At 40.2% G+C, this 288,358-nt stretch overlaps 10 protein-coding genes across 12 annotated transcripts in view; 5 read left to right on the top strand and 5 right to left on the bottom strand.

Annotated features, from left to right (window-relative positions):
- tpi1b (triosephosphate isomerase 1b) overlaps positions 1–6,139 on the top strand; it is a 10,032-nt gene extending 3,893 nt beyond the window's left edge. Inside the window, exons 3-7 of the mRNA XM_062992717.1 lie at positions 181–265; positions 640–772; positions 1,512–1,597; positions 2,186–2,273; positions 5,488–6,139. Coding sequence (XP_062848787.1) covers positions 181–265; positions 640–772; positions 1,512–1,597; positions 2,186–2,273; positions 5,488–5,606 — 511 coding nt within the window. The 3' untranslated portion in view covers positions 5,607–6,139. The remainder of the gene's footprint in view (positions 1–180; positions 266–639; positions 773–1,511; positions 1,598–2,185; positions 2,274–5,487) is intronic.
- Positions 6,140–9,544: 3,405 nt separating this feature from the next.
- LOC134310086 (myosin light chain kinase, smooth muscle-like) lies at positions 9,545–23,899 on the top strand. Its single transcript, XM_062991603.1, has 13 exons — positions 9,545–9,716; positions 13,833–13,960; positions 14,525–14,681; positions 14,810–15,121; positions 15,228–15,324; positions 15,920–16,123; positions 17,439–17,656; positions 19,933–20,056; positions 20,182–20,331; positions 21,281–21,401; positions 22,251–22,366; positions 22,447–22,577; positions 23,430–23,899. The coding sequence occupies exons 1-13, from the start codon at positions 9,545–9,547 to the stop codon at positions 23,633–23,635; spliced, it is 2,136 nt and encodes a 711-aa protein (XP_062847673.1). The 3' UTR covers positions 23,636–23,899.
- Positions 23,900–24,895: 996 nt separating this feature from the next.
- coasy (CoA synthase) lies at positions 24,896–36,363 on the bottom strand. Its single transcript, XM_062992716.1, has 10 exons — positions 36,240–36,363; positions 33,507–34,218; positions 32,470–32,684; positions 31,577–31,708; positions 30,739–30,928; positions 30,432–30,496; positions 29,713–29,797; positions 29,166–29,263; positions 28,411–28,557; positions 24,896–25,417 (listed from the first exon to the last, which is right to left on the bottom strand). The coding sequence occupies exons 2-10, from the start codon at positions 34,183–34,185 to the stop codon at positions 25,346–25,348; spliced, it is 1,683 nt and encodes a 560-aa protein (XP_062848786.1). The 5' UTR covers positions 34,186–34,218; positions 36,240–36,363; the 3' UTR covers positions 24,896–25,345.
- Positions 36,364–40,006: 3,643 nt separating this feature from the next.
- On the bottom strand, positions 40,007–52,500 carry naglu (N-acetylglucosaminidase, alpha). Its single transcript, XM_062991854.1, has 7 exons — positions 51,925–52,500; positions 48,201–48,348; positions 47,593–47,739; positions 46,853–46,938; positions 46,508–46,764; positions 43,316–44,043; positions 40,007–42,400 (listed from the first exon to the last, which is right to left on the bottom strand). Exons 1-7 carry the CDS (start codon positions 52,344–52,346, stop codon positions 41,879–41,881), a joined length of 2,310 nt encoding a protein of 769 aa, XP_062847924.1. The 5' UTR covers positions 52,347–52,500; the 3' UTR covers positions 40,007–41,878.
- Positions 52,501–60,971: 8,471 nt separating this feature from the next.
- Positions 60,972–69,157, bottom strand: cdk5 (cyclin dependent kinase 5). Of its 2 annotated transcripts, none has more exons than XR_010011352.1 (12): positions 69,078–69,157; positions 67,736–67,824; positions 67,113–67,180; positions 66,953–67,013; positions 66,329–66,385; positions 66,099–66,194; positions 64,330–64,404; positions 64,137–64,233; positions 63,962–64,056; positions 63,546–63,586; positions 62,306–62,386; positions 60,972–62,211 (listed from the first exon to the last, which is right to left on the bottom strand). XR_010011352.1 is itself a non-coding variant. In XM_062992715.1 (12 exons), the coding sequence occupies exons 1-12, from the start codon at positions 69,112–69,114 to the stop codon at positions 62,125–62,127; spliced, it is 879 nt and encodes a 292-aa protein (XP_062848785.1). In that variant the 5' UTR covers positions 69,115–69,157; the 3' UTR covers positions 60,972–62,124. The 2 variants fall into 2 exon arrangements, 1 of the variants encoding a protein (XP_062848785.1); XM_062992715.1 differs by having other exon boundaries at positions 63,546–63,606; positions 63,987–64,056.
- A 772-nt stretch (positions 69,158–69,929) lies between these two features.
- On the bottom strand, positions 69,930–79,280 carry abcb8 (ATP-binding cassette, sub-family B (MDR/TAP), member 8). Of its 2 annotated transcripts, XM_062992713.1 has the most exons (16): positions 79,175–79,280; positions 77,839–78,173; positions 77,528–77,683; positions 77,213–77,307; positions 76,254–76,359; positions 75,454–75,615; positions 74,823–74,908; positions 74,257–74,354; positions 73,756–73,861; positions 73,079–73,112; positions 72,830–72,966; positions 72,658–72,752; positions 71,916–72,049; positions 71,273–71,420; positions 70,895–71,145; positions 69,930–70,588 (listed from the first exon to the last, which is right to left on the bottom strand). In XM_062992713.1, exons 1-16 carry the CDS (start codon positions 79,278–79,280, stop codon positions 70,505–70,507), a joined length of 2,133 nt encoding a protein of 710 aa, XP_062848783.1. In that variant the 3' UTR covers positions 69,930–70,504. The 2 variants fall into 2 exon arrangements, with proteins under 2 accessions (XP_062848783.1, XP_062848784.1); XM_062992714.1 differs by lacking the exons at positions 72,658–72,752; positions 72,830–72,966; positions 73,079–73,112; ... (6 more) ...; positions 77,839–78,173; positions 79,175–79,280 and having other exon boundaries at positions 74,823–74,844.
- Positions 79,281–80,396: 1,116 nt separating this feature from the next.
- On the top strand, positions 80,397–97,639 carry atg9b (autophagy related 9B). Its single transcript, XM_062991853.1, has 15 exons — positions 80,397–80,427; positions 81,681–81,833; positions 82,521–82,564; positions 83,332–83,396; positions 83,557–83,721; positions 86,692–86,833; positions 88,271–89,019; positions 90,637–90,790; positions 92,905–93,084; positions 94,489–94,734; positions 94,904–95,145; positions 95,287–95,389; positions 96,377–96,461; positions 97,101–97,271; positions 97,372–97,639. The coding sequence occupies exons 2-14, from the start codon at positions 81,725–81,727 to the stop codon at positions 97,250–97,252; spliced, it is 2,436 nt and encodes an 811-aa protein (XP_062847923.1). The 5' UTR covers positions 80,397–80,427; positions 81,681–81,724; the 3' UTR covers positions 97,253–97,271; positions 97,372–97,639.
- An 11,796-nt stretch (positions 97,640–109,435) lies between these two features.
- asic1c (acid-sensing (proton-gated) ion channel 1c) lies at positions 109,436–246,782 on the bottom strand. The gene is made up of 11 exons (XM_062991851.1): positions 246,219–246,782; positions 138,875–139,025; positions 132,432–132,559; positions 131,622–131,772; positions 129,427–129,483; positions 126,670–126,823; positions 124,341–124,432; positions 123,608–123,687; positions 118,635–118,706; positions 115,518–115,570; positions 109,436–109,514 (listed from the first exon to the last, which is right to left on the bottom strand). The coding sequence occupies exons 1-11, from the start codon at positions 246,780–246,782 to the stop codon at positions 109,436–109,438; spliced, it is 1,581 nt and encodes a 526-aa protein (XP_062847921.1).
- A 14,626-nt stretch (positions 246,783–261,408) lies between these two features.
- On the top strand, positions 261,409–263,876 carry zgc:92591 (uncharacterized protein LOC436997 homolog). Its single transcript, XM_062991850.1, has 2 exons — positions 261,409–261,525; positions 263,640–263,876. Exons 1-2 carry the CDS (start codon positions 261,409–261,411, stop codon positions 263,874–263,876), a joined length of 354 nt encoding a protein of 117 aa, XP_062847920.1.
- Positions 263,877–277,198: 13,322 nt separating this feature from the next.
- asb10 (ankyrin repeat and SOCS box containing 10) overlaps positions 277,199–288,358 on the top strand; it is an 11,777-nt gene continuing 617 nt past the window's right edge. The window contains exons 1-4 of the mRNA XM_062991849.1: positions 277,199–277,535; positions 281,904–282,171; positions 284,930–285,434; positions 288,030–288,143. Of these exons, the coding sequence (XP_062847919.1) occupies positions 277,199–277,535; positions 281,904–282,171; positions 284,930–285,434; positions 288,030–288,143 (1,224 nt within the window). The remainder of the gene's footprint in view (positions 277,536–281,903; positions 282,172–284,929; positions 285,435–288,029; positions 288,144–288,358) is intronic.

The following is a 288,358-nucleotide window of genomic DNA, read 5'->3' as shown; positions in this document are numbered from 1 at the left end:
GGGACCTCAGCACAGAGTTCATAGGGTCTTTTAAGTTGAGGGCTCTGCCTCATGAAGCCTATGTGAACGACCCAAAGCCGAGTCATTACTGGCAAAGGCAGCTTGATAATTCCACAGAGTTTGAGTATGAAAGGGGATTTATTATCTTGCTCGGTTGCTCACAATCTCTTTGTTTTTCAGCCCTGCGATGATTAAGGACTGTGGTGTGGGGTGGGTGATTTTGGGACACTCCGAGCGCCGCCATGTTTTTGGAGAGAGTGATGAGGTAACCAACAAGAAATTTAAAAAAAAATCTGTTTTACTTAAAAATTAACACAAATATTCAAGATCAGCTGTGTCCGAGAGGATGGCTGAGGCCCTGTGATTGATTGCCACCTTGTCCAGGGTATTCCTGCCAAGTGTTTCCCTTGAACCTTACTAGGATAAAGCGGTTGTTTCATTTTTATATCACTGCTTTATCCTGGTCAGGGTGTCGACCATCCCGCCCCTAATCCACTCCCACTTGTTGCCGGATCTCACCAGTGGTGGGCCAGCATAACAGGCCGCTGTGCCTGGCAAACATATGAAACATATGAAGTACAAAGCATCATTGTGTCATTTTTTTTAACTTTTACTTTTCTTGGATTTGTGTCTCTGCAGCTTATTGGCCAGAAGGTAGCTCATGCCCTCGAGAGCGGTTTGGGTGTTATCGCCTGCATCGGTGAGAAGTTGGACGAGAGGGAGGCTGGCATTACTGAGAAGGTTGTGTTTGAACAGACCAAAGTCATCGCAGGTAAATCACCACTAAATAGTGACTGTATTAAATACTGCAGTGTTACTCTTGGTTGACTGAAATATGATCTATTACTGAAGTAAATGAGTTTTTGTCCCAGAGACTTTCCTTCTGCTTTAAACCCATAAAGGCTTTAATAGTCAGCAAACAAACCAAACAGCTAGCTCACATGCTAAAAATGCTACTTCAGACTTTTGCTTTAAACTGTAGAACTGGTGGTCATCAGCATATAAACAGTCACCATTAGTGAGCTTGGTATTGGTATCCACACTTTGTATGGGTTAATACTTCAGAACCAGGCATCAAGATGGGAGAGAAAGTATCACGTTTTTAATCAAAAATCATTTTTGTGTGGCTTTTGCATGTTCTCCCTATGTCCCTGGTGTTTCCTCTGGCTCCTCTGGTTTTCTCCCACAAGTCCAAAGACATTCACTCAGGTTAATTGGAGATACTAGAAATTGCCCTAAGTGTGAGTGATGGAGTGGTGACTTGTCTGGGGTGTTTCCTGCCTTTCGCCCAATGAATTGGACCCACCATGACCCTGACCAGGATGCTGTGGTAAAACAGACAATAAATAAATTAATGAATGGTTTACGAATTACCAGTTTCTACGTACATAATTCAGAAATCTCCACAATATTAAAATTTCAGATTCAGGAGGGGGGAAGTAAACAAACGAGCTGCTCCAATGTTATGAATTGGTAAGTGAATGCTCATTTTACATCCTTTCATGTTCTAGATAATGTTAAGGACTGGAGTAAGGTTGTGCTTGCATATGAGCCTGTCTGGGCTATCGGAACCGGCAAAACTGCATCACCACAACAGGTACGAACATCACCAATCCACAATCCACACCAAAACATCAACCTGTAGCCGCTCAGGTGGCGCAGCGGTAAAAAGAAACGCGCTGCAACCAGGGCTGGATTCTGAGAACGTGGTATCGAATCCAGCCTTGCTTTACCGGTTCGAAGCTGAGTGGCTATATGAGCAACGATTGGCCGGTTGCTCATATGGGGGGTGGGACAAAGAACCGGATGTGGGTCTCTGTCAGAATGCGATTGTGTTCTCTGCCGGCTGATTGGAGGCGCTTACACAGAGATGGAAGAGGGTGCCCTTAGGGTGTGTCTCTCCGCATGCAACGCTAGGTGGCGCCAAACTCATCAATGTGTGGGTGGCAAAGATGCATCTGGCTGCTGCTCGTGTTTCGGAGGGGACACGGGTTAGCGTCAATCACCTCCGTCAGGGCAGGGTTCGGCATAGACAGAGAGGAAGCACGATGCTAATTGAACAATTGGATGCGCTAAAAAAAGGGGAGAAAAAGGGGTTAAAATATTTAAAAAAAAATAATAATAAAACATCAACCTGTAAATCTGCCTCCAAGTACCACTAAGTTCTTTTTTTTTTTTTTTTTAGGCTCAGGAGGTGCATGATAAACTCAGGCAGTGGATGAAGACCAATGTTTCAGAGGCTGTTGCTAAATCTGTTAGGATCATCTATGGAGGTAATGGGTTTTTGGTTAATGTATTTGTTTTTCTTTATTAAGTCAAAGAAAAAGAGAATGCATGGGGGGGGGGGAAATGTGGAAGGTCAATATCGGGTCCTTGGGTGCTGCACTTTCAATACCAGCTGTACCACTGTGCCACAATTATGTTCCGTTTCATTGTTTTGTGCATTTCAATAATTCTACCACTAGGTGTCGCACAGGGACAAACAATGGCAGGCTGAGCTGCAGTCAGAGCTCTATTACAACAATAGAATTTCACGTCCAACAACAAGTAGCTCCAGCAGTTATAAAAACACTTTTACATTAGAATACATTGATGCTGGAGAGTAAATCACAGGCCGTTCCATTACTGTCTATAAATCTAGAATCATTCTTGTTTTTTAAAAATAAAACTGGCATGCACTATAAAACCCTGAAAGCAAAAAAAGTCTTACATCAAAAAAATATTATAGGGCCACAGAACTTTCACTGCATGTTCATACACTAATGAGCCACAACGTTAGGACCAGCCTCAAAGACATCTCCTCCAAGTCCTGTGGTATCTGGTACCAGGACATTACCAGCAGCTCGATCAATTTCTGTACACTGTGAGGTGGATTATCTTATAGTGTTTCTTGGTGCCATCTCTTCTATGTGTGAAAGATGCACTCATACCTGGCTGTCCACATGATTTTGGAAAAAAACAGGATATGCCAGGCCAGTCGGGACACACAGACTACAAACAAACTCGGTGAAATACACAAATATTAACATTAAACCAAGGACAATGCATAAACAAAGTCATACACACAAGATGCAGAACCAGCAACACCAGTATAACCCACCAACTCTTGACTAAAGGAGGAAAAACCCAACCTGTGAAATGTCGAAAAAAATGTTATGATAAAGCACATACTGATAGAATACCCCAAATACGAGAACACAAGAACAGTTTTAACCTACCTCACAGCCATAAAAATATAAATGAATATAAAATGAGAATGAATATAAAATGTACCCAAAATGTAGAGACAAAATACCGTAAGTAGACTCAAACGTAATACCGAATATGCTGTAAAATGTGTTAAACATGGTGTTAAAAGAGGCCGCTTAGGTGGCACAGCAGTAAAAAGACACCAGAGCTGGATTCTGAGTACATCGTATCGAATCCAGCTTTGCCTTACCGGTTCGAGGCCGAGTGGCTGTATGAGCAACAATTGGCCGGTTGCTCAGTTGGGGGGCGGAACAAAGAACCGGATGTGGGTCTCTCTCTGTCAGAATAAAATCAAATTACCATTGATAATGACACTTTGTCTCCGTCTTCTAACATCCGAAATCTTGGTGTAATTTTTGATAGCAATCTCTCTTTTGACCGCCATGTAAATCACATCACCAAAACTGCTTTCTTTCATCTAAAAAACATAGCACGTCTACGTCCATCACTCTCCTTTTCTGCCGCCGAAACCTTGATTCATGCTTTTATTACATCCAGAATTGATTATTGCAATAGCATCCTTTATGGTACATCTAACAAAATCCTAAAAAAACTTCAGTATATCCAGAATTCAGCTGCTCGCCTCCTTACTCATACTCGCTCCCGTGATCATATTACACCTGTTCTACAAAAACTTCATTGGCTTCCCGTTGCTCAACGCATTCAATTCAAAATTCTTCTATTCACTCACAAAGCTCTCCATAATCAGGCCCCATCCTACCTCACCGACCTGCTCCATCAGCACATTCCCTCCCGTAGCCTTCGCTCTTCTGAGGCTAACCTACTGTCCATACCCTCTAGGACCAAGCACCGGACCTGGGGTGACAGGGCCTTTTCCATAGCTGCTCCATCTTTATGGAATGCTCTCCCCAAACACCTACGAGATTGTCCTGACCTGTCCAAATTCAAGTCACTTCTCAAAACTCATCTATTCAGAGTGGCATTTAACTTGTAACAACACAAAATAAATGCTTTTATTTTTGCTATTCTTTTTTAATAGTTTTTATACTTAGATCACGACAGAAATGTGAAGTCCTAGATCCTAAAACTTGTAAAGTTTTCAGTTTCCTGATTGCATGTAAATCTGTCCTGTTTCTGTCTAATTTTAAGAAATTGTTCTATATTTGTTGTTCTCTCTCATAATTTAGCTAATTTTTAATGAACTGTCTTATGCTGCTCTCTTTGTTTTTATCTTAATTATTCTTGATGTTGATGTACTATTTTGATTTTGTACTATGATTTGTATGGTGTATGTACGTATTTGTTTTGATTATTTGTCTTATGTAAAGCGTCTTTGAGTATCTTGAAAAGCGCTATATAAATAAAATGTATTATTATTATTATTATTAGAATGCGATTACGACCTCTGCCGGCTGATTAGAGGCGCCTGCACAGAGATAAGGAAGAGTGCCCTTGGGGTGTGTCTCTCCGCATGCAACGCTAGGTGGCACAACACTCATCAATGTGTGGGTGGCAAAAATGCATCAGGCTGCTGCCCATGTTTCGGAGGGGATATGGGTTAGCTTTGATCTCCTCGGTCAGGGCAGGGTTCGGTATAGATAGAGAAGAAGCACGATGCAAATTGAACAATTAGACGCGCTAAAAGTGGGGAGAAAAAGGGGGAAAACATGGTGTTAAAAGCCAAACAAACCAACAAATAAAAACACCAGTCCAGTCGACTTTCTTCCATTGCCCGATTGTCCAGTTCTACAACCAGCACGCCCATTCTAGATGTTTTCAAAGGTGGATATAAGTTAGCATGGGTACTTTGACTGGCATGCGACTTATGCAGCCCCATACACAGATAGATTTGAAGCATATGTGTTGTGACACTCACCTCATTACCAGTATTAAAATGATCTGCATTTGTCATCTTGTGTTGTCGCCTCAAACAGGCAGTAGGAGTCGCTGTTGCAGCAAGTAATCTATACCCCATCCAGTGTTTGTTAACCACGCCCACACTTGGCTCGAATCCTAGAGTCAAGACTTGGTGTGGTGGGTTAGCAGATTTAAATGCTGTGCCACCAAAGCACCATACCTCGATGTTAAATATAATCTTTGCTCTATGGAGGCATGGTGGTGCAGCTGGTACAGTGCGATCTTCTCACTGTTAAGTCTGCACCACTCTAGCTCCCTGCCCCATACACAACCCCCACACCCCAACACCTCTAACCGTATTATCTAACCGTAAGATTGACTAAAGATTTTAATGCCTTTTATATTTCTCTGTGCTCTTAGGTTCAGTTACTGGTGCAACCTGCAAGGAGCTGGCATCCCAGAAAGACGTAGATGGCTTCTTAGTGGGCGGAGCTTCTCTGAAGCCAGAGTTTGTCGAGATAATCAACGCAAAGGCATAAAAGAAGCTTGGAACAACTGAACACCTGGCAACAACACCACCCATTTTTTTAGTCACTGTTGTCCTAACTCAAAGCACTTGTGTGCCACCTGAACTTAGCTTGCTTCATTTAAGTGTTTTCTTATTATTGTTTGTGCATTGTTGTATTGTCTTGAAGTTATCGACACTCAGAACAAATGCAGTAGTATCAGGCCAGGAGACGATTTCTGGGTTTATCAGCTGTCCATACTGTTGTACAAACTGCTGACCTGTATTAGAATAATTGAAGAATTAGCACTGTACTTTTGAGGCCACGCCTTAAAAATGTTTACCAACCTCTTATGGGTATTTGCTGTTAACTCTAGGCAAAATGTCAACCACATGGAGTGTCCTTCATAAATCACTGGACTTCCTCATTGCTGTATGTTCTGTGATTAACTGTTAATTTAAGTGTATTAATTTTGTTTATGCCACAGAGGCTGTTTATTACATGTCAAGCATGGTGTCCGAGCCAGAAGTGCTGAAGAACACAATAAACGCTTAAGTATTACAAGAGCTTCTTGTTCTAGCTTTATTATAAAAAGAAAAATAACTTTCAATTAGGGTGGCATAGTGGCACAGTGGGTAGCACAAGAAGGGCCTAGGTTTAGTTTCCCTGCTGGGCGGCCAGGGTCCGAAGTTCTCCCTGTTTGTGTGGGTTTCCACTAGATGCTCCGGTTTCCACCCACTAGTCCAAAGACATGCAGTCAGGCCAGTTAAGGCTACAAGAAATTGCTTTTAGTGTGAGTGTGTTTGCCCTGTGATGCACTGGCTACCTGTCCAGGGAGTGCTACGGGGCGCTGTTGGCTGGATATTTTTGGTTGGTGGACTATTTTGAGTCCAGCAGTGACCGTGAGGTGTTTAAAAACTCCAATACACACCACCATGTTAGTCACTGCAGTGCTGAATGATCCACCACCCAAATAATATGGTCCTGACCATTGAAGAACAGCATGAAAGGGGGCTAACAAAGCATGCAGAGAATCAGACGCACTACAGTAAGTAATTGTAGAACTACGAAGTGCTTCTATATGGTAAGTGGAGCTGATAAAATGGACAGTGAATGTAGAAACAAGAAGGTGGTTTTAATGTTATGGCTGATCATCCTAGTTCACCAAGACTCCAGCTCCTTAAGCTGTCTATGCATGTATGTGGTTTATGTCTGTTTTCACTATTAGTTATTACTGATTTAAATGATATATTACATCTTCATAGGCCTCAAAACTATTTGTGTTGACTGCATATAGTTACCAGAGGAATAAAACAGTAGAGTACAATATAAAGGCATCCAGCCCATGACATAATCCACGTGGACACAATGCAGTAGAACAGCAACTCTAATGTTTGTTCACTGTAAATACTGTTTAACAATACCACTGAAACTTCAATGATGAACTAGGGTTGTTCTTCCTGAGATCTCTTTATTGCAACAAAAGAGAGTATTAGCATGCTAAAAGGAGTTCTGCACAATGATCTTATTAAGGACAGAAACAAAACCACAATTGTTAAGGTTTTGGAACATTGAAAGGTTATTCTTAATAAACAAAAGGTTTTAAAGATTACCTTGTAAGCTTTAACAAAACTGTATGATGCATTTCACCAGCCAGTGACAGATTCCTCCATATTTGCTATACCATTGAAGCAAAACTAAGATAAGATAATGGCAACATTACAAAGAGGTAAATGCTTTACTGTCCCAACTTTTTTTGGAATGTGTTGCAGACCTGAAATGCAGGAATGGATGTTTATTAATAAATGAAATGAAGTTCATCAGACAAAACATGAAATATCTCAGGTTCATCATGTCTGTAATGAAATGAAATAAAAGTCAAAGTAAACGTAAGAAACTTTTTTTATTTTATTTGCATTTTCCATGCTGTCCCAACTTTTTTCTGATTTGGGGTTGTATATCATTACTTGCTATATCTGGGAAAGAATGCCATGTAGGCTACAGATGCTGGTAAAGTTTAAATAAGTAAACCTTAAGGCCACATTCCACAGATGCCTAAATACAGGCACATAAACACACTAATGATGGTTAATAGAGAGAAAGTTGCACATACACATGAATGTTACGCTCTACACACACACACAGTGGGAAATGGAATCCAAGCGGAAGACGGTCACATTCATTCCTTAATGGCATTTTCAAAAGGCTAATGGTTCAACATCCTGTTTTTCATTTTGTTTGTTTAATCAAGATACTAATTCTAAAAACTCTCTAATTATGTACAAACAGGGCAAGACTATAAGCAAGGGGTGTCCAAACCCTTTGAAAGAGTGTCAGACATTATCATATAAGAATGTCTAAATACTGGTTACTCTTATTCATTCATTGTCTGGTTTACCACTGCTTAATTCTGGTTAGGTCCTGGGTTTGATCCTCAGGTGATACTAAATTGTCCATGACTTGTGGACTGATGAATCTTGTGTGATGAATAACTATCGTTTCTGTCATGAATGTAACCAAAGTGTAAAACATGATGTTAAAACATTAATAAACAAGCTTAATTCTGGTCAGGGTCACAGTGGATAAAATTAACTGGGTTAGGCAAAAAGTAGGAAACACCCTGGACAGGTCACCAGTTCACACACCTTGGACAATTTTGTATCTCCAATTAACCTGACTGCATGTCTTTGGACAGTGGGAGTTCTCAAAGGACACCGGAAGAACATGCAAATTTCACAAAGAAAGGACCCAGATTGGTCCACAGGGGAATAAAACCCAAGACCTTCTTGCTGTGAGGCGACGGTTTTATCAACCACTCTGGTTACTTATATCTTAAACAATATTTAACCAATATAGAAACATGAAACACATCATGTATGGTTATTCATATGTAATATGGTAAACAGAATGTGGACACATTAAGTTTTGGATCAAGCAAAAGAAGACCTTAACAAAACTGTAATGATGGAGCAGCAATACTGCATAGAAAGGATGACTGATTTAAAATTTCTCCTCAGTATTGTGTACGACTGATCAGCAGCTACAGTAAAGAGTATCGCTGCTAATTGGGGTCGTATTAGTTATTGAACACAGTAACTAATTCTACTCTGTGTTCAAAAGAGAGAAAACATGCTGTTAGTTTAGGCCAGAGGCTTTCCTGCATCCCATGTAACATAGAGGTATAGCCTGCACCTCTCCACTAAAAGCCTATTATTGCGCTTTGCATTTACTGTATGAGGCTGGCTTTTGGTCACTTTTGTGAGCCTCTAAGACCCAGGTTAAAATCATAGCTGATTGCTAAATGTATGCCGATCACTGTAGCACTGACATTGCATTGGATGGCCTGAATGCCTTTGATATTTGAGAATTTACTAACAAAATGTAACAAAAAGAATGTAGACAAACAAAATAGGCAGTGTATACACATCTGTGGTGCATTATTTGTTTGGATTGTATTATGGAAGAATAATAGAACCTAAGCATGGCCTGACCGGCTCCTCAACATTTGGTAATGTGATAATCACTGGCTCTTTGAGGTCACAAGGCGTGTTTGGGTGGCTTGAAGCTTCTGCTTATCCTGCAACCGAAGTCTACACATAACAGATTAAAATCATCACATAGATCATTATTCAAAATAAGAACGTTTTCATTCTTCCATTTGGTCCTATTGAAAACCTTATATCTCTTAAATGTAAAAGCTCCCTCAGCCTTTAATATATTTTGTGCAAACACACACACACACACACATACATACACAACTGATGACACTCCCTACTTGCTCAAATGGCCACTAAAGATGAAAGAGAGACATTACCAAGTCACATTAGTGAGACGTTTAACCAGATGAAAGAACGCACCACTTACAGTCCGGCGAAAATGAAACAAGCTTGAGGAGGAAACACAACAGGAAGGGGGAGAAACATTCTATAGTTTGTCTACAACCACCCCGTGAACTCTACCAGTCTGTGAAAATGGACTGCAATGGAAGTACTCAACACAAGACTTACGTCTCCGCTATTACTCTGGAGCTTAAACCATCAACTGGATCACACACTTCACAAAGTAGGATGAATGGGACAGAGAACAAGATGCCAACAAGCCCAACACTGAAAGACAAGAAGGCAGATGTGGACACATGTAAAGGTTAGTAAAAACTTTTTTAGAGCTGGTCGTGAAATTCTGTATGAGTAACTTTGTTAGGAAATGATATGATACAAATTCTCCACTGCACATAGTTTTCCAATCTTTATTAATTCATTTTAATGTAATAATATGTGAATGATTACTTTCAATGGTGGGTCATTTTTCCATTGATAATGGGGTAAAGGGGGTAACGAATATGGCATAGCAGCAGATTGGATATCTAAAGTTATTCCTCATTAGTGATGTGATTAGGATAAACTACAGTAAGTAACTTTTCTGTGCCAGTGTAAATAGAGCTCGACTGCACACATAACAAAGAACATGGAACAGTGGTTTTCTGCCAAGGTCAAAAGAAAAACCAAACTGTCAACCAATGCTGAGATAAAATTTGTCTGAATGGTCACGTTATACAGAGATTGAGCTGCTATAAATCAAAATCAGAGCTTCACATTGTCATGGGCTTACAAAGCTACAAACATGCAACAAATAAGACCCAAAATCTAAGTATTAGAGGACAAATAGGGCTTTGAAAAGAAACAAAAGTTTCAAGTACTTTTTAAAAGGTGTAGTCAAACTAACCCTGCTCTTATGAGCAGAGACGTCACTATCTACAGACAATGAATTTTAAGGCCATGCCAATTTTCAACCTAGTAGATCTTCTGCTCTAATTATTGAGCAATTATTGTGTGTATAGGCAGGTCACAAAGACTTATAAATGCATTTTAAAAGAGTTTCAAAATAGGTACTTCCAAATTAATATAAAAATGAAACAAAAGCTCAGTTGGTAGTCTGTGTCTCTTGTTTTGATTCATACTGCTAGTCAAACCCTGAGAGTTCTTCTCATGTCTGTTTTCCTCCCAATTACAGTAAAGTACCCGAAAGTACCCAGACACATTGAACATGTTAGCTATAGGCTTGAACTGTACACATACAATATGTGCTAGCATGGTATGTGTTCCTAATAAAGAAGCCCGTTAATGCTGCTGCATCTGATCCAGTAATACCAGTATAACACCCACTGCCAGTTCATTGTCATAATATCATCCTTGCAGGCTGAGGACGGTCTCCACCCAAATAATAGCTGGTCATTGGAGATTGAATTTAAACCATACTGGGGAAAAAAATTAAGTGTTAAACATTTGCATGTCACACAGTGGTTTGGTGGGTAGCACTGTCACCTCACAGCAAGAAGGTCCTGGGTTGGAGCGGTCCAGGCCTTTATTGTGTTGAGTTTGTATGTTCTGTATGTGAAAGAGCCAATTTCTTCCCACAGTCCAAAGACTTGCAGTCAGATTTCCTCCTAAATTACCCCTAAAATTGCCTTTAAGTGTGTGTGTGTGTGTGTGTTTGCCCTGTGATGAACTGGTGACCTTAACAGGGTGTTTCCTACCTTTAGCCCAGTGAATCATACCCACATTACCCTAAATAGGATAAAGTGGTGGTAAAACAATGAATGAAGATTTTGCATGTCATATTTTAGGCTTCATATTCCTCTCAAAATGTCAGATTTGAATAATGTGAAGATGTTTTTTCCTGTAGAGTATGTGCTAACTTATTTTTTTACCTAGAAAATGAACAAAATATAAAAGTTAATACGCTAAAAGTGTCTAAACTTAAACATAAACCCATGTGTAGCAAGTAAATGATAATGGTCCACTCTGCTAACTTAATTAGCCTTTTAATGAAGTGCTTAGCGGCAGCCATTAGAACCGCCCATGCTGATCACATGACTCATTAAGGGTACATATGTACCTGTCTTGGCTTTCTCACCTGTTTGGTTCGTTATGATTAACACACGTTAGTCATCTTACCTAAGAGAAGAAGCTGCAGTGGAACAGGTGAGTGTTTGGTCTTTCAGTATATACTGAGCTATTGTAATATTTGTCACCGTTGTGTAATGTTGGATAAAACACATATACTGGAAAAGCATAGATGTTTGTTTTTTGCTGGTGGAGACACCCCCCACCCCCATGTTTACTGGCAAGATTACATCTTAAACCACAGACAATGTTCTAAATAATAAAAACGTCACAACGGTAATGGTTGTGACATGACTTGGGACACCACAGCCACAGATGCTTGTAAACTGCTTGCTTTACTGTAGAAGTTCTGTGTCTGTCTGTCTGTCTATCTATCTATCTGTCTATCTGTCTATCTATGTGTCTATCTATATTCCATATATATTCCATATAAATATATATATATACTTGTTTCTACACTCACTGTCCATTTGATCAGCTCCACTTACCATATACTGTAGAAGCACTTTGTACTTCTACTGACTGTAGTCTATCTGTTTCTCTACATACCTTTTTTAACCTGCTTTCACCCTGTTCTTCAATGGTCAGGACCACCACAGAGTAGGTATTATTTAGATGGTCAATTATTCTCAGCACTGCAGTGACACGGACATGGTGGTGGTTTGTTAATGTGTGTTGTGCTAGTATGAATGGATCAGACACAGCAGTGCTGCTGGAGTTTATAATTAGACACTCCTACCTGGTTGGTCCACCTTGTAGATCTAAAGTCAGAGACGATAGCTCATCTATTGCTGCTGTTTGAGTTGGTCATCTTTTACGCCTTCGTCAGTGGTCACAGGACGCTGCCTACGGGGTGCTGTTGGCTGGATATATTTTTGGTTGGTGGACTATTCCAGCAGTGACTGAGGTGAGATTATTTCAGCAGGGACAGTGAGGTGTTTAAAAACTCCAGCAGTTTTGCTGTCTTATCCACTCATACCAGCACAACACACACTAACACACCACCACCATGTCAGTGTCACTGAAGTGCTGAGAATGATTCACCACCCAAATAATACCTGCTCTGTGGTGGTCCTGGGAGAGTCCTGATCCTTGAAGAACAGCATGAAAGGTGGCTAACAAAGCATGCAGAGAAACAGATGGATTACAGTCAGTAATTGTAGTACTACAAAGTGCTTCTATATGGTAAGTGAAGCCAATAAAATGGACAAAGTGTGTAGAAACAAGGTGGTGGTTTTAATGTTATGGCTGATCTGTGTATATATGAGAAGTTTGGTGGTATGGAATGAACTGGAATGTTGAATGATGGCTAGCCTTCTTGTCCTTCATCAGTGCTTGACCCAACAAATGCATTTTTTTTTACTGAATAGGCACAAAAGATACTCCTGTAGATACCCTCCAAATTACTGTGGAAAGCTGTTCCAAAAAGTGCAGGCTGTCCACTGGAGTTCCTTCACACCAAACTGTTCAAACCTTCTTATGGCTTTGTGAACAGAGGTGTGTTCATGTTGAACCAAGAAAGGGCCTTCCACAAACTGATCTCATAATGCATATCATTTAATCTAAATTGTTGATTTTATACATATTAGCAGTGGATGACCTGAGAACATATGGACAACAATTAGAAGGGTTGTCCACATACTTTTGCTCTTACATTGTAGCTGATAAGAAAGATATAGGAGTAAAATATTGCTAATACTATTAATACGTGTGCATTTAATTATAACGTATAACATAAAAACTTGGGGCTTTATCTTATCAGATGCTTTCAGGCCATTTAATTCTCAGCATTTCAGCAACCAGTAATGACCACATGAATGTGATGCAGTGACTTATAAAGCTGAACATTGCATAGATGTCAAGACTGGTGTGTAAGCTCTTGTTTGCAGAAAATCTGCCTCATGTTAACACTTGTACATGTGTGAGGGCATGTGTGAACTTCCTTTGCTGCTTTTTAAAAAAAGTGTGCATTGCATTAACGCAAAATTTTTTTAATGCTAGTCTGTGAGGCTGTTTTGTTATTTGACCATGACAGAATTTTATAATTTGAGCATGTACTTTTTTTTTTTTTTTTTTTCACTCTTCAGGTTTGTATAGTAAGTTGGCTTCACTAAGTAATTTACTAGCACTGCAATGTAAATATAAATTTGTTGACCGTTGTGAAATTGTGTGGTTGTTGTTTTTGCGCTACTTGATTGTTTGCGTTTTTTAATGTTCATACTCTACATTCCTTCAGTGAGTGTTCTAAAGCCAGTTCAGTACAAGCTGGAATCATGCTTTAGTAATCTGACTGGAAGCAACGTTTCCTTCCCTCCTTCCTTCCACTCAATTACTCATTTTTTTTTTTTTATCTTAGGCTCTTTGGTCAAGTTCCTGGATCCTCCGGAAAAGGTGCAGGTGCGTGTTGGGGAGACGGCACGACTCCACTGTTCCTTTATTAGCTCGGGACCTACAGCATCCTGCTGGATCCACAACAGAAAGAAGGTCTGGAATGGATCATTGTTATTTTGTTATTTTGTAACTACTGTGTACCTTTTTAATGTATTAAAAAAAATCTGAACTAACATGGCACCTGGGATTTTTTATAGAAATGTGTTTGAGCTATTAGAAACCATAAGATTAATAGATGTGGGGAAGGAATGAACTGCACTTTTACAAGAGTTTCCTCTGCTGGTTGTCTTCTGTACCAGCGGTCCCCAAACTTTTTTCACCACGGCTCGGTTTCATATAAGATATAATTTCCCGGACCGACGGGGGAGGGAGGATTTAAAATAGAGTAACTATATAATGGAAAATCAGTGTGAAAACTAAACTTTTTTTTCCCCCTACAACAAGATGCTGCTCCCACCTATTGGTGATAGGAGACAGTAACACTCGAAGAGTTTGCAAAATTTAATTTAATACTGTGTTTTATTTACTTCTAAGAACTAGAAGAACCCTCTATGTACCCAGTATGAATAATGAAATCTTGACTTGTCTAAAGAAGCCCATCCTTTGTTTTTGGGTGACATTCTTTCACTCGGTTTCCCTTTATTCCCATCTCTATAGGTTGTGGTGGATGGAGAGCGCACTTGTATAGAAAACAACAGCAGCAGCAGTATATTGATCATCTCTGAGGTGCTTCCAGTGGATGCTGGAAGCTACACAATCTTTGTGCGAAATCGACGAGGCACCAATCAGCACACAATCATTCTCGGCATCTTGGGTGCGAAATCTTCTTCCATTATCTCGATTATCTAAACATGATTGATTCCCCCCAGCCCAGCAAATCCTAGTCTCTGAATAGGTATGCTTGCTAAACATTAAAACCAGACCTCTCTTTCATTTCTTCAGATCGACCTGAGCGACCAGCTTCTTGTCCGTTCGTGTCTCAGCTGACTCCTGATTCTTTAGTCCTGTCCTGGTACGGTCCTACTTACGATGGTGGTTCACAGGTCACAGACTATGTGGTAGAAATGCAGAGCCTGGAAACGTCTAATTCAGGGGACTGGAGTGTACTCACTTCTCAGTGTAAGGACACAACGTATCGGGTGTGCTCAGGCCTTCACCCACAGGGGGAGTACCGCTTCCGTGTACGAGCCTGCAACGCCATGGGGGTTAGCGAACCCAGTGAGGAGACTCACAGCATCAGAATGGAAACAGCAGGTAAATGAAAACACATTTGCATTCAGATCGGCTGTTTTACAAAACACATTGATTTGTCTTAAGTGTGTGTAAACTTTTAACTTCTACTTTAATGCTTATTTTGAAGGGGAGCCACAAGAAGAGTCCTTGCCATGTGCAGATGTGGTCACTGACACTACACACAAGGTCAAAGATCTCTACAACATCCATGAAAAATTAGGAGTGTAAGTACCTGCTTACGTCATGAAATCAATGAAGCGCTCTATGGCCAAAAGTATGAGGACATCCTGTTTGAAAATAATAGCCATTAATATGGAGTTGGCTCACCTTTGCAGCTACAACAGATGCTTCTCTCCTGGGAAGGCTTTCCTCAAGATTAAAGTGCATCTGTGGATAATTGTGCTCATTCATTTAAGAGTATTTGTAAGGCCAGGCACTTGTGTTTGATGAGGAGGTCTGGCTCGCAGTCAGCATTCTAATTCATGCCAGAGTTGTTCAATAGGGTTGAGCTCGGCCTTAGTGCAGTCCAGTGGAGTTACTGCATCAAACCTCGCTTTGTATTAGGAGCACAGTCATGCTGGAACAGGAAAGGGCGTTTTCCAAACTGTTCCCAATGTGCACTGTATGCAGTTTATTTTATGTACATTATTTTATGCACCTAATAGCAATAGGTGTGGCAGAAACAATGAAACCTTATTATATGAGGGCTGTCCACATAGGTAGCTATATGGTTCTATGGTTATCATAATATAACTTTTTCTAACCTTTTAAACCTAAATTCATGTTTTTTTTTAATTTATTTTTTAAATTTTTATTCAGAGGCAAGTTTGGGCAGGTGTTTCGACTGACCCATAAAGAGACCGGACGTGTATGTGCTGGAAAGTTCTACCGAGCAATCGGATCTAAAGAGAAAGATGCTGCTCGAAAAGAGATTGAGCTTATGAGGGAGCTGCACCATCCTAAACTTGTTCAGTGTCTGGGTGCCTTCGACAGTCGCTCTGAGATCGCCTTGATTATGGAGTAGTGAGTGGAATTTTTATTATATACATTTTAGTATGCTTAGCAGACATGAAGCATGTGTTCAATATATTTTACCTGAATGCTTTGTTGCGTCTGTGTTACATTATGATTGCAGTGCAGCAAAGCTTAACCTTATGTAAATAACTGTATTTGACATGTTGTTTAGCCTATCATATCATAGATTTACAAAGACTTAAGTGTACATTTTGATTTAGATGCCTTGGGTTAAAGATACATAAACATTGTCTTATTTTAGTTATTTAGGATGGTTCATTTTAGTCCAGGCCTGGTTGACAAGAGAGCAAGGGTTATTGTCAACTATAAGAAAATAAATGATGGGCCGCTCGGGTGGCGCAGCGGTAAAAAAAAGACACGCTGGAACCAGAGCTGGGATCTCGAAAACATCATATCGAATCTATGATGTATCGAATCTCATAGCGGCCACATGAACAACGATTGGCCTGTTGTTCAGATATAGGCGGGACTAAGCCGGATGGGGTCTGTCTCCCATGACTGGTGCAATTATGACCTCTGCTGGCTGATTGATGGCGCCTGCAGAGAGATGAGAAAAGAGTGCTCTCAGGGTGTGTCTCTCCGTACACAACGCTGAGCTGCACTGCACTCGTCAAAGTGTAGGTGATGAGATGCATACAGCATGCTTACCATGTGTCAGAGGGGGCGTGGGTTAGCTTCGTTCTCAATCAGAGCAGGGATCGGCATTGGTGGAGAGGAAGTATGATGCAATCGGGCAATTGGACGCGCTAAAAAAGGGAGAAAAAGGAAGAAAATGCATTAAAAAAAAAAAGGTCAGATATGATTAGAAAACTGGTTTGTGTCAACATCTTAAGGCTTGACTGAAGTTTGATGCTGATTACATGGACAAAAATAATTCTGAGGAAAAGTTTTATCATTAGATTGAGTTATTTGGCCATAACGATAAGAAATGTGTTTGATGTAGAAAAGGTGAGAGATTCAACCCCTAACCACACTGTACATACTGTGAAGCATGGTGTTGGTAGTGTGATGCTTAAGTGCCGTTTTTATGTAACTGTTGCATTACAAAAACTGAATAGGATTAATAGGAAACATTATTGAATCCTGGAAGTTTAGAGTTGCATGTTTCAGCAAGGCACTGATCCAAAATGCTAACTGGAAGGCCAAGTCAGGCAAAATGTAACCCCTAACCCTGTTTAAATATGTGAATCCTACTAGATGTGGTCCATAAGCTTGTCGATTAATGTCGAATGTGACTAATTGGTGGAAAAGAGCCAACATGGCATCTGATCAAATCATAACCTGTGTACTGTTTCTGTTGCAGCATTGCTGGCGGTGAGCTGTTTCAGCGCATTGTGGATGACAATTTTGAACACACAGAACCAAACAGCGTGAATTACATGCAGCAGATTCTAGAGGGCATCCAGTACCTTCATCACAAAAACATCATCCATCTTGACCTGAAACCAGAGAACATAGTGTGCCTCAACACAACATCGACACTTATTAAGATTATTGACTTCGGCCTGGCTAAAAAAATAGGTGAGTGTTTAAGTTCTGAATGAAATGACGCACTATACAGATCTTCTTAGAGTATCTTGACACCTTACTGTGAGTTGTTGCCTCTGTTCTATTTTTGTGGCTATTCACTCTTCTTGGAGGGCATTACACAAGATTGTTGGGTCAAAAAGCACTGTGAGGTCAGCTACTAATGTTGAATTTTAAGGTCCAAAGCAAGCCAGACCTTCTCTATTAAATAAGGTGTTAGGGCTCTGTGTAGTCTTCTAAGTTCCTCTGTGTCAAACCTGTCAACTACAGTATGTCTTTATGGACCTTATGTTGTGCACTTGGGACATTCATGCTGGAACAAATAAGGATAACATTTTTATAAAGTTGGTTTGTTAGCAATGGGTGTGACTGAAACATGAACTCAATAATTGGGAGGGGTATCTACATTTTGCCATAAAAAGTAGAGTGTATGTAGTCAGTTTATCCCCAATGTAAAGGAACTGTCACTATGACTAATAATGTGACTACATCCGTTTTGCTTTAATTTTGATCAGTTATGGTCACCGGTTAGTAGGCGTGGCACTGAATTTCAGATGCATTAAATGCTATAAAAGCAGCTTTGTAGTTGTCCAAACCAAGGACTCAGTACATGACTCTGTGCACATGAAGTCTATTACAGGTGTAGAGACTGGTACGAAGGCTGCAAAGCATGTTCTACACTACACTACGGCATCATTGCTAGCTTGATGTTTGCAGGTGTTCTACACCAAGCATCCACAAAACCCAATGCTGTACCAGCACTGTGGAAACAGTTAAGAAAAATTTATTTATATATTTTCTAAGAACATACACCTATGGGTTTGGAATTAGATAATTAGAAAGCACATATGTTTGGGTGTCCACAAGTAGTAGTGAACTAATGCATGAATAATGTATGTGCAGCCTGAGTTTTATTGTTGCCCATCTAAAGAGGGTTTAACAGCAAGACGGAGCAAAACATCTGATATACTGTAGATCTGACTAAACAGGAAGAGGCAGTTCCCACTGATATGAGATGTTTGGAAGTCTTTGTGTTAGTCCGGGGTTTGCAAAAGGGATGCATGATATTTACATGTTGTCCTAAATCCTCAGTAGTGTTTATGATAGTCTACAGCCCCTTTGCCTGAATAAACAGGTCTAGTTTGACTGCACCCATTAGACTTCCAATAACATTGGAAAATTCACTAAGCTATGAATAGATCAGCTTGGTCGAGATCAACAAATCTGGAATGTCATTAGGGCAATTTTTAGACAACTTCTGAGCATAAATGCTGGTCTCTTTGCCAAGGGCTGGAAGCAAAACACAAACTGGCACGTAAGGAAATTGTCCAGATAGTTAGATGTACCATGAAGAACCATTTATTAGAAGCTGCTTGACTTTTGTGATGTGGGCAAATAATCTTTTAAAGAAGTCACATAAAACAGAGATTATTATTTGGCCATTATTTTAGTGAAACATATTCAAACCCAACAACACTGTACCTACTGTCAAGCATGATGTTTGTTTGTTGGTTTGTTTGTTTATTAGAATTTTAACATCATGTTTTACACTTTGGTTACATTCATGACAGGAATGGTAGTTATTCATTACACAGGTTCATCAGTCCACAAGGTTATATCAAACAGTCATGGACAATTTTGTATTTCCAATTCACCTCACTTGCATGTCTTTGGACTGTGGGAGGAAACCGGAACACCCGGAGGAAACCCATGGGACACGGGAAGAACATGCAAACTCCACACAGAAAGGACCCCGACTGCCCAACTTGGGGATCGAAATCAGGACCTTCTTGCTGTGAGGCGACAGTGCTACCCACATAGCCACCGTGCCGCCCAGCACGATGATGGTGTAATAATCTGGGACTGGTGTGCTACCAGTGGAGCAGGTGCAATTCAGAAAGAGGGCAGAAATGATAAAAGTGGGGTTGGCTGAGAATTAGCTCATAGTTTGACATAATTTGATGTAATTGGTGTGAACCTCAACCCTGTTGAACAAGTTCGGGATGAATCAGACCAGGGCATTTAATCCAACATTTGTGCCTGTCCTCACAAATGCTATTTTACTGCATTTGTGAAAAGCCTCCCCAGAAAGAGGAGACTGGTATGGCTGCAACTGTTTAAGTGACTTTTCTTGTACTTCTCATCTGGCTTGCCTGTCAAAGGACAATTACTTGCGGTTTCACAAACATTCTATTAAATAATACTTTCTGATTAAATGCTTACATCAGATTAGTCAATGCTGCAAACTAAATGGTTTCTGCTTTCCACAGAGCCAGGAAAGCCTTTAATGGTGATGCATGGTACACCAGAGTTTGTTGCCCCAGAAGTGATCAGCTTCGATCCAGTGACTCTAGCAACCGATATGTGGAGCATCGGGGTGATCTGCTACATCCTGTACGTACTGTATCTTTGCTCTTCATACTTTACATCAGGCAACCCACATGTGATCTGTTATAACGTTGTGACTGCATGGCTCCCAGTACTGCAAATTTAATTATGGTCTTTTGTTTCTCTTCTAGACTGAGTGGCGAGTCGCCGTTTCAGGGAAGCAACGATGCTGAGACTTTGGCCCTCGTCACTGCTGCGTCTTGGGAGTTTGATCCAGAGTTTGACGACATTACTGATGAGGCCAAAGACTTTATCTCCAAACTGCTAAAAAAGGAAAAAAGGTTATGCAGATGTTTTTGCACTTTACCATTTAAGCCTAGCATTTCCCTCAACTTTCCTTCCGATTTAGTCCTATCTGATTACCCAATCACTGCTGATCTCCTGGAGGATGGTTTTCTGTTTCTGTGCGGGTGCCATCGATCAGCCAAAAAGGCAGGAATTACACTGGACAGGTTGCCAGTCCATCTTAACCTAGCATCTGTCTGTAATCATGCATTTTACACCTGGGAGGGGTTCAGCCACATTTCTTTCTTTAATATGGTGGTGGATGACACTGATGATTTGTACAAAAATAAGTCATTTATATAGAATTTTCTGCTGGTAGCAGTTTGGCTAAGATATTTTGAAAACTTATCCTACATTTAAATAACTAAGTAATACAAAGGATCTTCAAAAAGTTTCCACACTTTTATATTTTGGTTGGGAACGGTGAGGGTGGGAGGAGTAGTAATTGGTTGTGTCGGAGAGTCCGGGTTTAGCACCATCTGATTTCCATCTTTTTGGATGCTTAAAGAAGCTTTAAGGGGGAAAAGATTTTCATGTGATGTGCAAGCAGCGGTGCATCAGTGGCTACACACTCAACCAAAAACATTTTTTGCTGATTGCATTTAAACAGTGCATCAGAAGGTGACTATGTAGAAAAGTGATGTCATTTGTTTTTGAAATTCTTATTTAATAGAGTTTAAAAAATGTGGAAACTTTTTGAAGAACCCTCGTAATAAAAATATTAAGCCTTAGGTGCTCTTTGATAGTAATGGCAGCTAAAGTTATTGTCTAGAGCCTGCTATTAATACTAGATGAAAAATGTACAAAAAGAGAAAACTCAACTCTTGTCAACTCTTGGTATCCTTGACAATTTGGAATTTATTGTCGTTCGCTAGTTTTCTAGTAGTAAACAATGAGCCGTTTTAATTACTTTCCTCTTTCGGCTTCTATTTGTCTCACAATTAGATCCAGGATGTCATGTGATCAGGCTTTAGCTCACCCATGGATGGCTTCAACCTCTCCACGAGTCACCAAAACCCTAAACAAGGACAAGATGCGCCGGTTTCTGGCCAGGCAAAGGTGGCAGGTGGGTCTGTGGCAGCAATAAAGTAAATGATCAAAAATGTAACTTTAGTAACTTTAAAATAAATAGTACAGTGTATTTTAAAATGTCACCATATATGAACAGGAGGGAATTTCGCAATCTCCACAATATGCCAGTTGGCCAGTCAATCTTAGCACACAGACATCTGTTAATAGAAGAAAACGCACTGTCTTGCCAATCATGAAATGCTTCACTTAAAGTATTTTATTACTTTATACACACATTAATCAACTGCCCTGCCATTAACCACGTAAGATGAATCTACAGTACTACCATTTGAAAGGGCGGCACGGTGGGTAGCACTGTCGCCTCACAACAAGAAGGTCCTGGGTTCGATCCCCAGGTGGGGTGGTCCGGGTCCTTTTTGTGTGGAGTTTGCATGTCTGCGTGGGTTTCCTCCGGGTGCTCCGGTTTCCTCCCACAGTCCAAAGACATGCAAGTGAGGTGAATTGGAGATACAAAATTGTGCAGGACTGTGTCTGATATAACCTTGTGTAATGAGTAACTACCGTTCCTGTCATGAATGTGACCAAAGTGTAAAACATGACGTTAAAATCCTAATGAACAACCATTTAAAAAAAGACCCCAGACATCCAGATTCTGGACTTTCACTATGTAACCACCACACTCCCATGAACTTTGTAAAAGGTGGTTGACTTGTGATTGGTTGGTCCTCTCTCTGTGGTGGTTAGTAGGTAGATTTACCCATTTGGGTTGACTGCTCGTTGTTCATATATTAATAAAATAAATAAATTCACTGGTAAAGCAGTTATTTCCTATTTATAAACCATGTAAGGAAAAAAACACTGTGCGTTTGTGCGTGTGTTGTAGAAAACTGGTAAAGCTGTTCTGGCACTGAAGAGGATGACCCATCTCTCACATAAATCAGATGGCTTGGACTCTCCTGCCAGCCACATGAAAGGTAACACAAACACACACACACGATGCACACATTACAAAAATAGGCCACATTTAATATAAAGCAAAAGCAGAACCTGTTGTTTCCCCCTCTGTTAGACACTGGACTGGGAAAAGAGGCTGAACAAGCCGTGTTGTCTCTGGAGCAGCAGCTGAGGAGCAAGCCAAATTTTCCAAAAGCCCTTCATGAGCTGACTGAGCCGTGTGGTGCTACGGTGCACATGGCATGCACTGTAGAAGGTAATGAGAGATGCCTCATTAGCAGTTTTTAACCTTGGGGTTGGGACCTAAGATGCAGATTAATATGGAGTTCTAAGCAGATAAATATTACTAAATAATTAAGTTTTTTGCATTGTGAACATTTAGCATTGCATTTATTGTGACAAGTTTCCGTTTTAATATTACTCTTGAATGGGTTGTTGATCAGCTAACATTCTGTGGAAGATGTACTCATACAGCAACGTACTGCTGGGGGTGGTGTTGTGGTGAGTTAAAATGGGGGCAGCAGCTTAAAAAAAGGTTGAACACCACAGTTCTACATGCATTCATGAAGCAAGATAGAACTGTTGTAGAACTTGCTATCATATGGGCTTCCAACCAATCTTGGCAAACCGACCACTGTTTCTATATACGTATAAACAATAGTTTGTATGGGTGATTTGGGGTGCTGAAGTAGTTTGGAAACTGTTTGTGACAACCCTAACTACTATCTGAGATTAGTACAGACTTTTCTGGACTTACCATTTGGATGCTTGTTGCTTTATCCAAAGGGTGCAGTCGAACTAGCCCGATTCATATGGGCTCAGAGAAGTCGCTGGCTGCAGTCAATCACAATTACTAACAAGGATTAAGGAGAACAAGCCAGAAAGTTAAATTACCTTATAAAACAATCTAGACTGTCTTGAAGATCTAGTTAATAAAGATGACTCTTACAAAGTTTAGTACTTCTGTAAGATCACCAAGCCCCCCTTCCCTGCAATGATTCTACTCGGTATGGGTTAATTTGTGTAAAGCATGGCCCTATAATCAATCATACCTCTGCTATTCCATAGTAGAGGTGCAAGAATGATACGTACACTTGTTTTTCTGTAGGTTACCCCGACCCAGAAGTGGTATGGATGCTTGGTAACGAGCCCCTGGAGAAAAACAATCGTGTGCAGATTGAATACAAACAGGATGGACTGTGCACGCTCACCCTTGCTCAGGTTCAACCGGAAGATTCTGGAATATACGAGTGCCGAGCCTCCAACCAACTGGGCCAGGCATCGTGTACGGCCAGGCTCACTGTGGCCATATAGATGCAGAGGATTTGGTCCGCAAAATGTATGTGTAAACAAATAATTTATACTTCGTTATAGTCACGAATCAAAAACGACCAAAAAAGGCACTTTAATGCACGGTTGTTTCTAAGTGGTATTTTACATTAATTACAATACGGTTTTCCCTTTATTGCATGTAATGTTATTAACTAATCATGGATGATAAGCTAGAAATGACATGTTTTATATGTATTTAACCTTTATTTACCATACGAATATGTACCTATAGCAGTGTAAAATAAATAAAAGTATAACAATTAATCAGTCTTGTTCTTCCTTCTGCAACAAGATGATGAGTATTGTTGGCATTGATGGCAAGAACCAGATGTGCTCATTTTCAACATCAGCTGCATGCTGTTCACTTATGCTTACTTCACACATGATTTTTGCCCTGATTTTCGCTCGCCAACAGGTCGCCGCTAGATGTGGCAACTCTGCGTTTGCTTGGGGCTCGGAAATCGGCTCTCAATCGCTATGCGTGAACTGTTCAACAACTCAAAACCGTGTAGTGTAAAGGGTGTTGCGATCAGGTTGTAACTGTTGTGAATGCAAGATACAGAAGGGAAACCTGGGGGGAGGAGTGTAAATATGTGTAACTGAGGCATAATATAGTTTATATCGGAATACATTTGCACACAAGCTTTACAGTATTTGTGACTTCCATGCCAAACCATAATATCAACGTTGCATTGCAAAAAATATTTGACTTCCAACTCTCTGCAGAACAGACCATCCCTGCTGGCCGTGCAGCCAAACCCACTACTTCACCCAGATTCATTTGCTGCACATCAGCGTTCAAACAACTTTGATCGCTCACTTCTTGCTGGCGTGCATTTTTAGACATGGTATCACTAAACCCCTTGTCAGTTCTCACATGTGTTTTTGTGACAAATTGTAGTTTGTGAGACCAGACAGACTCGTCCGAGATTCCTCCTGGTGACCCAGCGTGAAGTGTGTGCCCCCCTATCGCCAATCAGTCGTTTAGTGTGAACCACAACCACTTAACCACTCCCGATTACAAGAGATCAAGTCATGTAGTGTGAACTTGGCATTAATCAGGTAACGTTTGGTAAACTGTAGCAGTTATCAAAAACACATTAAAAAATTGTAACTAGTTGCTTGTCGTGACCAAGGTCATGTTGGGCCCAGAGCATACCAAGAAACACTTGGCATAATACAGGAACACACCTTTACGTGGGTGCCAGTTTAGGACTCGTACACAAGGAAACTCTCACAGTACAGATTTAATGTGTTTTTGCTTTTAATGAACTATTAAAACCATCTTTTATAAACATTTTCATCAGTTGTGTTTGGATTACCTCTGGCTGTAAGAAACAGCCTTGTATAATCAATATTAAGGAAATCTGAAACATTATGTATATTAGATGTTTAACAGATTTCTCTAATGACAGAAAATGATCCAAGTAACTTGGCTATGACCTAATAAATGTAAAACTAATGCTAAAAACATTGGAACCAGCTCTCATACCATGACGTCATAAACGTATCATACATAGCTCTTAACCTAGTAACCCATGATGCCTTCTGTAATTAATTCTAGCATCAGGCCACCCTACCCTGCCAATTACTGATTAATGTTTATCCAACACCACCTGACTAAGGCCACTCTTTCTTAAAGGAATTTGAAATATACAGGTAAGTGAAGTGCAAGTGTATTCAGCCGCCCTCTCAGGATGGCACAATGGTTTCCTCTTTCTTCCTCTGAATACGCTGATGTAGAAGTTTCCAAGCCTTTTCAACCTGGAAAGAATCAAAGGCATCATCGAGTAGATGAGCAACATGCTAAAGCCCGATAAATGCATGGAAATAAATATATTTATGAGGGATCTTAAAAAAATTTCCACATTTTTATATTTTATTTGTAAACTGTGAGGGTGGGAGGAGTAGTAATTGGTCGTGTCAGAGACTGAGATGGCTTATAGTACAGATTAAGCGCCATCTGATTTCCACCTTTTTGGACTGCTCAAAGAAGCTTTAAGGGGAAGAAGATTTTCATATGACGATGATGTGAAAGCAGAGATGCATCAGTGGCTATGCACTCAACCAAATACATTTTTTGCTGATGGCATTAAAAAGTTGGTGACGCTGGGAAAAATGCATCAGAAGGTGACCATGTAGAAAAGTGATGTCATTTGTTTTTTTTAAATTCTTAATAGAGTTTAAAAATGTGCAGAAACTTTTTAAAGAACCCTTGAATATATTTGTGTTACTGCAATTAACATTACAGATACAAGCTAAAAGTGAGGATTGTAGATCACCACAGTTGTTATTCACTGTTAAACATACTGAGTGTTATACTGCTTTTATTCAACAGTTTTGCAAGGTAATGGATAAAGTAAAAAATACCAGAAATGTAGTAGCTGGTTGCTATGCAACATACATCAATCAAATGTGCATGGCAAAGCCTATTTTGATTCATTAAATGTTGGGCTAATGAGAGTTCCTCGTGCATGTTGAATGCAGCAGATCTGATCAGGATAAAGACCCGAGTCCCACTTAAAGGTGGTCGAATCGTTATGGCCAGACAACTGGGTTGAAGTATCTCCCAAACAGCAAGGGGTGCTCACAGACAGCCGTGGTACTTGCAGACAGTAGGTTTAAAAAACCACAAACCACAGGACATCTTCAAATGCAGATCAGACTGGTGCGGGTCATAAAATTAGAATATCATGAAAAAGTTGATTTATTTCAGTAATTCCATTCAAAAAATGAAACTTGTATATTATATTCATTCATTACACACAGACTGATATATTTCAAATGTTTATTTATTTTAATGTTGATGATTATAACTGACAACTAATGAAAACCCCAAATTCAGTATCTCAGAAAATTAGAATATTACTTAAGACCAATACAAAAAAAGGATTTTTAGAAATGTTGGCCAACTGAAAAGTATGAACATGAAAAGTATGAGCATGTACAGCACTCAATACTTAGTTGGGGCTCCTTTTGCCTGGATTACTGCAGCAATGCGGCGTGGCATGGAGTCCATCAGTCTGTGGCACTGCTCAGGTGTTATGAGAGCCCAGGTTGCTCTGATAGTGGCCTTCAGCTCTTCTGAATTGTTGGGTCTGGCGTATCGCATCTTCCTCTTCACAATATCCCATAGATTTTCTATGGGGTTAAGGTCAGGCGAGTTTGCTGGCCAATTAAGAACAGGGATACCATGGTCCTTAAACCAGGTACTGGTAGCTTTGGCACTGTGTGCAGGTGCCAAGTCCTGTTGGAAAATGAAATCTGCATCTCCATAAAGTTGGAGCAGCAGAAAGCATGAAGTGCTCTAAAACTTCCTGGTAGACGGCTGCGTTGACCTTGGACCTCAGAAAACACAGTGGACCAACACCAGCAGATGACATGGCACTCCAAACCATCACTGACTGTGGAAACTTTACACTGGACCTCAAGCAACGTGGATTCTGTGCCTCTCCTCTCTTCCTCCAGACGCTGGGACCTTGATTTCCAAAGGTAATGCAAGATTTACTTTCATCAGAGAACATAACTTTGGACCACTCAGCAGCAGTCCAGTCCTTTTTGTCTTTAGCCCAGGCGAGACGCTTCTGACGCTGTCTCTTGTTCAAGAGTGGCTTGACACAAGGAATGCGACAGCTGAAACCCATGTCTTGCATACGTCTGTGCGTGGTGGTTCTTGAAGCACTGACTCCAGCTGCAGTCCACTCTTTGTGAATCTCCCCCACATTTTTTAATGGGTTTTGTTTCACAATCCTCTCCAGGGTGCGGTTATCCCTATTACTTGTACACTTTTTTCTACCACATCTTTTCCTTCCCTTCGCCTCTCTATTAATGTGCTTGGACACAGAGCTCTGTGAACAGCCAGCCTCTTTAGGAATGACCTTTTGTGTCTTGCCCTCCTTGTGCAAGGTGTCAATGGTCGTCTTTAGGACAACTGTCAAGTCAGCAGTCTTCCCCATAAATGTGTAGCCTACAGAACTAGACTGAGAGACCATTTAAAGGCCTTTGCAGGTGTTTTGAGTTAATTAGCTGATTAGAGTGTGGCACCAGGTGTCTTCAATATTGTACCTTGTCAAAATATTCTAATTTTCTGAGATACTGAATTTGGGGTTTTCATTAGTTGTGAGTTATAATCATCAACATTAAAAGAAATAAACATTTGAAATATATCAGTCTGTATGTAATTAATGAATATAATATACAAGTTTCACTTTTTGAATGGAATTACTGAAATAAATAAACTTTTTCATGATATTCTAATTTTATGACCAGCACCTGTATATCAGGCATATCAGGTCCTAATGTTTTGGCTCATTAGTGAATAAACCATTTGTGGATCAATGTGTATCAGACTGGCAGGGGATGCTGATTACCCTGTTACATATTTAATGTACATTATATAACCAAAAGTATGTGGACACTGAACTCAAGTGTTAATATGGAGTTGCAACCCTATGACTGGATCCATAAGGACACAATTTGACAAATTTAGTGTGGAGGAACTCCAGTGACCTGCACATAGCCCTGACCTCAACCCCATCAAGCACCTCTGGGATGAAATGTATTGTTGACTGCAGGCCAGGCCTTCTCGTCCAACCTCAGTGCCTGATGCCACAAATGTTATAGAGGCTGTTATAGATGCAAAAAGGGATACTATGTTAACGACAACAATTTTAGAATGTCCAACAAGCATGATCAGGTGTCCACAAACGCTCGGCCATGAAGTGCAAAAGGTCTTCCTAGGAGGTATGAATGTGTACCTGTCTTTGAGTGACATCTGGTTCCCACAGTGTACACAGCACCACGTTGGCCTGTTCCACCAGCTTTTCGTTACTCCACTGACTCTGTAATCGCCTCACTGCATCCTCCTTACTCACTGCATCACGCTCCACAATCCGCTTCACAGCCTGGTATGAGACATGGAGAAAAAATTAAGACATGAACAGAGGGTTAAACTCATGTATTGACAGACAGTGGCAGATATAGGGTCTGTCCGAAAACCTAGTGATAGCTCAGTGGTTAAGGTACTGGACTAGCAAACAGAAGGTTGCCGGTTCAAGCCTCGCCACCTCCAAGTTGCCACTGTTGGGTCCCTGAGCAAGGCCCTTAACCCTCAATTGCTCATTGTGTTCAGCTCATGTAAGTGTAAGTCGCTTTGGAAAAAAGCGTCTGCTAAATGCTGAAAATTTAAATGTAAATGTAGTGAGCTCTCTAAATAAACAGCATTTTATGTCATCCTATGTTTGAATTCTTAGATGCCATGGTTCATTAAGACATGGTTTAACAAGTTTATTGTGAAGAAACTTCCACTTCAACCCCATTAACACCTGTGTTAAACCGAAATGGCAATTGTGAGCCAAACCTTATAGTTCCCAAAATAGTGAAGGTTGTTACTAATTGCTATTAATTGCCCATGGTTTTGGCATGGGATTTTTAATTAGCTAATAGTCAGGTGTCCACATAGCTTTGGTAAATAGTGTATGAATGTGAGTTAATAGACAGTAGTAGTGGTTACCTCTCCCTCTGGTATAATGGCCACCCAAACCTCATGAACCATGTTTTGCCAGCCAGCTTCTAATAAGACTGCAGCATCCACCACACACAAGTGCATACCTGGGGGCCGAGAGCAACCATGCGGGTCAAACACATAAGTTTTGTTTATTTGTTTTATATTAGTTCAGCCATATTTCAGTCATTGATTAATTTTCCCCTGTCCAAAACTCTTTATTTATTCATTCACATTAACTGTTTTGTCATGATCAGGGTCAAAGTGACTCCGGTTTCCTCTGGCATCACTGGGCACAATGCAGTTACCCCAGATATAATGCCAATCCCTTGCAAGATCATGTGGTTAATATGCTGGATTAGTCATCAAAAGGTTGCTAGTTCAAGCCCCACCACTGCCAGTTTGCCACGACTGGGCGCTTAAGAAAAGCCCTTAACCCTTCATTTCGCTAAAGTAGCTTTGGATAAAAGCGACCGCTAAATAACTCGTATGTAAAATTAAAGGTCTTGATGGTAAATGTAAGAACAGCTTATTACTATAGAAGAGAAAAGCGTACCTTCTTCTTTGGCTTGTTGTATTTTTTCTTTAACCAGCAGTGCAATTTCAGGCCACACTATATCAGTTAGTGCTTTTAACCGTTCCTGTAAACACACAGACATGTATAAATATGCTTTTGATGAGGTTCTTGTTTTCAGTGTATAACTTACAGGGTGGTTTGCTTTTGCCATTTAACTTAACATAAACTGCTTTATCCTGGTCAGGGTTGCAGCACTGCGCACAGGACAGGAATGCTTTGGATAGGGCGTCCATTTATCACAATACATTGGCCAGCCATCCCCCTCCCTTCAACAAATATAACCAATCATGTCTGTGTAGAGGCCCTGCCAGCCAAGATTCAAACCCTGGATCTCTGTGATAGTGGGCTAGCAAATTATACTGCAGCACCACCCGAGCGCTTGTTCAATAAAGAACCAGATACAAATTAGCAAATGTAATAATGAATAAATGACTAAGCTCTTTACTTTTCAGTAGTATGACAGCAGAATCCAGTGGTGTTAATAAAGGTGGAGGAATGTCATTTATTTACTACAATGTTTTTATACATCTATTAGCAACTAGTGTGTCTAAAACACATGAGGTCAATAAATAGTATGGGTGTCTACATACTTGTGGCCACACAGTGTATGTTGTGTGCTAAATTGACATGGACGTTTGGGTCCAATACAACATCGTTATTACAATTATTCTTAATTAAATCGAGATGTTTTGTATTACCTTACTAGCAAACACCTTCCTCCCTAGGGCTCGTCTGTTTATGGTTTGATCATCATTCAAAATATCTGGCATAGAGGTAAAAAAAGAAAACCTGTTTATGATGAGTGATACTACACACCTAAAAAAAAAAATATATATTGTAGCATGCACAATGGGGTAAAGATGCATCCAAAAACTACTTATTTTAATTTCATTATAAACTATAAAAATACAGAATTGTACTTTCATTCAAGTTTCAACTTGACTTGTATATACCCCACCTGTACCCTGAACCCTGCCCGACACAAAAACCCACCCAACTCCTCACCTGTACCAAACTCCTGCACTATTTTATTGTAGGCAGCAGTGCCGGGTCGATAGGTTTCATGGCCGAGTTGGTCGGCGTCAATCCGTACAGCTCCGAGACCTTCTAACCTCAGAGAAATGGAGCTCTTCCCACTTCCGCTGCCCCCCGTCAGACCAATCACATATGGGAAATCAGAGAGGGAAGGGTGTGGCTGGCATGAGACAAACATAATATAGAGATGTTAGTTAAAACGTTCAGCATAGTGAAAATGGTTAGTTATGTACATGATACAACTCATGTACTCGTGGACGTTTATTTTTATTTTATGAGGATTTTAACGTCGTTTTACACACTTTGGTTACATTCATGACAGGACTGGTAATTACTGCTTACACAAGATTCATCAGTTCAAGTTAAATGTCAAACACATTCATTGACAATTTTGAATCTCCGATTTATCTTTATCTTATTTATCTTATCTTGCATGTCTATGGACTCTGGAAAGAAACAGGAGCTTCCAGAGGAAACCCACACAGATACAGCGAGAACATGCAAAATCCACACAGAAAAGACCGGACCACTCTTCCTGGGAATCAAACCCAGGACCTTCTTGCTGTGAGATGACAGTGCCACCCACTGAACCGCCCAAACTCCTGGATAAAATCTTAAATAAATTAATCCTTCCAACATTATAGCAAAAGTTTAGGGAAGGCCTGTTTCAGCATGACTGTGCCCAAAGTGACAGAAGGAGGAACTCTGACCGTGACCCTATTAAACTTGTGTTAATGAGTGAGAATGTGAGTAAACAGCTGTATAAAAAAGTTGAAACAAATATGAACAAATAATTGATAGATTATACCGTGAGAGGGGTAAGCAGTGTGCCCAGTAATCTTGAGCGAAGACTCGATGAGCTGATCTTTTCCTCCTCTATTTCTGTGTGATGTGCATCTTTAATCAAAGAAATCTCGTATAGCTTCAGCTGTGCCAGTCCCTGCTCAGCACACAGCACAAACACACCAAATACAATCGATACACTGTGAATACTATATTAGCATTTACAACAACAAAGCATCAATAGTGTTGTCCAACTCAATCAGACGGTAGAACATGTGACATTGAGAATTTATATGTGTGACATGACAGTAGTGGAATTTTGAAGATATATGAAACAAATATTTATGTAAATGTCAGCATCTCTAGACATTTATGTCAAAAAAGGGTGCTTGGGTGGCGAAGCATTCTAACGTGCAAGCATGCCACTGTGCTGAGCACATCTCAGAAGAGCCACCGACATGGCAGAGCATCCACACAAATACATCTGACTGAGTTTGTAGGAGGGAGGGTCGGACAGGGTCACTTGCTGCTGCTATGTTATGTGATCTCCAGGCTGGTCTGGGAACCTGCGCAAGTTGGGGGGGTTGTTACATGGAGCCTAACATTGCTCTCTGTGGCTGGTAATAAGAGGCGCCCGCAGATTAGGCACATGGTGAATCGTCTTCTTTATAAGATCAAGGATTGTGCTAGTGGCAGATTCACAGTTGGGAATTGGAAATGACTAAATTGGAAGATAAAGGGGGAAAAAAAATCACATATTTGATTTTCCAAAACCAGATCATAGATTTTTATGACACTTCTATACAAACCACTTCTATACAAATCCATGATAGTTTTTTTTAAGGTGTGTTCCAATCATTTAGTCATAGATATGGGTGCATGTAAAGTTGTATGTTGTAAAGCTATATGTATGCTTACATTCTCCAGCCTCTTTCTGTTGACGGCCTCGCCACCTTTTCTCGTCTCCTCGCTAACCACGATGCATTGCAGCTGCGGGTCAGTGATGGACGGGCCAAACGGATCAGACAGAGGAACAATGTCATACTGCAAGGAGGGTTTGACGTCATGCAGGAACTCCTGAAGATTCTGCACACGCTGATTGTACGGCTCAATTAACTCCTTCAAAACCTTATCTACATCAAAAAAAGAGAAACAAAAAAGCAATAAAAGCAATATTAGGATGTACAAGCATCCAAAAACTGTACAGAAATGAATGTATATCTATTATTGACAGTACTAAGACCCTGCTACCATAGCAGCTTTGTAAACACACAGTTAACAACTAGATATGGTAAAGGTAAGGCTAGAACGTATTGATTCATTGCATTGCGCCAATTTAGAAGTACCTACTTTGCCTGTGTTCCCTGGCGACCTATGGAGAGCCATAGACTAGCACATGCCTTCTGTAACATGTCTAAACCTGATGACTGCATCTTACCACTTGCTAGAGAAGAATGTTTACATTACGTATGGAGGACAATTCTAATCTTACTATATGCCTCCATCAGACTGTAGGAGTCTGTTGCAACAGCAAGAAGGTGGCTAATTGTGTCTGTTTAGTGCCCAGTCAGGTAGGAGATACTGCTAAGACTCTGGAGCTAGCCTCCCTTCAATGCCCAGGGGTAATAAAGTGCATTAAAAAAATTCTAAAACTATGCCCGTTAATATAGCGACTAATAAAGCCTGTGTCTGTGGGAATTTGTGCCCCTTCTATTAGAATAACCTGTCTAATGGAATAGCGGTCATAGCTCTAGGCAGGGCCACTAGACTTTGTAGCATAGAAATCATTTTACATATTTGATTTTATATGTTTTTTAACATATACAAATTTTGGGTGACCTAAACACCCAAAATGTATAATTAGGAAAGGGTGTCCACATACTTTTGACCATATAATGTAATCATAATAAGCCAAAAATGGCTACTGATTTATGCTTTCCCGTTCTGTGTCTTACTTTTCAGCAGCTCCTGGTCACACACGCCGATCACAAAGCGTCTATTTGCAAGAAGGCAGCAAATATTCAGTAGGGTCCGGTGGGCACCATGCAGGCGGTCAAAGGTTCCGCCCACCACTACATCTCCGTAGGTTTCTATAGGCTCCGTAATGTCCTCTCCCTCTTTTTTCTCCACTGTTTTCTCCTGCTCTTGCTTTGCTTTTTCTATCTGTGACCACAAAACAACAGAGGACAGGCTGGGTGCGCACACGTAGCAGCTTCCAGCATAAACCTGAAGGCACCGTTCCACCAGCGACATCTGACCCATGTCCTTTAGAGGAAAATCGGTCATCACAACCTCTGGAGACTGACTAAGCGTCTGTGGTGAAGGAAAGGGTTCACAGTTTAATTCCCACTGCTGGGCAGAAATATTAGTGAGGAGGAGCCGGACATCCAGGTGGGCACAGATGTCAGCAGCGTTGCTGTACAGGCGTGATATGAGGCCAGGAAGATCCACGGGCGGGGGAATGAAAACAGGCCGAGGCGGACAGCCTGTGCCCAAGTTGAGGCCTGGGTGGAGGTGAACGTAGAGGGTTCGCTCTACCAGCTGAGATGCTGATTTGAGGACAGGAGCCAGGCGGAAGGGGAGGGTGTGGAGAGGAGAGGTGAGGACCAGCACACCTGTGCTGACCATCGACATGATGAAGAGGTGGCCAGTTACTTTCTGGAAAATCTGCAATTGAAAATGAACATACTGAGTTAGGGTAGGTTCTATGCACATCAATAAAAGAGCCTCTCTCTCATTGCTGCCGCCACGCCCACACTTGATCAAGGAGGGCAGAGTTTGTCACCAGAGATCATAATTGCAGCAGCGATGAGGAACCCTGCATCAACCCCGGTTCCTCACCCCGACAGACACACAGCCAGTTGTTTGTCTTTGTAGACACTCAGCTGGTCGATAGAACAGATGGGATTCAAACTCAAGAACTCAAGACTTCAGTGGCGGAGGACTAGCACCCCCATCATCTCTATTATAAATTAAAGATTGTTTAGCTATATTTTTAGTAGCAAGGTGGTACCCACAACTTTGAAATGAACAGCATAAGTATATTGTTAAGATTTTGGCATTTTAATACAGTAATGCTTAACGTGCGCTGGTGGTGCAGTGCAAACTCTCTACCACTGGGATCTCCAAGCCTTAAGTTTGATTACCAGACGATGCTATCTCTCTGGCCAGGCGCCCAGACACTCTGTGCCTGAAGAAGCTTGAATTCATTGACACTATACAATCGCACCCTCTGCTGTCTGGTTGAGGCACCTACACTCTCCGTACACAATTCGGCTCTCTGTGAGACTAGACCACTAGCAGGTGAAAAAGATGCTTTTAGCAACTGCATGCATGTCAAAGGGGGTGTGATAGTCTCCAGGGGGGGTAACATAAAGCATAACATTATGACCACTGACAGATGACGTGAATAACACTGATTATCTCTTCATCACGGCACCTGTTAGTGGGTCGGATATATTAGGCAGCAAGTGAACATTTTATCCTCAAAGTTAATGTGTTAGAAGCAGGAAAAATGGGCCAAATTGTGATGGCTAGACGACTGGGTCAGAGCATCTTAAAAAGTGCAACTCTTGTGGGGTATTCCCAGTCTGCAGTGGTCAGTATCTATAAAAAGTGGTGCAAGGAAGGAACAGTGGTCAACCAGTGACAGGGTCATGGGCGGCCAAGACTCACTGATGCACGTGGGGAGCGAAGGCTGGCCCGTGTGGTCCGATCCAACAGATGAGCTACTGTAGCTGAAATTGCTGAAGAAGTTAATGCTGGTTCTGATAGAAAGGTGTCAGAATACACAGTGCATCACAGTTGCAGGGCTGTTCTGGCAGCAAAAGGGGGACCAACACAATATTAGGAAGGTGGTCATAATGTTATGCCTTATTGGTGTATGACAAAAAAAAGCCATTCTATAAAATTACACTACATATCGCCTGAAGATTTCCGCCAAATGCTCCTTTTTTCCCCAAAACATTTGCAGATTGTGGCCAAACACTTCCATTTTACTTAATCAGTCCACTACACTTGCTTTCAAGATGCATCTAGATGTTATTTTGCATACTGCATTTTTTGGACATGGGTGAGGGTAAAGTTTTACTACACAGTAGTACAGTAAAACGGTGCACCACCACTCCTGTGTCAGATTAACTTTAATGCAGGTTCTTACCTCTCATATAGATGTTTTGCCTTGAGTTGTTGAACAATATACACGCAGTTACTGTTATCTTTTCTAATACAGTATATATAATTAAACAAAATGTATGTGCATGAACATTTGCAGAAAATAAATGTCTTAAACAGTTTGTTGCAGAGGTATATTTTCCCCACTTAAATTAAATGGTCATTTGTCAGGGAGTGACCACACTTTTGCATGCAACTGTATAGGACTGTCCCATTTAAAAGAGTAAAAGTTTAGGAACACCGTTTGAGGACCCAGTATATGGAAAAAGTACATGAGTTACCTTTACTTTTAGCAGGTGAGGTGGCAATATAGCTTAATGTGTCACCACAACAAGTGCTAAATCCCAAATGCCTCATTAATGTCAATATACCCCACTACCTAGGCTGCAGTAGACATATTTAGTGAGCCTACTTAGGAAGTTAGAAGACGTTTGGGATTCAACCCAAAAATGTGACGGTAGCTGAGGCAGAGCTAATGGGCTCGTACTCGCGTTGTTTAAAGATAATATACTTACCGGAATTTCGCCGGGCACAGTCACAGACACTCTAACAGAGCTTAAAGCTGTTTTTAAATAATAACTATTAATATTTAACGCGTTTCTACATCATGGCTGTTCTCACAATCACTAGCTTTCCTCCAACCGTACTCTTATGCCCAGTTGACCCAGTCTGAAGCCATGTGACATTATTCCGCATGTTGATTGGTTGTTTCACAGAGCAACATAGCGCGGAATTGTGGGATATGTAGTATAAACCAATCTGCTACCTTCTGCACTACAGGTGTTGTGCCGAATTCCCACTCCCCGGCAGAATCCGACTCCCATTAGCGTCCAACGGCCAAACAGACTTGCACTGCTTTTATAGTTAAAACTAATCTAATTAATTCTGGTGGCTTATCTATAGCATATGTCTCTAACATATTTACATTTACATTTTTGGCATTTATCCAAAGCGACTTACAATTATGACCTAACACAATTTTGAGCAATTGAGGGTTAAGGGCCTTGCTCAGGGGCCCAACAGTGGCAACTTGGTGGTGGTGGGGCTTGAACCGGCAACCTTTTGATTATTAGTCCAGTACCTTAACCACTTAGCTATCACTGCCCTTGACATATGTGCCCTGTTGAACGTAGGGCAAAATGCTTTTCAGGACACAAAATACATACCAAGACATGCTAGAAAAATAAATGAGATGTGATTCAGACCCTGCATTGCTGAGATCATGGAGGAGTATGATTTCGGCAGGCGAATGGGAGTCCGGTGATTCAGCCGGGGAGTGGGAATTGGGCACAACACCTGTTGGTTTTCAAAGTTAAAAAAAAGAGCACATGCTAAGGCATAATGCACCCATATGCAAACTGTCCAGATTTCAGATGTTTATATCCATTTCACCTATTTTTTATCAACTGCTTTATCTTGGTCAGAGTTGTGGTGGGTCCGGTTCCACCCCTGAAACACTGTGAGCAGGGCAGGAATACCCTGGACAGGCTGCCAATCAGTCTTGGGGTTTACAGTGGTACATTGTAAAGACTTTGTATAGCATCTGTATTTGAATCTCTTAAGAATGTGGCATTATGTGCTGCTTTTTAGCTTGTTGTTGCATTCTAGCTTGATTCATATTGCCTATTTTATTTAAGCAATGTTTAGATTCAATAGGTCTGGCAGTAACCACACCTGGGTATGGCTAGTGTAACTGAAACAATCAATTACATTTTATAATCAATTAAATTAGTTAATTAGTTGATTTAATCAAACAGGATGTTTCCTTTAATTAAAGCAATGATCTTTTGAAAAAAGCATTTTGTGTTCAACTGGGTTGTCTTAGTCGAATATTAAAAGTAGTCTGACGGTTTTTTTCCTTTCATTTATTTTAATATTTCACTGCAGCTTCATCCTGGTCAGGGCTGCAGTGGGTCTGGCTTCCCTGGAATAACTAGGCACAATGCGATAACACACCCCAGACAGGACAGCAATCCATCTTGGGTCCTCTCCCCTGCCTCAGACACAGCCAATGCAGTACTAAACTTACAGCTAGCAGTAACTCTATGAAGCAAGTTCACCTCCAGGTTTGTTTTTAAAAGTTGAATTAAAAGCTGAAGTATGCAGATGAATTCCACATAGTCAAACTCCTAAAACAGTAAGTGTTTATGAGGTGCAAACCCATGTTACAAGGATCCCAAGTTGCAGCACTACAATGCCATCCTGTAAAAAATTCTTATTTTTTTTTATAATTAATAGAGGACTGTGAAATAGAAACCATTCTAACAGTTCAAAAGTGACTCAGACATGAGCATTAGGAAACAAATAGCTTTTATTTAACAATATACAAAACCAGGTATTCTTTTATTTTTACATTTTACATCTACATTTTCTATTTTTAACATTTCCTGAATCAACAAGCATTTAAAAAGTTCCTGTTTATTTGTCTGAAAGTGCAAAATTGTAAAACAAGCTTTACAGGTGAAGATTATTCTTCAGTGTGAAGAGAAATTATTTTATTTTACAGTTACATAGTACATCATTCATTATACACAAGAGCGATTCCACACATGCAGATGTGTGAGTATAAGAATAATGATCATCTAGAGCAGATTGGAATGCCTTTATTTGTCATATACAGTGTATCACAAAAGTGAGTACACCCCTCACATTTCTGCAGATATTTAAGTATATCTTTTCATGGGACAACACTGACAAAATGACACTTTGACACAATGAAAAGTAGTCTGTGTGCAGCTTATATAACAGTGTAAATTTATTCTTCCCTCAAAATAACTCAATATACAGCCATTAATGTCTAAACCACCGGCAACAAAAGTGAGTACACCCCTTAGTGAAAGTTCCTAAAGTGTCAATATTTTGTGTGGCCACCATTATTTCCCAGAACTGCCTTAACTCTCCTGGGCATGGAGTTTACCAGAGCTTCACAGGTTGCCACTGGAATGCTTTTCCACTCCTCCATGACGACATCACGGAGCTGGCGGATATTCGAGACTTTGTGCTCCTCCACCTTCCGCTTGAGGATGCCCCAAAGATGTTCTATTGGGTTTAGGTCTGGAGACATGCTTGGCCAGTCCATCACCTTTACCCTCAGCCTCTTCAATAAAGCAGTGGTCGTCTTAGAGGTGTGTTTGGGGTCATTATCATGCTGGAACACTGCCCTGCGACCTAGTTTCCGGAGGGAGGGGATCATGCTCTGCTTCAGTATTTCACAGTACATATTGGAGTTCATGTGTCCCTCAATGAAATGTAACTCCCCAACACCTGCTGCACTCATGCAGCCCCAGACCATGGCATTCCCACCTCCATGCTTGACTGTAGGCATGACACACTTATCTTTGTACTCCTCACCTGATTGCCGCCACACATGCTTGAGACCATCTGAACCAAACAAATTAATCTTGGTCTCATCAGACCATAGGACATGGTTCCAGTAATCCATGTCCTTTGTTGACATGTCTTCAGCAAACTGTTTGCGGGCTTTCTTGTGTAGAGACCTCAGAAGAGGCTTCCTTCTGGGGTGACAGCCATGCAGACCAATTTGATGTAGTGTGCGGCGTATGGTCTGAGCACTGACAGGCTGACCCCCCACCTTTTCAATCTCTGCAGCAATGCTGACAGCACTCCTGCGCCTATCTTTCAGAGACACCAGTTGGATGTGACGCTGAGCACGTGCACTCAGCTTCTTTGGACGACCAACGCGAGGTCTGTTCTGAGTGGACCCTGCTCTTTTAAAACGCTGGATGATCTTGGCCACTGTGCTGCAGCTCAGTTTCAGGGTGTTGGCAATCTTCTTGTAGCCTTGGCCATCTTCATGTAGCGCAACAATTCGTCTTTTAAGATCCTCAGAGAGTTCTTTGCCATGAGGTGTCATGTTGGAACTTTCAGTGACCAGTATGAGAGAGTGTGAGAGCTGTACTACACACCTGCTCCCTATGCACACCTGAGACCTAGTAAAACTAACAAATCACATGACATTTTGGAGGGAAAATGACAAGCAGTGCTCAATTTGGACATTGAGGGGTGTAGTCTCTTAGGGGTGTACTCACTTTTGTTGCCAGTGGTTTAGACATTAATGGCTGTATATTGAGTTATTTTGAGGGAAGAATAAATTTACACTGTTATATAAGCTGCACACAGACTACTTTTCATTGTGTCAAAGTGTCATTTTGTCAGTGTTGTCCCATGAAAAGATATACTTAAATATCTGCAGAAATGTGAGGGGTGTACTCACTTTTGTGATACACTGTATATACTTATCCATGTGTGCAGTGCAATGAAATTCTTTATTCACATATCCCAGCTTATTTGAAAGCTGAAGTCTGAGTGCAGGGGCAGCCATTGTACAGCACCCCAGGAGCTGAGAGGGTTAAGGGCCTTGTTTAAGAACCAAACAGTGGCTGCATAGCAGATTCAGGATTCAAACCCAGAACCATTTATTTGATAACATTCAACTTTCCCCAGTAGACTACCACTGTCTATGCATATATAAAATACCCATTATTAGGTCTGTTAGGGTGAAAACATTTTTATTAGATTTTTTATTTGATTGTAGTTTATGACATAGATGGTACTGCATTAGGAGTTTAAAGACAAATTAAAATGACCAATAAATCATGTGTATGGCATATACAGTGGATGGTGTATATTAGAGTATTTTCGTTTTGCTTTTAAATCTTTGTATTTTTCATGCATTTCTTAAAATATACCCTGAACAATCAAATCAGAGCACTAGTAGTGACACGACCCTGCTTTAGAACATTTCCACAGTGCTCTAAATCATTTATGCAATTATTTGTAACTTCATTAATAAGGCAGCAACTACAATACCTGAGATTCAAAACTGAAAGTGGAATGTGTGTAAAATATTATAGTTGTGCGCTCAGGTGGCACAGCAGTCTAATACTTTAGCCTACTATTGCAGACAGTTCACACTCACCAAGCTCTCAAGCCTCGGGAGTGACGTGACCAGGTACTTAACACACACAACAACACTGTCTGAGGAAAAAGAGGTCAGATAGGGACGTCTTCATTGTTGCAATAGCAGCCTCTGTTATCTGGTTAAGGCACCAATAAAAGTAATGAAGGATACACGTAGGGCATAGCGTGACTGTATGTGGTAGGACTCATTTTAAGAATTTACTGCTGGCTGAAGTACAGCTAGAGACTTTACACGTTTGAGGGGGTAGGTGATAGTCTGCAGCTCTAATAAGCCAGTGTTGGGTAGAAGCAAGAGGCAGAGAAATTAAAGTGGGAATTCTGGAAATGACTAGATCAGGAGGAATGCAATAAGAAAATATATAAACAAGCAAAAATGATCACAGTGAACTATTAAGATAAATATTAAGATAACAATAGTTAAGACTGCACAGAGGATTGTGGGAACCAAGCTTATAAACCTCATAAACAAACCAGCCTGTGTTATTCACTCACTCACTCTTTGGCCTGCTTATCCTAATCAGGGTCATGGGTGGTACCGGAGCCTATCCCAGCTCTCAATGGGCGCAAGGCACACAGAAACACCCTGGACAGAACACTGGTCCATCTCAGGGCAGACACACAAACACATTCACACCTTAACACACACACACACACACATAACTAAGGGCAATTAGTATCTCCAGTTTACCTGATGCATATTTTTGGACTGTAAGAGGAAACCGGAACTCCTGGAGGAAACCCACTTGAACACAGGGAGAACATGCAAACACCACACAGAAAGGAACCCAGATCGCTCCACCTGGGAATTGAACCCAGGACCTTCTTGCTGTGAGGTGACAGTGCTCAAAGCAATATTTTTGCTCACATCAGTCCTACCACATTGTCTAGTGTCTACTGTTTTAAACTGTTCAATGTAAAAACTGTAAACTATAACAGTCTCCACTCCTCTTGAATGGCTTTTCATGACATTTTGGCATTTGTGGCCGTTTAGTCATTTATGAGGTCAGGCACTGATGCTGGATGTTAAGCCCTTGCTGGAAATCAACAGGGTTAAGGACAGGGCTCTGTAAAAACCTAATTGGAGTCTTTAATAATGGAGGGGTGTCCCAGACTTTTGGCCGTATAGTGTCTGCCCATTAGTATAACTGGACCCAACCATAAAATTCCAAGAACTGACAAAGTCTAAAATAATTGTCCTTAATTGTCCTTGATGTCAGACTTCATTATCCAGCGTTTCGGACGTTTTGGTGTTTTGTAGCTTTAACCTCTTCAGAGCGTGTGGATAATATTTAAGAAATATCCGATGAGCCACATCGTAAGTATTTCCACTCGGCTTTGACGGGTACTTCACCTGGTTGTAGACGAAACCTTTCTCGATTTGGAACACAGCCTGGTTGAAAACATCCTGTTTAAAAGGCTGGCCTCGGTCCACACACTCCACGAGCTTGGTGACAAACAGACTCCAGCGCCGCATGTAGTAATCTTTTATTAGCCCTGCCCATTCTTTGCTAGCGTAGTCCAGGATGTTTCCGTCGGGTCCCCACAGTGTGATCTGGTTCCTGGCGTTTATTTGGTACAGTTCCGCCTCCTGCTCGTCCATACCTAACGACCGCGCCTGTTCCAGCCACGTCCCCAACAGGAAGTGGGCATCGCTGGAGAGGAGGTGGTCCAGTTCGGGTAGGAGGTCGTAGATGAGCACGCCTCCAGCAGTCAGGAGTTCAGAGAGATTTTGGGCCTGAGGGGTGAGTCAAATCAATACATTAGTAAACACAGATAGTTTTAGTTGTTTCTAAGTAAAGAAGCACAGCTTAAAATCAGCATTTGATGTTTGATTTGGGCAGTTGTAGCCTAGCAGTTAAGGTACTGGACTAGTAATCTAAAGGTCACTGGTTCAAGCCCCATCACTGCTAGGTTGCAAACTGTTGGGCCCTTGAGCAAGGCCCTTAATCCTCAATTGCTTAGACAATATACTGTCACAGTACTGTATATCGCATAGGATAAAAGCGTCTGCTAAATGCCATAAATGTTTGTTTTCAGGCCACATGGTGGTGCAGCAGGTGGTATTAAAGCCGCACAGCTCCAGTGACATGCCAGTGGGTATACTGGCTACTCTAAACTGCCCATATATGTGGCTAAGTGTCAACAAGTGTATTATGCTCTGATGGACTGGCACTCTGTCCAGTTTGTGTTTCTGCCTTGATCCCAGTTGGGTAGATGTAGCCTATTACTTAATAAGTATAATTATGTTATGCATATAATTGTATTTTAAATCCTCCCGCCCCCGTCGGTCTGTAAAATTATATCTTATATGAAACCGGTCTGTGGTGCAAAAAAATTGGGGGCCGCTGTATTAGAAAATTTTTGGGTCAGGCATTACGTTGGAGAAGAAAGCCTGGCTGACGATCAGTATTCCAGTTCATCTCAAAGGTGTTCTGTTAGGTTGAGGTCATGGCTTTATGCAGGTCACTTAACAAACCCGGCTTCAATCTTGCTAAAACATGAACAGGCCTTCCCAAAACTGTTGCCACAAAGCTGTAGGCATATCATTTCTTTTACACTATTGATTCTATACACTTCTATACAATTAATCATTATGATGAATGTGCTGTCCACATACTTTTGGCTACACAGTGCAGGTCTTGCATCTTACCTGGAATGCGTCTCGTATTTCCTGGTAGAACTGTGTGGTGAGATGCTGAAGAGCCTGGCGCGTCACGTCCACCAAATCGTAGCTGAACGTTTCGACTGACATTAGCGAAGGTGCAGCTTCCAGCATCAGCCGCCAGGCCTCATAGACGTCAGCGGGATCGTACCAAATGTCCGTCTGCATCTTCAGAGACGGTCGGTGCACCAGAGGACTCTTGTTGTGGTTCTTGTAGCCGGGAATGGTGCAGTTGTACACGCTGCGGAAAAGCAGCCGCCAAGCCAGCACCAGGCTCTCGTTGGTGGTGTCGTAGCGGCGGTTAGCGTACAACGACACCCATTTGCTCAGGTTGACGGCTTCCTTGCGCCACGCCAGTTCAGTCATCAGCTCGTACACGACCGGGTTCTGTTCGATGCCCTCTGGTGCGATTCCCAGCCCAACCAGAGTGGATCCTGGGAAGTGCTGGGCCTCGAAAGGCCCCGAGTTGACCTGCTCCACAGCGCCAAACAGGCCGCTGTTGCCTCCGAAGTTGTGCAGCATGCACCAGATGAAGGGCTGGCCGTAGAAGGACTGGGTGAAGTTGTAGGCAGGCATGGACTCGGCAAACAGGTCAAGGACGATCATACGCCCCTGAGGTACGCCATGGAGCAGAGCTTCGATCTGAGGAGGCTTCCAGAAATCTGGATTGTGAACGAACAGCCATGCCTGCATCAGCCAAATCGCTTTTGGGTCCACTGTGAGGAAACAAGAGCGTCTGAGTCAGCTACGAAAATTTTGGTTTATTACAGTAATCCCTCCTCGATCGCGGGGGTTGCGTTCCAGAACCCCCCGCGAAAGGTGAAAATCCGCGAAGTAAAAACTATGTGTTTATATGGTTATTTATTTTTATAACCCGATTCCATCGGCTTTAGTATTTAGCATCTTGTCATTAAAACCAATGGATTGGGCCGCTCAGGTGGCGCAGCGGTAAAAGACACGCGCTGCAACCAGAGCTGGATTTCGAAGGAGCGTCGTTTCGAATCCAGCTCTGCCTTCACGGTCGAGGCTGGGCGGCTATGGACAACGATTGGCCTGTTGTCCGGGTGGGGGGCGGGACTTGAGACCGTAGGGGATGCTCTCTCAGGAACGGGGCGGTCGCGCCCTCTGCTGGCTGGTTGGTGGCGCCTGTATGGAGACGGGAGGGGGTGTGGCGGAGTGTGTGATCCTCCGTGCACAGTACTCTGCCGCGCTACACTCGTCAAGTGTGGGTGATAAGACGGTCGATTGGCTGTGCACGTTTTGGAGGAGGCGTGGAACGGCCTCATCAGCCCCAATCAGGAGCAGGAATCCGCACTAATGAGAGGATGAAAGATGGGACGAAATTGGACGTGCTAAATTAAAAACAAAAACAAAAAAACAATGGATTAAGGTAGCACAGCATGCTAACGTCAATATAACATCTCCCCTCATGTAACGATAACGGTTACATTTCCTGACAAGCCCGAACTTGCAAATAAAAACACTCGGTACAAGTTTATACAAGTAAAAAATCAGTAATATTTTATTTACGTTTGAAAAGAACTCCATTCGTTTGTCCGCACCGTCAGCCATGTCTATTTTTCAGCGAGAGAAGCGCGCCCGACCCGCAATGAATTCTGGGATTGCCTTGATCACTAAGGCAGCGTCGGATGCTCACTCGTTTTTGAGTTAAAATAACGTTGAAATGTTAAGAAGTGAGGATATTAAGGCATCTAGGATTTGGAACAGCCTCCTTATCGGGAGCGTGCACAGGATGACGTAAAATGCGTCTATGTAGAAAGAGAGCTAGCTTTTCGAACACACCCATTGTCTGCAGAAATCCACGAACCAGCGAAAAATCCACGATTTATATTTAGACATGCTTGCAAATAAAATCCGCGATAGAGTGAAGCCGCAAAAGTCGAAGCGCGATATAGCGAGGGATTACTGTATTTACAAAGAAAACATCCACATTTAAATGACACTATGACCAAAAGTATGTAGACAATTCTAATTGCTGCATTCTTGTCTTGTAATTTTCAGACACTCTGGTCCACACTAGATTTTACATTAGATACATTAGTGGCTGAACATGGTCCAGGGTTGCAAGGACTTGGGTTTATTTATTTAATTTTATTAGTATTTTAACATCATGTTTTACACACTTTAGTTACATTAATGACAGAACAAGTAGTTACTCATTACACAACATTCATGTCATGGAAGAGTCATGGACAATTTTGGATCTCCAATTCACCTTATTTGCATGTCTTTGGACTGTGGGAGGAAACCCGTGCAGACACAGGGAGAACATGCAAACTGCACACAGAAAGGACCTGGACCACTCCACCTGGGAATTGAACCCAAGACCTTCTTGCTATGAGGCGACAGGTACTCTTACACCTCTCAAAAACATGAGTTAGGGGGCGCACAGGTGGCACAATGGTAAAACATGCTAGCACACCAGAGCGGACATCTAAAACTCGTTGGTTCGAATCTCAGCTCTGCCATCCGGCAGGCTGGGTGCCTATATGAACAATGATTGGCTTGTTGTTCCAGGGAAGGGTGCCAGAGGGGATTCCTCATAACTGATGAGAAAAAAGATTAGTTAGGTAAATTAGCTATTCCAAATTGCGCCACAAGCAAACGTGTCAGCTTGCATCGCCTTTTGATTGACTGGTGACCTGTCCAGGGTGTATTCATGCCTCAATCCAGGTGTTTTTGGGTGGCACTGGACCAGACATGGCATCCTGTTAAATAACCATGGGCATTAATACGGAGATTCCTTGCCCCATTTTGTGGCTATAACAGGCTCCACAAATGTTGGACAGATTTTCCATAAGTCCATAAGATTTTACACAGTAAATGTGTTCATTTGTGCCCATTTAATCAATAGATCAGGTCAGATCAGGTGCTGATGTCGGATGAGAAAGTCTGTCTCACAACTGATGTTCCAATTCATCATTCAGGGCTTTTTGCAGGCTACCGTAGTTCCTTTGCACAAAACCTGGCATGTCTTTATGGACTTTACTTTGTGCACAGTGAGGCGAGAACACCAATGAGCTTTTTTGTCGCCAGCCTTTACCTCTTCATGCATGGATGGAATCATCTTCAGCCACCTCTGCTACTTGTCATTTTTCTGATATTACATGATAAGCAAGCTGCAAAAAGAAAACCAGACATCCTTGGCGTCTGTAATACCTGATGTCATGGTGCTGTATACAGCATGGCTAACGGAAGCCAGATACGCTGGGTCAGAAGAGGAGGGCGTCATCTCATTAAAAGTGTCAGTGTTGTAGATGTGGTCTGTCCCGAACACTTTAATGACCTGAGACAGGAAGAGAGAGCCGATGTGCTGGAAGAGTGGATCTCGTGGATCCAGCACATACGCACAGGAGTAAGTGCAGTTAAAATGACTCCAGGGATCCAGCTTGGTCACATTCGCTTCTGGAAACAGGCTGAAGAAAACAGAGGAAAAGAAATCAGTGCATTTAGGCTTCAGGTCAATGCATTTAGTCAACTGATTATGTATCGGACACACATTACCGGCTGATTCCACGAGGTACGATCCCTGAGAACGCTGGCAGTACAGGGGTCATTCCGAACGCTCTCATACACTCCAGGATTTTTAACTGCACAGAATACAAACATCAGTTCAGACATCATCAAAACTAAAAGCATTCAGGTTGTGTATAAGAACTATGTCACTTTAGCTAGGATCCAGGATGCTTAGTTGGACCTATATTTTATAATTAAAACACACCATCGCTGAAACCCAGAGTTCAAGCCTCAGCGGTGCCAGGTCCTGGGTTCAAGTTTGCATGTTCTCCCTGTGTCTGTGTGGGTTTCCTGCGGGTGCTCCGGTTTCCTCCCACAGTCCAAAAACATGCAAGTGAGGTGAACTGGAGAAACAAAATTGTCCATGACTGTGTTTGACATTAAAAACTTGAACTGATGAATCTTGTGTAACCAGTAACTACCAGTCCTGTCATGAATGTAACCAAAGTGTGTAAATCATGACGCTAAAACCCTCGTAAATAATATAAAAATAAATAAACCTATTGCCTATTTAAAAGCGACCCCTGATGTCTTCTCAAGTATAGTGTGATACGGTTCAAAGTGGCACTCTGCCGGCGGCTAGTAAAAAGAAGAACCTGATAAATTCACACGTGCTGGACAGGTTCTGGTGTGCTTGGTGGTTTTTCATGGCCAGCATGTATATCATGCATGAGACAGAGGTTGGACAATGCAGTGGGTGGATTGGGCATTAGCAAAAAAGCACATACCTGCAGTGAGAACTGCCGGACGTGCCAGGACTGAGGCAGAGGGCCGCCCCACTCGAACAGATTTCCCATCCGATTCCATGCCAGGAACGCCGGACCCGTGAAGAACTGATCGATCTCTGTCTGATTTAAACCCAGTGACATGTAAACCTAAAACAGGACAAGAGAGAGAGGGGTGGGAGAGATTAGAATTGGGTTAGAACTTGATTCTTGAGGACTGTCTACTGATCATTTATAATCAGTAAAAGAAATCAGATTCATTTGTTTAGTTATGTTAGTTATGTAATAAAGTCTATATTTTTCCATATGATTATCCTGATGTTATTAAGAGTAAATATACAATTTCATTTTGGAAAAAAAAAGTGACAATTATCAAAAGAGAAAATACTTTTAATAAAAATTCTCACAGAGAGCCGCACCACGTATAGAGAATCATGCTATGCCCTATGTGCACCTTCACTACTGGTTCAGCAGCAATGCAATAGAACCCTACCCAACCCTACCTTCCTCAGGCGCAATCAACTGTGTCTGTTAAGCACCCAATTCACCGTTAAGACATGGACTTAAGAGCTCAAACTCTTGTTGGTGGGCTGTTTAACAGAATGTAATACCTTTTGCCAGATGGCCTCCTGTCCAGTAAATGCCAGTGGCAAATTGATGCCATTCAGAGCCATCCAGTCGATCTCTCGTTGCCATCTCTGCCAGTCCCACCACACGGTGGAGTAGCTCTGAGTGCAGACATTCTGATAATATCTGAATCTGGATACAGGAGAAGAACTGATTATAATATTATATTTTTGTGCTGTCAATTAAAATCCACATCTAAGAAGTCAAAAGGTGACAGGAACACCATGTCATCAAAAATATGTAGACACAGGGTTTTTTCTTTCAAAAACATCTTGGTATGAAGGAACTCTGTTGGCCTGCACAGAGTCATGCCCTTGAACCCTCTGAACACCTTTGGGATGAATGTGAATGTCGAAAGCTACCAGGTCTTCTCATTTAAACATTAATGTTTGTCTTTAAAAAACACTAATCTCTCCAAAATCTTGTAAAAAGCCTGACCAGAAGAGTAAAGGGGGCAATTTCATATACAAGCCCATGGTTGTGAAGTAAGCCCATGGTTGTGAAGATCTCCATCAAGATCATGGTCAGGTGTCCACATATTTTCGGCTACATAGTGCACACATAGGAGCTTGTATAGCAACTCTAATGCTTATTATATACATTTTGATCACATTCTTGTTGCTAACGAACAATTCCCAGGCTTGCAGAGTGTATGGGGAAAGGGGGGGATCATGCATGATTGCCCATGTGAAGCTAACAGACTGAGCATGCAAGCCTGATTAGCGTGTACTGTGAATAACAGAAATAAAGGAGGAGTTTTTCCATGGCTGAACAAACCAAACACAAACATCTCGAACAGGATTAGATCATACTAAACAATATACCAGGATGCATGGTGGGCCATGACTAAAACGACCAAAAATCAAAAGGTTTGGATGATCTGACCACCGAAACAGGAAATTTGCTTAATGGGTGCAAAGTCAAAAGTTTTTACACTTGTAAGACACGTCGATGATTCGTGTCAGTGATTCTTTTTCTGTGACTGAATGATTGAAACACATACTTCTGCAGTCTAAAAATATCTAAACTGATCGGACCAATGATCAGAACACTGCACAAAGTGTAATACGTTTATTTATAATTTTAACATTCGTATATTGGGGGACAATTCAATTTACAATTTGAGCATTTCTGAATATTGGGGGGGGGGGGGGGGGGGGGGGGGTATGTCTATATAATGTCCCCTCCAACATTGTATATTTTGGTTACAGCTGCTAGAGCACTGGTGTCACTGTCTGCAGTCAAGCAAGCTTTACAAGTCATGGGCTTAACAACAATTTTGTATCTTCAATCTTCAATTCACCTCACTTGCATGTCTTTGGACTGTGGGAGGAAACCGGAGCTCCAGGAGGAAACTCACACAGACACAGGGAGAACATGCAAACTTCACACAGAAAGGACCCGTACCGCTCCACCTGGGGATCGAAGCCAGGACCTTCTTGATGTGAGTCGACAGTGCTACTCACTGAGCCACCGTGCCGGAAAACTGCATTTTCAGCCACAGATTATGAAGAATTGTTTAACACTGTTTTCCGGTTTTCCACAAACACACAAGAGCAGAGGCTGTTACGGCTGCAAAAGTAAGGTGTAATCGAGTATTAACGACTGTGGTCTTTAAATTAGATGTTTCACAAACTTATGTAGTGGCCGAGGGCAGCACGGTGGCTCAGTGGGTAGCACTGTCGCCTCACAGTAAGAAGGTCCTGGCTTTGATCCCCAGGTGGAGCGTCCCGGGTCCTTTCTGTGTGGAGTTTGTATGTTCTCCCCGTGTCTGCGTGAGTTTCTCCAGGAGCTCTGGTTTCCTCCCACACAGTTAAAGACGTGCATGTGAGGTGAATTGGAGAGACTAAATTGTCCATGGCTGTGTTCAATATAACCTTGTGAACTGATGAATCTTGTGTAACCCAGACAGCCCAAGTCTCCCGGAACTTCCGGGAGTCTCCCGCATATACATAGCGGCTCCCTGATGCCCGCAAGTCAGACAAAATCTCCCGGAATCTAGAACGAGCGGCCAAGAACGCGCACACACACGCGCGACACAGACTTTTTTCCCCGATCGCATATTAAATCCGTTATCTGATATACAATCTAGCGCACTGTGTAGGACACATAAATCAATTGTCTAATATACTGTCTAGTGCACTATGTAGGGAACATAAATCTATGATCGAATAAACAATCTAGTGCACTATGCATGGAACATAATTAATTATGTAATACACTATCTAGTGCACTATGTAAGGAACACAAATCATCATCTAGTTATACTTTCTAGTGCACTATGTAGTGAATATGAATGCGTTATCTAATACACTATCTAGTGCACTATGTAGGGAACATAAATCCGTGATCTGATATACAATTTAGTGCACTATGTAGGGATCATAATTAATTATGTAATACACTATATAGTGCACTATGTAAGGAACACAAATCATCATCTAGTTATACTTTCTAGTGCACTATGTAGGGAACATAAATCCGTGATCTGATATACAATTTAGTGCACTATGTAGGGAACATAATTAATTATGTAATACACTATCTAGTGCACTATGTAAGGAACACAAATCATCATCTAGTTATACTTTCTAGTGCACTATGTAGTGAACATGAATGCGTTATCTAATACACTATCTAGTGCACTATGTAGGGAACATAAATCCGTGATCTGATATACAATTTAGTGCACTATGTAGGGAACATAATTAATTATGTAACACACTATCTAGTGCACTATGTAGGGAGAATAAATCTGTGATCTGATATACAATTTAGTGCACTATGTAGGGAACATAATTAATTATGTAATACACTATATAGTGCACTATGTAAGGAACACAAATCATCATCTAGTTATACTTTCTAGTGCACTATGTAGTGAACATGAATGCGTTATCTAATACACTATCTAGTGCACTATGTAGGGAACATAAATCCGTGATCTGATATACAATTTAGTGCACTATGTAGAGAACATAATTAATTATGTAATGCACTAGCTAGTGCACTATGTAAGGAACACAAATCATCATCTAGTTATACTTTCTAGTGCACTATGTAGTGAACATGAATGCGTTATCTAATATACAATCTAGTGCACTATGTAGGGAACATAAATCCGTGATCTGATATAAACTTTAGTGCACTATGTAGGGAACATAATTAATTATGTAATACACTATCTAGTGCACTAAGGAACACAAATCATCATCTAGTTATACTTTCTAGTGCACTTTGTAGTGAACATGAATGCGTTATCTAATACACTATCTAGTGCACTGTGTAGGGAACATAAACCAATTGTCTAATTCACTATCTAGTGCACTACGTAGGGAACATAAATCCGTTATCTGATATACAATTTAGTGCACTATGTAGGGAACCTAAATCCGTTAACTAATACGCTACCTAAAGCATTATGTAAGAAACATAAGTCTATTATCTAGTACACTATCTAGTGCACTAAGTAAGGAACATAAATTATTTTCTAATATACAATCTAGTGCACTATGTAGGGAACATAAGTCTATTATCTTTCACACTATCTGGGGGCTTGGGGTCCGGGGGTACCTCCCTGAAATGAGTTTTTGCAACTTGGGATGTCTGGTAATGAATAACTACCGTTTCTGACATGAATGTATCCAAAGTGTAAAACATGACGTTAAAATCCTAATAAACTAATAAATAATTAAATAAACTGTTCACCTGTGCTGGGTGTTGATCCTCAGGACTCCAGTAATCGAGGGGAGAGGTGTAGGTAGGTGCAGTTGATCTCCAGACCACGACACTTGGCAGTTGCAGAAGTACTTCAGATAGTTATAGATGCCAGTCGCTGTCGCCACCCCGGTGCTGCCCACCGCCAAAATGCGATCGTTTTTCACGGATCGGAGTTCACACACATCCAGCCCATCCGCGGATAGAGAGCCGTTAACAGACACAATAAACTCCCGAGATCTGTCACCTATCAGCCTCCTCAGCAGATCCAGCACTGCTCCAGCTTGAGTTTTATCACTTACTTTCACCCGCAGATTATTCAAACTCTCAAACTCACGGAAACTTCCAGAAACTGTGCTGAGGATCAACACTACAGCAAGAGCGTGTACCAAACCACACCAGCCGGCCCTCATGTTTATTTCATTCTATTCTTCTGTACTGGAGCCACCAGCTTCCACAACTTTCCTCCACTCGTGTAAACTCTCTCCCACAGAGGAACAGGAAGGAAACGCGAGTGAAGTCTGTCGTCCAATCAGATGCGCTGCTGGTGCAGTACAGTCCAATAGGAGCGCTGGAAGACACATCGGTTGTATTTACCACATGACTCGTTTTTGAATACTTTGCATTGCACATACAGAAATAAGAGCAATTTTGATGGAAATGAAAGTGTAAATTGTATGTACATTAATTGCGAACCCATTTTACGCACTTTGCGCATCCTACGCAAATTCACGAACGCCGCTAACAACGTAGGTCAGGTTCGTGAATCGGAGCATGCGTAGTGAGGCTCTCTATGAACCATGTTTTTTTTGGTGGAAAAGGGGTATCATTGCCTGCGTTTGTGTTTTGATAAACAAGTGCTATTTTCTTTTGACTTTGTGCTTGTAAATGTAAACAGATTTAAATATATTTTATATTTTAAATTAACAAGGACACATACCGTATATTCGGGCACTATTAAAAATGTACATATTTATTCACCCGGAAACCACAACTATGAGCTATGAGTTAGCCGCTTGGTGGTGATACACTACAATGGTAACGTTGTGAGAAAGTAAAGCACCCAGAAACAAGAAATCTGACCGCTTTAAACATCTGAATTTATCTACAACCCTACTGAGAGCAGCTACTTACAAAAAATTTATGTATTACAATATTAATATGATGAAGATTTGTAAATAAAAGAATGCATTTAGAAACAGGAATCACTGCAATTAGCTTAGCAGCTAACACTAGCGACAAAGCTAACAAATATTGACCTTGGATATTAACTCACAGCTGTAATTATTTTCGTATAGTTAGTGTACTGCACATATTTTTCATAATAATAGTGATGGTGTATGAGTTATTTGGGTTTTAGTCAGTATCTCAGCTGTGAACTAGTTGGCTAGGCTAGGTAATTGACAACTTCACACAGCTGTTCTAACCTTATTACTAGGGGTGGGCGGATCGATCCAAATATCGATAGTATCGATAGTTCAGTTTTACTTTTTCTTCGCTACATTTACAACGTTTCTCTTGTAGAGAGCATGTGTATACAGACAGTAGCAGCTCCTCTCACATCTTACATGCTCATCGCTCACCTCGCTTCCCCCTCCTGGTTTGCTGTGTTTTGTTGTGGTACCATCACGTAACTGAGAGAGGTGGAGAGATGCACTTCCTTCCCCACTGCCAAAAATTCAAAACAACACGAGCAAATTTTACAGACAAATTTAAACAACAAATCCCAAATTACCAAACACTCACAGAATTGGAAAAATTACAAAAAATTCTGGGAGAAGGGCATACTGCCCCCCTCGCCGCACAGTATGTGTCAGCGCTACACCGCCTGAGAAACAGTGGGTAACAGTTCTGTGTATATTTACCAGTGGCGGCTGCTGGTCTTTCAAAGAGGGGAAGCTCATTGTCGGCTTACATCATAAAATTTGTCAATTTATTTATACATAAATTCTGCCCTCCGTTCCTTTTCAAGAAAATGGCCTGTGATCCTATCGGACTTGACCAGTGTCCTGAAACAAATACTATGAGTGCGTTTTATTTACACAATGAACAATGGAAATGGTCAAGTAATTTCACCAAGCAAATACCAAGAAATGGGTTGCAGTTTGTCTTTCGACTTCACTCGCAAAATCCGCGATGGGACTGAAGCTCCCAGTGATTAAGTGATGGTGTAAATCTCAAAATAGCTGTCAATCAAAACGGGATTCAGCCTTTCGACTGATCCTCCAATCATCTTGCAGAAGCTCCGCGTCCAGACCCGCCCACAGCTCCATTCAGCCCCAGAGACGCTCAGCGTCCGGGGGCGGGACCAAATCGTGGCATTTATCCAATGACCGGCGAGTTTCGAAGCAATGAAAAAAACTTTTCCATGCATTTACATTTTCATTTTCAGCATTTAGCAGACGCTTTTTATCCAAAGCGACTTACACAATGAGCGGAACACGATGAGCAATTGAGGGTTAAGGGCCTTGCTCAAGGACCCAACAGTGGCAACTTGGTGGTGGCGGGGCTTGAACCGGCAACCTTCTGTTTACTAGTCCAGTACCTTAACCACCATGCAGTCCCATTGAAGTGAATAGACGCTCAGCTTCTACGGGCAAATGCATTGACGCTACGGGAGTTAACAAAATCGAGTCAGTCGATTTGTGAAAAGTAGCAGATTCTGAACCGAGATGAACGTGTTCTAACGCATTTGTAGTCAATGAAATGTTAACACAACTGTACATATTTGACCATTAAATTTTTGACATTTTAGGGGAAGCTGAGCTTCCCTTGCAGTCTTAGAGAAATCGCCACTGATATTTACATATGTATATAAAATACATTTATATATCATCTGTATATCTGCCTGTAAATTTACCAAAGTATTTTTATTGTTTATTTTTTTTAATCTCTATTCACTTTTATTGTTTTATTGTCATCTTTTGCTTCTTTTGTAATTTTATTATTGTTGTAATGCTTTGGCAACATTGTTTCCTACAGTCATGCCAATAAAGCTTCTTTAAATCTTGAGAGAGAGCGTGAATGGCTAAGAGAGACGAGCTGTGTGGGGATATTTTACGGCAGTACATGAAAAAAAATGAAATAAAGAGAATTTAAGTTTTAAAACATTTGTTCTCCAGTAATACCTTTATTTTTTAGTAAACCAGAGAAGTAAAGTGAAAGGAGGAAATATGTACGGTTTTCTTACATTTTTACATGTATATCTGTAATTTTTATATATCGTATATTTTGTACTTTCTATTATTAGTACTGTTGTTGTTTTTATTTTACTTTATTTGTTAATTATATTTCCTAAATATGTTACCAAGCTTTGGCAATACGAATGTCCATATTTTGTCATGCCAATAAAGCTACGTTAGAGTTTGAGTATGAAAAACCTAAAAGTCATTTAATAATTTTGTGTATTTTGTTTATTTTACAAAAATCCAGAAATGTGGAATTTCGGTCGATAATAAACGCACATGTTTATCATTCATGTACGAGTATTTTAGTACTGCACTATCTACTGCTTCTATTAAAAGAAGAAAACAGCCATATTGCGTTAAATGCGTGATTTATACATCGTATGTTAAGAAGTAAAAACACGTTCAGCTCAGACCACCCGGCTTCCTGTACTCAACTTTGTTAAGTTATGTGTGTTAAACAGAAAAACTTCAAGTCCCATGAGTCATAGAGACATCAAGGAGGCAAAACAACACATAACACAACAACCTTCACTGTTCAGTCTGACAGTGAAGCGCTGCTTTCTCCTCTTGTTAAACACTCGATACACATCAGTGCTTAAAACACAACCTGGAAACATGTTGAAATGTATTTTCTTTGGACAAGTTACCTCAGCAAAGATCCACATGATGGCGCAGAAACACCACAAACATTCTGACAGACCCCGCTTCATTTGGTCAAATTTCCGTTTATTATTAAAACTGTCATAAATAATAAGTGCACATTATTATTTTCATATATGGAACTGCAATAAATTATTTCATTTAAATATAAATAAGCAATATTATAATCTTTGTCAGTCACGTGTTTAGTGCTCGTGACGTCACCGATGCGCCACTGTGGCGTTATTTTTTTAGTTAGGGATACAGTAAAAGTAGCAGCAAAGACACGTGCGTTACTTATTACTTATTACTTCTTTCGTAGCAGTAGCGAAATCAGAGGAAATCATACCGAGACAAGCTCAGGATGCCAAAATTGCTATGTGGATAAATGATAATCTGTTATCAATTCCTCTCTTAGTTCTGGCTCAGTCCCTCAATCACTCAAATTGGCTGCTGTTACTCCCATACTTAAAAAACCTGGACTTGACTCTAACATTATGAGTAACTTTCGGCCCATTTCCAATCTTCCATTTCTGTCGAAAATACTGGAACGTGTTGTTGCCTCACAGCTCAAAGATCACCTAAATTCCAATAATCTATTTGAATCATTTCAGTCTGGTTTCCGCCCCCAGCACAGCACTGAGTCAGCCCTCCTCAAAGTCACAAATGACCTTCTTCTTTCCTCAGACTCTGGACAAATTAATATTCTCGTCCTCCTTGATCTTACTGCAGCTTTTGACACCATTAATCACTCCATTCTTCTGTCCCGCCTTGAATCCTCTGTCAACATCACTGGTACTGCCCTTTTGTGGTTAAGGTCATATCTCATAAACAGACAACAGTTTGTTAATATCAACAATTGTAGTTCTGCCATTGCTCCACTGTCCCAAGGCGTTCCCCAAGGCTCAGTGTTAGGTCCCCTTTTGTTTATTCTTTATATGCTCCCCCTTGGTGACATCATACGTCGGCATGGTTTACATTTCCACTGCTATGCTGATGATATTCAGCTTTACATCTCCTCCAAATCCATTAATACTGAACTTCACTCCACTCTGACAAATTGCATCACTGAAATGAAATTGTGGATGAAAGCTAATTTCCTCAAATTAAACTGTGAAAAATCAGATATGATCATCGTAGGTCCTACAACCCTGGCAAAAACCACAAAAAATTTTCAAATTACCATTGATAATGACACTTTGTCTCCGTCTTCTAACATCCGAAATCTTGGTGTAATTTTTGATAGCAACCTCTCTTTTGACCGCCATGTAAATCACATCACCAAAACTGCTTTCTTTCATCTAAAAAACATAGCACGTCTACGTCCATCACTCTCCTTTTCTGCCGCCGAAACCTTGATTCATGCTTTTATTACATCCAGAATTGATTATTGCAATAGCATCCTTTATGGTACATCTAACAAAATCCTAAAAAAACTTCAGTATATCCAGAATTCAGCTGCTCGCCTCCTTACTCATACTCGCTCCCGTGATCATATTACACCTGTTCTACAAAAACTTCATTGGCTTCCCGTTGCTCAACGCATTCAATTCAAAATTCTTCTATTCACTCACAAAGCTCTCCATAATCAGGCCCCATCCTACCTCACCGACCTGCTCCATCAGCACATTCCCTCCCGTAGCCTTCGCTCTTCTGAGGCTAACCTACTGTCCATACCCTCTAGGACCAAGCACCGGACCTGGGGTGACAGGGCCTTTTCCATAGCTGCTCCATCTTTATGGAATGCTCTCCCCAAACACCTACGAGATTGTCCTGACCTGTCCAAATTCAAGTCACTTCTCAAAACTCATCTATTCAGAGTGGCATTTAACTTGTAACAACACAAAATAAATGCTTTTATTTTTGCTATTCTTTTTAATAGTTTTTATACTTAGATCACGACAGAAATGTGAAGTCCTAGATCCTAAAACTTGTAAAGTTTTCAGTTTCCTGATTGCATGTAAATCTGTCCTGTTTCTGTCTAATTTTAAGAAATTGTTCTATATTTGTTGTTCTCTCTCATAATTTAGCTAATTTTTAATGAACTGTCTTATGCTGCTCTCTTTGTTTTTATCTTAATTATTCTTGATGTTGATGTACTATTTTGATTTTGTACTATGATTTGTATGGTGTATGTACGTATTTGTTTTGATTATTTGTCTTATGTAAAGCGTCTTTGAGTATCTTGAAAAGCGCTATATAAATAAAATGTATTATTATTATTATTATTAACAGCATTGTAAGCTAAGTTGGTTGTGAGCGGGTGGAACAGCGACCATGTTGCGCTTGTAGCGGTAAATGTTTGTATTGTTCATACTGCTTTTTTGCACAAAGATGTGCTGTCTTTAGTTTTTTTTGGTCTGTGTCTATTTACTACAAATAAAGTACATATATTGAAATTTTATATAACTGTCCTCGATTATTGTTCTGATTTGCACACACTAAAAACAATGGTTCTTTAGTCGAGACGATGGTTTATTTGCATGCTTAAAGGCTTCTTTGCATTAAGAAATGGTCTTGAATGCAAAAATACGCTCGATCTGAGTGTGCAATCAGACTGAGAAATGAAGAAGCGTGTAGTTGCAGTAAGTAAAGGGTATTACTAAAAAGGTGCATACCAATCAGGCAGAAATGTGTGACTATAAAACATACAATATGTAGTCCTAATTATTGTCAGAAAAAGAAATAATGCAGATCACATGTAAGGTTAGTCCATGGTTTTGATGCCACTTTTAAAACTAGCAGAAGTGTATTTCATCTCCCAGCTGAAACTTTCTCTTGAATTTAATTAATAGTAAGTTTCTAAATACTTTGTATGACACATACAGAAATAGAGGCAATTTTCTGGAAATTATAGCTTAAATCAGGGGTCATCAAACTACGGCCCGAGATGCTTTAATTTGACCGGCCCCTTTAACCACATCAGCAATACATGTTGTCTGGCCACTGTTCATCTTCAAACTCACAATATTATAACGGGGAAAAAAATAACAGGAAACAAAAATTGGCCACCCGGAGTCTCAATAGATTATACGGCACCGATCCAACAGGTGGCGCTCCAAGCATGAGGGGAGTGATTGGCGCATCAATAGAGAGATGAGTGACCGCAGCCACTGAACTGTGTTGCAAAGCAGTTAAGTGGGATTTCGTTATGAAAATCCTCGTGTCCTGTGTTAATTTCATTAAAGCTAATGCTCTTAACTACAGGCAGTTTCAGGAATTCTTGTCTGAGCTGAAGATGTGCTTTACTGAGATCCGCTGGCTGAGTCGGGGCGAGTTTTGAAATGTTTTAACGACCTGCTCCCGGAGATCAACGCATTTATGCATCCAAAATCAAAACTCAAGCACATTGTTTAATTTTTATGCTTCTCTTTCCATTGCTCCCCGATCTCAATAAAACATGCACTCAAAGTAACTACCGTTTTTGGGAGCATCTACATCTGAGCAGACTTTTTCGAAGTTGAAACACCTTAAATCTCCAACCAGATCCAGACTCACTGATCAACATTTATTAGCTATTATGACTGGCAGTAACAAATATGGAACCTGACGCTTACTCTCGTCAGGCAAAAGCAGGCTCACAGTTCACACTGATTTTTTAAGGAAACACTGTATGAGGTAGGATAATGGAAATTATTAAAATAAATAAAATTTCTGCATTATCATTATGAACTACAATTATACAAAGCACAGACAATACATCCAGTATACATAGTAAATAGCTTTTTTGGGTGTGTTTACTATTTCACCTGCGGTCTGGCCCCCTGAAACACTGAAGAACAGTAATCTGGCCCTTTGGTTAAAAAGTTTGAAGACCCCTGGCTTAAATTATATGTATGTAAAATACGAACGCAATTTACGCACTTTACGGACCTTACGCACTTTGCGCGCCCTACGTACTCTAACTACGCTAAATGCTTTATACTAGGGTTGGGCGGATCGATCCAAATATTGATACTTCAGTTTTACTTTTTCTCTGCTATAATTCGGTACGGTTCTCCCGTTTTATAAGAAAGTAGAGATCATGTCTGCAGACAGTAGCATCTCCTCCCCTCCTACTCTGCTGTGTTTTGTTGTGGTACCGTCACGTGACTGAGCGGCATTGAGAGACCAAGCATATGTAGCAGTGAGAGAGAGAGGGAATGGGGCTGAGAGAGAGAGAGAGAGCGAGAGAGAGAGAGGAGCGCTGTTTGAGGATACAAGTGCGATGAAAGGGATAGATTATGTTTTGTTATTATATAATTGGTTCTGAACAAAAACCTCAGACTTAGTTCATTATAGTAATAAATGCCCTACTCATACATCATGACACACTGCTCTCCCCTACATGAAGTATCGACTGCGGTCAAGTTGGTTTCATATTCGGATTTCTATCTTCAATAGCTTTTAAAAGGTGCGTGCAATAGGTTTAATAATAGCAAATTGTCGTTGTTGACACCCAAGACAAGCAGCTACAACTTACTTTACTTCACAAATGTTTGTCTTCTGAAATCCACACAGCATGCTGTGTTCTACGGGCTGCCGTGAGCGCCAAGGGACCGTCTACAAATTACAATACACAGTAAAAACAAAAAAAACACAAGTGTAGCTTATATGTGACTTACTAAACCTCTTATCCTGGTGATTTTAACATCTGCAGGCCTGTAATAAAAGGCTCTTGTGAAAATTCCAATCTTGTTGGTAATATATTGTTTCAAAACAATATGTATTTAATTCCAACCCCGTATGCTACACCACATATATTGGTTAATTTATCTTTTATTTGGTTTTTTGATCAAATGACAGTGTTGCTCCATAATAAGCAGTATAAGAACATATGCCTTCTACACAACTGGTAGCTTTAACATTAGCTGAATTCTGGTGGTAGTTTTATTTCTGTGAATTGATTTGAATAGCTTTTGAACAACTGGTCATATTGCCCAAAAACAAATTGTGTTTTATAAAATTACTCATTTACATGCTTCAACTCTTATATTGACTGTCACCTTTTATAACAAATTTTTATTAAATAATTTCAATAACTTTTAAACGAGTTGTATTTAACGAGTATATAAGAGTTGTATTTTATCAAGTGTAACCCACATTACATACTACAACTCTTATACTGACACCGTCACCATTTATTACAACACATTTTTATTAAATATTTTCAATATTTAATTGAATTTAATTGAAGAGCAATCTTTCACAAATTAAGACTACAATCAAGAGTCAGTTATTTTATGGAATGGATTTTATTCATATGATAAATTCTTACATAAAAAAACATGTAACCAAGTGCTAAAACAAGTGTAAAAATATCATAACAACAACTAAACGTAAGAATTTTATTGTAATACTGCACTACAGAGCTGAAAAACACATCTGAATTGTTTTAATGTCCTGATAAATATTTTAGCATTTGGTTTAACAGCCAAAAACAAGTGAAAAACAAGTGCACGTTCTCTACAGGGTACAAACATCCCTACTATTACTATTTCTCAATTTGTTAAATTCAACAAGTTAAAAATGTGCACTTAAACTGCAACACTCGTTTATTCATGTAGAGAATGTGTGAACTTATTCGCACAGGAAAAAAAACAGGGGTGTCAAGACTTCTGCACAATGCCGTAGCTTCATCACAGGTTTGAAATCATTCTGTACTGGTATGATTGTTTTTTGGTACTGTTAAATTCTTGCCACGTTCAATCACTATACGTGATTTATTTTCACTACTATCTTCATCTTGGTTAGGATGCCCGCACATTGACTTATAGCTGGGGGAATTCAGAGCAGCCAAGCCACCTTTTAAGGAGTCATTATTGGACTACAGATGGCAGGAACTTCAGTCGTCACTCCATGACACATAAGTGAGATCAATGTGATGCATCGTTATTGAAAGACGAAAAACACCCTAATACCAACGTAATTCTATAAAAAAATAAAGTCAAATGTGTGACAATAATGTAAGAATAATTAATAAAAATAAATTAACCGTGAAGATAGATTAAAACATACTTAAAACACATTCTTTATATAAAACAAAAAATCACCACCAATACACTTCGTGCCCTAACAGTATTTGGCAGAAGTGCAAAAAGAACCATCTCATATTACTATGTTTGGCTTACTCTCATCTGCTTCTAATAGATGCTGCTGCCTAAAAGTCTGACAAGGTTTTATGGTACTAAGAACTATAAACTATAAAGCACATTTGGAAACAATATGAAGAATCCCAAACAACCATGATGGAGGACGATGGCAATAAATGCTTTCCAGTGATGTGTCTACAAGAAAATCTAACAAAAAGAATAAATCAAAATGTATGTCGATGAGGTAAAACCACTGTGGGTTCGTTCGGATGAAAGAAGAACTGATTTAGATTCTAAGGTGGGCAAAAATCAGCAAAGTACGGGTGCTGTAGTGCCTCCTCTGCTGATATCCGCTGCACTGGATTGCATTTCAAAAGGTTCTGAAGAAACAAAATAGATAAATAAATGTATATAATTATAAGATCAGATAGGATGAACGGAGCATGCTTAGACAAATATGAATGTTGTTCCTACCTGTAGTAGGTCCCGTCCTGTGCTACTAAGTTTAGGGACGACATTTACCAGCGATGTGGTTGCAGGGTACATCGGATATGGCTATAAAAAGAGGAGAGAAAATTATTATTATTATTATTATATTTTATCCCCACCTTTTTTCCTATTTGGTATGACACCCATTTTGTGAGAAGGCTGTTGGCTAGCACATGCCTCCTTTGACGCATTTAAATATGTTGATTACTTTACGAATTTCTACAGAGAGCTTTAACATAAACAAAGGAACACACTAAGCTCTCTGTGCTCCTCCGCTACTTGTGCCAGATCCTTGACAGTAGGTAACTCCCCACTGTGTCACAATACACATAATTTCTAACTAAATACATGACAAATTAGTACAGTGTGTCATTACTATCTTCTTTATAATTTATTGATTTTTTATATTTTGTTTATGCATTTTCTCCCCTTTTTCTCCTAACTTTTAGCGTGTCCAATTGCCCGATTGAATGCTTCCTCTCCACTAATGCTGACCCCGGCTCTGATTGAGGAGAACGAACCCACGCCCCACGCAGCCGTATGCATTTTGTCACCCGCATCAGACGAGATCTGCTGCGGACCAGCTCTGTGTACAGAGAGACACACCCTGATCCGCATTCTTTTCCCGTCTCTGTGCAAGCGCCATCCATCAGCCAGCAGAGGTCGTAGTTGCATCAGTTATTAGAGAGACCCTATCCGGCTTAACCCACCGCTATATGAACAACGGGCCAATCGTTGTTCACGTGGGCGCTCAGTCCAGACGGCAGGCAGAGCTGAGACTCGATACGATGTATTCGAGATCCCAGGTCTGGTGTGCTAGCGTGTGTTTTTACTGCTGCGCCACCTAAGCGGCGCATCTTCTATATAATAAATCAAATCACTGAATTCAATTCTCATGTGTTACCACTGCTTTAACCTGGTCAGGATTTACGGTGGGTCCAGTTTTATCGAAATCACTGGGACAGATGCAGTAACACACCCAGGCAGTGCACCAATCCATCGCAGGGCCTGGGCAATCTCCAGTCTTCAGATATGGCCAATCATGTCTGTATGTGCGTACCCAACTGGTCGATAGCATTACTATGGATTCAAACCCTGGATAGATACGTAGATAGATAGATAGATAGACAGACAGACAGACAGATAGATAGATAGACAGACAGACAGACAGACAGATAGATAGATAGATAGATAGATAGATAGAGGGGAAAAAAATAAACTGTACCTTATAATCAGGGAGTTTGGTCATAGTTTGCCACTGTTCCTCTGTTGGTGTACCCAGCAACGTTAAACACGTTAAAGAAAACCAGCCGTTCGTAGAAACAGGTGGTCACATAAATGTATTATTATTTTTATAATAAGAATACAAAAAAACATACATGACATTACAGGCTTTTAGTTATTTCCTCTTTTCCATTTAAAATTACAGACCACTAAATAAACCTGGGTGCAAGTGATATTCATTTATACTGGTGCTACTTTCAGTGCTTCTTTACACTAAGCATTGCATTAAATATGCAAAATTGGATTTTCTATATTTGTAACCCCTAGTTCTAACACTACACACAGTGGGATATCACAGCATACTATTAGTATGTACTGTATTTAACAGTATGCATGACCCAGTCGGACACACAGTACCTGAAAGGCATAATGCAAAGGATATCTAAAGATCCGTTTCAACTGGTCGTCTACGTCATTTCCTGGGAACAGTGGTCGACCAGCATTGGCCAGTTCTTAAAAAAAAGAAAAACAGAAGTTGACCACATATTTTTGAAACAAATATTTTATATATGCAGATCCATCCTTCTTTTACCTGCAAATATGCATCCGGCTGACCACATGTCGATAGAGGTGGAATAAAGTTTAGCACCGAAGAGCACATCTGGTGGCCTGTACCATAGCGTCACCACCTGAAACAGCAAACCAGCAATTACTAATTTTTTACTTGGCAAACACTGTTATTTTTTTCAATTTAAATAACATTTAGATTTGTTTGATCACCTCACCTCAGCAGAGTAGCATCGTACAGGAATTCCAAATGCTCGGGCCAAACCGAAGTCAGCCAACTTGAGTTCACCATTCTATAAAAAAAACCAAAAAAACATATGCTGCCAATGGTGGGGCAAATCTTGATCCAGCATGAAATAAATACATGTTGAATGTTACAATATTTAAAATTAATATAAAAAATTAATACCAATAGGTAGAGACAAAGTAGTCCTATTCATAAGGGCACAGAGAGGTCAGACATTTGTTTGTTTGTTTGTTTATTAGGATTTTAATGTTATGTTTTACACTTTTGGTTACATTCATGACAGGAACAGTAGTTACTCATTACACAAGGTTCATCAGTTTACAAGGTTATATTGAACACAGTCATGGACAATTTTGTATCTCCAATTCACCTCACTTGCACGTCTTTGGACTGTGGGAGGAAACTGGAGCACCCGGAGGAACGCACGCAGACACGGGGAGAACATGCAAACTCCACACAGAAAGGCCCCGGACCGTCCCACCTGGGGATCGAACCCAGGACCTTCTTGCTGTGAGGCGACAGTGCTACCCACTTAGCCACCATGCCGCCCTGAGAGGTCAGACATAGTCAATTAAAATAACTTAAAATAACTGAAAAAATAGCAGGATGTGCAACAATTGGTGAATGAATATCTTTGACCTAACAAAGGAACCTAGAAAAAACACAAATTTGAGAATTATTTTCCTATATAAGTATGCATTTCTATCATTCAGTCACAGAAAAAGCACAGTTGCCTTACTTAAAATCACAAGACATACAAGTCCTTTATAATACTCTAATTTCCTTCGGAATCAATAAAGTATCTATCTGTCTGTCTGTCTGTCTGTCTGTCTATCCGTCCATCCATCTATCTACAAATGTTGGTAATACACTACATGACCAAATGTATGCAAACACCTCTCCTAACCATTACATTAATGCGTTTCAGCCACAAATTGTTCGCTTTCAACTTTGTGGTCACAGTTAAGAAAAAGTAATTTGTGTAACAGCAAGACTCTTTTCTACGTACATAGCGAGCTCCATGAAGACATGGTTTTGGGAGTTCGGTGTGGAGAAAGTCTAATGGCCTGCAGAGAAGCCCCGACCTCAACCCCACTTAACACCATTAAAATGAATTAAAACATTGAACAGGAACCATTAATGCCTAACCTAATGAATGCTATTTTAACCAAACGGCCACAAATCTCACAATCACACACCTGTTGAAAGAGTGGATGCTGTTATTGCTGCAGAGGGGGTTTCATGTTAATGACCATAGTTTTAAAATAGGATGTACGAGCGGCACGGTGGCTAAGTGGGTAGCACTGTCGCCTCACAGCAATGAGGTCCTGGGTTCGATCCCCAGGTGGGGCGGCCCGGGTCCTTTCTGTGTGGAGTTTGCATGTTCTCCCAGTGTCCGCGTGGGTTTCCTCCGGGTGCCCAGGTTTCCTCCCACAGTCCAATGACATGCAAGTGAGGTGAACTGGAGACACTAAATTGTCCATGACTGTGTTTGATATAACCTTGTGAACTGATGAACCTTGTGTAATGAGTGACTACTGTTCCTGTCATGAATGTAAACAAAGTGTAAAACATGACGTTAAAATCCTAATAAACAAACAAACAAACAAACAAACATAGGATATACAGTGGGCTCATGGTCAGATGCCCACATAACTTTAGCCAGACAAATGAATCTATGAATCAGCATCAGTGAAGGTGGATGGTGACCTTTAGATGACAGGACTCTCTTGTACTCACTCTGTTGATGAGCAGATTTTGGGGTTTAAGGTCGCGATGAAGAACGTTGCGACTGTGGCAGAAGGCTAGGCCCTTCAACAACTGGTACATAAAAGACTGCAGAGTAACAAGAAAAACAGTTTAAATGAACTTCAGAATATTTCAGATGAAGTTCTTTAAAGATCTACAGCAGCATATCCACCATACTTTTCAGACCCACTGTGTACTGCTATAGAAGTCATAAAACTAACCTTTACAATCTCAGGATCCAAGTCACCATTACAGCTATCAAAATATTTCTTCAGATCCTGTTAAAAGAAATTCCGATCTTTCAGATACACACTTACTGGCCACTTTATTTGGAACATGTGATCATTATGTAATCAAAGTATGAATAATCCCAAAATATATATATTTTTTTATATTTTCTTTATGCATTTTCTCCCCTTGTTCTCCCTTTTTAGCGCGTCCAATTGCCCGATTGCGTCATGCTTCCTCTCCACCAATGCCGATCCCTGCTCTGATTGAGAAGAACGAAGCTAACCCACACCCCCTTCGACACGTGGGAAGCAGCCGTGTGCATCTTATCACCTACACTTTGACGAATGCAGTGCAGCTCAGCGTTGTGTACAGAGAGACACACCCTGAGAGCACTCTTTTCTCATCTCTGTGCAGGCGCCATGAATCAGCCAGCAGAGGTCGTAATTGCACCAGGCTTAGTCCCGCCCATCTGAACAACAGGCCAATCGTTGTACATGTGGCCACTCAGCCTTAGCCGGCAGGCAGAGCTGAGATTCGAAGCGATGTATTCAAGATCCAGCTCTGGTTCCAACCACTGAGCCACTAATCCCAAAATATTTTAAACAGACTTTTACCTGGTCACAATATTCAAATACTAATGTCAGCTTCTTATCACTGTGCAGTACATCATGTAGCCTGGAAAAAAGTTACAAACAAATTTAGAAAATTAGAAGTTTTACCTTAAAATAGGTTAACTGCAGAACGAAAATCATTAAACACCTGGGTCAAACCTACCTCACAATGTTTTTATGCTTCAGCTCTTTTAACAAACAGATTTCTCTTAAGGCTGAACTAGGAACCCCCTTTGGTAAAAACACAAACAATACTGTTTTAACTAATCAAACTTTTTTTTTTTTAAATTTTACTCCCTAATACAAAATATGGCCAAAAGTTTGTGGACGCCCCTCCTGATTATTGAGTTCTGGAACACATCAATTGCTAACAAGTGAATAAAATCAATAATATGGTTTTAATGATGGGGCTACATTTAGGGAAAAAAAGCTTTTTCATGATCCAGCATGAATGGGCAGCTGTGTAAAAAGCAAGATCCATTAAAACATGGTTAGACTGAGCTCCAGTGGATTTTACAGAGCCCTGATTGCTAGCTAGGCCTTCTCGTCTAACATCAATGTCCAAACTCGCAAATAAACCTTCGTCTTAGTGGGCCCTAATTCCCACAAACACACTGCAAAATCTTGGAAAGACTTTCCAGAACAGTGAAAGGTGCTATAGATGCAAACTGGAATGGAGACATCTCCATAATGATGTTCATTCTTTTGGAATGGAATGCCTAACAGGCTCATAGTAAGGTGTCCACATACTTTCAGCTTTATAGTCTTTATCTCTGATAATCTTACCTCATCATCATCGTCCAGTCTGACTCGCTTCAGAGCCACAATCTCATGGGTCTCTCTGTTTTTAGCTTTAAATACTGTACCATATGTACCTAGAAAAGTAAAAGTAGGAGTACATTAGTCATTATTTAGACACCTTAGACTTTTTTTTTGTTTTGAATTTTTCCCCCCAATTTTTCTCCCCTAATCTAGTCGTGTCCAATTACCCTGAATGCGTCCTCTATACTGATTCGACCCTTCACCGCTGACTGAGGATGCCTCTCAACTGACATACGCCCCCTCCGGCACGTACAGTCAGTGTCTGACTTTTTACCCCTTTGAACAACAGCCAATTGTTGTTCATGCAGCCGCCCAGCCTAGTCGGAAAGGCAGAGCTGAGATTCAATACGATGTATTCGAAAGCCCAACTATGGTGTACTAGCATACTTTTTTTTTACCGCTGAGCCACCTGAGCGGCCCTTAGACTCACTACTGACATTTAACATGTAGCCTGGAATTAAGAAACGTAATAAAAAATATAGGTTTGTTCTGAATAAAAATTTGCTGGAACATGGATGACACTGTCTGCGGTCAAGCAAGCTTTATATTGTCATGGGCTTGGATGCTATATGGGAAATGTTGGATGCAAATCTACCCAGAAGTGAATGACAATTTATGAACATTTATTCCACAGGCTCAGTGACAACTCATCTTAAGAATCATGGTAAAACACAGAGCATAGAACCATGGTCTCTTTATCATGAAGAGAATCCAAACAGTCTCCTTATGATGAGAGGATGGTCAGATTGAATCCAAAAACCACCAAAATATAGGTCTGATATGAAGTAGAGGCTGAAAGAACATGTTTGACACTGTCCACAGTCAAGCAAGCTTTATTTCAGCAGCAATGTCAACACAACACACTTCAGCCAAGCCTTAAGGTGCTGCTTTGAGGGCAGGGGCCTCAAAACCTCTGGCAAGGTAAAGCTTACATGACTGTGGACAATATAATCTGTCTTTCAGCAGTTTCTAATTCACGGCAGAGAACAAGTTGTAGAATTTATTGAAATTTCAAGACATGTCAAGTCATGGCACACATGTTCCATACAAGTGTGTCCACTTTTAAATTCAGCTGTATGACAGTGAATGTCTGAGTGTGAACGAATCCATGATTAAAGTCCGTGTATAACATATAAGCAAATTAACTTATTTAATATGTTATGAATCATGTTGATGTAAATTACACTGTTAGGTGACCATTATTCATTTTAAGCTTCAGCTCAATTCTGTGAAGAAGCAGTTAGCATTTAGCTACACGTTAGCTAGCAACGGCACGAGCGTCTCTCCCAACCAGCACCGTACTCACCCTCCCCGATCTTCTCCAGTTTCTCATACTTCTGCATGCTTAAACCAGTAAAACCAGCTCTTATTATGAACTGGTTATGTTTTTTATCCTACAATTTTATTCAGTAATTGTGTAAATTCAATCTCTCGGCCCTTCTGCTGATCAATAACAGAAGGGGCGTATTGTCAGATCAGCTGCTCTAAACATGTCCGCAGTACTGAGAGGCTTCACAATAATAGTCCTTATACCTTAATTTCCTTGATTATTAGCCACTAACAAAACAAAAATACAATTTAAACAGTATGTGGTGTGCTGTTTATTATTTTTGGAGTCACAAAGTAAAAATGTCTCTCTTTTGGACACTATAAGTCTATATATGTCTTTAAGTTGCTGCTTTCCCCACATCTACATTGGGTTTTTTTACCCTTAAAACAGGCAGAATGTAAAAAAACAAACAAACACTGTACAACCAAGGTAAAAAGCATCTCAGAACACATTTATTTTTGAGGTGAATAAACAGCACAAAACCACAGCTTCACAAATTTCACTTCTGTTAGCCAAAAACAATAATCTAAGGTTACAGTGGGCACAGGCTCACTGAATCTAAACGCTTTAAAAATTACATCTGGCCCATTGGGGGTGCTATGGAGGGCCCTTTTAATTTATTAATGAGATAATGAGATACTTAAATAATTAATGAATTTACAAACCAGGTGTGTGTGTGTATTACTAGTTTGTTCATGCTTAGCCATACTTTCAGCAAAGTCATACTTTTCTGTTTATACTCTTTAGTACAAAGTCAAAATACATTGTGTGTAAATTTGAAGTGGATATATACACTGGAAGAGACATGAAAACAAGTGGTTCAATACATTTAAATATACAATTTGTTTATTTATTAAGATTTTAACATAATGTTTAACACTGATTACATACATGACAGGACAGGTACTTACAGGTTAGACATGATTTATCAGCTCAAGTTCAGTGTCAAACACCATCACTGGCAATTTTGTATCTCCAATTTACCTGACTTACATGTCTTTGGAGCTCCCAGAGGAAACCCATGCAGACATGGAGAGAACATGCAAACCCCACACAAAAAGGACCCTGCCTGCTCCTCCTAGGAATCAAGCCCTGTGCCTCTGTTATTTTTTATCACCTCTTTTTTATATACTCTTTTATTACTGTACAATTGATACTATTAACAGCTATACAAAACACATTACTTTTGAATCTTATGAAAAATTTGTTAAAATATTTCCAGTCTGAAGACAGTACACATGACAATTAAAAATACAATCATTTAAAACATGAGGTGTAATTCATGTTTACCCATAACACAATCAAAAACAAGTCCATATTAAACGTGAATCAAATGACTCCTGAACCAAGTGCTCAGAGTCAGGACTGAATGAACCCCCAGAAATCAACTCTTCAGAGACTCTTTATTTCTGTCCGTTAGATTGTTGGCGGTTTATCAGCTCTGCATAAAGACCTCCTTTGCCCAGTAACTGCAGGTGAGTTCCAGTCTTCCCAACAAGCATACAAACAAAATGTCAGATGATTTATTATATGAAAATAACAAATGAAAGCACATGCTCCTATAATATCATATATTCTAATTGTCCTTTTTATGATTGACTCTGTAGTTGCACAGTAATATTGTAAATTTCAGTATTAGAACTAATTGCCCCTTAGCTGCTTAAAAAAATAACAACAGCTATTTAGAAAGAGGCAATTATTTTAGCACCAATATGACCTACTTATTATGTACTAATATACACATGATATGATTCAATTTAATATTCAAGCAAATGGTTCTCAGATCTCCTCACCTCCACCACTCTGCCATTGCTCATGACGCAGATGAGGTCGGCACCCTGGATGGTGCTGAGGCGGTGGGCGATGATGAGAACGGTGCGTCCCTTGGTGGCTCGGTCCAGGGCCTCCTGCACCACTCGCTCAGACTCAGCATCCAGTGCACTCGTGGCCTCATCCAGAATCAGTATACTAGGGTTCTTAATAAGGGCACGAGCGATGGCAATCCTTTGCTTTTGCCCACCTGATAAGGTCACCCCACGCTCCCCTGTGTAACAACATTATTTGGATCTCAGCAACATAACGATGTACAAAATGCATGATAATGAGAAGGCTAAAAACTGTGGATTGAACAGGAACAACTAATAAAAGCTCACAGATCTGGCAGCACTTACCCACCACAGTGTGGTAACCATCAGGAAAGCTGGTGATGAAATTGTGAGCATTGGCCTGCTTGGCAGCAGCCAACACCTCAGCGTCTGTGGCATTTGGTTTTCCAAAACGAATGTTCTCCATCACTGATGTGCCAAACAGGACTGGCTCCTGCAATCAACACCAGTAAAGTAGAACTTGAAGGAATTGTTTATTTAAAAAGGGAAAAAAGCACCAATTCCCAATATTAAACTGATATTAGGGTCCCACTAACTTATTAATATCAGGTGTAATCAGGTTAATGAAGCTCTGATAACTTCTTCTATAGAGACTCTACATTATTAAATGTAATTCTCAATGTTGTTTTTCAAGACACTATGCCAAACCCCTCACAGACAATGACTGGAACCCCATGTGGCCTTCTTCTGCTGTAGCCCATCTGCCTGAGAGTTCAACATGTGTATTTTGAGATTACTATAATCTTCCTATCAGCTCAAACCCTTATGGCCATTCCCCTCTGACCTCACTCCTCATTTTAGCTCCACCTGCTGAACTACCACTCACAGGATATTTTTTGTATTTCCCACCATCTAAACCACACCATGGTCATTAAGTCATTAAGATCACACAAAAACTGATCCTTAATAAGCATTTACTGATACTTGCCTGACTAATGAATCCAATCACATGTCCTCTGAGCCAAGAGGGGTCCAGAGTCCTGATGTCCTGCCAATCGAGCATGATCAGTCCACTGCACGGGTCATAGAAACGTTCCAGCAGTGCTGCCACAGTAGATTTACCTTTACACAGCACAAAGAGAAAGAATAAAATCCTTAAGGATACAATTAGTTGGTTGGTTCAAAGCAATAAGGGCATGGTAACCACTACTAAACACTACACATGATGACACCTTTTGTAAATATTGGGTTCAGGTGTTGAGTTCATTTATACCCATTGCTAAAAAGAGTATAAAGTCAATGATAATAAAATCATTTACATGCTTTAAACTCTGTGGTTACTGGGGAAGGCCCTTTTCTTGTTCCAGAATGACTTTGCCCCTATGCACAAAGTCCAAATAGACATGGTTTACCAAGATGAGTGCTGAGGAACTCCAGTTGCTTGCACAGAAATTGACCTCAAGCTCATTAAACATCTTTGGGATAAAATAAAATGTCAAACCAGGTCCTCTTGTCCAACATCACTGCCTAACCTCAAAAATGGAAACTATTTGTATAAAACACTATAAACATGAACCGTAAATTGTGTATGACAGGTATAGTACATGTATAAACCACATTACAGTATTCTCCAGACAAAAAAGTGGCTCCAATGTATAACATGCACTCATTGTTATAGTCTTATAGTCTGGAATATAGTAAAACTCCCACAGGACACAGTAAAACATTACCTCCACCCGATTCTCCAACGATAGCCACAGTTTTGCATGAAGGTAGCGCCAGGTTAAAATCCTTCAGGATCTGATTGCCAGGCCTCGTCGGGTAACTACAAAACAAACAGAACCTAAGCCCTCTTTGAGACCATCAGCATTGTACAATTTAAGTTAAAAACAATATGGTTACCTGAAGTTGACGTCCACGAAGTCTACTCTTCCTGTTAAAACGCTGCTCGGGATACGTTTCCCACCTGTCAGTAAAATGGTAGGTTCCAATGTCAAGTACTCAAAAACACGAGCTCCAGCACTCATACCTCTCACCATCTGATGAACACAAAACAGACCAGGATTATTATTAGATTATTATTGGATTAAAATTTTCTGTAGTTTTAAACAACTGGAAAGTTTGCTTTGAGTAAGAATATGACTCAATTACCTGCCCGAAAAGAACTGAGATGCTGGCCAGTGATCTACAGGAAAAAAAAAACCGTATAATTTTAATTATTTAATTATTTTAATTATTTTGACAAATCAGAACAATCAACAAACTTTTTGATAATAATTCAGATTTTCAGTTTGTGGCTTTCTCCCAAAACTCTGGTAGCATCATGAAACATATGGAGCATTACTTGGAGCATTACTTCACAAGTGGTACTAGATCATTCCATATCATCAAAAGATACATGGATTTTGTAAATGTACGTGGACATATTAGACGAGCCAAAAAGCTCAATCTGGAGAGTAAATCTAGAATAAGTCAAGACTGTATGAAAAATTTGGGCAGTAAAGCTCTGCTTATTACATTGCTATATCTAAATATTTATTTTGGGGCTGGCTCGATACCACTTTTTTATGACCGATACCAATGCCGCAAATTGAGTATCTGCCGATACAAATCCGATTGGAACGTATCTTCGTGTGTTATTTGCTTTACACATAAACAACGTCCTTATTTACATTAAGTGTTATTTACATTAAGTGTTATTTACATTAAGCAACAGTATTGGATTGGATTACACGTTTTTTTCCTTTCCTAATTTAATTATAATAAATAACAAAAACAAAAAGTGGCTGAAATTGTTTCCCACTATTGTAGAGGTTACTTGTACTGACCTTTGAACCGTCTGAGAGGCAACCAAAAATGACATGAGGTCACCTGGGGTCATGTCATTATTGACCATCAAGGATCCACCAGCAAAAATTGTGCCTAGAACTAAACCTGGTGGAAAAATGAAAAAAATTAACACAAATGCTACACAAATTCATTCTACTATAATAACACTAATATAGGTATTATAAGTCATGGCAGTCATGGGGTGTCAAACATTTTTGCAACTATTTTTTCTGTGACTTTATGGTTGCAACACACCGATTTTGAAAATCTGCTGGGTCAAAACATTCAAAGAACAGATTAAATTATTTACTTGGTGGTGTTAGTAACGTTGTAACATCCTTGTTAGTGATTATACTACTATTTTCAGGGTTGTAAAGCTTACTTTGCACAGAGACATTACATAATGTCTTGTAGAAATCACTGATATCCCAAAACTGTCTATGTAAACTTTTGACACAAACTGAAGAAATAAGAATAATACGATGATAAATAACACTTACAGTTCAAAACAATGTTGGAAAGACCTTGGAAAACTGCAATTCCCGTTCCTAAAGCTTCATTCATTGCAGCTGATTTGTCCACCTCTATGGCATACATCCTGCACACACCCAAACACACACGATCTGATTCTTAGTTACCATGTGGACACCCAACCATGAGTTTCTTGGACATCCCAATCTAACCACCATCCCCTGTGCCTATTAGAGCCCCCACTCTTCAAGGAAGAATTTAAAGTAAATCTTTGAGAATTTAATGCAATGTAGACCAAAGGGCATTTGTGAGGTTGGAGAACAAGGGAATCAACATTTCAATTCACCCCAAAAGTCTTCTTTTAAAGTCAGGGCTCTGTGCAGGCAAGTGTAGTTGAAGTTTTTCTACAGCACACCAAGTCTTTATGGATGTTGCTTAGTGGCACATTGGCACTGTCATGTTGGAACTGTAAAATGCTTTATGCAAACTGGAAACCAAAGAAATGCATTTAATATAGTTGATTGATATTATGAGACAATCAATGATTCACTTCTTCACTAAACGTCACTAAAATGTGAACAAATAAGCGACTCACTCCTGCTCTCTATCCTCCATGGCAAAGGCTCTCACTGTTCGTACATTACCAAGGGCCTCGTCCGCCACACCTGTAGCTACAGAAATCTGTCAATCAAAAATGAAACACTTTTTTTTTACAGAAATGACAAATAGTATGAATAAATTAAACAAGGTGAAAGTTTTTTTTTTATAACAGCTGTTATAGGCACACAGGTCAATATTTAAGTGCTCCTACTATTGCAAATAATATAAAGAACACACATGTAGTTACTCATTAGACAATTAATCAGATTACAAGATTAATCAGTTCACAAGGTTATATTGAACACAGTCATGGGCAATTTAGTATTTCCAGTTTACCTCACTTGCATGTCTTTGGACTGTGGGAGGAAACCGGAATCCATGTCTTGGCGTGTCAGACCTGTTTTGACAGTATATTAGGATGAGTGACTGGTCTTAATGGCTGATTATTGTATGCTTTTGGTCAGAAGTACCAAAGGCATTACATTTGTATATCTGAAGTGGATATACACACTGGAAACATGTTTAAAAGAACAACACTGGTTGTTGAAAAGTACCTGGAAATAATGGTTAGAGACAAAAATGTAAATATGCAATACACAAAGTGTGTTCTGTTAGTATGAGTTTACCTGCTCCTGTGCTTTACGTGAAAGTCTGCGCAGAAAGGAGCCGATTACAGCTCCAGCACCGACCAGACATGGCAACACCACCATCATGAGACCCGTCAGCTTCGGTGAGATGACGTAGAGCGATACAAAGCAGCCGACTGTCTGCGTAGCGCTGCGTAAACCCTAAGCACAAAGACGCAGCTTTATATGGGATTCTAAACTACATTACATTACACTGAGACAAAATACAGTTACACTTAAATTAATATGTGAGCAAATCCAAGTAAATAAATCTATCATACATGCCTATTCAATTTGTGTTGGAATATGAAGGGTTATGAAGGGTTCCTCTAGTGACAATTTTAAGCAGCCAACCAGCTTTTGCATGTTTTCAGAAGATTGGAGGAAACCCAAGTACCCAGAGGAAACCCCTGTGGTCATGGGGAAAACATGCCAAACTCCTCACAAACCAAAGGCCAGGTTTAAACCCTTCTCAGTATCTGCACTACGTGTTGCACCACTATGTCACCCAGTCAGCAAAATTTTAATGATTTCTGAAGCTTTCTTTCTGTAACTGAATTAATGGGGTAAAGGACACTGCCCACAGTCAAACAAGCTTTAACATGACCTGGGCTTAGATGTTGTTATGCAAGAAATAAGCCCCTTCTCCAGTTTTTTTCTTTGTCCATGTGATCAGCAACAAAGAGGGTTTAACTACTTGTCACCCCCCCAACTACTATATATCACACCACATACAGATGTAACCCTGTTTCTTTACATTAGAAGGTGAGAAGAAAGTAATGTCTACTTGTATGTTTTACCTGAGAAATAACCAGCTTGAAGGAAGATTTGAACTCTTGAATATCAGCAGTGAGGCGATTCACTAGGTGCCCTGTCTTATTGGCATCGAAGAACGCAACATCTTGTCTGCAACACAGGATAGACATGAAGATCAGAACCTTGCTATAAGCTGGATGGGTGAAAGAAGCTTAGCTTACTTTCTGGTAACCACCAAGAACATGAGATATACTGTATGTGTTTTTATTGAGGAGTAATACAAAATACAAGGACGTAGAGACAAACTGAAAAAATCAGGGCATCAAACAATTAAAATAACAATAAAAAAAAGAAACAGCCTATACAATCTACAATCTCCTCATTTTTTTCTAGTTAAACCCACACAACAGACACTGACAGTCACATTCACACAAAAAGGGGGTGTGGGATTTCTCAGATGGCAATACTTAAAGCAAGTTAAAGTATTCCATTTAGAATAAAATGCAGTCATATTAACTTAAGCACTGAATCTTATTTCTTTGGATTTAAGAAAAAATATGTCGTCTTGCCCTTAGAGATGTAAAGGCTAGAATGTCCGTCTGGACTAATCCGCTTGATAGACTAAATTTTGCTATGAGGGGACAGTGTGTGATGTCAATACCTAGGAACCTTTGACATTGTCTTAAAGTAATTGGACCAGAATTTACATAAGGAGAGACAGGACAAAAAAACATGTGACTTAGATTGCATGGTGAGGGGTGCATTTATCACAGTAATCACTGACTGCATTAGGATAGAATTTAGATATCTTGGACTTATGAGACACCTGACTGCATGTCTTTGGAATGTGGGAGAAAACTGTACAGACTCGAGGAGAATGTGCAAACTCCACACAGAAAGGACCTGGGTTGCTACACTTGGGAATCAAATACAGGACCCTCTTGCTTAATATAAAGGTGGGGGTGTGAATGCTAAATTAATACATTAGACCTAAATTTCAAACCTCAGCAATGATGTGAAGAGTGATTTCCTCATGTCAGCAGCTACTCTCTCTCCGACTCGGGACAGGAGGATAATGTACCCACTAGTTAGTAAACCCTTAAAAACACACACATGTACACAGCTGGTTATTTTTTCAAAGGTGCTTAGTCATGGATCATAGTTACAGAGGAATACAAATGATAACCTATAATTGTTTTAGTGCTTTAACAGATGATGTCATCAAAAAGAATAGCCATTTAATGCAACACAGATTGATAAGAATAATAAATGGTTTGAGTGTGCACAAAAGTGGGCACAAAAATGAACAGTGTTTTACCTGGAGACCGTAGAGGCTCAGTAGCTTGAGTGCAGGTGCTTGAATGTCTCTCATGTAATTTCCAGCTTGTTCCCTCATGTATTGAGCAACAACATTCACCAGATCACCCAGCATCAAAGGAATCTGAATGTTCAAAGCTGCTGCTCCAAATGCAAGCTATCAAAAGCACAGATAAAGCCTTAACAACAATACAGCAACTTTCTAAACATTCTTTTCATGCACATTTTAGTTTATGCCCCCTGCACAACACTGCTCCTTAACAAACTAAAGCTAAAGATTATGCAAAACTGTCACTTGTTGACATGACTTACAATAATGGCTCCAATAAGGGCAAGAAGCTGTGGTCGCACAAACTCCCAGAGAAGAGCCCAGCTAAACTCAGGGTCCTTCTTTTTAGTTTGGAGCTGAGTCAGAATGTTGTTGTTAACATCAGCGTTGCAGTAAGCTACGCTCCCGAATAGTCTTGCTGTAACCGTTAAAGCAGCTGGTCCAACCACAAACTTCAGGGCCAATTTAGGAGACTTAACATGACGTTTAGAGGCAAGTCTCAGTGCTTTCTGAGCCAAACTCCACATTCGGATGACTGTGCTGGTAGTGGAGTGTTTGGGTAAGAACTGAGCACATGTCCTTTGCTGTCCATATCTGCAACAAAACAACACAAGCATTACTTAGATACAGTATTAATTAGTGGTCAAATCCAAAATGGATTTTAATTCTTTGGCTTCAAAGAAATACATTCTGCACAAGCTTTAACTGCATAGCTTTGTAGTAAAAGTGTGCAAGTGCTATAACATCACACTATAGTTTAATATAGTGGTATTTAAGTGATGATTTTTCTCTCTTGTTTACAAGTTGGTTTAAACCTGCTACATATTCTATGTTAAATGCATTTAATTACATGTTATTTTATACAATGTTTTTGACACTTTTAAGACAAATATATTGTAATCTTCAAAACTTCACCGACAAATAGAAGAATATTGCAGTGTAAAAACAGTGACAGTTGTGGACAACGTTAAATAACAGGCAGAAGCTGAATTTTGCAAGCAGAGACAGGTTTGGCTTCTGAATCAACATGTGCGAGGCGACTCGCTACCGAAATTATTCATTTTATGAATCTTTTATAAATTTTGGAAAAATAGTTGAGTTGGTGTTTTTTTTTTTAATCTTTAATGACGTAATTATTTTTACTTTATTAACCTTTATGTTACTTATTGTCAACGAACATGAGGTTGCATGGCATTTACATAAATAATTAATCTGAAGTGATAGTTAATTTTTTTAAAATATGACATCATATTATCTTGATCACACAAAACCAATTTTCTCTTTAATATAGGTAAATATGGGTAATTACACTGGTCAGTTTGCCTAAGTAATATGTTTGGATTCCACAGTAGATGGTGAGTCAAATAAAAATGATTCAAATACAATTAATAAATCTCATTGACTGATTCACTTTAAACCCTGAATCCAAAGAATCGATTCAATTGTGAGTCGTGAAGCATACCAGTGACAGACTGCTGACATTCAGCCCATGGATCACACCAAAATAAAAACAAACCAGGAACGACAATAGAAACAATATTATTAAAACAGTTTTATTGTAATATAGTATGTTTTTATAATTAAGAGTTAAAGGTAATGCATACCGGCTGTGCTGGAGCAGCAGGTCTTTTGATTTGCTAATATTGCACCGTAATAACCGATCAGAACCGTGTGTGAATCTACTGCAGCGCAAAATAGGAAACATTATCACCGACTGATAATTTAAATCATTCAAATAATTAAGGGATAAAAGTGCACAGTTCAATGATTTACATGTACGCAGCCATTTTTAAACTATCCCTGTTTGTTGAAAGTGATATTTCCTACTAGTTTTCAATAAATCCCGCCTTCTGCACTATGATTAGATAATCTGTGTAGTTTCTTGGCTTTTATTGGTTAAAGCGGTTAAAACGCTTCGCCAGTGTGAAAATTTAGCCAATCCTAGCGTAGAAGGGTTCCCCCTTAAAACGGGTGGAAAAAGGAGCTAACACACCTGACTTCTTCGTGCTCATGTTGAGGGTCAGACTATCTGATGTTACTACTGCATAGCGTACAGGAGAAAATGTACAGTACTTTAACAGTGTATTGTCTAAGCAACTGAATGTTAAGGGCCTTGCTCAAGGGCCCAACAGTAGCAACCTGGCAGTAATGGGGCTTGAACCTGCGACCTTTTGATTATTAGTCCAGTACCTTAACCGGTATGCTACAACTGCCCTAGATTACAATGTAATAGAACAGATCTTAACAGCATAGAGTGATATACTGTAGAACAGAACAGAGTATGCTGGAATAAAATAAAATATAACATAGAAATGAACTAGATTAAGTAAAAAACATATAAGGAAATACAATAAATGATATATTTATTGTATTTATTGTTGGGGCCAGTGGTTAAGGTACTGGACTAGTAAACAGAAGGTTGCCGGTTCAAGCCCCGCCACCACCAAGTTGCCACTGTTGGGTCCCTGAGCAAGGCCCTTAACCCTCAATTGCTCATTGTGTAAGTCGCTTAGGACAAAAGCGTCTGATAAATGCTGAAAATGTAAATGTAAATATATACAATAGAACAGAGTGGCTTGCTTGGCATGACTGTGTGACGCCAGATCCACCGAGACCCTGACCAGGATGAAATAGTGAAAACTATTAAATACTATTGTTAGTAACATATTTTACATATTGAATATTAAGCCGTTGTTGATGTGCATTTCTTTGTATTTATTTGTGGATGTACTCGATATAAAAAACCTGCAGCACGCGGGGAAGTGACGTCAGACTGACGCCGCGTGACATCAGAGAGGTTTGTTGACATGAATGTTTTTGTTGAGCAGAGAAACACAGAATCTGATTCACTGGTAAGAACTACTGGAATATATTTATTTACTAATCATTAACTTTATTATACATCGACTTATGTTCATATTTTACACATTCATACTGTTTTTGTCATGTGTTTATTATTTAAAGCTCTGAAGCTACAATAACAGTCTGTGTTATCGTTACTTGTATCCAGCTAGCGAGAGAATAGCTAATTTAGTTAGCATATTTGCTCGTGGCATTTCTTTGTTATTTAATAAAAACATTTACAACACTTTGACATTGTAATTTAAACAAAACTACTGCTGTTTGAGTCTGTTATTAAACACAATCTGAGATATAGTTCTGAAAGCCTGTCAGCCGGACTGTGTTGTTCTGTCATGCTTGTGCTGTTGGCTGTATAACAAATTTGTCACGATTGAACATGTAGTGCACTAGATTTACCGAGTAAAGCCCTTAATTCAATATTCATTATAGTGCCCTGTAGTATGCATGTGGTTGCAGTTTGGAATACGGCTTTTGGCAAAGTCACACTGAGCGGCTTCTGAGCTTTATGCCAGCGGGTTATTTATTTTATTTATTTATGTTTCTGGTTATGTATGTGGATTGTGAATATTTTATGTTATTATAATTTTATTATAATATTTATTTATCATTTAAAAAAGGAAAATACTTTTGTTTACGAGTGGGAACATCATCCAGCCTGTTTCCTAGAAAGAACTCACATTACTTTTTCTCAGCCCTGCTCAAAAACAACAAACACATGATGAGGAATATGGTTTCCTGTTTCATTAAGGTTACATTAGGGCTGAATAATGTTTTATGACTGATATTGCGATATAATATCATGCTCCTATTTTGAGTATTAGGATTATCAACATGTATTGATGGGTTAATACATTTAAAATCATTATGGAACATTATAGAAAACTGTAAGGTACATGTATATAATGGAAGTCCTGGAACAAGTCCTGGATTTGTTTAAGATTAGAATTAAAATTAGATTAAAATTAAAATTGTTTTTTATACCTTTGTTTTGGGTTTTCAAAAAAAAAAAAATCTCTTGCTCACAGGGTAACCTTTGCCATGTCAGTCAACAATGCACACTTTTACAACAATAAAACAATGTCAGTAGATTAGAATGAAAAATCTGTATGAATACTTTATATTAGATCAGCACATCCATTATGAATACACAAATATTTTGCATTCTATAGATCCTAGTTCTTTAGTTCCATCTATAGATTGTGTAACATTCATTAATTTTAAATTTCTTTTTTATGACATAAAGGCATATCCGTCTCTAAGTTGATGCGAGGGATAATGTGAAGCACGATGGCTGATTTTGAAAACTACCAAGAATACCAGAGATTAGAGGATTATGAGGAAGACTCACCTCCAGGAGAAGAGGACCTGCTAATTCATGTGCCGGAGGGGCTCAGAGGTAACATGATAATTTTTACTGTCAACTAACTGTTCAAGGACAATTGAAGTAAATCTTCTTATACCACAACCACACTGTATAAAGGGTTTTTATTTCACTTTATACACACACACACACACACACACACACACACACACACACAGTAAATATCAGTGTGACAATGACTATAAACATTTGGTCTACCCACCAAAAATGTGCACGGCAATGTCTATTTTGTAACAGCATGATAGACCACTGACTATCACATGATAGACTCAGCATGATAGACAACAAACATCCAGTGGCTTAGCAGTAACCAAATAATAGGTACACAGTTTGATTTAAACAACTGCTAGGTGTTGTGCAGCTAATTTGAAGAACATCGCAGGTAGTGCAGCTACAGCTTTACTGTCCTAAAAATCTATAAATATATAGATATAAATTTGAATTGTCTCCTGATAAGTATGAGTAGGTGAGTTAGCAGTTCCAGACCCACCACAGCTCAGGATGAAGTGGGTACTATAACTTAATGATTGAAATAAATATCATAGATGGATGGCAAGAAAGAGACAGAACTGAGTAAAGCACTTCTAAGAATGACAATGTTTAGACCTTTAATTTAGAGAGAGAAAATGGAGAAGGAGAAACAAAATTGAGTATTGATCTAAAATGGTCTTCCTTTATTCCTTTGTCTTCTTTTTTGTATAGATTCCTGGCATCACATCAAGAACCTTGACAATTTCTTCACTAGAATATCCTTTCTGCAGACTGGCACTGTTTTTTGGATGCTGGTTTTCATACACTAATATTTGTGTGTTCTTTGACATTAGGTTCTATCTCCCTCTTTTACCTTCAATCCCAATTCCTGATTGTGAATCTGCTGCTCCTGGCACAACCCCCGATCTGAACCAGGAGAGCCGAATCACCACACGCCTCCTCAGACGCCTCCTCCTATGCATTTTCTCCCATTTTCTCCCAATTTAGTGTAGTCAATTTGTCTTCCGCTGCTGGGGGATCCCCGAATGCAGTTGAGGAGGGTATATTGCTGCTCACGCCTCCTCCAACCCGCACGCAGCCCTTAGCGGAACCCTTTTCCACCTATGCACTCTGCACAGGCGCCTCTCTATCTCCTAATCAGGGTCCTTACACAGCGTTTGAAGACCTCACCCACATAGTCTGGTCATCCCGCCCTAGCAGAAACGTGTCTGCTTCAGGCACTGCCAATTATGCCCGCTAGATGGAATGTCCCGCTGCGCCCCCTGCTGGAGCTTTTTTATTACTTCCCAGTGTTGGGTTCCCACTCAGAGCTGTATCGAAAACCAATTGTGTTTGTGTGGATGCCTGAGGTCGGTGGCTCTGCCGAGATTTGATTTCACAAGTTTGAACACTCCGCATTGGTGTGCTAGCTCGTTAGACCTCTGTGCCCTGAGATCTTTAGCAAACTTGTCTGTTTGAAATGCACCCTGTATGATGAAGTAAATGAATTCTTTCATTATGATTCCTTAATGAAGCAGCTTACATTTATCATTTCCATCAGAAGAATGGATTTGCCTGTATGATGTTATCCGAGTTCTTTGAACTTGTGTAAGTAAACATTTTGCATCTTAGATGAAAATGATTAGTGCAGTGTCTCTGTTTTCCTTCAGGCCTACAAATATAATTCATCATTTATGACATCTTTTAAAACCTTACAGGTGAATAAAATAATCTAAGATCATTTTGGGGTGTGATTCCTCTCTTTCAGGCAGTTCCTGTTTGTGGTCACTTTTACTACTTTCCTCTTCAATTGTGTGGAGTATGACGTGCTGTTCGCTAACCGAGCGGTGAACCACACCAGTGTGAACCCACTAGATAGGACCAAGGTCACTCTACCTGATGCCATCCTTCCCACTCAGCAGTGCACAGAGAGGTCAGTATTACAGAGTTCACAAATAAACTATGTATTAGGAATTCTTTCATTTCCAAAGGAAAAAAAATGGGCTATTTATTGCTGTGCGGCACACAACATTGGTCCTGTGGATCTGGGTTTGATCCTTGTATTGGGGCGGCATGGTGGCTCTGTGGGTAGCACTGTCGCGTCAGAGCAAGAAAGTCCTGGGTTCAATTCCCAGGTGGAGCGGTCCGGGTCCTTTCTGTGTGAAGTTTGCATGTTTTTCCAGTGTCTGCATGAAAGCTCCGGTTTCCTCCCACAATCCAAAGACCTGCAGTCTTAATTTAATTGGAGATTTAAAATTCAGTGACTGTGTGTGTGTTTGACATTAAAGACCTAAACTGATGAATCTTGTGTAACCAGTAAATAACTGTTCTGTCATGAATTTAACCGAAGTGTGTAAAACAGGACGTTAAAATCCTAATAAATAAATACGATCCTCATATTGCTCTCTGTCAGAGTACCTAAAAACCCAAAATTTATGGATGCTGTAAATTGCTTCTAGGCCTGAGCATGTAGTGTTTCTGAGTAAGCGTGTTTCTGGGGGGGCACCCTGACCAGATGAAGTGATTGGTAAAAATAAATAAATAAATTAATGTTCATCAGTTAAAGGTTGAAGGATTTCCTAGTAAGAGATGAAGCTAAATAACCAGAAAGACCGGACAAAGGTTTTTGTTTGACTGCATGGGCACAAATTCCCATAGACACCCTACAAAATCCATTGGAACGTGATCCTAATTCAGTATGAAACAGTATGATTTAGTTTTCCTAGCTTCTAGACTTCTTTCTAAGAACTAGGTCACAAACAAACACCTTTATTGCAACACGAGCAGAAGGAACTTGCTGTATCGGGGCTTACTATTTTTGTGACTCCACACATATCACACAGGCTTTCGCAATAATTCTGGGAAGATATGGTTGACTTGTTTGTTTATATTACATTATTCATTGGAGCCAATTTCAGTTTTAGCTTCTCCTTTTGTTTTTTTGTGTATAATATGTTCAAGGATTTGATTTTGTGGTGATCATTGCTTGCCCGGCAAAGAGGCAAAAACATGTTTATATCAGAGGTGACACAGTGCCAGGATGGTCCCTATCCAAGAACAGTTTGTGCTTCAGTACTTGTGAATTATTGATGTTGTGCTTTCTCAGTATGGAAGAGAGGAGCAACAGAATGTGAATATACACAAATGATCTACTTATCCCTTTTTTTTGTTGCATTTTCCTTTTGTATTCCCCCTTTCTTCACCCAGTGTTGTTGTTACCAATTTAACACTACAGTTCCTCTGTGGCTAGCACCATCCTCATGCTGGCTGACTCCTGTTCTTTACATCAGCCGACCTACATTCTCGCTTAACAGTGTACCGGGAGGCTCTAGATGCCTTGTGTGTATCCTCCACTATTCGTGTCAGCAGAGGTTTCTATTGAATGGCACTAAGGAAAACTTCAATCTGACCTTCCTGCTCTCAGACATGCATGATTGTGTCTGTTGAGTGCCAGGCATCGCTGAGATTCCAGCTCAAGCTTTCCTTTGTTGGCTGGCATATTGGACTGCCGTGCCACCCAAGCTCCTTATCCCTTTTTTTTTTTAAGTGTTGTACTACTAAAGTGGTCCGTAGCGTTGAGACTGGGACCAATTAATGAAATCATTAACTGATTCATCCTGGTCAGGGTTGCTAGAAGTCTGGCAACACCCATATCTCAATCATTATCTTCACTTTCTGCATCTTTTTAAAAGGTGGGATAAAACTGGAGTACTGATGGGATCATGTGGTCATGAGCAGAACATGCAAAACCCCTCACAGACAGTTACCCAGTTGAACCCTATCTGTGGTATTTGAAGCAGCACTGTGCAGCACTGGGTTGAAGGGTAAAACGAAAAGATTTAAAGGAGTCAGATATTATTGTAACCAAGCACAATACTGGTTCATGGTTATTATCTATTTACTAATGCTGTTCTCTCAGGGTCTGTTGCCTTTTAAAGCTCCGTCTGGTCCTTCACTTCTTATTAGCTTCCTGTCGCTCTGTGCTCATTTGGTGATGTGTGTGCGGATTCTGTGAATGCTTGTGTGAGTGTACTGGTGAATACAAGTGTGTGGACTTAATTAGCTAGACTTTCTGCTCATCCATCTCAGCTAACCTTAAATGAACCTGTTTCTTTAACCAGCTCTGCTTTAAATTACTTTAACACACAGGTCATTCCCATAGTTACAAAAGTTTCTCAGCTCTTAATTCCAGACACAATAGTGAATTCAACGATGAGACAAAACCCTGGCTAATATGCTGTCGAAACAGCTCTGAACCACCAAGACAGGAAATCCACAAGACGTATGAAGGTGTGCTGTGGTATCTGCTACAGCGGAAAATCAAACTTTTTGTCCTTGATTTACAAGATGTAACATAAAGCCCCCACAAGGGGGCGTTTGCATACAAGTTTATTTAATAATTATTATTTTTTTCAGTGACCCAATTTTTTCGACTGTGTCCTGTATTACAGGACATAACCAGCAGTATTTTGCAAGATGAATAGTCCTACAGTGCATCCTGGCGCTGAAGAAAACAGGATCATTCTGATTCTGTGTGCCCATTCTATGTAGTTGCTTTCGATGGTGACTAGGAGTTACTGTGGGCACTTGTACTGTCCTGTGACTATGCGCTCCCATACACAAAAGGGTTTGAATCATTTTGTGTTGTGACTAATTCACCTTCTCATCGCCAGTATTAAAATTATCTGCAGTTTGAGTCACAGTACTCTTCTGTTGGTCCGTACCAGACGCCATAACCTTCATGTCCTGGCATCAGTGAGATTTGATAAAAGCTGTATATCAGATTTGCAAATCATTCCTGTTTGTTTTTATTTACATTTTGTATATTAATAAGTCTTTTATGTAGTAGATAGAAACTTTCTCTGAATGATAAATAATCCTACTGTTAAATCTTTTTGTTCAGGATACAGGACAACAGCTTGATTATCTTGCTCCTAATAATAGCCGCCGTCTTTTGGATCTATCGACTCGGCAAAGTGATCTGCAATGTGCTCAGTTACTGGGAAATTCGCCAGTTTTACATAAAAGCCCTGAAAATTAGCATGGTAAGTACAACAAACAAATGACCAGAGTAAATCCAGACATTTCACTGTGTTTGTCGATATAAATAAACAGTTTTAAACAGGTTGTACAAGAGAATTTCAATTTGAAACTTTTATATATGGTGTTGTTCTATCAGGGGCCAGTTGTAGCCTAGCAGTTAAGGTACTGGACTAGTAATCCAAAAGGTCACTGGTTCCAGCCCCACCACTGCCAGGTTGCTGCTGTTGGGCCTTTCAGCAAGGTTCTTAACCCTCAATTGCTCAGACTGTATACTGTCACACTGTCACTGTATGGATAAAGGCGTCTGCTAAATGCTGTAAATGTGAATGTATTTATCATTAAAAGTTGGTAACTTTTAATTAGAAATGTATTCATAGATGCCAGGGCCAGTATTCATAGGGCCAGTGATAGCTCAGTGGTTAAGGTACTGGACTAGTAAACAGAAGGTTGCCGGTTCAAGCCCTGCCACCACCAAGTTGCCACTGTTGGGTCCTTGAGCAAGGCCCTTAACCCTCAATTGCTCATCGTGTTCCGCTCATTGTGTAAGTCGCTTTGGATAAAAGCGTCTGCTAAATGCTGAAAATGTAGAAAATGTAGATGTTAGAGACTGAGGCTACATTTACAGCACAGTCGACCATATCTGATCTTTGAGACCCACATTTGATTTAATCACAGTGTAACCAGCACAAATCACTTTTATATGAAATACCGAAACCATATCTTGTGCTGTTGCCTCAAGCAGCCAGTAGAGGCCACAAGTGCAGCATCATTGAGAAATCCATTTGATCTCTATCAATCAAAGCCATTCATGCATGTGTGGGTTCACGTGTGCATGAATGTGTAGATAGCACAGCTGAGTGTTATGTGTTACAGCTAGAGTGTAGTGTAGTGTAGATAGTGCAGTCTGTTAGACCACTGTGCCACTTGAGTACCCAGAAATCACTGACCACAAGGACCACAGGGGTGTTTCTTTTTTTTTTAAATCTTTCGGCAACCCATAAAACCCATGCTGATTTAAGCTTCTTTGACTGTACACAGTAGGAGTAACATTCAGCAGCTTCTGACCCTCTGGACAAATTTCCTGTTGAACTGCTGAACCTTGTGTAATGAGTAACTACCATGTCCTGTCATGAATGTAACCAAAGTGTAAAACATGACGTTAATATCCTAATGAACAAATAAACTTATATGATCCTGAAAGAGAGACTAGCTGCAGTAATTTTGATCTATGAAAAAATTAGAAGGTCATGTCAAATTTTAGTAACATTATAGGACTTTTGGCACCACCAGATTAATGCTCGTAGTTGCTGAATGTAATATGAAAGTTGCTAAATGTAAACATATGAACTAGATGTTTATTAATAATCCACCAAAGACAGTAGGAAGAAATGGCTAAACACCATCAGCAAAACTTGACATAAGCTTTTTGCTTTTGACAGGATGAGCTATGCAACTTCAGCTGGCAGAAAGTACAGGAACGTCTGATCCGGCTGCAGCGTGAGCAGCAGATGTGCATCCACAAGAAAGAGCTGACCGAACTGGACATCTACCACCGAATCCTGCGCTTTAAGAACTACACCGTTGCCATGATCAACAAGTCTCTGCTGCCTGTACACCTACGTGTGCCCTTCCTTGGCGACGTGGTCTTTCTGACCCAGGGTCTGAAATACAACTTTGAGATGATCCTGTTTTGGGGACCTGGCTCACCCTTTCAGAACAAGTGGAGCTTGCATCCTAAGTACAAGCGGGGAGGCGAGAGGCTGGAGCTGGCGCGGCAGCTGAGTCGCACCATACTGCTGGCAGGTGTGGCCAACCTGATGTTATGCCCATTGGTGCTGGTGTGGCAGACACTGTACGCCTTCTTCAGCTACGCAGAGGCGATAAAACGGGAACCTGGCAGCCTGGGTACACGCCGCTGGTCTCTCTTTGGTCGGCTCTACCTGCGCCACTTCAACGAGCTGGATCATGAGCTGCGTGAGCGTCTCAGTCGTGCCTACCGCCCTGCGTCCAAGTATATGAATGCCTTCAACTCACCGGTGCTCGCCGTGCTGGCTCGCAGTGCAGCGTTCTTTGCCGGCTCACTGCTCGCCGTGCTTGTTGTACTGACTGTTTATGATGAGGATGTACTCGCTGTGCAGCACGTCCTCACGACTGGTACTGCGCTAGGAGTCATCATCACCGTCGCCAGGTATTGGGGCCATTTTCAACAAGAAAATGAACTGTTTTTGTACAACAATAGATGGGGAGTATGAGGAGAGGAGGGCAATCAAAATGAAGAACCTAAAAGTCTAAATGGTGCTTTACAATTTTAGAACAAGTACTAAACTAATCAAACCAAATCTCCAAGGAACATCTAAAGTTCTGCTTAATTCTTAATTAAAGTCCTTGATTCTTTGTTTGCCCTGTGTTGTTCCCAGACCAAGAGATACACTGTGGCAGCAAGTAAAAAAAAAAAAACTGTTTAGAATCACTGCAGCAGAATTAAATTTACTGTTTTTTTTAACGACCCAAGGTCTATACTTATGTAATACATTTATTCCATCAACATTTTGGTTACCAACATGTTTGGTATGTGTAGGTGTAGTCGTAGGTCGTGGTTATGCTTAGGTTATTATCAAATTCTGCATGTCTGATCCATTAGAGCCTCTTACCACCCTATAGCATTGCTAGGGAATTGAACCCGGGGTTGCAGCGGTAGTGGGCTGTTTCAATTTACTGCTGCACCACTTTCTTATTTTTAAAAAAATGATTTCATTCTAATACATACATCGATCAGCCATAATAACATTAAAACCACCTCCTGGTTTCTACACACACTGTCCATTTTATATAAAAGCACTTTGAAGTTCTATAATTACTGACTGTAGTCCATCTATTTCTCTACATACTTTTTTAGCCTGCTTTCACCCTGTTCTTCAATGGTCAGGACCCCCACAGGACCACTACAGAGCAGGTATTATTTAGGTGGTTGGTCATTCTCCTCACTGCAGTGACACTGACATGGTGGTGGTGTGTTAGTGTGTGTTGTGCTGGTATGAGTGGATAAGACACAGCAATGCCGATGGAGTTTATAAACACCTCACTGTAACTGCTAGACTGTGAATAGTCCACCAACCAAAAATATCCAGCCAACAGCGCCCTGTGGGCAGCGTCTTGTGACCACTAATGAAGGTCTAGAAGTTGACCAACTCAAACAGCAGCAATCTGACTTTACATCTAAAAGGTGGACCAACTAGGTGGGAGTGTCTAATAGAGTGGACAGTGAGTGGACTTAGTATTTAAAAAACTCCAGCAGCGCTGCTGTGTCTGATCCACTCATACCAGCACAACACACACTAACACACCACCACCACGTCAGTGTCACTGCAGTGCTGAGAATGATCCACCACCTAAATGATACCTGCTCTGTGGTGGTCCTGTGGGGGTCCTGACCATTGAAGAACAGCATGAAAGCAGGCTCAAAAGGAATGTAGAGAAACAGACAGACTGTACTTCGTAGAACTACAAAGTGTTTCGATATAGTAAGTGGAGCTGATAAAATAAACAGTGAGTGTAGAAACAAGGAGGTGATTTTAATGTTATGGCTGATCGGTGTATACACCTTAAATAGGAGATCTGATGTTTTTGGTAATGCAGAACATGACACTGGACTAGAACAGTGATAATAATACAGTCTGTGTGCCCTGATTTTAAACCACCTTGACACTGAATAGTAACATATTAATAAACAGAAGAACATAATGTAAAGTAATCTGAGCATCTGCTAGATGTCCTCAGGGTGACATGACTTTGTGCTCTGTGGCAGGTCCTTTATCCCAGACGAGCATATGGTGTGGTGCCCCGAGCAGCTGCTACAGTGTGTGTTGGCTCACATTCACTACATGCCTGACCACTGGAAGGGCAACGCCAACAAGAGTGAGACTCGGGACGAGATGGCACAGCTTTTCCAGTACAAAGCAGTGAGTACTGTACTTTAGAGATAAAACTCATGAACCTGGCATGACTGTCTTTATTAGAAATATCTGTGGAAAATGAAAAATGACTAAGAAATAACTTATTACACATTTAATATGTATTTCATTACTGGGAATTTCCCTGGGATATAAAATGTATACACAAACTTAGGGGACATTTGGGACAGTTTGTAAAATGCTATAAAACAAGAATGTGTGATTTAATCATTCTCTGAAACATTAACTGACAGAACTACAAAGAAATGGCTTTTTGGGGCACTTGATTGTGTTTTGTAATTATAAACAAATTTTAAATTTAATGCCTCAATTAAATAACACGCTCAAAAAAGATGGGACAGCAGCAGAATAAGAGCGATATAATACGTTTGTAGAACATTAAAGTTACACTGTTAAAATATTTAACCGTAAGAAGGTAAATTGGTAACAGGTGAGGGAATTTTTATTGGGTATAAAGAAGAATCCATCAAAGAATCAGTCTTTACAAGCAATGATGGGCTGTGGCTTACCACTTCACGAGAGAATTGTCACTCAGTTTAAAAAGAACTCTTCTCAATGTAAGACTGGTCTTTCACCATCTACAATGCATAATATTATAAACAGATGCAGGTAATCCAAATAAATTTCAGTTCGTAAAGGGGACGGTCAGAAACGGAAACAGACTCGAGGGATAATGTGGATCAGGGTGTCTCTCTGTATATAAAGCTGATCCATGTATGAACTCGCCTCGTGCAGGTGAAAAGATGCAGTCGGCTACTGCACACGTCGGAGGGGGCATGTATTAGTCACGGCTCTTCTCAATCAGGGTGGAGATCAACATCAGTAAAGAGGAAGCGTAATGCAATAGGGTGATTGGATACAACTAGATTGGGAGGAAAATTGGAGGAAAAACAACTTTGGAAAATCATTGTCACTTAACACAGATTGTCACTCTGTCAGGAAATGCAACTTGAAACTCTATTACATAAAAAGTCATAGATCAATTCTATGCATAAACACCACCAGGTTCTGAGCCTGAGCTCATCTCAGACTAAAAGACAGTAAAGAATGTGAGCTATGTTCGGATAAGTTCATGGTTCAGCTTGTTTTTGAGAAAAACAGATGTTACTTATCTGTGCCAAAGATGAAAAGGACCATCCAAATTGAAAGTAATAAATACCACTGAAAGGTACAAAAGCCAACAACTCTTTTAGTATAGGTGTACATCAGTGCTCATTGCTTGGGTGACTTGCATATGTGTGTACCATTGATGCAGAGGCATATATTATATATATTATACATATATATTGGTCCCCAACTGCCAGGCCGCTGACCCCTAGGTGGGAGCAGTGTCTTGTTGGAGCGAAAAAAGCTAATTTTCAATCATTTGTGACTAGTACTGTTAAATCCTCCTGTCCCTGCCGGTCCGTAAAATTATATCTTATATGAAACCGGTCCGTGGTTCAAAAAAGGTTGGTGTCCGCTGATATATATAGTGGACCTTTGTCATAATGTAAATAATACAATATTTTCTTAACATACTGAAGGTTTCAGTTGTGATTCTAGTTGAAATTTGATGAAGACAAGTTGTAGGTAGAGCATAAAACTATTCAGAATCACTGCAGCAGAATAAAATTTACATTTTTGTTTAAATGACCCGAGGTTTATAATTATGTCCTACATTTATTCCATTAACATTTTGGTTATCGGCGTGTTTGGTATGTGTAGGTGTAATTTTAATGGTAGGTACTTTTACTCTTGCATTACATGAGCACATTTTCAGACAGAATGCTTTTACAGAAATTACTGCTACATTTTTTTCTGTGAGTGATTTTAAAATGTGCTGAACTGCAAAGGCATGTTACATAACAGCATTGTATAATGTGAGTAGTGAACCGGTAGCTGTTTGGTATTCAGTCTATCTGCCTGGACTTGAAAAATTATAAGAAAAGTGAATATAAATTAAATTGTGATTACACACAAAACAAAATGTATTAAAATACAAAGTTAAATAAATTACTATTTACTATATCGTTTAAGCATAGCAATCTCCTGCAGGCGTATTTGATTCAGTATGATGCTCATTACCATTATGATTTACAAGTGTTACATTTGCTCTGCAGGTTTTTATATTGGAGGAGTTGCTCAGTCCCATTATCACTCCCTTCATCCTCATCTTTCTCCTTCGGAGTAAATCTCTGGAGATCATCGACTTTCTGCGCAACTTCACTGTGGAGGTTGTGGGCGTCGGTGACATATGTTCCTTTGCACAGATGGACGTCCGCCGACACGGCAACCCACAGGTCTGTACAGTGTGTTTATGTGTATCTGAGTAAGAACAAGTGTTTGTGTCAATTTTATATGTAGAGACATCTGTTTTTAATCCTGTCCAAACCGGCTGTGTCTGTGTATTTTTACTCTTTCGGGAAAAAAACAATGCACAAAGTAATAATCTATTCTAATTTTTATAATGTTTAATTCAGCAAGCAGTAATTGCACATAAAAATTTGAAGAACAGGGATGTAATATTGCCACATCCTTTTAACTGTTATCCAACAGCCTTATTATTCATTTCATTTTATTCATTTTATTTAAATTTTTCATCAACGCTTTACCTGGTCAGCTTTGCGGTGGGTCTGGTTTTCCCAAAACAATTCATCCTGGACTGGGCACCAATTCATCGCAGAGCTTCGGCGATCCCCCCTCTCAGCCACAATCGTGTCTGTGTAGGCCACTGCCTGGCTGATGGCACCTCTAAGATTTATTTACATTTACACTAAAGGCATTTAGTGAACACTTTTATCCAAAGTGTGACCAAATACAGTGCCTGCAATTGAGTTTTCAGGGCCTAGCTCAGTGGCCCAAAAGTGGCAACTAGTTCAGATTACTAGTCCAGTACCTTAACCACTGAGCTATGGCCTCCCAGATTCAAACCCGGATCTCAGCGGTCGTGAGCTAGGTAGTAGACCGCTGTACCACCAGAGCAATCCAACGGTTTTATTCAGTATTAAACACATCACAGACTTTTATGTCACCACGACTTTAGTCAAGGCAGTAATGTAGAACTACAACTTGAATAAAAACATCAAGACCAGAAGTCTCAGCAATTTTAAATGATTAGTATTTAGTAAAACCAACAAATTCAATAGCTAGCAGTATGTGATAGCTAGATTTGCTAATTGAGATATATTCGGTGTCTAAAAAGCTCCTCTTGACAGCTTTATTTAATGTAAGGTCAACAGAGTCCTCCCTTCATAGTGGAGCTTCAGGTCAATTATCTTACTGTTACTTAACGTCTTAATGTTACTTTACTTGGCTCGCTCATTTGACAGAGGACTTACCTGACAGCAGGTGTGGGACAGAGGTAGCCTAGTGGGTAGAGCTTTGAACTATCAATCTAAAGATTGCGGGTTTGAATCCTGGCTCTGCCACGCAGCCATTGTTGGGCCCCTGAGCTGAGCAAGGACCTTAACCCTGTCTGTTCCAGGGATGCTGTACAATGGCTGACTCTGTGCTTTGAACCCAATCTTCCAAACAAATTAGGATATGTGGAAAAAGACACCTTTTGCATCAAATAGAAACGCCTGATTACAGGAGGTGTAAGATTAAATGCACTAGTAAGCATGTGCACACTGTGGGCCACGAATCTATTAAATTATATGTCATTATATGTCAAAATAATATTCTTTATTCCTTTTTGTGCTTAGTGGATGTCGGAGGGCCAGACAGAGGCCTCTGTCTACCAGCAGGCTGAGAATGGCAAGACGGAACTGTCTCTCATGCACTTCACGCTGAAGAACCCTCGGTGGCATCCACCTCAGGACAGCTCAATGTTCATCAGCCACGTGCGTGAGAAGGTGCAGCAGGATGCTCAAACTGGCCCAAATCCTCAGCTTCTGCTCTCTGAGGCTCCACTTTGCACCTCACTGCTCTCCACTGAGTCAGCCACAGGGGTGAGTAACTGTCTGTACGAACAGGTGTCAAGTTACTTAAGATGCTTGGGTTCATTCAAGTCAAGATGTATGCATTCTACTGACCCCAATATTAAAGTCTCAAAACTGCCTTATAAGTATCACTAACCTTTTGACTTTAGCTGTAAATGACTGATTATTTACTCTGCAGCCTGATAACCTGCTGGCGAGTGTTCTGGCTCACCCAGTGTTGACGGCGTCCGGTATGTCTGGCTGGAACCGTCGCTTCGTCTCTCAGAGCAGCACGGCCTCGGCTGCTGCTAGTGTATTAGCCTCACTGTCCACCTCCCAGCAACCAAACACCTGCCGTTCACGCTCACATGCTTTCCAGCCTTCCGTTCATCACCCACATGAAAGCCCCATGTACCACAGTGACCGCACTGCCGCAGACAGGTGAGTTTTTCTTAATTATGTTGATAATTTGCCATAAACACACCTTAAATGCTTCGGCATCATGTAATGAAATGTTGCATCTGGAGAATGTTACTAAAAAACTAAGCTGCAGCTATCTAATAAAACGTCACTTTCATCCAGCATGTCCGGCAGCGAGTCCAAGATCTTCTACCAGTCTAGCTCAGCCCTGATCTCTGAGTTTGCATCAGCTGAGATGAGCCTGCAAGCCATATACATGCATGAGGTAAGCACTGTTCGTAATACAGGCTATCTTTATTATGCATTTTAAATACCAATACATATAGAGATGACAAATTAAAAGAAACATCAACCTACGCCCAGAAACCATTGCGAAAGCTCTGAACAAGCTAAAATAACATAATTATCATTGTGCACATCATACATACATTGTGCACATCAAACATACATGCAATTTTGCTGATTTATATATTTACTTTAAAAAAATAATACAACCCTACTTTATTCAATGCACATCATAGAAATTCCCTGTTCAATATCAGTTACAGCTAGTCGTAAATTGTAAGCGGGACTTGCTTTTGATGCAGATGAGTGCAGAAAATGTTGCTTTACAGAGCCAAGTAGATGCAAAAGTACATCAATTGCTAAGTTTGCCAGTTCAGGATACTCTACTTTGACTGACAGCCAAAACACTTGATGTAGATGGCCTCGCTAGTGGAGTCTTTAGCTAAAACAATGCAGTCATTGTTTTTGTCACCGATTTATCTTCACTGTTAGTCCTATTTTTATGTTTTCCTTGCCAACGGTCCATTTTTCAGACTGAGCTGAATAACATTAGACGAATAGTAGGCGTGGTCAGCGAGACTGGAAGTACAAAAATCTCGTAATGTTACGCCCCAGACACTTCTCAGACACTTGTTAGAACCAGTTCATTGGAAAAGACAATTATGCTTGGAAGAGTTGAAGGTAAAAGAGGAAGAGAATGGCCAGCAACAAGATTGACGGATACAATTAGAGGGACAATGAACGATCCATTTAGAAGCCTGAAGACCCAAAGAGAAGACTTTCTGTAGAAACAATATCCATGTTCTCACCATCGACTTGACGGCACTTCTATATATATTCTGTTTGTACTAATATAACTAATACTACTGTTTAGCTGATGTTGTGGTTCAGCTGTTTGTCTAGAGCCCAGTGTATCCAGGTGATAGGCATTTATTACCTTAAAAAAGGGTAAATGTGTCTGTTGCAGGTCCACCAACAGAAGTCTCAGTCTGTGAGCGGACCAGCCCAACTTCATCCTCCCATGTCATTAAGGGACTTTGGTGCCAGTGCAGGTGAGCTTTCCTTTTGCTTTTTAGGATGTGTTACAGTAGTCATCATAATATTTAATAGAATAACCAACCTGCAATATAAGCCGAATAAACCACCATGAAGGTGACATTAATTATAAGAACATTTTTACTGCTTGGGTAAAACATAAAAATGGAATGAAAAATTATTGCCTAACCTAAAACAAGCTATGGCTTATAGAACACATTTATGTTGAGAATAAGAGATAAAAAGCTAAATCAGTGGGTAGCACCGTCTCCTCACAGCAAGAAGGTCCTGGGTTTGATCCCCAGGTGGGACGGTCTGGGTCCTTTCTGTGTGGAGTTTGCATGTTCTTCCCGTGTCTGCCCAAATACATGCAAGTGAGGTGAATTGGAATTGTCCATGACTGTATTTGACATTAAACTTGTGAACTGATGAATCTTGTGTAATGTTACCAAATATGTAAAATATGATGTTAAAATAAATTAAAAGCAGAAGACGAGTTTTCTTGTCTTCTCACAGGCAGCTCATTTGGTCTATAGATATAGGTGATGGTTATTTATGTTTATACATATATTATTATACATTTTTATACATAATAATAATGTGATATAATTCAGGATGTCTGATTAAATGTCAGTACACTCTCTTCTATTTAATAGCGGCTAGTTCTCAGGCCCAAACAGCCAGCTTGGTGGCACCATCTCCTCTCCGGCTGGCAGGCTGGGTGGAGGAAGACGAGGAGGAAGTGGAGATCAACAGCAGCTCTGCTCCACATCACAGTCACAGTCACACCAGCGGGGGGAGCAGCTGAAGTGCCTTCCAGATCTAGGGTGTGTTATCCTCACATGCTTATTAGTCCTTGGTTAGAAATAAATAATAACGTCTGGTTAGAATTAACATTCATTTCTTTCTTTTTTTTACTCTTTGCAGTGTTTGTATTCATTTTCTGGAAGAATCTTGTGGCCTTACTTTAATTCGAAGCTCCTTGATTGAAAGTGTCTGGTCAGGATCTTCACCGCACTGGTCTTCCAGCCCGACAAGCCGCGGCATTATGAAACACAAAAGACGCCAACTGACTTTTCCTCTGTCTTTATTTGATCAGAGTATGTATTTAATTTGAAAGAGTGTTTTTTTAGTATGTGTGTGTGTGTGTGTGTGTGTGTGTGTGTGTGTGTGTGTGTGTGTGTGTGTAAGTATAAGGAATGCAAAGATTTAACCTCAGCTGTGTGTTGGTTAGGGAATGGTGTTATATGACTGGGAACGCCAGGACTGTGTTCACATGGGCGTTTACATTAGAGGGTTTTATTTGCTTTTTCACTGGAAAAGTCTCACATTGAACCACATACTGCTACTTATTAAATAGTTTCATAGTAATAAGACCAGTGGCGGTGTTTTAATTGATCATGAATTTAGTACAGTATGATGGATTGGGACACAGCCAGAGATGCTTGTAAGCTAGCAGCTTTCCTGTGTCGTGGATATATTAACTAAACATGCTGTTTTAATCATGAATTAATGCATACATCTGCAAAAAATTCAACTGCTGGTTTATACACTAACCTGCCAGTTTTTAGACCTAGATTGATGTGAGACCATGTTTCTCTTCAATATCCTTTGCATAAATCACTAAACGACGCTTCATTTCAGATTGCTAGAGACGTCATTACTTTAACATGCATGTCGTCAAACCTTGTGAACTTATTAATGAACAGTAGTGCATGGTAATGTCCAAAAGTCATCAATTCATCACTCTCCTGAAATCAATGGAAATGTCTTTGTGAACGCAGCCCTTTTCAGGCATGAGTGCAGTGCATTGGTTGTTAGCTTTGTTTTTTAATCGCTGATCAAAGGCCTTAGTGGTTGTGTACATTTTGCATGCACATCGTCTCTGTCTGCTGTTGGTAGTGTTTGGGTTCATCCTAAGTGACAGTGTTTCAGATTTTCAAAATTTAGGATCATAATACATCATAACCATCAATAGTACATTCAAATATAAAGTTCCCCCAGACATAGTCCATCAGCTCAGGTTTTTAAAGATGTTTTCTTGTTTAGTTATGGCCTGGTACTACAAGGTTAATGTACTTAGGGTAACCATGATCAGTAATCCTTTCTATTAATACACTCCTACATCTCAAAACCCAGAGACCCCGTTGTGCAAATGTCATTCACTTCTGGAAATTATATCTGTTGGAAAATTTGAAAGGCCACCAAGAGTCAGCCAAACATCTGTCCTAAAATCAATAAAATACTCACAAAGCCACAGTCATTATGCTCAACCATTGTGGTCCACTGTTTGTGCTGCACCCAGACCAGTCCCAAAGATGGCAGCAGCATCATGAAGAAACCCCATTCAACCCTCCCATTTTCAGACATGCCAAATTGTGTCTGTTAGACACCCAAGCCAGGGTAGTAGCACTGCTGAGATTTGAACTTGTGAGCTTGATCACTTCACAGTGGCGAGCTATTTTGTCTATTGTCTAACCAAAAAATTGACAGATACAATTTAAAAAAATGTATCAAATGTATTATTTTTAATTTAACTGCATTCTGTAAACTGGAAAATATAAACATTTTTAAAATGTATAAATTCCAGGAAGGTCAATATTAGCACATACAGCTGTTGTAAGTTAGAGGAAAAACACTTGGATTCAGTTTGGATCATAATTCATATGTAAACACAATTTTCACAAATTTCTGCTGAAGCTCAATGAGATTATCCAGGAGTTAAATGCTATCTAATGCCATCCTCACTCATGAATCGTAATATCAAGAGTCTCAATATTGGCTAAATGTTCACAGTTAGGCTAGGAGTGAAATTTGGCAGCAGTTCTATCTACCTGGCTGGGTGTTACACAGGAAAATGTGGCCATTCCCAGTAGGGAGGTTGATGGGTTTCATTAGTGCTGCAGCAAACACGACCTCTGCTGGCCGGCCAAGGTGGATGATTCGTAGAGGGGATAGCGTATCTCCATTTGTGACATGGCTCTGCCAGACTCCACACCTACAGGTCAGGTAAAAGGAAGCAGCCAGGCATATGCTAGTCTGCAGCTCTCCTCATTTAGGGGTGGTGGATGATTCGTAGAGGGGATAGCGTATCTCTCCATATGTGACATGGCTCAAGGAAGTAGCCAGTGACTGCATGCATGTCAGAGGGGACATGTGTTAGTCTGCAGCTCCCCTCAGTTAGGTGTGGTGCAAGGCTTTCTTGGTTTAAAAATATATATTCTTATGCAGCTTGTCCCGGCTTATCATTAGTAGGAGTCACTAATGCACTGGCAAAGAGGCTGCACCTCACTTGGCCTCTATCAGACATGGCCAATCGTTCACAATTCGTGATTTGCCCAGCTGGTGGCAATGCCGAGACTCGAACCTGTCTTGAATCCCAAGTAAGAAACAAACAAGCAGAGGCTTAGCATCCTGGTGCTCTTCATCCCTGTCTTTTTGTTATCACAAGACACTTTATTACGTGCTATATCTTAATGAGATCTGAACTGAAAATGTCCTTGTAAATGTTTTCTCGTTAAATGGCTCTCGAATGATAAAACCACTAGTCATTGTAAACGTTTACATTCGGTCATGATCATGTTGTGTTTTTGGGTTTTGTTGTGTTCTGGTTTGCTACTGATGGACACAGTACAGCAGTTAAGTGTATTAGTATTGTAATGTATTGTAGGTATCTGTTAAGGTCTTACCGGTGCTTATAAAACAGTGTTGTGTCTACAAAGCGACACTCAGCCTTCTCACTATTAACAGCTAATTAACTATGTGATGAATTGGGTCGGCAGTAGGTTTTAATCTCCTCTCGAATGTGTCGGCAGTTTGACAGGGGAGATGAATTTTATTCATCTCTTTTCTTGCTGTGCTGGGATTAATCTGGCCGGGTTGGCTTATGCTTCAGAGCTGCACCCTTGGTGGATATAAGATCCTCAACAGGATATAACATATTGATCCATTTTAACAGCCCATACTGACAAATACTAAAAAAAACGCCTTTCTTCTTTTATAAGTGAGAAAGTGTTACTTTGTTGAACTTTTGCTTCTGACATGCTAACAATGCTTGACATTTTTTCTTTTGACATCAGGGAAATTGCATTGACATTAACACGGACTGAAATACCTCTGAACATGTATCTAGCTAATGTACAGTATTTATTTTGGTGCGCATAAAGTGTTGCTACAGTGGGAGATCAGAACGAGTCATCTGATTAACTATAAACCGTGGCTGTGTTCACACTGCAAGACTTGGTGCCTCGTTACTGTATTTTCACTCAGATTTGATTGCTTTTATCCTGGTCATACAGACTTTTATTTTGCTTTACACAGATGAGCCAAAACATTAGGACCACCTGTTTTAATATGCTGTCTAGGCAGCTCTGACCCCCCGAGACATGGATTCCAAAAGACGTCTGAAGGAGTCCTGTGTTATCTCGTACCAAGACACTACCAGCATTTAACTTCTGTACATGCCGCTCAGGTGGCACAGCGGTAAAAACACATTCTGGAACCAGAGCTGGGATCTCGAATACATCATATCGAATCTCAGCTCTGCCTGCCGGCTAGGCTGAGCAGCCACATGAACAACGATTGGCCTGTTGTTCAGATATGGGCGGGACTAAGATGGATGGGGTCTCTCTCCCATGACTGGTGCAATTACGACCTCTGCTGGCTGATTGATGGCGCCTGCACAGAGATGAGAAAAGAGTGCTCTCAGGGTGTGTCTCTCCGTACACAACGCTGAGCTGCACTGCACTCGTCAAAGTGTAGGTGACAAAATGCATACGGCTGCTGCCCACGTGTTGGAGGGGGCGTGGGTTAGCTTTGTTCTCAATCGGAGCAGGGATCGGCATTGGTGGAGAGGAAGCATGATGCAGTCTAGCAAATTGGACACGCTGAGAGGGAGAAAAAGGGAGAAAATGCATAAAATGCGTAAACAAAAATAAAAAATAAATTTAACTTCTGTACATGCCACCTCTTGCCCGGGTAACCGATGCACATGGGCCCGGCTGTCCACATTAACTTGGAGAAAACAGGATTTCTCAGAGCAGTCAACCTTTTTCATTGCTCCGAGGCCTGGGCAGCATGGGCGCTTTGGCTAGCGACTATGCACTGTGTGTTATGACACATTCACCTCATCAACAGTATTAACGGATCTGCAGTAGAGCCACAGTAGATCTCCTGTTGGTATGCACCAGACATCATAGCCTTCATGTCCTCTGGCATCAATGAGTCTTGACTGGCAAGCAACCTGTCAGCAGTTTGCAGCTTGTCCCTCCTTGGACCACTGTCCGTTGGTTCTCATTTGGAGATACTTCAACCCAGTCGTCTGGCCGTAACAACTTGGCGCTTATAAAAATCGCTCCGGTCTTTACACTGATCAAATCTGCTGAATTCAACATGTGACTGAATGCCTTCAAAATAAGCATTGTCATGCACATTGGGGGTGACCCTAATATTTTAACTAATCTGTGTGTATCTGACACTAATCTGTCTCTTAATTTGTGATGTTCAGACTGTCATAAAATCTGCATCACGTATTATGTGAAAATTCAGTTTTGGGTCACTTTTATCTTCAGTGTGAACACAGCCAATAAGAAAAAACTTAATAAACGCATTTGTGAACATTAAGTGGTATTTTCTGATTCCGTTTTCATGTCCACTATAACAGTCTGAAATATGACTGGATGGTGCTATATGTTTGGTTGGTTTTTAATATGTATCATTTTTTCTGACACATTTGACTGTAAGGCAACACTATTTGAAATTAAACCACATCGAAAATGTGATGTGCATCTCATTTATTATTCTAATAATGTCTGGTTGTCTAATTTGTGTATTTGTTTATGCAACGTGTTCAGCCTCATTAATGGCTGATGAGTAAACATAAAAAAAAAACAGTATTTCAAAAGCAAGTAAAACAAGAATTAAAGATGCATGAAGACACAAGACATCAGAACTGAACTCCTCGGTTCGAAACTCAGTGTTGCCTCCGGTCGGCTGGGCGCCATCTAGCGGGCATATTTGCCAGTGCCTGCAGCAGATACTAATTGGCCACCGTATCCGCAGGGTGGGGGCCGGACTATGTGTGGGTGGGTGGGGTCTTTATACGCTGTGTAAGGACCCTGATTGGCGGAAGAGACGCCTGTGCAGAAAGCACGGGCGGGAAGAGGAGGGCTGTGCACGTGTCAAAAGGGGCGTGTACAGCGACGTGCTCTCCTCGGTTGCAATCTGGTATCTCTGGTAGCAGCGGAAGACAAAATTGGGTGCGCTAAATCGGGAGGAAAATGGGGAGAAAATGCATTAAAAAAAAGACACAAAACATCCAGATTATCAGAGTCCAGTAGTGTGTTGAAGGTCCAGCCAGGTTGGCAGCTCGAGCGCTCCACGATCGTAGGCTAGCTTATTAGACCACCATGCCCTCCAAATACAATATATGGTCAAAAGTATTGGGACACCCCTTCTTATTGAATTCATGTGTTTCTGTCACAATAATTGCTAACAGATGTAATAAATCAATTATATAAAAAACATACAGTGTATCACAAAAGTGAGTACACCCCTCACATTTCTGCAAATATTTCATTATATCTTTTCATGGGACAACACTATAGACATGAAACTTGGATATAACTTAGAGTAGTCAGTGTACAGCTTGTATAGCAGTGTAGATTTACTGTCTTCTGAAAATAACTCAACACACAGCCATTAATGTCTAAATAGCTGGCAACATAAGTGAGTACACCCCACAGTGAACATGTCCAAATTGTGCCCAAATGTGTCGTTGTCCCTCCCTGGTGTCATGTGTCAAGGTCCCAGGTGTAAATGGGGAGCAGGGCTGTTAAATTTGGTGTTTTGGGTACAATTCTCTCATACTGGCCACTGGATATTCAACATGGCACCTCATGGCAAAGAACTCTCTGAGGATGTGAGAAATATAATTGTTGCTCTCCACAAAGATGGCCTGGGCTATAAGAAGATTGCTAACACCCTGAAACTGAGCTACAGCATGGTGGCCAAGGTCATACAGCGGTTTTCCAGGACAGGTTCCACTCGGAACAGGCTTCGCCAGGGTCGACCAAAGAAGTTGAGTCCACGTGTTCGGCGTCATATCCAGAGGTTGGCTTTAAAAAATAGACACATGAGTGCTGCCAGCATTGCTGCAGAGGTTGAAGACATGGGAGGTCAGCCTGTCAGTGCTCAGACCATACGCCGCACACTGCATCAACTCGGTCTGCATGGTCGTCATCCCAGAAGGAAGCTGACGCACAAGCAAGCCAGCAAACAGTTTGCTGAAGACAAGCAGTCCAAGAACATGGATTACTGGAATGCCCTGTGGTCTGACGAGACCAAGATAAACTTGTTTGGCTCAGATGGTGTCCAGCATGTCTGGCGGCGCCCTGGTGAGAAGTACCAAGACAACTGTATCTTGCCTACAGTCAAGCATGGTGGTGGTTGCATCATGGTCTTGGGCTGCATGAGTGTTGCTGGCACTGGGGAGCTGCAGTTCATTGAGGGAAACATGAATTCCAACATGTACTGTGACATTCTGGAACAGAGCATGATCCCCTCCCTTCGAAAACTGGGCCTCATGGCAGTTTTCCAACAGGTTAACGACCCCAAACACAACCTCCAAGATGACAACTGCCTTGCTGAGGAAGCTGAAGGTAAAGGTGATGGACTAAACCCAATTGAGCACCTGTGGCGCATCCTCAAGTGGAAGGTGGAGGAGTTCAAGGTGTCTAACATCCACCAGCTCCGTGATGTCATCATGGAGGAGTGGAAGAGGATTCCAGTAGCAACCTGTGCAGCTCTGGTGAATTCCATGCCCAGGAGGGTTAAGGCAGTGCTGGATAATAATGGTGGTCACACAAAATATTGACACTTTGGGCACAATTTGGACATGTTCACTGTGGGGTGTACTCACTTATGTTGCCAGCCATTTAGACATTAATGGCTGTGTGTTGAGTTATTTTCAGAAGACAGTAAATCTACACTGCTATACAAGTTGTACACTGACTACTCTAAGTTATATCCAAGTTTTATTTCTATAGTGTTGTCCCATGAAAAGATATAATAAAATATTTGCAGAAATGTGAGGGGTGTACTCACTTTTGTGATACACTGTATATGCTTTCAACTTTGCATCAACAGTTTAGGAACGGGCCTTTCCTATCCCAGTATGACTGTGCTCCTGTGCATAAGAAGCATGAACTAAAGTTGGGTTTGAAAAAGCTCCAGCTGACCTCAGCTTTCCTGAACAGCTTTGGAATGAACTGGGACATCAATTGAGGCTTTATTGACCAACATCAGTGCCCGGCCATACAAATGCTCTTTTGACTGAATAGACACAGTCTTAAGAGAAGCCTTCTCAGAAGAGTGACTGTTGTAGCTAAAAAGGATCACAGAGATTTTAAAATGGGATGTCCAACAAGTTCATGGTGTCCAAATACCTTTGGCCATATAGTGTATGTTTCTATGTGTAATAGATATTTACTAAACAATACATAACACACATAAAAAACATGCAAGGACACGTGATCAAGAGATGATTAAATATGTTTATTATATTGGTTCATTTACATGTTCACACTCGTAAAATGTTGATATATGTGCTGAAAATCCCACCGTAGTTTATAGAAAACAATATCGCTGAATGCAGAAGCTGAATTATGAGGGTGAATGTTTTTAAGATACAGTCCCTCACTCAGATCAGATCTTTACTGTGCAAGAAGTAATGTGCATGCAAGGAAAGACAGGTGCTTGTGGTCATCTAGGTTTCACCACAAGTGGAAATGTTGCTGGGTTTACTGGATCTAGGAAGAGAGTTTATAGAAGCCGCAAGGTGCAAGGGAATAATAAATAATGAAATACTGTGTTAATAAATAACCAACTTATATGATTATATGTGGTTCCTGTTCTGTCATATCCAGCAGTATCAGAGTTTCACTACTCTGAATCTGAGTTAATGGAAGGAATGGCTGTGTTCAAAATCGCCTATTTCATACTGCACTTGTGTACTACATACTGCATACTGCACTCAGTCTATACTGCATACTACATACTACACTCAGTATATACTGTATACTGCACTCATTATGTACTGTATACTGCACTCATTATGTACTGTATACTGCATACTACACTCAGTATATACTGCATACTGCACTCATTATGTACTGTATACTGCATACTACACTCAGTATATACTGCATACTGCACTCATTATGTACTGTATACTGCATACTACACTCAGTATATACTGCATACTGCACTCATTATGTACTGTATACTGCATACTACACTCAGTATATACTGTATACTGCACACTGCACTAGTATATACTGCATACTGCACTCATTATATGCTGTATACTGCATACTACACTCATTATGTGCTGTATACTGCATACTGCACTCAGAATATACTGCATACTGCACTTATTATATACTGTATACTACGTACTACACTCTATATACTTTATACTGCATACTGCACTCATTATATACTGTATACTGCACACTGCAATCAGTATATACTGCATACTGCACTCAGTATATACTGTATACTGCATACTACACTCATTATGTGCTGTATACTGCATACTGCACTCAGAATATACTGCATATCGCACTCATTATATACTGTATACTACATACTGCACTCTATATACTGTATACCTCACACTGCACTCAGTATATACAGCACACTGCACTCAGTATATACTGTATACTGCATACAGCACTCAGTGTTTACTGTATACTGCATACTGGTTCCTGTAGTACTAGTAGTATGACAATGGTAGCTCAGTGGTTAAGTTACTGGCCTAGTACTTTTAAGGTTGCTGGTTCAAGCCCCACTGCTGGGCCCCTGAGCAAGGCCCTTAACCCTCAGTTGCTTGCATCGTATCCAGTCATAACTGTAAGTGGCTTTGAATAAAAAGTATCTGCTAAATGCCACAAATGTAAATGAAGGCTCTGCCCATCTTTTTTAATGGTATGTCAAAACTGGCCGCATTGCATGATGGGCAAAAGAGTTCGTCATCTGGGTATCTTTCGCATACTGGGCAAATTCGTTTTGGTGACATACTGTATATTGCATACTGATTTGGGGCCCTGTCAGTACAAAAGTAGTATGAAGGCTATTTAGAATACAGCCAATATGTATGCTTTTATGGCCCTCTGATGAGTGTTGGGAAGTGTCAATGTTTGATGTGCTTAACCATGAATCTTTCGGATCACCCGCTCAAATCCTTTTACATAGAACTGTCCCTTTTATACATAGAATATATATCATAATATATAGGCAATACAAACAGAAATACAATGCATATTGAAAGTCAAATAATGCTAGATGAGGTCAGTTCTGAGCCTGAATCTAAGCTCGCTCGTCTTTGTCCTCTAACAGTTGAGCCTCGAGGGTAATACATTAGTCGTTCAAACACATTATGCAGATTATTGCACGTATATACACGTCGTAAACATAGACAAACATTTCAGTGAGTCAACCTGCATTATTACAGTTGTTCATTAATGAGTCATCACATTAAACAAACTATTGTGATAATGTCTTGACTAGGCATGTGCTGATATTCAGTTTCATATAATAATATGAGTTCTTGTGTTTTATTACATCACAATTCACTGTTTACTGTCTGTGAACCAGCTCTCTTTGTGTCCACATGGGTTTTCTTATGGTATTCTGGTTCCTCCTGCCTCCCTAAAACAAGCAGCTACTTTAAATGGCTCCTGTGTGTGAGTAGGTAAATTAGTAAGTCTGTGATTACCTGTAATGTATTGGTGCCCCTCTGGTCAGTGAACATTATTGCTTTGTGCTCAGTGTTTCCAAGTGGTGCCACACTGGGCATTTCTGTCAGTTCTGCTGTTTGTTTAGTCTTAACTGTTCACTGATGCTAGATAGTGATAACTTGTTAACAAGCACCTTTTACCCAATCTGTTTGAATGTGTCCAGATAGTAGATAGTAATCTACACCTGTCAGCTAATCAGGGATTGGTATGTCATTAGAGCATGTTTTTTAAACCCTGGGTCACAATCCTTAAGTGGGATGCGAGCCGAAAAAAAACAAGAAAAAAAACATGTACGCGAATGCCCCCTTGTAGAGGCTTTATGTTACATCTTGTAAACCACAGTGGGACCAGATTGTACAGAGCAGAGCAGAGAGAGTAAGATGCATTGTGTTGCCTGGGTCGTGTGAAAAATCATGGACAAAACATGGCTCGCTTGAAAAAAAGTTTGAAAAACCCTGTTGTAGTACAACTAGCCTGCGTTGACACATTTTGATAGATTAGATTTTTACTAGATAAAACTAGCACAATCAGCTAAATTTAACTACAGTGAGAAGATCTGATTTTGAAGTGTCCACAAAATCAACATTTAATATAATTTCATTTTCATCGAATCTTGGTCAGGGTTGAGGTGGACCTGGTTTTACCAGGAAACACTGGGTGCAAAGAAGGAATTTCAATCCATTTCAGGGCTTTGGCTATCCCCTCAGACATAGCCAATCGTATCTGTGTACACACCCACTGATAAGATTCAATTCAGACTGTAACTCCATTATCCATGTTGCTCAACAGCACCCAACAACACTACCTGCTGAGTCACCTGTATTGTAATGTTATGTAAGGCATATTGAATACGCCTTTATTGGTCATAAATACACCGATCAGGCATAACATTATGACCACCTTTCTAATATTGTGTTGGTCCCCCTTTTGTTGCCAAAACAGCCCTGCAACTGTGATGCACTGTGTATTCTGACACCATTCTATCAGAACCAGCATTAACTTCTTCAGCAATTTGAGCTACAGTAGCTCGTCTGTTGGATCGGACCACACGGGCCAGCCTTCACCCCCCACGTGCATCAATGAGCCTTGGCTGCCCATGACCCTCTAGGCGGTTTACCACTGTTCCTTCCTTGGACCACTTTTGATAGATACTGACCACTACAGACCGGGAACACCCCACAAGAGCTGCAGTTTTAGAGATGCTCTGACCCAGTCGTCTAGCCAACACAATTTGGCTCAAACTCGCTCAAATCCTTATGCTTGCCCATTTTTCCTGTTTTTAACACATCAACTTTTAGGATAAAATGTTCTCTTGCTGGCTAATATATCCCACTCACTAACAGGCAAGAGATAATCAGTGTTATTCACTTTACCTCATAATGTCATAATGTTATGCCTGGTCGGTGTATTGGTCATATATACAGACATGTACAGTACAATGAAATTCTTTATTCTCTATCTCGGGGTCAGCTTAGGGGCAGCCACTGTATGGCACCCCTGAAGCCAAAAGGGGTTAAGGGCCTTGCTCAAGGGCACAAAATTGGCGGGGCGGCAAAGCCAGGATTCAAACCCACAACCTTCTTTTATACATTACTGAAATCCCTAGACTGACATTAATGTTTCTAATGAGTGTATTTAAACTTCTGACTTTAACTTTAGTAATTAAGCTAGATAACAAGGTACATTTACCACCAATGTAAGATTAGCTAAATGAATTTAGGGCAACAGTAAAAAGAGGGAAGGATGATATTTAATGTGTCTGAAAAATCACTGAAAATCACTTAATTCACTTTAATTCTATATCTGATTACCAGCACATGCCTAGTGTTACCATTTGGTACAACGTTGTTTACATTCAAATGCAGTCTTCGCCAGGGTGATCAAACATGGCTTACAAATGTAACACTGGAATCTCTGACTTAGTTTTGGAAAATAACAGTGTACTAGCATTTTCACAACATAAACAGCTAATACTGCATTACGCTAATAAAACCTGAGTATTGTTCTGGAAGTGTTGTCTACTCTGACTTCACGGTGATATCTTGTTTATTTATCTGTAGACTGAGCTAGTCATTACATACTGTGTTGTGGTATTTCTATATACAAGTGTACAGGTTAGAATCACAGTTTGTCGTCTGACCCTAATTGTCCTCGCTGCCTGCGTCATCAACAAGCGAACTCCTCGAAGTTGCCTAGAGTCGGGTGACTAGGTAGCACGTTCGGCGCGAATCCGAGGCTGTCCGAGTGACTCCGGAGGGTGTCGCATGTGCTCTGGAAGAGAGAGGAAATGGGGAAGGAGGGATGAAGAGTTAAGATGTGCCAGAGGGTGTGTGATGAAACAGTGGCAAAACCAAAAAGATAGAGTGTAAGCATGAAATTGGGGTGGACAAACATTTAAGGAAAATAAGATGGATAGGAGAAACATATGAAGGTCACAGGTAAATAATGGATCAGACAAATCATGTGGTTATAACAAAAATTAATGTTAGAATGATTTCAGATAGTGACAGTGATAAGAAATTGAAGGGGGTGGATAAATAGGGTATGTATAGATTGAGGAAGGGAAGGGGAAGACAAATTGAGTATCTGACAAGGTAAACTACAGTAAAAATCAGGTTTATATACACATGTCATGGCAGTCTTGGGATTTTACTTATTTCAACAGCTCTTTTTCTGTTAATCCAAAATTTTTTGCATTTTTTAATATTCTGTAGGTTGTCTGAAACTATACTGGGTGAAAAATATCCATACATCAAATTAGATTATCATTATTCCCATTTTTTTTCTTTTGCAATTTGTGCTCCTAATTTGTACATGCACTATATGGCCAAAATATTTGGACGACTGACCATATGTTTGTTGGACATCGCATTGAGTGACCTCTGTGTAATCTTTTCAGCTACATGTATAACAACAGCCAGTTTACTAGGGCAGGCAGGGTCAGTTCTAGCCTAGTGGTTAAGGTACAGGACTAGTAATCAAATTGTTTTTGGTTCAAGCCCCACCACTGCCCACCATTTCCTACATGGTAGCCTTTAACATGATGTCAGTGTAAAGCTTGCTCAACAGTGGACAGTGTTACCATTCAATTATGTTTGATCATGAGGACAAGTTTTATCCTTGCAAAATCAGTTTGGATTTTCTTTGAACCTTTGTACGTGTTCCCAGGTGAAGTGATACGGGTCCTTTTTGTGTGAAGTTTGCATGTTCCCCCCGTGTCTGTGTGGGTTTTCTCCCACAGTCCAAAGACATAAAAAATTGTCCATGACTGTGTTTGACATTAAATACTTGAACTGATCAATTATGTGAAAGGAGTGACTACCTGTCCTGTCATGAATGTAACCAAAGTGTGTAAAACATGACATTAAAATCCTATTTATCTGTGTGCATATTTTACCCAACCAAATTAAACATAGACAAAAATTTACTTCTAAAAACATTACACAATTCATTAAATCCCAAGACTGTCATGACATAGATGTTAATTACAAGTGTATTAAATATTTATTTACTTCATTTTTAGTGTGAGGCCAACATCATAAAACATTTTTAATTACCTACTCAAGATTAGTCCAATAATCTACTATAGAACAGTTTCCAGTACCAGGTCTAATCCTAGACTTAAAGACTTCCAGGGCTGGATCCCTGGACATGAGTTAAAGCTAATCTTGCAACAAGGAATCATCAATTTAGCACAAAGCTGGGCTTAATCTAAGTCTAAGAAAACAGGCTATACAGTTTGCTTTTTTATTTAATTTCTATTGTGTGAACACCTGTGATAACAACATAGTGATGCATCTAGTGATGTTATTTGACACAGGTTCCATCACAATGTCTGTAATCCAAAACAAATGATCATCTTTTGCTGCTATGGCTTTTGTGCATGGTTTTTAAGGCATGATTCATAAAGTGCACAATCAGGAGACGCTCAAAAGAAGACTTCCTGTGCTTTGATCTTTTGTTGCTACTCAAGTCCAATCAAGAAAATGACTGTCATGTAGCACTGCACTTGGCGAATCCTGCCCTTTGCAGCCTTTCAGGCTCGAATTTTGATGTGTGATAGACAAACCCTCACAAATTTAATCTAACAATGAAATCATCAATAGGTTGACAAGTCATTTCAGTTCATAACCAGTTCTTATTATGTGAATTAGTCTGGTGCAAAATTGTAAATCTCCACCAAAGAAGGCTGTCTGCTTCTTACTGTCACTGGCATGCAGATCTTTGATGAATAGATTAACTCAAACTTAGAAATCAATAGATACAAATCAAAAGGAACTGTTAGTTTTGAGAAGAGGACACACATTTGGTCTGCAAACACAAGACATCTGGCACTGCTTTGGGTTACATCAACCGTATAATATGCTGTTCTGCAGCACTAACTAAATGTAACCATTAACAGCCATCCAGGTGGGTGGATACCATGCAAACACTATATGGCCAAAAGTACTTGAACACATGACCATTCAAAATCAATTGGTGTTAAAATAGTGTGACCTCTTTGTGATCATTTTAGCAATAACAACAGCCACTCTTCTGGGAAGGCTTCTGACAAGATTTTTTAATATGTCTGTGGGAAATTGTGCCCATTCCATCAAAAGAGCATTAATATGGCTGGGCATGTTGGTCAAGAAAGCCTCAACTGATGTTCCAGTTTATTCCAAAGCTGTTATTGGTGCTGAGATCAGGGCTCTGTGCGCTGTGCAGGTCAGTGAAGGTTTTTTTTTAAAGCTTTTGTTCATGTTATTATAGATCTTGCTTTGTGCACAGGGGCACAGTCATGCTGGGCCTTCTGTAAACTGTTGCTGCAAATCTAGAAGATTATACATTCTTTATATCATTGATTTATTAAACATGTTACAACTGTTACAATTATTGTGGCTGAAGAACATTAAGTAAAAAATTAGAAGAGGTGTCCCAATACTTTTGGCCATATAGTGTATGTCAGAAAGCCTTAGTTCCTTTTTTCTAAAAGACTGCTTTCTGCAAAAATACAAAACCTTTATCAAAACTAAAAAAATGCATTTATTACAGAAACTAATGTAGACATGAAAGACCACGCTACTGTTTTTGTATTCCTCCCTCAACTGTTGCCAGCTTTTTGACAGGACTCGCTGTTGTAGTGGCAAGGAGGTAAATAACTTTGCGGTGGTGGGCGTATTAGGTCAATCCACCACCTGAGCATCATCAATAGTAATTTTACGAATTCTAAAAACCTTAATCTCGAGATCACCTGGTCTTTAATTTGGTCTTTGTTCGTATTTGAAAAGCTAGTCAAAATATACACTGATGAGCCATAACATTAAAACCACCTCCTTGTTTCTACACTCACTGTCCATTTTATCAGCTCCACTTATCATATAGAAGCACTTTGTAGTTCTACAATTATTGACTGTAGTCCATCTTTTTCTCCGCATGCTTTGTTAGCCCCCTTTCATGCTATTCTTCAATGGTCAGGACCCTCACAGGACCACTACAGAGCAGGTATTATTTGGGTGGTGGATCATTCTCAGCACTGCAGTGACACTGACATGGTGGTGGTGTGTTAGTGTGTGTTGTGCTAGCATGAGCGGATCAGACACAGCAGCGCTGCTGGAGTTTTAAAACACCTCACTGTCACTGCTGGACTGAGAATAGTCCACCAACCAAAAGTGGACAGTGAGTGGACACGGTATTTATAAACTCCAGCAGCACTGCTGTGTCTGATCCACTCATACCAGCACAACACACACTAACACACCACTACCATGTCAGTGTCACTGCAGTGCTGAGAATGATCCACCTCCCAAATAATACCTGCTCTGTGGGGGTCCTGACCATTGAAGAACAGGGTGAAAACAGGTTAAAAAAGTATATAAAAAAACAGATGGACTACAGTCAGTAATTGTAGAACTACAAAGTGCTTCTATATGGTAAGTGGAGCTGAGAAAATGTACAGTGATTGTAGAAACAAGGAGGTGTTTTTAATGTTACGGTTGATCAGTGTGTATATATACAGGTATATACTGTATATACAGTGTATCACAAAAGTGAGTACACCCCTCACATTTCTGCAAATATTTCATTATATCTTTTCATGGGACAACACTATAGACATGAAACTTGGATATAAGTTAGAGTAGTCAGTGTACAGCTTGTATAGCAGTGTAGATTTACTGTCTTCTGAAAATAACTCAACACACAGCCATTAATGTCTAAATAGCTGGCAACATAAGTGAGTACACCCCACAGTGAACATGTCCAAATTGTGCCCAAATGTGTCGTTGTCCCTCCCTGGTGTCATGTGTCAAGGTCCCAGGTGTAAATGGGGAGCAGGGCTGTTAAATTTGGTGTTTTGGGTACAATTCTCTCATACTGGCCACTGGATATTCAACATGGCACCTCATGGCAAAGAACTCTCTGAGGATGTGAGAAATAGAATTGTTGCTCTCCACAAAGATGGCCTGGGCTATAAGAAGATTGCTAACACCCTGAAACTGAGCTACAGCATGGTGGCCAAGGTCATACAGCGGTTTTCCAGGACAGGTTCCACTCGGAACAGGCTTCGCCAGGGTCGACCAAAGAAGTTGAGTCCACGTGTTCGGCGTCATATCCAGAGGTTGGCTTTAAAAAATAGACACATGAGTGCTGCCAGCATTGCTGCAGAGGTTGAAGACGTGGGAGGTCAGCCTGTCAGTGCTCAGACCATACGCCGCACACTGCATCAACTCGGTCTGCATGGTCGTCATCCCAGAAGGAAGCTGACGCACAAGAAAGCCCGCAAACAGTTTGCTGAAGACAAGCAGTCCAAGAACATGGATTACTGGAATGCCCTGTGGTCTGACGAGACCAAGATAAACTTGTTTGGCTCAGATGGTGTCCAGCATGTGTGGCGGCGCCCTGGTGAGAAGTACCAAGACAACTGTATCTTGCCTACAGTCAAGCATGGTGGTGGTAGCATCATGGTCTTGGGCTGCATGAGTGTTGCTGGCACTGGGGAGCTGCAGTTCATTGAGGGAAACATGAATTCCAACATGTACTGTGACATTCTGAAACAGAGCATGATCCCCTCCCTTCGAAAACTGGGCCTCATGGCAGTTTTCCAACAGGATAACGACCCCAAACACAACCTCCAAGATGACAACTGCCTTGCTGAGGAAGCTGAAGGTAAAGGTGATGGACTAAACCCAATTGAGCACCTGTGGCGCATCCTCAAGTGGAAGGTGGAGGAGTTCAAGGTGTCTAACATCCACCAGCTCCGTGATGTCATCATGGAGGAGTGGAAGAGGATTCCAGTAGCAACCTGTGCAGCTCTGGTGAATTCCATGCCCAGGAGGGTTAAGGCAGTGCTGGATAATAATGGTGGTCACACAAAATATTGACACTTTGGGCACAATTTGGACATGTTCACTGTGGGGTGTACTCACTTATGTTGCCAGCCATTTAGACATTAATGGTTGTGTGTTGAGTTATTATCAGAAGACAGTAAATCTACACTGCTATACAAGTTGTACACTGACTACTCTAAGTTATATCCAAGTTTTATTTCTATAGTGTTGTCCCATGAAAAGATATAATAAAATATTTGCAGAAATGTGAGGGGTGTACTCACTTTTGTGATACACTGTACATGGGATCTTCAAAAAGTTTCCGCACTTTTATATTTTGGTTAGAAATGGTGAGGGTGGGAGGAGTAGTAATTGGTCGTGTCTGAGAGACTGAGAGAGAGCTTATAGTCCGGATTTAGCGCCATTTCACTGTGAAAGCAGCGGTGCATCAGTGACTACGTGCTCAACCAAAGACATTTTTTGCTGATGGCTGGGAGAAATGCATCAAAAGGGGACTGTGTAAAATTAGTGGTCACATCTTTCCCAAAAGCTCTGCTAATTGTTACCTGTATGTAGCACAAATGCATTTTATAATTGTGCAATTTTAATGGCAATAATGAATAATGAATAAGTGCCAACTGGTTCTTGGGAAAGACGACATTTGAAATAAATAAGCAAAACAAAAAAAGCAAAATATAAGGTAATAGTAATGAATCCATTTAACACTGACTGATTTTACCTGAACTTCTGCAAAACATCATCTCCGTCCTGAAGGCTACAAGATTTGAAAGACTGTCCTTAACATGTTCAGAAATGAGAGTTTTCTGCACTAATTCATGGTTTTAGGAGACTCTGTGCTCTCTGACCTCAAACGAAATGAAAAATGTAATGCTGATGAAAAATGAGCTAAAGTTAGACAGGTTAAAATGATGTAAAGTATCTGCAGTAATGTTAATGGCGCGGCTACCTGGGGGTATGATTAGGCGTGACACCAGGGCTGGTGGTGTTCTCGGGGTAGTCCTGGAAGACACACGATGGGGAGAAAGATGAGGATGACCATGCCAGGTTTGGGTTCAGTTCAATTTTAGGCAAACCAGTTGCAGTTCCAAATTCAGTTCCAGTTTACTAATATAATAAATGTATCACCATCAGATTTGAATCTAATTCCAGTTATTTCAGAAATGAATTTAAACCAAACCCCAACCTGGGATCAAATGTAACACAAAATTATACAATGTGGAATAAGTAATGATCCATTCATCTTCCAGACACTGTTTACTTTAGTGAAATGTAATGAATAATGCATAAGGCTTAATGAACTGGACCTTACAGAGTCCACTGCAGGATACAGGGTGAGGAAACATGTTTTAATTAAAATCGAGCAGATTTTAACGGCACATTTTGTTCCGCCTTGTCTGTTGTTAAGCATGAGTCATTTTGTTATTTAATATTTGCTTACCATTTATTATTATTCTCACTTCTGCCAGGTTTGTTGTTTAGCATGGATTATTTTTAGTATTTCCACGTCCACCTTCTGTCTTTTTTAGCACAGATCATTTTGCAAGGAAATTGTCTGTACTTTAGCCCCACTATAGTGAAAAATAATAAAAGAAATCTAAACAAATAATCAAGTTGATTCTAGGTACTGGTTCTGTACAACATTAAAATCTGTTTGTATTTGGAATCCAAAGGTAGAGCATTGTTAAAGCCCTTAACTTCTTATCACAGACTGATGGCCAGACAGGATTTTTTGATAGAGGGCAGAATGAATAGTTTCCACAAATTATGGCAAGTTCCCCAGGCAACATAACATCTCCAAACCATCTTATGACGTATTATTACAATGTTTGACTGTTGGTATGATGTTTTCATTGTGAAATGCTTTGCTAACCTTTCACCACGTGTAATAAGCCTTATGTCTTCTAGAACTTTACATTTGGCAAATCAATGTTGTTCTGGTTAGCAGTGATTGCAACTCTTTCATGGATGCCATTTTTGCCTAGTGTGTTTCAATAGTGAAGTCATGAATACTGACTGCAACTGAAGTAAATATGCTCTTACTGTGGTTTATTGGAGTCCCAGAGCACATGTATGTATTCTTCAATTCTCTAATAATTTAGGTTAATTGGTTGACTGAATAAGCAAGCCAATTACTTAAATAGTATGTCCAACCAGTTCTTTGTTAGGTCTCCACATACACCGATCAGGCATGACCACCTTCCTAATATTGTGTTGGTCCCCCTTTTGATGCCAAAACAGCCCTGCAACTGTGATGCTCTGTGTATTCTGACACATTTCTATCAGAACCAGCATTATCTTCTTCAGCAATTTGAGCTACAGTAGCTCGTCTGTTGGATTGGACCACACGGGCCAGCCTTCGCTCCCCACAAGCATCAATGAGCCTTGGCCGCCCAGGAATACCCCACAAGAGCTGCAGTTTTGGAGATGCTCTGACCCAGTCGTCTAGCCATCACAATTTGGCCCTTGTTAAACTCGCTCAACTCCTCACGCTCGCCCATTTTTCCTGCTTCTATCTCATCAACTTTGAGGATAAAATGTTCACTTGCTGCCTTATATATCCCACACACTAACAGGTGCCATGATGAAGAGATAATCAGTGTTATTCACTTCACCTGTCAGTGGTCATAATGTTATTCCTGATCGGTGTACTATTGGTCATACTAAAGATGTCTTAAGTGCCTATAGAAAATCATCATACCCCTGAAATCAAAACAGTTTATTTACTCATTTTGTCTTACAACATTTAAGTAACAGGAACAAGGCCATAGATCTAAAAATTAATAAAGAATAAAAAGCTAAAATAACAGGGTTGAACATTGATTAGTTCTCTATATAGAGGCATCTTTTGCTTTGATTACAGTCAATAATACAGTCTGTTTGTGTATGTCTATACCAGCTTTGCACACCTGAATTGGGGAATTTTTGACTACTATTCCTTGCAGAATTGTTTAAGTTTAGTCAAATATCATAGTGAGAAGTAATGGACTAATGTCTTCAAATCCATACAAAGATTTCGGAACGAGGTCCACTTACACTGGACATTTACCCTCATTTACAACTTTACCCTGGAGTCTCCAATCATGAAAGCACACTCCAAACATGGTCAATTATTTGTGTTATTGTGCACTACTAGTAGTGGAATCCTTAAGCAACAGATGGTTTTATTCTGAAGTAATAAAAACCACAACAACTGATGTCAGGTGTGATCTGGAATGTGATTGTTAGAATAATAACTAATTTTGAAGAATAGTACTTTTTAATAAAGAATGTCTTAAATCATGTTATTTTTACTTTAATGTTAAGGGTTATAATGTATAAAATGCAGCAAATTGTGTAATGCAAGAAAAGGTTTTCGAAAGGGTTTCTGTAGGCACTATATGTGAACATTTTATTTTCATCCTATATAGAGTTTGATAACAAAAAAAGCTTTCATTGTTTCTACAGACACGTTTAAATGCATGTCAGCTGTCGTATACAGCTTTAAAAACCACATTTAATAACGTCAATATATGAATTATATAAATACATGAATTATATACTAATAACCGAGAATCAGCTGACGTATTTTTTCTTTTTTAGCAGTGAAAAAACATGGTGAAATGTCTACTGTGCATTCAGTGAATAATCTGTATTTTCATGAGTATAACTGCACTACATTTGGTGTAATAAAACTTAAATGCAGAATTAAAATGCTTTAGGATGTTTGCCTTGTGCAAGTCATAAACACAGGAGCTTGTTTAATTAAAACACAGCAATTATGCAATGTACAAGTCCCGTCTAGCTTTTAATTAGTATTATTTACATTGCTGCTTTATTCTAAATGTATTCAAATAGATTTAATGGTTAAAGTAATCACAAAGCAACCACAGCCCTGCATCTGCTACTACTTTGTCATTACAATCCTTTACTATTCCCCATATCAGAATTTGAGCCAAAGACATAATACATGCCAGCGACATGCAGCAAAAAATTAGCTATGATCATATCTAGCCTGCTTTCTGTATTGTTAACTTAGTTTTAATTGTAGCATGCACATGCAGGAGAGACAAGAGGGCTTAGTTACCAGATTATCACTCGCGCTGCGGCGTGGTCGTCCTTTCCTGGAGAAATAGCCCAATACTTTATCCTTAAATACCTGAGAAAAAGCATGTAGTGTTAACAATACAAGGATTTAATGGTTAACATATATATATATAGACACATGTATATTTGTAGGCATAAACACATAAATATAAGTTTAAATCAATAGAAAAATAAGAATTTGGTTATATTAAAAATGTACACATACAAGGTTTAATTGACAGGTAAAAAAGAAAAAATGAAATGATTGAGCAATACTTGAAACAATGAAACAATACTTGTAAAGAAAAGGCCACAGAGTCGCACACATTTTAAACATCTGTCAGTACAATTTATAATCCACAAGTATCGTCTCTGAGCATGAAAGAAGATTTCACAACATGCTCTTACACGATTTTTCGCATGTTCAATTTTTACCCGATAGCATTACGCTTCCTCTCTACTGATGCTGACCCCTGCCCCTGATTGAGGAGAGCTTACTGACACACCTCCCCTCCGATACGAGTGCAGTAGCCGACAGCATCTTTTCACCTGCACCAGCCGAGTTTATATGCGAATCAGCCCTGTGCACGGAGAGCCACACCCTGATCAGCATTATTCCTCTACTCTGTGCAGACGGCATCAACCAGCCAGCAGAAGTCGTAATTGCATCACCTATGAGGTCCCTCTCCGGCTCCCTAACCCTGTATGAACAACAGCCAAACGTTGTTCATATAGCCACCCAGCCCAGCCGGATGGCAGAGCTGAGATTCGATACGATGTATTTGAAATCCCATAAAAGAGTTTTAAAGAGTAAGAACAACAGTTACACAACAAACACTGAGCAATAAACAGCACTGCTGTCATCTTTGTTCCTACACCCAAAATATGTCTTACCAAGACCACATCCTCATCTTTGAGGCCAATAAATCTCAAGACTGGTTTCCACAAATAAAGCCGAAGGTGCTGGCATAGACTAGATAGTCTTGTGATGTGCATGTAATTAATCATTTACGGATTATTTATGCTGCACTGTAAGAAAAATAGAAATACTATCCCAGAAGCAAACTAAAAGAGAAATACAATTGATGTAAATTGATGAAGAACAATAACATTTGGCTATGCTGTGTTTTGTAATAGCAGAAATGCTATTATTATGTGCATTTATTTTCCAAAAACTATTTTTATACTGAGAAAAATAGACTGAATGAATGAATGTGGTTGTATAAACTATAAGGTGCATTGTTTATTGGTAAAAAGGCATTCTGGGTTCTTCAAAAAGTTTCTGCACTTTTAAAAACTCTATTTATTAAGAATTTCAAAAACAAATGATTACTTTTCTACATTGTCACATTCTGATGCATTTTTCCTAGTGTTGTACCAACTTTTTAATGCCATCAGCAAAAAATGTTTTTGGTTGAGAGTGTAGCCACTGACACACCACTGCTTTCACTTTATAATCAAGTGAAAATCTTCTTCCCCTTCCAAAAAGGTGGAAATCAGATGGCGCTAAATCCGGACCATAAGCTCTCTCTCAGTCTCTCAGACACGACCAATTACTACTCCTACCACCCTCACTGCTTCCAACCAAAATATAAGAGTGCAGAAACGTTTTGAAGATTCCTCGTCTATAGAGACACAGTGACATCACTTGTCCAAACATAACTGTTTCCATTTAAAGTGACGACACTTTTTGCTTGGCTTCCTTTTACTACTTAATCCCTTTTAATGAGCTATTAAAATAAATACAGAGTGACATATTTACCCCTTGATTCATGTCTTCAGAACGGGATGTAATTTAGAGCAGTCAAACCCCTGCATGATTTTCTAAGGTAGAAAAATACCTATTGGAAAGCTAGAAAAGGACCCAGGTTACCATGACCTGTGTAACTGTGAAGCACCCAGTCTAGCAACATCGTTCTAACCTGCTTGACTTCTTTTCTTTCCTCATTAGAAGACACACAGGGATGTTCAACTGCACCTTCTTTTTTAACAGTTCCCTGTCCTGACCTCCGCTTTGTAATTATTTTATATAATGGTTTTTGCTCTTCATGTATCATTTTATTCACCGACTGACTGAAGAACCTCTCAGTCTCAGTGCTAACAAGACAAGAGAAGCAGAGGCCAGAAAAATAATTGGGTGCTTGTTAAAATAATACCATGTAGTGAATTACAGTCTGCCTGAACTAAAAAGCTTTGAATATGTAAGCACTGCTTATATTTGAATTTCTATATACAGTGTATCACAAAAGTGAGTACACCCCTCACATTTCTGCAAATATTTGATTATATCTTTTCATGGGACAACACTATAGACATGAAACTTGGATATAACTTAGAGTAGTCAGTGTACAGCTTGTATAGCAGTGTAGATTTACTGTCTTCTGAAAATAACTCAACACACAGCCATTAATGTCTAAATGGCTGGCAACATAAGTGAGTACACCCCACAGTGAACATGTCCAAATTGTGCCCAAAGTGTCAATATTTTGTGTGACCACCATTATTATCCAGCACTGCCTTAACCCTCCTGGGCATGGAATTCACCAGAGCTGCACAGGTTGCTACTGGAATCCTCTTCCACTCCTCCATGATGACATCACGGAGCTGGTGGATGTTAGACACCTTGAACTCCTCCACCTTCCACTTGAGGATGTGCCACAGGTGCTCAATTGGGTTTAGTCCATCACCTTTACCTTCAGCTTCCTCAGCAAGGCAGTTGTCATCTTGGAGGTTGTGTTTGGGGTCGTTATCCTGTTGGAAAACTGCCATGAGGCCCAGTTTTCGAAGGGAGGGGATCATGCTCTGTTTCAGAATGTCACAGTACATGTTGGAATTCATGTATCCCTCAATGAACTGCAGCTCCCCAGTGCCAGCAACACTCATGCAGCCCAAGACCATGATGCTACCACCACCATGCTTGACTGTAGGCAAGATACAGTTGTCTTGGTACTTCTCACCAGGGCGCCGCCACACATGCTGGACACCATCTGAGCCAAACAAGTTTATCTTGGTCTCGTCAGACCACAGGGCATTCCAGTAATCCATGTTCTTGGACTGCTTGTCTTCAGCAAACTGTTTGCGGGCTTTCTTGTGCGTCAGCTTCCTTCTGGGATGACGACCATGCAGACCGAGTTGATGCAGTGTGCGGCGTATGGTCTGAGCACTGACAGGCTGACCTCCCACGTCTTCAACCTCTGCAGCAATGCTGGCAGCTCTCATGTGTCTATTTTTTAAAGCCAACCTCTGGATATGACGCCGAACACGTGGACTCAACTTCTTTGGTCGACCCTGGCGAAGCCTGTTCGAAGTGGAACCTGTCCTGGAAAACCGCTGTATGACCTTGGCCACCATGCTGTAGCTCAGTTTCAGGGTGTTAGCAATCTTCTTATAGCCCAGGCCATCTTTGTGGAGAGCAACAATTCTATTTCTCACATCCTCAGAGAGTTCTTTGCCATGAGGTGCCATGTTGAATATCCAGTGGCCAGTATGAGAGAATTGTACCCAAAACACCAAATTTAACAGCCCTGCTCCCCATTTACACCTGGGACCTTGACACATGACACCAGGGAGGGACAACGACACATTTGGGCACAATTTGGACATGTTCACTGTGGGGTGTACTCACTTATGTTGCCAGCTATTTAGACATTAATGGCTGTGTGTTGAGTTATTTTCAGAAGACAGTAAATCTACACTGCTATACAAGCTGTACACTGACTACTCTAAGTTATATCCAAGTTTCATGTCTATAGTGTTGTCCCATGAAAAGATATAATCAAATATTTGCAGAAATGTGAGGGGTGTACTCACTTTTGTGATACACTGTATGTACATATATACACTGATCAGCCATAACATTAAAACCACCTCCTTGTTTCTACACTCACTGTCCATTTTATCAGCTCCACTAACCATATAGAAGCACTTTGGAGTTCTACAATTACTGACTGTAGCCTAACTGTTTTAGCCTGCTTTCACCCTGTTCTCCAATAGTCAGGACCCTCACAGGGCCACTACAGAGCAGGTATTATTTGGGTGGTGGATCATTCTCAGCACTTCAGTGACACTGACATGGTGGTGGTGTGTTAGTGTGTGTTGTGCTGGTATGAGTGGATCAGACACAGCAGCACTGCTGGAGTTTTTAAATACTGTGTCCACTCACTGTCCACTCTATTAGACACTCCTACCGAGTTGGTCCACCCTGTAGATGTAAAGTCAGAGACGATCGCTCATCTATTGCTGCTGTTCGAGTTGGTCATCTTCTAGACCTTCATCAGTGATCACAGGACGCTGCCTATGGAGCGCTGTTGGCTGGATGTTTTTTTGGTTGATGTACTATTCTCAGTCCAGCAGTGACAGTGAGATGTTTAAAATCTCCAGCAGTGCTGCTGTGTCTTATCCACTCATACCAGCACAACACACACTAACACACCACCACCATGTCATTGCCACAATTGTCATTGTCCTGGGAGAGTCCTGACCATTGACGAACAGCATGAAAGGGGGCTAACAAGGCATGCAGAGAAACAGATGGACTACAGTCAGTAATTGTAGAACTACAAAGTGCTCCTATATGGTAAGTGGAGCTGATAAAATGGACAGTGAGTGTAGAAACCAAGAGGTGGTTTTAATGTTATGGCTGATCGGTGTATATATTTGGATTTTCCAAACAAAATATTGCTTTTAAAGTTCAGTGTTGAGTTATTTTAAATTTTACCAGCTGGTAGGGTCGGTAAAGACTGAAGGTTTTTAAATGTTCCTTTAATGCTCATGTTGGGTCTCTAAAATGCCCAAAATGTGTTGCCCTGTAATAAATTAGCACCCTGTTCATACTGTATTTCTGCCTGGCAGTGTTTACAGACCAACAAAGAAAAAAGGGTTAATAAATATAAATGAATTAATAAATAATTTTTGGCCATTAGTCAGTCGCAATTTAATACTGAATGCAAGAACAGACACAGAGAAGTAACATACCTCATACAAGTAATCAAATATTTCCAATATTGTCAGGACACTGGCTCCAATAAACAACCCCATCTGTCCCCCAATGTCACCTGAAATAAAGAAGACATGCATAGTTGTGGTCAATAATTTAAAATCACTGAAACATGTTTATCATTGTAGTCTTAAGTTTCTGATGACACCTTGCATGACCGTGGGCAGTAATCACCACTGTTTTTGCAGCTTTTGATTTATTGCAGACCTGTTTGTTCATGGTCCATGGATAACAGAATATTTGTCATATATACATTTACAGGTGTACAGTACAACAAAATTCTTTTTCCGCATCTCCCAGCTTGTTTGGAAGCTGGAGTCAGAGCACAGGGTCAGTGCCCCTGGAGCAGAAAGGGGTAAGGGCCTTGCTTAAGGGCCCAACAGTGGCAGCATGGCAGAGCCGGGATTGGAACTCTCAACCTTTTGCTTGATACCTACAGGACTACCACTGTCCCTACCCAGTCAGACAAATTTCCTCTCAGCATAAACTAACAGTTTGGGTTCTTTACCAATATTGGCAGAGAAACCACTGTTCCATGTATTAGTAGTTACAGATTAATGTTTGAGACCTTTAAAACAGCTCCAAGTGACAATTCTGAAATCAATATCTATGGTCTACTTTCAGATATTTGTACAGAGTTTCTTTGGCTTTTCAGCAGTCTGGAGAAGTCACTGGGTTAAGTTTCATGATTTAATTTAAAATAGATCTCACCGAGTAGTCCAGCCACTTCATATGCCTTCTTCTGCTCAATTTTTTCATAGTTCAGTGCCTCGAAAAATATATCTAGGACCAATATGTTGTCTCTGTAAATAAACACAAGCAGAAAGTAAAATTCACATGACTGCATGAGCGTTGCAGATACAAATTCATATACAAACCCTAAGCCTAGAAAATAAATATTAATGTTAGGAAAGAATTCATTGTACAGTATTGTTAAGAAATTCATAGTTAAACTCTTAAAATCTTTACATTTGTACTAAAAACAAGAAAAGGAAAGTCCTAAGAACTGTGAAGAGAGTGCATGTAGTTGGACTCAACATACACTATATTGCCAAAAGTATCTGGACACCTGATCATGAGCTTGTTGGACATCCCATTGCAAAACAAATGGTGTCAAAATAGATTGACCTCTATGTGCTCTTTTTAGCTATAACAGTCACTCTTCTGAGAAGGCTTCTTATAATACTTTGAAGTATGACAGTGGGAATGTGTGCTTATTACATCAAAAAGCATTTCTATGGATGGGCACTGACGTTGGTCAAGAAAGTCTCAGTTGATGTTCCAGGTAATTCCAAAGCTGTTCAGTGGGGCTGAGATCAGGGCTCTGTGGAGGTTACTGGAGTTTCTTTAAAGTCTTTATAGTCTTTGTGCACAGGGGCACACATTTGGAACCGTAACATTTTCTTTATATAATTGATTTACACCTTTTAGCAATTGTTGTGGTTAAAACATATGAAATCAGTAACTAGAAGGGGTGTCTCAACACCTTTAGTATTTAGTAACTTCATATAGTGTACAATATAAGGGCCTTTGAGGTAAGTGCCTGTGGGTAGAAGGATGAAAGTTCTGAGGAAAAAGTTCTGCATGGGCAAAACATTTACCCCAGTGGTAATAAATCTTTTAGAAACTACTAGAAGCATGTGAGTGTGAGTAGATTCAGCATACATTAAGAGGAAAGAAAGTTTGAAAACCTGAAGAACAGGGGCCTGTGGGCATGGACATCACACAGTATAAGAAAAGAACAGTCTGGCCTATAATAACAGTACCTGTGAGCAAAACCAGCTTTAGGCAGAGAAAGTTCTGGAAACTGCAAGAAATGTCTCTTGCACTATATTTGGAAAGAAAGTTCTAGGAGCTGTGATAGAGTGCATGTTGATAGAGCCAGTGCACTACAGCATATTAAAAGGATTCCCAGCAAGGGCAACTCACCCAGAAAGTCAAAAAGACACTTTACTAACTACAGATGTCTCTAGCTATGACTTAGGTTAAAGTTCTCTCTATTACAGAAGAGATTACAATACAAAAATAGACCTGATGAGGAGGGAGCAAGAAGGAAATCAGTGCTAACCCAAAAGAAACATCAGTGCTCAACTCATTACGTGTAGCAAAATGCAGATACAGCATTTCATAGGAAGAACTTTATACCTGCAGTCAGTGGTGTAGTGTGCTATTGATCTTGCTTTAATATAGAAAACTAGGAATTAAGGTCAAGGCAGGCGGACAATGATCCAAAATATAAAAACAAGTCATAGCTGAATGGCTAAAGATAAACAGAATTGAATTTCTGGAATGGGCGTACTATCGTCCAGAAGCCTGAAAAGGGCAGTTTAAAGTTCTGGAATGGGTGTACCATTGTCCAGAAGCCTGAAAAGGGCAGTTTAATGTTCTGGAATGGGTGTACCATTGTCCAAAAGCCTGAGAAGGGCAGTTTAATGTTCTGGAATGAGCGTACTATCGTCCAGAAGCCTGAAAAGAGCAGTTTAAAGTTCTGAAATGGGTGTACCATTGTCCAGAAGCCTGAAAAGAGCGGTTTAAAGTTCTGGAATGGGTGTACCATTGTCCAGAAGCCTGAAAAGAACAGTTTAAAGTTCTGGAATGGGTGTACCATTGTCCAGAAGCCTGAAAAGGGCAGTTTAAAGTTCTGGAATGGGTGTACCACTGTCCAGAAGCCTGAGAAGGGCAGTTTAAAGTTCTGGAATGAGCGTACTATCGTCCAGAAGCCTGAAAAGAGCAGTTTAAAGTTCTGGAATGGGTGTATCATTGTCCAGAAGCCTGAAAAGAGCAGTTTAAAGTTATTATTTTAAAGGAAAAAGGTGATATAGATGTTAAAAAAAAGTTCCCTAAATAAATGAAATTATATTTTACAAAATGTTTTAATCAATGTCCCCACTTCTTTGTGTAATATTATGTTTTGTTTAATAATCCTTCAGTTTGACAAAATGTAATATCGGGGGCAACTGGAATTGAGGCTGATAGTGTTTTTACACCACTGTATACAGTTTTAGATTCTCAGGTGGTAACAGATTACTCAATTTCTTACCCAATGTACTGTTCTGTTTTGTTGAACTTCTTGGCTAAGTATTTGGCTGATGCTTTGCTGGGGATTTTCACCATGGAGAGCTCCTTGCCATAACGCGTCATGTTGCAAGGTGTCTGGCACACACAGTAATTGTTGTCTTTCTCGACAAGGAAATCTGTGAATCATGGCAATTAGAAAATTAGATACATTTATGCATAAATGCATTTTACTCACCAGTAATCAATACATTTCTTAGTAACATCACTAAACTAAAATTATTACACATAAATACGTGTGTAGACATGTCTTGTAGAAGTACTATGGGAATTTATACCTTTATTAATTATACCATTATTTTGCTTTCTAAGAATGAGAAATAAAAGAAGCTGCTTATGCTGAGGAGACAAACAGAATGATGCTGTGTTCCAATCCTCATACCACCCTTTAAACAGTGTGTACTACTTATTAACTCATTTTTACTAATCACCTTAGGCACACACTCACACCGAGGGGCAATTTAGACTCTTTATTCAAAAGTGCAAAAACAGCTAAATTGCTTGCTACAGCAACAGGCTGTGTTCCTGCACAAAGACAATATTATAAAATGCTAGCCACTAAGCAATTTTTGGCATTTAGCAGACACTTTTACCCAAAGCAACTTACAGTAGTGCAACAGTATACTGTCTAAGCAATTGAGGGTTAAGAGCCTTGCTTAAGGGCCCAACAGTGACAACCTGGCATTGGTGGGGCTTGAACCAGTGACCTTTTGATTACAGAGCCAGTACAACTGCCCATACTTTGCTGGGGATTTTCACCATGCAGAGCTCATGTTGCAGGAATGTAAACAAGCCTGCTGGGCTTTGTGTTTTACAGATGCTGTTGTCTTATGATACATTTTATTCCAAGAAACCCTTTCATTAACATTGTTATATGATGTTCTCCAGATATTTCCACATTACTTTCAACAATAACAATTAAATACCAATTTACCTGTAAGGAGTTGTAAAACTTGTCTATAAAAATGAATGAATAAATGAATGATTCCTTTCAGCTGCTCGTGTTAGGGGTTGCTACACTGCATAATTCGCTTACATTTTTACTTTGGCAGAGTCTTTACACTGGATACGCTTCCTGACACTTAGGGTGCACTATTATGTATCTCCACAATGGGTACTGCTGTTACCAGCAGCATTATGCTTACCGTTACACCACACATTCATTATAGAAAAATGAATGGAGAATTTAATTCTAAAAAATGAGCTATTACACATTATTTAAAAAGTTTGGAATGAGCAGTAAATGTTTAAAGACAAAACTAAACGTTTTTTCCCCCCAACCTTTACTAGCTTAAATCCCAGCACACATGCAACTTTACCTGGTTACATTGGGTCTGTTCAAAAACCTAGTGAGCAACCTTGCTGTCTTACTGTCTACATAGGCAGCTGCCTCAGTAGAGAGGCTTCTAATATGTCATTGACTTATAAGGTAGGTTATTTGAACGCATTTTATCACCTGCACTTTGACGAGTGCAGTGCAGTTCAGCATTGTGTATGGAGAGACACACCCTGAGAGCACTCTTTTCTCATCTCTGTGCAGGTGCCATCAATCAGCCAGCAGAGGTTGTAATTGCACCAGTCATGGGAGAGAGACCCCAACCGGCTTAGTCCCGCCCATATCTGAACAACAGGCCAATCGTTGTTCAGGCCGCTCAGCCTTAGCCAGTAGGCAGAGCTGAGATTCGATACGATGTATTCGAGATTCCAGCTCTGGTTCCAGCGCGTGTTTTTACCGCTGCGCCACCTGAGCGGCCCACTTGCACACATTTAAACAAATTAAAAATCAGTAATAATTTATTTACATTTGAAAATGACTCTGTTCTTTGCTCCGCATTGTCCACCATATTTATTTATATGTAAGAAAAGTCACGCCGCACTGAATGCTGGAATTGCCTTTTGTCGCTAAGGAAGCATTGAATGCTCACTCGTTATTCACTGAAAATACTGTTAAAATTTTAAGATGCCTTACTAGGGAGGACTTGAAGGCATCTAGGATTTTGAACAGTCTGCTTCTCAGGAGCGTGCATAGGATGACGTAAAATGCTGTCTATGTAGAGAGCTCACTAGGTTTTTGAACACTTTACTTTTCTGTCATGGTTTACCCTAAGATCAAACATTCAGGAAAATGGAACAGCTTTAAAAGTGACTAATGTTGGTAGAACACATCCTGCACTATTATAACATGTGCTCAAAAAGCTTTACAGACCCGAATTAAAAAGTAAAAAATGACCATCCTGTCTTCTCTTTTCCACAGGGAATCATTACTGTTATGGGTTGTCTACTTTTCACAGCCATGACTTTATATTTAAAAAGTTCAATATAAAGTCAAATTACCATGGTGACATTTCTGTGACATTTAGGTTCTCGTTCTGCAGTTTGATTCATCTTTCATAACCTGTTCTGCATGACCACTCAGTATTAACGTGAGCCATGAGAACCAGAGGGAAACAGAAAGCTGTATATGGATAATAAATAATAGAAATGTTTAACATTCTTCAGCAGTGTCGTGACCAGTGATGAAAAGCAGGGCATTTCCAGCTCATGGACCACAAGTCATTTTTCCCAAAATTCATCTTAATAATTGATCAAGTTTTAATGAAGAAATCTGCTTATTGTACCTTTGACACTCCCAAATCTCATTAAGACTTAGCAGGTGATTATGTTGAGTCTGGTGATTGATGAGATGCTAAGCATTTCATTCACCTCACATATGTTCTCTTACCTAAGGCAGGATCTGCGCAGTCCTTATACTGCTCTGGTGTGCAGACTGTGGTGGTTCCTAATAAATAAAACAATAAACATGCTTAATGACCTTATACATCATAGCAGGAGAGTATTTTGTCTTGAAAAAGCAGAGTTTGACAGGAGCATTTTTCTCAACTGACACATGCATGTACGCCTGCTTATTTAATGCCATGTGGTCATACATACACAATCATACAGACCAGAATGAGGGTACAATCTCATATCATCATTTCAAACCACCCCACAATGACTTTGGTAGCGTTGCTTTGAGTAACTGAAATATAATTTGCATATAAAGTGTTCTGGAAGATGCAAGAAGGTTGTTATTTAAAATCTTGGCCATTTTACTTGTTTCCAGTTGTAAAAAGCTTCTTCATAACAGTGCTACCAACACCACAGTTTACAGTGGGGGCAGCATTAGATTCTTAGACTTCAAACCTGACATAATAAATACTGTTATTACGAGAATTTTATTGTTCACATGAACTATTGGGTGGCACGGTGGCTAAGTGGGTAGCACTGTTGCCTCACAGCAAGATGGTCCTGGGTTCGATCCCCAGGTGGGGCGGTCCAGGTCCTTTCTGTTTGGAGTTTGCATGTTCTCCTTGTGTCAGCATGGGTTTCCTCCGGGAACTCGGGTTCCTCCCACAGTCCAAAGACATGCAAGTGAAGTAAATTGGAGACACTAAATTGTTTGATATAACCTTGTGCAATGAGTAACTACTATTCCTGTCATGAATGTAAACAAAGTGTAAAACATGATGTTAAAATCCTAATAAACAAACAAACACAAGAACTATTAGTAAAATTCCAAATTTTGTTATTTTTCTTAGTGAAGTGATGTAACACACGTAGATCTACAGGGTACAAACTGTTATATTTCATGTACTGTAAAAAATCAATATCAAATATTCAATGAAATGTGGCACTTTGTTTTATCTATTCACCAAATAAATAAAACATTTATTGTCTGTATTGACCTATTTTCTTGAAGGAATGTTCAAATTTTAATAAGATAAAAAAAAAATCTTTTAGATTCAACTGAAAAAACCCCCCAAAAAACCATTGAATTGAATATATTCAGAATTTGCAAATAGAAACACTGAGAAACATGTACACTTATCAGCCATAACATTAAAACCACCTCCTTGTTTCTACACTCACTGTCTATTTTATCAACTCCACTTACCATATAGAAGCACTTTGTAGTTCTACAATTACTAACTGTAGTCCATCTGTTTCACTACATGCTTTTTTAGCCTGCTTTCACCCTGGTCTTCAATGGTCAGGACCCACAGGACCACTACAGAGCAGGTATTATTTAGGTGGTGGATCATTCTCAGCACTGCAGTGACACTGACATGGTGGTGGTGTGTTAGTGTGTGTTGTGCTGGTATGAGTGGCTCAGACACAGCAGTGCTGATGGAGTTTTTAAATACCGTGTCCACTCACTGTCCACTCTATTAGACACTCCTACCTAGTTGGTCCACCTTGTAGAAAGTCAGAGACGATCACTCAACTATTGCTGCTGTTTGAGTTGGTCATCTTCTAGACCTTCATCAGTGGTCACAGGACGCTGCCCACGGGGCACTGTTGGTTGGATATTTTAGGTTGGTGGACTATTCTCAGTCCAGCAGGGACAGTAAGGTGTTTAAAAACTTCATCAGTGGTCACAGGACGCTGCCCACAGGGCGCTCTTGGCTGGATATATTTTAGGTTGGTGGACTAATCTCAGTCCAGCAGGGACAGTGAGGTGTTTAAAAACGCCATCAGTGCTGCTGTGTCTTATCCACTCATACCAGCACAACACACACTAACACACCACCACCATGTCAGTGTCACTGCAGTGCTGAGAATGACCCACCTCCCAAATAATACCTGCTCTGTAGGGGTCCTGGGAGAGTCCTGACCATTGAATAACAGCATGAAAGGGGGCTAACAAAGCATGCAGAGAAACAGATGGACTACAGTCAGTAATTGTTGAACTACAAAGTGCTCCTATATGGTAAGTGAAGCCGATAAAATGGACAATGTGTGTAGAAACAAGGAGGTGGTTTTAATGTTATGGCTGATTGGTGTATCTACTTTATCAAGACTCACAAACTGCAGCAACACAAGGCATTAGCAATGTGCATTTATTATATAAAAAAATTGACATTTTTGTGTCTGTACCTGGCATGTGAACCATCCTGCAGTTGCAGTTCTCGAGCAGATAACGAGTCTCACAGTCAATACGACATGCTGTTATACTGTAGGTGGAGAAGTAGTCCGAGTTTATGGGGGTGGATGTACAGTCGCCCCAGGGTGGTGGAAGATACTGAAGCTGAGTGATAACACATTACATGGTTTTACTTATTATTCACACCAAGGTGCTGTTCTTTAACAATTCAGAGCATTTCATGAGCAGCCAAGCAGTAAAAAGAGGTTCAGTACGAGAAACACCAAAGAATTCTAGCAAAATCAACTCAGCCAAATATAGCAATTCAAAAGCACTTGTGTTTGGATGAAATGTGTGTGTCAGACAGATGAAAACCAGAGACAATGGAAAATGAAAGTACATTCATTTTTGTTGGCCTCACTATACACCTACTAGGTTTAATAATTGCAATTTTTTTTATACCACCTCCTTAGAAAGGGGAGGATTTGCTAGCTGAAACAGTATACAATGAATTATGCTAAACAAAAACTACAGTTTAAGTTGACAGCATTAAATTTAGATTTTCTAACAATTTTTGCTGTCACAGAATCTCTTTCATTATTCATTAGATGCAGAACCTGCTTTTAAAACCTAGATTAAGAATATTTCAGTTCCTTTCAGCCTCATTCCCCCTGCATTTAGTTTCTCAATTTTGGTGTAAAACACTGAGTCTCTGTTTTCCTCCAGGTATAAATGAATGAGTTTGTGCTGATGTCTGATTCATACAGGTAAGTACAGACAGATGTAAGAATGGTGCTGTGTGCAGTAGGCTTAGCATTAGGTACCAATTGCTGCTGACAAGAGACAAAAGTTTGAAAACCAGGGGCCACACCAAATCCCAGCTGGTCTATGAAGGGGGGTTCATCCTGGCTGTGGATCTGTACTTTGATGCCTGCTTCGAATGATGTTTCATCTGTGGGGACAGGGTGACAGAGCAATAAACATAATACACAGATAAAAAAGTATTTCCTTTCAATAGTGGTACTCAGACACTGCTTATGGGTGCTTGCTGCCATATACTTATGAGACACCTAGGAAGCAGATGATGAAGGAATATTAATGTCAGTTGAAGTAATTCACTGTGCATTTATAGTAAAATCGTGAACATGCAGACCCCATTCTAAACTTAAAAACTGCATAGACAGTTCTGCACGAGTTTTTCCAGAGCAGAAACATATTTTTTCACAAATTGTGGTATTAAAATATAAAACACATACAGTGGTGTTCAAAAAATAGCAGTGATTTTAAAAAAGCAAATAAAGCACAAAATCATTATAATAACTTTTATTTCCATAAATGCAAATGCACTGAAAATACTACACTTTCAATTCTAAATCAAAACATTTAGCTAGTTTGTGTTAATCCTTTACAGAAAATTAAGAAAAATGAATATTAGGCTGTTCAAAAAAATTGCAGTGCCAGTATTTTTCTTTAAAAACTCAAAAAATGTATCTATAACATGAAAAAATGTTTGAGGTTTAAATTACTGAACTAATATTTAGTGGCAGAACAATTGTTTCCGAGATCTGTGTTGCATGGAGTCGACCAACCTCTGACACCTCTGAACAGGTACTCCAGTCCAGGATAATTAGACTACATTCCACAGTTCTTCTGCAATTTTGGGTTTTGCCTCAAAAAAACGCACTTCAGATGTCAGCCCGCAAGTTCTCTATGAGATTGAGGTCAGGGGATTGGGCTGGCCACTCTATTACCTTAATCTTGTTTGTCTGTAACGAAGATGTTTTGGGTCATTGTCATGTTGAAACACCCATTGTAAGGACATTTGTTCTTCGACATAGGGCAACATGATCTCCTCAAGTATTCTGATATATTTAAATTGATCCATGTTCCCTTGTATTTGATAAATAGACGTAACACCATGGTATGAAAAACATCCCCATATCATCATTTTGTACCACCATGCTTTACTTTCTTCACAGTGAACTTTGGCTCGAATTCAGTGCTCGAGGGTCGTCTGACATACTGTCTACAGCCACTAGACCCAAAAAGAACAATTTTGCTTTCATCAGTCCACAAAATGTTGAGCCATTTTTTTTTTGGACCAGTCAATGTGTTCCTTGGCAAATGTTAACCAATTCTGGACGTGTCTTTTTCTTAACAACGGGACTTTGCAAGAAGTTCTTGCTGGTGAATTGGCTTCACTTAATCATGTTCTGTACTCACTGGTAACTTCACATGTTCCTTGATCTTTCTGGAGGTGATTATTGGCTGAACCTTTGCCATTTTGGCTATTCTTCGATCCTTTCTAACAGTAGTTCCACGCTTCCTTCTGCATCTTTCAGGTTTTGGTTGTCACTTCAAGGCATTTGAGATCATTTTAGCTGAGCAGCCAATAATTTGCTGTACTTCTCTGTATGTTTTTCCCTCTACTATCAACTTTTTAATCAAAGTACGCTGTTCATCAGAACAATGTCTGGAACAACCCATTTTACCCAGTATTTCAAAAGGAAATGTGCTATGACCAACCTGTGCAACATTTGCCACCCTCCTACATTAAATAAGGGCCAAAATTGACACCCATTCTTCTGCAGAATGAATGACTTCACCAATTGAACTTCTCACTGCTATTATTTTGAACAACCCCCTTTCAATCAATGCTTCGATTACTCAGAATGAGCGGCATGCATGTGTTAATTGTTGGGTTTGTTTTGTTTTCATTACTCTACTACACTTTCAAGTAAATTTTTTGCTATGTAGAAATAGCATTTCTAAAAACAGTGATTTATCAGGTTAATGGTGTTGGACTGCTATTTTTTTGAACACCACTGTATACAAAAAATATAGAATGCAATTTAAAGCCAGTTTGCAGTTTGTTTTTTCTTAATATTCCTTCTTAAAGCACTTTCTTCTCTCTTGTGTCTACCAAGCTGTTTTTTGGCAAGATCTTCTGTTTTTTTTACATTAACACCCTCTCATAGAAAATCTTAAAAATCACATAAATGAATAGTAATACTTAGCCTCCACAAATAAAAAGCTGAAATGTTGTTTTTTTGTACTGCTAAAGCTTGTGTGATGACACTATGAAGCTCTCCCACACAAGACCGCAACTTAATTCTGCAACTTACTATCCAGACAATTTTCCATCAGCATATGATGCCGGTTTGGCTTGTCTTTCATTGACCTAGGCAAATACACCACTGTTCCATGAACTATGTGATGAGTCCAGTCGAACTAGCCCTGTTTAAGTCAAGTCACCTGGTACGGTCCATCATAAATAAGGAGATATGCCACAAAGTTAAATGACATCAGCAAACCTCTGACAACACCAAATTAATTATTTGGGATTTTATTTGTGACTCAGCACCCACAACACACTTTTTTCTGTAAAAAAATGAAATAATTGAAGGGAAAAAAAACTGGATGACTGGAAAAAATATGAATGACTTTTCCTGTGTATTTATTGATGAATTGCTAACACTCATCAGAAGTGTTCTTTGTTGTGTTGCATTCTTGCAAGTTTCTGCTTTAAGGTGTTATCAAATGAGGTTAGAAAATTTAAAAAAGCGTTGTGATTAGGTTTTTCAAGCAAAAATTTTTTAATAATGCATCTTCTTTGACAATTAATCATTCTATCAGTGAAAGAACATCTAAAGTGTCTGGTTAACTTTAGATTATAATTTTCTAAGAGGTAAAAGGATTGGGGATTCTGCATTATCCATCAAATCCTGTCCTGAATAAAGAAAGTTTTATTTTTTGCAATTTTCCCTAAATGTCATTATGATTCTTTATGATTTTTTTCCCTGTGTGCACCATTAGACCACATACTGGCAAATTTAGAGAAAACTTAGATGTAATAAGCAGTCCTTTATGAATGATTAATGCACCATAATGATTACACACTGAAGTCCATTAATCAAAATGCAGAACGGGCTTTAGCACAAAAATTTAGATTGGATTATGCTGGAAACTCTCACAAAATTTCAGCTTAGATGCTAGCTCAAAGACTTTGGAGGATTTCAAGATCATTGTTTACAGTACATTTAATGCATTGTAAGTATTTGTTTAATGTGAGCTCCTGTCAGTAAGAAATTTAGCATTAAGCACAATAAATTTGAAGGGCCAGACTGGTGGCCTGGCCTGGCCTGGCATTTGGCCCAACCAGTTTTGCTGCCACTATACTACATGTCTTAAGTGAATGATGGAATGTATTTTAAGGTCAGGTTTGAATTGTGAATAAATTCATAAATGCAAATTCATTGTAGGTTCAGCAAAAATGACCGCATTTAAATAATTTCTATAAAAGGCCATGAAGCCTTTTATAGAGATTAAATAACCTTGTCAGACCAATTCAGACAGACAAAAGTTCAAGATTAATGAATTTTTATGTTCTACAGGGATGGTGAAATCCAGCCTAGCTGGTCAACAAGTTGTCTTACAAATACATATGGTTAACTAGATGATTGAGTAACCAAGTGGGCAACAACATTTACATAAGAGTACAGTGGACCCTTGACTTACGAATTTAGTTGATTCCGAAGGGCTGTTCTTAAGTCAAAATGTTCATTAGTCAAACCTATTTTTCCCATAAGAAATAATGTAAACAGAATTAATCCGTGCCACACCTCCCAAACCACCCCCTTACCTAACCTTTCTAATATCTTAAATGGTCTTTTCTGTTAAAAATACAAGTATATTTTCCCTTAATCTTAAATTATAGAATAGACATTCCTGTAATAAACAATAATAGTACAGTAGTACTGTACATAAACACACATCACATTTTAGTACAGTACGTGTGCTGTACCATACACCATAATACATTTCCTTCTTTTTATATAAAATGTATCTACCAGAGACAACAGCTCTCATATTTCTCTATTATTTCCTTCTTTATTTCAATAGTATTGTATTTTGTAGGTGTAATTGCGTGAAAGAAAGACTACTTTACTGAGCCGAATTCCTTCTTCTCTCTCACTCACTGTCCCCTCTGTCTGATACACAGTGACAGCTACTGGCAGGAGTAATTATACAACACAACAAATAGTGATTTTTTCATTTTCTCACCACTGCACTTTCTCTGCACCTTCTTGGGGACATTTTAATATTGAATTTTACAAAATATAAAGAAAACACCGGAAAAACACCGTCCACTGTCCGAATGTTCACTCACTGTATATATATATAGAGAGAGAGACGGTTGGAGTCAACTTGTTCGTGACATCACATGTTTTGCAAATTTCTGTTCGTAATCCAAAATTTGTTCGTACGTTATGTTGAAAAAGATCGTTCGTAACACGAAATGTTCATATGGTAAACCGTTCATAACTCAAGGGTCTACTGTAATATTGGTGTTGGATTGATGTTTGTTCCATAAATTAATAAAATTTTGTTTTACAAACATATTGGCTTTTTTACTTTTGTGCAGCATTGTAAGTGCATTTTTTAACAGAAATGCATCTTCATTATTTAATTAGCTTACATAGCTAGGGTGACCATATTTTGGTTTTCAAAAAAGAGGACACTTGGCATGGGGGGGGGGATTCCTTTGGCAAAGTAATTTCATGTAATTGGTAGCACTATGGCAATGCGTATAAAGTAGGGGTTTAAATATTTGACAAATGCATCAGGAGCGAAGGCTGGCCCGTGTGGTCCAATCCAACAGACAAGCTACTGTAGCTCAAATTGCTGAAGAAGTTAATGCTGGTTCTGATAGAAAGGTATCAGAATACACAGTGCATCACATGTTGTTGCGTATGGGGCTGCAAAGCCTCAGACCAGTCAGGGTGCCCATGCTGACCTCTGTCCACCGCTGAAAGCACCAACAATGGGCAGGTGAGGATCAGAACTGGACCACGGAGCAATGGAAGAAGGTGGCCTGGTCTGATGAATCACGTTTTCTTTCACATCACGTGAATTGCCGGGTGCATGTGCGTCGCTTACCTGGGGAACACATGGCACCAGGATGCACAGATGGGAAGAAGGCAAGCCACCAAGATACCACACCTTCTGGGGTCTAGTGGAGTCCATGCCTCGAAAGGTCAGGGCTGTTTATTAGGAAGGTGGTCATAATGTTATGCCTGATCGGTGTATGGTCACCCTAATTTAGCTCTGTGGTGAAAAAAACTGCAGCCATTTCTTCCACTGTGTTTGATTTTGCCATTTTGAGAGAAGGAACTGCTCATTACTTGAAGTGAACATCTCTAAAACTGTCTGTGTGTCAAACTGGTTCAGCTACTGACAGCAGCAGAGGGATACATTATTCACTCATTCACTGTACTTCATACTGCTCTGTCTGTCCTTCTAATTGAGCAAAACATCCATGAAACCAGCGTTACAGGAGACATCAGGTTAAATCCCGTGATCACTGATTAATGCAAACTTGTTTAGAAATATAAATACCACCAGAGCTGACATTTCAAACTCGTCGGTTTGAAACTCAGCTCTGCCATCCGACAGACTTGGCGGCTACATGAACAACGATTGGCTGTTGTTCATACAGGGTGGGAGCTGGAGCTGGGAGCTTATAACTGATGCAATTACGACCTCTGCTGGCTAACTGATGGCGCCTGCACAAGGTCAAGGAATAATGCGTTAATCAGGGTGTGGCTCTCTCAGACATCCCAAGTCTCCCGGAAGTTCCGGGAGTCTCACGCATATACATAGCGGCTCCCTGATGCCCGCAAGTCAGATAAAATGTCACGGAATCTAGAACGAGCGGCCAAGAACTCACACACACAAACGCGCACGTAGGCGACACAGACTTTTTTCCCCGATCGCGTATTAAATCCGTTATCTGATATACAATCTAGCGCACTGTGTAAGGAACATAAATCAATTGTCTAATATACTGTCTAGTGCACTATGTAGGGAACATAAATCCGTTATCTGATCTACATTTTAGTGCACTATGTAGGGAACATAATTAATTATGTAATACACTATCTAGTGCACTATGTAAGGAACACAAATCATCATCTAGTTATACTTTCTAGTGCACTATGTAGGGAACATAAATCCGTGATCTGATATACAATCTAGTGCACTGTGTAGGGAACATGAACCAATTGTCTAATTCACTTTCTAGTGCACTACGTAGGGAACATAAATTCATATCTAAAATACTATCTAGTGCACTATGTAGGGAACATAAATCCGTTATCTGATATGATAATAGTGATGATCATCATCGGTAGAGAGGAAGTATAATGCAGTCGGGTAATTGGATATGACTAGATTGGGAGGAAAAAAAATATATATAAATACTTACCTGTATCACCCCACACTGGCAGGTATTCATCTTGCTGAATATCCATCATTATCTCCAGTCCGTTTCCTGTGCCACCTTTTAATGTTGTCAGCAAGGGGTTGCCATCTAAGCCCGAGTTAAAGGTGTAACACTTGCCATATCTAGTATAAATCTGTGGAGGAAAAAATAGGAGAAAAAATTATACTTAGTAAAAAATTATTCTGTGGTCTGATAGGGGATACTAACATGCATAAAATATTATAAAAATACTTTTTTTTTTTTATATAAAATATACTTAAATATTTTAGAGACAAAAGTTCTCACAGACAGTAACCAGAGGTAAGAATCAAAGCTGCCCACCCCTAACACCATCTATCATTCTCACTGAATCTTCTGGAAAGTTCTGTGGATCAGCATGATAATCAGCACACTCACAACCACACAGGAGTAAGTACCTTTAAAACTCACTTATACTTAAAAAATTAGTGTGTGAGTTGTTTTATTGTTAACATTACTCTAATTTGTCTAATTCTATGACAAGTTTACAAAGCTAACAGCTGAAGCTCATACAGTTTACACTGGGCTGAGCTTCATATAAATTGTACTTCAGTTAACAAAACAATTACTTTCTCCTTCTACGTGTTCTCCTAATATGAGGAGACGTTTTATTTAATAGTAATTTATACAGAACTACTTTAATAACATTGTGAACTGTATGTGGTGTTTTGAATACTGTAATGTATTCCATGTGCTCTGGATAAATATATATAGTTTATAGTAATATATACTTTGAGTCATATGAGTCATATACCATAATATTGTTTACCGTTTACATCTGTTAGCTTTAGCGAGCTTGCTGCTCACTATAGTATTGATAAATTGCAATACATGGTGTTAAGGACTTATAGAAAAACTGACTTGTGCCCATATGAATAACTAGAGATCAGAAGGTTGATGGTTCAAGCCCCACCTCTGACAAGTTGCCAATGTTGGGCTCTTGATGAAGTCTCTTCAGTCGCCGTGTATCAGTCGCCTTTGCAAGTTGCTTTGGATAAAAGCGTCTGCTAAATAAAAGTCGGCAGTATACATATAACAACTTAGATTATTAGTAGGCAGTGGTAGCTCAGCATATAATGTACTGGGCTGTTGATAAGAAGGTTGCTTGGTCAAGATCCACAACTTTCAGTAACAACTGCAATCAAACATTTGCGATTATTTGTGATTCTTACATTGCTGTGGGTAAATTCTAGCCCACTTTTTTGCAGAATTGGTTTTATTCAGCTACACCACAGTATTAACTTAACAGCAATACATAATGTTAAGAGTTTATTGAACAGCTTGTGTCCATATGAATGACTAGAGATCAGAAGGTTGCTGTTTCAAGCCCAACCTCGGACAAATTGCCAATGACGGGCTCCTGATGAAGGAGTGTATCAGTCACATTTGTAAGTTGCTTTGGATAAAAGCATCTGCTAAATGCCATAAACATGAATGAAAGTCGGCAGTATAAATATAGCAACTTAGATTATTAGTAGGCAGCGGTAGCTCAGCATATAATGTACTGGGCTGTTGATAAGAAGGTTGCTGGTTTAGGACCCACCACTTTCAGTAACAACTGCAATCAAACCTTTGCGATCATTTGTGATGAGTCTTACATTGTTGTGAGTAAATTGTAGCCCATTTTTTGCAGAATTGGTTTTATTCAGCTACACCACAGTATTAACTAAACAGCATTACATAATGTTAAGAGTTTATTGAAAAGCTTGTGCCCATATAAATGACTAGAGATCAGAAGGTTGCTGGTTTAAGCCCCACCTCGGACAAGTTGCCATTGATGGGTTCCTGAAGAAGGAGTGTATCAGTCGCCTTTGTAAGCTGCTTTGGATAAAAGCATCTGCTAAATGTCAGAAACGTGAATGAAAGTCAGTATAAATATAGCAACTTAGATTATTAGTAGGCAGCGGTAGCTCAGCATATAATGTACTGGACTGCTAATAAGAAGATTGCTGGTTTAAGACCCACCACTCTCAGTAACAACTGCAATCAAACCTTTACGATAACTTTTTGATGAGTCTTTTACATTGCTTTAAGGTCTTGCCACAGCACCCCAATTGAATTCAAGTTAGGACTTTGACTTAATTTTGTTTCTTTTGAGCCATTCAGAGATTCATGCTTTTGTGTTTGGATCATTGTCCAGATGCACTTGGGGTTAATGTTACAAACTGACGGGCCATCACTGTTCTTCATAATTTTGTGGTAGAAAAAAGAATTCATTCCCTACACCTTTGTTTCATTTTTTACTCACCACTCCACAATATAATCTAAAAAGTCTAGCACAATTGTATTAATAATAAATCAATCTGGATCCGTGGAATGACAGTAGTCATACTGTGCTCAGTAGAACACAACCTAAAGATCAAAAAGAGTTGATCCACCCACGTTTGTTCATTGTAAGAATCTTTGAGGTTGTGTCAGATCTTATCATAAATCAAAGCTGAACACGGCAGCCTGAGACAGCAGGTTTTATGAATTGAGGCCACAACAATGGCTTGCTGATTCAACTCTGACACTAATGAACTGAGCAGCAGCTATATTCACAATGCCCTGCTTTAACAGAAACCATATGAATGTTAACAGGGAGGGTCTGTGCAATACTGCCATTATTTCTGTACATTTTAAAGAAAGAATCCAATTGTGAGGCGCTTCAGTTTCTTCTTTTTTGACTTACAAAATCAATACAAGATGAATCTAAATCTTTAAGCTAAGTTGAAATCTTTTCACAGTACCACGGTGATGAAAGATAACGGGCTGTCCTCATCAGCAGATTTTCAAGGCTGTCATTTGCACACAAAAAAAAAACCTTAGAAAAACAAAGGTTGTGGAAAGTCAAAACTCAGAGTAGACTAGATCAAACATGCAGCACATTCCTTGTAGCTTATTTAATCTTTCAATTGTTTTGTGCCTTCAATATGTTTCAATGCAAATAATCCAAGCATAAGTAATCAAATTAATTCCTAAAGGAAGTAAAGGGTGTTCAGAATTTTAAAGTTGTGTTTGTGCAGCACAGAGAGACAGTGAATAAATTATTTATACATTTTCCACCTCAGCAAAACTGGCATTGTTCAAACTGAATGACAGATCAGTTTGTTTCAACCTGAAAGACTTATACACATTTTTTACAAGTAAATGTAAAAGAACTAAAAGTGTTTGCACCAAAATGTCCACAACTTACAACTGACTTTATCACAGACTGGACTGAACAATGAAGAAATCCAATTATTTATTTGCTAGTTACAACTTTCAGTTCAATTTAATTTTGTGTTTGTATGATTTGTGTAAATCCTATGTATTTAAAGTATCCTCCAGGCCACCCAAAGAGGATGGGTCCCTGTTGAGTCTGGTTCCTCTCAAGGTTTCTTCCTGTAATTTTAAGGGAGTTTTTCCTTGCCACTGTCGCCCTCAGCTTGCTCAATAGGGTTTTTTTTTTGTCTGTTGGTCCTGGATTCTGTAAAGTTGCTTTGAGACAATGTCCATTGTAAAAAGCGCTATGTAAATAAATTTGACTTGACTTGACTAAACACTCTAGATTACCAGGGTAGTGATAGCTTAGTTGTAAAGGTACTGGACTAGTAATTAGAAGGCTGCCTGTTCTTTCCCTACTACTGCCAAGTTGCCACTGCTGAGCCCCTAAGATATGTCCTTAAACCTCAATGACTTGTGTGGCCATAACTGTAATTCGCTTGGAATAAAAGTGGCTGCTAAATGCCATGAAATGTAAATTCATTAGTTGACAGACACACACTTTTCTTCATGTATCTCAGGGCTCCATCACAAGTCTTAGTCTGTAGGGTAGGGTCCAAGTCATTGCGCCAATTAAAGAAGTGCAATACAAACTTAAGTTATAGGTTAATCAAGTAGAAGTCCAGGTCAGGTCAGTTGTCAGTTGAAGTCAAAGCACAAGACGCAGTTCAAGTCAGAGTCTATACAGTGCCAAACGGAATTAGTCTCAGGTTTGTCAGGGATATTCAATTCTGAATCACGTCATATGTCAATGAAGTAGAAGGCTATGTTAAGGGATTGTTTTGGTCAGTCAAGTCATTAAATCCAGCAAAGTCAGTAAATCACAAACAGAATCAAGACATGAGTCATTTCATGTGAATCAAGATATGAGTCAAGTTCAGTCCAAAGTTAGTCAAGTGCATGTCTGAGCCAGTAACATGCAAATCCATGTTATATTTGAAGTAAAACACAAGTCTGATTTAGGTGATAGATCGAGTTGAGCCACTAGTTGGTTATTTGCCATATAAGTAAAATGCAAGTCCTAGCCTTAAACCCCTCCATACTTGTAAAGAACCAATAACCACTTTATCCTGATCACAAGCAAGGTACGTTCTTGATGGATTTAAGAAAACCTAAGTACCCAAGCAAAACCCACTAGGTAAGGTCCACATACACAACAACAAACAAAAGGTCCCTTGTACCACAAAGCTGTGCAGCATCCACACTACCCTTGTGTCACCAATAAAATAACAAGTGTTTGAATACAATAACCAAACATGCGACCAAGTGTACATACAGTAGTAAAGTTTTTATATGTGCAGTTTTCCCCTCTGAACTTGCACTCCAGGAGCATGTCCTCCAACTGGTGGCTCAGTCTGCCAATCATCTCTGTGGTATTCGGCTGAAAGTTGGGAGGTGGGCTATAGTCCGAGAAGTTCAGCAGACGCATCAGCTTCTGCCGGTGTCTGCTGTGCTTCAGCATGGCCACGCTCTGTCTGTTCACCGAGTGGTTTAGGTGCATGATGTCCATCCAGTAGCCGCTGTGGTACAGGTCTGCCTTGGTCAGGCTGGACACCCGAAAGAGATTCTGGTTGCAAAACGTGACGGCTGGAAACGTCATGTTGTTAGACCAGACCATGTAGATTTTAGTCACCGCAGGATAGGAAAGAAGGTAGAGCACACGATTCCAGGACCAGATAAAGAGCAGCACCAAGCAGATGCAAAAAGCCAGAAACCATATCAAGCGCTGGGGTTTTGTTTTGTCTGGGGAACAAATGTACTTCAGTCCATGGATCTTGGTCCTGAAAACAAATGACGAGCTGATCTTAGTAGTTCCAGCGCTCTCAATGGTGCTGCATGTTCTCTCACAGGGAGTCATTTCTGTGTTACACTCATTTTTTAATGTTTCTTGAATCGTTGTTTGTGTCACCATAATTGCACATCCCCGTGCATGCATGAATTTCAAAATGTGATGCCTGTTATTTTTTACAAGTTTTAAATGTTTAAGTTTAAGTAATTTAATAATTAAGCAACAAGATGACCCATGCTTTATGGCAGAGGTGTTGAGAAAAAAAACTCCACAAAACAGCTGCTACTCTAACCAACGCCAAGAGCGTTATGACCTCATTAAGCTTTCATAAAGATCTAATAATGGGAAAGAAAACCATACATCACCAGAAGCTAGGTCTGAAAAACCTCATAAGATGTGTTTGTGCAGTCCCAAGGTTCCAAATGCCATCTGATTATCTTCGCTGAAGTAATGAAATGAGATTTCTCGATAGACGTCCCCCACCTGCTTGCTTCTGGAGTAAGCCTTTATCTGGCTGCAGATTTGTGTTGCTTTTGCTTTTGTGTGAGGTAGCCCACCCCTCCCTGCCTGCCAGATTTTTCTGTCAATGAACTTGCAGCAGGGATATGGATCCCCATTTCTAAACATGTTTTTGTGGAGTTTAATTTATCAATTTGAGAATTTAAAACCTTTGCCTCTAAAATTGTATTGCACAAAGCCAAATGGTAAAATACATGTGTAAAGGAATGTGCATCATGTCATTTGTGGGATTTTAATGCTGTTTTTTTGGACTGAATTACAGTATTAAAACCCAATTCTTTGTCTGATAAATGTCTTTTTAGGTATAATATGGGTTTCTGAGAATATCCTAATAGAGCTGGGGCACACGTTATAGTACAAGTCTAAGTCATGTCAATGTCAATATAACAGAAAAAGAAATTGGAGACATCAGTCATGACATAGGGCAGTTGTAGCTTAGCGGTTAAGGTACTGGACTAGTAATCAAAAAGTCATTGGTTCAAGCCTCACCACTGCCAGGTTGCTGCTGTTGGGCCCTTGAGCAATGCCCTTAACCCTCCATTGCTCAGACTGTATACTGTCACAGTACTGTAAGTCGCTTTATAAATGTAAATGTACTGTACATCAGTTCATACAGTCCTGGTCAAAGTGTACAAGTCACAAGTTGGTAAAGCACAAATTCTACTCAGTAAAGTACAAGTCCAATTTATGACAAAGGCACGGTGGCTAAGTGTGTAGCACTGTCGCCTCACAGCAAGAAGGTCCTGTGTTCGATCCCCAGGTGGGGCGGTCCGGGTCCTTTCTGTGTGGAGTTTGCATGTTCTCCCCGTGTCTGTGTGGGTTTTCTCCGGGTGCTCCGGTTTCCTCCCACCGTCCAAAGACATGCAAGTGAGGTGAATTGGAGATACAAAATTGTCCATGGCTGTGTTAGATATAACCTTGTGAACTGATGAATCTTGTGTAACGAGTAACTACCGTTTTCGTCATGAATGTAACCACAAGTGTAAAACATGACGTTGAGTCAAGACATGAGTTAAGACCAAGACAAGGAAAAAGTTAGTTGGCTACAAGTTTAAGTCTAGTCATAGAGGTGTAAAACTGTAAATCAGTCAGGTACAGGTCTAAATTAACTCAATAAAGTGAAAGATCAAGGAAGTTCAGTCCAAGACAAACTTAACGAATCATGTGTCAGGCAAGGAAAAGTCAGAGTGTACTCAATCAAGTTCAGGAACGCCAGAATCAATCCGATTTCTAAACAAATCAGGAAGAGGAAAAAACTGAAAAGGATAGCAGATATTATATAAAATCTTATATAAGTATAAGAACAGATATTATATAAAATTATTCTTTAAAGAATCTAGAAATAGTGTGGCACAGTGGTCTAGTTGTAGTGTTGATGCTACACAGCTTTAGGTGGTCTGACTCCTCTTCCTTGCCCCCAGATGTGAGATTACTATGTTTCTATTATATTTTAAAAGTGCTCTAACTGTGTCTTACTGTATTTTCATCACTTACAATATCCTTAATAAACCTGTTTTATTATATCATTCTGAAAGTTGCTAATAAATAACAACAACGTAATGGTTGTTAACTCTAGAAATCACTTTTGTAATTGCTCTGCCTCAGTGGAATTTATTTGTTACACTCCAATTGATTTCTATTAAAGCTGAATATTACTGAATGTTGTCATATAAAATAAAGGGAGATTGCATTTTAAAAGCAATGTTATTACCCAGTCTGGGTTCAAGCAACAATGTCTTTTAGTTGGAATTATATTGGTAAATCAGTGAGCTCAGTTACCTTGGGGTAAATGTGACAGATTTTTGCTTCATGAAAAATTGATCAGTATTGGCTGGTGCTGAAACTGTTTCCATTGCCGGCCAGATTCATTTTTTTTTTACTATTGTCCAAGAAACGTAATGCTCCATGAAAACATGTACACTTAAACACAGTTCTTTATTATATCATTTCAAAACTACAGGCATGAATTTAAAGTTGCCCCCACCCACCTAAAGTAGCCTTTTGTATTTAAGAGTTTGTATTGTATCTGTGGGCATTCCCTTTCCTCCCAAATGTGTTCAGTGGGTTTAAGGTCATGGCTCTGTGCATGCCACTTGAGTTCCTCCAAATGAACCTCATCAAGTATGTGTGCCACCTGGCTTTGTACACAGGGGCACAAACAACAGCCTTCCCTAAAGTGTTGCAACGAAAAGGCATATCATTTATTTTATATTATTGAAACTTTGTTTGCCATATATCTGGCTAAAATCTTTACAGTTTTTTTTTTTACCCCTTTTTCTCCCACTTTAGCACATCCAATTTCTACCCATCAATCATCCTCTCACTAATGCTGGTCCCTGCTCCTGATTGGGGAGGACAAGGCTGCTCCACGCCCCCTCCGAAACATGCACAGCAATCGACATCTTATCACCTACACTTGACGAGTGCAGAGCGGTACAGCGCTGTGCACGGAGGGCCACACCCCCTACCGCACTCCTTCCCCATCTCCGTGCAGGCGCCACAAACCAGCCAGCAGAGGTCGTAATTGCACTGAGAGAGAGTCCCGATCCGGCTTTTAGTCCCCCCCCCTTATCTGAACAACAGACCAGTCGTTGTTCATGTAGCTACTCAGCCTCGGCCGGCAAGGCAGAGCCGAGATTCGATACGATGTATTCGAGATCTCAGCTCTGGTGAACAGCGTGTGCTTTACCGCTGCGCCACCTGAGCGGCCATCTTTACTGTTGTTAAGAAGAACACCTTAGATGAAACCAACCACTAAGCTACCACTGTCATGATGTTTACCCTGATGGGGGCACTGGCACTTAAAGTATCGGCAGTGACTCTGCAACAGGAAGGGTGGGTTTTCATACTCTGTATGGGTAAGGACCCTGATTGGTGGAAGAGACACGTGTGCAGAATGCAGGGGCAAGAAGAGGAGGGCTGTACACGTGTCGGAAGAGGCGTGTACAGCGACGTGCTCTCCTTGGATGCAATCTGGTATCTCTCAGCACCGGAAGACAAATTTGAGTGCGCTAAATCGAGAGGAAAATGGGGAGAAAACCCAGGACCTTCTTGCTGTAAGGCAACAGTGCTACCCACCGAGCCACCGTACCGCCCAGCCTAAAAACTAATTTTAGTTTTAACACAAAATGTTACTATATAATGATTTATAGCACCAAAACTTTTTGTTATTTTTCAGCTACAAATAATAATAATAATAATAATAATCAAAACCATACAGCCGTAAAGGTCATAAAGCCAAAAAGTTCCCCTGCAGGCTGGCTGTAAATTATGTCACCGCTGTAATGTTGCTGAAGTTCCACTGTTACTCATATTTACACAGCTAATTAACCAACTGCTCACATCCACTGCGTCTGTCTCAGTGTTCACACAATACAAATGAGAAGACAGTTATCACCAAAATGAGTCCCTAACTAACCCCCTTCTGTTGAATTCTAGCCGAGCAAAGAGATATTTTCTAACCATTTATAAGCTTCACGCCATATGGCACTTCGCAAATGAACACACACACCCTAAAGCATGTACATACAGAATTTTGACTCGGAAATGAGTTGTTGTAATAAATGTTGCTCAGTGTTTTATTTTCAGATTTATGATTTCCTGCTGCAGTTCTAACCCAAAAACAGGCAGTCGTAAAATACTTTAAGACTATACACTTAGCACTGAATCATTTGTCAGACTACCACACAACCAGTTGTATTGCTACATTCTTTGTAGCACACAGGCTGTGATTTGGGATACAGCAGAGATCACCTTGTGTGCTGTGTAAAACGTTTTTCACCTGTCATGACCAGAAATGCCATTTGAATTGTGTTAGGACATACAGTAACAGAAGCCAAATTAAGCAACAGAACTGTGTGTCTCCGCTGTAATAATGTTTGTTTGTTTTATTAGGATTTTAACATCATGTTTTACACTTTGGTTACATTCATGACAGGAACAGTAGTTACTCATTACACAAGGTTTATCAGTTCACAAGGTTATATCGAACACAGTCAGTGACAATGTAGTGTCTCCAATTCACCTTAGTTGCATGTCTTTGGACTGTGGGAGGAAACCGAAGCACCCGGAGAAAACCCACGCAGACACGGGGAGAACATGCAAACTCACCCCAGAAAGGACCCGGACCGCCCCACCTGGGCATCGAACCCAGGACCTTCTTGCTGTGAGGCGACAGTGCTACCCACTTAGCCACCGTGCCACCCTGTGATAATGAGACCATTAGTTTGGTAAAATGGGATGTTGCATTGGAGCTAAGCTATTCACTGTCAATCAATCACTCACTCACTCACTTTCTTAACCGCTTATCCAATTAGGGTCGGGGGGGGGCCTATCCCAGCAGCCTATCCCAGCTTTTTAATGAGCGCAAGGCACACAGTAACACCCTGGACGGGACACCAGTCCAGGGCAGACACACACACACCCATTCACCTATAGGGCAATTCAGTGTATCCAGTTAACCTGACTGCATGTTTTTGGACTGTGGGAGGAAACCGGAGCTCCCGGAGGAAACCCACGCAGACAAGGGAAGAACACACAAACTTCACACAGAAAGGCCTAGGACCGCCCCGCCTGTGGATCGAACCCAGGACCTTCTTGCTGTGAGGCGACAGTGCTACCCACCGAGCCACCGTGCGCTGTCATTCACAAGACAGAAACTTAAAACAATAGCAGATTACTAAAAAGTACTCTGTGAGAACTACATCAAATGGTAAGTCTAGGGCAGTTGTAGCCTAGTGGTGAAGGTGCTGGACTAGTAATCAAAAGGTTGCTGGTTACAGTACTGTAAGTCGCTTTGGATAAAAACGTCTGCTGAATGCTTAAAATGTAAATGTCACGTAGTTTTGAAACAATCACTTGTTCACTAAAGCTGTTTTGCTTTTGTGGCACATTGTTTACAAAGCCTATGCAAATTTTTTTAGCACAGTTTATAGCCAACTTTGTGAGATTTTTCTCCCAAAATCTTATTATAACATCTTGTCTGCCTTTTGTGTAAATAAAAGTAATTACAAAGAATGAACGTCATGGCAGCCTTGGTATTTTATGGATGCCTGCAAGTGTTAGATTAGATTAGATTACATTATTAAAATACAAATAACGGTCTGCTGGGTAGCAAATATACAAACTCTATTTCCAGAAAAGTTAGGACGATTTGTACAATGCAGTATAAAGAATTTGTGATTTGTTTATTCTGAGGAACCTTTGTTTATCTGACAGAAGCACAAAGTAAAGATTTCCAATGTTTTGCTAAGCAACTATGTAAGACTTTTGGGCAAAATATAGAAGAAATTATTAATATCCCAATATTTTATTGGGTGCTTTTCTGGGTCTATTTTTGAACAATATTTTAGTTGCCGTTTATCTACATCCAACAAAATAACAATTATTACCATGCTGGAGTTTATGTAGCACTTAATTACATGCACACTTTTGATTACAATTTAATTAAATACCACAAATTGGATTTGGAAACGAGCTCTTGTAAAAACTGCTTCTCAGTGTTCTCATTTCCAAATGTACAATTATTTCCTAATGTAGCCCAAACCTGAAAAAATAACAAGTGAAATAATGAAAAATGTATCATGTTGGTGTGACGACTAAATGCTGTTAGCACATTAGAGAACCCCCTGCAGCAGAAAGCAGAGACGGATTTATTAATGGAATATTAACGACCACATATTAACAACTTTGATAAATAGACCAGGCAGCCACAGGAAACATAATAGTGTGATATTTAATGCTTCAGTCGTTTAAAGCTGTTTTTAATCTATTTCACACTTCACGTTTTCCTGATTTAAAAAATCCAAAAACAATAAATTATAAAAACTTTACCACAAATCAGTGTCTTTTCTACAAATTGACCATAAACAAGTCCATTATAGAGGCATTCCAATACAATCTCCCATGCAATTGCATTCTTCTATAGTAATATAGTGTGTATAGAATTTACTGAATGTTACTCATTTACATATTCATCTACAGCAGGACTTTCAACATAAATCGTGGCTAACGTTAAGTCAAACTAGTTTTTTAATTCATGGCCAAAAGTATATAAGTGTTTAAGAGGTTTTTTTTTAGATATTTTATTCACACTTATTGCTAACAGATATACAGGTATATAACAACAGGTGTATAACTTTGTGCCAAGCATTTAGGGGGCACGGTGGCTCAGTGGGTAGCACTGTCGCCTCACAGCAAGAAGGTCCTGGGTTCGATCCCCAGGTGGGGCGGTCCAGGTCCTTTCTGTGTGGAGTTTGCTATTTCTCCCCGTGTCTGCGTGGGTTTCCTCCGGGAGCTCCGGTTTCCTCCCACAGTCCAAAGACGTGCAAGTGAGGTGAATTGGAGATACAAAACTGATAAATCTTGTGTAATGAGTAACTACTGAGTAACTAATGTAACCAAAGTGTAAAACATGATGTTAAAATCCCAATAAAACAAACAAACATTTAGGGAATGCCCTTTCCTGATCTGTAAATAAACACATGGTTTGACAAGTTTGGTATAAAGGAATTCCAGTGGCCTGCACGGAGGCTTGACCTACTGAACACCTTTTGGATGAACAGAAATGTCAGTTAACAGCCAGTCCTTCTCCTCCTATGTCAGTGCATGACTTCACAAATCCAAGTTTGCCAAATTCCCAGGAAAGTCTTTTCAGAGTAGTCCAGGCTTTGATATTTGCAAAGGATTAAATGCAACTACACGTTTACGGCTATAGAAGACTTTACATTAAAATAAGATATTTAATTGTTTGATTGTTTTCCTAAGGTTAAATGCTAAACAAAGACATTTAAGGGATTGTATAAGTAGGATAAACCTTTTTGTCTTTAAAAAACTTTGAATAACTTACTTAATAACTTAATAGCACAGACAGTTCCTTAAGGCCTTTTAATTTTGTAGCATGGCTTCCTATTTTTCTTGTTAGTAATAGTTGTTGTTTTAAGCTGGTGACCCTTAGTTTGACTTCACCCATTAGAATTTTTTTTTCTACATAAAAAAGTCTCAAAATGTTCCATACAGACCTTTGAAGCAGTTCAACGAATTCCACATGCCTTGCAATGGAATGACATTTAAAACCAGACCTAAGTAATTTCAGGTTTCAAGATAGACTGTTTAATTGTTTTTAAGTGCAAAGCACATAAAACAGTGGACCAAGGTTAAGAAGAAAACATATACTGTCATCTAATGCTAAAAGGAAATTTGTCTGGATGGTCAGATACAAACCTAAAACAACCAAAATGTTTTTGGGCTGCTGGAACATGGTTAATTCAACATTCAAGCAAACTTTACGACACAATGGTCATAGAACTTGCATAGTTTGTATAAAAATCAGAAGGGGTCCAGTTCAAGCCCCACCATCACCAAGATGCCACGGTTGGCCCTCCTGAGCAAGACCCTTAACCCTCACTTGCTTGAATTGAATTCAGTGTTAATTGTAAATTACTTTGGATAAAAGCATCAGCTAAATACTGTAAATGTAAGCATGATGATTGTAGCATTGTGCTTTGTGACCGTTTTGCTACCAGTGGAACTGAAGCACTGCAGACAGAATAATGACTCAAATCAGGCTGAATTTGAGCCTTTGCTGTAGTCTGTCCAGTTATGATCAGAGTTATGATCTTTACCAATTATGACAAGTAGAACAGACAAATGTTGCCATAGAAGCTTATTATGTGTATTTTGGTCATGCTTCCCATTGAAGACTCTGCCCCTGTGGACTTCAAATTCTCAGTTCATTCTTTAGAATCTATAAACATAACCAAAATACTGCTGAGAGTTACATGTACCCTGCAACCTTTTACTCCACCAATCCAGTCACGCTTCCTTTTTTTCACTATTACCTGATTGCTGATGGTTTTCACCTGGTTCCATTTAACATTTCTATCTATATAAGCGTATTCAGTACAACATTTTAGTGCTCACATTAAAGGCACGTCATGGTCTGGCCCCCTTGAATCTGGCTAATCTTGTACACTGCTATGTCCCTTCTCGTAGGTTAAGGTCGTCGGATGATGGCCTCCTGCTCCTAGGTTTAGTCCACAAAGTTGAATCAGTTCATCTGGACACAAGTTTGTTGTAGCGATATGTTTTGCTGTAGTGTCTGTGGGGATGCTGTTCGACCGGTGGTGCAGCGTCCTGATGACTCCTAGTTTGTGCTCCAATGGATGATGGTAGTCAAACCTTAAGTACTGGTCCGTGTGTGTCGGTTTGCGGTACACATTTACTTTCAAACTTCCCCCATCTTGAATAGCAATTTCACAGCCTAAGAAGGTTAAACTGTTGTTGCTTGCATCCTCCCTTGTAAACTTAATGTGTTTGTCCACTTGATGTGGTCCGTAAAATGTGGTACTTCCTCTGATTTTATTTTAACCCAGATGTCGTCCACATATCTGAACCAATGACTCAGTGGTGTCCCTGAGTAGGACCTTAGTGCCTTCTGTTCCACTTTCTCCATGTACAGGTTTGCAACAATAGGTGAGACTGGGGACCCCATAGCACACCCATGTTTCTGTTTGTAGAACTGTCCTCTGTACGAGAAATAGGTGGACTGAAGACACAGTTCTAAGAGTGTGCTCTAGGAGCTATACCCCAATCATGTGTGAAAGGCACACATGGTCATTGTAATTAATGGTCATTGTGATTTGCATATGGACCTGATCATTGGATCCATTGTTATGCAATGGGCGGTGATTGGTCGTTATGCAAATCGGCTGCATATAAGGTTGGGGTATTCACCACCAGCTCAGACTGAAGAAGTCACTTGGATGAGTGGCGAAACATATCTCTACAACATACTTGTGATCTTGTTTGTGATTATGATTTCTATGTAAAGCGTCCCTGGGTACTGTGACAGGTGCTATATTAGTTGAATTTATTATTATTATTATTATTATTATATACTCTGTTTCTTGGTCTGTTTCTTTAGTTAGTATTGCTTGTATGATCTTGAACTGAGTGTTTGCCTGTTCCTGACATTTGCCTAGGAGTATTTTGAGTTTTTGACTTTGGATTTTTTTTGTTCATGGCTAGTGATTTCTAATGTGATTCTGGTTAGTCTATATTTGTAATGCTAGGGTCTAAACCCTTTTAACATACATTAGCTGTTGGCTAACAAGTGATTTTTTTTGATATGTGTGATATGTATGTAAACCTACATTCTAATTACTGAGTGTTCCAGTCATTCAGTCACAGAAAAGAGTTGCAGAAATCAATACAATCCTAAAACTCCAACAACACCAGTGCATTTAACCATTTGACTTCAATGGCTGGCTTATAACAAATAACCCCAATCCAGTTAGCAGTAGTTATACAGGCAGTAATGGCTTGTTTGTAAAAGTTGGCCAGGCTGACTGATCAAATCAAAACTCAAATCAAAAATGGTTTGAGTCTATGTCACTCAAACAATTCCTACAATTGCAGTGAGTGGAAAACTCCAAACAATAATATAAATGGGCTACACCAGATGTCCGCCAAGAATCTGAGATAACATTGGCCAAAACCACACAAAATCTGGACACTTAGTGACTGGAAAAAAGTTGACTAATCTGATTAATCTTAATTTCTGCTGTGGCATGCCAGTGGTAGCATCACAATTGGGCTTAAACCATATGCTCTTGCTTGATTGAATTGAAACCTGATGGTTTTTTTGCTGTTGGAGCAGCCACCTTAAGATTTCATGTGTTGTGCATTCTGGGATACTTTATTGCAGTCCTGCCCTTCTTTACTGCAGCTATGAAAGGCAGCTATGCCTAGTGCTAGTAGACTTTACACTGATCAGCCATAACATTAAAACCACCTCCTTGTTTCTACACATATTGTCCATTTTATCAGCTCCACTTACCATATAGAAGCACTTTGTAGTTCTACAATTACTGACTGTAGTCCATCTGTTTCTCTGCATGCTTTGTTAGCCCCCTTTTATGCTGTTCTTCAATGGTCAGAACTCTCCCACGACCACTACAGAGTAGATATTATTTGGGTGGTGGATCATTCTCAGCAGTGGGGTAACTAGGAGCTCATGGGCCCCAAATTTTGGGCCCCCTCAACAAATGTTTAAGCATGTTTTATTCCATATATATATCAGTGTTTGCTATATATTTCCTTGCTGGCTTGCCACAATACATTCATAATACGTGCAGCCAATGGGGGGGCAGTAAGGTGGTTGAGTTCATGTCGTGGAGGGCCCCCCTCTGCCATGGGCCCCAGTGCACCTGCCCCCCATGCCCCCCCTGTAGTTACGCCACTGATTCTCAGCACTGCAGTGACACTGACATGGTGGTGGTGTGTTAGTGTGTGTTGTGCTGGTATGAGTGGATCAGACACAGTAATGCTGATGGAGTTTTTAAACACCTCACTGTCACTGCTGGACTGAGAATAGTCAACCAACCAAAAATATCCAGCCAACAGCGCCCCGTAGGCAGCGTACTGTGACCTTTGATAAAGGTCTAGAAGATGACCAACTCAAACAGCAGCAATAGATGAGCAATCGTCTCTGACTTTACATCTACAAGGTGGACCAAGGTAGGAGTGTCTAATAGAGTGGACAGTGAGTGGACACAGTATTTAAAAACTCCAGCAGCGCTGCTGTGTCTGATCCACTCACACTAGCACAACACACACTAACACACCACCACCATGTCAGTGTCACTGCAGTGCTGAGAATGATCCACCACCTAAATAACACCTGCTCTGTGGTGGTCCTGTGGGGGTCCTGACCATTGAAAAACAGGGTGAAAGCAGGCTAAAAAGGTATGTAGAGAAACAGATGGACTACAATCAGTAATTGTAGAACTACAAAGTGCTTCTATATGGTAAGTTGAGCTGATAAAATGGACAGTGTGTGTAGAAACAAGGAGGTGGTTTTAATGTTATGGCTGATCGGTGTACATTTATTCATGCCATAGGCCAAATGCTTCCTTTTGGTAATGCTGACATCTGGTGGTTGACTAAATGTATAAGTTATGTACGTTCTATTTTAAAGCTCTGTTCACAAACAGAAACCAGGCTTTTTAGTATTAGTTTAATGAGATGTTTAGAGCAGATGTACAGTTTGAACTGTGTCTTCAGCTCAAACCCTACAGCCGGTTTGTGATGCTTGTCAGCAGAAGCTCTGATCAAATGCTTTCTGCTCCCGAATCCCCAGTGACGGTGTCTCTGCAGAGAGAAGACATTCAGTCTGTATCAGTAAATAACAGATGCTGTTCCCCCCTGCTGCCAAACCCTTGTTCTGGCCTTCTTGATGTTTTATTACTCGTTTTATACCTTTTCTGTTGTTCTCTTTTAATTTCTTTGATGTGTAAAGTGTCCTTGTGTATCCTGAAAGGCGCTTATAAATAAAATTCTATTATTATTATTATTATTGAGAGCTAGCGCTAGTGCCGAGTGAAACCTATCAGAAGAAAACAGGATGTTACTGTCGCTCAGTGAGATGCCACATCGCCTACAGACTCACTCACTGTAGAGAAGGACTTAACCTTTTAAACCCTTTTGCTGTCAGGGCCAGTGATTTAGAGAAGCACGATTCCGGACTTTGATATGCTGCTTGTGTTAATGAAGTGAGGAGAGTGATGTATTTAGATTTGAGCTGTTAGAACGTTAGTGCAGGGAAGATTCAGGGAGGAGAAGCAGGTGGTGGCATCTCAGCTAAAATCTGGGCAAAAACGTTTTTCTGCTAGAAGGTCTGGTGTCGTGTCAGCATTAGTTTCTCTATTTTAAAACAGACATTGTGACCAATGGGTCACACTTTCATCCATGAGGCAAATGTAGCACTACTAAGCCAGAAAATCTAGTCTCACCACCATCATGTAATTCTTTTTTGTTATTATTATTTTATTTTATACCCAATTGCATTACATTCCTCTCTACTGATGTTGATCTCCACCCTGGTTGAGGAGAGCCGAGACTAACACACACACCCTCCGACACGTGTGCAGTAGCCGACCTCATTTTGTCACCTGCACAAGGGGGCGGCACGGTGGCTAAGTGAATAGCACTGTCACCTCACAGCAAGAAGGCCCTGGGTTTAATCCCCAGGTGGGGCGGTCCGGGTCCTTTCTGTGTGGAGTTTGCATCTTGCGTGATGAGTAACAACCGTTTCTGTCATGAATGTAACCAAAGAGTGTAAAACATGACATTAAAATCCTAATAAAACAAACAAACAAACCTGCACAAGATGAGTTCATATGCGGATCAGCTTTGTGTACGGAGAGCCACACCCTGATCAACGCATTATCCCTCATCTTGGTCTTGTCCGGCTCCCTCCCTGTATGAACAACAGCCAAATGTTGTTCATGTAGGCACTCAACCAGCCAGATAGCAGAGCTAAGATTCAAAACGACAAGGTCGAAATGTCAGCTCTGGTGTGCTAGCGTGTTTTACGGCTGCGTCACATGAGCGCCATCGTGTAATATTCTGTAATAGTTCCTGAGAAAAGTAAACACTGGCGCTAGCTAGATATCAAGTTAGATAGATATATAGATAGATATATATATAGATAGATAGATAGGTAGATAGATAGATAGATAGATAGATAGATAGATAGATAGATAGATAGATAGATAGATAGATAGATAGACAGACATACAGATAGACAGACAGACAGACAAATAGATAGACAGATTGATAGATAGATAGATAGATAGATAGATAGATAGATAGATAGATAGATAGATAGATAGACAGACAGATCTGTAAATAGACAGACATACAGATAGATAGATAGATAGATAGATAGATAGATAGATAGATAGATAGATAGATAGATAGATAGATAGATAGATAGATAGATAGATAGACAAAAAAATAGACAGATTGATAGACAGATAGATAGATAGACGGACAGACAGACAGATAGATACAGTGTATCACAAAAGTGAGTACACCCCTCACATTTCTGCAAATATTTCATTATATCTTTTCATGGGACAACACTATAGACATGAAACTTGGATATAACTTAGAGTAGTCAGTGTACAGCTTGTACAGCAGTGTAAATTTACTGTCTTCTGAAAATAACTCAACACACAGCCATTAATGTCTAAATAGCTGGCAACATAAGTGAGTACACCCCACAGTGAACATGTCCAAATTGTGTCCAAATTGTGCCCAAATGTGCCGTTGTCCCTCCCTGGTGTCATGTGTCAAGGTCCCAGGTGTAAATGGGGAGAAGGGCTGTTAAATTTGGTGTTTTGGGTACAATTCTCTCATACTGGCCACTGGATATTCAACATGGCACCTCATGGCAAAGAACTCTCTGAGGATGTGAGAAATAGAATTGTTGCTCTCCACAAAGATGGCCTGGGCTATAAGAAGATTGCTAACACCCTGAAACTGAGCTACAGCATGGTGGCCAAGGTCATACAGCGGTTTTCCAGGACAGGTTCCACTCGGAACAGGCTTCGCCAGGGTCGACCAAAGAAGTTGAGTCCACGTGTTCGGCGTCATATCCAGAGGTTGGCTTTAAAAAATAGACACATGAGTGCTGCCAGCATTGCTGCAGAGGTTGAAGACGTGGGAGGTCAGCCTGTCAGTGCTCAGACCATACGCTGCACACTGCATCAACTCGGTCTGCATGGTCGTCATCCCAGAAGGAAGCTGACGCACAAGAAAGCCAGCAAACAGTTTGCTGAAAACAAGCAGTCCAAGAACATGGATTACTGGAATGCCCTGTGGTCTGACGAGACCAAGATAAACTTGTTTGGCTCAGATGGTGTCCAGCATGTGTGGCGGCGCCCTGGTGAGAAGTACCAAGACAACTGTATCTTGCCTACAGTCAAGCATGGTGGTGGTAGCATCATGGTCTTGGGCTGCATGAGTGTTGCTGGCACTGGGGAGCTGCAGTTCATTGAGGGAAACATGAATTCCAACATGTACTGTGACATTCTGAAACAGAGCATGATCCCCTCCCTTCGAAAACTGGGCCTCATGGCAGTTTTCCAACAGGATAACGACCCCAAACACAACCTCCAAGATGACAACTGCCTTGCTGAGGAAGCTGAAGGTAAAGGTGATGGACTAAACCCAATTGAGCACCTGTGGCGCATCCTCAAGTGGAAGGTGGAGGAGTTCAAGGTGTCTAACATCCACCAGCTCCGTGATGTCATCATGGAGGAGTGGAAGAGGATTCCAGTAGCAACCTGTGCAGCTCTGGTGAATTCCATGCCCAGGAGGGTTAAGGCAGTGCTGGATAATAATGGTGGTCACACAAAATATTGACACTTTGGGCACAATTTGGACATGTTCACTGTGGGGTGTACTCACTTATGTTGCCAGCTATTTAGACATTAATGGCTGTGTGTTGAGTTATTTTCAGAAGACAGTAAATCTACACTGCTATACAAGTTGTACACTGACTACTCTAAGTTATATCCAAGTTTCATGTCTATAGTGTTGTCCCATGAAAAGATATAATGAAATATTTGCAGAAATGTGAGGGGTGTACTCACTTTTGTGATACACTGTAGATATAGTTTAACTTTAATGCTTAGTACATGTACAAGGAAATGCAGTCTGCTAGAAGTGCAAATAATAGCTTTGTGTATGAACAGAACAGTGCATAAACACAGGAACAAAAAGTGTACTATACAGTATATGCTACACTACAGTATATACAGTATATACACTTCACACAATAAGCAGTGCAGTGGTGAGAATATATGGTGTAGGGATGGATAAATCCAGTGTGTGCATTGTGGGCAGTAGATTTATCAGTGTAGTATGGAGTTCAGTGTGGTGCAGTGGGCAGTAGTTATTTTAGTGTAGCAAGGAGTTATGAAGGGAAAAAGCTGCTCCACAGACAGCTGGTTTGTATACAGATACTCCTCTATCTCCTCCCAGAGGGCAAGAGTCTTTGATGATGCACAGCGCTGGTGGTGAAAGTCTCCGATAGCAGGGAGTGATGTGCTGAGCAGTTCTGACTACCCTTTGTAGGGCCTTACTGTCAGCTACAATGGAGCTGCTGTAGCACACTGTCACACAGTTGGTCAGTACGCTCTTGATGGTGCACCAGGAAAAGTTTGTAAGGATCTAAAGAGATAAGTAGAGATGCATGAGTACCGATACTGGTATCGGGTATTGGCCCAATACCGCATGCTCATTAACTCGTACTCGTACTCGCAAACGAGGCTCCGATACTAAACATCTGATACCGTGTGCCTAGTGCACGTTGCTGCGTTATGCCTGGTTCACACTACACGATTTTTGCCCTGATTTTCGCTCGGCGACTGGTCGGCGCTAGATATGCCGGCTCGGGAGCAACTCGGCGTTCGCTCGGCGATCAAAACTCGGCTCTCGATCGCTAAGTGTGAACTATCCAACAACTCGATCCGACCGGCTCACCGAGCGCTCGTCTAGCATGTCAGATATCTGATCTCAGTTGTGCGACTGGGAATGAGTGACATGTCGAACAGCCAATGAGAACGCAGGATATGGTGTGAGGGGAAACGCAGGAGAGGAGTGTAAACAGGTGGGACAGGGGGATAATATAGTTTATATCAGAATACACCGGCACACACACATTTCACAGTATTTCTGACCTAATTGTTCTCTACAAAACATAACAACAAAACACCAACATTGCAAAAATATTTATTAACCTCCAACTCACTACAGAACAATCCATGCTATTCGTGTTGCCAAATCCACTCAGATTCATTTATTTTTCCTCCTTGATTTCATCACGTCAGTGCACAAACACTTTGATCTCTCGCTACTTGTTGACGTGCATTTTTGGACATGGTGTTTTTGTTTTAAAAAAAACGGTATTCTAAATAGGTATTGGTATCGGTATCGGCAAGTACAAAAATACATGTACTTGTACTCGTACTCGGTTGGGAAAAAATGGTATTGATGCATCCCTAGAGATAAGTGTACTCCTTTAATCTCCTGAAGAGGAATTGATGCTGCTGTGCCTTTTTAAGCAAACAAGAGGTACTGAAGGACCAGATAACACGCCCCCTCTGACACTTGTGCAATACTGGTTGCAACCTATCACCTGCAAGAGGCGAGTTAATATGGGGATCTTTATCTCGCACAGAGTAACAAATCTACATTAGCCAACGACTCTGTGCAAGCGCCATTGATCAGCCATCAGAGATCATAATTACATTATTGTCATTAATTATGTTACAATTGTATCTGTTTAAGCACCCAGCTGGCTGATAGCAGAGCTAAGATTCAACTCCAAGATCTCAAGATCTAAGCACTGGTGGACTAGAGCATTATACCACTGCGACACCCAAGCGCCCCGAGCCTCAGTTCTTAATCCCTTTGATTTTATTTGAATTTTCTCCCCTAATCTAGTCGTATCCAATTACCCTGATTGTGTTATGCTTCACCTCTACCGATACAACCTTCCACTGCTGACTGAGGAACTTTGCAACTGACACACGCCCCCTCCGACACATGTGCAGCACCGACTGCATCTTTTCACCTGCACAAGGTAAGTTCATACGCTGACCAGCCCTGTGCATGGAGATCCACACCCTGATCAGCATTAGGGCGGCACTGTGGCTAAGTGGGTAGCACTGTTGCCTTACAGCAATAAGGTGCTGGGTTCGGTCCGGGTCCTCTCTGTGTGGAGTTTGCATGTTCTCCCCACGTCCGCGTGGGTTTCCTCCAGGTGCTCTGGTTTCCTCTCACAGTCCAAAGACGTGCAAGTGAGGTGAATTGGAGACACTTAAGTGTCCATGACTGTGTTCGATATAACCTTGTGAACTAATTAACTTTGTAACTACTGTTCTTGTCATGAATTTAACCAAAGTGTAAAACATGACGTTAAAATGCTAATAAACAAACAAACAAACAAACTAATCAGCATTATTCCCCAACCCTGTACAGGCGTTGTCAATTAGCCAGCAGAGGCCGTAATTGCACCAGTTATGAGGAACCCTGGTCCGGCTTACCAACCTTGTGAACAACAGCCAATCGCTGTTCATGTCACCGCACAGCCTGCCGGATGGCAGAGCCGAGTTTCAAACCGACGAGTTCGAAATGTAAGCTCTGGTGTGCTAGCGTGTTTTACCTCTGCACCACATGAGCGGCTCTGTTGTGCCTTCTTAACCAAATGAGAGGTACATATAGACCAGAAAACACGCCCCCTCTGACACTTATGCAGTACCGACTGCAACATATTACCTGTATAGGCAGGTTCATATGGGGATCCATATCACTCACAGAGTCACACCAATCTACATTATCCAACGACTTATTGATCAGTTAGCAGAGGTCATATATACATTATTGTAATTAATTATGCTCTGCTGATAGCAGAGCTAAGATTCAACTCCAAGATCTCAAGATCTTAGCACTGGTGGACTAGAGCATTTTACCACTGCTGCACCCAAGCCCCAGTTATTAATCCCTTTGAGTAGTTTGTACGAATTGATTCATTTTTTAAGAGGAATTCCATCTGTCAACTTGTTGAGATAACTGCCTGTAAAATGAACACATCCCTTACAGCTCTTCATCCTAAAATTAAAACACTTTTTATGTTTTGCCTTTCAACATTCAAGTAGCAAAAAGGCAAAAAGCAATGATGATAATGGGATTTAAAAAGGATTTTTAAAAGAGCCATTTTAATTACGATCTGTTTGAATATGTCTCTACCAGGTTTGCACACCTAGATAAAAGGAATATTTTGCCATTCTTCCCTGCAAAATAATTCAGGTTTAATTTTGTTTTGATTTGATCAGTCAGATTTTTAAAATCAGGTTTATGTCAGGGCTCCTCCTGGCTGCTGTAGGACATTCACCTTCCTGTCCTTTAACCACTGTGTTGTTTTCTGATGTGAGCTTAAGGTCATTGTAAGACTGGACACTTGCCCATCTTTAGCAGTTTATCTGCAGGCTGCATGCTTTCCTCAGTAATTACAGTTTACTTGTCAGCATCTATTTTCTCTTTAATCCTGCCCAGTTCCCACTAAAAAAGAAGCACATAATTAATGTAGCCACCAGTGTTGTTTATTCTCTCACTTTTTTGTCTTGATTATTTTAGCCACATGGCATTAGAACTTTCCACTTCATTCATTTAATCATTCATTTTCATGTTTTACCACTGTTTTATCCTGGTCAGGGCAGGAAGGTGACCTTAGAAGACTAGAAAGTGAGTCGAATGATCTGCATTACATCATGCTTCTACATGGTAAGTGGAGCTAATAAAATGGACAGTGAGTGTAGCAACATGGAGGTGGTTTTAATGTTATGGCTGATCGTTGTATATTCACTTTTATCAGACTTATGAAAGGGCGTATATGATCCAATTGAAAGAATCTCAGTTTACACAACATACAGAAGATGCAATCCAATCCAGTGCAATGCTTGAGAATCCATGCCTACTGATTGACCAGATTGAGACAGAGGAGACTTGTATAGATCAGTATGGAAATAAAGAGAGACGGCATCCTGGCGCTGATGTAGGTATTGCCAGACACAAGGTCATTAGGTACAGAATCCTGCCAGGTTTGAGTTTATTCACTACTGGCAGGAAATCGGTAACACAAATTTAGCATTGTAGCTTTGACTGATATGATCGATGAGCTTGAATAAGTGTATGTATTTTGTTTCTAGTTTCACAAACTAAATCTGGAACAATCAGATTTATGTTTTGGCTAGGGTAACATTTGCAAGTAATTATGAACTCCACAGAGGCTTTCAAATGAGGCGCAAAAATGCATGTTTAATTAAAATAGTGAATACAATTAAAACCACCAGGAATTATGCTTTATCTGAAAATAAAGAATAAGCTTCACATATTCATCTGAAGATCAGTCTCTTCAACTGTGTGTTATCTAATCTGAGATAAAGAGAAATAGTGAATGTGGTTAATCTCCAGGTCTCACATCAATAAACGGTCAGCAGATAAAGGTATAGCTTTGTGCTCTGGGGCAACCCCCTAGGTTAATCTCATTCAGTCACAGTGCACCATGGCTTAGAAACAATTTTAGAGTGGTGCAGAGATTGCCAGGTGAAAGCACATTAAATAATAGAAACGAAAAACTCTAGTGACTTATATGTCACTTTCAGCAATTACTAAAGAAAAGCCTTTTATTATAATGTGTAGAAAGACAAAACATGTTTCAGTAAAGTGCCCACTTTTTAAAAACACCTTTTAAAAATGGTTTAATTTTCTTTTACTACAGTAGATGACTTCTCAATGGCCATATAAATACGGCTGGTTTATCTGCGGCCAATTCAAATACAGTGTATAAAACAGTGATTTGTTTACCAAGGGCAATAAACAACTGACATCTTGTGCTGAGGAGAAATTTGTCTGGATGATATAAGAATCAACAAAAACAGGGTGTTACCGGCCACAGTCATATATATATATAATTTATGCATTTTCTCCCCTTTTACTCCCTTTTAGCGCATCCAGTTGCCCGATTGCGTCATGCTTCCTCTCCACCAATGTCGATCCAACAAGCAAATCGTTGTTCATGTGGCCGCTCAGCCCATCCGACAGTCAGAGCTGAGACTCGATACGATATATTCGTGATCCCAGCTCTGGTTCCAGTGTGTGTTTTACCGCTGCGCCAAGTTAGCGTTTTTTATTTTTTTTTTACTATAGGACATGACTTCTCAATGGCTATATAAATACGGCTAGTTCATCTGTGGCCAATTCAAATACAGTGTATAAAACAGTGATCTGTTTACCAAGGTTAATAAAAAAAACTGACATCTTGTGCTGAGGAGAAATTTGTCCGGATGGTATAAGAATCAATAATAACAGGGTGTTACTGATCACAGTCATGTTAGCTTTGCAGTGTAATAGGCCTTGCAATGTAACAGGGTGATGTTCTTTGTCTATAATTAAAGCCTTTTTTATATGTATTTTTTGTTTATGCATCTTCTAACCCTTTTCTCCCTTTTAGCGTGTCCAATTGCCCGATTGTGTCATGCTTCCTTTCCACCAATACCGATCCCCGCTCTGATTGAGGAGAACGAAGCTAACCCACGCCCCCTCCGACATGTGGACAGCAGCTGTATGCATTTTGTCGAGTACAATGCGGATCACGGAGAGACACACCCTGACTGCACTCTTTTCCCCCATCTCTCTGGACTATAGGACATGACTTCTCAGTGGCCATATAAATACGGTTAGTTTATCTGCGCCCAATTCAAATACAGTGTATAAAACAGTGATCTGTTTACCAAGGCTAATAAACAAAACTGACATCTTGTGCTGAGGAGAAATTTGTCCTGATGGTCCAAGCACCAACAAAAAAACAGCTTAATACATTACTGCTGGAACATAGGTGTTACTGACCATAGTCAAGTGTGCTTTGCATTGTTATAGGCCTTGCAATGTAATAGGGTGATGTTCTTTGTCTATAATTAGAAACAAACTTTAATGTGACTTATTTTCTTGCAAGGCAGTCTCTAATCCCATGAAAATGTAAAGTTTGCTGTAAATTGGACAGTAAAACCTGACTCTGTTTTTGCCTATACAATCATATTGACCAGGCAAATGTTTATATGTGATTTCATGCCGGGTGAAAAGGTGCTGAGTGCTCACTACACAAATGCACCTCCCTTTAATTAAAGCAGTACATCATTCATGTAACAGATACTTTGATGGAGCTGACAGATGTCTGAAAATGAACTTAATAAATACCTGCTATGACACATGTCATTTCTCATCAGCAGAACCGCATTAACAGGGCTAAGAACTTGATTTAATGACCAGCACCTTGCAAAAAAGGCGGTCTGCTACGTGCCCGGAGCAACATTTGCACCCTGTGAAAGGATTCATGCATTTTTAATCGCTTCTTGCCTGGGACGGAGAGAGCAGATCCGATTGCTAATACTCAGCTGTAACTCAAGCCTGGTCACTGCAAGGGCATAGCAGATTTTTACCAAATACTCATTTAAAAGATGTCACGTATACACTCTAAGAACAATAGTATGTGGACACCACTTTTAATGACTGAGTAAAAGTAAAAGTTATCTTCTAGACTTTCATCCGTGGTCACAGGACGCTGCCCACGGGGCGCTGTTTTTCTGGATATTTTTGGTTGGTGGACTATTCTCAGTCCAGTGCAGTGCAGTGACAGTGAGGTGTTTAAAAACTCCATCAGCATTGCTGTGTCTGATCCACTCATACCAGCACAACACACACTAACACACCATGACCATGTCATTGTCACTGCAGTGCTGAGAATGATCCACCACCTAAATAATACCTGCTCTGTAGTGGTCCTGGGAGAGTCCTGACTATTGTAGAACAGCATGAAAGGGGGCAAACAAAGCATGCAGAGAAACAGATGGACTACAGTCAGTAATTGTAGAACTACAAAGTGCTCCTATATGGTAAGTGGAGCTGATAAAATGGACAGTGAGCGTAGAAACACTGTGTATATATAGTCCATGATTCCAACTTTGTGGCCACGAGTTGGGGAAGCTATTTCCTGTTCCAGCATGAATGTACCCAGGTGCATGAAGCAAGGTCTGTAAAGACATTAAAGACATGGATTGATGAGTTTTGTTTAGAGCAATTCCAGCAGCCTGCACAGAACTCTGACCCTACTGGATATCTAAGATGAATTGGCCTTCTTGTCTGACATCAGGGCCTGATCTCATAAAAATGCTCGTGTCTAAAAATTTGCAAAAAAAAAAAAAAAAGATTTGCACAATCAGAGCAAGGTCAAACCATAAAATGGAACTCTCTGTCGAAAATTTAGCTCATCATGTTTGGAGAAAAAGGGTTGCTTACAGTATATTTAAAGAATACTAAACACAGTGACGAATGGAGGTGAGAGCAGAATGATGTGGAGCTGCTTCTGACGCACTGCATATCTTTGTAGTGAACTTGAATAGAACGATGTACAGAGACATATTAGAACTAAAAGCAAAACAACCACAAACACAAAACCAAAACAGCAAAGGCCAGCAACGTCTGACTTCAATTCAATTCAGTTGAAAATGTATGAAGGATTTTGGAATTGTAGGTGTATCAGAAGGATAAATAAGATGTTATTGTAGGCTTTGACAATGTGTGCTTGACAATGGACAGTAAAACTTGATCTTGTAATTCATGGCATCTCTGAATGCCATGTTTTTTGCCAATCAAACCTTTAGAGTAAGATGCATTGTTTGTGTTGCCTGGGTTGTGGTAAAAATCATGAACAAAATGTGGGTCATCTAAAAAAAGTTTGGAAAACACTGGTTTAGAGCCACTCCAGCAGCCTGCACAGACTGACCCTATAGAAGACCTTTAGTCCAACATTAGTGCCTGATCCAAAAAATGCGCTTTTGCCTAAAATGTGCCAAATAATTTAGCTTATCATGTGAAAAAAAGAGTTAATAATATTCACTATTAAATACAGTGAGAGCATCATGAGGTGGAGCTGCTTCTGAAGCATTGCATCTAAGATGAATTGGCCTTCTTGTCTGACATCAGGGCCTGATCTCATAAAAATGCTCGTGTCTAAAAATTTGCAAAAAAAAAAAAAAAAAGATTTGCACAATCAGAGCAAGGTCAAACCATAAAATGGAACTCTCTGTCGAAAATTTAGCTCATCATGTTTGGAGAAAAAGGGTTGCTTACAGTATATTTAAAGAATACTAAACACAGTGACGAATGGAGGTGAGAGCAGAATGATGTGGAGCTGCTTCTGACGCACTGCATATCTTTGTAGTGAACTTGAATAGAACGATGTACAGAGACATATTAGAACTAAAAGCAAAACAACCACAAACACAAAACCAAAACAGCAAAGGCCAGAGCATGAACAGAGCAATGTACCTAGACATATTAGAACCCTGGGTCATGACCCACCCAAGTTAAAAAATGGGTCACAGAGAAAAATAATAATTTACATTTGCGACATTATCCAAAGCAACATTATCCAAAGCAACTTTCAGTACTGTTACAGTATATTATCTAAGCAATTGAGGGTTAAGGACCTTGCTTAGGGGCCCAACAGTGGCAACCTGGCAGTGGTGAGGCTTGAACCAGTGACCTTTCGATTACTAGTCCAGTACCTTAACCACTAGGCTACAACTGTCCTACTAATTAAATAAAAAAAATTTAACAGGCACATGAACACAAAATTAACTTGTTTACGAACACCCCTTGTGGAGGCTTTACGTTACATCTTGTAAACCACAGTGAGACCAGATTGAGTGAGACCACTTTAAATATGATCATTAATTTTTATTAGCATTGTAATTTTTTTAAATAGTAAATTAAATTACTGCTTACAATGATGCAATGTATAAATATAATCCATGACATGATTAGGTTGTGCCAGTCTGAGATCACCACCTACCAAGAGTGACAAAGTCACCTCTTTCATCTTTTAAATCACTGATGCATTTTATTGAATTGCAAACCTTCTCGCTTGTATTGCTCTGTAGGTGTGAGTTTCATTTCAATCATTCAATCATTTTTAGATGCAGTATGAAATGTTTATGGTTGGAATTTATTGTTACTCTGGTGAAGAATATTGGGGTCAACACTGTGCTGTATATATCTCCTTCTCCTGAATGCTTTCTGTTTAGGGTACTTAGATACGCCTGATCACACCTCTGCCTCTGGTACATCTGTCTAAACTTTCCTTTCTTCTTTATTCCTCAGTCCTTCAGGAATACTCTTCAGGAAATAATGATACACTCAGACTCTATTTAGATTTAATATTTTTGATACATGAATAATGCAGATGTTATTTGTAAAAAATCATTTATAAATTTTTACTGATTGCTTTATACTGGTCATGGTTGGGGGGCTGATAAAGAGACACATCCATCCATCTATTTATTCACCCATCTATTCATCCATCGACCCATCCATCTATCCACCCATCCATCTATCCATCCTTTTCTCTGTCTACCTATCTATATAACCTGTCACCTACCTAACTGTCTATTTTGTTAATGGCCTTAGTATCCATCCAGTTATTCATATATTACGTATGAAATGTATTCATCCATCCATCCAACCATCCATCTGTCTACCCATCTATACAACCTGCCACCTATCTAACTGTTCATTTTGCTAATGGTCTCAGTATCTATCTATTCATCCATTATATCTGAAATTCATCCATCCATCCTTCCTACCTGTCTATATAGCCTGCCACCTACCTAACTGTCCATCCATCCATCCATCCATCCATCCATTCATCCTTCCACCCATCCATCCATCCATCCATCCATCCATCCTTTTATCCATCCATTTATCCATCCATCCATGTATTCATCCATCTTTTCCTCCATCCATCCTTCCATCCATCCATCCATCCATCCATCCATTCATCCTTCCATCCATTTATCCATTCATCCATTCATCCATCAATCCATTCCTCCATCCATCCATCTATCCATCTATCCATCCATTCATCCTTCCCTCCATCCAACCAACCATCTATCCATCTATCCATCCGACTGTGCTGTTACTAAGGTCATTGCAATGTCAAATGTCACTGAAATTAAGAAAGCACAGCAAAATGCTTCAGATTGTCAGTAATATAAATAGTAATATGTTTAAGTAATAATTCCCTTCCCCCCCCCTTAAATAGAGGTCAATCCAAATTATGCATATATGCACACATTTAACACTGTATTGGGATGTATAGATTATATTTTAACAATGTAGTTTTTTTCATATTTAGGGAGAGTTTTATTTTTTAATTTTTTGGAAGAGTGAGTTAGATATAGTAATGAAACCAATGATCAAAAATCATATTATGTAATTTTTTGAAGATTAGCAAAAACACCGGCTCTCGAAATGTCATGAACATGAATAACGAGTTCATAAATTGCTTTTCTTTATTTGTTTTATAAGACAAAGTTGTGCCCATTTGTAAGCCATAACTTACCGTGGTAAAATTCTCAGGTCCACAATCTTTACCACGATACTTGCAGTCCAGGAGCATCTCCTCAATACTGTGACTGGTTCTCTGCACGAACTCCAGCATGTTGAATGTCTTGCTTGGGAAAAATTTGCTGTCATCCACCGGCTGTCCCAGCGCAGCCATGAAATCATCAAAGTCACTCTGTTCCACACCAAGCAGCCCTGCCATCCAAAAAAGATCATTTCGTTGTATTTTGGACCGTCGGAAACTGTTGTAGTTGCATAGAGTAATAGCTGGAAAGTACATGACTGGACTGTCCATCTCATCCAGAATGGTGACATGGGGGTACCGGTAAAACTCCATCACTGCTCCGGCTACCTGGTAGAGGAAGATAGAGAGCGAGCTGACAAAGGCGGATGCCCAAAGCAAGCGACGGATGGTGACTCCTCCAGGCAGAAAGATGTGACTCAGCCCGTGAAGGGTGCAGTTGGCTCCAAACACGGTGATGTCCGACGGACGAGGTTGCTCTTCTTCCTCAGGGGCTCCCATCCTTTCAGCAGAAAGATCTTCTTGTATCAAACAGAGGTACCTCAGACCAAAAGCTTTCTAGATTTGTGATGTCTCACCAAATGAACAGAAAAGTGATGCTCACCCTTTCTCAGACAACTTGTGCTGGCGCATTTTTGAAGGGCATGGGCAGGGCCGAAGATTGGGTTTCTTCGGGGACTGCACAAGGTCCCATAGTGGATCGAATGGATGATGAGGGGAATTGGAAATCGCATACAAAATCAATACGGCTTCTAAAGCAATTTAATAATGGATCTAAAGCATGCACATCAATTATAATTCGTTTACATAATTTATTAAATACAGTAGTGTTTTATGGGATTTGAATTTCAGTGGGAATTAATTGAAAAATATTTATTCTGGCAAATATGACAGAGCATTATACAGATTTGTGTAATGCATAGACTGACAATGGTTTTCCCAGCCTAATACTCTAAATCTATGCTTCTCAACCTAGTAATAATATAGATAGATAGATAGATAGATAGATAGATAGATAGATAGATAGATAGATAGATAGATAGATAGACAGACAGACAGACAGACAGACAGACAGACAGACAGACAGATGGATAGAAAGATAGATAGATAGATAGATAGATAGACAGACAGACAGACAGACAGACAGACAGACAGACAGATACTTTATTAATCCCGAAGGAAATTAATACGCTGTTCACCAGAGCTGGATCTCGAATACATCATATCGCATCTCGGCTCTGCCTTGCCGGCTGAAGCTGAGTGGCTACATGAACAACGATTGGTCTGTTGTTCAGATAAGGGGCGGGACTAAAGCCGGATGGGGACTCTCTCTCAGACTAGTGCGATTACGACCTCTGCTGGCTGGTTGGTGGCACCTGCACGGAGATGGGGAAGGAGTGCGGTAGGGGGTGTGGCCCTCCATGCACAGTGCTGGACCACACTGCGCTCATCAAGTGTAGGTGAGAAGATATGAATATCCCGCTAGCACAAATTTGTTGGTTTTTTGGCACAGACTTGACTTTTCAGTCCACATACTTTTGATAAGGGTGAAGTCAGGACTTTGGGAAGGCCAGTCTGATTGAACTATTCCAAAGCCAGTTTAATGTGTGTTTTGGCCTGTTGAAACAGAATTGTATGCTCAGCTGGTGCAGCACTTTAATATAGTAGTCCATGTTGATGCCACCAGCCTTACTGGGTGCTAAACAGACACAAATTAAGAATAATCTAATTTGCACCACAATAGAATCCAGAATAGAGTGAGTCTCTGTGTAAAGTACATAGTAAAAGTCGTGCTTTACTGGCACACAGGAGTTAAACTTTCTATTTAAATATGCTGTGTACTCTATGCAGTGTGCCAGTTTCACTAACAGCAAAACAGCCCCAAAGTATAATACTTTGTATAATACAAAGTATAATAGTAGGTACAGTGATGTTGGGTAGGAATGCAGCTCCCTCAAAAATACATTTCTTCATCTTGGCCAAAATAACTTCTTTGTTTCTTTGTTTCATCTGACCACAAAACAAATACAGCAACAAATGATTTTAATTGTAATCAAGTATAACATCTGTGGTTATGGAATGAGGGGTTATGTGGATGTAGGGGGTAAGTTCAGAATATTGGGGTTGTGGCCAAAAAAAGTTTAGAAACACCACTGCATTAAAGGCAGGAATTACAAATGATAAACTTAAGTCCAAAAATTTTTTATTATTATATAATACTTTGTATTAAAGTAATACAAAGTGTAGATTAATGGAGTCTTTGCACTCACGGCAAAAGTCCTTGACAGAAGAGACAGATCGAGACCAGATTTTGCTAATGGCCTTGCATCTGTTTCTTTTCATCCTACTTTTTGCTTTGTCCCAAGTTTTTTGTTGCAATTTTTCTCCCATTTTTTCTCTCTAATCTAGTCATATCCAATAACCCTGATTGCGTTACACTTCCCCTCTACTGATACTACCCTCCACTGCTGACTGAGGAGTGCTGCAACTGACACACGCCCCCTCTGACACATGTGCAGTACCAACTGCATCCTGTGGATCAGCTTTGTGTATGGAGAGCCACACCCTGATCAATGCACTATTCCTTGACTCTGTGCAGGCGCCATCAGTCAGCCAATAGAGGCTGCAATTGCATCAGTTATGAGGAGTCTCTGGTCTGGCTTCACACCCTGTATGAACAACAGCCAATCATTGTTCATCTAGGTACCCAGCCCAGCTGGATGGCAGTCCTAATTTTTAATACATTACCGAAGTCCCTAACCTCTTGCACCCACTCTGGTCAGCACAACCCTCCTTTAACAAGCCAACAGCCAGTTGTGGATTCTTATAGAGAGCCCTAATGTACACAGGACCATGCTTTGCTCACTTATTCCTCCATCACATGTGCCAGTGCCTGAACCAGACAGCGGGAGTCGTGGGTGCAGTGAGAACTATCCGGCCTTTCTTCCTTCAAAGATGGCCAACTGTGTATGTTAAACACTCGACCAGGTGGGTGGCATCACTAAGACTAAACCTAAATACACAGTTTAGGCAGAGTAGACATGGCAGGAGGCAAACCGTCTCTCCCACGCTCAAAGTGAACATGCTATAAGTAAAAGTACTTGGCGTGATATTAAAAAGAGTTGAGTGGTGGCATAGTAAGTTGTGTGGGTGTTTTTATATGATGCTTATTAGTGTATCATTAAACTGCATAGATATATAGTATACCTCAGAATAGTCAGATTTTTGTTAATATCTTGCTTAATGAATTATTTTGGCATCATGAAAAGAGCTGGTTCTTTGCCAACTTATCTTGCCTCCTTGGACTCAGAGTTAGGCATCAAGGCAAGAAAACACAACAGTAAAGAAATGGGATGCACCTTAATAGTGAGTCACAATCCAAGTCCATAAGGTGCTTCACCATCAGCCAGCTCAAACAACACTGAGTCAGAGGGAAACCTGATTCTCCGGAAGGTGGAATTTATTTTAAAGCATCTGATTACAAGGATCAACAAAGTTGGGCCATCTAGTAATTTGATCATGAAACAGAATAAAATGAATCCATTAAGGAAGGGCAGCTGTTCGATCTAGAGAAAGGCGTTTCATGTAATCTGTTAAAGAGAAAACCTCCAGACCAAATGTGGTCTAATTCTGTAATAGAGAGAGTTAAACGTGAATACAGACATAAACCCGAGTGGATTCACTGAATGTTCCCTGAGGCTACGCTGCACACTGGTGCTCCGCTGACTCACAACATGGACAACATGCTCATGAAAAACATAATTTCAACACGTTTTGGCAAAATACCTCACTAGAGAATACTTTTTAATCTCTGGTTTATATCTGACACGTGTTGAAAGTGTTATTCCATTTCAATACGTATGACTAGTACAAATGCTAATACAGTTGTACCTTAATACTCAACGTCAATTGGTTCTGGGAGTGGGGTCGAGTTTAAAAGGCGTCGAGTTTCAAGGTATTTTTTCCCATAAGGATGTATGAGAAACCTGTGAATGCGTTCCATGGTCCTGTGGAACTGCATAGATTTTAGGCTAATGTAAAATATTGTGGTTGTTTTTGACACATACATACTGATATAAACTAAAATTAAACTAATTACATATAATATACATACTAATATTACATATTATAATATATATATATATACTAATATTACATATTATAATATATATACTAATATTACATATTATACTAATATTAATATATTACATATAATATATATATATATATATACTAATATATATATATATAATGCTCTTTACCTTTACTTCTTTATTGTTTCCTTATGCTTCTTAATCATGGCGATTCTTGATATTGGAATACCGTATTCCATTCAGTAAAGGCACATTTACATGAGAAGCGGCAAAATAGCCAGTGCACAAAGCTTAATGTGACTTATTGTACTTAAATGAACTGGGAATTTCATTAGTGGAGAGAACCTATGAGCAGTAATAATTAAGAGTCGTTTTTTAAAAATACATTAAGTCATGTTGGGCTTTTCTTAACGATAAACATTTTAGACTCTCCCGGAGAAGCAGATTCTTACTATTTTTCATTACCCTGACCTATAACACAAGTTTAAAAGGGAAACAGGAGAACAATCCAGCTAAACACAGATACATGTGGAGCTTTCAGAGTGAATCTGACGGCTATTCCACACAAATGCAGATTTGTCTCAAATTCACAGTTTGATGACGTTTTACTGCACCGCTCAAGCCGAGCACTGAACAAAGTGGCTGTTCATTGTTAATTAAAAAAAAAAGCTAAACACGTTGAGTTTAAGGGTACAAATTTCCTGACAAAGGGTGTCGAGTTTTAAAGATTTTGAGTTTAGGGGATGTTCAGTTACAAGGTACCATTGTATATTGAAACTCATTCATCCATTGGCTGTTTTACCAGAGCTTTATCCTATTCGAAGTCGTGGTAGGTATTATTCACTGAGCGAAACGTAGGAAACACCCCAGACAGGGCACACACACACACACATTCACACCTCAGAGCATTTTTTTGTATCTTCAGCTAATGCCTAGTTCACACTACATGATTTTTGCCCTGATTTTCGCTCGCCGACTGGTCACCTTTCGATTTGCCGGCTCTGAGGCAACTCGGCGTTTGCTCGGCGATCGAAACTCACCTTTCGATCTCTATGTGTGAACTGCTCAACAACTCGATCCAAGTTGCATGCTAAATATCTGGATATCAGTCAGGTGACTGGCAGGGGAGGAGTTGTAAAACGTGGGCATAATATAGTTTCTATCAGAATACATCAGCACACACACGTTTTACAGTATTTCTGACCTTATCGTTCTCAACAAAACATAATACCAATGCTGCATTGCAAATAAACAATTTATTAACCTCCAACTCACTATAGAACAATCCATGCTGGTCGCATAGCCCAATCAACACAGATTCATTTATTTTTCCTCTTTGATTTTACGTTGCACATCAGTGCACAAACTTCGATCGCCCGCTTCTTGCTGACGTGCATTTTTGGACGTAGTATAAATAAACCCCTTGTCACTTTTTGCGTGTGTTTTCGTGAGAAAACGTAGTTTGGGAGACCAGACAGACTCGCCTGCGATCCCTCCTGATGGTAGATCGTGTAGTGTGAAACCCCCTATCGCCGATCAGTCGTGTAGAGTGAAAACCACAATGACTGAAAAGACTCCCGAGTGCAAGAGATCCAGTTGTGTAGTCTGAACTGTACAGCGATCTGAACACGCTGAGTCGTGTAGTGTGAACTTGGCATAACCTGACTGCATGCTGTTGGACTGTGGGAGGAAACCGGAGCTCCCGGAGGAAACTCACACAGACATGGGAAGAACATGCAAACTCCACACAGAAAAGGACCCTAACTGTTCAATCTGGGAATCAAACCCAGGACCTGCTATCCACTGAGCCACCATGCCACCTAACTTGAAAACTATGTGTGTTATTTGTGGTTGTGAGCACTGATCATAGTCATGATTAGTCCAGAGCCTACTACAGAAACATGGCGCACAGGGCAGTAATCAATCCTGGACAAAGTGGTAATCTATTACAGGCTCACGTATTCACTTATATTAACATTTACATTTTAGACATTTTGCAGATACGTCAATTCAAAACAACTTATAATTAAGCTGAACAGTTAAGGCCTTGCTCAAGGACACAGTAGTAAAAAGAAAACGGACTAGTTCCCCTTTAAAGAATCTTAATTCTTTAAATGAATGTTTTTTTTTGTTTTGCATTATTTAGTTTGATTATCTGAAGTGAGAGCATCCGCATGTGTTTATACTGCTGATCTGTACACAACTTCATTCCTCCCAACACATCCTTATTCCTCACAGACACAAACTGTCAACACTACTCCATAAATGCCCTTAAATAGCTCTTCAGCACTGTACTTAAGAGTCAGGACTAATTCTGCTGTGAGAACTGTACTGATTTATAGAAAGCACAATATGGTAACTGTACAAAGCTCTAATCAGTTTAATTGACTTAGCATGCTAACCATACAATATGCTCTGGCATCAGCACAACAATACACCACATCAATATCAGTCACGTCAACTAGCGTGGCCAATTAAAGCTCTGTTTTACAGCCTGCTTGTTAATGTAATGGCTTCTCTCGTACATCACTGCGCTGAGGTGGGGATGTGATCTGTGCCAGCCAGTCAATAGTGCCGTCTGCTGGCCAACGCTGCTCAGAATCAATCACAGCTGATCCAAAGACCAAAAAACTACAAAACAGACTACAAAACAGACTACAGACAATGCTGTATGTCCAAATGTATGTGGATATCTGATCACAAGCTTGTTAGACTTCCCATGAGACAACCATGTGTATGTGACAGTAACAGCCTCCGCTTATTTGGTAAGGCTTTCTACAAGATTTTGGAATGTGTCTGAGGGATTCTCTGCCCATTCAGTCAAAAGGACATGTATAAGGTCAGGCACTAATGTGAACAAAGGTGTTCAATGAGCAAACACTAAACACTTCAGCAGGTATACAGTTATGCTGGATCAAGAAAGGGCCTTCCTTAAACTGTTGCCACAAAGTTATTAGGTGTATTATTTACACTGATCAGCCATAACATTAAAACCACCTTGTTTCTACACTCACTGTTCATTTTATCAGCTCCACTTACCATATAGAAGCACTTTGTAGTTCTACAATTACTGACTGTAGTCCATCTGTTTCTCTACATACTTTTTTAACCTGCTTTCACCCTGTTTTTCAATAGTCAGGACCCCCACAGAGTAGGTATTATTTAGGTGGGGGATCATTCTCAGCACTGCAGTGACACTGACATGGTGGTGGTGTGTTAGTATGTGTTGTGCTGGTATGAGTGGATCAGACACAGCAGCGCTGCTGGAGTTTTTAAATATTGTGTCCACTCACTGTCCACTCTATTAGACACTCCTACCTAGTTGGTCCACCTTGTAGATGTAAAGTCATAGACGATCGCTCATTTATTGCTGCTGTTTGAGTTGGTCATCTTCTAGACCTTCATCAGTGGTCACAGGACGCTGCCGATGGGGCACTGTTGGCTGGATATTTTTGGTTGGTGGACTATTCTCAGTCCAGCAGTGACAGTGAGGTGTTTAAAAACTCCATCAGCATTGCTGTGTCATATCCACTCATACCAGCACAACACACACTAACACACCACGACCATGTCAGTGTCAATGCAGTGCTGAGAATGATCCACCACCTTAATAATACCTGCTTTGTAAGGGGAACTGGGAGAGTCCTGACCCTTGAAGAACAGCACGAAAGGGGGCTAACAAAGCATGCAGAGAAACAGATGGACTACAGTCAGTAATTGTAGAACTACAAAGTGTTTCTATATTGTAAGTGGAGCTGATAACATGGACAGTGAGTGTAGAAACAAGGAGGTGGTTTTAATGTTATGGTTGATCAGTGTATTTTTGTGATGGAAAATGTAACCCCTTCGTTTTCCCACCCAGATGTTTGTTAGAGTTTGAATCAGAACTGGGCCACTTGAGAAAATAAATTTTCTTTATTCAACCACTTAAGCACTCACTAGTGCTTTGGGTGTCTGTCTGGCTGAAAGACAAACTTCCCTCCAAGTTTCTTTTTTTATTTGGCAGAAAGGAGCAGGTTCTGATCCAAGATGCCTCCATATTATGAACCATTCATTCAGCTGAAAAGCATTACCATAGCATGATGCTCTCACTACTATATTTTACAGTGGGTATGTATGAGTGGGAATGGTGTTAGCAGGCTGATGCGCCTTGTTAGATTTACACACATCAGACCAGAACTGGGGAGTCTTCCAAGTTCATTATGAGTAAGAATATGCAGCTTCTTGCCATAAATTTTTTTTGGTATAGCACTTTGTTTAAGGCTGACCCATAAACAACATCATTAATCACAGCCACTGACTTCTGTAACAAGTGGTGTCAGTCTAAGGCAAGTTCAAGCAATGTTCGCTTGACTTAATTTTGCTTTATTTTTGGACAGTCTCTGCCATTCTGACAGACCTTCCAAAGAAATAGGTTGTTTATGTATAAGTGTGAAGTAACAAAAAATAGCTGATTTCTTGCACAGATGGTTACTATTAACAAATTTAGGAAGGTGCTAAAGTGATGTGTCATTGTAGCAAGATACCGATCATCCATAACATTAAAACCACCTCCTTGTTTCTATATTCACTGTCCATTTTATTAGCTCCACTTACCATATAGATGCACTTTGTAGTTCTACAATTACTGACTGTATTCCATCTGTTTCTCTGCATGCTTTGTTAGACCCATTTCATGCTGTTCTTTAATGGTCAAGACTCTCCCAGGACCACTACAGAGCAGGTATTATTTAGGTGGTGGATCATTCTCAACACTGCAGTGACAATGACATGGTGGTGGTGTGTTAGTGTGTGTTGTGCTGGTATGAGTGGATCAGACACAGCAGCACTGATGGAGTTTTAAAATATTGTGTCCACTCACTGTCCACTCTATAGACACTCCTGCCTAGTTGGTCCACCTTGTAGATCGCTCATCTATTGCTGCTGTTTGAATTTTCTAGATCTTCATTAGTGGTCACAGGACGCTGCCCACGGGACGCTGTTGGCTGGATATATTTTCCAGCAGTCCAGCAGTGACAGTGAGGTGTTTAAAAACTCCATCAGCGCTGCTGTGTCTTATCCACTCATACCAGCACAACACACACTAACACACCACCACCATGTCAGTGTCACTGCATTGCTGAGAATGATCCACCACCCAAATAATACCTGCTCTCTAGTGGTCCTGGGAGAGTCCTGACCATTGAAGAACAAGGTGAAAGGGGGCTAACAAAGCATGCAGAGAAACAGATAAACTACAGTCAGTAATTGTAGAACTACAAAGTGCTTCTATACGGTAAGTGGAGCTGATAAAATGGACAGTGAGTGTAGAAACAAGGAGGTGGTTTTAATGCTATGGCTGATCGGTGTATGTATGTGAAACCTGGACACTAAAGAATAATACACAAGATGTATTCAGAGCTTTTACTGAACAGGTGCATCAGAAAACTTCTGAAAATCTTAAGAAGAAAGATGAACACCACTGAGCAAGCGTACATGATGGCCAGAATTAAAAAGCAGTTACTGAATCACATTCAGCAAGTCCTGCAAGTTACATTATTTTGGACGTGTGATGAGGCACCCACATGACAACATTATAGGTAGTGTTATGACAGGGCTTGTAGAAGGACTCAAAAAATTATAATAAGCTTGACTAACATCTTGACTAACATCACGACAACATGGATTGCATTCAGATTAGAGACATGAGCGACACGAGAGGGCGTAGGAGAAAGCTGACCCATCTGTGTAGCCAAATAAAAGAATGACATGATTCATTCTTTTATTATCTGCTAGTGAGAAAAATGTCTCTTTTGTATTGTTTTGGCAATATGGAAGGAAACCTGAGCGCCTAGAGGCAACCCATGTCTACACATAGTGTCCACAGGTGAAAATCAAACCCCAGCACTATACAACCCACATTGCTGTGCAGCACCTGCTCTATGAGCTTTTTCTTTTAATTTCTCAAAATGTACACTCTTGTATAAAACAACTGAGTATAATTGGCTTTACTATATTTAAAATGTGCAATCTGAGACAATGCACTGTTCATGTGCAAACACAATCAGCCCTATTGTTTATGAAATATAATGAGTCAGAAAGCAAAGCTCCATGATGTTACAGTACAAAAAGTTCTGTATATGTCATTATATTTGAATGATGGCTGATGTTGGAGGCAGTGATACCTGCTGATTGATAAACACCAGGATCTCATTCAGAAGGTTACAGACTTGCCTCAGTAATCGTGCTAAATACAAACCCGGATCGCTGACGCATCTTAAAGGGACCAACAGTGGTAACTAGACAGTCGTGGCATCTTACAGCATCCTTCTCATCAATGTCTAAGACCATAACCACTGATAACTGGTTTATTTACATTTACATTTTTGGCATTTAGCAGACGCTTTTATCCAAAGTGACTTACTTTACAGTTACAGTATACAGTCTGAGCAATTGAGGGTTAAGGGCTTTGCTCAAGGGCCCAACAGCAGCAACCTGGCAGTGGTGGGGCTTGAACCAGAGTCCTTCTGATTACTAGTCCAGTACCTTAACCACTAGGCTACGGCTTGCCCCCACTCCGCAATTCACAGCTCCTGTCTTATGTTTGAAAGGTTGTAGAAGTGTTTAGTAGTTTCTTGGATATTTGATGAAACCAAAAAAAAAAAAAATCTACAAGAGCTGCAGGATGGAACTATTTTTTGTCTAAAAACATACAGTAGAATGTCTTGCTAGTGTCACAGTATAATATACAGTACATCTTCCCTAGGATCTAGGGTTTGACTGCCCAGTGGTGCTATTGACTGGTTGGGTGTCTACATACAGACATGTCTACATACAGGGCAGTTGTTGCCTAGCGGTTAAGGTACTGGACTAGTAAGCAGAAGGTTGCAGGTTCAAACCCCACCACTGCTAGATTGCCACTGTTGGGCCCTTGAGCAAGGCCCTTAACACTCAATTGCTTAGACTGTATACCGTCACAGTACTGTAAGTCGCTTTGGATAAAAGCGTCTGCTAAATGCTGAAAATGTAAATGTAAATGATTGGCTATGTCCTGAGGGGAGGGTGTGGCTAAGGCCCTGTGATGGATTGCCCTCCTGTCCGGTGTGTGTTACTGCATTGTGCCCAGTGATTTCAGGCAAAACGGAGCAACCACAATCCTGACCAGGATAATGTGGTGGTATAACATCAAAATAAAAATAAAAATCAAAGAAGGGACTTCGTCCTACAATTATTGCAAGAAAATACAGTATAAAAATCATAAAAATACAACAGCAAGCCCAGTACAGTGGACCCTTGGGTTACGAATGGTTTACCATACGAACATTTTGGGTTATGAACGATCTTTTTCAACTTAACGTACGAACAAATTTCAGATTACAAACCGAAATTCGCGAAACATGTGACATCACGAACAAGTTGACGCCAACTGTCTTTCCCTCTATATATACAGTGAGCAGACAGCGGACAGTGTTTTTTTCGGTGTTTTCTTTATATTTAGTAAAATTTAATATTAAAATGGCCTCAAAGAAGGTGCAGAGGAAGCGCAGTGCTAAGAAAATGTAAAAATCTATTACATTTGTTGTGTTGTATAATTACTCCTGCCAGTAGCTGTCACTGTGTATCAGACAGAGGGGACAGTGAGTGAGAGAGAAGGAAATCGCTGAGTAAAGTATTCTTTCTTTCATGTAATTCCACCTACAAAATACAACATTATTGAAATAAAAAAAGAAATAATAAAGAAATATGAGAGCTGTTGTTTCTGGTAGATACATTTTAATAAAAAAAAAGAAGGAAATGTATTATGGTGTATGGTACAGCACACGTACTGAAATGTGATGTGTGTTTATGTACAGTACTGTGTATTGTTGTTTATTATTGTTTATTACAGTAATGTCTATTCTATCATTTAAGATTTAAGCGAAAATATACTTGTATTTATAACAAAAAAGACCATTTAAGACATTAGAGAGGTTAGGTAAGGGGGTGGTTTGGGGGGTCTGGCACGGATTAATTCTATTTACATTATTTCTTATGGGAAAAAATAGGTTTAACTAACGAACATTTTGACTTAAGAACAGCCCTTCGGAACCAATTAAATTCGTAAGTCAAGGGTCTACTGTATATACTTTTTCACACTAAAAATAGTGGTTATAACACCTCCATTCACCGCTCCTGTCTTATGTCTGAAAGGTTGTAGAAGTGTTTAGTAGTTTCATGGACATTTGATGAAACCAAAAAAAGGAAACCTTTTTTTTGTACAAGGACGAACCAGAGCTGCAAGATGGAACTATTTTTGTCTAAAAACATAGAATGTCTTGCTAGTGTCATAGTATAAGATACAGTACATCTGCTTTATGGTTTACAGTATACAGTATATTCCATCTGAACAGGGAAAATACATCACATATTGCCATATACATCCACCCTCATTATGTACAAATGTAAAAACCCTAAAGTGACCTCAGGCCTGTGAAAAGTCCTACAGAAAGATTGTGATGAAGGACGTACGTCAAGAATGACTCGGTGGTATAGATGACTACGAGGCAGAAAAAGGATGCAAGAGGATGAGCTTATTTAATGGAAAGACAGGTGGGAGGAAAATATATTCCGCTGAGTCTGACTGTGTGCAAGGGGCCAAGCAAACAAGCAACAACCCACACACTCATTCAACATGACCTGTAAGTTTCAAGAGCCATCACAACAAAACCTTTCCTCCAGCACTCCGGCAAAAAAAATAACTCATATTCCATCCAGTCCATCTAACAACTCATCATCATAAAAAGTGGCCGTAAGTCATCTGTGTGTATTAATTACAGTATAAAGTGTATTGTTAAATTAAATGGGTTTTTTAATGCATTTTCTCCCTTTTTTTCTCCCGATTTTTAGTGCCCAATTGTGTTATGCTTCCTCTCTACTGGTGCTGACCCCCGCCCCTGACTAAGGAGAGCGAGACTGTCACCCTCCAACATGTGTGCAGTAGCCGACTGCATTTTTTCCATCTGCACGAGGCGAGTTCACATGCGAATCAGCCCTGTGCACGGAGAGACACACCCTGATCAGCATCATTCCTCTACTCTGTGCAGACACCATCAATCAGCCAGCAGAGGTCGTAATTGCATCAGTTATGAGGTCCCTATCCGGCATTTCCATCCCTGGATGAACAACAGCCAAACGTTGTTCATGTAGCCACCCAGCCCAGCCGGATGGCAGAGCTGAGATTCGATACGATGTATTCAAAATCCCAGCTTTGGTGTGCTAGCGTGTTTTACCGCTGTGCCACCTGAGCGGCCCCATTAAATGGGTTTTTATTTTGTTATTTACATTTATTTTATCTGAGTAAAAATCAGACACAATATCACAGCACATAGTGCACCCTATGGCGCAAACCCTATTTCCTTATAATATCCCATATACAGTGTATCACAAAAGTGAGTACACCCCTCACATTTCTGCAAATATTTCATTATATCTTTTCATGGGACAACACTATAGACATGAAACTTGGATATAACTTAGAGTAGTAAGTGTACAGCTTGTATAGCAGTGTAGATTTACTGTCTTCTGAAAATAACTCAACACACAGCCATTAATGTCTAAATAGCTGGCAACATAAGTGAGTACACCCCACAGTGAACATGTCCAAATTGTGCCCAAATGTGTCGTTGTCCCTCCCTGGTGTCATGTGTCAAGGTCCCAGGTGTAAATGGGGAGCAGGGCTGTTAAATTTGGTGTTTTGGGTACAATTCTCTCATACTGGCCACTGGATATTCAATATGGCACCTCATGGCAAAGAACTCTCTGAGGATGTGAGAAATAGAATTGTTGCTCTCCACAAAGATGGCCTGGGCTATAAGAAGATTGCTAACACCCTGAAACTGGGCTACAGCATGGTGGCCAAGGTCATACAGCGGTTTTCCAGGACAGGTTCCACTCGGAACAGGCTTCGCCAGGGTCGACCAAAGAAGTTGAGTCCACGTGTTCGGCGTCATATCCAGAGGTTGGCTTTAAAAAATAGACACATGAGTGCTGCCAGCATTGCTGCAGAGGTTGAAGACGTGGGAGGTCAGCCTGTCAGTGCTCAGACCATACGCCGCACACTGCATCAACTCGGTCTGCATGGTCGTCATCCCAGAAGGAAGCTGACGCACAAGAAAGCCCGCAAACAGTTTGCTGAAGACAAGCAGTCCAAGAACATGGATTACTGGAATGCCCTGTGGTCTGACGAGACCAAGATAAACTTGTTTGGCTCAGATGGTGTCCAGCATGTGTGGCGGCGCCCTGGTGAGAAGTACCAAGACAACTGTATCTTGCCTACAGTCAAGCATGGTGGTGGTTGCATCATGGTCTTGGGCTGCATGAGTGTTGCTGGCACTGGGGAGCTGCGGTTCATTGAGGGAAACATGAATTCCAACATGTACTGTGACATTCTGAAACAGAGCATGATCCCCTCCCTTAGAAAACTGGGCCTCATGGCAGTTTTCCAACAGCATAACGACCCCAAACACAACCTCCAAGATGACAACTGCCTTGCTGAGGAAGCTGAAGGTAAAGGTGATGGACTAAACCCAATTGAGCACCTGTGGCGCATCCTCAAGTGGAAGGTGGAGGAGTTCAAGGTGTCTAACATCCACCAGCTCCGTGATGTCATCATGGAGGAGTGGAAGAGAATTCCAGTAGCAACCTGTGCAGCTCTGGTGAATTCCATGCCCAGGAGGGTTAAGGCAGTGCTGGATAATAATGGTGGTCACACAAAATATTGACACTTTGGGCACAATTTGGACATGTTCACTGTGGGGTGTACTCACTTATGTTGCCAGCTATTTAGACATTAATGGCTGTGTGTTGAGTTATTTTCAGAAGACAGTAAATCTACACTGCTATACAAGTTGTACACTGACTACTCTAAGTTATATCCAAGTTTCATGTCTATAGTGTTGTCCCATGAAAAGATATAATGAAATATTTGCAGAAATGTGAGGGGTGTACTCACTTTTGTGATACACTGTATACTGTTAAATGAAGGATACCAAGCACCTTTCAGGACCTACCCAATTATCATATTTAAACATCATTGGACCTTTATGATCTGTTTTTATAGGGTGATGTGATAACCTCCATTCACCCACATTGTTACTCAAAGACAGAGGATTTCCTTAGTCAAGAATGCTTTAACATTCCACCTTAAACAGAATATGTATAGGAACAATCCAGGAAGAATTCAAGCTTTGTCTGGAAGCAAAGTGTGCCCCTACTTTTGTGTCAATTCTACATATAATCTGACTATTTAGGTGACCTTAACCCATTTTGAATGATTTGGAACATCAATTCAAGCCTCATCTCACACAATTTAGGTGTCTGACCTCTGAATGCTCTTGTTTTGAAATAAGACGTCCAACAAGCTCATGACTGTGTGTCCACAATCATGTGGTAATCATCCATGGTAACAAATGAGAATGATACAACACTTGACGGCATTCATTAAGCAAACACCTTCAGGCCGGATCATTTCTCAAAGTATCATCACAGATGCACAGCTCCTAATAACCAACATTGCTGTTAAAAAAAAGAGAAATATTAAAAGCAGCCACCGAAATATTCCATCCAGAGCTTTGTGATAGAGCCAGGTTGAGCAGATAAGCACAAGAGAAAAAAATACTGCTCTGCAGGCAAGGTGTTTCGCATCAGTGCCTCTGCGTGTTATTTCTTGATAGCATAGGGTGTATTGTGTCTGTGATTTGATTGTTCATGGGTGAAAGGATTAAAAGAGGTGATGTTTCTCCACATCCTCAATTAACTGCATGGCCGAGTTAACCACTGTCATTGGGATTAGTGCTGCATCTCACTATATGGGTGTTATATTTCATGTGAGCCATATTATGATAAATGTCATCCACTTGTGTCAGATTATGTAACAGCAGATTTCTGTAATTCTGTTGTACTAGATTTAATTTATCGGACTCCTCTGTCACTGGAGCTACACAGAACTCATATATAATGGGGCCTTAGTTTGAATGCTTAAAACAATCACTGTAGGAGTATAACAGTCGACAACTTGGTGTGTAACACTTGTAACACTGTAGCGTAACACTAAGCTTTTATAATATTGGACTTGTAACCCTGGGCTCACGTAATATGCAACCCTGGAAGAGACTACTCTAGCTTACTCTAGCCAACCTTTTTTTGCACCATGGACCAGTTTCATATAAGATATAATTTCACGGACCGGCAGGGGCGAGGGGATTTAAAATAGAATAACAATACTACTCTCAAATGATGAAAAATCAGTGAGAACCCTGAGGTTTTTTTTTTCACTAAATGAGACGCTCCCACCTAGGGGTGAAACGAGACAATAACACCTAAAGTGTGTTGGAAATGGATATTTGGAGCAAATCAAAGTCCATATAGCATCTGAAAATAAATAAACTGGCAGGTGTCTATCAAAAATAATAACACTATTAATAATAAAAGCTCTTATGAATTATGATTTGACCTTATGCTAACATAATTATACATATTTACATACCTTAGATGGCAGTGACAAACATATACATACTATTATGAGTACATCTACATTTTTATAGATGCAGAATTATTAATTATTATGACTTAATTGCCATAATAAGAGTTTTTTATACATAGCCTCCACATGTTATTTCCATTTAGCAAGGGGAAACAAGTATTTAATCACTTCTGTTTTTCACCTCCTAATATTGTGTTGGTCCCCCTTTTGCTGCCCCATACTCAACAAACTGTGATGCACTGTGTATTCTGACACCTTTCTATCAGAACCAGCATTAACTTCTTCAGCAATTTGAGCTACAGTAGCTCGTCTGTTGGATCGGACCACACGGGCCAGCCTTTGCTCCCCATGTGCATCAATAAGCCTTGGCCGCCCATGACCCTGTCGCTGGTTTACCACTGTTACTTTCTCGGACCACTGTTCATAGATACTGACCACTGCAGACCGGAAACACCCCACAAGAGCTGCAGTTTTGGAGATGCTCTGACCCAGTCGTCTAGCCAACACAATTCGGCCCTTGTCAAACTCGCTCAAATCCTTACGCTCGCCCATTTTTCCTGCTTCTAACACATCAACTTTGAGGATAATTGATGGAATGCCATGATGAAAAGATAATCAGTGTTATTCACTTCACCTGTCGGTGGTCATAATGTTATGCCTAGTCGGTGTACGTCCAGTGCATATTATTACTTCAAATTCATACCCAATGTCATTTGCAAATAATATTATAATACACGTTATTAACTCATATTTATAAACATGAACCAAAAGTAAAGTGTCCAGGATTAAAAAAATATCCCAAGCAAACACTTTACACATTTCTGTTTGTACATTTGGTCAGAGAATCAGCAAGTTTGTGTACATATATATAAATATATTTCTTTTCAGCCTATCAAAGAATTCTGCATAGTCATGAGTCACTATGTACTCTGAGATGTACATAGCATGAGTCACCCAAATGAAATAGTCCTTATCTCTGCCTCTCACATGGAACAAACTCGAGCAGTTCTGCTTAATCAGAACTTATAGATTTATACAGAATTCATGAAGATTCTGTTATAAAGCTCAGAATGTACACAACACAGTTTTAAATATAGACCAGTTCTTACTTTTACACATCAGTATAACAAATGAGGTTAGGAGCACTAAGATCTATAAATAACTGCTTTAAAATAATATGAGTATCATTTTTAATAATTCTTTCTTCCACAAGAAGCTATTAAAGTGATCACACATCGATCTGCCACAACAATAAAACCACTGACGTCGTGAAGTGAATGAAATTGATTATTTTGTTGGAAAGGCACCTTTCAGAGTTGAACAGTTGAAAGCACAAAGAGTATAAAGCGGTGGTAAAACATAAAATGAAATAAAAGTCCTGTCACAAGTTCATAACACTAAAAGTTGAAGGCTGCGTCTGAAATTGCATACTTCCATACTGAACAGTACGTGAAATCAGTACGCAAGAGCGGGTAGTGTGTCGGAATATGTAGTATACATTAAACAGTATGCAAAAAGTACCTGGATGACCTACCTTTTTTTAGTTTTTTATTGTATTTGTCCAATTGCCCAATTGCATCATGCTTCCTCGCCACTAATGCTGATCCCCGCTCTGATTGAGAAGAACAAAGCTAACCCATGCCCCCTCCGACACGTGGGCAGCAGCCATATGCATTTTTTTTACCTGCACTAGGCGAGTGCTAATGCAGATCAGCCCTGTGTACAGAGAGACACACCCTGATCAACGCACTCCCCCCCCTTCCCCTGTCCAGGCGCCATCAATCAGCCAGCAGATGTCGGAGTTGCCTCAGTTACGAGGAGACCCTATCCAGCTTACTACTTCCCCACCCCTTTATGAACAACAGGTCAATCGTTGTTCATGTGGCCGCTCAGCCCAGCCAGATGGCAAAGCTGAGATTCGATACGATGTATTCAAGATCCCAGCTCCGGTGTGCTAGCATGTGTTTTACCACTGCGCCACCTGAGCGGCCGGCCAGCCATTTTTAAGTATGCAAACACAATCTATCCCTTAATTCAACTGGAGCTGTTTATGATCCTTACCTCTGCTTATTGTCTTTTAGAGTTTTCTCATGTTCATGTGAGTTACAACAGGGCATTTCTTTATCATCCCAACCTCCAAAAACATGGCAGGAGATAGATACTTTAAATTCCCCCTATATGGGAACGACAGTAAATCTGTAACAACTTGCTACAGACTGGCGCTCTGTCCAGAGTGTCCTGCCCTTTTTTAATGATTTCTTTTTTAAACTAGGATGGTCCCACTGCAACCCTCACCAAGCAAATGGATTATAGAGGATAGTTAAATAAATTCTCCTAAAGGTCACATGATAAAATATGCAAACCTACCCTTCAGGGAACATTATCAGAGGAACTTTAGCCTCTGCTATTAGCCTCTGCTATATTTCCTGATCATTTCCAGTTTGATGTCTGTAATGCTAATGTGATATTGATACAGAGCAACAATTCACATTTTCTTACATAATGTAACATAATACAACACACTAAAAACCATCAAAAAACCTGCCTTGGCACCCAGGTGGCTTCACCCGGTTTGAATCTCGGCTGTGCTTCCGGCTGGCTGGGCGCCATCTAGCCGGCACAATTAGCAGTAATGCAACACACACAAATGGCCACTGTGTTTACTGGATGGAAAATTGACCGGACTAAGTGGGTGGGGTCTTCAAATGCTGTGCAAGGACCCTGGTTAGAGGAAGCACGGGTGACTAGGACTGCTTACACGTCGGAGGGCACGTGAGCAGCAATATACCCTCCTCTTACGCATTCAGGGATCCACAGCAGCGGAAGACAAATTTACTATGCTAAACCGGGAAAAAAAAGGAGAAATTGCATAAATAAATAGAAATAAAAGAAAACCAGCCTCATACAAGCCCCTCTTTTACTAAGATCAAAGAATCCTATGAAATACATATAGTGACCAGGCTATCACGAGTTCCAGGCCTGACTGAGTGCACAACTGACATAACTGGCCATGTCTGAAAGATGGAAGGCTGCCTCCAGGCCAATGCAAGGGCAACTCCTACTGTCTGGTCAAGGCGACAGCAATATCACCAGAAGGATTGCGGGCTTCTGTTCGCTATGTTCAAAAAAGTGTTAGACTGTGGTCCTTCTTGGCCAGTGGGGTCATTGTGCAGCATGCAGAGGTTGTAGGGATGCACAAGGAAAATGAAGCATTTCCAAATTGAGTGCAGTTGGGATTAAGAGATAGCAAATAACATAAATATCGTTGCTGTCCAGAAACCCAACTTTTCAGGAAAAGGAAATTTTTTTCCCCCCTGACAGTAACGATGCAAACAAACCACAGATGGCGCAATTTAGATACAATTCAGTACAGAAATAAAAAGATAGCTTTATCAAGTCGTCAGTCTGTCGGTTTCATAATATGTAAAATTGATTTACGTGTATAGTAGACAGCAAACAGGGACATACGCAGATTTCTTTTAGTGAATTAGAGCCTGTTGTGTGTTCTTTTAAATACTGCCGGTATGAATCAATGTTTTAGCACAAGCAAAGTCTAAATTTACTATACTAGACTATACCCGGTCAAAGTTAACACATTTAATCTAGCAGCCAATGGAGATACTCGTTAAAGAGATTGCGTGATCTTTTAATTGTTCATTTTGATATTAGCTGCTATGGACAGACAGAGATTTATACCCACAATCAACACATGTAAAAAAGTGAAAACTTAAATTACACACAAAAACAACAGCTGCTATTATTTTCAATTCCACATCAGTAGGGTAGCAGGCCAGTTCCTAATAAGGACATCAAAGCTATCAAGAACAGACTAAAGCAGTTTGTTTATAGGGTTGTAATTAGCATTGTACCCTTATGTTTATGGCTGCTGTCAAAATGACGTACTAGTATTTACTTTATTGTAATAAATTTAGAGACATCGCTTAATAACAAAAGAACTGACGCTCAGGAAACTAGATGACTGTAAATGTGTGAATCACCTCTATTATCTTTATCACATCAAGGACAGCTTTGAAGTAACTCATCACAAGTTGCAAAGACATCAAGATTGATGAGTCATTAAACTAAATGCCAATTAGCAATATGTCTGCTATAAAAGAAATGTGACCATCAGCAGTTTGTAAAGAAGCATAAAAAGTTTCAATATCGCGAGTGTAAGTGTAGTGTTTAGTTATCATACTGTAGCTACAAAAAGTCAAAAAGTACTAAAATATTAATTTTTTAAATAAAATATTTTTATTTATGCATTTTCTCCCCTTTTTCTCCCTTTTAGCGCGTCCAATTGCCCGATTGCGTCATGCTTCCTCTCCACCAATGCCGACCCCCGCTCTGATTGAGGAGAACGAAGCTAACCCACGCCCCCTCTGACACGTGGGTAGCAGCCATATGCATCTTATTTCCTACATTTTGACGAGTGCAGTGCAGCTCAGCATTGTGTACGGAGGGACACACCCTGAGAGTACTCTTTTCTCATCTCTGTGCAGGCGCCATCAATCAGCCAGCAGAGTCGTAATTGCACCAGTCATGAGAGATAGACCCTATCCGGCTTAGTCCCGCCCATATCTGAACAACAGGCCAATCGTTGTTCATGTGGCCGCTCATCCTTAGCCGGCAGGCAGAGCTGAGATTCGATACGATGTATTCGAGATCCCAGCTCTGGTTCCAGTGTTTTTACCGCTGCGCCACCTGAGCGGACGACCTAAAATATGAATTTAATATTTAAAATATTAATTTAATACTATTAAAAATAATACAAAAAAATCTAACTTGAGGTATATTTTCACCAAAATATGGATTTAGAGTAAAATACATTTGGTAGTTCAAATATTCCCAGAATGCATGATGTCCATTTTAGTGGATATGTGGTTAATTGTAATTAACTGCTTAAAAAAATAAACATTTGGCGCCCAGGTGGTGCAGCGGGATATTCCGCTAGCACACAGGGGCTGAGATTCTGAACTCCCCGGTTCAAAACTTGGCATTGCCACCGGTCAGCTGGGCACCCTGATTAGCAGATGCTTGGGTGGAAATGCATGAGGTGGTTCTGACGGAAACCTGTATAGCCACCTGAGGTTGAAGACCGCACGTCGAGACTGCTGTGCTAACAATGCTGCTCCAGCTAGATGTGACGGCCACCTGGCTTGTTTGCACCAGTAATGTCAAGAACTCACTACGGACTTTATCACAGACAAATAATGAAGAACTCCAATTATTTTTTGCTAGTTTTAACTTTTAGTTTAATTTAATTTTGTGTATGTATGATCTGTGTAAATCCTATTTATTCAAATTATCCTTCAGGCCACCCAAAAAGGATGGGTTCCTGCTGAGTCTGGTTCCTCTCAAGGTTTCTTCCTGTAATTTTAAGGGAGTTTTTCCTTGCCACTGTTGCCCTTGGCTTGCCCAACAGGGGTTTTTGGTCTGTAGGTCCTGGATTCTGTAAAGTTGCTTTGAGACAATGTTCATTGTAAAAAGCACTATACAAATAAAATTGACTTGACTTGGAAAAGGGTTCCGCTAAGAGCTGCACGCGGGTCGGAGGAGGCGTGACCAGCAATATTCCCACCTCGACTGCAATCAGAGATCCCCCAGCAGCGGAAGACAAATTGATGCATAAATAAAATAGAAAAAAATATTTGAAGAACACAATGCACATTGCTTCTTAGATGTTGCTTTTTGTGCCCAAATTTTATTTACCATCAAGGATGCCTTTTATTACAATTTTACAGAAATCCTGGAGCAGATGGAGTTTCTGACATTGCATCAGCAATTTTGGTTTACCATATGATTTGTTGCACTTGCAATTATTTGCCACATTGTGGCGTAATACTGGGTTGTTTGGTAGCGTCCCCTTAAAAGGCTGTCATGCATCAATAACAGTAAAACCTACGCACATAGAAATGAATGACTTTTAAACAGCTATCCACTGTAGTGACCAGCATGCGTGAAAGGGTTAATCAAATAGAAAAAAGGCTTTAAAATTTTGTCCAGAAAAAACCCAAACTAACCAAGCTTTACTCCACCAACATTTAGAGCAATGTCTGCAAGTCAGGAATAGGAAACAGAACAGTGGCTAAACCTTCCAAAAGAAAATGATCGTTATTACTGAAGAATTGAGGCACTTCTGTGATTCAGCCTGAGCAAAAAACTGGTTCTTAGCTTTAAAAAGGGCATACTTATTATATATTCAATACTCAACACAAAGAAACACATACTTTAGTACAGAGAGTTTTTCCTTATATACAGTACACTGATCAGCCATAACATTAAAACCACCTCCTTGTTTCTACACTCCACTGTCCATTTTATCAGCTTCACTTAGACTGAATCTTTTCACTTGCACGAGGCAAGTTCATACGTGGATCAGCTTTGTGTTTGTCAATGCATTATCCCTCGTCTCTGTGCAGGTGCCATCAATCAGCCAGCAGAGGTCGTAACTGCATCAATTATGAGGAATCCTCTCCGGCACCCCCCTTGAACAACAAGCCAACCGTTGTTTGTTTAAGCGCTCAGCCTCTTGGTAGCTGAGCTGAAATTCAAACCAATGAGTTCAGCTCTGGTGTGCTAGCATGTTTTACTAAGCGCTCTACACTTACATTATTAATGTAGCTCCTGCTGACCTCACTACATGTCTTTGGACTTGTGATAAAAGAAAACCAGAGCACATGCAAACTCCACACAGAAAACCCCTTGGCCTAATCAAACCCAGGTCTTTCTTGCTATGAGGCGACAGCGTTACTCACTGTATCACTGTGCCGCCCCCTAAATAATGAACCATTCATGTTGCATGTATAATAAATTGCAGGGCAGAAAAGTTGATTTTCCAATTCAAGGTGTTAATAATAGAGTTGACTCTGATGATTCAGCAGATTTGCATACGTTGCTGTGGTGACTCAAGCATTTTTGTAAACAGCAGCGTGTATTAAGTAGCTGGCTGACGCATCTCATTGTGAGAGTTATAGTCTTTACATTTACATTTACATTTTCTGCATTTAGCAGACGCTCTTATCCAGAGTGACTTACAGAAGTGCTTCCATAGTAAACATTTCATTTCTCAAGTTTTAGTAAACTTCAAAGTTAGTAGTCTTCAAAATTAAACCTTGAGGTAAAGAGGTAGAAATGAGATTTCGGGCTGTGGTATAGCAATTTAATGGTTTGTTTGTGACTAAAATTAAAGAACAATAAAAAATCAATATAAAGTAAATACATCTCAGATTTGAAATGTAATAATAATAGTAATAACTGGTAATATGGTAATAATAACTCTAATAATGGTCAAGTTTTTCAATTTTCAATTACAGTAATATCATACCCACAGATTGTGAGACAGAACGAGGTCTTAAACAAATTTAGATTTTAAGCACAACAATAATAACTGAACAATCACACGATAAGTAAAAGGTTTTAAAGAAATTAAACAAATAATGTAAAAAAAGATGGCAATGTGTTTTGTTGTGTGGTTCAGGACAGATTTATAGACAATTACATTTCTCTTATTCCACAAACATGGGCAGGCTGTTGTAGAATTAATTCTACTGATCAGCCATAACATAATGTCCTTGTTTCTACACTCACTGTCAATTTCATCAGCTCCACTTACCATATAGAAGCACTTAGTAGTACTACAATTACTGACTGTAGTCCATCTATTTCTTTACATACTTTTTTAGCCTGCTTTCACCCTGTTCTTTAATAGTCAGGACCCCCACAGGACCACTACAGAGCAGGTATTATTTAGGTGGTGGATCATTCTCAGCACTGCAGTGACACTGACATGGTGGTGGTGTGTTAGTGTGTGTTGTGCTGGTATGAGTGGATCAGACACAGCAGCGCTGCTGGAGTTTTTAAATACCGTGTCCACTCACTGTCCACTCTATTAGACACTCCTACCTAGCTGGTCCACCTTGTAGATGTAAAGTCAGAGACGATCGCTCATCTATTGCTGCTTTTTGAGTTGGTCATCTTCTAGACCTTATCCACTCATACCAGCACAACACACACTAACACACCACCACCATGTCAGTGTCACTGCAGTGCTGAGAATGATCCACCACCCAAATAATACCTGCTTTGTAGTGGTCCTGACCATTGAAGAACAGGGTGAAAGGCGGCTAACAAAGTATACAGAGAAACAGATGGACTACAGTCAGTAATTGTAGAACTACAAAGTGCTTCTGTATGGGAAGTGGAGCTGATAACATGGACATTGAGTGTAGAAACAAGGAGGTGTTATGGCTGATTGGTGTATGTATATGTTATAATGAGAGAGGCGTAGGACCCAAAGGTGCGGAGCAAAAAATAATATTTATTAACAATAAATAATATAAATACAGTACAACATAAACAAAACTCAAACAGAAGACAATTCGGGAAATCCCGAACGAGGCCGCTGGTGTCGCTGGCAACTGAAAAGGAAACACAAAACAAAGAAATAGAAAAGGAGCTGAAGCGAGGCGCGAACCCAGGTCGCGCACTCGCAGTGCAATGGTAAGTCCCACTAAGCTACGTTGTAGCCGGGACAACAGGCTCGCCTACTAAATAAGAGGCAGTTGAAAAGAGGGGGAAATATGGAAATAATCCGTTACAGAGACAAAACTAACACAAGGGTGCTATTTAACAGCAGCAGATCGGTTGTGTCACCAGCATTTAGAGGCTGGGAAGAAACCGATATTTAATTTGACACAAGGTTCAAATGAGTGGATTAGAACCGGGGATTCTCGAGTGGAGGAGCGGAGAGTTACCGCTGCACCAAACAGGCAGAGAATAGCCCGGGAAAAACACACGCCTTTAATGGCCTGCGGAATGTGGCTGTTAGCCCAAAGCTAACCCGCTGCTAGCTTGGCAAGCAGGGAACAAGCGGCAAAGCCAAAACAACCGCAGCGCGAGGGCTGCACCTAATCGCACCGGCTCTCCCTAATCAGTGAAACAAAAACCCTAGTTACCTCAGCCTTACAGCTTACACACCCAACCGCTCTAGGAAGCGCCTGGGGTAACCGTTCTTGCCCTGATAAAAGGAATGGCTGGTGCAGAGCAGCCGTGTGACAAACACAGAACAAAGGTGCGACGCCTGCAGACTGGCGACGCCCCCTTAAATAGGGAGCTGACAGCTGCAGGTCGTTGCCCTAATCAGCTGGCCTCCTATTTGAGGCCATGCTGCTCTTTGTTCTGTAACGCCTGCAACGCTGGGAACTGGTGGTATGTTCACCAGACGTCGCAGGCACCCTAACAGGACCCCCCCCCCTAGGGACAGCTCCCGAGGTCCCAAGACCCGCGGACCGGTTCCTTCGGTACTCACGGATCAGTTCAGGGTCCAGGATGCGTCGAGCCGGTACCCATGAACGTTCCTCGGGGCCGTAACCTTCCCAATCCACCAGGTATTGGGTGCTGCCCTGCACTTTCCTGCTATCCAGGAGACGGCGGACCGTAAATGCAGGGGCACCCTGGATGATACGAGGGGCGGGAGGTTGTGGGGGGGGTAAAGCTCCCCTACCCGCGAACGGGCGAAGTTGGGAGACATGGAAGGTCGGATGCGCCTTCATCCTGGGGGGCAACTCCAACCTATATGTCACCGGGTTAATCCGTCGGACTACCTTGAACGGGCCAATGTACCTCGGTGCCAGCTTGTGAGTGGTACCTTTGACGGGGAGATCCCTCGTCGATAGGAGGACACGTTGGCCCGGACGGAACGTAAGAGCCGGCTGCCGCCTACGGTCAGCATTGCGCTTCATGGAGCGCTGAGAGGCCAAAAGGGCCTGTCTTGCTTTCCGCCAGGCGGCGCGGCAGCGACGGATATGTTGCTGCACAGTCGGCACCGCAACCTCTTGTTCCTGATCAGGAAACAGCGGAGGGGGATAGCCGAACTGTGCCTCAAATGGTGACATACCCAGAGCGGCATGGTGCAGGGTATTGTGAGCAAATTCAGCCCACAACAGCTTATCCGCCCAAGTGGCTGGATTACCTGCAGTCAAGCACCGAAGCATCTTGCCTAGATCTTGAATGACCCGCTCCGATTGCCCGTTGGACTCGGGATGATATCCCGAGGATAAGCTGGCCGTCGCGCCAAGAAGTTGGCAAAAGGCTCGCCAGCACTGGCTAATGAACTGTGGACCCCGATCCGACACAATGTCGGACGGGACCCCATGTGCTCTCACCACATGTTGCAGAACAGCCTGTGCGGTAGCCATGGCGGACGGGAGCTTGGGCATCGGAACGAAAAGGCAAGATTTAGTGAACCGGTCTACAATCACCAGTACCACCGTGAATCCCCTGGATTTTGGCAAACCCGTGACAAAATCCAGTGCCAGGTGGGACCACGGTCTAGAGGGTACTGGTAATGGATGGAGGAGTCCACGAGGACGCTCTCGTGTGCTTTTATTAGTCGCACAGACAGCGCAGGTACGGACAAAGTCCTTAACCTGACTCTCCATCCCCGGCCACCAGAACCTTCGACGCAAGAACACCAGGGTCTTAGAGACTCCTGGGTGAGCCGCAAATGAGGACGCGTGAGCCCATTCAAACACCTGACGACGGACTGTTGATGGTACAAACATCCGGTCAGGCGGACCTCCACCTGGGTCGGGCTCAACAACTTGAGCGTCTCTCACTGTTTTGAATATACCCCATGTTACTGGGGCAGCAATTTGACTAGGGGGAATGATAGGATCAGGGTCGGTTTCCGGTCTGGTCGGTTCCCACTGCCTAGACAACGAGTCAGGCTTTACATTTTTCGACCCTGGTCTATAAGACAGGGTGAAATGAAACCGACCAAAAAAAAGTGACCACCGAGCCTGACGGGAATTCATCCGCTTCGCTTGCTGGATAAACGACAGATTCTTATGGTCTGTCCAGACAAGGAAGGGATGTTTCGCCCCCTCTAGCCAATGTCGCCACTCATCAAGCGCCAGCTTGATGGCCAAAAGCTCCTTATCTCCTACCGGGTAGTTACGCTCAGCAGGAGTTAGACGGTGCGAAAAGAAAGCGCATGGGTGGAGCTTCTTTTCCGGACCCCCTCTCTGGGACAAAACCGCCCCAACCCCAATGTCAGAGGCATCCACTTCTACTATGAAAGGTTCCTCTGGGTCGGGCAACTGCAATACAGGAGCAGTTGTCAAGAGAGACTTGAGCCTATTGAAGGCTTGTTGGGCCTGCACCGTCCATTTAAACGGACCCTTCCCTGTGAGAGCCGTCAAAGGAGCGGCGACCGAACTGAAGTTCCGAATGAACCGCCGGAAAAAGTTTGCAAAGCCCAGAAATCTTTGCACATGGCGTACGGAACTAGGAGTTGGCCAATCCTCCACAGATTTTATCTTAGCCGGATCCATTCGCAGGGCACCTTGGGAAATTATAAACCCCAAAAAAGACACTGATGGGGTATGGAAAACGGACTTCTCCAGCTTGACGAACAAATGATGGTCGAGCAAAAGCTGGAGAACCCGACGAACGTGCCTGACGTGTTCTTCGATGGATCGGCTAAAGATTAAGATATCGTCCAGATAGACATAGACGTATCTGTCAAGGGCCTCCCGCAAAGCCTCATTGATAAAGCGTTGGAAGACCGCGGGGGCATTCATTAACCCAAAGGGCATCACTAGATATTCATAGTGTCCCGTGGGCGTAATGAACGCAGTCTTCCATTCATCCCCTCGCCGGATACGGATCAAGTTATACGCGCTGCGTAAATCTAGCTTCGTAAAAATGGAAGCCCGCTGAAGAGCTTCAAAAGCTGTGGCCATCAGCGGCAGCGGATAACGATCCTTAACCGTTATAGCGTTCAGACCTCGATAATCGATACAGGGGCGCAAGGTTCCATCCTTCTTACCCACAAAGAAGAATCCTGCCCCAGCTGGGGAGGACGATGGTTGGATGAACCCCTGATCGAGTGCCTCCTTGACATACTCCTCCATGGCGATTCTCTCCGGTCCCGACAGGGAGAAGAGGCGCCCCCTAGGAGGAGAAGTGCCAGGAAGCAAATTGATCGAACAATCAAAAGGTCTGTGTGGGGGCAAGTCCCGCGCCCGGGACTTGCTAAATACCTCATGTAGGTCATGGTACACGGGGGGTACCCGGGCCAAATCAGGGGTCATCGCAACAGGCGATGGTGGTGCCGATGACATGCTTGCTGGCAGCAGGCAAGCATCTTGGCACCGTGTTCCCCAGGCAAAGATTGACCCGGTTTGCCAATCAATTAGAGGGTTGTGTTTCTTCAACCACGAGTGCCCCAGAACCACTTGGAGTTGAGGAACCTGGGTCACTAAAAATGTGACCCGCTCCTCATGACTCCCCAAACGCATCGTGAGAGGAGGCGTTTGAAATGTGATTGGACTCCCGGCCACCGCCCGGTCATCCACAGCATGAACCACTATGGGGACTCGTAATGGTTGAAGATCAATCCCCAACCCGTGCACCAGATGGCGATCTATGAAATTTTCCACCGCGCCTGAATCGACACAGACCTGGAGATCAGTAGCCCCAGACTCCCAACGCAACGACGCGCTAAGGAAGAGGCCCTGTTCAGGGATGATGGTACGGCTCGCCCTCGACTCCCTGCCCCGAGAGCGGCCTACTCGTTTAACCGAGGTCGGCCTCTCGAGGCGGAGTTGGATGGTCGTGGGGCGGCCCCCCGGGTCGATCCCAGTTGCATGGGTTCTGGGTCCTGATCTCCCGAAACGGGCCGGGGCTGGCCCTGAGGCCGACAATAGGGTGGGTGAGACCCTCGCTCCCGGGTTCGTTGTCGGGGTCGCACCTTTCTGTTATAATGAGAGAGGCGTAGGACCCAAAGGTGCGGAGCAAAAAATTATATTTATTAACAATAAATAATATAAATACAGTACAACATAAACAAAACTCAAACAGAAGACAATTCGGGAAATCCCGAACGAGGCCGCTGGTGTCGCTGGCAACTGAAAAGGAAACACAAAACAAAGAAATAGAAAAGGAGCTGAAGCGAGGCGCGAACCCGGGTCGCGCACTCGCAGTGCAATGGTAAGTCCCACTAAGCTACGGTGTAGCCGGGACAACAGGCTCGCCTACTAAATAAGAGGCAGTTGAAAAGAGGGGGAAATATGGAAATAATCCGTTACAGAGACAAAACTAACACAAGGGTGCTATTTAACAGCAGCAGATCGGTTGTGTCACCAGCATTTAGAGGCTGGGAAGAAACCGATATTTAATTTGACACAAGGTTCAAATGAGTGGATTAGAACCGGGGATTCTCGAGTGGAGGAGCGGAGAGTTACCGCTGCACCAAACAGGCAGAGAATAGCCCGGGAAAAACACACGCCTTTAATGGCCTGCGGAATGTGGCTGTTAGCCCAAAGCTAACCCGCTGCTAGCTTGGCAAGCAGGGAACAAGCGGCAAAGCCAAAACAACCGCAGCGCGAGGGCTGCACCTAATCGCACCGGCTCTCCCTAATCAGTGAAACAAAAACCCTAGTTACCTCAGCCTTACAGCTTACACACCCAACCGCTCTAGGAAGCGCCTGGGGTAACCGTTCTTGCCCTGATAAAAGGAATGGCTGGTGCAGAGCAGCCGTGTGACAAACACAGAACAAAGGTGCGACGCCTGCAGACTGGCGACGCCCCCTTAAATAGGGAGCTGACAGCTGCAGGTCGTTGCCCTAATCAGCTGGCCTCCTATTTGAGGCCATGCTGCTCTTTGTTCTGTAACGCCTGCAACGCTGGGAACTGGTGGTATGTTCACCAGACGTCGCAGGCACCCTAACAGGATATATAAAGCCATATAAATTATATCCATAACAAAGGATTATGGTGGGGCTTAAACCAACGGTCTTTTGTTCACTAGTTCAATACCTGAACCACTGAGCTAACTGCCCTTGGTTGTTGCATGTCAACACCCACAAGTTAAAGCCAGAACTAGCATCTACTAGAGTATTAGAGATTTAAAAGCAGAGAATCTCACGGTGAGAGGAGGAAGTTAAGCTGATTGAAATACTGGTTCCTTCAATGCTTTTTGTACACAGTCTGAGCACAAGAGATAAATTGACTTTACAGATCACTGATTTTCAGCCTTACTCTGCTGGGACTCATTCATCAAGACTTTCTCAGGCAGGCTAGAAGGAAGAGGATTTTTAAGCCTGGACTGCAGCGTTAGAGCAATGTGTCCAACATGTACAAAAGGTTGGTGATTTTGATGCCATTTTGCTGAACCATCTAAAAAGACTATTTTAAAAAGATTGCCACATTACTGACAGAAACAAAGGTAATTACTCTTATTTTAAATGCTTAAATGGGTGCAGTGATGGGAGCATGCTGCTCAGTGATTTTTTTGGCCTGCTGGCATGATAGACATGAGCTTGTAACAAAGAATAATCAGCACAGGCTGTAATATTCACTAGGATGGGGAAAAAAGGGTACTTAAATAAAACATAGCAAACATGAGATGAGTCATCATAGTAAGATAATTGGGTACCACCAAGCTAAATGGCCAAAATCTGTCAAAATACAGGTACATTCAAATTAATTACATTTGTTACATTAATTACAAAATGACTTACAAAAGTGCAATCTTCTGTAACTTAATCTGAAAATTATTTGGGTTGTGTTCCAAACCACTACTTATTGATTTGTTAATCCATTTTCATTTTTATTATTTCACCTCCGCTTCATCACTGGACAACAATCCATTGCAGGGCCTCATTCATAGTCACAAAAAGGAGGACATTACACCCCCAAAAGGAGGACGTCATACCAGGAACAGGGGGACATGATACTGCAACACACAGAATGAAACCATAACCCATATAACAGAGTTTTTGACCAATTTAAGCAAGAATTCTATAACAAATTACTGTTTTACTCACCAAATGTTGTGTCTACTTTTGATATATTTGGCATTTTCACAGCGTTCCTGAGCATGAGAGCTGACTAATTGACTCAAGTAGTGGTGTATACAGAACAGAGCGAGCGGGCGAAATTCAACCACCCAATCACAGACTAGCATTTAGAGGGCGGACCTTCTGCGAATCGTGGCCCGCCCATGATAGGTAGCACTATAAGCAGTCAAATGAGGCTGTTAAACCAATGAAATACAAAGCATTTGTTTTGACATGTACCTGAGCCAATCACAGATAATATTGATAAAAAATGTAACCAGTTCACTCCAAAAGAAAGATTTTTAAGTGTCCGTCCTAGCGTTGCATGGGCGGAGGACTGGCAGCTGAAAAACCGGACCGTCCGACCTAAAGCCGGACGGCTGGCCTCCCTAGTCACCCCTCTTCCCCAAACATAGCCAACCATGTCTTTATTTTTCATTAAACCAAGCTTCTCGACATGTCTTTACAGACTTTGCTTTGTGCACAGGGGGACACTAATGCTGGGACAGAAAAAGGCCTTCTTTTAACTGTTGTTGTAAGTTATAAGCATAAAATCTTCTTCATATAATTGCTTTATTACACCTGTTAGCAACTGTTGTGACTAAAGAACATGAATTCAAAAATTAAAAAGGGTGTCTCACTTTTGTCCATATGGTGTACAATTGATTTTATACACCTTGTTAGCAATGGGTGTAAACTTAGTAATTAGAAGAGGTGTCCACATACTTTTGATCATATACACTGATCAGCCATAACATTAAAACCACCTCCTTGTTTCTACACACATTGTACATTTTATCAGCTCCACTTACCATATAGGAGCACTAGTAGTTGTAGTTCTACAATTACTGACTGTAGTTCATCTGTTTCTCTGCATGCTTTGGTAGCCCTCTTTCATGCTGTACTTCAATGGTCAGGACTCTCCCAGGACCACTACAGAGCAGGTATTATTTGGGAGGTGGGTCATTCTCAGCACTGCAGTGACACTGACATGGTGGTGGTGTGTTCGTGTGTGTTGTGCTGATGGAGTTTTTAAACACCTCACTGTCACTGCTGGACTGAGAATAGTCCACCAACCAAAAATATCCAGCCAACAGCGCCTCATGGGCAGCGTCCTGTGACCACCGATGAAGGTCTAGAAGATGACCAACTCAAACAGCAGCAATAAATGAGCGATCGTCTCTGACTTTACATCTACAAGGTGGACCAACTAGGTAGGAGTGTCTAATAGAGTGGACAGTGGTATTTAAAAACTCCAGCAGCGCTGCTGTGTCTGATCCACTCATACCAGCACAACACACACTAACACACCACCACCATGTCAGTGTCACTGCAGTGCTGAGAATGATCCACCACCTAAATAATACCTGCTCTGTGGTGGTCCTGTGGGGGTGAAAGCAGGCTAAAAAGGTATGTAGAGAAACAGATGGACTACAGTCAGTAATTGTAGAACTACAAAGTGCTTTTATATGGTAAGTGGAGTTGATAAAATGGACAGTGAGTGTAGAATCAAGGAGGTGGTTTTAATGTTGTGGCTGATCAGTGTATGTATAAACTGTGGTCTTGTTTTAAATTGGAAAGGTTGAATGCTATGGACTTTTTTGCTGTTACCACTGTCATAAAGAACACTGTCGCAAAGAGGTTTTTGTCGCACATGAGGGAAAAGATTAGATTTTATTATATACCTGCAGAGTATATAATACCTAATTCCACCAACACCCACTCTGTATTATCAGGTTTAACCATTTACCAGTCATCTCTGCATCTCTGTAAAGTGCCTTCATTCGCTTTGCATCATGTGAAAAATGATACACAGTTTGAGTTTAATAGTAAGAATTCATTTGTTTTTTAACAAATATTCAGCCTTTAAACCAGATCAACTGCAAATATGGTTCAAAAGCATTTTTAATATAATAAAAATGCATCTACTAAAATACATGCCTGAGGAAATTTGATCCTCTGGTTTTATGCTCAAACACCCTTTCCAATATGGTACTTTGACAGAACAATTTGCTTGCCACAGTGGATTCGAAGCTCAATCCATGACAATCTTATTTTCACAAACAATGGAACCAGACACTACAATAAACTACAATAAAAGAGAAAAGCTGATGGGACATTTAGTGACACTTTTGTTGCACTCTTCCATATTTTTCAATTTTGTTTTCTCTATTCTATATTTTTCTGTTAAAAAACAAACTGCCTGCTTGCAGATTACTGATTCATAAAAATGAAGCGTAACAATGGAAACTTTTCCCTTTGCAATACAACTTCTAACTGTATTGTAATATATACACTACATACACATGTATTCTAATAGAGTAATAGTTCCAGTAGTTTCTGTCAGCAGTAGTTCATGTCAACTTTACAGCATTTTCAAAAGAATGTAGCTTAATTGGACCTAGATATTTGTTACATGGTTTCATTCAGTTTTTTTTTTATTTAGCACTTACCAAAGTGTTTGAAGAGATTTTCACCATAAGTCTATTCTGGTACAGACAAGAATAAAAGGACAAATTTTTATTATTGCTATTATTGGTGTAACAGGGCAGGTCACACCTTGCTACTGAATCGTGAGTCGAATCGTGCATCTGCAAGAATAGAAAGTAGCCGCTCAGGTGGCGCAGCGGTAAAATACGCTAGCACTCCAGAGCTGGGCTTTTGAATACATCGTATCGAATCTCAGCTTTGCCATCCGGCTGGGCTGGGCGGCTGCATGAACAACGATAGATCAAGTCGGATCATGGGTCCTCATAACTGATGCCATTACGACACCTGCTGGTTGACTGATGGCGCCTGCACAGGGTTGAGGAATAATGCTGATCAGGGTGTGGCTCTCCGTGCACAATTCTGATCGGTATATATTAACTCGACTCATGCAGGTGAAAAATACAGTCTGTACTGAGCACGTGTCGGAAGGGGAGTTTGTCAGTTGAGAAGTGTCCTCAGTCAGCGGTGGAGGGTTGAATCAGTGGAGGATGCAATCAGGGTAATTGGACACGACTAGATTAGGGGAGAAAATTGGGGGGAAAAGGTTGGAAAAAAAAGGTAGACTGATATTATGGCGAAAACAACAATACCAGAAATAAATAAGGTGGCCAAAATAACAAAAACAAAGCAACAACTGAAAGACATAAAAACATTTGCAGCCTGCAACAGGAGAAAGTGGATAGAACATAGATAGTGCAGACTGCAGGCTGTTCTGACTGTCTGCAACAACTCTTGGAAAAAGAAAAGATAGGAAACCCTACCACAAGCCAAGGGTGGTGAAATACGAGCGGTAAACCTACACCATCAGCCAAATCTGGGGACCACTCCGGAAAAGGGGTCATCACAACTCTTCTGGGGTAGCTTGCTCATCCAGGGCATTTCCAAATGTGAAATCCCCCCCCCCCAAAAAAAAAAACCCCAAACATTCGCAGTCCTCCACAGAGAAAATTGATAGAACAGGGATAGCGGAAAACTGAGAACAACAACTCTTTGAAAAAGGAAAGATAGCAAACCCTAACACAAGCCAAGATTGGCGAAATACAAGTGGTAAATCCACACCATCACCAAGTGTGGTTCCACTATGTGGGGACCACTCCGGAAAAGGGCTCATCACAAGTCTTCTGGTGCTGCTTGCTCATCCAGAGCAGTTCCAAATGTGAAATTCCCAAACTGAAAATAGTTAAATGATGCTAGCATCCAGGGCCGGCGCTAGGGGGGGGCTGAGGGGGGCATTGCCCCCCCAAATTGTGTCTTTGCCCCCCCAAGCACAATGCAAGCAACGGCTATTTTTAAAATTATCTCTGAACCAATCACAAAAATGCATTTTGTTTTACAGTGTGAAGATATTTCCTTGCTTATTCCTGATTGGCTCTTTGAGTCATATAAAATGAAATACAATTAGATAATCTTTTTTCTCCATTTACATAATCAACATGTATTTTTTAATCATTGGGTTTTAAGTTTAAGTTTGAAAACATGCATTTTTATTTCTTTACCTCATACATCACTTTAAGCCAGTATCAATAGCTTGGCTGTCATCATTCATGCACAAATCAAGCCTTGAATATATTTCTGGCTTCAAAAACATGACTATCAACATGCCCCCTCATTAGGTTTTACTGCCCCCCCAAGCAAAGCAGTCCAGAACCGGGGCTGCTAGCATCCCATTCTAGTGGAAAACTGGACCAGACTTAGCCAGATATCATGGTGTTATAGAGCAAAGCAGGTTTACCAGACAAAAGAGCTGGCGAATCTGAGAGGGAGAAACCTGGATATTTAGAAAAATGTCCACAGAGAGCAAATTAATGCTTACAATGAGCAGGTGATGGCCAATTTAAAGGAACCAACACATCATCTGCACCTCTGCCCCTCCTCAGCCGGCCAAAATGGAACTACAGATGGACAGTATACATGCAGATGAGCCACTTTAAAATTGATTCCAACTCCTGGCGACCATATGGATAGTGTTTCTCCATAATATCTGCCTTCTGTTTAGGTCTTCAGGCTTCTTAATGGCTTGTTTATTGTTTCTCTAATTGTATGCATCCATCTTGTTGCTGGCTGTTCTTGTCCTCTTTTTCCTTTAATTTTTTCAAGCATAATTGTCTTTTCCAATGAACTGGTTCATCTTGTAATGTGTTTAAAATAAAACTTCAGGTTGGTTAGATGGGCCTCGAGTGAGTGGTTAGGTTTGATTTAGTTGAGAATCAATTTGTTTGCCTCCTGTGCCATCCAAGGTACCAACACCAAAGATCAGAGGCATTGATATTCTTCCTGTCCGGCTTATGGATTGTCCACCTTTCAAATCCATAAAGAACCTCAGAGAAGACTATAGTTTGGACACTTTTGATCTTTGTTTGAGGGGACTTGTTTTGAAAGGTCTTTGTGATATTTAGTGCAGGTTTTACTTTTGTAAATATGTTGAAAAGTATTTAGTAGTTTTACTATTTTAACACCATGGTACTGTATGGCAAAGAGATAACAGCAGAATTTAGATTTATATACAACAGCCTACTGCTTTCTTCACTACAGTAATACAGTACTACTATTACTAATACTGCTACCATTAATCTACCTTTTGTCATTTCACAGCTTTATCCTGAAGCCAATTTAAAAGCACATTTCCAATTACGGTGAATTATTTGGATTATTATGCAATACAAGCAGTAGAATCCTCTAGGCCAGTCTGATGTCAGGTGCTTGATGCGTGTTCTGAAAGATGATTGGTTGGACCTAAGCAAGTTTATATTAGTTATTAAGGGGCTGATTATTTATCCAAACCATGTATCTTGCTAATTACATTGAAATAAATAATCAGAACTGTTTTTGTTGTTTATCACTTTGACGTTGAGAATTTTAAAGAGTAAAATACAGTTGAAATATAGTCGCTGGTCAGCGATCAGTACTGTTATTAAAATGTAAAAATCCCACCAGAGCTGGGATTCTAATACATTGTATCGAATCTCAGCTCTGCCAACCGGCTGGGCTGGGCGGCCACATGAACAACGATTGGCTGTTGTTCACAGGGTGGGTAAGCCGGACCAGGGTTCCTCATAACTGGTGCAATTACGATATCTGCTGGCTGATTGATGGCTCCTGTGCAGAGTTGGGGAATAATGCTGATCAGGGTGCGGCTCTCCGTGCACAAGGCTGGTCCGCATATGAACTTGCCTCGTGCAGGTGAAAAGAGGCAGTCGGTACTGATCACGTGTCGGAGGGGGCGTTGTCAGTCGCGCAGGGTTGTATCGGTGTAGGTGAAGCGTAACGCAATCAGGGTAATTGGATATGATTAGATCAGAGGAGAAAATTGGGGCAAGAATTCGGAGAAAAAGAGGGAAAAAAATAACAGAAGCAATAACAACTTGGCTATGAAGCAACAGACCACACAATGTACTAAAAGTGACTGTTTATTATTGCTAAAGTGTGTAATTGTTCCAAACGGCCTTTAGATGCACAGGTTATTTATGTCTCATAGATAAGTTGCTGAGCAACTGCACACATTCCTAAGATCATTACGCACTATGCTACGTCACATGTCAGCTGTAGTGGTGTATTGCACTATGGTCTAGGAAGCAATGGAAAGTCTCTGCAGTGGTCAAATACACTTTATTATAGGTTTGGCAGATGTGAATAGAACATGACCTGCCCAAAAGCACAGTCATTCAATCAGTAGTAATATTTAATGGTGGGTCCACCAGCACCTGACAATACTGGGCACAAAAAAGAGAACACACCCTGGACAGCATCAATTCACTGCATGTCACCACAATTACATATTCACTGTCATCCATCACACCTAGAGGAATTGCAGAATAGCCTATTTACCTTCTGCACGTTTTTCGGAGGTGGTAAAGTGGCCAAACGCCTTACTAAAACAATTCATGATAGTTTTTGTTATCATTTGTAACAGATTTGTACCCTCTTTGAATAAAAATAATTATTTTGGATCTGAGTATGTGTTAGTCTGGTTCTGAATGTCTGTCTCATCGATTTGATGAGCCACAGGGACCCTAGAACCACGTCTAATTCCCAGCAGCGCCGCTTCCTGCCTTCCCGCCGGGCTCTCTGGGAGCTCACAGAAGCAGAATATAAATGATGTGTGATATTTAAAAGGCTGTAACATTTGCACAGCTCAAACAAATTCCTTTTCACACAGGTTTCCATGCAGTGATAAACACATGCAAATTACCACTGGGTCATTTCATTTTCAGATCTGTCTAAGGGTCCAAAACATTACCCTTCTGTTAATGTATGCAAAGTCTGCTGTCCCTGTCTTTATGCAGCATTAAATTCAACATCTCTGTTAAGAAAACTACTAAAGGAATTAAAGGAACGAATCAATAATACTGTCATGCTAATGTAGAGGAATTTCATGACTTTTGTTCATGCTTTGATGGATGGTATACAAGCATATTTTATTTTGTTTGACAAGAAACTGCTAGTTTTTTTATATTATTCTATGATTGTAATGAAATCCAAAAAAAATAAGAGCTGAAATTATTTATTTCTTATTTTAAACTATTACAAATTATGATAAACATATGTAAATAACCTGATACTGTATATTTTTTACCAACTTAAACTGCATGTTTTCTTTTGCATCCCCCCCCCCCCATTTTCCTCCAAATCAAGTCATATCCAATTACCCGACTGCATTACGCTTCCTCTCTACTGATTTTGAACTCTACTCTGACTGAGAAGAGCCGTGACTAACACATGCCCCATCTGACACGTTTGCTTTTCACCTGCATGAGGTGGGTTCATATGTAGAACAGCTTTGCTCATAGAGAGTCACACCTTGATCCTATTATTCATCTCTGTGCAGACCGCTTCAGTTAGCCAGCAGAGGTCATAACTGCATGTATAAGGAATCCCCTCCCTGCGAACGAGCCAATCATTGTTTGAGTAGGCACCCAGCCTGCTGGTAGCAGACCTAAAAATTCGGACAGACAAGTTTGAGATGTCAGCTTTGGCATGCTAGCGTGTTTTGCCACCTGAGTGCCCCTGCATGTTTTTTTCAGTTCTTGTGTCCAGACTACAGAAAAATCAGTAATTTACAACCCCAAATCAGAAAAAGTTGGGACAGTATGAAAAATGCAAATAAAAAAACAACACAGAGTTTCTTACATTTACTTTGACTTTTAACTAATTGCAGAGAGGATGAACCTGAGATATTTCATGTTTTATCTGCTCAACGTCATTTCATTTATTAATAAACATCCATTCCTGCATTTCAGACCTGCAACACATTCCAAAAAAAGTTGGGACAGTAAAGCATTTACCACTTTGTAATGTTGCCATTCCTTTTCACCACACTTAAAAGATGTTTTGGCACCAAGTGATTTAGTGTTTCAGCTTTTATTTTGTCCCATTCTTCCTGCAAACACGTCTTAAGATGTGCAACAGTACGGGGTCGTCGTTTTTGCATTTTTCATTTTAAAATGTTATGGTCCATCCTAGATGCCTCCGAGCCAAGAGAAGTCGATGCAGCTTCTGGACATGGTTAACATAAGGCTTCTTTTTTGCACAGTAAAGTTTTAAGTGGCATTTGTGCATGTAACTCTGTATTGTAGTGTAAGTAATTTCTTGCCCATGTGGTTATATCAGCTATTGTTGAGTGGCGGCTCTTGATGCAGTGCCGTCTAAGGGATGGAAGATCACGGGCGATCAGCTTAAGCTTGCGCCCTTGGCCTTTACACACTGAAATTCCTCCCGATTCCTTAAATTGTTTATTGATATTATGCATTGTAGAGGAAGAAATATGCAAATCCCTTCCAATCTTTCTTTGATGTTCATTGTTTTTAAACATTTCTATTATTTTATCATTTTATCCTTTGATCATCTTTGCTCATCAAAGACTCTTGGATGCTGCTTTTGTACCGAACCATGACTACAATCACCTGTTGACATCACCAGTTTGGAATCACATCATTATTTAGTTTTTTCACCTCATTACTAGCCCTAAATTGCCCCCGTTCCAACTTTTTTTGTAATGTGTTGCAGGACTGAAATGCAGGAATGAATGTTTATTAATAAATGAAATGAAATATCCCAGGTTCATTCTGAGACTGCATTTTTATTTTATTTGCATTTTCCATACTGTCCCAACTTTTTCTGATTTGGGGTTGCAGAAGCATCTATGCTTGTGTCCCAATCAATCATTCTATGTTACATGCATAAAAAAATACTTTAAAATACCATTTGTGTTATTACTATTTTAATATTATTTTATAAACTGTATGTGGTTTAAGATGCATATTATAACAAATACATATGGAATGAATACTGATATACTGTATATATATCAGTTTTCCTTTTATATATATCAAGTTTTATTTTTTATATATTGAGTTTCATTTTATATATATTGGTTTTCATTCCATATATATCACTTTCATTTCAAATATATCGAGTTTCATTCCATATACAGTGTATCACAAAAGTGAGTACACCCCTCACATTTCTGCAGATATTTAAGTATATCTTTTCATGGGACAACACTGACAAAATGACACTTTGACACAATGAAAAGTAGTCTGTGTGCAGCTTATATAACAGTGTAAATTTATTCTTCCCTCAAAATAACTCAATATACAGCCATTACTGTCTAAACCACCGGCAACAAAAGTGAGTACACCCCTAAGAGACTACACCCCTAAATGTCCAAATTGAGCACTGCTTGTCATTTTCCCTCCAAAATGTCATGTGACTCGTTAGTGTTACTAGGTCTTAGGTGTGCATAGGAAGCAGGTGTGTTCAATTTAGTAGTACAGCTCTCACACTCTCTCATACTGGCCACTGAAAGTTCCAACATGGCACCTCATGGCAAAGAACTCTCTGAGGATCTTAAAAGACGAATTGTTGCGCTACATGAAGATGGCCAAGGCTACAAGAAGATTGCCAACACCCTGAAACTGAGCTGCAGCACAGTGGCCAAGATCATCCAGCGTTTAAAAAGAGCAGGGTCCACTCAGAACAGACCTCGCGTTGGTCGTCCAAAGAAGCTGAGTGCACGTGCTCAGCGTCACATCCAACTGCTGTCTTTGAAAGATAGGCGCAGGAGTGCTGTCAGCATTGCTGCAGAGATTGAAAAGGTGGGGGGTCAGCCTGTCAGTGCTCAGACCATACGCCGCACACTACATCAAATTGGTCTGCATGGCTGTCACCCCAGAAGGAAGCCTCTTCTGAAGTCTCTACACAAGAAAGCCCGCAAACAGTTTGCTGAAGACATGTCAACAAAGGACATGGATTACTGGAACCATGTCCTATGGTCTGATGAGACCAAGATTAATTTGTTTGGTTCAGATGGTCTCAAGCATGTGTGGCAGCAATCAGGTGAGGAGTACAAAGATAAGTGTGTCATGCCTACAGTCAAGCATGGTGGTGGGAATGCCATGGTCTGGGGCTGTATGAGTGCAGCAGGTGTTGGGGAGTTACATTTCATTGAGGGACACATGAACTCCAATATGTACTGTGAAATACTGAAGCAGAGCATGATCCCCTCCCTCCGGAAACTGGGTCGCAGGGCAGTGTTCCAGCATGATAATGACCCCAAACACACCTCTAAGACGACCACTGCTTTATTGAAGAGGCTGAGGGTAAAGGTGATGGACTGGCAGAAGCATGTCTCCAGACCTAAACCCAATAGAACATCTTTGGGGCATCCTCAAGCGGAAGGTGGAGGAGCGCAAAGTCTCGAATATCCGCCAGCTCCGTGATGTCGTCATGGAGGAGTGGAAAAGCATTCCAGTGGCAACCTGTGAAGCTCTGGTAAACTCCATGCCCAGGAGAGTTAAGGCAGTTCTGGGAAATAATGGTGGCCACACAAAATATTGACACTTCAGGAACTTTCACTAAGGGGTGTACTCACTTTTGTTGCCGGTGGTTTAGACATTAATGGCTGTATATTGAGTTATTTTGAGGGAAGAATAAATTTACACTGTTATATAAGCTGCACACAGACTACTTTTCATTGTGTCAAAGTGTCATTTTGTCAGTGTTGTCCCATGAAAAGATATACTTAAATATCTGCAGAAATGTGAGGGGTGTACTCACTTTTGTGATACACTGTATATCAGTGTTTGCTATATATTTCCTGTTTGGCTTGCCATAATATATATATATATGAAATTTGTTGAGGGGACCCAAAATCTTTTTTTGCACTGGGGCCCATGAGCTCCTAGTTACGCCACTGAAGGAACATCTATGTAAATGCAGCCTAATTAATAAAGACTAATAAAGAAAAGACTGGCTCTAGGAGCTTCTTTTACATAATTGGAATAACCTACCATCCATAAAGGGAGAAAACTGTGAAATCTTTGTGCCATTTACTAGTTTGTAATTGCTAAAACAATTCTACTTGTACATTGAATTTTTCTGCCTAAAAATGAAACATTAAGCCTGTGGCTGATTTACATGCAGGCTGAAATGGTCTCATTTGGTCCTGAAAAGGCTGATTCAGCAACATCAAGTGCATCGACTTGTACTGAGAATCTCTTCACTAGCCACTGGAGGAAGCTCAAGTCTACAGTCTACAATGAGAGATCATTGCTGGTATTGATCCAGACTTCTGCGACAGTTTACAAAAATCCATTCAGCTCAGGTAAAACCTTCTTGTATTAACAGTGAAAGCAGTGCTTTCTCTGCATCTATCATTTATTGTTTTCTAGGTTGGTAAATTATAGTTCAACCCCAAATCAGAAAAAGTTGGGACAACATGAAAAATGCAAATAAAATAAAAATGCCATGTCCGTTACATTTACTTTGACTTTACTTTTACTTGATTGCAGACAGTTTGAACCCAAGATATTTCATGTTTTGTCTGCTCAACTTGTTGGGACGGGGCAATTTAGGGCTAGTAATGAGGTGAAAAAACTAAATAATGATGCGATTTTAAACAGATGATTGTAATCATGGTTTGATACAAAAGCAGCATCCAGGAAAGGCTGAGTCTTTGATGAGCAAAGATGATCAGAGGATCTCCAGTTTGTCAACAAATGCGTGAGAAAATGATTGAAATGTTTAAAAACAATAAACCTCAAAAAAAGGTTTGAAGGGATTTGCATATTTCTCCCTCTACAGTGCATAATATCATTAAACGATTCAAGGATTTAGGAGGAATTTCAGTGCATGAAGGCCAAGGGTTCAAGCTTAAGCTGAACGCCCGTGATCTCTGATCCCTTAGACGGCACTGCATCAAGAACCACCACTCAACAATAGCTGATATAACCACATGGGCAAGATATTACTTTTGCAACTTTTTGTCAAGCACTACAATACGGAGTTACATGCACAAATGCCACTTAAAAGTTTACTGTTCAAAAAAGAAGGCCTATGTTAACCATGTCCAGAAGTGGCAGTTGTGGTCTGTGTCAGTGCCCTTGGCAAAGGTCATTTATACTTCTGTGATGGCAACATTAATGCAGAAAAGTACATTGAGATCTTAGAGCAACATATGCTGCCTTCAAGACGTCATCTTTTCCAGGGACGTCAATGCATTTTTCAACAAGACAATGCAAAACCACATGCTGCACACATTACAAAGGCATGTCTGCGGAAGAAGAGGGTACGGGTACTGGACTGGCCTGTTTGCAGTCCTGACCTGTCCCCAATGGAGAATGTGTGGAGAATTTTGAAATGAAAAATGCAACAACGACGACCCCGTACTGTTGCACATCTTAATACGTGTTTGCAGGAAGAATGGGACAAAATAAAACCTGAAACACTAAATCACTTGGTATCCTCGGTGCCAAAACGTCTTTTCGGTGTGGTGAAAAGGAATGGCAACATTACAAAGTGGTAAATGCTTTACTGTCCCAACTTTTTTTGGAATGTGTTGCAGGTCTGAAATGCAGGAATGGATGTTTATTAATAAATGAAATGAAGTTGACCAGACAAAACATGAAATATCTCAGGTCCATCCTGTCTGCAATGATATAAAAGTCAAAGTAAATGAAAGAAACTCTGTGTTTTTTTTTTATTATTCCATGCTGTCCCAACTATTTCTGATTTGGGGTTGTAAAATGTTATCCAGATTTCTTCGTATTTATAAAATAATATATGCTGCTGGATTCAGTGGTGGCTCTGTGGAGTTTAAAAGCTTAATATTGTGTTATTTGTAGCAGAAAACATAAATGCTTCATTTTTTTCAAATCACAATCTATGCCAGCTGCAGCAGGACATGAAATTAAAACAGTTAAAAGCTTTTCACCCTCCAGCAGTGAAGCGACTCCTCATTGTGGCCACCAAGATAAATGCCTCCAGCAGGTTTAAAGAACCTTCATCTTCACCTCCAGCACAACAAAGAGAGCGGTGCTTTAAAAAAAAACCATACAGCCGCTTTTTTCTTTCACACAAGACAGAAGAGGAAGGAAAGCAGGACTGGGAGTAAATGCACAAAGATACACTACATCACTAACAGAGACCGGATGAAGGGATAACAAAAGCAGATCTCTCAGTAACGTACACTCATCTGTATAATTATAATTACACATACTGGAATGTGAAACAAATGTGAACTCGAGTTCAGGATTATTGCAAGGCATAAAACAGTTACCTGTTTTGCTGTTCTCATGGCAACATTGGAAAGCAGACTGTTTAATATGTGGTTTTAACCTCAGCTTGGTAGGAAACAAACAGCTGTAAATGTCAGGAATCCGAAATAGAAGCATATACCATATAGAAGCACTTTGTAGTTCTACAATTACTGACTGTAGTCCATCTGTTTCTCTGCATGCTTTGTTAGCCCCCTTTCATGCTGTTCTTCAATGGTCAGGACCCCCACAGGACCACTACAGAGCAGGTATTATTTAGGTGGTGGATCATTCTCAGCACTGCAGTGACAATGACATGGTGGTGGTGTGTTAGTGTGTGTTGTACTGGTATGAGTGGATCAGACAGCAGCACTGCTGGAGTTTTTAAATACTGTGTCCACTCACTGTCCACTCTATTAGACACTCCTACCTAGTTGGTCCACCTTGTAGATGTAAAGTCAGAGACGATCGGTCATCTATTGCTGCTGTTTGAGTTGGTCATCTTCTAGACTTTCATCAGTGGTCACAGGACACTGCCCACAGGGCGCTGTTGGCTGTATATTTTTTTGGTTCGTGGACTATTCTCAGTCCAGCAGTGTCACTGCAGTGCTGAGAATGACCCAACACCTAAATAATACCTACTCTGTGGTGGTCCTTTGAGGGTCCTGATCATTGAAAAAACATGGTGAAAGCAGGCTAAAAAGTATGTAAAGAAACAGATGGACTACAGTCAGTAATTGTAGAACTACAAAGTGCTTCTCTATGGTAAGTAGAGCTGATAAAATGGACAGTGAGTGTAGAAACAAGGAGGTGGTTTTAATGTTATGGTTGATAGGTGTATTGCAGCTGATACCAAAATCACAATAGATGACTTTCAAGGTGTTCAGATCTCTGTACAGTTCACATTACACAACTTGATCTCTTGTAATCAGGAGTCTACACAAGGAGTATCTATCACCAGCAGGAATCACATACACATCTGTCTGGTCTCCCAAACTACATTTTGTCATGAAAACACACACTAGAAGTGACACAGGGTTTAGTGATACCACGTCCAAAAATGTCTGCCAGCAAGAAGTGAGCGCTGATGTGAAGCATAAAAGCAAGTAGGAAAAATTAATGAATCTGAGTGAAGTAAGGGTTTGGCTATGCAGCCAGCAGGAATTGTCTGTTCTGTTCTTCAATGCAAGGTTGGTATTATGGTTTGGCGTGGAAGTCACAAATACTGTAAAGCTTGTGTAAGTGCTGATGTATTCTGTTATAAACTATATTAAGCCCCTGTTCCACATATCTACAACTCCTCCCCCAGGGTTTCCCTTGTGTATTTTGCGTTCATAACAATTACAACGTGATCGCAACACCTTTCACACTAAATGATTTTGAGTCACCGACTGGTACAGATATTTAACATGCTAGATATTATCCTTGAGTCTGCTAGCGATCGGCGAGCTGCTCAGATCGAGTTGTTGAACAGTTCACACATAGCGATTGACAGCTGATTTCCGAGCCCCGAGCGAACGCAGAGTTGCTTCCAAGCTGCCACATATAGAGGCGAAAATCAGGGCAAAAATCATGTAGTGTGAACTAGGCATAAGGTAAAGGTGGAATCAACGCTGTGTCCTAAATGGTTGATAATGCCAAGTTATGCCTAGATAGTGGTTTTACTACAACACTGGCCGTTTTTGGAAACATCCCTAATGTAACACACATAGAATCTGACTTCCTGACAACATTAGCATAAAATAGTGCAATAATGTGTCCCACACGGCTCTATTTGTGCATGTCATGGTCAGGGATCTATGAAGATCTTGGGCAGATGGTAGTTTAGATGGTGGTACTCATAGTTTAGATCTGATTAGACTTTCATAAGGGCCAAATCATTATTGCCTGATGACTGGGTTAAAGTATCTCCGAAACAGCAAGAGGTGCACACATGCAGCTGTGTTTGAGTACCCACAGACAGTGTTTCGAAAAGGGACAAGCCACGAACCACTGACAGATTGATGGGTGTCCAAGACTTATTGATGCATGCCAGAAGAAAGAATGCTATGGCGTCTGGTATGGACCAACAGAAGATCCACTGTGGCTCTAAGTGCAGTTAATTTTACTACTAATAATGTCTAATATCCTGTCCTGTCTACTATCAAAAGCACCTACAAGTCCAAAAAGGCATGGAAACTGGACACAGACGCAATGAAGAAAGGCTGACTGGTCAAGCAAATCCTGTTTTCCCCAAGCATGTGTTTCTCAACTGTAGTGTCATGCTGAAAGGTGCATGATTGCTTTCAGGGGCATCCTCCCTCTGTCAGTTTTATCACTGTTGAACACAACAACAAGGTCATTTTACTTATTTAAAATATTGGTTACCATGACAACAATTCGTGTTTCTGCTCAACAGCAGCACACGATAACATTGTAACACCAGATTTTTTTTTTTTGCCACTGAGGACAGAATTTTAATTTAAAATTTTACATTTTTTAACTTGTATCTGCTTAAATGTCTTAAACTACATGAGATTACTTGTTAAATTTCTAGAGAAAAAAATGGAAAAAGGAGGACATGCTGTGCAAGATCTGTGAAACTGGAAACTAGTAGTTCTGAAAGTGAAGCAGTCAACCAAAGTGAAGTGAGCATACCTATGATAGCATAGCGCAAGTTCAGGAACTGGTGCTCAGCCAAGAGGACAAACCTCATTTGTCTTACTTGACTCATCGGTAAACATGTCAAATTTTTAGGGAAACTGGACGTAGGTAGTCGCCAGTGAAAGAATTCTGAAAATCTATCTATCTATAGCCATGACATTAAAACCACCTCCTTGTTTCTACACTCACTGTCCATTTTATCAGCTCCACTTACCATATAGGAGCACTTTGTAGTTCTACAATTATTGACTGTAGTCCATCTGTTTCTCTGCATGCTTTGTTAGCCCCCTTTCATGCTGTTCTTCAATGGTCAGGACTCTCTCAGGACCACTACAGAGTAGGTATTATTTAGGTGGTGGATGATTCTCAGCACTGCAGTGACACTGACATGGTGGTGGTGTGTTAGTGTGTGTTGTACTGGTATGAGTGGATAAGACAGCAATGCTGTTGGAGTTTTTAAACACCTCACTGTCACTGCTGAGAATAGTACACCAACCAAAAACATCCAGCCAACAGTGCCCCGTGGGCAGTGTCCTGTGACCACTGATGAAGGTGAAGAAGATGACCAACTCAAACAGCGGCAGTAGATGAGCGATCGCCTCTGACTTTACATCTACAAGGTGGACCAACTAGGTAGGAGTGTCTAATAGAGTGGACAGTGAGTGGACACGGTATTTAAAAACTCCAGCAGTGCTGCTGTGTCTGATCCACTCATACCAGCACAACACACACTAACACACCACCACCATGTCAGTGTCACTGCAGTGCTGAGAATGATCCATCACCTAAATAATACCTACTCTGTGGTGGTCCTGTGGGAGAGTCCTGACCATTGAAGAACAACATGAAAGGGGGCTAACAAAGCATGCAGAGAGACAGATGGACTACAGTCAGTAATTGTAGAACCACAAAGTGCTTCTATATGGTAAATGGAGCTGATAAAGTGGACAATGAGTGTAAAAACAAGGAGGTGGTTTTAATTTTATGGCTGATCAGTGTATATATATACTGTGGTAAATTTTAGACAAGGACAATCAATGAAACAGATGGTTGGCAGCAGACCTTTCACAACACTAAACATAATAGTGGTGAGTAAAAATAAATGAATATGAAAAAATTTATTACAAAAACATCTTCGCTAAAGGTGTAAATAAAACCCACATATAGAATCCAATAGGCACAGTATACACATTAAACCAGAATGTCTAAGTTTTGTTCTTTGAAAAGCCCCTTATTTTGCAAAATGTGTGCAGATTTGACATGTTTTTTAAAGCGTACCCCCTTGTGAGGACTTCACCTCCTGTCAGAAACATAATGAGCATCATGGGGAAGATGGATGTCTTGTTGCAAACACAATAAGCAGAATAACAAGTTGAGTACAGCATCCATCACCACACTGCTGTATCATTACATCTGTGATCAGCAAACACATCATCACGTCTCTGCAGGGGTGAGGTATGCATGGTTTCTAAACATAGAATGAGTAGCAGAATGCAGCTTCAACATAAATATGAGTGGTACTGGAGAGAATAGTGGAATTCTGTTTTATGTTTGCTGGAGATAATATTTTAATGTTTGTACACACATAAACCCTATTATTTGTGATTATAAATAATGGGATGCAAGCTACAGCTGTAAGCAAAAAAATGACTGGGCATGCTATTTTTTTTATTTTAAATGTTTTTTTTATTTTTTATAGAGGTGACACCATCTATAAAACTGGTGTTTGTCACGACTCCACGAAGCACGTGCCACGCTCACCTCTCCGGAAGCACATGTTTGGACAACGCCCCTCATTATGATTGGATAACTGGTCTTCTGCTAATTATCCACAGCTGCACCTCCTCTCATGTAATATGCTCATGGCATTTAAGAAGGCAGGTGTGGATCCTTCAGTGGAGGCTATTTTGGTTTGTCATGGTTCTGATGATGTTTGACTTTGTCAGAATTGTCATGATTTTTGACCTTATTATGATTTTGACCTTGTTTTGGATAGTCATGGTGTTTACATTTTCAGCATTTAGCAGACGTTTTTATCTAAAGCGACTTACAGTACTGTGACAGTATATTATCTAAGCAATTGAGGGTTAAGGGCCTTGCTCAAGGGCCCAACAGTGGCAACCTGGCAGTGATGGGGATTGAACCAGCAAACTTTCGTTTACTAGTCCAGTACCTTAACCACTAGGCTACAACTGCCTGTTTGAAAGCTTTTTCTCGTGCTTCTTGGTTAGAAGTCTTGTTCCTGTTTTGTCTTAGTCTAAGTTCATGTTTAGCTTTAGCATTTTTAGCTTAGGGTCTAGAATAGCTTAGTGATGTATGTGTTTAGATTAGCGTTAGCATTTAGCTTAGCAGTTAGCTTAGTTCGTGTTGGTGTGTCTTGTCATGTTCAAACCTGTCTTGTCTATTGTTTTTTAAAATAAATGATAGAAACATTTCTGTGTGTGTCCGCCCCGCTTGTTAAGTTAGCCCATTCGTTACAATGTTCAGAACTCTCATATGATGACAATTTCAAAGCGCAATAAATTCTCTGACTTAAATATTGTCTTAACACTTAACAGCCATGGGTTCCTAAGCAGCTTACTGAGAACATAAAATAAAGCCTTATCACTTCTACTTCACAAGAAAAGGATAAAAAAAAGTTATCAATGCACTTTCAGCAATGCACTTCACCTTCTAGCCCTCTCCAAGGCAAGATCTAGCAAGCAAAACTCATATATGACTGCAAAGAACCTGCAGGAAGAATTAGCAGACACAAGAGTGGTAGTGTACACTTAACTCAAGAAAACCTCATCACAAAAGTCCATGTCAGACGTATGAAAACAAGCATTTTGGAAAGTTCTGTGCACTGATTAAGGAAATTTTTTAGCCACAATCGCTAAAGGTAAATCAACAAAAAAATAAGGAGCATTTAAAAAATGCAGACACTATGCAAACTGTTTAGCATGGTATGGATCTATTATGTTTTTAGGTTGTGTGGCAGCCAGTGGCACAGAAAACATTGCATGGACAGATGAAAGAATGGATTCCACCAAATATCAGCAAACTCTGGAAGCAAACATGACAGTCTTTCAAGACAGTATAGCAGAAAAGACACTGACTTATAAAAAAGGACAATGATCTGAAAAAGTACCTCAAAATCCTCAATGAACTACTTCAAGAAACACAAGCTAGAGCTTTTGGATTGGCTGTATAGCACTGTAGACAATCTAGAATGAAAATGAAAAGATGTATCTGGTTGATGTAGTGGGTTAACATCTGGTGAACTGGTGTCTCCGGTAAAGCCTCCTCACCTGGGTCTACTTCAGCGAGATCCGCATCAACAGATGAACGGCTGAATTGGAATAATTCATAGTTGCCATTTGTTGACCTTTGCACTTTAGAGGAGGGCGAATCAAATATTTGATTCAAAGACCCAAAATAGGCTATAAGTACTTTAAATAGATTTATATGACATCACAGGAGATCTCCCTGAGTCAACAGTCTAATGATTTTCCCATCCCATCACGTGTGATTATATTTTACTCTTCTTAATAAAATGCCATTGGACCCCCTTTGTGCTCCCTAGTGAGCCCTGGCCCCAATGGTTTTAAACCATTGGTTAAAGGGCTACTTAAGGAAAACAGATGGATAACCTCACGGACTGGTTAGCAATGCTCTCACTCAGTCACTCACTTTCTTAACCGCTTATCCAACTAGGGTAGCCGGCGGGGCTGGAGCCTATCCCAGCTTCTCAATGGGCGCAAGGCACACAGTAACACCCTGGACGTGGCGCCAGTCCATCGCAGGGCAGACACACACACCCATTCACCTATAGTGTTTCAGTTTCAGCAATTCAGTGTCTCCAATGAACCTGACTGCATGTTTTTGGACTGTGTGAGGAAACCGGAGCTTCCGGAGGAAACCCACGCAGACACGGGGAGGACATGCAAAACTCCACACAGAAAGGACCTGGACTGCCCTGCCTGGGGATCGAACCCAGGACCTTCTTGCTGTGAGACGACAGCGCTACCCTCCGAGCCACCGTGCCGCCTGGTTAGCAATGCAATAAAACTAAAGCGGAAGGTTTTACACAGTGTCTCTGTTAGCTTTAGCACTGAATACACTGCCATAAATCCAGGATTTTCTGACTAGTTTAAACAGCGCTCGAGTCTGAATTTTCATGATATAAAAGTATTTGGCATTTCATTTATAAAGAGATTAATTATCCCAGTTGAGATGTAATTTAAGGCAAAGTTCTGGAGCAGGTAGTGATTTCGATTAATTGGAGGGGGGAGATTACTGCCGGCGGAACGCTCCAGGCAAACACAGACTGTAAAGCTTTATTATACCAGAATATGAGGACATGGATTAACAGCACACACACTTCTTATCTACTTCCGTCAGTTACCATAACAGCCCAAATTTTTATTTTTTTATTTTCCTATAGTCTTTGACAGTGAAGATAAAGTGAGAATAGAAAGCTGGATAAATAAACTGGTGTGATATTGCTTGGCTCAACATGTTCAATAGCATTTTAAGCAGATGATAAGTGTTGTTACAGACTTTGCCATCCAATACTATTCAAAAGAAGCTGCTTCAGCATCACATGGATACATGGATTACTTGATACTTCTCTTAAACTAGTTTTCTCTAGCATAATGTGTACAACAATTCCCTGTGGGTCTAAAGTGTATGGACACTTCTACTTATTGTGTTTAGTAGTTTCATCATCATTTGTTGCTAAGAGGTGCAGGATGGCAAACGTTAGGAGACATACAAAAATCTTGTGGAAAGACTTGTCAGATGAGTGTAGACTATTACAGATGCAATAAGGGGGTAACTCTATATCAATGCCAATGGATTTGAAATGGGGTATCAACAGAAAAGTTAGGACTTTTTCTAAAATGCAGTAAAATCCAGAATCTGTGATTTGTTAATTCCTTTAAACCTTTATTTAAAAATAAACATCGAAAGTACTAAGAAATGACTTCGCAAGCAAAGATGGGCCGTGGCTTATCGCTTTCTGCCAAACGTCACAAGAGCGTTGTTCAACTCAAGATTGCAAATAATTAAGGTCTTTTTTCAATACTCTAACAGGCCCACACACATACTTTAATTTTATGCTAACACATCGCAGAGTTCTTTGTGCCCAAGCTTATCTCAAATGGATTAAAAGTCCACTCTGTGCTGTGGTCAGATAAGTCCATGTTTTAGCTTGAAAAATGGACATTAAGTTCTCTGTGCCATAGACAGAAACCACCTTCCAGACTGTTACAAGAGAAAGGTCCATGACATACCTTGTATGTGCGTGAAAATACCATTGACGTGAAGACGAATGTTGGAATAATAGAGAGACATATGCTGCCATTAAGGCATGACATCTTTTCCCAGGAGGTGTATGGTTATTTTAGCAAGAGACACAGAGTGCAAGTGCTTGAATAGCCTGCCTGCAGCCCAGATCTGTCTCATATTAAAAATGTATGTAGAAGAGAGTTACTATCAGACAACGGCATTTCACCTTCAAAACTGCAACAATTTGTGTCCTCAGTTCCCAAACCATAGGCTAATTAAAACATGTAATTAATAGGAAAAGAAAATGGCTCAACTTTTAATGTGTGTTATATATATATATATATATACAGTCATGTAAAAAAAGTTAGGACACCCCATCAGAATCTTTGTCTTTGTAAACATATTTAAACTTATGGACATTTGAGCTTCATTTGAACAGTATTGAGAGATGGAGCTTAAATGACTAAACAAATAAAACTTAAAAAAATGACTTTTAAACACAAGCTGTAAAATGTAATGAACAAAAATGAAAATTTATTGTGAGGAAAAAGTTAGGACAACCTGTGTCCTAATAGCTAATCTTTCCCCCTTTGGCTGAAAAAACCTCAATTAGACGTTTCCTATAACCATCCACCAGTCTCTGACAGGAAGAAAGTTTTTCCCACTTCTCAGCTGTGTGAGGTTTGAGTGGTTTCTTGCATGCACAACCCTTTTCAAATCACCCCACAGCATCTCAAAAGGATTAAGATCCGGGCTTTGACTTGGCCATTCCAGAACTCTCCATTTCTTTCTTCTGAGCCATTTTTTGGTGGATTTACTGGAATGTTTTGGGTCGTTGTCATGTTGCATGCTCCACCTCCGCTTTAGCTTCAGTTTTGGACAGATGGTCTTAAATTTTCCTCAAGCACCCTCTGATACAGTGAAGAATTCATTATGGATTCTATAATGGAGAGCTTGCCAGGCCCTGCTGCTGCAAAGCTGCCCCAAACCATGACATTTCCACCTTCATGCTTCACAGTTGGTATGAGGTTCTTGTACTCAAATGCTGTGTTTGGTTTGTGCCAAACATGTCTTCTGTTACTGTGCCCAAATAATTCAACTTTGGATTCATCTGTCCAAAGCACATTGTTCCAGAAGTCCTGGTCTTTGTCTAGGTGTTCTCCGGCAAACTTTAGTCTATATATATATATACAGTGTATCACAAAAGTGAGTACACCCCTCACATTTCTGCAAATATTTTATTATATCTTTTCATGGGACAACACTATAGACATGAAACTTGGATATAACTTAGAGTAGTCAGTGTACAGCTTGTATAGCAGTGTAGATTTACTGTCTTCTGAAAATAACTCAACACACAGCCATTAATGTCTAAATGGCTGGCAACATAAGTGAGTACACCCCACAGTGAACATGTCCAAATTGTTCCCAAATGTGTCGTTGTCCCTCCCTGGTGTCATGTGTCAAGGTCCCAGGTGTAAATGGGGAGCAGGGCTGTTACATTTGGTGTTTTGGGTACAATTCTCTCATACTGGCCACTGGATATTCAACATGGCACCTCATGGCAAAGAACTCTCTGAGGATGTGAGAAATAGAACTGTTGCTCTCCACAAAGATGGCCTGGGCTATAAGAAGATTGCTAACACCCTGAAACTGAGCTACAGCATGGTGGCCAAGGTCATACAGCGGTTTTCCAGGACAGGTTCCACTCGGAACAGGTTTCGCCAGGGTCGACCAAAGAAGTTGAGTCCACGTGTTCGGCGTCATATCCAGAGGTTGGCTTTAAAAAATAGACACATGAGTGCTGCCAGCATTGCTGCAGAGGTTGAAGATGTGGGAGGTCAGCCTGTCAGTGCTCAGACCATACACCGCACACTGCATCATCTCGGTCTGCATGGTCGTCATCCCAAAAGGAAGCTGACGCACAAGAAAGCCCGCAAACAGTTTGCTGAAGACAAGCAGTCCAAGAACATGGATTACTGGAATGCCCTGTGGTCTGACGAGACCAAGATAAACTTGTTTGGCTCAGATGGTGTCCAGCATGTGTGGCGGCGCCCTGGTGAGAAGTACCAAGACAACTGTATCTTGCCTACAGTCAAGCATGGTGGTGGTAGCATCATGGTCTTGGGCTGCATGAGTGTTGCTGGCACTGGGGAGCTGCAGTTCATTGAGGGAAACATGAATTCCAACATGTACTGTGACATTCTGAAACGGAGCATGATCCCCTCCCTTCGAAAACTGGGCCTCATGGCAGTTTTCCAACAGGATAACGACCCCAAACACAACCTCCAAGATGACAACTGCCTTGCTGAGGAAGCTGAAGGTAAAGGTGATGGACTAAACCCAATTGAGCACCTGTGGCGCATCCTCAAGTGGAAGGTGGAGGAGTTCAAGGTGTCTAACATCCACCAGCTCCGTGATGTCATCATGGAGGAGTGGAAGAGGATTCCAGTAGCAACCTGTGCAGCTCTGGTGAATTCCATGCCCAGGAGGGTTAAGGCAGTGCTGGATAATAATGGTGGTCACACAAAATATTGACACTTTGGGCACAATTTGGACATGTTCACTGTGGGGTGTACTCACATATGTTGCCAGCCATTTAGACATTAATGGCTGTGTGTTGAGTTATTTTCAGAAGACAATAAATCTACACTGCTATACAAGCTGTACACTGACTACTCTAAGTTATATCCAAGTTTCATGTCTATAGTGTTGTCCCATGAAAAGATATAATAAAATATTTGCAGAAATGTGAGGGGTGTACTCACTTTTGTGATACACTGTGTATATACAGTGTATCACAAAAGTGAGTACACCCCTCACATTTCTGCAAATATTTTATTATATCTTTTCATGGGACAACACTATAGACATGAAACTTGGATATAACTTAGAGTAGTCAGTGTACAGCTTGTATAGCAGTGTAGATTTACTGTCTTCTGAAAATAACTCAACACACAGCCATTAATGTCTAAATAGCTGGCAACATAAGTGAGTACACCCCACAGTGAACATGTCCAAATTGTGCCCAAATGTGTCGTTGTCCCTCCCTGGTGTCATGTGTCAAGGTCCCAGGTGTAAATGGGGAGCAGGGCTGTTAAATTTGGTGTTTTGGGTACAATTCTCTCATACTGGCCACTGGATATTCAGCATGGCACCTCATGGCAAAGAACTCTCTGAGGATGTGAGAAATAGAATTGTTGCTCTCCACAAAGATGGCCTGGGCTATAAGAAGATTGCTAACACCCTGAAACTGAGCTACAGCATGGTGGCCAAGGTCATACAGCGGTTTTCCAGGACAGGTTCCACTCGGAACAGGCTTCGCCAGGGTCGACCAAAGAAGTTGAGTCCACGTGTTCGGCGTCATATCCAGAGGTTGGCTTTAAAAAATAGACACATGAGTGCTGCCAGCATTGCTGCAGAGGTTGAAGACGTGGGAGGTCAGCCTGTCAGTGCTCAGACCATACGCCGCACACTGCATCAACTCGGTCTGCATGGTCGTCATCCCAGAAGGAAGCTGACGCACAAGAAAGCCCGCAAACAGTTTGCTGAAGACAAGCAGTCCAAGAACATGGATTACTGGAATGCCCTGTGGTCTGACGAGACCAAGATAAACTTGTTTGGCTCAGATGGTGTCCAGCATGTGTGGCGGCGCCCTGGTGAGAAGTACCAAGACAACTGTATCTTGCCTACAGTCAAGCATGGTGGTGGTAGCATCATGGTCTTGGGCTGCATGAGTGTTGCTGGCACTGGGGAGCTGCGGTTCATTGAGGGAAACATGAATTCCAACATGTACTGTGACATTCTGAAATAGAGCATGATCCCCTCCCTTCGAAAACTGGGCCTCATGGCAGTTTTCCAACAGGATAACGACCCCAAACACAACCTCCAAGATGACAACTGCCTTGCTGAGGAAGCTGAAGGTAAAGGTGATGGACTAAACCCAATTGAGCATCTGTGGCGCATCCTCAAGTGGAAGGTGGAGGAGTTCAAGGTGTCTAACATCCACCAGCTCCGTGATGTCATCATGGAGGAGTGGAAGAGGATTCCAGTAGCAACCTGTGCAGCTCTGGTGAATTCCATGCCCAGGAGGGTTAAGGCAGTGCTGGATAATAATGGTGGTCACACAAAATATTGACACTTTGGGCACAATTTGGACATGTTCACTGTGGGGTGTACTCACCTATGTTGCCAGCCATTTAGACATTAATGGCTGTGTGTTGAGTTATTTTCAGAAGACAGTAAATCTACACTGCTATACAAGTTGTACACTGACTACTCTAAGTTATATCCAAGTTTTATTTCTATAGTGTTGTCCCATGAAAAGATATAATAAAATATTTGCAGAAATGTGAGGGGTGTACTCACTTTTGTGATACACTGTATATATACAGTGTATCACAAAAGTGAGTACACCCCTCACATTTCTGCAGATATTTAAGTATATCTTTTCATGGGACAACACTGACAAAATGACACTTTGACACAATGAAAAGTAGTCTGTGTGCAGCTTATATAACAGTGTAAATTTATTCTTCCCTCAAAATAACTCAATATACAGCCATTAATGTCTAAACCACCGGCAACAAAAGTGAGTACACCCCTAAGAGACTACACCCCTAAATGTCCAAATTGAGCACTGCTTGTCATTTTCCCTCCAAAATGTCATGTGATTTGTTAGTGTTACTAGGTCTCAGGTGTGCATAGGGAGCAGGTGTGTTCAATTTAGTAGTACAGCTCTCACACTCTCTCATACTGGTCACTGAAAGTTCCAACATGGCACCTCATGGCAAAGAACTCTCTGAGGATCTTAAAAGACGAATTGTTGCGCTACATGAAGATGGCCAAGGCTACAAGAAGATTGCCAACACCCTGAAACTGAGCTGCAGCACAGTGGCCAAGATCATCCAGCGTTTTAAAAGAGCAGGGTCCACTCAGAACAGACCTCGCGTTGGTCGTCCAAAGAAGCTGAGTGCACGTGCTCAGCGTCACATCCAACTGCTGTCTTTGAAAGATAGGCGCAGGAGTGCTGTCAGCATTGCTGCAGAGATTGAAAAGGTGGGGGGTCAGCCTGTCAGTGCTCAGACCATACGCCGCACACTACATCAAATTGGTCTGCATGGCTGTCACCCCAGAAGGAAGCCTCTTCTGAAGTCTCTACACAAGAAAGCCCGCAAACAGTTTGCTGAAGACATGTCAACAAAGGACATGGATTACTGGAACCATGTCCTATGGTCTGATGAGACCAAGATTAATTTGTTTGGTTCAGATGGTCTCAAGCATGTGTGGCGGCAGTCAGGTGAGGAGTACAAAGATAAGTGTGTCATGCCTACAGTCAAGCATGGTGGTGGGAATGCCATGGTCTGGGGCTGCATGAGTGCAGCAGGTGTTGGGGAGTTACATTTCATTGAGGGACACATGAACTCCAATATGTACTGTGAAATACTGAAGCAGAGCATGATCCCCTCCCTCCGGAAACTGGGTCGCAGGGCAGTGTTCCAGCATGATAATGACCCCAAACACACCTCTAAGACGACCACTGCTTTATTGAAGAGGCTGAGGGTAAAGGTGATGGACTGGCCAAGCATGTCTCCAGACCTAAACCCAATAGAACATCTTTGGGGCATCCTCAAGCGGAAGGTGGAGGAGCGCAAAGTCTCGAATATCCGCCAGCTCCGTGATGTCGTCATGGAGGAGTGGAAAAGCATTCCAGTGGCAACCTGTGAAGCTCTGGTAAACTCCATGCCCAGGAGAGTTAAGGCAGTTCTGGGAAATAATGGTGGCCACACAAAATATTGACACTTCAGGAACTTTCACTAAGGGGTGTACTCACTTTTGTTGCTGGTGGTTTAGACATTAATGGCTGTATATTGAGTTATTTTGAGGGAAGAATAAATTTACACTGTTATATAAGCTGCACACAGACTACTTTTCATTGTGTCAAAGTGTCATTTTGTCAGTGTTGTCCCATGAAAAGATATACTTAAATATCTGCAGAAATGTGAGGGGTGTACTCACTTTTGTGATACACTGTATATATATATATATATATAGTTTATATATGGTTTATGAGGCTCATAAACCTCAAGCTGGTGTTTAACTCAACATATAACACAACAAAATGTGTTTTACTACTGCTAGACTCTGAAGTCTTTTTCCAGTGAAAGTTTATAAATGTAAAGGCAGTCTTGGGATTTCAATGGTTTGTGCAACTGTTCTTTTTCTGGGACTGGCTGACTGGAACTCATAATAATACGTTTCTTTAGAAGTCGTGGTGTTTTTTTAATACTAAAACATCTGCAGGTTTAATCCTACTGTTTTGGTTGTATGCTTTCAGTTCTTTAAAGTCACTTTTAAATTAGCCACATTTGGTAGACATCAACAAGCCTTTGGCACAAATCTGGTTGAATCTTTGACCTGTTTAACAGATTGTTCAACCAACAGACTGACTTGACTTTTCAGAATAATCCACATATTTTTATCAGGGTTGCTAATCGTAGGGTAAGAATTGGTTTTTTCCCCCCAAGACCTTTGTATTAAGCTACTGGCAGATGTTTGTGGGACCTATATTTTTCATTGTAATGCTTGTAGCCCTTTTTATACATCACAGAAAAGCCAATACAATCACTAACAAGAAATAATTGGATCTATGCCACAAGGTTAAGTGACGTTATAGAATCTACACCACCAATCATAAATTAATACATTATAGATAATTCTACACCACTATAAATTAATCATTTATGTTGCTGTATGTTCAACCCCAAATCAGAAAAAGTTGGGACAGTATGGAAATGCAAATAAAATAAAAATGCAGTGTTCCTTACATTTCCTTGCATTTCAGGCCTGCAACACATTCCAAAAAATGTTGGGACTGGGCAATTCAGGGCTAGGTGATGTCAACAATTGATTGCAATCATGGTTTGGTACAAAAGCAGCATCCAGGAAAGGCTGAGTCTTTAATAAGAAAAGATGGTTTTTCAACAAATGTGTAAAAAAATGATTGAAATGTTTAAAAACAATGAACCTCAAAGAAAGATACGAAGGGATTTGCATATTTCTCCCTCTAAAGTGCATAATAGCATTAAACCATTCAAGGAATCAGGAGCAAAAAAGAAGCCTTATGTCCAGAAGCGGCATCAACTTCTCTGGGCTCTGAGGCATCTAGGATGGACCATCACACAGTGGAAACGTGTATTGTGGTCAGATGAATCAGCATTCCATGTCTTTTTGGAAAAAAAAGACGCCATGTGCTCCTGACCAAAGATGAAAAGGACCATCCAGACTGTTATCAGCAACAAGTCCAAAAGCAAGGGTCTGTCATGGTATGGGTCTGTGTCAGTGCCCTTGGCAAAAGTAATTTACACTTTTGTGATGGCAGCATTAATGCAGAAAAGTACATTGAGATCTTAGAGCAACATATGCTGCCTTCAAGACGTCATCTTTTCCAGGGACATTCATGCATTTTTCAACAAGACAATGCAAAACCACATGCTGCACACATTACAAAGGCATGGCTGTGGAAGAAGAGGGTACTGGACTGGCCATAGTGCCACCCAGAAACACCTGATGCAAGGTAGAAATATTCCTGGACAGGACCCCAGTCTGTTGTAGACCAACACACATTCACTCACTCACAGCTAAACACAATTTAGATCAGTCAAGAAACCTTCGGTAGTTTTAGAGGAGGAAAAGGTAGTAAGAACCTAAAGGACACCTGAATATGAACATGGCAAACTCTTAATAGACCATAGAGACCATAAGTAAGGATGAAACCCAGGTCTTCCAGGGCACATATTGCTGTGTTGCACCCTCTCTACCAGCTGCCTGTTTTTTCACATAATTGATAAATGCCATTGAATTTGCTGTTGGCAGTTCTTCCCTGGCTATCTTAAGCACCTCGTTTACCTCCAGGGTAAATAAGGTGATTCATTGCCACGTTGATCCCTTTGTTTTGATTGCTGTGAACAGTCTGTGACCATTTTCCTGTAGCTGCAGACTGTTTCATATAGACTGGCATAAATGTCTGGTGTGATAATCTGATGTGTTGAATGTTACAGTGAATCTCTCTTTATCCAGTGACAGTATGCTAATGCTCAGGTTCTTACTGAGTGCTGCTTCCATTACTGCCAGGTGAGACAGAAGGAGGTATTTTAAATTTAGCTCAGAGAGCAAACATGCTTCCCTCTCCACTTCATTTAAATGTAAATGTAATCATTTGCAACTGGGAGGTGTTGCGGTGTTGTGGCTAGTTTTCATCCCTTTGCTAGTCCTTATTTTCTGGCTTACCTGTCTGACAGATTATTGACACCTGATTTATACTTATTTCTGATTAGTCTTCCAAAGCCTTTGGATGGTTTTCGAAGCACTCCAGGTTATAGCTGGTTATAAACTATTATTAAGTGTTTTTAAATTAAAAGCTCTGGCAGTCAAGGCTCCCTATTAACATCTGAACCATTGCTTAAAAATCAGCACCCAATCTGAGGCAATGCAATTAGCTAGAATAGTGTTTTTACTGATAGCTAATTAGTTTATTAGATTGCTGTAAGTGTCCTGACTATTAACGAGATGTGAATACACTGATAAGCCAAAACATTATGACCACCTGCCTAGTATGGGGTGTGTTCAAAAACCTAGTGAGCTCTCTTCGTAGACAGCATTTTACGTCATCCTATGCGCGCTCCCGAGAAGGAGTCTGTTTGAAATCCTAGATGCCTTAATATGCTCCCCAGTAAGATATCTTAAAATTTCAATGGTATTTTGACTCAAGAACGAGTGAGCATCCGATGCTGCCTTAACAGTGAAGGCAATCATAGCATTCAGTGCGGCACAACTTTTCTCACAGAAAAATAACAAATATGGTGGACAGTGTGGAGAAATGATAAGTTCTTTTTAAACGTAAATAAATTATTATTGATTTTTAATTTGTATAAACTTGCACAAGTGTGATTTATTTGCAAACTCAGGCTTGTCAACGAATTTAACCATTTTCGGTACACGAAGGGAGATGTTAGGTGACATGCTAGCACGTTGTGCCACCCCATCCCATTGGTTTAAATGGCATGATGCTAACTGTGTTAGCTTAGTTAGCGAAAACTGACAGAATCGCTGTCTGAGTAGCGTGTTCGAATAATCTGACTTATATGTCAATGACTTATTAGAATCCTCTCTACTTAGGCAGCTGCCTATGTATGCAGTAAGATAGCAAAGGCAGCTCACTAGGTTTTCAAACACACCCATGCTGTTGCTTACGGCCACACCACCTTTAGAACGCCAGATCTCGTCCGATCTTAGAAGCTAAGCTGGGCTGGGCTCAGTCAGTACCTAGCTGAAAATACTGAGTGCTGTAAGCTATATTTGTGGACAGTGGTAGCGTAGTGGGTAGGGCTTTGGGCTTCGAATCCCAGCTCTGCTATGCATCCACTGTTGGGTCCTTGAGCAAGGCCCTTAACCCTCTCTGCTCCAGGGGCACCATACAGTGGCTGACCCTGCGCTCTGACCCCAGCTTACAAACAAGCTGGGATATGCAAAGAAAGAATTTCATTGTACTGTACATCTGTATATGTATATATGACAAGTAAAGGCATTCTATTCTATTATATTCAAACCACCGGAAGCTGCCGAGACATGGACTCCACAAAATATCTGAAAGATCATCCTACAGTGCATCCTGGTACCAACTCTTCCACAAGTAAATGATGCACACATGCCTGGCTGTCCACATGATATTAAAAAAACAGGATTCGTTGGGTGAATTTGACTGACCTGCAACTACGCAGTCTCATATACAGAAGGGTTCAAAGGGCACTGCATGTGTATTGAAGCACAATAGATTTTGTTAGTTTGTACCAAACACCATAGCCTTGATGTCTTCTGGCCTTAGTGAGTCTTGCCCCCTAACAACCTGTCTGCGATACCTAGTTTGTTCTTTCTCAGACCACTTTTTGTGGGTACTTACTACAGCTGCCTATGAGCACCCATTGCTAGATACTGAATGAACTCAAATTCCCACAGACGCACTTTAAAATCTTGGATCAGAGCAACCCTAAACTAGTGATGGCTGCAAATAAGACCAAGTCTGTATCAATGATTGTGGTTTTAGAATGGGATGTCCATGAACTTTTGACCATATAAGTTTACGTGATCATTTCTCTTTTCAGAAAACCCAGTCATTACTTTTCCACATGTTTTTCCCAACAGAAAAAAACAAGACATTTTTATTTACCGCTTAAAGCTTTCAGTATTTTGTGTTTTTTTAGTGTACAGACTAGTTTTGCCCTCTCCTCACAGGACTACAAATCAATGAACGTACAGGTGAAATTAATTTTAAGCTATCTGCCCCGAGAAGCTTTAATGATTATGGTTTGTGTTTTATGAAGCCAGTAACAGGGTCCTTTAACTCCAGCTGCATCTATAACACACCTGTCACATTTTAGGAGGCTGTGTGCACCAGCCTGACTCGGAGGGCTGCAAAGCTGCCAAGCAGGGCAATTGTAATGATAAGGGAAGTGGAAAAATAAAAATAGTGGGATTTATTTATAACTGACAAAAGTAGAAAGAAAAGATTTCTGTTATGTTTTTACTGATAAACTTTATTGCATTAAAAAGTTTATAGAATATGAAAAATTACACTATAAACATGTGAATTGATAACAGGTGAGGGAATCCTAATAGGGTATAAAAGGATCCACCAAAAGTTTAGTCTTTTCAAGCAGTTGTGCCAAACATTAAAAGAGAATTGTCAATCAGTATTCAAAAGATCATTTCTCAATGCATGATTGAGAATAATCTGTCTTTTGCCATCTACCATACACAATATTATAAAAAGATTTAACAAAACTAGAGAAATCTCAGTCCGTGTAGGGCACATGTGTCAAACTCAAATCCGGCCCGCCATGTCATTTTATGTAGCCCGCGAAAGCTCAAAAAAGATGCATGATTGTCTTAAAATACACTCTAAAATCGTACATAAACTGCATCTCCCACAATGCATGTCGATTTTGTGACCCACAAAGTGACTGCATCCCGCCACTAGATGGCAGTGTTTCCACATCAGAGTGTACAAGAAGAGAAAATTGAAGCAGAATGAAGGAAATTTAATGAAAGATGGGAAAGTGAATACAAGTTTGTGCTTCAAGAAGAAAAACCGGTACGTCTTTTGTGTTTTGAGGCCGTGTCTGTGGTAAAGGAGTACAATATAAATGTAGATATACATTATAAATACACTGTAGAAATTTTGACACCAAACACAGAATTTAGCCTTCAAGAAAAACAACAAATTAAAAGGCAGACTGCAATCACAGCAGGATACGTTACAATCAGCCCTTTGAGGGCCACCATAATGCAGATGTGGCCCTTGGGGAAAATGAGATTTTGGAAAATGAGCCCTGGTGTAGGGCAAGGCAGTAAACCACTGTTGAATGTTTGTGACCTTTGAGCCCTCAGACAACTTGAGAAACCATCATGCCACTGTTATTAATATAGCCACATATGCTAAGAAGTACTTCAGAAAACTGTTGTCACCTAACACAGTGCACCGCATCAAAAAATACAAGCTATTACATAAATAGAAAGACAAATTTATAGCTCTATAGCTCATCTCAAATGAACTGAAAGACAGTGGAAACGTATGTTGTGGTCATATGAGTCCATGTTTCAGCTTGTTTTTGTGAAAATTATTTGTGCTAAATACAAAAAATGACCATTCAGACTGTTTTCAAAGAAAGGTGCAAACATCAACATCTGTCATAGTATGTGGGTGCATCAGTGCCCACAGCATGAGTCACTTGCATATGTGTGAAGGTACAACTGACGCGAAGGCGTATATTGGGCTTTTAGAAAGATACATGCTGCCATCAAGGTGGCATATTTTTAAGATGATGCCAGGCCTCATTCTGCACGTGGTACAAAAGCATGAAAACACAGAGTGTGTGTGCTTGACTGGCCTGCCTGCAGTCCACATCTGACTCCTATTGAAAATGTATGGTGCATCATGAAGAGAAAAATCTGACAACAGCAACCACAGACTGTTGAGCAGCAAGTCTTTTATCATGCAAGAATGGAGAAAAATTCCACTTTCAAAACTGCAACAATTAGTGACCTCAGTTTAAACCATTAAAAAGCCTCATTAGTAGGAAAGGTGATGGAACACGGTGTTAAGCACACCTCTGTCTTAACTTTTTTTAAGTGTGTTACAGGCATCAAATTCTAACAAGCATATCTGACCATGAGCTTGTTGGACATCCCATTTCAAAAACATTGTACATAGTACATGGAGAGAGAGAAAAAAAGTTAAAGAGATGGAAACAGAGAGAGCTATAACAACAGCCACTCCTCTGAAAAGGCTTCTTACAATACTTTGAATTTATGCCCATTTCGTCAAAAGAGTGTTTGTGTGGTTGGGCACTGATGTTGGCTGAGGTCAGGGCTCTGTGCAAGCCACTGGTGTTTCTTTAAAGGCATCAACATGGCAATGAATCACCTTATTTAAACTGGAGGTACCACTCTGTGGTTAAACGAGGTGCCTAAGATAGCCAGGGAAGAACTGCCAACAGCAAATTCGATGGCATTTATCAATTATGTGAAAAAACAGGCAGCTGGTGCAACACAGTTATATAATATGTCATGGGTTTCATCCTTACTTATGACCTTGCCATGTTCATATTCAGGTGTCCTTTAGGTTCTTTTTTCACTACCTTTTCCACCCATTAAATGTACAGAAGGTTTATTGGCTGATCTAAATTGTGTATAGCCGTGGTTGAGTGAATGTGTGTTGGTCTACAACAGACTGGGGTCCTGTCCAGGAATATTTCTGCCTTACATCAAGTATTTCTGGATGGCACCATGACCCCAATCACGACAAATTTTGAATGAATGAGTGAATGATGACTAAATACAACACTAAGTACTATGCAATCATTTAAGCTTATAATATACATACATCACATTGATTGAAATAATCTATAGTGCTAATACTTTATATTACACCTGTTAGCAATTGTTTTGGCTAAAATAATTCAATAATTAGAAGGGATGTCCAAATACGTTTGCCCATGTAGTTTATCTGGCTAATGTATTACAATTAATCACAAGTTCTCAACATTTTGTCTTCTCACAACTTATAGCATTCTTACCACTTAGTCTCACCATTCATGGCATTTCATTACATTTCAAACTTCCTGTATGTTTCAAAAGGTTTAAAACTAAGCTCTAATTGATATTAAATTGATTTGTTGAATGAAACCATGTCAGGTTGTTACTTTCCGGCCATTAAGCAGGAACTACAATGGTCGTCTGAAAACAAAAGCAACATGTAATCCTCCTGAGTAAACAAAAATTCACATTCAGGAAATTTCACTTCCAACCATTTACAGCACATCACGCTAATTACCATCACTTTAGCTAATTGAAATAATCAATAGAAACATAGAGACAGAGAGTGAGATAAAGTAATGCCTGGTGCACATTACGACTAAGATTTTAACAACCCTGACTAATTTAGAAATGGTAAAAGAGCTAATAAATAAAGACAGACGTTTGTGTGTAATCATTCTTAATTCCCATAAATCTTTTACATTACAACAACATTCCTGCATGAAACACCTCACATACCTCACATTCTGCCTTTGAATTAGAGCTCCAGTTTACTCTAGGGACCCAAGATCTGGCTAAATCTCAAGTCAACAAACATGGCATGTCGACAAATATTAAAAGTTTGTATATTTTGCAACAACAAAGTATTTTTTTCTTTTTTTATATATATTTTATGCATTTTTCTCCCATTTTCTCCCAATTTAGCGTAGTCAATTTGTCTCCGCTGCTGGGGATCCCCGAGTTTTTGCAGTTGAGGAGGGTATATTGCTCCCCACGCCTTCTCCGACACGCACTCAGCCCTTAACGGAACCCTTTTCCACCCATGCACTCTGCACAGGCGGCTCTATCAGCCAATCAGGGGCCTTACACAGCGTTTGAAGACCCCACCCACATATTCCGGTCATCCCTGTCTGCAGGCAGTGCCAATTATGCCCACTAGATGCTAAGCGCCGGATTTAGAACCGAGAAGTTCAGAATCTCGGCGCTGGTGTGCTAGAGGAATATCACACTGCGCTACCTGGGCGCCTAACAAAGTATTTTCAAATGTTAATAAAGCCTTAAAGAAGACAAGGTTGAAAAGACAAGAGCAAAAAAGACATCTATTAAATGAAATAGTCGACTGAAACACATTGCCCATACAGAGCTACATGCTACATTGCCATTCTCTGTGTTTTGTACATCTTGTTGAAAGCACAATTCCCATCAGACCACACTGCAGTATTGCAGTTTCTCAGTCTTAATAAAACTATTATTATTACAATGACTATGTGTCAATCAGCGTCAATTAATCAATCCTGCATGTGACGTTAAGACTGTTCTTACAGGAGAAGGTCAGCATTTCCTTTGTACTGCACGGTGTTAACCAGCATTGACAGGACTTTGCCTAATCTGAGGGGTTGACATTCGATTATACAGACCCCACACCACAGGAATATCTAAAAATGTAATTGTTTCATATCAGCCAAAGGTTTAAAAGGAAACAAAATGACTTCATAATCAGCCACTGTTGGAGAGCCATCATGGGAGAACAGTCAGTTACTTAGCTAGTCCAGCTGAATGACTGACAGCTTCATTACTGTTCCCAGCATGAGGTGACACCTTTTTATATCAATCCAGTCAAATTCAATACACATTATAGTGAAAAAATATCATATTTAAATTGTTAGGACTCTCAGATTTAACAGATTAATGCCACACTGTGCTACATGTATAGTAGAACTAGCATTTCTAGCATGTGTAAATGTCAGTATTAAGCTGTAAGGATAAAACCCAATAAAATTATTAGAAAATACTTTCATTTACTGGACCATTTGGTATCGCTGGATAGTAAGCATGCTAGCACCATGGCAGCCAGGTTTGAAACTTCATCCTCCAAGGTCCACAGCCAGCGTGCTTGAGCTTGGCCTGCACCTATTGGTTGTAATCAACAGTGTGACATTAGATCTGACTTTAGTTTCAAAGTTATTGTGTGGTGCATCAGTGTTACATCAGTGCCCACAGCATGAGTGACTTGCATATGTGTGAAGGTACAACTGACGCAAAGGTGTAAATTGGGCTTTTAAACATACATGCTGCCATCAAAGTGACGTCTTTTCTCCGGAAGTCTATGATTATTTCAGCAAGACGATGCCAGGCCTCATTCTGCACATGCTACAACAGCGTGAAAACACAGAGTGTGTGTGCTTGACTGGCCTGCCTGCAGTCCAGATCTGTCTTCAATTGAAAATGTATGATGCATCATGAAGAGAAAAATCTGCCAACAGCAACCACTGACTGTTGAGCAGCTGAAGTTTCATTTCAAGAAAGAATGTAGAAAAATTCTACTTGCAAAACTGCAACAATTAGTGTTCTCAGTTTCAAACCATTAAAAAGCCTCATTAGTAGGAAAGGTGATTTAACATGGGGTTAAGCACGCCTCTGTCCAGGACCTTCTTTCCCAGGACCTTCTTTCTGTTAGGCGACAGTGCTACCCACTTAGCCACTGTGCCGCCCTAAACTTAAAGTAAATCTATACACTGGTAGTGTGTTGAACAATAATAAAAGTGGTTAAATGCTTGTTTCCCCTTTTTGTATAGTTCTGTAGTTCTGTAGATGGAGTTGTGGTGAAATGCTGTAAGTGTTTGGTTGTTATCACTTGTGGCATTAAGCGCTCAGCTAAATCCATATGGATCCCAGACACAAAACCAATTTCTGACAAGTCAAGCACTTCATATAAATGCATAGTGCGCAGCGTAGGCATTAAAATGCACTGACATCTCTCCACTCTATCAGAACAGCACACCTTGCTGGATGCAGATACATAACATAAACCTCAGAACATTGTTTGAGGTAATTAGTCAAAAATCAGAGATACAAAAAGCTCACACATACAGTGGGGCCAAAAAGTATTTAGTCAGCCACTGATTGTGCAAGTTCTCCTACTTAGAAAGATGAGCGAGGTCTGTAATTTTCATCATAGGTACACTTCAACTATGAGAGACAAAATAAGAAAAAAAAATCCAGGAAATCACACTGTAGGATTTTTAAAGAATTTATTTGTAAATTATGGTGGAAAATAAGTATTCAACTCAATACTTTGTAACATAACCTTTGTTGGCAATGACAGAGGTCAAACGTTTCCTGTAAGTCTTCACCAGGTTTGCACACACTGTAGCTTGTATTTTGGCCCATTCCTCCATGCAGATCTCCTCTAGAGCAGTGATGTTTTGGGGCTGTCGCTGGGCAACACGGACTTTCAACTCCCTCCACAAATTTTCTATGGGGTTGAGGTCTGGAGACTGGCTAGGCCACTCCAGGACCTTGAAATGCTTTTTACGGAGCCACTCCTTCGTTGCCCGTGTTTGGGATCATTGTCATGCTGGAAGACCCAGCCACGTTCCATCTTCAATGCTGTCACTGATGGAAGGAAGTTTTGGCTTAAAATCTCACGATACATGGCCCCGTTCATTCTTCCTTTAACACGGATCAGTCGTCCTGTCCCCTTTGCAGAAACAGCCCCAAAGCATGATGTTTCCACCCCCATGCTTCACAGTAGGTATGGTGTTCTTGGGATGCAACTCAGCATACTTCTTCCTCCAAACACGACGAGTTGAGTTTTTACTAGGGCTGTCGAAGTTAACACGATAATAACGCATTAACGCAATCTCAATTTAACGCGATTAAAAAAAATAGTGCCGTTAACGCAAATTCTATTTGGCCCTGCGAGTCATCCGTAGTTCATGTTGAGGCTTGCCACCGTTTTTCATTTGCGGTTTGTTAACATAATGTAACCGAGCGTGTAGTGATGCACTCGCTTAATAAAGAAATAAATACACGGTATATTCACAAGTTGTCGGGAGCAGAACACTTTTATTAACTCCTTCTGTTATGGTACCGGACAGCTGGAGTCATCGCGTTAGCCAAGCATGCTAGTCCATGAACTATGGAAGCCCCAAAGGGTCAAAACACACTCACTTCGTGTAGAAACGTCCATCAAATGTCACGATACAACCACAGAAAAGTCTGTTACAATAACTACGCCTTATCCCACCTAAAGCACCGCTGATCTACAATGTTTGGAGAAATTTTAACCTACAATCTGACATTTATACGAAGTCAAGGGTCTCTGCTGGATAGAATTACTGCCTAGTATGTGAGTGAATAAAACTCCCTTACAGTTTTCTCTTGTCCCAGCAGTTTTTAACATATGTACATTTAGCATAAAATGTGTTCACCATTTTAATTGTAACATTTTACTTAAAAATCCTTGTTTTCTTCTTTTCTTTAAAAATGTGATTAATCGCGATTAACTATATGAAATTCTGAGATTAATCGCGATTACAAATTTTAATCGTTTGACAGCCCTAGTTTTTACCAAAAAGTTCCATTTTGGTTTCATCTGACCACATGATATTCTCCCAATGCTCTTCTGGATCATCCATATGCTCTCTGGCAAACTTCAGACGGGCCTGGACATGTACTGGCTTAAGCAGGGGGACACGCCTGGCACTGCAGGATTTGAGTCCCTATCGGCAGAGTGTGTTACTGATGGTAGCCTTTGTTACTTTGGTCCCAGCTCTCTGTAGGTCATTCATCAGGTCCCTCCGTATAGTTCTGGGATTTTTGCTCACCGTTCTCATGATCATTTTGACCCCACGGGATGAGATCTTGCGTGCGGTCCCAGATCGAGGGAGATTATCAATGGTCTTGTATGTCTTCCATTTTCTTACAATTGCTCCCACAGTTGATTTATTCACACCAACCTGCTTGCCTATTGTAGATTCACTCTTCCCAGCCTGGTGCAGGTCTACAATTTTCTTCCTGGTATCCTTCGACAGCTTTTTGGTCTTGGCCATGGTTGAGTTTGGAGTCTGACTGTTTGAGGCTGTGGACAGGTGTCTTTTATACAGATAACGAGGTCAAACAGGTGCCATTTATACAGGTAACGAGTGGAGGACAGAAGAGCTTCTTAAAGAAGAAGTTACAGGTCTGTGAGAGCCAGAAATCTTGCTTGTTTGTTATTGACCAAATACTTATTTTCCACCATAATGTACAAATAAATTCTTTAAAAATCCTACAATGTGATTTCCTGGATTTTTTTTCTCATTTTGTCTCTCATAGTTGAAGTGTATCTATGATGAAAATTACAGACCTCTCTCATCTTTCTAAGTAGGAGAACTTGCACAATCAGTGGCTGACTAAATACTTTTTGGCCCCACTGTACATAGAGAGGGAAACGCAATGCATGTACCGTTCATGCAGGTAATGTAACACACTCACACATACACACACGCACCCCAAAAGTCAGTGCTTTTGTGTCAGTGACCTAAGCAAGTGTTTGTCATTATGCACAACAAAAGCAATTACCCATGACTGATTTGCTTTTGAGAAGCAGCCTTGTTGCCAGGCAACACTCATGTAAATGAGAAAGCTTTATCTCTAACTGAAAAAGTACAGTTATTCAGTAAAAAAGTGAAAGCTTTACCTTTACAGATATTATGATTCAAATGTGATTCTCAAGCCAAACCAGTTGCTGGAGCTTTTACTTTTGAGTGCTGGAACAGATGGGATTTTATGCAGGATCTAATAAGGGCCTGCGAAATGTACCAAATCTGCAAAACCCGCTTATTTAAATATGTCAGTGATTTGAAGTGAGGTTTGCAGAGCCAATGCCAAGCCACTTCAGTGTCTTTCAACCAAGCAAGCAGATCTTACTATGTAAACTCTCTTGTTGAAGTAGTAGTAGTTTCTGACACTAGAAATGCAAATTATGAATTGTTTTATTTTTAACATACTCAATTGCATTGTGCACTCTGGCCGGTTGCACAACACAATCTCTGGTCGAGGAGAGCCTCAGGCTAGCATACAACTCCTCCAACACATGTGAATCCACCAGTAATATTTTTTATTCCAGCAAGCGGCAGATTCTTATTAGAGACTTTAGTACATACGGAAAACTCTTTTACTTTGTTTTCTTTTGCTGCTTGTGTCTACACCTCAACCCAACAATAGATGTAGTTGTAGTCTAGCGGTTAAGGTACTAAACTAGTAATCAAAAGGTCGCTGGTTCAAGCCCCTCCACTGCCAGGTTGTCACTGTTGGGCTCTTAAGCAAAGCCCTTGACCTTCAATTGCTTAGACAGTATACTGTCACAGTACTGTAAGTCGCTTTGAATAAAAGCGTCTGTTAACTGCTGAAAATGTAAATGTAAATGAGTCATTGTTGTTGCAGTAAGAACTTGAACGTAACACATTGATAAGCCAAAAGACTGACATAGCTGCCGCCCCCCCAAACATCTAATATTGTCTAAACCAGCTATGACCTGCCAAGGCATTAACTCCATAAAACATCTGCAGGTCCTTCAATTTCTTCTCTTCTCATCTCATGAGGTAGATTGTCCAACACTGCATCCTGCTGCCATTTCTTGCCCAGGTAAAGCAATTGTACAATTGTAAACCATAACATTGCAAGCAACTAAAGGTTAAGAGCCTTGCTACAGGCCCAACAGTGTTAGGGGAAACTTAATAGTCCAGTACCCTACCTGCTGAGCTAACACTTCTCTTAAATAATTACTTTGTCTGGTTACTCTGTATTGATGCAAAATAGATTCACAACTTAGAATTTTAATAAGTTTAATGTGTGACATTGTGACATGCATTCATGGCACCCAGCCACCAGAGGATGCCATCTCCAGAATCTTAACAGCTTGTTTCTTACCATTAATACCTACCTAAAACTCGTTACATTGAGGACCAGGACCGTGCTAACGTACCCATTTTCCAGTCTGGCATTTTACCAGAAAGTTTAAGCCTTGTAGTCTTGCCTTTCTTATTGTTTGCCAGTTATCTAGATTTTGCTGTTGCACATTTGCCTAATTTGATTGCTGTATTTTTAACTTATCTGTTAATGTTACTTCTGACTATGCATTTACTCTTGCCCATTAGTATTGTTTGCTCATAAACTTCAGTTTCTGCAGTTGTAAGCGCAACCCCCTGTACATTCTGGTTTGTTTCACAAATTTAACCTTTTGACTAATACTAGTGATTTTACAAGAGAGGTTGCCTCTGACCTAAATTGTAAACACACGCTTGTGGAGAGTTTTTCTGTACTTTTCTATACTCTGTACTGAAATGTACTTTGTAAATAAAAATAGTCCAATAGTAAATGGAGAGCGGAACGGTGGCTCGGTGGGTAGCACTGTCGCCTCACAGCAAGAAGGTCCTGAGTTCGATCACCAGGCGGGGCGGTCTGGGTCCTTTCTGTGTGGAGTTTGCATGTTCTCCCAATGTCTGTGTGGGTTTCCTGCAGGTGCTCTGGTTTCCTCCCACAGTCCAAAAACATGCAGTCAGGTTAATTGGAGACACTGAATTGCCCTATAGGTGAATGGGTGTGTGTATGTGTGTCTGCCCTGCAATGGACTGGCACCCTGTCCAGGGTGTTACTGTGTGCCTTGCACCCATTGAAAAGCTGGGATAGGCTCCAGCACCCCCCACGACCCTGATTGGATAAGTGGTTAAGAGTGATGCCACACTAAATGTGGTCAATCATATTCACTAAAAAGATTTAACATCTAACTGTATACATCTTACGATACCATTAATATAAAAGAAGCTTTTAAGTTGTGGCATGTATTTTTTGAACCAGCCTATATTCAGAAAATACATATGTAGCTTTATTATAAGACATGGTCACATGAAAAAAACCAATTTACTTCTCATTAACATAATGTAATCTTCTGTGTATTGCATATAATCTTAGTTTCTATTATGTAGAGGCCTTATGAAACCTATTTTTAGTCAAGAACAGAACAAGCATATTACAAACCACTACAATTACAAAGTAAAATGCATGGGGTTTTTTTTTTAACTAAATGTACTGTCTACAACATTGCTCTCATTTTCTCATAATTGCAATTATGTCCAATCATACCCATGTAGTCTTGCACTACCTAATAGCACTGAGTTTGTAATAACCTACAATTTTAACTCATTTAAAACTGGCTTCTCAACCCACCTCTGTTATTTCTGTTCATTAAACATATTGTTTTAAAAATAATTCTTTGCTCATTAGGCTAATCACCTATACCAGTACAAGTGGAGTTGGTATCCTGCAAAAACCACATCAAGAGCAATGTGATGTTGAATGGTTATAGTCCAAGACCTTGAGAAAGTCTACATTCAAATGTGTCACAAAAAACAATCAGCAAAAAAGGGTTTTAATGGAAGGACATTACATGCATAATGCTATTCTTTTTAATAGTTTTTATACTTAGATCACGACAGAAATGTGAAGTCCTAGATCCTAAAACTTGTAAAGTTTTCAGTTTCCTGATTGCATGTGAATCTGTCCTGTTTCTGTCTAATTTTAAGAAATTGTTCTATATTTGTTGTTCTCTCTCATAATTTAGCTAATTTTTTATGAACTGTCTTATGCTGCTCTCTTTGTTTTTATCTTAATTATTCTTGATGTTGATGTACTATTTTGATTTTGTACTATGATTTGTATGGTGTATGTACGTATTTGTTTTGATTATTTGTCTTATGTAAAGCGTCTTTGAGTATCTTGAAAAGCGCTATATAAATAAAATGTATTATTATTATTATTATTATGTTAGGAAAAAAGAAGTGCACACCAAAACCTTCTCACAGCCGCAAAGCATGAAGGAGGAAGCACGATGGTTTTAATCTGCTTTACTGGCAGCTAAACTGTTTGCAATCATTGAAGGACCAAGTCATTCAAAATCCTTTTAAAAATAAGGATAGTGTCGGAAACATTCATCCCCTGACGACATTTCCCAAAATACACATGTAAATCAACAACACAACAGTCTGAAAGAGTGACACGACCTGAGGAGAAGCTTTATAATGCAAGAAATCACCCAACACGTCTAATCTTATTCTATAAATAAGACCCTACCTAAATTACTAATTCAAAATTGCATCATGAACTGTGAAATAAGCCATTTGCCGTGTAATATGCAATTTGCTGTAAAATTCAAAATGTTTAGCGATTTAACGTTTTTCATTTGTGTAACATTCAAGTGCCTCACGTTTACTGGTTAATTTGCACTATGAGGCGGTCCTAGCAATTGTACGGCAATTCAGTTAGCAATCAGTAAGTTAAAATGTCCAAGATGAAGTCTAAAGCAGCTAAAAACACAACTTAGGTAACTGAGTTTAGAAAACTTTCAACCAATTCTGTGGATGCAGAGGTTCTGGGTTTACATTTAACTATTAAGGTAGGCTGTGTTGTGTATTGTAGCTTCTATTTATTCTATCATTCAATTTATGAGTGTAATTTAATGACCACCGTGAAATGTGGGACTTTTCTTTATAAATCTGTGAAATCTGTGATTTTTGAAAAACGAGGTCCATAAAATTAAGCACATTTTCCATTTAGTAGTGTAGAATTTAGTACATATAAAAAAATTTGAATTATTTTAGCAGTTATCGAATACTAGAATTCACATAATTGTTCCAGACCAAATTGTACATAATTATTTAAAATATTCAATAACATTATAATTTGCAGAATGTGTTTGTCAATCATTGCAACTTGGATAAAGTGTCAGTAAGTCTCAAAGAAGGTTGAATAGTTCAATGCAGACACTCAGCTAATTCCAATTCCAATGTTTACAAATGTCTTCTTGCAACTCTTATGATCATAACTGACATTGGACTGGAACATTGCAAATCAGAGCAAATTTAACTAACATTTAACTTACATCACAGCATAAAGTGCACCATGGCTCTTTGCTTGCATTGTACCCAAACTCTGTAAAAAGTCATATAGTCATATTAAGTCATATAGTTATTAAGCGAGTTTTTCCTCGCCGCTGTCGCCCTCGTCTTGCTCAACAGGGGTGGTCCTGGATTCTGTAAGTTGCTTTGAGACAATGTCCACTGTAAAAAGCGCCATACAAATAAATTAGACTTGACTTAATATAATATAAAGCATAACTTCATACACTGTTTTGCCAAATGTATGAGGAGACATGTTTGGTGTTGAGAAACTTGAGTGACCTGCACTTGAGAGTCCTGACCCCAACCCTATTGCAATCCTTTGGAATAAAATGTAACATCCCAAATTGTTTTTTAACCTAAGTGAAATTCTTAGAACGGAATGCCTCACAAGCTCACAGTCAGGTGTCCACATACTTTAAAACATCATATAGTGTACATGAATAGAAATCACACGCAAAAATGAGTAACGGATATTTGTCTGATTACAAATAGCTCATCATTAAAAATTTACTTCTTTATATGACTGAATCGAAACAAATGCTGACTGATAAATAAAGTGATACGTTTAGCTTTTACCATCTTCAGTAACAGTGACATAAGATTTGACTAAACGAGGCAATCTTGCAAAATAAATTAATATCACAACAAGCAGCTGAAGTCGAAACAATACAGTGACTTGTAGCAATCAAAATAATTTCTTTGAATGTTCAGTTTCCTTGACTGAGGGATGTACACTGATCAGCCATAACATTAAAACCACCTCCTTGTTTTTACACTCACTGTCCATTTTATCAGCTCCACTTACCATAAAGGAGCACTTTGTAGTTCTACAGTTACTGACTGTAGTCCATCTGTTTCTCTGCATACTTTTTTAGCCTGCTTTCACTCTGTTCTTCAATGGTCAGGACCCCCACAGGACCACTACAGAGCAGGAATTATTTAGGAGGTGGATGATTCTCAGCACTGCAGTGACACTGACATGGTGGTGGTGTGTTAGTGTGTGTTGTGCTGGTATGAGTGGATCACACACAGCAGTGCTGCTGGAGTTGTTAAATACCGCGTCCACTCACTGTCCACTCCTACCAAGGTTGGTCCATCTTGTAGATGTAAGTCAGAGACGATCGCTCATCTATTGCTGCTGTTTGAGTTGGTCATCTTCTAGACCTTCATCAGTGGTCACAGGACGCTGCCCATGGGGCGCTGTTGGCTGGATATTTTTTGGTTGGTGCACTATTCTCAGTCCAGCAGCGACAGTGAGGTGTTTAAAAACTCCACATACAGCAAAATGAGCTACATCAAGTATTGGTTCATTCATTCATTCATTTTCTTATCTGCTTATCCAATTAGGGTCGCCGGGGGGTTGGTGCTAGAGCCTATCCCAGCTTTTCAATGGGCACAAGGCACACAGTAACACCCTGGATGGGACACCATCGCAGGGCAGACACACATACACACACACACATATACACACCCATTCACTTATAGGGCATGTTTTTGGACTGTGGAAGGAAACCGGAGCTCCCGGAGGAAACCCACACAGACACAGGGAGAACATGCAAACTCCACACAGAAAGGACCCGGACCGCCACGCCTGGGCTCAAACCCAGGGCCTTCTTGCTGTGACACGACAGTGCTACCCACTATGCCACCGTGCCACCTAGTATTGGTTCTGCTAAGCCAAAATAGGACAATAACACACCAGAAGAAAAAAGCAGAGCTTTTTGAGAACTTACCGTGGTAAAGTTGGCAGGGAGGCACTCAGTCCCTCGGAAGGTGCATTGCAAAAGCATGTCATTGATATCGTGGCCTGTGCGGTTGTAGAAATCGGTCATGTTAAACTGCTTGGGCTTAAAGTTAACAAAATTAGCTTTTTCCTTCAAAGCAGCAAGGATCTCTGGGTCTGCTAGATGTGGGTTTGCAATCTGATAGTTCTCATTGAGCAAAGCTAGCAGTTCTCCTACATGGTAAAGATCATTCTTGGTCATCTTCGAGAAGCGGAACTCGTTTAGATTGCAAATAGTAACAGCAGGAAAGGTAAGGTTCGGGGCTGCCACTTCATCCAGTTTGGTGACATGAGGAAACTCTAGGTAGTAAGAAACTCGGTCCATGCATACCACCAGCAGCAGACCGAGGGAGCCCAGGAACGAGAGTGTCCACAAGAAACGACGGAATGTCATATGTCCGTAGGCAAAAATGTGGCTCATGCCATGCAGCGTGGAAGAGTTGGCGAAGGTTTGTAAATTCGAGGGCCTGATGCTTTCAATGCTGTCCTCTGAATCTCCCTTCATGGCTGTCATTGTTGTTTTGTCCCAGACGAGGACTTACTTAAAGTGAACTTAGCAACAGTAAATACAATCAATCGTCCACCACAGGTGTTAAATATTTAAATAAGTTGTGTGCTTAACATAATCCAGTCTATTCCTAACACAAGGTTCTCTTTGGTTCTTTAAAAACATATATTCATATAGCTTATTCAAGAAGACCCCAAATCCGGAAAACTTTCACATCCAAGGGGCACAGTCCATGGCTTTAAAGCAGTGCTACAAATTAGCAGAAAGTGCAAATAGAAAAAATGAAATGGAGAATGAGATGGAACCAGATGAAAAAAATAAAACATTCATGTGGTGATAAATGAACCTCTGCAGTCAGCAGGACTCTACCTCTTCATCCAGTCAGAAGCACTGGTTCTACATCCTCCTGATGACAATATTCACTGGATTTATGAATGGAGCGATTAAAAAGCTGATGGTCTATCGTTGTTCATTCACCACCTTCCCCCTTCTGCATTGGTTCTGCCACACGCTCCTTTCCTCAGATGAAAACGAAGGGTTATAGACCTTCCCTGATCCCACCTCGCATTTGACAGCCCAGGGTCTGTCGTCTCCGTGTTTCTCCGTTATGTACAAGCAGCAAGGGTTACCTCTTGATGCTGACAGAAACCACACTGGTCTCACCCCACCAGCAAATCTTTTCCTTCTCCAGATTTGCTTGTGCAGATGTACACACCGGGGCTTGAATCCTTTCCCTCCCTTTTTGCAAGCTCAGAGCTTGCTGGCTCTTCCCCCTCCCTCTCACTCCGACTCTTTAGTAGTCAGAATCCATCCCACTGCTGAGCGCCTGCTTCATCAGTGTGTGTGTGTGTGTGTGTGTGTGTCTTCAGCGAGAAAGTAAGCGAGTGAATGAGCTAGCGAGCATTGGGGGAGGAGAGAGGGGGCTTTCACTCTATACACTGTCTCCAGGTTTCACAGAAATCACAGTGAATTGCAATCTGCAATCTGCTTGTACAGCCACAGGTAGCCACCTATTAGCATTCGCGCTTAAAGCATTGCGATTCCATCCTTACAGCTTCCAAAGCAGTTAAATTTTTGCATATTCTATCAGAACCACATCCAGCTGGATTTTAGTCTCAACTCATTGATTTTACTGGTCACTCTGGTTTTGCTTGGGAATAGATTTGCTTTAATAATTGTTTAGTGGAATTCGCACCAGCTAACCTATGTTTGTGGTTCCCATGGCTTTACTTTAATAGACTAATGGAGCTATTATATAGATTGGACCAGAAACCTGATACATTAATTTAAACTTGATCAAAAATTTAATTGATACTATTCTTCAGGGATTCAGTTTGAATCTTCATATAACTTTATCACTGAACTAAATGGCGTGAAATTACAGCCCTTATGTGTTAATTTTTCATAGGTATAACTAAACAGCCAGGGTGATGTATGTATGAATCATTTTCTTTACAGGATCCTCTTAATATCTTGTATACATCTTCAATTTTTCAAACCTCAAATCAGAATCTCAAATCATTGGGACAGTATGGAAAAATGCAGTGTTCCTTACATTTACTTTGACTTTAATATGATTGCAGACAGGATGAACCCAAGATATTTCATGTTTCGTCTGCTCAACTTCATTTCATTTGTAAATATACCTCCATTCCTGCATTTCAGGCCTGCAACACATTTCAAAGTTCCAAAGTTGGGACGGGGTAATGAGGGGAAAAAACTAGATAATGATGTGATTCCAAACAGATGATTGTAATCATGGTTTGGTACAAAAACAACAGCATCCAGGAAAGGCTGAGTCTTTGATGAGCAAAGATGATCAGAGGATCTCCAGTTTGTCAACAAATGTGTGAGAAAATGATTGAAATGTTTAAAAACAATGTACCTCAAAGAAAGATTGGAAGGATTGTGCATATTTCTCCCTCTACAGTGCATAATATCATTAAACTCAAGGAATCAGGAGGAATTTCAGTGCGTAAAGGTCAAGGGTGCAAGTTTAAGCTGAACGCCTGTGATCTTCAATCCCTCAGACAGCACTGCATCAAGAACCGCCACTTAACAATAGCTGATATAACCACATGGGCAAGAAATTACTTTGTCAAACCTTTGTCAAGCACTACAATACAGAGTTACATGCACAAATGTCACTTAAAACTTTACTGTGCAAAAAAGAAAGCCTTATGTTAACCATGTCCAGAAGCGGCGTCAACCTCTCTGGTCTCTGAGGCATCTAGGATGGACCATCACACAGTGGAAACGTTTTGAAAAAAATGGACGCCTTGTGCTCCGGACCAAAGATGAAAAGGACCATCCAGACTTATCAGCAACAACAGTGTTTTTTTATTATTTGCATTTTCCATGCTGTCCCAACTTTTTCTGATTTGGGGTTGTACATTTTAAAGACGTCAATAAATAGCTAGCTACAGTTAGATGAATAACCATCACATTGAAGACATGACAAAATATTTTATTTTACTTTTATTACTTCTGGTGTTTGGGTCTGTTTACAGGAAAATAAACCCTCCAGCATAATTTCACTGCACCTGTTTTTAGTTCTCATTAAACAAGCCTGTTTCACACCAAAAAGGGATATTATTGTGCTTGCTTTACTAGTAAAATCCTGGCTCTAGGTATTTCGTACGTTATTAAATTCAGAGAATCTCAGATTTGGTGGGATTCAGTCATGTTTAACAACTTTTCATTATTACAGCTTAAGTAAAAAAGAACACTATTGATTGAGAGGTTGCTTGGTGAAACCCCACCACTGCCAAGCTGTCATTCTTGGGTTCCATAGCAAGGCCCTTAACACTTATTTGCTTACATTGTTTTCAGTCACAACTGTAAGTCACTTTGGATAAATCTGCTAAATCAGTGGTCCCCAACCACCAGGCCATAGACTGTTACCGGTCCGTGTTCCGGGTCATTTATTACCAGGCCGCACAGAAATAATAAATAATTACAGATCGCTATAAAAGCAATGAAAACTGTTTCCATTACCAACATCCTATCTTTGTGAAGCAGGATTTTTTTGCAGTGATTTTATCAGCTCCATTTACCATATAGAAGCACTTTGTAGTTCTACAATTACTGACTATAGTCCATCTGTTTTTTTACATACTTTTTAAGCCTGCTTTCACCCTGTTCTTCAGTGGTCAGGACCTCCACAGGACCACCCCAGAGCAGGTATTATTTGGGTGGTGGGTCATTCTCAGCACTGCAGTGACACTGACATGGTTGTGGTGTGTTAGTGTGTGTTGTACTGGTATGAGTGGATCAGACACAGCAGCACTGCTGTAGTTTTTAAATACTGTGTCCACTCACTGTCCACTCTATTAGACACTCCTACCTAGTTGGTCCACCTTGTAGATGTAAGTCAGAGATGATCGCTCATTTATTGCTGCTGTTTGAGTTGATCATCTTCTGGACCTTCATCAGTGGTCACAGGACGCTGCCTACGGGGCGCTGTTGGCTGGTATATATTTGGTTGGTGGACTATTCTCAGTCCAGCAGCGACAGTGAGTTGTTTAAAAACTCCATCAGCATTGCTGTGTCTTATCCACTCACACACTAACACACCACCACCATGTCAGTGTCACTGCAGTGCTGAGAATGATCCACCACCCAAATAATACCTGCTCTGTGGTGGTCCTTGGAGAGTCCTGACCATTGAAGAACAGCATGAAAGGGGGCGAACAAAGCATGCAGAGAAACAGATGGACTACAGGCAGTAGTTGTAGAACTACAAAGTGCTTCTATATGGTAAGTGGAGCTGATAAAATGGAAACAAGGAGGTGGTTTTAATGTTATGGCTGATTGGTGTATCTTAGATGAAACCGGTTCGTGGTGCAAAAAAGGTTGGGGGCCGCTGTGCTAAATTATGTAAATATATATGTTTGTTTGTTTTTGTGGCTTAATGACTTGAACACACTCCTATATCCAAAATCCTTTTACTCGATTGAAGAACTTTCTATTTTTGTATTTGATTTCCATGTTTTTTTCTGGTCAAGGTTGTAGTGGGTTCAGTTTCCCCCAGAATCACTGAGCACAATGCAGTAACCCACCTCAGACAGAATGCCAATCCATTGCAGACAAAGCTGTCTGACAGCAGTGCTGTGGAATCCAGACTGTATCCCAGGAGTGGTGGACTGAGTGCCTGAGTTTTGAATATGTATGATTAATTATACACACAGCAATATGGATTAATAATTCCATGGTGAAGAAAGTACTATAATATTTATTTAAGGTTTTTGGCATGGTCCTTTTGTTAGAGAATAAAACTGACAAGACTGAGTGTCTTTTATGTGTTTATATAGATGAGGCTAGTTTGTGATGGATAAGTGGTTGCTTGCCAACACTTAGAGGAAATTTGTCTGGATGGTCAGATGTTCAAGAATACTAAAACAGGTCTACCATGAATTTGAAGCTGCTGAGATCTTTTTTTTAATGTTTGTTTTTCTGTTCTGTTCATTACATCATCAATGGCTCATGCTACCTTTCTGATGACTGAAGATATCGCCACGCTGGGTCCATACCAAAAGCTTTTTATGGCTTTCTAAGTATAAGAACCAGGCCAAGTATGAAGGAACAAGAGCCAAGGGCCAAGAGGATGAGGATAATCAGGGCTGGTGTTTTTGTCTTTGTAGCACTGCAAATATTGATCACATAAAGTTAAAAGAGATTTGGGTTCCCTAGGCATCTTTGGAAACATCTGTCTGAGTCTAGATAACAGGTTAAGGTATGGAGATGAGTGTGGAGTGCAGAGGTTGCTCATGATTAGCTTTTTTAATTAAGTTTTAAAAAAACGCTCTATTGGTAAGATAACCATCATACCGGAGACATGAAAATAATCAGTTATTTCCTTTTATTACTTCTCATGTTGTAAAAGATCTGATAACAACAGTCCATTTATGGGTCTGTTTACAGGAAAATAAAGCCTTCAGCATAATTTCATTGCACCTGTTTGTATTTCCCATTAAACAAGTCTGTTTCACACCAAAAATGGGTTATTATTGTGCTTGCTTTACTTGCTTTATTATTATGATTGCTTTAGCCATCAAGTTCCTTATTACCTGGCCTTGTTCTTGTATTTAGAAAGCTATTAAAAGCTTTCGATATGGACCCAGTGTGCCATGAGCCCTTGATGCTGTAATAAACAAAAAGTAAAAAACAAACAAACATTAAAATCAAATGATAACATGTTGAGGTATGAAGATGAGTGTGCAAAGGTTGCACATGATTGGCTGTAATGCAGACTTTTACCATTGTATACAGAAATAAATGATTATTTATTAGTGCACCTGTTGAATAACTCAATAAATCTCTGTTAAATCTACATTTTTCTTATGGTCAGTAAATTGGAGAAATTTAGAAATTTGTATGCAGGATATTCTATGTATTCAGTTATCCTGAAGTGCATCATGGTCAGGTTTACGGTGCAGATCCCATTCTAAAGCACTACACACCCAGGTGCAAAAGTAGCAGCCAATCCATCAGCTGATCAGTTGGAAATCAGAATACCAGCAATAAACCCATGCAGGGATAGAGATACATAGATTGTAACCAGGACTGCGGATTGAAACTGAAACTGAAACTGGATGGATGGATGGATGGATGGATGGATGAATAGATGAATGGATGAATGGATGGGTGGGTGCGTTGATGGATGGATGGATGGATGGATGGATGGATGGATGGATGGATGGATGGATGGATGGATGGATGGATGGATGGATAGATAGATAGATAGATAGATAGATAGATAGATAGATAGATAGATAGATAGATAGATAGATAGATAGATACAGTAGATAGATAGAGCAAGCCAGGCATACAGCTACACGAATGTGAGTCCAGATTGAATTTAGTTGTTAAAAATCTGCAACACCAGCCTAAGGGAAGTTATGTAGCTGGGATACGAATTTGCTACAAATATGAAACAAACAATATCAGTAAATTCTGTTTGTGTACACATACATCATCACACACATGACAGGCTACCATCACTGACCTGATGTCTGCTTTCATCAGCAATTTTTCAAAATAGGGCAATAGTGTAGTGTTTGGGTTGCATTGCAGTGTTGCATGGGTTTGATTTGGTATTAATATTTTAGTTGACATTAGACTGTAACATGGATTTCCAGATGTGAGCAAAAAGTGACAATGTACTATAAAGTCAGAAGTGGTCTAATGTGAAAGACAGGCAACAAATAAAAAATAAACAATAAAACAATAAAGCTGTTAAAGAAATCTCATGTTTTTGTGTTTTGGTTTTCTGCCCTTTAAGAGCCCTTTAAATACCAGCTTTGTTGGCCACCTCACCACAGGCTATTTTTTATATGGTCTATAGTGTTCATGCTTTCCTGACACTTGAACATTCTGAGATGCTGGTACTTCTGTTTCCGCCAGCTCATATGACGGCATTTTTTGATCTTCTTTCAGCCATCATAATGTAACTGCCCTGGTTGGGTTAGCTGCCTTTAGAGGCAATGTCAGAGCACCTTTTTGAGTGGAGCCCCTTAAAAGGATCCACACTGGATGCGGTCTGCATCAGTTGTTATATAACCGGTTCTGAGTAGCTGGCATGGTGGTAATATGGTGGTAAGTTTTTACCTTTTCTCTTTTATCCTATTTTTCCTTCTCTCCTTTGCGGTCAGGCATTTTTTACAGGGTCTTTTTGCATGCCCCTGTGTGGCGAGTTTTGTCATCCTTGACTGGGCAAGCACGTGAAATGCTTCTACTAATATGCTATTTTATTTGTTTTACCTGCTTTACTTCAGGCTGCAGATTTTGCTATGATTTTCTTTTGTTTCTGTTCTTTTATTGTTTTACCCATTTTCTTTTATTTATCTTGTTTTTCCTTTTTGCTTGAGGCTGTTTATTTATATATATATTATTTTTATATATTTCTTGTAATTTTAGCTTATTTTGTGCTGTACCAAGTTTTAACATTTTATATTTTTGTACCTTTCAAATATATTTTATATTTTTTATTTTATGTTTATTTTATTATTGCTGCTGATCTCACTGAGAGCTACCAAACAAAGTCTCGTTGCATAACTACAATGACAATAAAGTCTATCTTAATCTTAATCTTAGCTACAGTATTGTTCTGCCTTGGTTAAGTATCCTGCAACTGGATTTATATCTTATGTTCCTGCAGGTGTGAGGGCTTCACCCTTTGTATCTCTGGCATAGTGTGACTGTCAGTAAGTGGCACAGCTTTCTGTCAGAATCCACAGCTGGCTGGTCTAAAGAAATAATTGGTGACTGCACATGTGTTGGAGGAAGCCAGTTCTAAGCTGTGGCTCTCCTAGGCCAGTGTGGGGGCAGTGCGTTTGAACAATTCCCTGTCTTTTTTTCTGTTCCGAGGGCTGGTTTGTCACAGATGGCCAGAATAACCTGTCATATTGCAACATTTAGTTCTAATTTCTGCACTATCTTCTTTCTATCCACTTTCTTCATTCCAGTCATTGTTTCTAATAATTTGGCCACCTCTTATTTAAGAATGTCCCTCTTTTTATGTAGGTAGATTTTTAGCCACAGTATTATTCCACCTTGATTAAATATCTCCGTGTGTGGTGATCACACCTCGTTCTGTCTCTAGGGGGTACCTCCAGTCTCGTTACATACATACTACCCAGTATGACAAAATATTACTTACACAAGTTGCTAAGTAACCGCTTATTATTTCACAAATTATTATTCATGTGGATTCGTCTGCAGCAAAATTTATAGACGTTCTGTTTGATCTTAGCTTTTATAGCATTATTAGATTTTTTAATGGTTTAACATTATGATTTAGGGTACCATGAGTAAATAACTGTCTGGGACAGTGGTAGCCTAGTAAAAAATCAGTCTTTACTCTAGTCAACAGAAGGAAGGACTGTCCAGGTAAGATCTCCACAGAAGACATGGTGGGTTGTACAGCCTATTAAGAAGTCTGTCCTGGGTAAGCGTGGCAGTTAGTACCTGTAAAAACTATCTACCTTCAATGCAAATCTATTGGCAAGCAATGGATCACCCCTAAATATAAGAGGCAGGATCCACCAAGATTGCCTTTAATTCTTGAAAACTAGAAGCCCAGGTGAAGAATTACAGAAATAAAGCAGTAAAGAAAATTTGTGCAGTAGAAAATATTCAGTAGTGTTTTATAAATGAAGTTCTTCAATGGTAAACCTTAAATCTGTGTGTAACAGGACAAAGACGGCTTGTTTATTTAACAGCACTGGATTTAACCCTCTGGACTCGCATTAATTGCTCATGAGATCAATATACAGTAGTTCAATATTCCCTTCTGCCTTTGAGTCATCCCAGCCGCTAGCCTTTTTGGCAGAGGAAGACGGGTTTTTTATTTGGTATGTTATTGAGTCAATGATGCTGTGCATATTAACAAGGTTCCCAGGATATTGAAAACAAAACAATAATATTTTTGTCTCTTTTGACCATATGGTGTATATCCATATTACTATTTCTATTTCTAAATTCCAGAGCTCAAGAGATGTCAGCTGATTAAACTACTACACTATGTGACTAAATGTACACTGGATGACACCTCTTCTAATTAAGCACAGGCGTTTCTTACAGGTATATAAAATGAATTACATAAAATGTATTCTATGCTGGATGTGACCCTCTGGACTCGGCATTAATTGCTTATGAGATCAATAAAGTTCAATAAAGCTTCAGTCCCCTTTGCCGCTGAGCACTCATCACTCCTGCTAGCCTAACATATAAGTGTGGAGCATGTCCAATAAACTATCCTTTATAAACAGACATTAATCATTTGGCTTAAGCATGATTCCACTAAGGAGATTAAAATAATTAGCAAATGGCTAAAATTAGTGCTTGTCTACCTCGTTAAAACATGTCTTTTGAAAAAAATAAAGTGTTTTCTTTATAATGAAAGGCTATTGGTCTGTTCATATCTAAATAATTCACCCCTCCACATATTATACGCATATTAAAGCTAATTACATTAATTGCAAAGACTTAACAACTAATCAATATTATGAAGATATGATGATATGAAATCTAGTAGGACAAAACATAAAAAGAAAAAACCTTGTAGTGAATATGTCTGTACTGCACAAACTGCTGGTACCCTGGTTCAAGATTCAGGGCCACTACCGCACCAGTCTGGTGCTCAGCAGACATAATTAGCCATTTCTGAGAGGAAAAAAGATGAAATCACATCCTTGCTGCTGAAAACAGCCACTCTTACAGTCTAAAGGAGGCACTGGTATAAGTGGTGAAGGAATACAAAATGCATAGAATGTGAGGAATTATCAATAAATTATAATAGAAATGTTGTGCTCTATGTGCAAAAGAGGTTTTATTAGATGCTGGCTAATGACTGTGAGAGTTAAAGATGAAATAATTCAAAGAACAAGAAGCATTTAATAAAAATTTGGAAGTTAAACTTTGTAACTGCTAATGGTACAGCACCAAAAATGTCCTAGATAATAATAATATTTGTTTAAAATATAATTAGCCACTGCAACATGGCTAAAACTGTCCACAGTCGAGCAGACTTGGTCATGGCCTCAAAAGCTGGTGCACAAGAAAGAAGCCCTTGCTCCAGTATTCTCACTTTAAAGCTTGATTGAAGTTTGATTGATTTCTAAGCCTGATATTTGCAGTGCTGACACTCAAATATTAGGTTATCGAGGTCATTGGGCCAGAGGCAGGAATACACTCTGGACATGGCTCAATACATCAGAGGGCATCAAACACTCACACTTGTGGGCACACATTTAGGCATTCACATACTCACTTTCACACATCAAGGGACAATCTACCATCTGCATGTTTCCCCAATTTTTCCCCCAATTTAGTCGTATCCAATTACCCGATTGCATTATGCTTTCTTTCTACTGATGTTGATCTCCACCCTGACTGAGGAAAGCCAAGACTGACACGCCCCCTCCGACACTAGTTCAGTAGCCTACTGCATCTTTTCACCTGCAGAGGGTGAGTTAATATGCGGATCAGCTTTGTGTACTGAGAGCCACACCCTGATCAACGCACTATCCCTCGTCTCTGTGCAGGCACCATCAATCAGCCAGCAGAGGTCGTAATTTCATTAGTTATGAGGTCGCCTCCGGCATCCTCCTTGAACAACTGCCAAGCATTGTTTATGTAGGTGCCCAACCTGCCGGATGGCAGGGATGAGAATCAAACTGATGAGTTCGAAAAATAGCGTGTTTTACTTCTGCGTCACCTGAGCGCTAATCTGCATGTTTTTTGGGAGCTGAAAAGACATTGACATTGAAATTTGTACACAATTTTGTATTAATTAATATATCTCTTGTATGTTTTAGAAGAGAATGCCTTTATTTGCCATATATACAGATACACATGTACAGTACAATTACATTCTTATTCCGCATCTTACAGCTTGTTTGGAATCTGCGCAGGGTCAGCCATTGTACAGCTCCCCTTGAGCAGACAGGGACCTCAACAGTGGCTGCATAGCAGAGGCTGCATTTGAATCATCAGTCTTCCAATTGATAGCCCAAAGTTCTACCCACTAGGCTACCACTGTGCCTTAGAAATGGTTTGCTGCCTTTTCCTGCCTTTAATTATTTGTATAATTATTCTCACCCAAGAACTTGTGTTGATCAGGACTTACACTTGTTTACAGGCCCCAAGGTTTTAATTTTTTCACAATTACATCTTGTCTGTGGAAGACCACATTGTTAGCATTGTCAGCATTTAGAAACTGATCCTTACCATGGAAGAGACTACAGAGTGACCTTCAAGAGACCAATAACAACATTATTGTAACATAGACAGCCACCTTGTCTCTCACAATATTTATTGTACTTCATCAAGTGCTGCAATCTTTTCTACATTTTATCTGAACAGTGATCATCATGTAGTATTGATACACTCTGACAAGCAATTTAAACAATTTAAAGGTCTTTATCACACAAGACAGAGCAATCAGAGATTGCTAGCTATCACGTCATCTGTCTCACAATAACTTCAAATGAACACATAATTTGGATGATAGAACCTTAGAATGAACCTGCCAGGAAAATGACACCAATGCCTGACTAGGACTGAACAATGATTTGTAAATTTTCTGACTTGCTAAATTACACTGCAAATGTTCATAGTCTTCTTGTTCAGTTACTGCTGAATCAATATTTAGTGCCTTTCTATTGAGAACTAAGTCTGCAGTGTCTAAATAAACTTAAAGCCATCTTATTCTCTTGGTTTGAAATTCAGAGGGGACACATCTAGATGCATTTGCAGCACTGCTAGCCCGAAAAGTGCTTACAAGCAATTACAACAATACTACTGGCTCTCTGGTCTGGCAGTTCAATTTCACAGTCGAGTATGTTTCCTGTGCCAAAAATCAAATAGATGAACAAAAAGCACTGCTGTTTCTCTATGTTTTCAACAGTCAGGCCAAAGCAAGTGTATTTACGTGGTGCACCATACTCAGATACCCTGCCCCCGGTTTATATTTGAGCTTAGTAGGATAAAGCAGTTTTAAATTCATTTCTTGTTAGATATATGGTGACAGAGCATTATTAAACCTATTCTCATTGCCCAAAATTAATGTATTGGCACAGATATATAGAAGATTTCTAGCATACATTCTCTAGCAGCACTTAAGGTCTACCGTCCTTCATTTTACCATCTAGCATATCAGTTTAGCCAGCTTGCATGTAAAGAAATACTGCCTACAATTCATAATGTATAGCATGTTTGCTTCCAGCAATAGCACTACATCAGGATCAAATTTCTTTTACATTGTATTCCAGCAGCACTAGGTTTCACTTTGAAGTAAACCGGTTCAATAATGAACCAAATAAGACCAAGGATACTGTGGTATTACATTTGCCCGGAACGCGTGATCAGCATCAGATCAAATGTATTACATTTTCCAATCTGATCCACTGATGTATTTTTTTTACCCACAGGGAATATGTGATGCTGACAGACAACACAGATCTTGCACCTGATCACAGAGCAAAGATAATAATATTGCACTATATACAATATTTATTCCATCCAGAAGGAACCCCATTTTATCTGCTTTGTGCATGTCATTTTGTATTAAAAACTTTTTGACTAATACATTTGAAGTCAAAATTTTACATATGGCCAGAAGTGAAAGGTACATTATATTGCCAAAAGTATTCGCTCGTCTGCCGTCACACGCATATGAACTTGAGTGACATCCCATTCTTAACCCATAGGGTTTAATATGATGTCGGCCCACCCTTTGCAGCTATAACAGCTTCAACTCTTCTGGGAAGGCTTTCCACAAGGTTTAGGAGTGTGTTTATGGGATCTTTGACCATTCTTCCAGAAGCGCATTTGTGAGCGCATTGTGCACTGACGTTGGACGAGAAGGCCTGGTTCGCAGTCTCCGCTCTAATTCATCCCAAAGGTGTTCTATCCGGTTGAGGTCAGGACTCTGTGCAGGCCAGTCAAGTTCTTCCACACCAAACTCGCTCATCCACGTCTTTATGGATCTTGCTTTGTGCACTGGTGTGCATTCATGTTGGAACAGAAAGAGGCCATCCCCAAACTGTTTCCACAAAGTTGGGAGCATAAAATTGTCCAAAATCTTTTGGTATGCCGACGCATTAAGAGTTCCTTTCACTGGAACTAAGGAACTAATCCCAACTCCTGAAAAACAACACCACACCATAATCCCCCCTCCACCAAACTTTACACTTGGCACAATGCAGTCAGACAATACCGTTCTCCTGGCAACCGCCAAACCCAGACTCATCCATCGGATTGCCAGACGGAGAAGCTGATTCGTCACTCTAGAGAACACATCTCCACTGCTCTAGAGTCCAGTGGCGGCGTGCTTTACACCACTTTTTTTCCCGTGATTTCTGAACACAGGTGTTACTGTTCGCAAACAAGCTTTTTGTCATTATGAGATTTTAGGCTGATATGCAAGAAAGATGTCCCGGCTTTAAAATGGCACTTACATATACTGTCAAAGTTATTTGAGAATGGTTTGATGCTTCTTTCCAAAACCAGGGCGGATTGAAACACCATTCATGATGCCACAATCACAAGATGTAATCTTCACTGAAGCTTTATTGGAAGTGATAGAGCACAGAATGTGGAGTAGTTCTCCAGCACCTTCATCCTTTGAAGAATTAGGTTTTTTAGAATGTTGTAACATATTACCATAAACTATTTAGGTCTTACATGACAGCATTCACAGAAAAATAAAGAGTTTTTCTATAGATAAATACTGGTTTCACTCTTTATTGGCTTCTTGATGTGATTCAAAAATCATGGTGTTTTTGTTAATCCACCCCCTGCCTGTCTATGTCTGTTTGTTTGTTTATTAGGATTTTAACGTCATGTTTTACATTTTTGGTTACATTCATGACAGGAACGGTAGTCACTCATTACACAAGGTTCATCAGTTCACAAGGTTATATCGAACAGTCTTGGACAATTTAGTGTCTCCAGTTCACCTCACTTGCATGTCTTTGGACTGTGGGAGGAAACCGGAGCACTCGGAGGTAACCCACACGGACACAGGGAGAACATGCAAACTCCACACAGAAAGGACCCGGACCGTCCCACCTGGGGATCTTCTTGCTGTGAGGCGACAGTGTTACTCACCAAGCCACGATGCCGCCCATCTGTCTGTAAATGTATTGTATCAATGTGTGTTTGCACTGAAATAAGAACAATAGGATTTTACATCATGCTTTATTGGTTCTCAGTTACTGTACTTATGTACAAATAAATAAAAGTAATTTAATGGGGGATTGAAAACTTGGTACAACTTGTACCATATGTACAGTAACTATAGTTACAGTGCTGGAAGAAAAGCATCGCTTACTTTTAGAGTTTTTTATGTTCCATTGTCCAGTGTTTTAGACAATACAGCCATTGGATGGATAGATAGATAGATAGATAGATAGATAGATAGATAGATAGATAGATAGATAGATAGATAGATAGATAGATAGATAGATAGATAGATAGATAGATAGATAGATAGATAGATAGATAGACCCTTTGCAGGAAATTTCTTTGTTACAGCAGCTCACATCAGACAACAACTTCTTACATACACACATTAACTAACAGCATAAAAACAATCAATAAAAATTTACAGTATGGTTCTATATACATGTAAACACTTTTTATGGTGCATGCATAGCATACAAAATATAGTATTTATTGGGTATGTAAACATTGGTTTTATGGTGCATGCATAGCATACAAAAAGTAGGTATTTATTATAAATTATTATGAATTATCTTGAATTATTATGAATTGTTGAACAGTCTGATTGCAGATGTAAGGAAAGATTTCATTACCCATTCATTATGGTAACTGACTGAATTTACAGTTTACAATTTGGTTTGGTTTCATTTATTTAAATTCTGCACGTTGTTGATCTTCTGTAGTAATGCAAGGACACCACTCAGTAACTCTTAAATCCTAAAAAATAGGGCTTGACCAATTCTCATTTAAATAAATTAGCGCTCGGTGGTAATTAGGCCCGTCATTGGCACTGCGTCATAAATTGGTCATGAGCAGCAGGTGTGCTTCCGCTGTAAAGCAACACAGAGCTGTGATCTGTAATTTAACCCTAAAATCACAGACTATAGTCTATTGTTAATCAATAATGTCGAATGATGGAACTAAAAAGAAAGGTAAAGCACCTGGAGATAAGAAATCCTCTAAGCGGAAAGGGAAGAGAAGGGAAACCTACGCGGTATATATTTATAAAGTTCTGAAACAGGTGAGCCAGTACACCTCTACTCCACTCACACCAATGCTACCTTCAAGTGCCCCTCAGATTGTCGTGTTTTACATTTAGGTAGTCGCAATTTTTAAGTCTTTGTACTAGAAGGCACGATTAATGGTTACTTAGTCTGCTATATTTAAGCCTTTCTTGCATTTTCTTCTGACTGTAAAAATGTTGGTAACGCTTTATTATTAAAAACGACCGGTAAAATTACACGTTCGGCAGTTTGTTTACCTGAGTTTTGTGTGTGTTATTTAATAAGAGTATCATATTTTATACACTTTTAACACATTTCCTGTTAACACAGTGCTTTTCTACAACAGTCCTGGAGGTCCCCTGCCCTACAAAGATTTAAGGAATCCCTGCTTCACACACTTGATTTAGCTCATAAGCTCCAAAGTCCTGAGTGTCCAGTGCTCATAATTCTTATTTAACAGACACTACAACGTTCATTTTATTTACATGTTTGTTTGTTTTATTATGATTTTAACATCATGTTTTACACTTTGGTTACATCCATGACAGGAACAGTAGTTACTCATCACACGAGATTCATCAGTTCACACAAGGTTATATCAAACACAATCTTGGACAATTTAGTGTCTCCAATTCACCTCACTTGCATGTCTTTGGACTGTGGGAGGAAACCCACGCAGACATGGGGAGAACATGCAATTTCCACACAGAAAGGACCGGTCCTTAAATCATGCGGACTTGTGTATTTTTATGTGAAGGCCGAGGGAACAGAGTGTATTAGTTCAGATGTCAAGAGGAGGTCATGAGTAGGAGAAGTCTGTGTAGATAAGAGGAACTATGTGTGTCTGGAAGCCTGTAACTTATCAAAAAGACACAAAATGACCACAAAAGTAGTTGAAGCTGGTCTAAACCAGTAGAGTAAAGGCTAGATGAAGGGAAGAGACAGGTTTATCTCTCTCTCTCTCTCTCTCTGTGTGTGTGTGTGTGTGTGTGTGTGTGTGTGTCTGTGTGTCTGTGTGTCTGTGTGTGTGTGTGTGTGTGTGTGTGTGTGTGTGTGTGTGTGTGTCGGTGTGTGTGTGTGTCGGTGTGTGTGTGTGTCGGTGTGTGTGTGTGTGTGTGTGTGTGAGACGGTGTGTGAGACGACAGGACAGTGTGTGTGAGACGACAGTGTGTCTGTGAGACGACGTGACAGCGGGTGCTTCTTTGCTCCTGATTGCGCCATTTTTTTTGACTGGATGGCTTGATTAAATGTTAGTAAAATGCTTATTTGTAATTGTAAACCATTTTGAATACATTAACATTTATTTATTTTTTTTAAACAAAGCTATCTCTTTGTGAGAAACCCAGCCCAAGCTATGGCTTTCTTCTCAATAAAATTGTTTAGAAAAGTTGGAGATTCTGTTCATATCACTAGATCGTCAGTTTGTTTGGAAATATTGTAGTAGATTTAAAAGATTGTAATTTTTGCAAATAGTTTTATGAAATGTCCTAAATTGTACTTTTTCCAAAAATGTCATTAGTATGGTGAACAAAATATAAAGCAGGAATACTATAGTAACTAGTACATGTATTTACCAGATGTAAGTGGGTACTGTAATGCCAGTTATGGATATGAAGCTAATTTCGATAATGCTGCTTTTAAAACCACTGTGTCAAGTGCCTTAATATTTATTATAGCTAATAAAATACTAGCTAGCAAATCAAAAGTAGGGCCTACAGTAGCTAAAGCTAACACACTTTTTACAAATAACTTACTATAAAATAACCTACTAATTACTACAGAAGTGTCAGAGGAATATTAAAAAGTAACAAACTACATGAATGTTTACTGTTGTTGAGTGTTTAATATTAGTGACTTGCATTTTTAATCTTATTCAACTTATAAAAGTAGCATTAACCCAATTGCAAGATTGTGTGGTTTTGAGTAAATGGTTTAGTGTGTGGTTTTGGCTGGGTACATGCCTAGGCATATTGGTCAAAATGACAATTGGTTGATGCCACTATTAAAATGTTGTTTATTTTAAATATTTCCCTAAAACCTTTAGCTTTGACATGTTTATTTATTGGGTTGGTGCTTAAATCATAAAAGCATTTTTCATCCAGCAGTAATAACTGAACCTGTAATTTTCTAGGTCCACCCTGACACTGGCATCTCGAGCAGAGCCATGAGCATCATGAACTCATTTGTGAATGATGTGTTTGAGCGAATTGCTACCGAGGCCTCCAGACTGACTCAATACAACAAGCGCTCGACCATTACCAGCCGTGAGGTGCAGACCGCTGTTCGTCTGCTGCTACCGGGTGAACTTGCCAAGCACGCAGTGTCCGAGGGCACCAAGGCCGTTACCAAGTACACCAGCTCAAAGTGACCAAGTGTTTGGCTTGTGTTGACTTTAATGTTGCAATTAAAATTACACACCATCTCTGCATATTTTGGTCCTGTTCAGAAATACTTTTGCATTCTTATTTAAAGTCAATATTTAAGTTATGGAATTTTTTTTTTTTTTTTTTTGACAAACTTTGTGGTTCTTCCTTGGTTTCATAAGACAATGAAATACTTCAATTTAATTGAATCTTAATCTACTGCATTTGTGTGTGTGTAGGATTTCAAAGGCTGTTTATCTTTCCAGCTTGCTTAAAAACTGCTCATGAAAATAACAAGGTGCAATCCAGCGAGGACAGATGGGCTGACTGATGTTTGGTAGATGCTTATGCCATAAGACTGACACATATGAAGTTATTTTACTAAGAAAAAAACCTTGAATTTGAAAAATAATTCAACATAAATGCTTAGATGTTCTAATGGAACCAAACACTTCAGTTCTAAGTCAGGGTTTTTTTTTTTCCTTTACATCCAGTATACGGAAGTGTTGAGTACTATCACGGTAGTCAGAGATAATTGCAAAGATATATGCTATTTTGTATAGGACATGTGTGTATATGGCAGTCTTGGGATTGCCTTGAGAATGTGTTTCTGCATTTTTAGTAAGTGCTCATATTAATATACTTATTGCACTCATTAAAAATACATGGAACAGTGTCCTGTTTGCCAAGGTTAAGGGGGAAAAACTAAAACTGTCGCATTATGATTGTAGATGTGTTTAAATTATATGTAATCCAAGAACCACCATAAAGTTGGGTCTGCTTAATCTTAAAAGCTCCCGGAATACAGAATACACTGTCTAGTCATGCAAGCTTTACATTAACATGAGTTTTGAAGTGGCCATGTAAGAAAAAAACCAACATTGGTTGAAAGAACATGACCAAGAATTCCAAGTACTACCCTGGTCGTGTTTGCTCTATGGATCCTCCCCCACACACCCTCCATCAGCTGTGGGATGCACTGCAGCACGGCTCCAGATACCTGTGACGACCTACCAGGTCCTTATTGAGTCACTCCCAGCCTGTCTAGCTGCTGTCCGTACTGCACATGGTGGTTACGCTGGATATTAGCTGGTGGTCATAATAATGTGACTCAACTGTGTATAAGAATACTAAACTAGGTATTATAAAAAGGGCCTCAAGTGGTCTTTGTGATGCAGTGACTGAGCCAACAACCCTTCTACACATGGACAATTATCATTTTGAGTGGTCGGTAGGCAGATTCATTTATCATGTCAAGGTGTTCTTCAAAACTGGTAGTTTTTGGAATATTATACAATGTAAATACAAATGTTGGAGTTGACATGTTTTCAGTAGTGTGAAAATAATTAAAAGCTAAGAAACATCAGTTGGATGTAAAATGTCAAAGCGTATTAGCAGGGCAGATCTAGATGACTTTATTGAACATTTGGATGTTGTGGCCTAATGCTGTGATTGAAATTCATAATGGAGGCTGCCGGTTCTGACATTATTGATTCCAGTTACAGCTCAAGAATGATTTACTAGGTTCTGCTGTTGGACTGCCATTACACTTGACAGAATGGGCTGGTATGAGTCTTCCATTTCAAACATAAAAAAATCCTTTATCATAACTTGCCAGCAATAACACCATGCCTTCGTTAAAGAACATAAAAACGCTGTTCTAATTTGTAATTGATATGTAAATAAAGTAGCATATAAAGAGTATTAATTAATTATGAAAAGGCGTGGCACTGTTACTCAGAGTTTTCCTTTAAAGCGATGTTAGTGTCTTTCCACTGTATGTGTGTTCATCTTGTTTAAGGTAAATCTATACTTGCTAGCTAATGGAGAACCCTACTGTAACATACACAAGGTCAGCAGTCTGGTAAAAAGACTTGCTTGAAATTGCTTAGCAAATTATTATAGATCTGTAACTACTATCTTAAATTACAGTAATTCTAATCCATATTTCCCAAGTACAAGCGTATAAACTGAACAAAAATATTATAAAAATACGCTGATGTTTGTGCACGAAAGCCTAGTGACCGCTAGATGGCAGCATTTGAAAACCAAAAAACTAAATGCCTTGGTAAACCCGTATTGCAAAAATTCTGAAGATAAACTCATCTCAATTAGAAGTCATATACTTTAAAAATGTGTTCAAAACGTATTTATTACATCTGTTGATAGCTACAAAGAACATATTTTTTAGTTTTTGTTAAAAAAAAATACGCCAATGCCAAGTAAGTCAAAACTCGCCAAATGTCATTCATTTTGACTGCTATGGAAAGCAGGAAAGAGTCGAATCTTTCAAATAAATCCACTGTCGTTACTAATGCAGCTCTGATGAACGAGTACAATTTTGTTGTAGTTTATACACTGCCTGGCCAAAAAAAAAGGTCACCACCTGGATTTAACTAAACAAATAGGTAAGAGCCTCCCATTGGATAATCACTGCATGGGTGATTATGTTTCAGCTGGCAACAAGTTATTTAACCCTAACTGATGCAGTGAGTAGCTTCTCATTTGTTAAACAACCATGTCGAAAGACACATCCTGTGTTCGTGGAAAAGATGTTAATCTGTTTCAGAAGGGTCAAATTATTGGCATGCATCAAGCAGAGAAAACATCTAAGGAGATTGCTGAAACTACTAAAATCGGGTTAAGAACTGTCCAACGCATTATTAAAAAGTGGAAGGACAGTGGGGAAACATCATCTTTGAGGAAGGAATGTGGTCGGAAAAAAATCTTGAATGATCGTGATCGGCGATCACTTAAACGTTTGGTGAAATCAAATGGTAGAAAAACTACAGTAGAACTCAGGGATATGTTTAATAGTGAAAGGAAGAGTATTTACACACACACAATGCGAAGGGAACTCAAGGGATTGGGACTAAACAGCTGTGTAGCCTTAAGTCTAGGTTTAGCAACGTTATGTGCCCAAAGAATGAGGTCAGCTGACTACCTGAATATACTGAACGACCAGGTTATTCCATCAATGGATTTTTTCTTCCCAGATGGCACGGGCATATTCCAAGATGACAATGCCAGGATTCATCGGGCTCAAGACAAAGTCCAGACCTGAACCCCATTGAGAATCTTTGGGATGTGCTGGAGAAGACTTTGCACAGTGGTTCAAATCTTCCATCATCAATACAAGATCTTGGGGAAAAATTAATGCAACTCTGGACAGAAATAAATGTTGTGACATTGCAGAAGCTTGTGGAAACGATGCTATAGCGAATGCGTGCCGTAATCAAAGCTAAAGGCGGTCCAACCAAATATTGGAGTGTGTGACCTTTTTTTTGGCCAGGTAGTGTATAACAAGTCATTTTAAAAAGCCGAGTAGTCATGGCTATGGGTAACCTTTTTCTATGAGTAATATTTACACATTTAGGAGCATCATATGCTGCTTTACAGATAAGCCATGAAAGTTTAGTGACCAATAGATGGCAGCATTTGAGAACATTTACGATTGCAGCATTGCTCAACCAAAATACAGTATAAGCACTTGGTAAAATTGACACAGCTTATAAAGGCAGCAACCAGTCATGAAAAAGAGAAATTATTTGTATCTTGTATAAGTGAATAGTGTTTAAATGGTGTTTATAATGCTTGATAAAAAATATAAGGAGAAACAAGATGAACATGAAAGTTCAGGTTAGTTATAGTGCAGATTCATCGATTTGCTTTTCCCCCACTGTATACTGTACATTAGGAGTGCTAATAATGTAGCTTCATTCTATCATTTCACATTATTATTATTACAACCTTTGTTATTATTATTATTTAGATAACATTTAACACTATGACAACGAAATGCATTAATGTATTAAGCCAGTTCAAATGTTTATTTTTCACCTATTATTTTTATTTTTAACTTATGAACAATTACTCTGTTTTTAATTCTATAAACAGCAATGGGACTACATTTATTTATTTTCCTCTTTTAATTACACAAGTACATTTTGCTCTACTTCTTAGTATTCCTATTGCTACATAAACTACCATTTGAGAAACACGTTTTTAGTTTTTTTTTTTTTTTTTTTTTTTTTTTTTTTTTTTTTTTTTTTTTTTTTTTTTTGCAAGTATAATTTACAGTATGAAATGAAAATGTGTTCATAAAGCCTGCATATAATACCATTAATTAAATTAGAAAAAACAACGTAAAATATTAAATGGGGAACGCAATGCTATTATAATTTGGGCTGATCGTTTCAATTAATAATGTAATAATTGAACATGTTAAATTAGAATTTTAATTCATAGTAAACGTAATAATACCTAATGCAATTAATAAGTAATACACACTCTCTCTCTCTCTCTCTCTCTCTCTCTCTCTCTCTCTCTCTCTCACACACACACACACACACACACATTTGTGTGTCGAATTATTGTTTTTAGCTTTAATTTGTAAATGGTAGAATATATTTTGTAAAACAATTAGTTGAATTTGACCCTAAATAACTGTAATAACCAGCATTATGAAACAGAAAAGACTTCTGTGCACAAATGGTTAGGTAATACATAAATAATAATATTTAACAAAAATTATGATAGCAGTGCTATTAATAAAAGTAATGCAATTTTAGTAATTAATAAAATAAGGTTAAGGTTATTGGTTTAGGCTTTACAATAACAATCAGATGGTGTTCTGCCAATATACACTATACTATATGGTATTGGCCCTTTAAACTTTGAATTTAAAAAATGCTGTGTCTACAGGTATAAACAGATATAAATGTAAATACAGTAATAATGTAACATTGGGAACAATGTGTCATTAAACTACACATTAACAGTCACACCCCTGTGATAAATTGGTTCCTCTTTTCCACCCATGCCAGTCTTGCACTCAGTAAACCCTGATCTAAATATAAAACTAAATACATAAATTAATATACCGTAGTACAAAATACATAATAGCAACAACTAGTCTTTTTTGTTTGCCAGACATAAATTAAGACTTGTTTTACTAAAATGACATTTCAGCAGTTGTTTCCCCTCTATAAATACACAATGTGACTAAAATATGTGGACAACTCTCCTAATTACTTTCTTTAGTTGTTTCAGCTACAGTTTTTGCTAGGTGTAAATTAAATTGAAATTAAATGCTTTCAGCATTTTGGCCACAGTTTGGGATGGCTGTTTCAGTAATGCTGTGCCCCTGTGCACAAAGTGAGGTTTATTAAAGCATAATTTTGACAAGTTTAGTGTGACTGGTCTCAAGTGGAGTGCACAGAGCTCCTCATTTGTTCTGTTTGATGAACTGGAACACTAATTGTGAGCCAGAAGTCTAAAATGAATTCTTCTTCTGAATGGTAAGCAGTGTAAGGTTTTTAAAATAAAGATAAAGCCTGTGGCTTCCTATACCTTTGCAACAAAATTCTTAATACTTCGCTAAATGAGTCGCAGGATTAAGAAATTTGAGACCAGCATCTTAGAAACTTCATAGGAAATGACAAAGTATCAGGCCAATTTGCATGTTGCAATGGCAACATTGATAAGTACGGCCAGTGTAAAAGCACCATGCACTTCAATATGTTTACTATTTTCACTGAAAATTAAGAAACTGCTAAACTAGCCTAATATCTTAAATAGACGTTTTTGCTTAATTTGATTAAGGTCATTTAAGGCACCAATAAGCTGAGCTAACACAAAACTATTTTGATTTAGGCGAAAGGAATGGACTATTATGTTTAAATTGTATTCACTTGTGTTAATCTGGCATTGTTTGTGAATTTAGCCATGCTATTGCTCTGTGATCGTTTACTAAAATGCCTGCTTAAGTGGCTGTTAAAATCAGAATGGAAACAATCAGATGTAAGACATTACATAGCCAAATGTATGAGAACACTTCTAATTCTTTTGGTTAGGTGTTTCAACCACACCTATTAATAACAAGTCTGTAATATAAATTATAATTAATAAGTTGTATGCTTCCAGCTTGGTGAAGCAGTTTGGGGATTTTTTTTTTCAGCATAATTGTGTCCCTTTATATAATACAAAGTCCATAAAAAAACATGGTTGGTTAAATTTGGGTTGGATGAACTTCAGTAGTCTGGGATTAATTGGAACATAGATTGCAAGGAAGATCCTCCCATCTAACAGAAATACATGACCTAATAAATGCTATTTTGTCTGATTGGTCCCACAGACACAATCCAAAATTCCGTGGAAAGCCTTCCCAGAATAGTGGAGAGTTACAAAAGTATTGTGACATCCAGCCCAACTAAACAACTCTGGAATGAACTGGAACATCAATTGAAGCTTTCTTGACCAACATAAGTTTCCAGCCATACAAATGCTCTTTTGTCTAAATGGGCACAAATTCACACAGTCAGTCTTAAGTCTTGTAAGAAGCTTTCTCAGAAGAGTGGCTGTTGTTATAGCTAAAAAGATTACATAAAGGTCACTCTTTTTAAATACTATTGGTTTTTAAAATGCAATGTCCAACAAGCTCATGGTCAGGTGTTCAAATACTTTTGGTCATAGAGTGTATTTTCATTAACGTTGAGGAAAGGAATACAGGAAGATCATTTCATAAGTTTGGTTCAAAAATAGTAGTGTAATGCTTCTAATAACAACTACTGGTTACAGTCGAACTAGCTGTATTTATAAGGGCACAAAGAAACCACAATTTATAAACAATTGTAGTCACAAATGGCAAATGAGGAGTCCATGACCCAAAATTCGGGAACAGTAGGGAACCTATATCACACCAAATTTGTTATTAACATTTCTCTTTCTGGGTGGCATGGTGGCTCGGTGGGTAACACTGTTGCCTCACAGCAAGAAGATCCTGGGTTCAATTCCCTGGCAGAGCAGTCTGGGTCCTTTCTGTGTGGAGTTTGCATGTTCTCCCTGTGTCTGTTTGGGTTTCCTTCAGGTGCTCCGGTTACCTCCCACAGTCCAAAGACATGCAGTCAGGTTAATTGGAGATACTAAAAGTCCCCCTAGGTATGAGTGTGTGCCTTTTGATGAACTGGTCCAGGGTGTTTCTTGCCTTTTACCAGTTAATTGTACCCACTGTGACCCTAAATAGGGTAAAACAGACAGTGAATTAATGTTTCTCTTTCTCTCTCTGAATTATGAAAAAAACTCTAATTCTTGCAAGTTTATTCTTAGATGCACAGCCATGTCTCCTGCAGGTGTATGTAAACTTTTGACTGCTACTGTAGATCTCTGCAATATATATAATATGTTAAAAGCATCATTTCATTAACCTGCACACTTGTGCATGATAAAAGCGTGTCTTGCTTTGTTGATTAATATTCGTGAACGATTTATCCACTTTACAGCATTAGATCTGCCTGCTGTACTACTGCAGAAGCGGAACAGGCAGCTTGGCTGAAAACAAATGGTGCTTTTTGTTTTGCATTAATCAGAGCTAGAGCGAGCCGGCCTGAGCAATGGCGGATGTTAATGTGGTGGATTGCGTTGCGTTGAGTTGCGTTTCCCTCCCCTGCTTGCTCTCTTGCTCCTACAATGTGCCTTGATGGCCTGATGTATGCTAATGAGAGCATGTCTGCGGACGTATTACGGCGCGTGATAGGGTCATTAATGACAGTGTCTTAAGCACTATCATCATCATGACCATTTTCCCTCTGATCTCCCGGTTCCTCGCTGATCCCCTTTTTCTCTCTCTGGAGTCATTTCTCTCTTTCTCTCTCGCTCTCTCTCTCTTCCTTTATCACTCTCTCTCTCTTTTGGGAGAGCGTTATAAGCACATTATGGATTGGGACATTAGTGACTAATGTAGTCACTGGGCCTCGCATTGTTTTGGTGTGCAAGTGCATCATTAGAAAATGTTCCACTTGGCGGGGAAGCACGTATTAGGGGCTGCGCACGATGAAATGAGGTTGTGATCGATTGTTAAATTTATTGAGAGCTATTAGGTTGAAATATGAACCTCTCAATTGTCATAATGAAGAGGGCCTCCATTTGTGCGGGGATCAACACCACAATGTATATCGTGTTAAGCATCATCGCAGGTATTGTCTGTTGTCGGGGCTGTTGTCGGACTATGTTATTACTCACCACATCAGAATTCTTAACTCTTAAAATGTTAATAAATAAATAAAAATTTTGCCAAATCGGCCAAGAAATCACTAAGAAAACCAATCCAAGATTTGTTTGTGACTTAGTAGGCCTATATCGGCTTGCATCTATACAGAACTGTGTGTTTTTCATCCCAGCCATTTGCATGCCAACCTCATAACACACTGGACATTTGCATTTATTACTATGCAGATTTCATTCAGTCTGAACTGTTTGAGGAGGAGACGGTTTCACATTAGTCTTGGTAAGTGACTAGCATACAAGCAGGATTATCCTGCTGCTTTATGCTCTTGTTCAGAAACTTGCTGTGCTGTATACATATATGATGACTAAATATTTGAACATTGTTTTGTTCTATTTGTGTTTTTTGTTATTTAATATACACTATTTAACCAAATGCATGTGGACACATGAACATAAACTTGTCAGACGTCCCATCCTAAAACCGTAGATAGGCTTTTCACAAGATGTCAGAGGGTGTTTGTGGAAATGTATGTAAGTGCAGTTAACTAAATGGCATTAATGTTAAACAAGAAGGTCTGGCTCACAGTCGATATTCCAGTTTATCCCAAAGGGGTTTAATGAGGCTGGGGTTAGGGCTCTGTGTAAGCCACTGGAGTTCCTCCATGTCAAACTATTGAAACCATGTCCTTTCCACATCAATCACTGTGCTCTGTACTGTACTGTACTATACTTTTCTATACTATACTGTACTATACTTTACTATACTATATTATACTATACTTTACTGTACTCTACCGTACTGCACTATACTTTCTTTACGATACTATACTGTACTATACTGTACTGCATTATAATTTCTTTACTATACTCTACTGTACTGTACTCTACTGTACTGCACTAATTTTTTTACTATACTGCACTGTACTCTATCTTTCTGTACTCTACTGTACTATACTTTACTTTACTGTACTATACTCTACTGTACTATACTGTACTCTACTGTACTGCACTATAATTCCTTTACTATACTGTACTGTACTATACTGTACTCACTCACTTTCTTAACAGCTTATCCAATTAGGGTCGGGGGGGGGGCTATACCAGCTTTTCAGTGGGAGCAAGGCACAGTAACACCCTGGATGGGGCGCCAGTCCATCGCAGGGCAGACACACATACATACACACACACACACGCACACCCATTCACCTATAAGGCAAGTCAGTGTCTCCAATTAACCTGACTGCATGTTTTTGGTTTGTGGGAGGAAACCGGAGCTCCCGGAGGAAACCCACGAAGACACGGGGAGAACATGCAAACTCCACACAGAAAGGACCCTGACCGCCCCGCCTGGATCGAACCCAGGACCTTCTTGCTGTGAGGCGACAGTGCTACCCACCGAGCCACCATTATACTGTACTGTACTATACTAAACTATACTTTACTATGTATAGTGGGGGGGTATTATGCCCAAAAAATAATACATTTTGGGCATCTTTTATCCAAAAAGACTTACAATTGAAACTGAATACAATGCAAGCAGTTAAGAGTTATGTGCCTTGCGCAGGGGTTCAACAGTTTCAATTTGGCGATGAATTGGCCTACGCTATAAACCTTTTAATCACTAATACAGTACTTTAACCACTGAGCTATCACTGCCTGTAATTCATAACATTTGTACATTGAATATGTCTAGGTTTTTGCAGCATTGTGGTTCAATTTTAGCACATTTCTCTTAACAATCTAAGTTCCAACAGAATCACAGCAACATGATCAGTTTCTTTTAAGCAGTTTATACTGACATGAACTCAACAGATCTGCTGTCTATGATTAAATACAGCGGGCTAAAATTCCTCCAAAAGAATGTGAAAAATTAGGAAGCAAATGCTTTTTTGACATGTTGAATATGCGGATGTGGTAAATTTATTTGTTCCTTAAATAGGTTCCCTCATTTGTGTGGAAAATCTGCACTAACTAAGGCAAGTAAAACTGGAACAATTACTTGTTTTCTTACAGCAATGTTACTCTTATAAAAACAGTTTTGCCTTATAAATTAGTCTCATCCAATTAGCTTGCATTTTGAAATCGTCCCCTCCTACCAGTTTCCCGGTAATTAGCGAATGTGTTATTAGCACTGTCTTTGCATGCTAGTTAGATGGGCGTCTATATATTGTCTATTTTTTTGTGATTTCATTTCAATGGGAGGCACAGCAGTCAAGTTGGCAGTGAGTGGGAGATAATCAGCGGGAACTAATTGCCTAATTGTATTGATGAGCATGGAGATCATTAGATAGTTTTTAGAGTCCAGACACTGACAGTCAGAGGGCTGGATGACCCGTAAACCACAGATGGTCAGATCTGTTTATCTTACCGTGTTTACCTACAGGGACTGGGACGAACAAGTGTGTGTGTGTGGCTGGGTGTTTATGTGTTCTGCAGGATATAAGACTAGCTTATGAGTGTTCAGTGTATAGTGTGGTATGGTGTGAGGATGTGTAGTCTGCAGGGAGTAAGATGGATGTTTGAATAGATTGCTGATTCCCTTTTTTCTTTTCTTGCTCGAAGAAGCCCCTGTCTCCATGAGGAACAAAAAAAATTGAATGTCCACCATTTGAGAAATGAATTTGTGGAAGTCGCTGTCTTTTTTCCCCCATTAGTAAGTGTTTAGTTCAACGTTTTAAATAATTGCGTTACAAGGAATGATATTTAAAATACATTTGGGAGGCAATGGGGCGGGAAAGTGCCTACATGTTTTGCTGATGACACCCGGGCCATTTGGAAGACATCAAAGTAGAGAGGAGGTAGCCCAGATGCATATTATAAACTCATTATGCGTATCATTTAAAAGGATGTACTCCAGCAGCAAAAAACAATCTTGCCATCCTCTCTCCCTCGCCAGTAATGTGTGTTTGCAAAGTCGGAAGTCTTTGATGCCTTCAGTCAATGTGACAGCTATTACTGCACTGCAGAACACAATCAGCGGCGTATATATTCATATTGGCATCGTCATTAACATATGGATCAGACACATGAATGCTTTTAGATGGAAATCAAAAAAACATTTGTAAGAGAGATAGCTGCCTGACAGTGGAAACAAAGAAAATCTGTTTTACTCTAAATATCAAAATATTCATTGGGCTGATTTACAGACATGTACTAACCTCAAACTGAATTTGAATACCAGTGTGAATACCAGAGTCCTATTACTATTTTTTTTTTTTTTTTAATCAAAGTTTATTATTAGACATGAAAAAGTAAAAGAAATTTAGCAATGGTAAATAATGGAGATGCAGACTCCCTCTATGTGTTGCATGAATATTTATTTCAGGGTTTAAAAATTAAAACTTAATTAATAATTTGAAAACCGCATGGCTCGTAGGAGTTTATTTTTCCATTCCAGATTTCCTGAGAGTCATAGTGTATGCATTCGTAAATGTGTCCTTTCAACTTGGTATCTTTAACTAGGAAAGCAGCTTGTTTGTTTACATTCCCTCCCACATGAAGATGGAATGTATCTCTGTCTAATTAGTCTGTGTAGTTGCAAATTAATGTAGCCATTAAGTGATGCCTTTTCTGTGAACTCCTATGATTCCTGGCCAGTGCATGCTTTGGTCATTATTAGACGTAATTTTGGTTCGTCTGTGCAAACTTGCTTTTATAAAAAGTCACCTTAATCCCCATTTTACCCCCCCCTCCCCCCCCAAACACACCTTTTCTCCCAACATGCTGTATGTGTTTCCTTTACTACTAATGCTGGCATAATGTCCAAACAGCAGAGATTGCATTTTTGCAGCTGCAATGAGGGGAACGGAGGGGGTCGAATTAAAATCCGACCTTCCCTCCATCAGACATAACCAGCTGTGTCTGTAAAGCTCCAGCTAGGTCAGTAGCACAACTGAGAGTCAAACTTTTAAGTTTGAGCCCTCTGCAGTCATTGCTGAGAGTATTATACAGTACATCTGCACCATTGGAGCATGTCATTCTATGCCGATGAAAGGGTCATAAAGCAGCATTAATACAATGACTGAAATACATTAACCATTCAGACTGGTTCAAGAACAATCTCTTATTGGCACATTTTTGGCCCACTAATATCAATCAAGTATCTGAGTGTTATTGCTGACCATGTGTAATTATTATGGCTATAATATAATATATTTTAGTGGCTACATCCAGCATAATCAGGTGCCATGTAACAGAGCAAAAGTCAGGCACTAAAATTCTTCAATGGCCTTCCCAGTCACCAAATCACAATCCAGTAGGGAATCTTCGAGGTGTGGCATCATGAATGTGCAACTGACAGACCCACAGCAAATTCCGAAAGAATATTTCCAAAATGGCGGCATGGTGGCTAAGTGGGTAGCACTGTCACCTCACAGCAAGAAGGTCTTGGGGTCGATCCCCAGGCGGGGCGGTCCGGGTCCTTTCTGTGTGGAGCTTGCATGTTCTCCCCGTGTCTGCATGGGTTTCCTCCTGGAGGTCTGGTTTCCTCCCACAGTCCAAAAACATGCAGTCAGGTTAACTGGAGACACTGAATTGCCCTATAGTTGAATAGGTGTGTGTGTAGGGTGTTACTGTGCGCCTTGCACCCATTGAAAAGCTGGGATAGGCTCCAGCACCCCCCTGCGACCCTGATTGGATAAGCGGTTAAGAAAGTGAGAATTTCCAACATTAAGGAATCACAAAGAATGGTTTTGATGATTGTAGTGGCATGGAGGGATTGTTCTACCCAGTGTTTTCCAAAAGTGGCCAGTACGTAAATGTACATTTTTGACTTCATCTCTACAGTCAACTGTTTATTAATATGTTTAAAGTTACATAATCAGAGCAATCTTGAGTGCTTTAAATAATTGTAAGCTAGTAATGAGACAATTATTGTCAAAATTAAAATGTCCAGACCAGTTCTGAACTTATCTACAGTCACTGGAAGTTTAAATCCTGATAAATTATGAAAAGTATGGCTAAACAGTTATGAGCATAGCCTGTTACCTCATTCACACATAGAGTTAAGTCTACCTTAGCCTAAATCTATCAATTAAATTGTGGTTAAAAACAGTCTTTGTAAGACAGGATGTGAGCTTTAGAACATTGAAATCTGGTATGCATTGCCCATGTGACTGAAGCAAAAATAGATGCCTGCTCATAGGCCCAGCTCAAATATCAAAACAACCCCACTGAGCCCAGAGAGAGGCCAACCCCAGATAGAATACGGTGCATTAGTGCAGGACCAATTCATTAACTCGTCTCCACTTAGAAAGAAAGAAAGTAGGCAGTTAAAAGAGGTGGAAAGTTAAAGTTTCCTTAGTAGAACCTTACACTTTTCAGCATGTCTCACAGAAGCTTTGCCTTTACCCCAACAGCCCTGCGCTCTTTGGAACAAGACCAAGATTTGCTGGAGAGACAGAGGAACCAGAGGAAACTCAAAGAGCCTACGCTTACTGGCTACCTTCTGAGAAAGGAGGCTCGGGATAGAGCTATACACTCCAGAAAAAGCCCAGAGGAACCACCACCCCTGGTTTGCACTGATTTGGTAATACAGAATGCACTGTACACAGGAGATTTAGAGACCATTAAGCAGTTCTTTCCCAAAGGCTCACCAGCCAAGCTGGTCATCCAACCTGAAGGAGGTGCCATGCGCTGGGTCTCTGATGGGAAGGTGAAAGGTAAGTTTAGAGGTGAACAGAAAGCTGTTTTGTTAGATAGCAGATAAAAAGCTGATTCCTGTATTTATACATTCAATCACTTTTAGTAACTGCTTCATTCCGATCAGGGATCCGATCCGATTACTTGGAAACACAGGGTGCAAGGCAGGAATACACCCCAGACAGGGCATCAATCCACAGCAGGGCATTCAAGATGTACCTATTTACTAGACATTCCACTTCCAGGCATGCTTTTGGAAGGTGGAAGAAAAATCCCTACACAGTCAACCTCACCACCCACTGTGTCATCATAGACCTGTTATAGTATAATGTATCTCTATACATGACGTTTTGCAAGTGTTTGGCCTTAATTGATTGTCTTAAACAATGACACCTTGGGCGCTCAGGTGCCACAGCCCATCAACTCTATGATCTCAAGCATTTTGAGTTTAAATCGGCTGGGCTATAGACATCAAATAAATGGCTGTGCCGGAGGGAAGAGGGTGAAATGGGTTTCTCATTGCTGTTGCACTCGCAGCCTCTACTTGTTGGGGCTCATAATAAACTGTGGCAATCCCTGAACAGGGCACGGGACTGTAGCTGCAAAGGAACTTACAACTTTACCTACATTTAATATTTAATAGATATTAATATGGCATTTTCAAAATGCCATTGTATTCATTAATTTATTCATCTTTAATGGTTTGATCATTGTTGTGGTCGGTCCACTATATGAAAACACAGGGAGCCAATCTATTACCGGACACAATACAATCTCCTATTTACTTACATAGTGTAGCCAATCAACACTCTGCATGTCTTTGGAGGAGAGATGAAAATTGGAGTACGGGGTGGACATGTGGACATGAGAAGTACATGCCAAACTCCTCAAATCCAGTGAGTGGAGGTGAGGTTTGAAGTGAGGTCCCTAGAACCCTAGTGCTGTGCAGCACACCCCATGTCCTTGTTCATTCATGTATTTATGCCTCAGCTCTGACACAACCTGGAATCAAATATATGCCAGATTGCTCACAGACAGTAATCAGACAAAGTTTGAACCTAGGTTCCACACATAGCCATATCATCCTAAATAACTAGCCGGCTAATTAACTTCTAATGCTATGTTAGCTTGTATTTGTTACATGTAGACAGGAGTGGGATTTAAGTATTAGAATATCTGGCTACTCCTTAAAACATACTAAAATAAATATTAAATATTTTAAAATACTTTTTAATAGTCTTGTGTGATTATCTGGTTAACAGACTTCTTATGTTTATCCCTAGCATAAGCTAAGTTAGCTTACTATTTGCCTAACCGCTACCAATTTACACTGATCAGCCATAACATTAAACCCACCTCCCTTTTTCTACACCCACTGTCCATTTTATCAGCTCTACTTACTATATAGAAGCACTTTGAAGTTCTACAATTACTGACTGTAGTCCATCTATTTCTCTACATACATTTTTAGCCTGCTTTCACCCTGTTCTTTAATGGTCAGGACCACCACAGAGTAAGTATTAGTTAGGTGGTGGTTAATTCTCAGCACTGCAGTGACAATGACGTGGTGGTGTTGTGTTAGTGTGTGTTGTGCTGGTATGAGTGTATCAGGCACAGCAGCGCTGCTGGAGTTTTTAAATACCGTGTCCACTCACTGTCCACTCTATTAGACACTCCTACCTGGTTGGTCCACCTTGTAGATGTAAAGTCAGAGACGATTGCTCATCATTTGCTTCTGTTTGAGTTGGTCATCTTCTAGACCTTCATCAGGGGTCACAAGACGCTGCCCACGGGGTGCTGTTGGCTGGATATATTTTTGGTTGGTGGACTATTTTCAGTCCAGCAGGGACAGTGAGGTATTTAAAAACTCCAGCAGTGCTGCTGTGTCTTATCCTCTCATACCAGCACAACACACACTAACACACCACCACCATGTCAGTGTCACTGCAGTGCTGAGAATGATTCACCACCCAAATAATACCTGCTCTCTAGTGGTCCTGTGGGGGTCCTGACCATTGAAGAACAGCATGAAAGGGGGCTAACAAAGCATGCAAAGAAATAGATGGACTACAGTCAGTAATTGTAGAACTACAAAGTGCTTTTATATGGTAAGTGGAGCTGATAAAATGGACAGTGAGTGTAGAAACAAGGAGGTGGTTTTAATGTTATGGCTGATCGGTGTAGCTCATGTTTTTCAGAGGTAGACAGGACTGAAATGTCATCCACCTGGAACACATGTAAATGATATAATGTTATATTACAATATAAATTGTATTATAATACAACCATAATTACCACTAGGTCATGTAAAGGTAGCTGTCATAAACAAGCTAATGTTTGTCACTGGTGGACAGATTAGCATATTCTCAACTGTTTATACTGTATAAATCGCCAAACCTGTTATGTTACCATAACTATCAACATTCAAGTCTATTAGCTTAACAGGCTAATGTTTATAGCAATTCTGTTGGTTATTTATTATAAGAGTAACATAGTAACATAGCCACCATGATTTATCATTAGGGGGTGAAAAAAATACCTCAGTACACCCTGCACCCATCCCATATGATACTAAATTCCAGAATGCTTCTAAGGTGTCCAGTAGATCATATAACAGTCAGGCTTTCTTTAAATAGCTCTATCTGGACAAACAGAGCTCAGACTATCCAAACATTACCTACAAGAAACTGCTGTCCCACTGATCAAAACAACAACACAACAAAAGTTACTTGAAGACATCGGATACCATTTCCAGAAGCTTTACAACTTTTCAAGCTGGGATATCAGACTCCTTGCTATTAAACATGGGGCCAAAGATTAAGTTCAGAAAGCAGAAGAAATATCGTAATGATGTGATTGCGACTGCACAGGCTACTGGATGCATTCTTCAGTTCTGGAATGCACTGTTGGTTGGTGATGAGGTCACTCTGATCAGTATTATTGATGACTCTGAATATGTGTACCTCATAGATGCTATTTACGACACCAGTAACATAGAAGAGTGGAAAAACTTCAGGTTCAACTACAGAGGATTAAGTATGTCAAAAACTGATTTCATGTGCCTTACAGAATCTATTTCAGATTGTTTACAATCTACAGTGTTATTACTATTGGATCAGGTCATTAATGTGTGTTAAGCTGTATGTCGACCAGTAATTCCATGTCTGGGATTTAACCTTTAAGTTTGTACTCCTTAACACTTAGCCAATAAAATCTGTGTTTATATTTTAAAATATAGAAATAATTTTTTTAATTGATAATATATCTTAATGCATTTAAATATTATGAAATATCATAATATATTATTATAATATTATTTAAAAAATAGCCAATATGTACATAATTTTGCCACAAATTCAATGACAAAATGTTTTTAAAAAACATGCATTTTGAAGATGAATTAAATATTGGGTAACAGTGCAGAACTGGTTAACAGGGCTGAGCTAACAGAACCATGACCAAGATTTCCTATAAAATTTTTGTTGGGGGTCAAACACCACCACCATGCAGACCCATTTTAATTATTAATATTTAAGTTTTTGGTTAATTTGTTTTTGATTAATAATACCTCCTGGGATGGACTGGTGACCTGTATGGGATGGTTCCTGCATTTCACCCAATGAATCAGACCCACCGCAGCCCTGATCAGGATAAAGAGGTGGTAAAACAGACAATAAATCAGTGAATGAATAAATAGCAATGGCATACTTGTGGTTATCCTGATATAAATAAACAAATGAAAAACTGTAAAATGACCCTCATGTTTATTGTGGGTTTGCTTTAAATCTGACCAAATTTGTTTAGTCAATATTTATACATACATCAGCTTTCTTTATTAATTTGATGGGTTAGAAAGTTTTAGAATGTCATTTAACTTTGTGGCATTGCCTTTTTATTTTTTGTTAGGGTTTCTGATTGATTCTTACCTAATAAATAGGGATAGTTTGACTGCACCCTGTAGTCTATACAAAGAAAACCCTTATAATTACAAAGTACATGTGAACAGTGGTCTTTAATACTATGTGTATTTGCTAAAATTGAGCAGAAACACAATGGTCAAATATAATTAAAGAACCAAGGAAAAACTGGGCTGCTATGAATATCACTAGTGTGATTGTTCACTGTTGAGGGAATCACAATCAACACTCATTATAAATATTGTTTTACACAGTTGACCTTCTAACTTGGCTGTGCTACTTGTATACGTCGCACTAGTTTATGTGCCAGAATATTACCATTTACTAAGGCATTATTTGTAGTTTATTAATTTGACATACTATTTACTGTACTTCACATACTACACTATTATGTAATTTGGGATGTATTTTATTATTTTTAAAAGCAAGGTAATTTAACTAGTCACTAACGATCTTTAATTCACTTCCCAGGACTGTGGTCGCTGACCTACGAGCAGGAACTGACCACCCCTCTGCACATCACAGCGGGCCGAGGCTTCACCGATTGCCTTAGACACCTGCTTTTTAGAGGTGCAAATGTGGATTTTTCACCTGGAGGCACCACAGCACTGCACGAGGCATGCCAGGAATGCCATCCAGACTGTGTTAAGCTTCTGCTGCAGTACGGTGCCAATGCAAATGCTGTCACTGAGGATGGACTAATGCCCCTGCACGTCTGTACAGAGCCAGAATCACTGGAGTGAGTGCTGATAATTAGTTGTATAATGATTCTTGTATTATTTTGCAAAATTGTTTGCATGACATTTGAACTGATTTACTAAGAGATTATGTATGAGCCTATAAAGATGTCCACTAATGTAATGTCCTTGATCACAGAAATCCGCAGGAGTTGCAAAGTTACTGCAGACGAACAGTTAGAGTCTTGAGTTTACAATGATTTCTGCATCTGTTTTAGTCTGTGACTAAACTGGAACACACATTTACTCACCCAAAAATCTTTTGAGATTGCTCGTTAATATATACGTGCCCATTTACCCTGTTAGTTTCAGATTGAAATTTATTTTATATATTTTTATTTATATATATATATATATATATATATATATATATATATATATATATATAGTTTTTTATATACAGTATATATATATATATATATATATATATATATATATATACAGTGTATCACAAAAGTGAGTACACCCCTCACATTTCTGCAGATATTTAAGTATATCTTTTCATGGGACAACACTGACAAAATGACACTTTGACACAATGAAAAGTAGTCTGTGTGCAGCTTATATAACAGTGTAAATTTATTCTTCCCTCAAAATAACTCAATATACAGCCATTAATGTCTAAACCACCGGCAACAAAAGTGAGTACACCCCTAAGAGACTACACCCCTAAATGTCCAAATTGAGCACTGCTTGTCATTTTCCCTCCAAAATGTCATGTGATTTGTTAGTGTTACTAGGTCTCAGGTGTGCATAGGGAGCAGGTGTGTTCAATTTAGTAGTACAGCTCTCACACTCTCTCATACTGGTCACTGAAAGTTCCAACATGACACCTCATGGCAAAGAACTCTCTGATGATCTTAAAAGACGAATTGTTGCGCTACATGAAGATGGCCAAGGCTACAAGAAGATTGCCAACACCCTGAAACTGAGCTGCAGCACAGTGGCCAAGATCATCCAGCGTTTTAAAAGAGCAGGGTCCACTCAGAACAGACCTCGCGTTGGTCGTCTAAAGAAGCCGAGTGCACGTGCTCAGCATCACATCCAACTGCTGTCTTTGAAAGATAGGCGCAGGAGTGCTGTCAGCATTGCTGCAGAGATTGAAAAGGTGGGGGGTCAGCCTGTCAGTGCTCAGACCATACGCCGCACACTACATCAAATTGGTCTGCATGGCTGTCACCCCAGAAGGAAGCCTCTTCTGAAGTCTCTACACAAGAAAGCCCGCAAACAGTTTGCTGAAGACATGTCAACAAAGGACATGGATTACTGGAACCATGTCCTATGGTCTGATGAGACCAAGATTAATTTGTTTGGTTCAGATGGTCTCAAGCATGTGTGGCGGCAATCAGGTGAGGAGTACAAAGATAAGTGTGTCATGCCTACAGTCAAGCATGGTGGTGGGAATGCCATGGTCTGGGGCTGCATGAGTGCAGCAGGTGTTGGGGAGTTACATTTCATTGAGGGACACATGAACTCCAATATGTACTGTGAAATACTGAAGCAGAGCATGATCCCCTCCCTCCGGAAACTGGGTCGCAGGGCAGTGTTCCAGCATGATAATGACCCCAAACACACCTCTAAGATGACCACTGCTTTATTGAAGAGGCTGAGGGTAAAGGTGATGGACTGGCCAAGCATGTCTCCAGACCTAAACCCAATAGAACATCTTTGGGGCATCCTCAAGCGGAAGGTGGAGGAGCTCAAAGTCTCGAATATCCGCCAGCTCCGTGATGTCGTCATGGAGGAGTGGAAAAGCATTCCAGTGGCAACCTGTGAAGCTCTGGTAAACTCCATGCCCAGGAGAGTTAAGGCAGTTCTGGGAAATAATGGTGGCCACACAAAATATTGACACTTCAGGAACTTTCACTAAGGGGTGTACTCACTTTTGTTGCCGGTGGTTTAGACATTAATGGCTGTATATTGAGTTATTTTGAGGGAAGAATAAATTTACACTGTTATATAAGCTGCACACAGACTACTTTTCATTGTGTCAAAGTGTCATTTTGTCAGTGTTGTCCCATGAAAAGATATACTTAAATATCTGCAGAAATGTGAGGGGTGTACTCACTTTTGTGATACACTGTATATATATATATATATACTGTATATATTCTTTATGCATTTTCTTCCCTTTTTTCTCCCTTTTTAGTGCGTCCAATTGCCCGATTGTGTCATGCTTCCTCTCCACCAATGTCAATCCCTGCTCTGATTAAGGAAAACGAAGCTAACCCATGCCCCCTCCGACACGTGGGCAGCATGCCGTATGCATCTTATCACCTGCACTTTGAAGAATGCAGTGCAGCTCAGCATTGTGTACGGAGAGACACACCCTGAGAGCACTTTTTTCTCATCTCTGTGCAGGCACCATCATTCAGCCAGCAGAGGTCGTAATTGCACCAGTCATGGGAGAGAGCGACCCCATACGGCTTAGTACCGCCCATCTGAACAACAGGCCAATCTTTGTTCATATGGCCACTCAGCCTTAGCCGGCAGGCAGAGCTGAGATTTGATACGATGTATTTGAGATCCAGCTCTGGTTCCAGCATGTGTTTTAACCGCTGCGCCACCTGAGCGGCAGATTGAAAGTTTAAGTCATGACAGTACCATAGCCATCTGTGGTTGGTAGTCCAAGATTTCATAATTGGCCCTGTTTTGTGGGTAACACTGTTTCACCTATCAGTCAAGGTGGTATTTCTAGCTTGTACTTAGATCAGTTAACCTGTGGCTGCACATATATAACATATACTGTATGTTTTCTAGGTGTGCCAAACACCTCATCCAGTTTGGAGCTGTTATAAACGGGCGCAGCATAGACGAAAATGACACTCCACTTCACGTAGCGGCCCGTCATGGCCTTCCAGCTCATGTGGATCTATACTTGCGGCACGGTGCCGATCTCGAACGGCAGAACGATGAAGGACAAACACCATTAAATGCTGCATGTTCACAGCCTCACAATCACGCTGACTTGGAGAACTATGCCCATGTGTGCCAAATGCTGGTGGATGCTGGTGCGGATGTGGGCACAGGCGATGCAGACAAGCACACTCCGCTGCACATGGCATGCAAGAATGCCAACACTGCCATAGTAGAACTGTTATTGCAGCATGGAGCCGCTGTCAATGACATGGACTATGGTGGTGAGGCACCAATGCATAATATTTTGAAGATTGTGGCCTATAAGTTGGAGCATGAACCAGAGAGGATCGTGCAGGCGTTGCTCAATTATGGATCGATCAGAGTGTGGCCGGGAGCACTACCGAAAGTGAGTATGCTACCAATATTATAGGCATATTTCAACTTAAATGTATAGGGTGCTTACTTGCTATGTCTTGAAAAAGTATTTAACACCCAAATTATGATCACAATAGTGGAGGAACTTGGTTGTTGGTGCCAGACAAACTGGTATGAGTATGAAACAGCTGGTCCACTGTGATTTTCATGTGCAGTGCATCAGTACGAACTAAAAGCATCCAGTAAGCGGCACTTCTGCAGGATGGAAGATTCTTAAAAAAGAAATATCAAACCAAGTTGACAGAAATACCTCAGAACTCAACTGGCTTTTTTGTATGGGACTCAAAGTTCAGAGTGGGTAACATGGGGAAGAGTGTAAATCCAAAAAGTGCTTTATGTAAGGATGAATTTGTTTGAATACAAGTTAAAACTAGGAGCCATTGAAGCTCTTGAAGAACAGGACATATATGGGCTGATTTCATAGTGTTAGTGAGTAGCCGAGCAGCTGAGTTTTGTGTGCATTGCAGTTTGGAAGATATTTAGAAGATTTCCTTTTTTGTACTAGAGATTTTATGAAAGTTTAGCAGGGAATATAACTATTATTTTAGGCTTTGTTTCTGGTTTGCAGATTTCCCATTCGCTACCCTCCCATGATTTTTATTATGACCAGTAACTTTACTATGTTATGACAACTGAAGCTAAGTGAGGTCTTTGGGAGATCTGTAGGACTTTGTAGGATCCTATGTGAGTTACTGGATGAGTTACCTCCGAGTGTTTGGATAAATTGTAGCAGGTTGACCCACTCCTAGATTTATTACTGGTTTTATTTTTAATAATGGCTCTCACTGTGATCCAGCTGAGTCTGTAGCATTGTTTTAGAAAGGTGGCTGCTTAATAATGATGCATTTGAGAATAGATATAATACGGCTAAAATCAATTTTTTTAAATAACTTTTAGTTCAATTAAATTTTGTGTATGTATGATTTGTGTAAATTCTATTCATTCAAATTATTCTCTAGGTCACCCAAGGATGATGGGTCCCTGCTGAGTGTGGTTCCTTTCATGGTTTCATCCTGTAATTTTAAGGGTGTTTTGCCACTGTCGCCCTTGGCTTGCTGAACAAGGGTTTTTGGTCTGTCAGTCCTGGATTCTGTAAAGTTGCTTTGAGACAATGTCTATTGTAAAAAGCACTGTACAAATAAATTTGATTTTGAATTTGAGTAATTAACAGGATAAAAATATGTTCACAAGGGTGATGTGCATGTTGGATAATTTTGTTGTTTAAATAAATGAAATTATGTTTTATATTATTTATTTCCTTTTTTAATGATCTAAAATATTCCATATAGACAAAATCAGAAAAAAAGACTATTTTACTTTTTTTTTTTTTGGTTCTCTTGTAAATGCTCTGTTCACGGTACACAGCACTCAGTACTGTACTTCCAGTGAATCCCACTTGTACCAGATAAATTGCCTGATTCTTAATGAGGCAAATGTTAATAGGAGATTAATTAGCACTAATTGCAGAAGTTCTCGACAATCCCCCAGAGAGGGGCCCAATCTGTTCATCAAGCCAAGTGCTTAATTATTCTGCACTGCGCTTCCTCAGAACGCCAACCTCCGACCTCTGGCCTTTCCGAAACAGGTGGGGATATCACTACAGGTGGAAGCTGTCATTGTTGCTTTGATTGAGGAGCAGCTCCTTCAGCTAAATTCTCTACATTTGGCTGTTATTGAAGAAGCTGTTTTACTGATAACTGTGACAAACGGCTAATTGTACCAGCATAGGATTTTGATATACCCATCATTTAAAAATAATTTAAAATTTTATTAATAAATTAATTTTATAAATAAAACTTTTATTCACATACAAGTGCTAACATGTCTGCATCTTTCTTTTAAATGACCATCTTTAAATCTATAAATATAAATATATTTGTAATTTGGGGAAAAAAAGTGTATAACCTCCTGTCAGATCTAGTTGGCTAGATCGCTGCTAACAGAGCTGACTCTGTTTCCCAATAAGCGACATTAGCAGCTATTTAGGACCCTGGCATCTTGAAGGGTGAGATTTTTACACTTGAGTGAGTGTAAATGCCTGTGGAGTTTGTCCAGTGGTTTCGGCTTAAAGGTGGGTAGGAACAAAGATGTATTATTGAAGAAATAAACTCAATAGAGTAAAAGACAATCTATGCCTCCTGAAGTCAGAACTTTCAATTTCTTTGACAATTGAAGAGGCTGTCTTCCAAATTGTATACTACTGGGCTAAATAGTTGGACTAAGAGGTTAAATTTACACTTACTTGTAAATGTAGCTTACATGACTAAAAATCACCAGATGACATGTCTCAACCCCAATGAACAGCTTTGGGATAAAATGGAAAGTTCAGACATGCCTTTTTGTCCACCATCAGTGGTGGACAATGGGCACACATTCCCTCAGAACCACTCCAAGTTCTTCTGGACAGCATTGCCATAGAGTGGAGGCTGTTATAGCCACAAATTCTCAGGTGTCCATATACTTTTGACCATACAGAGTTATACATAGTGGAGCCTCAGCTTGGGAATCTCTACTGAATTCGGATTAAGGTTTAATAGTTGTAATTTATATTTTGCATTTCTTCTAGGTTCTGAAGTACTGCTGTATGTCACCACGTACAATCGAAGTGCTGCTGAATGCATATGGCTGCCTTAAAATTAATGATCAGTGGGTGGAGGCTGTTCCTCCAGAGGTGTTCCAGGTGAGAAGGAAACAGAAGTACCACACTGTACTGCAGTAATGTTCTTAATGCAGAAAAATGTTTACAGATGCCAGTGGTTGGTCTTTGAGAGTGTCTCTCTGATTGACAGAAACATCATCCTTATAACACAAAAGGATTGCTCAGATTTATAGGGTTGACAGAAATGACATCCCTCCCGTCCTGATATGCCAGGGCTTAATTATTCAGCATTGTGC

The sequence above is a fragment of the Trichomycterus rosablanca genome, chromosome 3, assembly GCF_030014385.1.
Source record: "Trichomycterus rosablanca isolate fTriRos1 chromosome 3, fTriRos1.hap1, whole genome shotgun sequence".
NCBI lineage: Eukaryota > Metazoa > Chordata > Actinopteri > Siluriformes > Trichomycteridae > Trichomycterus > Trichomycterus rosablanca.
The sequence above is the reverse complement of the archived record's forward strand: the minus strand, read 5'-3'. Positions and strand labels throughout refer to the sequence as shown.

Coding starts and splice junctions, on each gene's coding strand:
- cdk5 (XM_062992715.1), bottom strand. CDS start 69,114: ATGCAGAAGTATGAGAAACTGGAGAAGATCGGGGAGG. Junction 67,014..67,112: donor AAGCATAAAAACATTGTGAG/GTAGGTTTGACC, acceptor ACTTTTTTCCAG/GCTACATGATGTACTGCACA. Junction 64,057..64,136: donor AGCCGGATGCATATTTGCAG/GTAAAAGAAGGA, acceptor CTTTTTTTTAAG/AACTGGCCAATGCTGGTCGA.
- atg9b (XM_062991853.1), top strand. CDS start 81,725: ATGGCTGATTTTGAAAACTACCAAGAATACCAGAGATTAGAGGATTAT. Junction 81,834..82,520: donor TGTGCCGGAGGGGCTCAGAG/GTAACATGATAA, acceptor TTTTTTGTATAG/ATTCCTGGCATCACATCAAG. Junction 95,146..95,286: donor GACCGCACTGCCGCAGACAG/GTGAGTTTTTCT, acceptor ACTTTCATCCAG/CATGTCCGGCAGCGAGTCCA.
- LOC134310086 (XM_062991603.1), top strand. CDS start 9,545: ATGGACTGCAATGGAAGTACTCAACACAAGACTTACGTCTCCGCTATT. Junction 21,402..22,250: donor TGGCCAGGCAAAGGTGGCAG/GTGGGTCTGTGG, acceptor CGTGTGTTGTAG/AAAACTGGTAAAGCTGTTCT. Junction 22,578..23,429: donor CATGGCATGCACTGTAGAAG/GTAATGAGAGAT, acceptor GTTTTTCTGTAG/GTTACCCCGACCCAGAAGTG.
- abcb8 (XM_062992713.1), bottom strand. CDS start 79,280: ATGTTTCCTATTTTGCGCTGCAGTAGATTCACACACGGTTCTGATCGG. Junction 77,308..77,527: donor TGAGCCTCTACGGTCTCCAG/GTAAAACACTGT, acceptor TGTGTTTTTAAG/GGTTTACTAACTAGTGGGTA. Junction 74,909..75,453: donor CACGTAAAGCACAGGAGCAG/GTAAACTCATAC, acceptor TTTGATTGACAG/ATTTCTGTAGCTACAGGTGT.
- naglu (XM_062991854.1), bottom strand. CDS start 52,346: ATGAGGGCCGGCTGGTGTGGTTTGGTACACGCTCTTGCTGTAGTGTTG. Junction 46,765..46,852: donor GTACCTCGTGGAATCAGCCG/GTAATGTGTGTC, acceptor TGTTTTCTTCAG/CCTGTTTCCAGAAGCGAATG. Junction 44,044..46,507: donor ATACAGCACCATGACATCAG/GTATTACAGACG, acceptor GTTTCCTCACAG/TGGACCCAAAAGCGATTTGG.
- zgc:92591 (XM_062991850.1), top strand. CDS start 261,409: ATGTCGAATGATGGAACTAAAAAGAAAGGTAAAGCACCTGGAGATAAG. Junction 261,526..263,639: donor TTTATAAAGTTCTGAAACAG/GTGAGCCAGTAC, acceptor GTAATTTTCTAG/GTCCACCCTGACACTGGCAT.
- coasy (XM_062992716.1), bottom strand. CDS start 34,185: ATGTCGATGGTCAGCACAGGTGTGCTGGTCCTCACCTCTCCTCTCCAC. Junction 30,929..31,576: donor CACTGCTTACCCCTCTCACG/GTATAATCTATC, acceptor GTCTCATGCCAG/CCACACCCTTCCCTCTCTGA. Junction 28,558..29,165: donor CCATTATACCAGAGGGAGAG/GTAACCACTACT, acceptor GTCTCATACCAG/GCTGTGAAGCGGATTGTGGA.
- asic1c (XM_062991851.1), bottom strand. CDS start 246,782: ATGACAGCCATGAAGGGAGATTCAGAGGACAGCATTGAAAGCATCAGG. Junction 139,026..246,218: donor TCCCTGCCAACTTTACCACG/GTAAGTTCTCAA, acceptor TTTCCTCCACAG/ATTTATACTAGATATGGCAA. Junction 109,515..115,517: donor ACGCCTAATCATACCCCCAG/GTAGCCGCGCCA, acceptor TCTCTCTTCCAG/AGCACATGCGACACCCTCCG.